The 288,358-nt window shown below is 40.2% G+C and overlaps 1 protein-coding gene across 2 annotated transcripts; it reads right to left on the bottom strand.

Moving 5' to 3' along the window:
* Positions 1–112,342: 112,342 nt before the first annotated feature.
* Positions 112,343–279,417, bottom strand: CDH2 (cadherin 2). Of its 2 annotated transcripts, none has more exons than XM_087707135.1 (16): positions 278,731–279,417; positions 257,461–257,575; positions 145,947–146,164; positions 143,565–143,702; positions 142,216–142,371; positions 141,125–141,269; positions 137,284–137,456; positions 134,719–134,856; positions 133,791–133,976; positions 128,165–128,421; positions 127,016–127,158; positions 125,023–125,256; positions 124,375–124,608; positions 121,835–121,974; positions 115,866–116,030; positions 112,343–113,786 (listed from the first exon to the last, which is right to left on the bottom strand). In XM_087707135.1, exons 1-16 carry the CDS (start codon positions 278,803–278,805, stop codon positions 113,580–113,582), a joined length of 2,724 nt encoding a protein of 907 aa, XP_087563261.1. In that variant the 5' UTR covers positions 278,806–279,417; the 3' UTR covers positions 112,343–113,579. The 2 variants fall into 2 exon arrangements, with proteins under 2 accessions (XP_087563261.1, XP_087563260.1); XM_087707134.1 differs by having other exon boundaries at positions 143,565–143,711; positions 278,731–279,416.
* Positions 279,418–288,358: the final 8,941 nt, after the last annotated feature.

Here is a 288,358-nt window from a genome sequence, read left to right as displayed (position 1 = left end):
TATGTAGATGAGGCACGTGGTTCTCTCACCTCCTCCTGTAGAAGGCACTTTTTTAGAGGCTTTTTTTAAACAGTTAAGCAGAATCATCCATTGGGGACTCTGGCAGCAGCTAACCCAGCCTGACTTCAGCAGCTCTTGCCTATTTCTTTTTACATTTTTACATTTTCATCATGGCAGACAAGAGCAGAGTTGAAATCCTCTGTGACACAGCTGGAAAAGGTATGTGGGTCGGAGGGAGGGGGGAGGAATTCAAAATTATTGTAATTTGTAAGTATTTTTTTATTGTAAATAATTTGTGTGTGTGTGTATTTGTTTCTTTACTTCACTCAAACAAATTCTCTTTCAATTTGAGAGAGAGTTTGTTTGAAAAGAGAGGAAAGGGGGAGAGGCAGGGAGGGCAGCTTGTTTGAGAAGAGAGGGGCAGCCTGCCAGCAGGGACGGGTCTTTTACCTGCCTCTGCTGGCAGCCTGGTACTTTCTTTCTTTTGCCAGGCCCCTCGCACCCGTGTCCAGCCCGCAGGAGCTCACTGCGCCGGGGGAGGAATGGGCTGGGTGGGCTGGCTGGCTGGGGAGGGGGGATCATGGCCGCTCAGGTGGCCCCCGCCACTGCCGCTGGCAGCTTGGGTGTCCCGGCTCCGTCCAAGCTGAAGAAAGTGGAGGATTGTTCATCAGAGGAGGTGGGGGATGATGCAGTGGAGCGCAGCGGCAGCGAGAAGCAGTCGGAAAGTGAAGGTCCGAACGCCAGGGCTTCGGGGCTTTGAGGGGGCTTTCCGAAAGCCCCGGCGAAGCCCCGCCGTGCCGGGGCTTCAGGGCTTCGCCGTGACTTGGGCTTCGGGGCTTCGCTGGGGCTTTCCAAAAGCCCCGCCGAAGCCCCGCCACTGGCAGACATAGGGCAGCTTTTGCCCTCTTGCCTCACCAGCCATAAACCTCACCACTCATCACTGATAAATAGGTGCAATAGGTGTCATTGCATGGCTTTTTCCTTATTTTATCCTGAAAGATGTTTAGTGGAAAACTTTCAGTTTAGATTTAATAAAACTAAAGTTTCATTGTAACTCACAGCATAGTTATGTCATTTTATGCAATACAACATTATAAATCAGTGTATAAGCAGCTTTGATAAAATTGTACCTGCGCTCATTTTTTGAAGTTTTTCTTTCTCCATGCTTATATTAGATGGATTATATGTTTTACATAATAAGCTCTGTCAGCAAATTTTGTATAGCCTTGTTCTTCCATTTAAGTTGCATAATACCTATCTTATTAGTTTATTTTGCATTTTTATTACAATTTATTATTACCTTTCAGGGATCTAAAGGCAAAGTGCCATTAGCATTAATAATTTACCATGAACAAAAAAAAAGTAACACAAAAGATAACCCAAACCTCTAATTCTACTGCAAAGGATTTTCATTAGAAAAATGAAAAACTGGGACAGAGGGCATTGTCACAATCTAGATTAATTGAGTAATCACTTTTTTAATTAGGTTCATCCCATGGTGTAGTCTTAGTGCTAGAAGATGAGCTTTCACATGGAGGCTTGTAAAAAGGATTTTTATAACACTTCCTCTGCTGTTTGTTAGTTATCCAGCTATTCACGGCACGTAGAAACAAAGGTGGATTTACCAAAAGCCACCAATTTAAATGGTGATTTAAACTGAACACTAAGCTAACTCATCAGTAATTTGCCACAAAATAAGCAGTACAAGATTTACCTTGTTTAAAACAGGTAACCTTAACTGCACATTCAAAGGAAAAGTAGTTCAGAGAAAAGATAATGCCCACAATGCTGTCATCCTTAAAATTGTTAGATCGGGTAATGGAAAGGCACACTCAGGCTAAACGCAACAACAGCTCTTTATTGTAACAGAACAAGTATGTACAATCCAGCTAAGGTTCAGTCTGACAAGCAGCCCTTTTATAGGGAGCTGTCAGACCCTTCGACCAATGAGATTAAACCTCTGCTCCCGCCGGAACAGAGGACCTTGGTGGAAATCATTGTAACTGTAGCTAGTATCTAACACCCCTGCCCTCTTAGATGGAATCATCCTACTGGTAACGTAGTCACGCAGGTAGGTGGGCTTTTTGGTAGCTCTGCCAGACCTGCGCAGTTCAGTCAGAGGGTGTTCTTTGGACAGGTCAGACGGACCTGTTTGCTCTGCAGCTTCACTTGGTGGAAGCTCCTGGAACCTTTCACAGGCCGCAGCTGGAGCTTCTAGAGCTGGTTCACTTGGAGCTTGCTGCGGGCCTGCAACATAAGTAGCTAAGTATCCCAGTATCTTCAGGTTTGAGTTAGCTGTGGAAGGAGTGACTTCGTGCTCCTTTTGGGTAGGAATTTGGCTAACTCGAGCAGGAGATATCTCTGGCTGCCTAAGAATGGAGTTGGAGAGGTGGCCACGGAGTTGGTCAATGTGCCTTCCCCAATTCCAACCGTCCTCAAGCTCTATGAGATAAGAGCGAGGCCCGGTGATGCCTATCACTGTGGCAGAAATCCACAGTAAACTGAATCCCCTACACTAAAATTCCAAATTTTGCTTGTGGAGTCTGGGGGCGATGTGGGAGAATAGTTTGGGTGTAGCCAGTCTAAGTGGGACCTTAGCTGGTGACCCATGAAGCTCGGAGGGGCTTCTGCCTGTAGTGGCACTTGGCGTAATGTGTTGAATTAGAAGATAATGGTCAACCCATGTTTGCCATTCTCCCGGGCCCATCCTGAATAGGGCCTCTTTTGCAGATCTTGCCATTCTTTCCGCCTGACCATTGGAGGCCGGATGGAATGGCACGATCTGATTCCCTGTGCTGTTAAGAAAATCTCGAATTGCATGGCTGTGAATTGGGGCCCGTTGTCAGAGACAACGGCATCCCAGGTGTGGAGAAAGGTCTCTGTAGTACCTTGATGACTGCCTCTGCTGTAGTGGAGGTCATGAGGACTATCTCTAGCCATTTTGAGTAGGCATGTCTGGCCATGAACTGGGCCAGCAAAATCAATGAGCACCCTAGATCATGGTGCTTGAGGTCACTCCCACTCCTTAGTGGGTGCCTCTGAGGTAGCTGGTCTGGACTCCTGGCACAGTCTGCAGTTAGCCACCCATTCTTTGATCTCCCTGTCCATGTTAGGCCACCACACGAACCTCCTGGCCAAAGACTTCATCCTGACAATTCCAGGATGCCCAACCTTTAAAGCCTCTAATACTGCAATGCGCAGTCTGGGTGGAACAACGACCCGGTCCGCCCACAGCAAACAGCCATTAATAACAGACAATTCATCTCTCTTACAATAATGCATTTTGAAATCAGACCCAACAGGCCCCTTTGGCCACCCTTCCACACCCAGTTCAAAACTTCTTTGATGTTGGAGTCTTTTGCAGAGTGGTGAGCAATATCACTAGATGAGACAGTCAATAAGCAATCAATAAGAAGGACTGGAGTCTCGAGGGTAGGGTCTGCAAGAAGTTCTGGCAGCGGACAGCCAGTCAAGGTGTCGGCATGCCCCAAAGTGGAGCCTGGTCGGTGGACGAAATGATAGGTGTAGGCTGCTAAGAAAATAGTCCATCTGGTCATCTGCGGCGATAATGACACAGGAGTAGGTCGGTCCCCAGCCAGCAAGCCCAGTAGCAGTTTGTGGTCCATAATTAGTTTGAAATCACGGCCGTAGAGGTACTCATGGAACCTTTTTACACTGGCCACTGCAGCCAAAGCCTCACGGTCCAGCTGGCTGTAGCGGACAAGGTCCTTGAGTAATAGGCTATGGGAGCCTCGGTTCCATTGGGCATGTGATGGCTGAGGACGGCTCCGACACCAATCAGGGAAACGTCATAAGTCAACACCAGTGGCAGGGTCTGGCTGTACTGCGCCAGGAATGTGTCTGCTGACAGAAGTCTTTTTACCACGGCAAATGCGGCTCTGCCCCAGGACCACTTTGCATTCTTCACGAGGAGATGATGTAAGGGCTCAGCAACGGTGGCTTTCTGTTTAAGAAAGATGCTGTAGAAATTAAGGAGCCCCAGGAATGCCTGCAGCTTGGTTTGATTGCGAGGTGTAGGGGTATCCTGGATTGCTTGAGGTTTTTTAGTGGTCGGGTGAATCCCAGAGCTGTCGATTAAGTACCCTAAGAATTCAACCCTTGGCATGTTAATTTGGCATTTTTCTTTTTTGAGACAGAGGCCTTTGTCTCTAATTCTGGTCAAAAAGAGTTCATAAATGTTTGAAAAGTTGCACCTCATTTGCAGCTGATACCAAGACGTTGTCAAAATAGGGGATGACTCCTGGAATCCCCTGCAAAAGCCGTTCCATGATGCTTTGGAACAGTCAAGGGGCAATACAAACTCCAAATTGCAGGGGGTTACATTTGAATGCACCCCAGTGCATTATAATGGTTTGGGCCTTGCCATAGTGCCATCTACAGGCAATTGTTGGTATGCCTGCACCATGTCCAATTTAGTGAATAGTTTGCCAGGACCTAAAGAATGTAATAAATGCTGTACAATGGGTACAGGGTAAGCGCTTTGTTGTAACGCTTTATTGATTATGCATTTGTAGTCCGCGCAGATGCGGACAGACCAGTCATATTTGACAGGTGTCACTATAGGGGTCTCCCAGCATGCATGATCAACTGGCTCTAGGATTCCCTGGCCTACGAGCTTGTCAATTTCCAGATCAATTTTGGGGCGGAGAGCGAAAGGTACTCTCCTGGGTTTTAGCCTTATGGGGGCTATATTGGGGTCCAAATTAAAAGACATTGGAGTCCCCACATACTTACCCAGACTGGTGATGAAGACATCCTTGAACTCCTTAAATATTGCTTTGGTGCTCTTGTCTTTCAAGGCATTGATACCGGTCACTTCTAGGCCCAGGGCTTTGAACCAGTCAAGCCCCAGGAGGCTCTGCAGGTCACCGCTGACCACCGTCACTGGGAGTTGGCCACTGTATTTCTTGAATTGCACCTGGAAGGTGCCCTGGTCCACGATGGGGACTTGGTTCCCCTGGTAATCGCGAAGGTGGATATCAGGGGTGTATAGATGCTGCTTCTTCAGGCTAGGAATAGCCCGCTTGAGTGTAGACCATGGCATGATGGTCAGTGATGACCCCATGTCGATCTCCATTTCACATGGAGAGCCCTTGATGAGGACTGTGACCTTCAGCTTTTTTGGCTGCCTAGTGCGGACTTGGCCGATTGAGGTGTGGTAGGTGACTCTGGTGTCACCCTCTGAGTGCTGTGGGGGCTGCTGCCATGCCCCTTGGTTGGGCCTCTGCTGGTGGTTAGGTCGGCTTCTGGGCTGCCAGGTCATCGTGGGGTGCTCACTTTTGCAAACCTTGGCAATGTGCCCCTTTCGCTCGCAGCGCTGGCAGATAGCATCGCAGAAACAGCAAGACGATCTGGCATGGTCTCCTCCGCAGCTTGCGCAAGGTGGGAAATGTGGTTCGAATTTGCGTGCTGGCTTGGCGCGGCTACTGCACATGCAGAAGCTGTCATCTTTGTCTTCTGAGCTCTCAGCCTCTGCAGCCTCGTGATGTACACATGTGTTTTTTTGTGCATCTTGCGGAGTGCTTTGGCGTTGCAGGGTCTCTGTGACTTGACAGCCGATTCTGATGCCCTGGCTTCGTCCAAGGCAATTTGTAGAGTGAGTTTAGATTTGGCAAGTAACCTCCTCTGTAAATTAATGTCCCACACACCGCATATGATGCGGTCAAGAATAAGTTCATCTAGGTCTCAGAACTTGCAGTACGCTGCCACCTTTTGTAGCGCTGTAACGTATTCATTGATTGATTCACCTTCCTTCTGGTTGCGAATATTAAATTTGTGCCGGCGGATGTGCTTAGACAGCTTGGGAGCGTAGTGAGTCCTCAGCATCTGTTGGAGCATGGACCAAGAAACCAATTGTAGCTCAGATAGGTCTTTGGCTGTTTCGAACACTTCCCGTCCACAGTAACCAAGGAACATGTTCTTCTTACGGCCTTCAGAAAGGCCCATCAGGTCATTGGCTTCAAGGAAGCAGTTGAACCTCAGCATACATGATTCCCAGTGTTTGGTGACTGGGTTGTATGGAGTCGGTGGGGCGTGCATGGCCATTTTGTGTTCTGAGGGTATTTTGAGTTTGCTGCTCAAAAATGGCTGCTCGAAGCCACGCTGAGCTCCGGACTGGATTTACTTGCTGGATAGCTATGCTCTTTTTGGTTTGCCTAGTTGCCTTCCAATCCCACCTTCATTGCTAGTGTTAGATTGGAGAATGGAAAGGCACACTCAGGCTAAAGTCAACAACAGCTCTAACAGAACAAGTATGTACAATCCAGTGAAGGTTCAGTCTGTTCAGTCTGACAGCAGCCCTTTTATAGGGAACTGTCTGACCCTTCGACCAATGAGATTAAACCTCTGTTCTTGCTGGAACAGAGGACCTTGGTGGAAACCATTATAACAGTTGCTGGTATCTAACAAAAATCATTTCTGAATATCATTAGACACAACTACTTCCCTATGATCAAGAATAAATATAACTGATTTCTTCTCTTCCTATTTTGGATGATCAGTATATTCAACATCAGGCCTAGATTTTTGTGGATCATAATGACATCTACAAAACAGGTTAGTTAAGATTTAGACCTCTGTTTTAGGTTTTTCCACAACTTTGTTGTAGTTCCCATCTCTTATACACCAAACCACTCTCTTACTTGCGGCTTTTTAGAAATTACAGCAATAGTTCCTACCATGCCATTGGATTCATAGTAGACAAGCTAGTTAATGAATGATTAAGAGAAAAGTTTGAGCCTAGTGAGCAAAAGGGACATAAAGACAGAGTATAGTGATCCTGAGTAAAGACTAGCAATGTTGGGTGAAGAGTAATGGTGTTGCCAGCAATGTTAGCATTAGATGTAGGAGATGACTAGGCCAAATCCGAGGGAGGGGTCAAATGCATCATATGTCATAAGTCCCTGTGCGCCTGAAAGAGAACTAAGTCCAGCCCACCTTGAATGCCTTTCTTCTATCCTGCTCATTTCCCTTGACTGTTAGTAGGTCAGATTCTTGCAGAGCCCCCCCCCCAGCCCAAAAAGCCCCGTTTCGCATCAGGAGTGAAGGGAGGGGAAGCTCCACCAGCAAGGCCAAGCCTTTCACATGCTTCCATTGTGGAAAGGAAGGCCATCGCGCCGTGGATTGCTGCGTTAAACTAGCCCAGACCGCTCCACCCCCTACCAAGAGGGAGGGAAAGGCAGGCAAGGCCCCGGGGAAGAAGAAAGAGGCTGCATACGCTGCTGAGAATGTTCCCCAGCATTTCCAGCTGGAGATGGAGGAGGAAGCAGACGTGACCACCAGCTCCTCTGATGAATCTGATGACGACACCTCGCATCGTTGGGTGAGTTCAAATAAAGGCCCCATGTTAATCCCAATTGAGCTAAGGGTGCCACCTGCTGGTGAGACGGAGCAGCTTTCAGCTCTCCTAGACTCCGGCTGCTCCAGATGTATGATTAGTCCAGCAATGGTTGAGAAATTGGGCTTAAAGTTGAGGACTTTGAAAACCCCTATTGTTTTTTGCCAGATCGATGGGTCCATTGCAGGTGGGGGCCCAGCCCATTTTTACACTGAACCTCTAGAAATAAAGATGGGAACCCATTTAGAGTTAATCTCTTTTATTGTGGCACCTGGGATGGACAGACCCCTTATTTTGGGACTCCCCTGGCTTTGTAAATGGAACCCTCGCATTAACTGGAGGGAGGGGTGGCTGCGCATTCGAACCAGCACAGCCCCAGATGAGGAGGTCGAAGCCTCAGAGCCTGCTGGCTCCAACCCCACTTTGGCCGCCAGGGGCCAGGAGAGAATTGAGGGGGAGGAGAAGATTCCAAAAGAATATTGGGACCTGAGAGGAGTTTTTAGTGAAAAATCTTCCGATAAGCTTCCACCCCACAGGCCCACTGATTGCACCATCGAGATTTTGACTGGGGTAGTGCTTCCAAAACCCCAAATATATTCTATGTCACCCAGGGAGATGGAGGAGATGAGGAAGTTTATTGACAAAAACTTTGAGAGGGGCTTCATTGAACCAGCCAGACCCAAGGTGGCTGCCCCTGTACTATTCAGACAAAAGAAAGATGGCTCTCTTCATCTTTGCGTTAATTTTAAAAATCTTAATTCGATCTCATCCCAAAATCTCTACCCATTGCCTCTGATGAAGGATATGCTGGCCCAGCTGGGGAAGGGCCACATTTTTACTAAACTGGACTTACGGGAGGCATACTATAGGGTCCGGATTAAGGAGGGAGATGAGTGGAAAACTGCTTTCAACTGCTCCCTGGGTTGTTTCCAGTTCCGTGTAATGCCATTTGGCCTGCAGGGGGCGCCTGCAGTCTTCATGCAGTTAATTAATGAGGTTTTGCATGACCACCTCTACAACGGCGTTATCGTATATTTGGATGATATCCTTATTTACACGCAAACACGTGACGAACATGTCAAGTTGGTCCGCACAGTACTAAAGAAACTCCGGGCCGCAGAGCTTTATGCCAAGTTGTCCAAATGTGAATTTCACCAGGAGAAAATAGACTACCTTGGCCATCGTATCTCCCACGCAGGTGTGGAGATGGACCCTGCTAAAGTCAAAGCGGTCACTGAGTGGGAGGCGCCTCGTACACGCAGGCAGTTGCAGAAGTTTTTGGGTTTTGCCAATTTCTATCGTCAGTTCATCCCTTCTTTTGTCAAAATTGCACTTCCCATCACTAATTTGTTAAAGTCCAAAGGTGGGCTGAAACCCAAGCCTAGCAAACCATTGAATTGGACTATGGAGTGTCAAGCTGCTTTTGAGAAGTTGAAATGACTTTTTGCCGAGGAGCCGGTTCTGAAGCACCCGGACGTGGACAAGCCGTTCGTAGTTCAGGCTGATGCCAGCGACGTGGCGGTGGGGGCTGTATTACTTCAGACCAATGACCAAGGTAAATTACAACCTTGTGCATACACCTCTCGTAAACTCACTGACACAGAAAGACGTTGGGCAATCTGGGAGAAAGAAGCATTTGCTGTTCGTTGGGCTTTGGCCACATGGCGCCATTTCCTGGAGGGCGCTAAGCACCCGTTCGAGGTGTGGACTGACCATAAGAATTTGGAGGCTTTGAGAACTCCCAGGAGCCTTTCTTCTAAGTAGATGCGCTGGGCTCAACATTTCAATCGTTTTAATTTCACCCTGAAGTACATCCCGGGGGGGAAGAACTTCATGGCTGATGCTTTGTCCAGACTCCCTCAGTACAACTGCTCTAAGCTCAGCGTTGTCCAGCACGTTGTTCCCACGTCAAGCCTTGCTGCTCCTGTGGTTACTAGACAACAAACACGCTCTAAGGTAGACGTGTCTCAAGATTTTCTTTCCGACCTCAAGAAGGCCCTTCCTCATGATGATTGGTTCCAGCAGCATCAAAGTGAATGCACCATGAGGGATGATTTGCCATGGATTGGGGCGAAGCTTTACGTCCCTACCCCTCTTCATCTAGTGGTTCTCCAATGGGCTCATGATTCCAGGTTAGTGGGGCACTTTGGATTCGTGAAGACACTGCATCTTGTAAAACGGCAGTTTTGGTGGCCCTCTTTGAAAAAGGACATTGAGCTTTATGTTGCCAGCTGTCCCGTTTGTGCGGCCGCTAAACGCCCGCCTGGAAAACCACAGGGTTTGCTCCAGACTGTAGCTCGCCCTGTCGCCCCGTGGAAGGAGATTTCTATGGACTTCATTGTTGAACTTCCTGAGAGCCAGGGGCACACAGTCATATGGGTGGTTACTGACTTGTTCTCCAAGCAAGTTCATTTTATACCTTGCCCAAGGATTCCTTCTGCGAAAGCCCTTGCTAAACTATTCATTTCTCACATTTACCGTTTGCACGGAGTGCCTGATGGCATCATTTCTGATAGGGGTGTGCAAGTCACCTCAGTGTTCTGGAAAGAATTTCTTAAGTGCATTGGCTCTGCCCAGGGCTTAAGCTCCGCCCATCACCCTCAGACTAATGGGGCTTGTGAGAGGACTAATTCTGTTCTGGAGCAATATTTACGTTGTTTCATCAACTACCAGCAAGATGATTGGGTGGACTTGTTGCCGCATGCGGAGGTGGCTTATAATAATTCTGTACATAGCAGCACTGGTTTCACCCCTTTCCGGGTGGTGTTTGGCCAGGATTTTGTTCCTATTCCCGAAGTTCCGCTTGAGCAGCCGCAGGTTTAATCGATCTCTGAGTGGAGTGAGCGTTTACGGCATGTTTGGCCTTTGGCACTTCGGGCTTTAGACGCTGCGCATCGTGCGCATAAAAAGCAGGCTGATAAGAAACGTGCTAAACCTTATGATTGCAAGGTGGGAGATCAAGTTTATCTATCCACAAAGTTCCTTCAAACTACACAAAAATCCAAGAAGTTGGGGCCTAAGTATGTGGGCCCATTTCCCATCATCAAGGTCATCAATCCTGTTTTGGTTTGCTTGCAGCTGCCCAAGCACCTCAACCATGTGTATCCTGTTTTCCACGTTAATCTAATTAAGCCTGTCCGTTTTTCATCTTTACATCCGCCGGTGGATCCACCACCTGCCCCCCTATTGATTGATGGTGAACAGCATTTTGAGGTTCGAGAAATTTTGGACTCTCGCAGATGGTGGAACCGAATTCAGTACCTGGTGGCTTGGAAGCATTTTCCCCCGTCTCATGCCAAGTGGGTGGATAAGTCTCATGTCCGGGCGCCCGAGCTGCTCCGCCAGTTCTATTCTGCTTATCCTGACAAGCCCTAGTTTTCCCTACTTCCTAACTTTTTCTCTCTCCCCCCCCCCTATTTTTCTTTTTCCGTTTTTTGTTGTTCGTCTGTTTGTTTGTGTTTTGTCGTTTTCCAGGTCTGACCACCTTTTTCCAGAGGAGGGCCGGATGTCAGCCTCTGCTTTGCTGCTGCTTCGGCTGCCATTGAAATGGGGAGGGAGGGCATGGTATTTGGGAGGGGACTGATTGTTGTGCTGGAGGAGGATTCTGGAGTTTCTACTGCCCGTCTTACTGTGCATGCGGAGGAGGTTTCCCGCCAAGGCCAACGACACCGACATTCCATCTTGGTGATGCCTTTCGAAGTTATCTCGCACCTGACACTTGAGAGAATTATGATTGGACTGTGCATGGGATGCCAAGGGGTGGGGAATGGGTTATACAATATATCATTTGCTTTCACGCCTAAATAATCAGACTTCACTTTGCTACGCTTCTGTTCATTTATAATTAGTAAAAGTACACTTGATTTCTATCAATGGAGTCTTGTGGTTTTCTTTCCTGATTATCCAATGAAGAGGTGCTGACATTAAGCTTACAATAATTTTTGATATTCATTTGAACTGCCTGAATCTCCTGATTTCCTTGGTGCTTGACAGTAGATTTGCTAAAAGTTGGTTGTGTCTTGCTGTCTCAACAATTCCTAAGTTTTAGATAATTGCTGTATTATACTAATAGTGTCCTACAAAACTAAAAAGAACTTTTTGTCTACCATAAAGCAATTCCCATGTAGTATTCTTATCATTCTCATATTTACTTGAAATCTATGCAGCTTTTTCTTTGTGGGCATTTTTTAAAAAATTCCAGAAATGTGAGAATTGCAGGAACAATAAATGAGAACATAATATAAATCAGATGTTCTGCATCAATCCACTGCTGTTTTTTGCTCCAAGCAAATACACCATGTACTGAATATTTCAAAGAGTTTATTTTTCTGTAAGCTTTCAGATAATTGAATAGATCTGAAGATATTCTTAGGCCATTGCATGACTATCTCTTCTGAAAATAACATCAAATCCCACCCTAGTCCAGCAGCTATTGGTAAGATTAAAAAAAAACTTTTTGCTCTCATAAGAATCTAAACCTTAGTGGGGATCAGTAAATAAAACTTTATTACATGTCAAACAGCACCTCCCCTCTGAAAAGCAATCCAATTTCTCTAGCAATTCGTTTGTCTTGATAACAGAGAGAAAGAGTCAACAAGGCTTCTTCCCACCTTCCTTTTGTGGGGGTGTATCACTAAAACTTTATTTGGTTAGTAATAGCTTTCAGAAGTGGCGTGAAATGCCAATATGTTTGCTGCTCAGTGAAAAAGAATAAGCTCTTAGAAATATTTGACATGGTACTGTGGGCATTTCTCCTTCTAAACTATCCTGCGGCTATCTTGCAAATGATAGTATCATTGCTTTGACTGTCTCTTTCTTATATGCTAGAATAATTCACACCTTTTAGTTGATCAGATTCTATCTGTCTGCTAAACCCTCTTAACATTTTTTCACTTCACTCTCCAGTGTATATCATTTTTGGATACATGTTTCCATCAGTATAATAACTTTAGCTGTGATAAACCAGCCTTCTCAAATATCTGTTCTGCTCACTGAAGGATATTTCTCCATAATTTAGTTTCACTTTATAGATCTTTCATTTTATTGTTGAAATACGGCTGAAGCAAAACAGCAAATTTTGAAGTGGAAACAATTGAGAAATAATCCCTGTCAGTTTGGTGCTGCCCCAAATAATATATGTTCACCTTGAATGTTCTGTGCTCCATTGAAGCAGAAAAATAATGAGGAAAAAAATAAACCCTGAAATTAAATATATAAGCAAAATAACAGAATGAAAGTTAAATAGACAAGTAATACATTCCCGTGGAAAAAGAAATCCAATATATAAGTATAGGATGAGGAATATATGTAAGCAGTATTAATGACTACAAAAACTGCAAATACAGTTTAAGACTGCATCTATGGCATTATAGTTTCCTAGTCACCAGGAAAAAAAGTTGCATTGCATTTTGCACTGTTCAGAACTCAACTTATTTTTGTGTCGAGTTCTAATTGCCACACATTAAGATTCAATGAAAATCAGCAAGATTCAATGAACTAGAACAGTTCAAAAGAAAGGGAATAATGGTGGGAAGAGGTTTGGAAATGAACTCCAGAAGGAGAGATTTCGGTCGCTGTGAATGTTTATCGTAGGGAAAATTCAGATTTTTGGAATGAGGAAGGGGTTGGACTCAATTTCATTTTTCATTTCATTTTGCTTTATTTGTATGCCACCCTTTTCCCTGAAAGGGACTCAGGGCAGCTCACAACTCAAGGGAGGGGAAAAACAGACAAGTTACAAAACATAAAAACCATACACAATTAAAAAAAGCACAACAATCATACCATTCGAAGTGGGGCTGCAAGTCTTTAGCCCCAGGCCTGTCGGAACAGCCAGGTTTTAAGGGCTATGCGGAAGGCCTGGAGGGTGGTGAGGGTACGAATCTCCATGGGGAGTTCGTTCCAGAGGGTCGGAGCAGCCACAGAGAAGGCCCTCCTCCGGGTAGTCGCCAGTCGACACTGGCCGGCTGATGGAATTCGGAGGAGGCCTAGTCTGTGGGATCTTATTGGTCTAGTGGAGGTAATTGGCAGTAGGCGGTCTCTCAAGTACCCAGATCCACTACCATGAAGGGCTTTGTAGGTGACGACTAGCACCTTGAAGCGTACCCGGAGATCAACAGGCAGCCAGTGCAGCTCGCGGAGGATAGGTGTTACGTGGGTGAATCGAGGCGCACCCACAATCGCTCACGCGGCTGCATTCTGGACAAGCTGAAGTCGCCGAATACTCTTCAAGGGCAGCCCCATGTAGAGCACGTTGCAGTACTCCAGCCTAGAGGTCACAAGGGCATGAGTGACTGTTGTGAGAGCCTCCCGGTTCAGGTAGGGACACAACTGGTGCACCAGGCGAACCTGGGCAAATGCCCCCCTGGTCACAGCTGACAAATGGTGTTCAAAAGTCAGCTGTGGGTCCAGGAGGACTCCCAAGTTGCGGACCCTATCTGAGGGGCGTACTATTTGACCCCCCAGCCTGAGAGATGGAACACTTGGCCAATTAGTAGGAGGGAAGCACAGCAGCCACTCGGTCTTATCTGGATTGAGTACAAGCTTGTTAACCCCCATCCAGTCCCTGACAGCCTCGAGGCCCTGGCTCATCATGTCCATCGCTTCATTGAGTTGGCATGGGGCGGACAGATACAACTGTGTATCGTCCGCATACTGGTGGTATTTTATCCCGTGCCGTCGAATGATCTCACCCAGCGGTTTCATGTAGATATTAAAAAGGAGGGGGGACAGGACCGAACCCTGCGGCACCCCATACGTTAGGGGCCTAGGGGTCGATCTCTGCCCTCCAACTAACACTGACTGCGACCTGTCCGAGAGGTAAGAGGAGAACCACCGTAAGACAGTGCCTCCCACCCCCACCTCCCGCAGTCGTCGCAGAAGGATACCATGGTCGATGGTATCGAAAGCCACAGAGAGGTCAAGGAGTACTAGGATGGAGGCATGACCTCCATCCCTGGCTCTCCAGAGATCATCGATCAATGCGACCAAAGCGGTTTCTGTGCTGTAGCCAGGCCTGAAGCCCGACTGGAAGGGATCTAGATAATTGGTTTCCTCCAAGGACCGCTGGAGCAGAAAGGCCACCACCTTCTCAACAACCTTCCCCACAAAGGGGAGGTTGGAGACTGGATGATAGTTGTTTAGGACGGCTAGATCCAAAGATGGTTTCTTCAGGAGGGGTCTCACCACCGCCGCCTTTAATGCGGGGGAAATACCCCCTCCCGAAGGGAGGTGGCAACAACCGCCTGGATCCAGCCCCGTGTCACCTCCCTGCTGTTAACAACCAGCCAGGAGGGGCACGGGTCCAGTACACATGTGGAGGCACTTACAGCTCTCATGGCCTTGTCCACCCCTGAGGATAACAGCTTGAAAATCAATCCAGTGATGTCCTACCAGATTATCCCTTGGTGCCTCAGTTGGTTCTGCGGGATTGGAGTCCAGGTCCGCCCGAAACCGAGCAACTTTATCCGTGAGGAATTGGACGTAGTCCTCAGCTCTGCCCCGCAAAGGATCGCTCGTATCCCTTCTATTTAGGAGGGAACGGGTTATCCTGAACAGGGCGGCTGGGCGCGACTCAGCAGAAGCAATCAGAGAGGCAATGTGTGTTCTTTTTGACATCCTAATTGCCCAGATGTAGACTCTGATGCTAGATGTTAAAAGTGCTCGGTCCGACTCGCACTTACTGGATCTCCATCGGTGCTCTAGGCGTCTCTTTCGGCGCTTCATCTCCCGGAGTTCCTCAGTAAACCAAGGGGCCCTCCTGGATCCACTGCCTCGGATCGGCCGTAAAGGCGCAATCCGGTTAAGAGCCTCTGTCGCTGCTGAATTCCAAGCAGCAACCAGAGTCTCCGCCGGACTGCGGGCGAGAGTATCAGGAATAACCCCAAGCTCCGTCTGAAAACCCGACGAGTCCATAAGTCGCCTGGGGCGGAACCACCTGGTCGGTTCCTCCTCCCTACAGTGGGGGTTTGGTCTCCGAAAGTCAAGCCTCAGTAGGTAGTGGTCCGACCATGACAGGGGTAAGATCTCACTACCCCTCAGACCAAGGTCACAACTCCACTGCTCCGAGAGAAATACGAGGTCGAGCATGTGACCCGCCGAGTGAGTTGGGCCCCGGATTACTTGGGTCAAGCCCGTGGCTGTCATGGAAGCCATGAACTCCTGCGCTCCATCAGAGTGTTCACCGAGCGAAGGCAAATTGAAATCCCCCAGAACCATAAGCCTGGGGAACTCAATTGCCAGCTCAGCTACCGACTCGAGGAGCGAGGGGAGGGCTGCTGCAACGCTGCTGGGAGGCAGGTACGTTAACAGCAAGCCCACTTGACCCTTGAGGTCCAGCTACACCAGCAGGGACTCACACCCGACAAGCTCCGGAGCAGGGATCATACGAGGTACTAGGGACTCTCGGATAACAATGGCCACACCCCCACCCCTTCGCTGGACTCGCGGCTGATGAAGCACCTGAAAGCCCTCTGGGCACATCTCTACGAGGGGGACTCCTCCCTCCGGGCCCAGCCAGGTTTCAGTAATACATGCCAGGTCTGCCCTCTCGTCTAGAATTAAGTCCCGAACGAGAGGAGCCTTATGAACTACAGACCTGGCATTTAGCGACAGCAGCCTGAGACCAGGGTCCTGATTACTCGTGCCATCTGGCCTTGGAGTGGGACTCATAGGGCCGGAAAGAGGAATCTCTGTAACGTAGCGAGCCCTCCTTCCCCGGTAATGGCCAGCCCTAAAGTCTAAATAACCCATTGGAACAACCATCAATCTAGCTTTTGTGATACTTCTAGCCCTCCTCTAGAGTATAGATAATGGGTTATACTTTATGGTTTATAAAATCAAATACAATTTTGCTTTATAAAATGTTTGTTATTGGCTAAATTAATATTTTCAACTTCTGTCTTCTGCAGAATAGAATAGGATAGAATAACAGTTCGAAGGGACCTTGGATGTCTTCTAATCCAACCCCCTGCTTAGGCAGGAAACCCTACACCACTTCAGACAAATGGTTATTCAGCATCTGCTTAAAAATTTCCACATTCACAACTTCTGGAAGCAAGTTGTTCCACTGATTAATTGTTCTGTCAGAAAATTTCTCCTCAATTCTAAGTTGCTTCTCGCCTTGATTAGTTTCTACCCTTTGCTACTTGTCCTACCCTCAGGTGCTTTGGAGAATAGCTTGACTCCCTCTTCTTAGCTTGACTCTAGAAAGAGTGCAGAGAAGAGCAACAAAGATGATTAGGGACTAGAGGCTAAAACACATCAAGAATGGTTGCAGGAAGATAGAAGGCGGGGCTTAGCAGTGAGAAGACGGAGTTTCAGGCTATTCCTGAAATTCCCCTATTCCGAAGGAATTGGATGGGTCATTTCGGATCCTAGCTGTCCCGGAGAGACAGTGAAAGGTGAGGGGAGATCCAGTGACCTCAGAGACGTTCGCAAGTCTCTGGGGGGCTTGGAATTTAACCCCTTTTGCCAGCTCCTTCTGGATTAGCTGTAAGCTAACCGAAACTGCAGGTTGCCCCTAAGAATGGTGGAAGTGATTTCAACTGGTAAGCTGATTTTATTACTCAAAGAGATATGGTCCGCATTAAAATTTAAGCTAATTGAAACCAAAGAACAGAAGAATCTAGCGGCGAATTGGTTTTTTTTTAATGGATTTATGGCCGGTGGTTACCCTATTTCTTAAATGTTTTAAAGATTACTTCAACATTCCCTCTGACTCTTCTTAAGTGGGCTGTAAACTAATTTACTACAATTTGGCTTCTTACGATCTGACACTTTTATTGCTTGGCTGTGTTGGTCTAAGATCAGATAAGATTGCACATCTCCCAGCGTGTTCTTACTTGCAAATATCTTAGAGCTTCTAGCTGCGTCACAACATGGCGTCTATACATGCTTCAAGTGATTCATTTCAAATGATTTTCTCTGCATTTCAAAAGTTGTTTGACACATATGAAAGATTTGAAAAAAAGCTGGACTATTTAACATTAAAATATGAAGAAAAAAGTGAGAACGTTGAATGTTTGAATGTTCCTGAAATACAAATGAAGAATGTCAGAAATGAAGTTTCTCAACTTGCTGACACGCCGGGTGTCTGGTTTATTTCGGAGGGAGAAAGAGATGCAACGCTTGAAAGGGGGGCAGCCATACAGAAGATTTATTTTAAAAGACGGAGCGCAGGAGGAATGAGAAGCATTAAAGAACCTATACTTTATGAAACATCATTTGCAGAATTTTCGATACCACCCTTGAGAATTAAAGACAAATTGAAAAGTGCAACAAGCCTGGGACAACGTTATTATTACATCAGAGGCATCCTGAGCAAAAAGGTGCGAAGATATTCCTGTTTGGACTTGCTTATAAAAACATTTGGTAAATCTGTTCCACGAATGGCAATAGGACTAAGGAGGTTTTGTTATTGGAGAGACATAGGCTGATAGATGGAAGAATACAATTTCAAATTAGCTAAATCTAATTACTCTTATTTGTAATAGACATAGCTGAATAATAATTGATATTGATAGTAATGTATATAATGTGGAGTTGATATGATAAATAATAATTGGATATGAGAAGGGAAGGTTGGAAATATTTTTGGACCATATACAAAGGTTATTAATCACAATAATTATCACTATTAAAAAATAAAAATAAAATATATACAGTTAAATGTTAACTAATATGGGGAAAATGTTACGATATACGATATAATTACATAAAGAAGGGAGAATGATAAACTATACTGCATGGAAGATGGAATTCTTGGTATTAAATATTATGGATGTTCAGCTAAAATAGGATATGAGGATTTGATGTTAATAGAGGATTTTACAAACAAGTAAATGAAATGTCAGCATGTGGTTATGGATTAACTCTTTGGCATAGTTAAGGTTGAAGGATGTTTAAATAACTGTAGTTAACTAAAAGTGGAGGTATAATGATGTCAATATGGTAAACATTTGAGTTAAGATATTTGAATTAATATGAATTAATGGAAGAGATGCACCAAAACATGTTGTAACCAGCTGATATACTTTTTTTATAATATATACCTGTGTTCTTTTTTTTGTTTTTGGGGTATTTTTTTGGTTTTTCTTTTCTTTTTCTTTTTCCCCCCCTGCCTTGTTTTTTGTTCTTTTTGTCTTCTTTGTTTTTCTTTTCTTTTTTTTTCCCACTGGTGTGGGCATGTATTGTTTAAGAAACAAAAATTATTATTATTATTATTATTTTTTAATAATAATTATAGTCAAATGAAAATGGATATATGATGATGGTGACATGTATGAATATTTGAGTTAAAATGCTCGAGTTAACATGAACTATGTTTGTTGACTGTGGAAGAGATGCGCAAAAGTCTATTTGTAACCAACTGATACACTTTCTATAGCATGTAAAGAAGGATGTTGTATTTGTTTTAAATTAAAAATTAAAAAAAATTTTTTTTTAAAAAAAGAATGGTTGCAGGAACTGGGTATGTCTAGTTTAATGAAAAGGACCAGGGCAGACATGATAGCAGTGTTCCAATATCTCAGGAGTTGCCACAAAGAAGAGGGAGTCAAACTATTCTCCAAAGTACCTGAGGGTAGAACAAGAAGCAATGGGTGGAAACTAATCAGGGAGAGAAGCAACTTAGAACTGAGGAGAAATTTCCTGACAGTTAGAACAGTGGAACAACTTGCCTCCAGAAGTTATGAATGCTCCAACACTGAAGTTTTAAAGAAGATGTTGGATAACCATTTGTCTGAAGTAGTGTAGGATTTCCTTTCTAGGCAGGGGGTTGGACTAGAATACCTCCAAGGTCCCTTCCAACTCTGCTATTCTATTCTATTCTATTCTATGCTATGCTATGCTATGCTATGCTATGCTATGCTATGCTATGCTATGCTATTCTACTCTACTCTACTCTACTCTATTCTATTTATTATATTCTATTCTTTGTGGCAGCCCCTGAGATATCAGAACACTGCTATCTCTACACACTAGTCTCCCCTAGTCCTTCTTTTCATTAAACTAGACATACCCAGTTCCTGCAACTGTTCTTCATATGTTTTAATCTCCAGTCCCCTTCTCTGTACTCTTTCTAGAGTCTCAAAAATTTTTTTACATGGTGGCGACCAAAACTGAATGCAGTATTTCAAGTGTGGCCTTACCAAGCATTATAAAGTGGTATTAACACTTCACGTGATCTTGATTCTATCCCTCTGTTTATGCAGCCTAGAACTATGTTGGCTTTTTTGGAAGCTGCTGAACACTGCTGGCTTGTATGTTTTTACTGTTCTTAGTAATCAAGAGTACCAACTGAATTGCCAAGGAAATTGTACCTATGTTTATAGCAATCCCATTTCCCCAGTACTTTATGCTATCCGATATTAAATACAGTGTGACTTAATTTACAGAACAGATTATCCATCATTTTAAAACAGTGTTATACAACTTCGGAGTGAGCTCTCTAACAGTTTGGAGGCTGATTCTTCAGGAGAAACTCTAAACTGCAATCTGGCCACTTTAAAATAATAAATTAAAATGTAGTTCAGGTTCTTCCAGCTGCTCCAAGCTTTTTTTAAAAATCAATTCCAATGGCTTTACAATTACCTTCCTCTCACTCTACTTCAAATGCTCCTCCTTTTCCCATTTTGGTAAAAGAAGAACAAATAATGAACCCCCGTGGTACTCTGTGTCAGAGAAATAGTTCATCAAATGTCCAAATGTAAAACTGAACAAGGTTAGTTGAGTAAACAAGTAGAAAAAGTGAAAGCAACCTCCAGCCCAATCTAGTTATTTTTCTGATGCAAAGTGACAGTTTGTAGGTCACCATTGCTTTTGTATTGGAACAGTTAAAGAATTCTGTCCAGACTGGGGGGGGGGGGGGGAATCAATGTTGAATTGTTGAGGAGTGCATCTTCCCTCATTTCCCCATAGGTGTTACTGGAAGCAGAAATAGGCTTATTTGTTGCTCTTATATGGATATCCTCAGTGAGATATCATTTATCCTCTTCAAGAGAGGAAATCCAATTCACTTTGAAAAAAAATCAAGGTGACAGGCTACTGGCTAAATCCGTCCCTTTGAAGAAGGTTCATTTTCACATTCCCCTACCATGGTGCAAACATTCTGTACTAAGCCAGGATGTTTTCCCCATTTTCCTCATCTTTGAAAAATAAAGTGAGAGAAGAAAAGCTGCTAGTACTTCTCTTCTGAAAACATGATGATTGTTTTCTCCTGACCAAAACATCATCAATTCTACTGTTATGCCATTATCAAAGATAACAGATTGATGATATTAAATTTGTATACATTTTTAAAAAAGATGTTTTTTCCCCACCGAAATAAAATTGGGCCTGGTTAGAATTGATGGGCTCTGAAGGATCCAAGTACAGGTCAACAAATATCTTTTTAAAAGTGGAAGTGAAGGTTACATGCTTTCTAACATAGATTGCTAAACCAGTATTTAAATCTCTTTAGAAGAGAGCAATTGTTAATTTCATCTAAATGAAGCATTTATGCAAATATTTTCACCATGGCTGTAATAAAATATTTATCATAAGTTATTAAAAGTAAAGTACAATATTTCTAAGGGGAAAGATGCAATTATTTCTTTAAATAAGATTCCCTAAATAAACATTTGCTAGGGAAAAAAAATCTGTCCCTTTCTATGTGAATAGAAAGCTGTGCTAGAATAGAGCAAACTTAAGCATTAAGCATGAATATTTAGGAAAGAAAAATGATAAAGACTATTGTACAGGAGAAAGCAGAGTACAATAAATAAAATCAATGATACCTTTTTTGCTACTGATATATACCTTTTATGACAGGCAAAGTCACCGTCTAATATTTTAAGAGGATTTCCACTAAAGCCTTGGGAACTTTGAAATGGCCCAAATCTTGTGAGCTTTCCAGCATAAATGGATGCACTGCACACCCAATAAAACTTTAGGAATCATTTGAAATTCAGCTGAGAAAAATAATATTTTTGACTAGATGTTTTTCCATGTCAGGGTTCTTCAAATGCCAATAAATTTCAATAAAAAGGTGCTAAGCACAATTTTCCTATTGAAAATATAAGCCATATGATATTTCATATGCATGCAGGGTCCTGCTGAAGCTTTGGTTATGTCCTGGAACCAAAAAGTGACCAAGGCTTTGGATAGGACCGTACCTGTCCTATTTATGATTTATCATTTATATCTTTATGTACACTTAGAGCTTATGCACTGAAGACTAATTCCTTGTTTGTCCAATCACACTTGGCCACTAAAGAATTCTATTCTATTCTATTCTATTTCCTATTCGATTCGATTCGATTCCACTTCATTCCACTCCACTCCACTCCATTACATTCTATTCTATTCTATTCTATTTTCTATTCTATTCCATTCCATTTCACTCCACTCCAATATATTCTATTCTATTCTATTCCTGTGTGGCCTCTCTTGACCCATTGCTCCTGACATTCCCTGTGCTTCATGGAAGAAGCTGAAGGTTCTGAAAAGGTGTAATATCGAAAAACTAGAGCTAGTCACATATATTTCTACAATCTCTTCTGCCCCTCCTCCAACCAATGAGTTTTTAATTTTTCCTGGAATCCTCGTGTAGCTTGATAAAAGCCCATATTTATTCAGGCTAACTAAAATCATAAGGTTATGAAATTGTAGTTTGATCAAATGAAAAACCAGATGCTAATGTGTGTTCACACTACCCACATGGAAGGCTGCATTCTCAAACAAGCTTTGCAGACATAATTCTGCAAAGTGGCTAAGAACAAGGGGAGGTGGAGGTAGAGGTGGAGGGAAGTCTTTCCAGATGAACCCTTCATTGTTCTGCATTGCCAGGCAAGAGCCTATGCATTTCATTTGGATAGACAAGGTAATAAAGGCCACAAACACAACTGAATTATCTGTCAAAGTAAACTGGTAGATTTCTTCAGATACATTCATTATACTGCAGGACTGCCTCTTTTCCCCCCCAAGAGTTCAAAATAGGACAAGAAAGACAGTACATTGCTCAGGCTGAACAAGTGACAAAAGGAATATCTTGATTTAAATGTAAACTATTGTGACATGAATTTCAGAGGAGAGAAATAAGAGCGTTAGCTGCACAATCATAGTTCTAAGCTAATTCAGAATATATCATTGTGGCAGAATGACTGCTTCCAAGCAAAAGCTGTCTGTAATGTCTGTAGCCAGAAATGAATATTCACTGAACCCACTAATTATTTCAAACTGGACTTTTCAAAGAAGTGGAAACACTGAAAAACGTTTGAAATTAAAAGAGGTTATTTTTAAAAAGTCCCAGAAAGCAATAACAAGAATTTGTGTGTGTGTGAGAAAGAGAGGGGGGGCGAGGGAGGCAGGCAAGCAGAAGGCGAGAGGGAGATGTTTTGCATTTTATAAATCACTCTTTAGGTTCTTCTTTGTTTAGCCATACTTGAAACTCTAATGAAGAAATAGCTAAATTTCCTACTCCTTGTCTAACACATTAATCATTAACCTAACCTGTTTCTCACTATAGCAAGGTACATTTCTCCTCCCATGATCACTTCATAGAAGTGTGTGTGCGTGTTTAAAGCCCTACATGGTATCGGACCTGGGTACTTGAGAGACCGCCTCCTGCCAATTACCTCCCTTCGACCAATTAGATCCCACAGATTAGGCCTCCTCCGGATACCATCAGCCAGCCAATGTCGACTGGCAACTCCCTGGGGGAGGGCCTTTTCTGTGGCTGCTCCGGCCCTTTGGAACGATCTCCCCGTGGAGATTCAGACCCTCACCACCCTTCAGGCTTTCCGCAAAGCCATTAAGACCTGGCTGTTCCGGCAGGCCTGGGGCTGATGAGTTCCCAGCCCCACTCGAATTGCTGATTGTTGTGTGGTTTTAACTTGTCTTTGTATCCTGTCTTGTTCCGTTGTTTTTGTATCCCTCCCTTCCCCATATGTCTGTTCGCTGCCCTGAGTCCCTCCGGGAATAGGGCAGCATACAAGTCTAATAAATGGAATGGAATGGAATGGTGTGTGCATGTATATGTGCATGCATTAATTGATTGTGTGCCACCAAGTCACTATCTACTCTTAACAATCATATGTTTAGACTTTCTCCAGAATGCTCTGTCTCCATTTTGGACCTCCGACTTTCCTAAGAATGTTCTCATCACTCCTGTAATTGAATCCATTCATCTTGTTTCTGGTTTCTCTTTTCTTCTGTTTCCTTCTCCCTATCTCAGCATTATGAACTTTTCAAGTCAGTTTTCACATAATATGCCTGAAGTATCAGTATTTGAACTTAGAGTGAGAACAATCTATTTGGTTGGGGGTGGGGTTGGTAATTCACAGTATTTTCATGAATCTTCTCCAGCATCAGTTCTAAAACACCAATATCTTTTCTATCCTATTCTATTTTCACTTTCATAGAGTATCAGACAGAAATCCCTTGCTTGCCTGAGGCATTAATACACCAGAATATCTGAATACTTTTTTTCCAAGGCCTTCATTGCTACCCTACCATGGTGAATACCTTCACTGCTGATTGCTTTATGTTGAAAAAGGAAATGTTAAGCTTTGGGCTTAAAGCGTGGTCGGAGCTGTCATCTTTCTATAAAATCTTGGTGGGGGTGTGTGGAATACTGGTGTTGTAAGTGGAATGATTGGTTGTGTGGTTGTGTGGTTGTATCATGATTGGTAGATTGGTGCTGATTGGTGCTGGCTGTGGGTCTGTTGTTGTTTCATGTTGTAATGGCCTAGGTGATGGGTGGGGCTCATTTGTTGATTAGGGCTGGTTTCCAGATGTCTGGTAGGTGGGAGGTATCGTCACATTTATTCATGTGGGCATGTTTCTCTATTTCAATAGTTTCCATAATTATTCTCTTGTTGAAATGTTCAGTTTTGTAGATTAACCTGGTTCCTTAAAAATTAATTTCATGCCCTGTAGCTTTAAGGTCCTGGAAAAGGGAGGAAGTTGTTTCTTTTTTTCTTACTGCGTTCTTGTGTTCTGCGATGCGTGCATTTATTCTCCTGTTCGTTTGTCCTATGTATGTTGCAGGACAGATTTTGCATGGTATTTCGTAGATTCCTTGGTTTTCTAGCTGGATTTTGTTAAGAAATATATATCTATATATCTATATCTGTATCTGTATCTGTATCTATCTCTATCTCTATCTCTATCTCTATCTCTATCTCTATCTCTATCTCTATCTCTATCTCTATCTCTATCTCTATCTCTATCTCTATCTCTATCTCTATCTATATCTATATCTATATCTATATCTATATCTATATCTATATCTATATCTATATCATCTATATCATCTATATCTATCTATACTGATCAGTGACGTTGGTGAGGGTTACCGTTGGTGAGGCAAGAGCGCAGCAGCGGCGAGAAGCAATGTCCCGGCCGCTGTGTCCAACAGGCGTCTCGCGTTTATGGTGGACATAATTATTTTTAAAAAATTCTTTAAAATTCTTTCCTTTTCCTATCTATATCTATATCTATCTAATCTATATCTATATCTATATCTATATCTATCTATATCTATATCTATATCTATATCTATATCTATATCTATATCTATATCTATATCTATATCTATATCTATATCTATATCTATATCTATATCTATATCTATATCTATATCTATATCTATATCTATATCTATATCTATATCTATATCTATATCTATATCTATATCTATATCTATATCTATATCTATATCTATATCTATCTATATCATCTATATCTATATCTATATCTATATCTATATCTATATCATCTATATCTATATCATCAGTATAGTTTCATAAACATAGTGCTGATTATTGATGTATTTTTTCTTACCAGTTTCATTTAGGTTTCTTGTCCTCTGTACAGGTTTCACATGAGAAAAGTAAGATATTTTCAGATTCCCATTTTCTGTAAGGTATTCTACAGCTCTATATGGTCAGAATAATTATAGCTCGTAATTTAGGGAGGTGCGTGACATCGCAATGACACGACATACAATCTTGGGGCTCCAGGATTGCTGTCGATATCTCTGTTCCTGGACCTAAACTGTTCTGAAGGAACAGTGATAGAGACGAGCATGTTCTGCTGATCTCAGGGGCATCACAAAGCCCCTGATTGATCCAGGAGAAAGCTCTTTTTGCCAGCTACAAGAGAAGCAGCCAAAATGGCTGCAGAAGGTTGGGAGAATCCTCTGAAACAGAAGCAATACAGGAGTGGTGTCAAAAAGCTGAGAAAAATTGTTATTATTAGAGAAGAGAAAACCCAAAAGAATAGGAATTTAAAATAAAATTGAAGACAGAAGAAAATAAGTGGCAAATTAACCCTGGTTTAAGACTATCATGTTATCTTTTCTACCTTTGTTTGTTTTCTATGGATGGACTTTTTACAAATGCCTCTTGGACTGGTCTCTTTTTTTCTTCTTCCTCTATACTTTTTTCCTTTTTTCGTATTTGTGGATTAAAAGCTTCTTCTCTCGTAAGACTTGGACGGAGCATAATTTTTAACCTTTTTTACCTCTCTCGGCTCTTGGCGTTTACAGAGAGAAGCAGAAACAGATGGAAAAGAGGTAACACTGCCATCTAGTGGCTAGAGGCTTGGCAATATCTGATAAAGCTATAAGCTTTGTTTACTGAAAGGCTCAGTGGAAAACGTTTTGTTGATACAGGTGTTCCTTTGAAGGAAAGAGAAAGCTTTGATTTGAAAAACTTCACTGAATATGTTTGACCTAAAAAGTCTCAGATGTTTTGGCAGTGTCTATAACCTAGAAAATGGCACAACGTGAAGAAAAAAAGGCACTAACTTTGCAAAGAATTTTCTTAGAAATTCAAAAAGTTTTAATAATTACAGAGAGAATTGAAAAGAGACTTGAAATTATAGATCAAAATACAGAAAGTATGGGGACAGTGATGAAGTTTGAGGACAGAGCTGAAAAAATAACAGAGACATATGATAAGAAGATTGTTGACACTGACAGCAAACTGAGAGTGGAGGGAAATGACAAGTGTGAAATATGGAAAGGAGAAATCGATGAACCGGAACTTTATTTCAGGTGTCAGAAAATAGATGAAGAAAGGAGAGAAAAGTTGGCAGAAATAATGAGAGTAATCTCGTCAGAAGCACTAATGATAACAAAAGTTAAGCTGATAAAAAGAGCAGGTAAAGGGTTTCGAATTCTTATGAGACATGAATGAACAATAAGTTCTTAAGAGAAGTCCACATAAGACTTATTAAAAAAAATTAGAATACAGACTTTACAAATGGCAAGAGATATTGGACTATACTATCTCTGGAAGGATACAGGATGATGAAATGAAATGTCACAATAAATTTTAGTTAAATGTAGTTAAATTTTGAGTGCTGGGGAAGAAGGCGGGGCTTAGCAGTGAGAAGACGGATTTTCAGGCTATTCCTGAAATTCCTCTACTCCGAAGGAATTGGACGGTTCATTTTTGAACCTAAGCTGTCCCGGAGAGACAGTGAAAGGTTGGAGGAGATCCAGTGACCCCAGAGACGTTCGCAAAGTCCCTGGGGGCTTGGAATTTAACCTCCTTTGCCAGTGACTTCTGGATTAGCCGCAAGCTAATCGAAACTTCAGGTTGCCCCTAAGAATGGCGTGAGTATTTCCAGCTGGTAAGGTGATTTTATTACTCAGAGAGACACGGTCCGCATAAAAATTTAAGCTAATTGAAACCAAAGAACAGAAGAATCTAGCAGCGAATTGGATCTCTTTATGGGTTTATGGACGGTGGTTACCCTATTTTTTTAAATGTTTTAAATCCTACTTACATGGACAAAGGAAAGATTACTTCAACAACTCCTCTGACTCTCTGTAAGTGGGCTGTAAACCAATTTACCGTAATTTGGCTCCCTACAACTTGACACTTTTATTGCTTGGCTGGGTTGGTCTAAGATCAGATAAGATTGTACAGCTCCCAGCTTGTTTTTACTTGCAAATACCTTAAACCCTCTAAAGGGAAAATACTAACTGCGTACAAATATGGTGTCTGTTCAAGTTTCAAATGATTTATTTCAAATGATTTTTTCTGCACTACAAAAGCTGTCTGACACGTATGACAGATTTGAAAGAAAGCTGGATTATTTGCTGTTTTTAACATCAAAATATGAAGAAAAAAGTGAGAATGTTGAATGTTTGAATGTCCCTGAAATACAAACGAAGGATGTCAGAGATGAAGATTTTCAATTTGCTGACACTCCGGGCATCTGGTTTACCTCTGAGGGAGAAAAAGATGGAACGTTTGAAGGGGGGGCAGCTATGCAGAAGATTTACTTCGAAAGACAGAGCGTAGGAGGAATGAGAAGCATTAAAGAATTTATACTTTATGAAATATCATTTGCAAAACTTTTGATACCACCACTGAGAATTAAAGACAAGCTGAAAAGTGCAATAAACGTAGGACAATGACATTATATGAGAGGCACCTTAAGCAAAAAGGTGCAAAAATCTTCTTGTTTGGACTTGCTCATAAAGACGTTTGGAGAACTTGATCCACAAATGGAAACAGGATTAAGGAGGTTTTGTTATTGGAGAGACACAGGCTGATAGATGGAAGAATACAATTCAAAATTAGCTAAACCTAATTAATTTTATTTGTAATAGACATAGTTGAATAATAATTGATAATGATAGTAATGTATATAATGTGGAGATGATATGATAAAGGTTAGAAATATTTTTGGACCATATACAAAGGTTATTAATCACAATAATTATCACTATTAAAAAATAAAACAAAACTATATACAGTTAAATGTTAACTAATATGGGGAAAATGTTATGATATATGATATAATTACATAAAGAAAGGAGAATGATAATAAACTATATACATGGAGGATGGAATTTTTGGTATTAAATATTATGGATGTTTAGCTAAAACAGGATATAAGGATTTGATGTTAATGGAGGATTTTATAAACAAGTAAATGAAATGCTAGCATGTGGTTATGGATTAAATCTTTGGCATAGTTAAGGATGGGGACTTCCTGGGAGGAGCCTGCTGGTGGTGGCAGCAAAAAATCAGCTGCCTCTGAATTCCTGGCTACGTACCTGTTTAGAGGATCTTCCATCTGATGTCTTATCAGGTTTTCTTATCCTTCAGGCAAGAAGGAAAGAAGAAATTGTTTTGCTGGCAAATGCTCTTCGATTTTTGCAGCTTTTGTGCTTGCAGGGAAAGGGGGGCTAGCCCAAGGCAGAACGGCTGTCCGTGCTGGGAACTTCAAACTGCCTTGTGCGGGACAAAGTAGGTCTCCCCCACTCAGTTCAAAGTTTTGATTGATTTAATCTTATCACGAGCTGAATCCGTTTGCGTGGACAATAATTGTTTATCAACATTTTAGCTTCTTTTCTTTTTCTCCTCCGAAAAATTATTTACTTAGAGGCTTTTAAAATGGCGCCGAGCAGGCTGGTTTCTCCGGTAATAACGAACACTTTTTGTTAATCCTCACAAGAATTCAAAACAAAAGAGATTGCTTATCATATGTTTTGGTTTCACAATAGAAGAATTTTACTCCTTCATTAACCTTGCTTATCTGGAAGTTAAATGGTGATGAATCTGCTGAACGGTCTTGTTACAATGTTTACTCACTGAAAGTTTTGCCAAGCCTTAAACTTCAAAATAAAAGCCTCTTTACTTAAAGCTGCATATTCAGGCAATAGAGTTTTATTAACTGCAGGCAGCGAGCAGGCTGGTTTCTCCGGTAATAACGAACACTTTTTGTTAATTGTCACAAGAATTCAAAACAAAAGAGATTGCTTATCATTTGTTTTGGTTTCACAATAGGGCAGCAGAAGCTTTTTAATTAGTTTCATTTCTACAAGAATTTCACTCCTTCATTAATCTTGCTTATCTGGAAGTTAAATGGTGATGAATCTGCTGAACGGTCTTGTTACAATGTTTACTCACTGAAAGTTTTGCCAAGCCTTAAACTTCAAAATAAAAGGGGGACTCAGCCTCTTTACTTAAAGCTGCATATTCAGGCAATAGAGTTTTATTAACTGCAGGCAGATAAATTTTGAAATGGCTTCAAAACCAAATATTAACTTGAAGTCGTCACCCTCTACTTCCAGGGGCACATCCTCAGTGCCTGGCACAAAGCTGCAGCCTCCGCTTCCTACGCCCCCTGCTGGGGATGTGTTAACGAAAGAATTTTTCCTGAGCAATCTAAGCAAGGCTCTTAATGCACTGACAATTAAAATGGAAGATAAGTTTAGAGATAATAGAGAGGTGGTAAAGCAGGAGAGAAAAGAGGAAATAAAAGAAATGAAAGAAGAAATCAAAAGTGAAATAAAAGGACTTAAACAGGAGCTGTATGAGAAAATTGACGCTAAGGTTGGTAAAATTAGAGACGAAATGCTGAGACTTGTAACTGTATTAACAGAACATATTTCTGGAATGGAAGATACTCTAGAAGTTCTTAATGATGCCAATGCTAACTTGACATTGAAAACAGAGGTGGTGGAACAAAAAGTGGGAAATGCTGAAAAAGAAATTATTATGATACAGTACCGACAAATGGAGTTCGCATTAAGAGTAAGGGGGCTGCGTGAGGAGAAACAGGAGAACCTGAAACAGATCCTATCGGAAGCTTTTGACCGCCTGATGGGAAGACCAGGGACCAATCAAGACTGGCGAATTGACAAAGCTTACCGCGTTAACTCCTGGCTGGCAAAGCAGAAGCAGCTTCCTCGAGACATCGTTATATATTTCACTACAAGAGAGCTTAGAAATATGGTACTGCAAGCGTCTTATAACACTAAGCTTCAAATTGGCGGTCAAGACCTGACTGTTTTGAAAGAGATACCACCTCAAATGTTAAGAGCCAGGAGAGACTACGCTTTTTTGGTCGAAGAACTCAGAAATCATCAGATACAGTATAGATGGGATGCACCATTTGGCATCATATTTACATTTGATAAGCAAAGGTACCGCCTCAACTCTGTATGGAAAGCCCGAGATTTTTATTATAATATATTGAAGGCCGGATACCCTGCACCATCTGGACCTAGGGAAAGACCACAAGAAGGACAGGATAGACAGCAAACTACACAACCACCAGACAAGATGGAGCATCTCTCTTTTCTAGAAGTGCAAGGTGCTATGGAACAAAGACCTAGCCGCATGACTACTAGACGTATGGAGAAACAAGCTAAAAAGCAACAGCATCAACAATCATCGGCCATCGATCAAGGAACTACAATAACAAATCTGGAAGCAGTGGGAAGAGCTAGACCTAAGGTTAAACAGGCCATGCAGGAAGCTCTAAAAGTGCTTCAACCAACCAAAGATGACAACTAAGATTTTAACATGGAATGTCAACGGACTGAATTCTCCACAGAAGAGGAAGAAAATATTTCATTATCTCAAACAGTTTAAGAACGATGTAATTTGTTTGCAAGAAACTCATATCAAGTCAACTGATCAGAAATATTTGATCAACTCAAAACTTGGTCAACATTTTGCAGCTTCCGCTATGGAAAAGAGGAATGGTACAGTTGTATACTTAAGAAAAGATATGAAAGCTGAATTAATAGAAGCAGATCCCTTCGGAAGATATATTGCTTTAGACTTAATCCTAGAAGGGAAAAAGACATTACTTTTGGGAATTTATGCTCCCAATCAACAGCAAGATAGATTCTATAGAAATCTTCATGCTAAATTAGTACAGTGGGACTATAGTTCCTGTATACTATTGGGTGACTGGAATGGAGTGATAGACACTAAGAGAGATAAGAAGATTTCCCGCCTAAATACTAAGATGCGAGCAAAGTTACCCAAACCCTTTTTTGACATTATGGATGATTTTGAATTGAGAGATATTTGGCGAGAAAGAAATGCAGAGGAATATGACTTCACTTTCTTCTCAGACAGGCATCAATCCCTTTCAAGGATTGATTTTATTTTAACCACTAATGATTTGCTTTCTAGGGTCAAGAAAACAAAGATTGCGGCTAGGGTCCTTTCGGACCATAACCCAGTTTGGATGGAGTTGGGAAGGGTAGTGCAGGCAAGAAGGTCTTGGAGATTGAATGAAAACTTATTTAGATATGAAAAGCATATTAATGATTGTAAAAAATTACTATCTGAATATTTTGTTTTGAATATGAATAAGGGTACATCTATGGAATTTGTATGGGATGCAACAAAGCGTATATGAGAGGAGTCTTGATGAATATAAATAAAACACATAGAAATAAGCAAGGGTTAAAACGAACAGAACTGGAAGAGGAAATTAAGAGAAAAGAGCTGGAGTTAACAATGAACCCAGACGATACAAAGGTTAAGGAAGCTATTAACATATTAAAATCTCAATTTGACATGTTGATCTCTGACCAGGTAGCCACTAATTTATTATATGCAAAACACAATACTTTTTGTAATGCAAACAAACCTGGCAGATGGTTAGCTTATCAGATTAGGAAAAAAAGGAAAACTCGAAATATATCTAAACTGATTTACAGAGGGAAGGAGGTGTTTCAACAGGAAGAGATTCAAAAGGCTTTTCGGGAATTTTTTACAGAACTGTATAAAGGGGATAAAATTAATGGTTTAGACATAGACAAATATTTAGACAAAGAGAAAATACCTTCAGTTAGAGACGAGCACAGGCAAAAATTGAATCAACCAATAACCTCGGGGGAAATCTTGCAGGTAATTAAGCAATTAAAGTCAGGGAAAGCACCAGGTACAGATGGCTTGACAGCGGTTTACTATAAAAATTTACAGTTAGAAATGGTAGAACCTCTTAGAGAATTATTTAATATGATTCAAATGGAAGGTAAAGTGCCTCCATCTTGGAAGACAGCGTTTATATCTTTGATACCCAAAGAAGATCAAGATACTACTCAACCCAAAAATTATAGACCTATTTCATTACTGAATGTAGATTATAAATTTTTTACTAAAATATTAGCAAATAGGTTAATGTTGGTTATTCAACAATTGATACACACGGACCAAACAGGTTTTATACAGGGGAGACAGATGAAAAGTAATGTCAGATTAATTATTAATGCATTAGAATATTTGGGAAAGAACAACCAGATCCCTGCTGCGTTTATATTTTTGGATGCTGAGAAGGCCTTTGATCGAGTTAACTGGCAATTTCTGCTGAAGATATTGCAAAAAATGCAGATAGGAGATAATTTTTTACAGTCAATTAAAGCAATATATCAACAGCAAACAGCACAAATCATAGTCAATGGAAATTTAACAGACTCTTTTCAAATTGGAAAAGGTACAAGACAGGGCTGTCCTTTGTCCCCATTATTGTTTATTATAACTTTGGAAGTATTGTTGAATAAAACATGGGGCTTGGATGGTTTAAAAGGGACCAAGATTAGGCAGCAAGAATATAGAGTCCGCGCTTTTGCGGATGATTTGGTCATAATATTGGAACAACTGCAGGAATCCAGTATGGTTTTAATGAATACGATTAATCAATATGGTCAAGTGTCTGGCTTTAAAATAAATTTAGGAAAAACCAAAATATTAACTATAAATATGAATATTAAACAAAAGGAAGAATTAGGAGTGATGCTAGGATGTGAGGTAGTTAAAAAAGTCAAATATCTTGGAGTTAACATTTTAACTTCAAATGGGAAATTATATAAGCATAATTATGAACCACTTTGGCATAGTATACAGACAGAGATGAAAAAATGGGAGAAATTTCACTTATCTTTGCTGGGTGGGATAGCGGCAGTGAAAATGAACATTTTACCAAAATTTTTATTTCTTTTCCAAATGTTACCTATACTTTAAAAAGATGCGAACCTTTTAGAATGGCAGAAGGGTATCAACAAATTTGTATGGACAGGAAAGAAGCCGAGGGTAAAGATGAAAATAATGCAAGATGTACGTGAGAGAGGAGGATTGAAACTACCTAATTTAAAACTATATTATGGTGCAGTGGCATTATCTGTAATTAGTGATTGGACTCATTTAACCAATGATAGAATATTGAATATTGAGGGACACGATCTGGTATTTGGCTGGCATGCTTACCTGTTATTCAACAAAAAATTGGATAAGAATTTTAAAAGTCATATTTTAAGAAATGCTTTATTGCGGGTTTGGAAGAAATACCAATATAAATTAAATGACAAGATATCCATGTGGGCAATTCCTAGACATGCAATTGAAAATATGAATACAGCACAAAAACAGGACAGAATTACTTACAGACAGCTTCTTACCTCGGAAAGGGGGGGTATTACAATTAAAATCTTTAGAGGTATTAAAAGAGGAGAAGGTAGTTCAAACATGGTTCCAGTGTGGGCAATTACAGGCTAGGTGGAAAATAGATCAAAAAATTGGTTTTATCCAAGTTGAGGATAACTTGTTTAAACAAATAAGAGATCAAAGCTTAATGCATATAAAGAGGATATATAATGTATTAATACAGATGGATTCGGAAACAGAATTAGTTAAAGATTGTATGATTAAATGGGCTCAAAATATTGAAGAACGAATAATGTTGGATACATGGGAAAGAATCTGGGTAAGAAATGTGAAATTTACACAAGCTCAAAATCTGAGAGAAAATTTTTACAAGATGTTCTATAGATGGCATTTAGATCCTAAAAAGTTGGCTTCTATGTATCCGAATGTACAGCCTAAATGTTGGAGGTGTGGTTCTCTCGATGCTACATATTATCATATATGGTGGACCTGCCAAAAGGTTAAGGCATTCTGGATAAAAATATGGTGGGTCATGCAAAATATTTTTAAAAGAAGGATAAAGTTTATTCCTCAGTTATTTTTACTAGGTATATGTACTGACTTTACAGTGGTAGAGACTAATTTGATTCTGCACCTAACAACTGCAGCAAGACTGTTGGTGGCACAATACTGGAAGAAGGAAGACTTGCCTACAATCCAAGAATGGACATTAAAAGTCACAAACTTAGCCGAGATGGCTAAAATATCAGCATATCTTAAAGATCATTCAAATGAGAGATATAAACGAGACTGGAAAAAATGGATTGACTATATACAAAATAAATACGGGACCAAGAAATTCCAGTTAGCCTATGCTTAAGATCAGAAATGATTTAAACTGTTAAAAGTTAGTTCAGTAAGAAGCAGCTAAGGTCAATGTAGAATGTCATTAATTTCTTTATTTTTTTTTTCCTCAATAGATTTTAGACTGTGTTAGTTAAAAATCCATACCATGTACGGGTTCTGGGAAGTCGGGGGGGGAGGAGGAGGGGGGTTAGGAGGGTGGAGGGAGGGAGGGGCACACACAAAAAAATTGTACTTCAATGTCTTAATGTTAAGGATGAAATATGTTTAAACAACTGTAGTCAACTAAAAGTGGAGGTATGATGATGTCAATATGGTAAACATTTGAGTTAAGATATTTGAATTAATATGAATTAATGGAAGAGATGCACAAAAACATGTTGTAACCAGCTGATATACTTTTTTATAATATATACCTGTGTTCTTTTTTTTGTTTGTTTTTTCTTCTTTTTTTCCCTGCCTTGTTTTCTGTTTTTTGTCTTTTTTGTGTTTTGATTTTTTTTCCCCACTAGTGTGGACATGTGTTGTTTATGTAACAAAATAAAAAAAATTAATAATAAAAAAAATTGAGTGCTATGTACAACGTATATAAATATTAATAATGATAAAAAAGCATTCATATATGCTAGATTGATAATATGAAATTTTATACAATACTGTAAGTGAGGATTATGGAGATGAAAGCTTTTTTATAAACAATTCTATATAGAATAGAATATAAAGATGTAATATCATTGGATGATTTCAGGATGATGTATAAAATGTCATAATATAAAGTTACTTCAAATTTAATATGCCTTATATTGAAAGGATGTAATAATAGCTAGGCTTATTGGATGTTTAATAATTATATCAATTTGTATAGAAGTATATTAGATTGATGATACTAATAATGGGAAAAACATGGAATTTAAAATTATTAGAGAATGTTATTAATGCTAAAATAATTGAATGTTGTCACAATAAATTTTAGTTAAACATAGTTAAATTTTGAGTGCTATGTACAATGTAATAATAGCTATAGTCAAATAAATGATTAATAATGATAACAAAGCATTTATATATACTAGATTGATAATATGAAATCTTATACAAACTGTAAGTGAGAATCATGGAGATGATGTTGAAAAGCCCTTTTATAAACAATTCTATATAGACTAGAATATAAAGATGTAATATCATTGGATGATTTCAGGATGATGTAATAAAATGTCATAATATAAAGTTACTTCAAAGTTAATATGCCTTATGTTTAATAAGGCATATTAATATGCAATAATAGCTAGGCTTATGTTTAATAAGGCATATTAATATGTAATAATAGCTAGGCTTAATGGATGTTTAATAATTATAACAATTTGTATACATGTATATTAGACTGATGATACTAATAAGGAAGAAAAACATGGAATCAAAAATTATTAGAGAATGTTATCAATGCTCAAATGATAAAATGACTTAGAATAGGAGGAAGCATAATAACAATGTATACAAAGATATCTTGATTGTCAATATGTGAATTTTGATAAAATTCAAGTGATGACTATGGAAAGAACACAGAAAGACCTTGTCAGCAATCGACACACTGTGTGTCGTTGAAGAGGCTTTTATGTCATATGTGTTGTGTGTTTGTGTTTGTCTGAAAATAAAAAATTTATTTAAAAAAAGAATAATTAAAGATCTTTTTAAAATTATCTTCAAAGGAATCCAATTCACCAGGGAAGAAGAAAATAACTCACTACCCTACCTGCTTATCCTTATCATCAGAGATGATGATGGCAAATTAGAAACACAAGTGTACAAAAAAAAAACCTGCCCACACCAAATAAGTGCTCCACTATCAAAGCAATAACCCTATATTCCACAAGGGAAGCTATGGAAGAACTCTATTTAGACAAGAACAAACACACTGCAGCAATCCTGAACAGCTAAAAAAAGAAAACAGATCATCTAAACAATATCCTCCAACAAAATGGATATCTATGCAACTTCATAAAAAAGTGCCTGACCATTCAACCCAGTATTGCACAATCAACACAAAGCATAAAAAGGATAATACTGCCATATGTCAAAAACATCTCAGAAATCACCATTAATACTACTTAGCACACAAACCGACTAAAGCCCTCTAAAACATCTTAAGTAAACCAAAAGACCAGCAGTCCCAAAAGGGGTGAAAAAAACAGGAATCATTAAAAACAAAGAGTGTAAAGACTGAAACAGTAACTGCTTAAGACACAGGCAGAAGAAAAGTGGAATGCATCTGTGAACACCAATTAGCAATCAGATTACATGATGAAAAATCTTTAATTTCACAACATATGGGCAGATTTAGTTTCAATTGGGAAACTATAATCATCATAGCCCCGGTCAAATCCAAAACTGCTAGATAGTTCCTTAAAGAAAGCCTAGTTCTCTGACAAATTGCCCATCAATAGACACATAGACATAAACAACATCTACATACTGTTCAAAAGAGAAAATCAACAAGTTAAAAAAGGGAACAAAAAGACCCAAACATTTCTCCACCAGCAATCAACATCCAGATGAACACCAAGATTAACAGACCAACAATCAAGAACTACTAAACAAATTAACCTTAAACAACCCAACCAAAGAACTACCAAGACCATTCCCAACCATTCCCAAGGGAAAACCATTAGAATATAAATTGAGAGAAAACCCCACTCCCTACTAGCACTGATGAAGTTACTTAGCTTGAGTAATGAAATGCCTGCGAAAAAACAGCCAAGCTCAGAGACCACCAAAGACCTTCATTTCAACCCTAAACTACAAATATTCTCCTTTATTGATACCAATTTGAGCCTGAAATCTTCTTCTGAATGTGCCAATATTATGGAGAACTTTCCTGTTTTGTTGTGTCTATTTCCATGTTCAATGTTTTTATAATGTCCTTGTAATAGTGCTAATTTCTTGCAACAACTATATACTGTAATTCTTTGTTAAGAATTGTTAAGTTGTTATATTTGTCTTTTTTGACTTTGGCTTTTCTTCTCTTCCTGAGAATATCCACTCTTTGTTGTGACATTAAATTTGTTTTCTTCTGTTTTCTGATTTTCCAGCAGTCCCTTTTTACATTCATTCTGAACAATGTACTTGATTTTATTCCATAGTTCTTCTGGTTCCCTATCAATGAGGTTCAGGACTTTACAACAGTTCCTAATGATCTCAAAGAGTGCTCAAGATTATATTATCGAAACTGGTTAGCTTTGTTCTATTTGACTTGGAACTTGCACTTGAATTGTTCTATAGTCAGTTTTTGTTCATATTTTTGATGTTGTAAGTGATGTCTTCCATCTTGTTGTACCAATCAAATCAGCTTGATTTCTGGATATTTTTCTGGTAATGCCCAGGTATACAACATCGAGATTACTTGAAGAATATTCTAGGAGTGAATAAATAATTGAGTTCTAAGAGATCATGAAATTTGTCTGGTCCCCTGGGTCTATAGGAGTGATCAAAAGAAATGTTGATTTAACTAAAACTCAAATAAATGTTTAAAATTAATAAATATAAAGCTTTGAAAACCTGGCCTATCACCCAAATGCTAATATAAGATTAGGTGACTGTACCAAGTTTGAAGGGGCTGCAGTGGCTCAGTGGTTAAGATGCTGAGCTTGTCAATCAGAAAGGTTAGCAGTTCGGCAATTCGAATCCCTAGTGCTGTGTAATGGAGCTCCTGTTACTTGTCCCAGCTTTTCCCAACCTAGCAGTTCGAAAGCACGTAAAAATCCAAGTAGAAAAATAGGGACCATCTTTAGTGGCCATTTAGTCTTCGCCATTTAGTCATGCCGGCCACATGACCATGGAGATATCTTCAGACTGTGCTGGCTCTTCGGCTTTGAAATGGAGATGAGCACCGACCCTAGAGTCAGAAATGACGAGCACATATGTGCTAGGAGAATCTTTATCTTTTACCAATTTTGACTGGGTGCCAGATTTTGTTTTGTTTTAAAAATATCTTTAATCTGTTTAGTTTTCTAGTTTTAACAAGGGATTTGTTTTTTTGTTTTTGTTTTTGTTTTGTTTGTTTTGTTTTTTGGTTTTTTGATTGGGAGCTGTCCAGAGTTGATTATAAGATAGGCAGCTATGTCAATGTTTTAAATAAATACATGAATACTATTGAGCAGGCAGATACATTATGTCACTTTTAACTAATGTTTGTATTTTATTTTCAGGATTTTGTTAGGCTGCCTGAAGCAGTGATAATTGGTACAGTAGCATTTGAGACACGCAGGAGAGAATGTTAAAACAATCACCTAAATTTCTGAGTGATGACCTGCTGCTTCAACTGGAAAGGTAATTCAGTGATACATTTCAAGTAGTTCATTCAGTTATATGAGTATATATTGTCCTCTGCTCCTTTCTTTTCCTACACATGTAAAAACAGTAGGTATCTATTTCAAATATATTCCCTTGTACATTTTAAAAAGAACACTTGCATTTTCTGGAAATGGAGTGTCAGAAACTTGAGTAAAGCTAATTATATGTGAAAGAACTTCCAAGTAGATCTTTGCTATCCAGTCAGTTAGAAAAACATCAAATGATCATCTAGGATTCATGGTCACTATTCAGCCTCCACTAAAATACATTCTTCTATTCTGTACTTTATCTCATCAAAGTAAAACAGATGTTGCCAAGTGTCAGTGGAATAAAAAGGTGATAAAGTGATGCAGGTTTTAGGAAGAGAATGTCACCAAGTTGTATGTTGCAATAACTCCAAAGATGTAGGAGTTGAAATCAATGACTTATCAATCACATCTACCTTTCTATCAAATAAGAACCTTCAAACCATGTTCAAGTTTTGAAGCTTGCAAAAATTGCAGAAAATACGACTTCCGCAATAGAGTGGTCAGCGCCTGGAATGCTCTATTTGACTCCATTGTTACATCCTCTAATCCTCAAAGCTTCAACCTTCAACTGTCTACCGTGGACCTCGTCCCATTTCTAAGAGGTCTGTAAAGGGGGCGTGTATAAGCACACCAGTGTGCCCACTGTCGCTGTCCTACTGTCCCCATTTATTTGTGCTCATTTCCTTGTTCATGTACATGTTTATACTTATACCTGTTATCTTATACACATTTGACAAATTAACTAACTAAAAAAAAATAAAGCTTGATCCATATTCTTTTTGTTCTATTTTCTGACCATTTCTTTCCATTTATAGTGTAATAATTCACCTATGATTTACATGAGATGCATTAGTGTTTTGTAAATTCAGTACATGTGTATATAAATAGTCAAAGGGAAAGTGGAATAGTATTAACACTATTAAAACTAGAAGGATAAACCTAAGATTTTTTGTATCATATTTTGTCAATAACAAAATTGCTAGAAACACCTAAAATCTCTCAGTCTGTTGTATGTGTGAATGTGCTGTATATATTTATTTTTGCCATCTACATTATGTAAAAGTGCTATAACAGCTTAATAAATAACATTTGGTGAGGAAATGCTACAAAATTATGTGTTTCATATATAGAAAAATATTTTAATCTTCCTGTTGTTCAATGACAGGGCCTTCTCATAGGCGCCTTCCTTTCTCTCTTGTGTGAAACTGCTTCTAAATACAAGATGTTTCTCTATTCAAATAAAAGATAAGCCCAAAAAATAGACTAGGAGGTTTAACAAAAAAGAAAAAAAACCCCAACTACTTCTAAGTATTGCTGTGCTGCCCTCTAATGATCACTTTCTTTTCTTGATTCAAGGATGTAGAGATAAAAATTACTATTAGCAATGACATATAGCACAAATTAGAAAATCCAGTTCTCCTTGTAACAGTCGTGTTTTACCTCTATCATTGTATCCTAAGTTATAGTAACCCAATAAAGAAACACTGAGAATCTGTAAGCAGAGAACAATTGAAACTAAGATGGTTTTGGTATATTTAACATTATTCATGGCATACAGAATTATATCAGCCTAACTATAGCTGCAGAGGACCATTAAACATGATCTTCTCTGTCAGGAACCACTTCGCACTGAATTTGTTATCTTCATCTGTTCTTTTTTCAATTTCAGTATCTTAAACCTAGCTTGCTCATTCAGGTACAACTTTCAAAGTGCTGAGGTTCAAGACATTGATGTCTATATTTTAATAGAAAGCAACAGCCCAGCAAAAATAGGTCTATGATGTTCCCAGGAGTTAAAGGTAGAACAAGTGAGGCTATTTGGCTTCTATCTGATACCTCTTCGAAACTGTTAGGATCAATATTTTTTAAATTATAGAATGGCATCTCCTCAGAGATACAGATTGTCCTATTCTATTGGTTTTGAGGAAGACTTGATTTTCCCACATGATTTGTGTGGGAATGCAATCCTTACATGATTTGTGTGATCTACATGTATTCAATTTTTTTTATTAAGATCTTGATTTGTCTTTTTCCTTTCTTCTTGTAATCTTGATCATTGATTAGATTACATTAGGTTTATTTGGCTTGTATGCCACCCTATTCCCGGAAGACTCAGGGTGGCTAACAATAAAAAGGGGAGGGGGTACAAAAGTAAAAATAGAAAACAGCAATTTAAAATTCAACAACAGTCGTAACCTCGAATGGGGCTGGATAATTCAACAGCCCCAGTCCTGCCAGAACAGCCAGGTCTTAGTTGCTTTGCGGAAGGCCGGAAGGGTAGTAAGGGTCCGGATCTCAACGGGGAGATCGTTCCATAGGGCCGGAGCAGCCACAGAGAAGGCCCTCCCCTGGGGGGTCGCCAGCCGACATTCGCCGGCAGATGGAATTCGGAGGAGGCCTAGTCTGTGGGATCTAATAGGTCTTTGGGAGGCGACTGGTAGGAGGCGGTCTCTCAAATAACCAGGTCCGATACCATGTAGGGCTTTAAAAGTAATGACTAGCACCTTGAAGCGTGTCTGGAGACCAATGGGAAGCCAGTGCAGCTCGCGGAGGATAGGTGTAACGTGGGTGTACCGAGGTGCACCCACAATCGCTCGCGCGGCTGCATTCTGGACAAGCTGAAGTCTTCGAACACTCTTCAAGGGCAGCCTCATGTAGAGCACGTTACAGTAGTCCAGTCTTGGGGTGATGAGGGCATGAGTGACTATCCAAAGGGCCTCCTGGTCCAGATAGGGTCGCAATTGGTGCACCAGGCGAACCTCGGCAAAGGCCCCCCTGCTCACAGCTGACAGATGATGTTCTAAAGTCAGCTGCGGATCCAGGAGAACTCCCAAATTGCGAGCCCTCTCTGAGGGGTGTATAATTTCACCCCCCAGGCTGAGAGATGGAATAGCTGGACCATCTTTGGGAGGGAGCATCAATAGCCACTCAGTCTTGTCGGGATTGAGAACAAGCTTGTTCGTTCCCATCCAGACCCTAACAGCCTCCAGGCACTGGCACATCACTTCTACTGCTTCACTGAGTTGGCACGGGGTGGACAGATACAATTGTGTATCGTCCGCATATTGATGATATTTAATCCCGTGCTGGCGTATGATCTCATCCAGCGGCTTCATGTAGATGTTAAATAGGAGGGGGGACAGGACCGAACCCTGCGGCACTCCATAATTGAGGGGCCTAGGGGTCGATCTCTGCCCTCTGACCAACACCAACTGCGACCTGTCCGAGAGGTAGGAGGAGAACCATCGAAGAACGGTGCCTCCCACTCCCATCTCCCGCAACCGTCGCAGAAGGATACCATGGTCGATGGTATTGAAGGCCGCTGAGAGGTCAAGAAGCACAAGGATAGAGGAGTGACCCCTATCCCTGGCTTGCCAGAGATCATCGATCAGCGTGACCAAAGCAGTTTCCGTGCTGTAACCAGGCCTGAAACCGGACTGAAAGGAATCCAGATAATCGGTTTCATCCAAGGACCGTCGTAGTTGAAAGGCCACCACTTTCTCAACAACCTTCCCAACAAAGGGGAGGTTGGAGACTGGATGATAGTTACTCAAAATGGCTGGATACAGAGAAGGTTTCTTCAGGAGGGGTCTCACCACCGCATCCTTTAGGAGGTGCGGGAAGGACCCCTCCCAGAGAGAGGTGTTAACTATTGTCTGGATCCAGCCACGTGTCACCTCCCTGCTGGTTGAGACCAGCCAGGAGGGACACGGGTCCAGTATACAGGTGGAGGCACTCACCGCTCCCATGGCCTTGTCCACTTCCTCAGGAGCGACAAGTTGAAACTTGCTCCATAAAATTCGCTCAAGACCTTCCCCCGGTACCTCGGCTGGTACCATGCAATTGGAGTCCAGATCTGTCCGAATCTGAGTGACTTTATCCGTTAGAAACTGAACAAATTCCTCAGCTCTACCTTGTAAAGGGTCGTCCGCATCCCTCCCTTTCAAGAGGGAGCGGGCTATTCTAAACAAGGCGGCTGGGCACGATTCAGCGGATGCAATAAGAGCGGCAAAATGCGCACATTTCACTGCCTGTATTGCCACGAGATAGGTCCTGATAAAGGCTCTTATCAGTGCTCGGTCTGACTCGGAGTTACTGGCCCTCCAGCGGTGCTCTAGGCGTCTCTTTTGGCGCTTCATCTCCCGGAGTTCCTCGGTGAACCAAGGAGCTCTCCTGGATCCACTACCTTGGAGAGGCCGCAAAGGCGCAATCCTGTTTAGGGCCCCAAGCAGCGACTAAGGACTCTACCGGATTGTGGACGTGAGTGTCAGGTATTTCTCCAAGCGCTGTCTGAAATCCCATAGGCTCCATCAGATGCCTGGGGCGGAACCACCTAATCGGTTCCTTCTACCTACAGTGGGGGATTGGTCTCCGAAAGTCAAGCCTCAGTAGGAAGTGATCAGACCATGACAAGGGCAAGATCTTAATGCCCTTCAAATCTAGATCACGTCTCCATTGCTCTGAGAGGAATACGAGGTCAAGTGTGTGCCCCACTGAGTGAGTCGGACCCTGGATTACTTGGGTCAAGTCCATGGCTTGGACGCCATGAACTCCTGCGCCCCATCAGAGTGTCCACCGAGCAACAACAGGCCCACTTGACCTTCAAGGTCCAACTTCACCAACAAGGACTCACACCGACAAGCTCCGGAGCAGGGATCCTATGAGGAACTAATGACCCTCGGATGATGATAGCCACTCCCCCACCCCTTGTCTGGGGTCGCGGCTGATGAAGCACCTGAAACCCTTCTGGGCACGTTTCAGTGAGGGGGATTCCTCCCTCCAGGCCCAGCCAGGTTTCAGTAATACATGCCAGGTCTGCCCCCTCGTCTAATATTAGGTCCCGGACAAGGGGAGCCTTGTGAACCACAGACCTGGCATTTAGCAACAACAGCCTGAGACCAGGGCCCTGACCACTTTACTTTACTTTTTACTTTTACTTTTGCCTTTATTTGTATGCCACCCTTTTCCCTAAGGGGACTCAGGGTGGCTCACAATTCAAAAGGGAAGGGGAAACAACAAACAATAGACAATACAGCATGTTAAAAAAAAAAAGAAAAACACAACAATCGCACAATTCGAGTGGGGCTATAATCTTAACCCCAGGCCAGCCGGGACAGCCAGATCTTTACAGCAGCGCGGAAGGATTGGAGGGTGGTGAGGGTCCGAATCTCCACGGGGAGTTCGTTCCAAAGGGACGGAGCAGCCACCGAGAAGGCTCTCCTCCGGGTAGTTGCCAGTTTGCACTGGCTGGAAGATGGAATTTGGAGGAGGCCTAATCGATGCGATCGAATCGGTCTGGTGGAGGCAATTGGCAGTAGGCGGTCTCTCAAGTACCACTCTCGCCATCTGGTCCTGGAGTGGAACTAACAGGGCCGAAAGGAGGGATTGCTGCAACGTAGAGGACCCTCCTTCCCTGGTAATGGCTAGCCCTGATGTTTCCGCTGTACCTGCCTCTTCCCATCGTGACTGTAATGTTCCGGCCCACTCCCGCGCCCATAGACCCCATTTCCCCTCCCGTAGCCTCTGCTCTCTCCGGCAGGCCATTTATCTCAATCATTCTAGGACGGGAAATAGGCCTGGGCCCCCTACCACTTCTGCAATAGGACTCAGTGGAGGAGGCACCCGGTTGTTCTCCCAGTCCCCTCATGCATACACAGTCACTCACTCACATAGTCCCCACAAGTTAGTTAAAAATTACAAAATACAACGACAATAGAATAATAAAAGTGGGTACAACATCAAACATCCATCACATCCATCCCATATATATATCCCATACAAAAGAAAAAGATTGCGCAGATGTTAAAAAGAGCAAAGTGCGTATGAGGTTGGTGGCAGATTCGCAAAAGTCCAGTCTGCCAAAGATGTGGAAAAAGGCAAAGTCTGGGTGGCTGAGGTGGCATCCCTGGGGCGGCGAGAGGTGATGCTGGTCGAACAGATGGAATTAGTTCGTAAGTCCAAAAGCCCAGGGTCTGTGGCTGCAGGAAGGGTGGGTGGGTGCCAGCTGTTCGGAAGACAAACCGGCAGGAAGAAGGTGAAGAAGGCACCAGTCAGGGCCAGCAATGGCGGCCATTGGAGGGAGTCTAAACCCCAGGCGCGCTGCCTATCCAGAATAATGGTGCCAGGAATAAGATGGTCCAGAAAATGGCTCTGTCTGGAGCGGTGCTCCTGAGGCAGTAGCAGCAGCAGATGACACTGGCCACAACAGAAGGCCAGTCGCTGAGCTCTCGAGGTCACAGTCCAAGCAGGCAAAAAGTAGGGCAGCGTGGAGCCCATGTCCGAGGTCCTGGTCCCCAAGTTTATTCCGTTGTTATTTTTCAGTGAGCCGGAGCGATGAGGCTCGGCAGCTATTTCCCATTTTCACGTATGTGCATGCATTGTGTTTTTATTTTTGTTCCTAATCAGGAACAGTTAGATGGAGAATCATATAGATTTGTGAACTAATGGTACATTATCTTTAATTATCTTTGGCTATTTAAAAGGAAAACTTTGCCCTCTTCTGTGAAAAGCAGGTCCCAGATACTCAATGAACAAGAAGACTTTTGCATAGTGTTTGGAAAAAAGCTCCATCCTAATGGCTTTCAAACATAAGAGTCTTCAGCTCCCATCATTCCTCACCACATCCAATGTGGATGATAGAAGCATGAGTTGGCTTTTTGGAGGACTTTCATTTCGTTACATTTACTTTGTTGTCAGCGCACATCGTACAACAAAATTAAATGCCATCTTCTGTGTACATTATAAAACTATAAAAATAAAAACACAAACATGTATCCTTTACATCCTATATAATTGAAATTGAAAATCTGGTATTGCATTAATATTGCACTGTATCATAGAATTCAATACAGTTACTGCCCTGGGATAGAAGCTGTTTTTCAGCCTATTTGTCCTTGTTTTTATTATCCTGTATCATCTGCCAGATGGTACTAGTTCAAAAAAAAAAAAAAGGGTGCCCAGGATGAGATGGATCTTTAAGAATGTTTTGAACTTTCTTAAGGCAGAGGGAGCTATAAAGTTCTTCCAAAGAGGGGAGAGGGCAACCTTACTTTATATGGGAAGGTTGCTGTCATCAAAGACATTAAAAAGGAAATTAGAGAGGAGGGAGGAGGGAGAAGGATAAAAGGTTGGATAAAAGATAGAAAGCAGAAAAAGTTTGGGGGTTAATATGAGGAATTCAGTTTTGTCATATTCTAGACAAACTCTGATAAGCCATACATATTCATAATATAATAGTGGCATACAGTGGGAATTATCTTCAGTGGGTACATAATTCATTTTCCTAGTTTTGCACGCTCCCTTTTTATGAGAAGTGTTTTCAACATCAGTCAGAATTTAAACCTTCAGTGTTCACACTGCAGGTTTGAGGTTTTAAATGTCAGCCTGCTGAAATCTATATAAATGAGTCCTATACATTTGAGAAATAGCTTGTAGCTTCTTTTCCATAGCAAGAAGGGGGAAAAGCAATAGTGGCAACACTTGGCAGCAGAGACTTTTAAAAGCAATTATATATTTAGTTACATATCATCTTCAGACCACTAATTGCTTCTAAGCCATCACCTAAGGAGTCATTACATTCAATTTTTAACCCATCTCTGAAACCATAATTTAATGTTGAAACCAAACTGCATTGCTGCTTTTCTCTGTTAAAAGGTATTACAATTATCTTTTTACAAAGGCAAGTCTATTTCTCTCCTTGTCCCCAGTATCTCTCCATATACAAAGAGTTGAAGACCATATCATGTGTGGTGAAAATGGTTTCATTTTCCATAATAGCTATTACTGATAATTGCAAACACTGTGAATTTTGACCAGTTTAATCAATAAATTAAACTTTAGCTCCATTTATGATAGAGAATATATATTTTAGATAATGAGGTCAAATTTAAATGTTTGATGTTTAAATACAAAGTTACAGATTTTTCATGATGCCCAAAATACACACATTTGTGGATCTTAACTATGATGAAGGCTTCTTTTCTTTTAAATATTTTCTTTTAAAAAATCATTGCTGATTCTGATGCCTCTTTTGCCATCATATCCAGGTCTTTGTTGTTCAGTTCTACTGCCTCCTCTGCCAAAATATCCTTCATGTCTTTTTCTTCATGTTGTGAAAGCCTTTTCCATGTATTTGCTATGCTATACACCGGGGAGGGGTTCTGTGGGCGTGGCTAGGTGGGCATGGCAGGGGAAGGATACTATAAAATCTCAATTTGCTCTCCACTACAGGGGAAGGTTACTGCAAAATCCCCATTTCTTCCTGATTAGCTGGGACTCGGTAGGCAAAGAATAGATGGAGGTGGGGCCAGACAGAGCGGTATTTACCAGTTCTCTGAACTATTCAAAATTTCCGCTACAGGTTCTCCAGAACTGGTCAGAACTTGCTGAATACCTCCTCTGCTATACACATTATACTTTTGTGACACTTTCAAACTTTGAACCTTTTTACAAAGTGCAGTTGAAGATTTTTCCAATAATTGATAGTGGCCTACATAATAACTTTGCATATAGTGACTGACTTCCAGTAGTTCATAATCATGGTTTTCTTAGCCTCTCAAGCCTTGCTATTAGGCTCCCTCAGATTCCGTGCCTTGAAAGCTTTCATTATGTGGGGTTGAATCTGGTGGTGATGTGCTTGATGCATGAAAAGAATGTTTCGGGTGAGTATTTCCAAGGTCTTCATGCAATGGATTTGGGCATTATTCAAAATTAATAAAATCTTGAAGGCAAGGGTTTTGCTCTGGAAATAGAATTCAACTTTTGGGTTGAAACCGTTGTGGAAACAATCGCAGAATATTTCAGATGTCATTCATGCTTTTTTGTTCTACCTCCAATGGCTGGCAGATGGTTCAAGTGTTTCCTTTTAAGTGCTTGTAGATTTTTAAGTGCTTGTGGATACCATTAGAAGCTTGCTTTTAAAGATGTCCTTGGGATTGGCATACAATAGCAAAATTGCACATGATTAAATGATTAGCCAGGGCTTTGGAGACAATTTGTATTATATAGATTTGTTTGCCAATGCCCTTGTAAAACTAGCCAGTCTCATCTCAGTTAAAAACCTCTTCCACATAACCATTTTATATATAGTACTTAGTAGATATCTTTTAAATTCTTGTCCAGACGCCTGATCTGTAGAACCTTGTCTCGCTTGCAAGTTTAACATTTTTCATGCCATGTAGTCTATTGAAGCATGTGAGCCAGTCAGCACTAGGTGAGAAAGATTTAATATTTTCTTGACCCTGGGTAACATGGCCATACTTTTTTTTGGCTTTTAGCCTCACAACAATGCTGTTCACTATGTTTTTTTTAAAAATCACTATCAGTTTTTGTCAGTTTATGAATATACAAATTTAGACACTTTTTAAATCTTGCAGTATAAAAGTAAATTTGGTGCTTTTGGAGTGGCCTTATGTACACATTGGCAAATTTCCCCCTCCTTTTTCTGGATCCTTTTTCTATCTTATTGTCAAGTCATTAATAAACAAACAAACAAACAAACAATTAACAGTGAACTCATAGCCAACAGCACTGTAACTCATGCCTGAACAAGGCTTATTTTGCATGCGTATTTTCTCTGTAAGGCACATCACAGTCTTTGTAGGAGAAAGATTAGCAGAGCCAGGAAGTGGAGTCAAAAGAGGAATCAGCCTAGAGCAGTGATGGCGACCTTTTTTGGCTTGCGTGCCAAAAGCGGGGGGAGCGCAGGGGGGTCATGTGTGGGTGTGCCACACCCATAATGCAATGTGCAACCCCAAGCGCACCTGCGTGTATGACCAGCGCTCCCCCCCATTTTTGCATGCTTTTTTCACCCTCCCCATTCCAGACACTTTATAGGAGCCTGGGGATGGCGAAAACAGCTCCCCTGCCCCCCCCCGAGGCCCTCCGGAGGCTTCAGGAGCTTTCCCGAAGCCTCCGGAGCACAAAAAAACCACCCCTATGGGCAAACCGGAAGTTCAGGAACAGACTTCCGGTTTGCTCGTAGGGCTGGTTTTAGTCCTCTGGAGCCTTCAGGGGCCTTCCAGAGGCTTCCCTGGAGGCTCTGGAGGGCAAAAAATGACCCTACAAGCAAACTGGAAGTCAGTTTTTTGCACTCTGGTGGGCCTCTGGGGGGGGCTGTTTTTGCCTCTCCGGGCTCCTATAAAGCTTCTGGAGTCTGGGGAGGGCGAAAAATGGTCTCAAAAAAAGGCTGAAGTCAGCTGGCCAGTGTGCTCATACGCACTGGCCAGATGACAGGGCAACACCTTGCGTGCCCTGACAAATGGCTCTGCATGCCACCTCTATATATAGTATCTCTATATTGCCACAAAAAAGCTTGGTCCAAACCCTCTTAAATTCAGTTAACTTTTATCTAGAACCAAAATAGTGCTAACCATTAGTTGAGTAGATTCCTGTGTGTAGGCACCAGCAATAAATCAGTTTCATTGGAACTTATGTGTGGCCCTGGGCTTTCATGCCTGACAGCATTTTTGCATAGGCATAGATTCCCACATATATATAGTATTAAAAAAAATAATGTGGTTATAAAATGGATGGGAAGCAACAAAGTAATGTTTTTTTAAAAAACTAGGAGTAGCATTTCTTAAAAGTCACTCAGATTTTGTTAAAAAACAAAAAGAAAACTATGTTTTATATAAAACCTAAAAAGCAATTGATGCGATACCCGAGAACAATTGGTATATTTCCAGTGACATTGCAAGTTAAGTTTTCAAAGCTGAACTTTTCACAATGAACCTTTTCCTTCAGGAAAGACACCTGGATAAATATAAATATCTCTACCAGCCTATTCCAGATTATGTAACATAATCTGGAATTCAGGTTTCATGATGACGGCATGACATTTACCTAGGAATAAACATAAAGTAATAAGAAAAAAAATAGAGACTTCACAAGAAGAATACTCCACTCCTCTATTCACAATAGAAGTCCCTATGAATTCCCTATGCCACCAGACTTGAACTGCGCCGCCTGCAGTATGATCTAAGCACAATACATACAATTGTCTGCTACAATGACTTACCTGTCAACGACTTCTTCAACCTCAATAATACATGGGCAAACAAATGTTACAAACTCAAAGTAAACCTCTCCAAACTCGATAGCAGAAAATACAACTTCAGCAACAGAGTATTCAACCTGGAATGTCTACATGACTTCATTGTTACACCCTCAAACCCCCACAGCTTCAATCTTAAACTCTCCACTGTGGACCTCTTGCCATTTATAAGAGGTCTGTAAAGGAGGCATGCATAAGCACACCAGCATGCCTACCATCCCTGACCTATTGTCCCCATCTATTTGTATTCATTTCTTTTGTTTATATCCATGTTTATATTTATATCTGCTATCTTGTTCATGTTTGACAAACTAATAAATACAAATGCAAAAGTGGGTAAGAAAATAATATATTTATTTTAATTAATATTTTATCTTCAACTGGATTGGATTCTGAAACTGCTGTGGAAACAATTCCTTTTATTTATTTGCTTATTTGCTTAGATATAACATTTCTATACTGCTGACTCTGTCCAGAAGGACTTCTGACTATTTATAAAACTTGATCATAAAGGCATTGTAGGCTATAAATATCTGATTTCACTTTTAAAAGATCATTAAATCCAACAAAGGGCCATGCTTCCTCACTTAGTAGGCATATCTAGGATGATACAGAAAACAAATTAAAAATTGCTCCTATGAATTTGGACATGATTCTCTGCTAAGGCTCCCCTAACTTTGTGAACAAATGAAATATGTAGGTATATAAAAATTTGCAAAGCTGCTGATAGTAATCCAATGCTATAATCACACTTCAAAATTAGATAAAAGGAATGTGACAGCAATTGCCTGCTTCAAGGTTCCAAATAAGAAGAATTGTCAGAAGGCAGATGTCCTTTTGCAATCTAGAATTAAGTAAGACTTCTCTTTTTTTTAAAAAAAAAGAGAGGCAAAAATAAGCAGTGATTCATTGTGAAAAGAGAGTGATGGCATATGCTAACTGAATGTGCCTCAGATTTAAAGAGAATTTCCTTCTTGTGTTGCCTTACATTTGGCTTAAGTATCCAAGTGATTTCTAATATAGGGATAAACAAAATATTTCAAAGTGGGTTTCATACTGGGAAGTGGGTTTTTTCTGTTTAGCATGAACTTAACTATGTAAAGTGTTGTTTACATAGTAGGCCAAGCTATTTACACCAAGCAGTGCTTTCCCCACATATTGAAAAAAAATGGGGCAGCATTACACCAAGGCAATGCCCCTCTGCAAAAGAAATCTAGTACCAGTGTTACACAAGTAATGTTTTTCCAATAAATGTTTATTATAAACAGCAAGAACTTATTCTTCTCTTCCAAACTTTATGCAGTGATGCTTTAAAAGTTAAAGAAGAGAAGCTTAAGTATAGAAAAATATCAAAGGATTGGTTTTAACCATGGCAAGTGGGATGAAAATCAACATTTCTCTTCAAGATTTTAAATATATATTAGGTGTTATACGTGTTGCTCTTTCTACACATTTTTACCACATCTGCAGATATAAGGAAGGTGTATAATTGGAAAATCAGATAAATAAACTTCTTTGCTGCAAGCACATTCCTCCCCCCCCCCCATTTACATTTAAATAAAACATTTATATCCAAAGCAGGCAAGCAGGGAAGGAAGAAATCAATTCCCGTGTTTCACAAAAATAAGCTAACATATTTGGTCTTATCTTTTTCTTCCTTTAAAGGACAACATTAGCCTGAAGAATAAAGCAAACCACACACTGATATTAGTCCAAGAAACTATCAAAATAATCAAAATGTTCTGCAATAAATGTTTTACAAACCCTATTTTTAATGCAAATTAGAAATATGTAAACACTCTTAAAATATTTTTTTAAAGGCCAACCTAGATGATTTTCCTCCCTCCACCTCTATTAGTGGCTGATAATTCATCCTTCGATACAAAAGAGTAATTAAATTCCATTTTCATTAGCATTTCTCTTTTAAACCGAGTCATAAAAATTTACTCAGAACTGCAGCATATCATACAAGATCTCATCACACCAGGTATTTTTATATATCCTTTTTATAAATTCAGAAAGTTCAGTTGGCCATTTTATAGCAAGGAAAAATAAAATCTGTCAGACTCTTCCAGATGCTCCCCTCTACTTCAGCTTAAAGAGACACTAGATCTCAGAAAATAGGAAAACAGCATAAATGATAAATATCTTATATTATTGCTTTGACTTAGGAGAAAAGACATCTTTACTCACTGAACTCTGACAATATAAAGATTACAGTTACTCTTTCTTAAAGCAAAACCTTAAATTGTATGATACGTATGTAATTCTGTTTTCCTAGAATACTTCAATATGAATGAATGTGAATATTCTCAGTCATACAGGTCATAGTTGTCCCAAAAGTGCTTTTTCAAGAGGCAACTGGACTTTCGTTTCCCCCCCCCCAAAAAAAGGCTCCAAATCCATTTGCAGTATTCAGGTGACCCTGAGGACACAGAAAAACCTCCAAATGGCCTCAAAGACTCTCTAAAAGAAGGAAAATGACTAGCTGTCTGCCCAAGGAATATAACGCCTTCCATTCCTCACCATCCAGTGAGAGCTAAAGAAGTTTCTTGGATGAGAAGCAAAGCGTCTTCTAAGAAAAACAAGAAGCAATCTTTGGGACAGAGGGAAGACCTGCAGGAGTGCAAGCCCAGGTGCCAGTGCCTGGAGGCTCAGCAAACTAAGATGGTCAGCCAGTTCCAGACCATGATGCAGTCTCACTGGAATGAGGCCCCCCCAACTCTTTGCCACCAGTGGCACTTCTCTCCAGCCTTCGCCCAAAGCCTCACACCAGGAGCCTGAAGCAGACTGACTTGCACAAAAAGACCCCGAAGGGGGACACTCTCTGCAGCAACAGAAACATTAAATGTGCATAGCCTCCTAGGGGCCATAGTTTGAGGACCCCTGAGTTAGTGCAATATAAATAATGCAAATAATTTTTCTGCATACCACCAAAACTTTCTTGCGGACCACCAGTTGGTGACCACTGAATTAGAAGATGTGCTCAGGGAAGCCCTCTGTACTTCATAGTGCTATCTTGAGTAGAAACAGAGACTTCCCTTCATTTATTGAGCTGTTTATGACTACTGATGAGAAAACAAAAAAAAATCTGTCCTTTTTTCAATTTCTCTTCTATAGCTTCCTTCACCATACACCACAAGACTTGATTTTAAAAGCATATACACTACGCACACAATGCATTTGAAGCCTGATCAGTTTTTCTTTCTAAATGAGCAAAATGTACACACATTTGTAACCTCTACTGAACTTTATCCCATTGAAACCTTCATGATGACTACTTCTATGAGTTAATTTCTATTTTGACTACCTTGTTAAGAATCTGCAAACAGGAGGGAGGGGCCGAAGCCATGACGAGATGACGTGCGATCTCAAAGCTCTGAGATCGCAGTTGACACTTTTATTGCTGTGGGGTTCCAACGGACCTAAATCATCCTGAAGAGATGGTGAACAGGAAGATTGCTGATCTCGGGGATATCACAAAATCTCCGAGAAAAGCAAGGGAAAGTCTTCCGCTGGTAATAAAAATTCCAGTCTGTCAAGACTGACAAAGTCAGGGCGTCCTCGGAGTGGAATGATGTAGAAAGAAAAAGTGTTTCTAGCTGGTGAGAAACTTTTATTGTTTTAAAAAAAAGGACTGCCAATAAAATCTAAAAACTAATTTAAATCAAAGAATAGAAGAACTTAGCGGCGAATCTGATTTTTGTAATGGTTCTGGACAGTGGTTATCTGACTTTTTAAATGCTATTTACATGGATTGATTCTAAGCAAAACCTTTTCAAATGGATGGATTATTCTTCTAACATTTCTTTGTGACTCTCTGTAAGCTACTGATGGATTGTTTTGACTTTGACATTCTAAGCTTTTATTGCTTGGCTGTTTGGCTTAAGATCTGATAAGATTTTACAGCTGTCCCTTTGAAGTTTGTTTTCGCTTACAGAGAGTTTGCGAGTGAGTGTTTCAGTCTTGCTGAGCTTCAAAGAAAAAATACCACTGCGTATGAACATGGCGTCCACAGGGCCTGTGGTGTCCACAGGGCCTTTGTACTATCTCTGAGGAGTACTCTTAGCGCTGCAGAGAGTGTTGGATACAGAGGAAAGAATTGAGAGAAAATTGGAATATTTGGTGTATTTGGCAATGAAATGTGATGAAAAAACTGAGGATGTTCTTCAAATACAAAATAAGAAGATTAAACTCAAAAAATTGAAATGGAAGATAAATATAAAGAGTTTGAGCCTGTTGATATTCATGGCAATTGGTTTATTTCTAAGGGAGGAAGGAGTGGAATATTGGAAGAGGAATTAAAAGGAGAGAAAATTTATTTCAAAGGACAGGACATAGAAGAAGAATGCATTAAAGAATTTATGGACTATGAAACACCGCTGATAATTAAAGACAAGCTGAAAAAGGAAACATAAGGAGGGCGTCAAGATTACATGAGAGATACTACAAACAAGGAGTTGCTAAGAGGAGTCCATATTTGTTTAAGAGGATGTTTGGAGGACTGGATCCACAAATGGCAGAAGACATAAGATTGTTTTGCTATTGGAGAGATACAGGTTGATAGATGGAAGAGTATAATTTAAAACTAACTAAACTTAGTTAAATTCAGTGATAATAGGTATAATTAAATAAAAATTGATAATGATAGTAATGTATACAATGTTGAGATGTTATGATAAGTAATAATTGGATATGTATATTGAATGTTACCCGTGAAGGGAAGGTTAGAAATATTTTTGTACTATATAGAAATATTTTTGTACTAAAGGTTATTAATAACAATAACAATAAAAAAGAACAAAATTAGACACAGCTAAGTTTTAACTAATAGGGGGAAAATGTTATGATATAGGATATAGTTAAATAAAAAAAGGATAATGATAATAAATTATATACATGGAGGATTATAAAATTTTGGTATTAAATATTATGGATGTTTAGCTAGAACAGGATATGAGGATTTAATGTTAATGGAGGATTTTATAAATAAGTAAATGAAATGCCAGTATGTGGTTATGTATTAAATCTTGGTATATTTTATGATGAAGGACGTTTAAATAATTATAGTCAAATAAAAATGGAGGTATGATGATGGTAATATAATAAATATCTGAGTTAAGATATTAGAATTAATATGAATTATATTTGATGACGGTGGAAGAGATGCACAAAAGCCTTTTGTAACCAACTGATACTTTCTACAGTATATAAAGAAGGAGGGTTTGTATGTTTGTTTTGAAAATAAAATTATATATATAAAATAAAAGGCAACAGTAAAAAATATTGGGTTTCTGTCTGGATGGTCTCTTGTGACGAGCCGAAGACAGAGAGTGGAAGTGTATATATATTTAAAATCACAACCCCTGGTATGCCCAAATATGGGAGGAAGGTCACACTTCCACTCTCTGTCTTTGGCTCGTCACAAGAGACCATCCAGACAGAAACCCAATATTTTTTACTGTTGCCTTTTTGTTACATTTGTTATATTTATTTATTTATTTATCAGCATAAATATAACACACACACACACACACAGACAGACAGACAGACAGACAGACAGACAGACAGACAGACATACATACATACATACATACATACATACATACATACATACATACATACATATATATATATATATATATATATATATATATATCTGCAAACATTCCTAGGCAGCTAAGGAAGCATTTTGAGAATGTGTTTAATTATGCAGTCTTAGGAATTGTGAAGGTGATCTATTTGCAACTTGCCAAATATTGATTACTATGGTTATTTTATTTTTTCACTTGGAAAAAGGAAGTCAGATTCATTATTTTCCATTCTGAAATTCTGGAAATTGCATTGTTTTGTTACTCTTTGGACAAGTATTTAATTCAATTGACAATTTTAATTTAATTGATAACAAGCTAAAATTCATTTGAACTAATTTTCTATTGCCTTCACTAAATGGAATAATGGAATAATGTTGTTTTACTTGGGATTAGAATACTTTTAGGATATAGGTAGTCCTCTACTTACAAGTTCATTTAGTGACTTTCAAAGTTACAATGGCACTGGAAAAAATGACTTATGACTATTTTTCATATTTACGGCAGTTGCAGCATCATGGTCACATGATCAAAATTCAGATGCTTGGTAACTGATTCATTTTTATGACAGTTGTAGTGCCTTGGAGGTCATCTGACCTCTTTTGCAAACTTCTGACAAGCAAAATCAATGGGGAAGCAACAACTATGGCAAGAAAGATCGTAAAATGGGTCAAAACCACTGTTCCCTGCCTCCCACTCCACACGGAGCACCTGAGCTGGGCCCCACGTTATCCATCCCCCTCCTCCTCCACCATGCTTTTGAGGAGCCATGAGGCCACGGGGAGCCAGTAGGAAGGCGGCGGAGGGGACAGGAGCAGGAAAAAAAAGCCTCATGGCTTCTCAAAAGCATGGCGGAGGAGGAGGCAGCGGCAGGGGTAACGCGGAGCCCAGCTCAGGTGCTCCGAGTGGAGGGGGAGGCACCGCCGCCGCTGCCACGGGCAGGGGCGCCAGTGGGAGCTTTGGCGGCTTCACCTCAGCTGCAGCGCCGGGCAGCAAATGTGGTGGTGCTGTTGGAGGAGGAGGAGGAGGCGGCAGCAGTTATTCTGGTGTTGGCGGAGGCTCGTCGGCATCTTCAGTGGCAGCCCTGCCCCCAGTGAAAAAACCAAAGATGGAACAGATCCACGCAGATGACGTCGCCGCAAAATGCCTGGAGGAGGAATTCTGGGAGTTGAAGTCCACAAGTCTTAAAGCTGTCAGGTTTGAAGACCCGTGGTTTTTTTCCTTAAGGGTTATGGGTGCAAGAATCTTGTAACTTGACAGCTTTAAGACTTGCATGCTTCAATGCCAGAGTTTCTGAGCCAACATGACTGGAGGAGCAATTCTGGGAGCTGAAGTCCACAAGTCTTAAAACTGTCAGGTTTGAAGAGCCCTGGGTTTTTTTCCTAAAGGGTTAGGGGTGCAAGAATCTTGTAACAACAGCTTTAAATGCCAGACTTTCTGAGGCAACATTTTGGTTGCTAAGCAGGAGCGTTGTTAAGTGATACTGATATTATATAACATTTTTTAATTAAGCGAGTACCTTGAATAAACATAACTTTGAGTTTCAAATACTGATTTCATTGTTGTCTTAGGTGACATCTGTGAAAAAAATTCAGGTGCTCAGGCATGAAAATGTGCCGCTCAAATACTATACTTTCCTGCTCACACTGAAAAAAATTAGAGGGAACATTGGTCAAAACTCATTTAACAAACATTTCACTTACCAACAGAAATTTTGGGCTCAGTTGTAGCCGTCCACCGAGGACTATCTGTATTTGTCTTACTTTTTCTTGGACATAAAACATCATCTTTATTTAATTTGTTTAAAACATTTACCATTTGCATTTCTAATAAAAATCTAAAAGCGGGGAACAAAATCAGTTTTAAACAATACCAATATGAAAGTTCAAGGCACTAATAAAGCACTAAAATTAGAAGCCAATGGAAATTAGAAGTTTATATTTACTAATATGTTATAAACATATTGTATATGACTGGGACTGTGAATAGAAATGAGAACTGCGATCCTGGAACCAAGGAGATCCAGGGGAATCAGAAAAGTCAAGATGACCGCTGCAATCAGATAATTGAAATCCCACCCCATTGTTTACTTTCTTGTGTGATCATAGAAATATGAACTCCAGACTTTCCCTATTCACTAGATCAAACTTTTGGCATCAGGGACTGGTTCCATGGAGAGAGGTTTTGCACAGACTGGAGGAGGCATGGTTTCGTGTGCTGCCTGCATCCCTCAGATGGGCTTTCGCTTGTTTGTGCAGACTGATTTCTGGCATGCTGTGGAATGATGATGGTTCTCAAACTGGGGGTTGTGGACCCCTGTACTAGAGGAACCAGACCCTGTCTGTTAAAAAGGATTAATTGGCTCTTTTCCACACAAAAAAATCTCTGAATAGAAGTCTCTTCAAATTATCTCATGATTTTTTTTTGGTCTTCCTCCATTGTCGTCTTTTTTTCTGGTTTCATTCTTTTGAAACCTTTTCTCAATCACAGGGGTTTAAATATGATTGTTTATTATTAATAAATAATAAAGTTATTTAAATATTATTAAATATTTTATTATTATATAATAATATAATTTAATATTAAATAATAATGATATTTAAAAAGGGGGACATGGTGGCTCAGCAGTTCAGCGGTTCAAATCCCTAGTGCCGTGTCATGGTGTGGGCTCCCATTACTTTCTGCCAACCTAGCAGTTCAAAAGCATGTAAAAATGCAAGTAGAAAAATAGGGACCACCTTGGTGGGAAGGCAACAGCATTCTGTACAGCTTTGGCGTTTAGTCAGGCTGACCACATGACCACAGAGACATCTTCAGACAGCGCTGGCTCTTTGGCTTTAATTAAACCCTATGCTGATATTCTATTTGGATTTACATTAAAATAAAATATAGATTAACAATGTAGCAACAATACCAAATACTGCTTTATTCAATAACAATAAGGAATATGTTCTTAAGTAATAAAAGTTAACTCAGCAATGTAGTAACAAACCTATCCTACCTAAAATCTAGGAATCTCATAACATTCTGATTCATGCACAGGTGATCCAATTTAAGCTTTCTATTACCTTTCAAGTAATTCTAGCAGATCAGGCTGGGAAATAACATACTTGGAGATGGTCAGATGCTACAACATTTGGCCTGTAGCAGGAAGAGAGGAAACATTTGGCTGAGCATCAAGATAATTCCTTCTGGTTTCTTGCATAGTAATAACCATACATAGATTTTAAGCACAACCTATTTTCTGCTTCAGAGAAGAATTTGGTGGTAAGCAAAAAAAAAGTAGTACGTTGAAGACCTAAAGGAGTAGAAAGTGAAGTTGTGAAAAAGTTCAATGGCATTTGCCAATTCTGAAAGAGCTTTCACAAAATGAGCTTTTCTATTTGATGTCTATATAGGGTGGTTGTGCAGATCAAGGTAGTGGATATGTCATGAATAATGCAAACTTCTGGCATTTTTGTTGGCAAAGAAAAAAATCCAAGGGATAATCTGTGGTAAAGGATAACCAATTGATTTCTGCAGAGGACCACCTTTTAGTAGAAGATAGCACTGAATATCAGCCAGATGCTCTAGAGCACAGATGTCAAACCTGCAGTGTCATGTGACATTTCGTGATGTTTTTTGTCTTGGTGGAGCTGGGGTAAGCGTGGCCTGCGCATGATGCATCTGGCCCACAGGCCATCAGTTTGACACCCCTGATCTAGAGTTTTCAAATAACCCTTCAGTCAGAGTAACTAACTATTCAATATAAGTCATTTTGTAAAATATTCTTAGGGCTTGTTTTGTAACATGCAAAGCAAAGTTAGAATGTCCTAATTAGATGAAATGTATTTGAGTTTCTTGACAAGATCATTGTGAAATGTCATATAGCAATAACAATTTCATTTCTGTTTAGTGACAGGCTATTTATAAAAACATGGCATTGAAATACAATAGTTAGTGGTCAACAGCACAGCAAAATCTGTGTCATTTACACTTCTTTTGCAGATATCTACACCTTGCTTTTGATGTTGGAGGGATAATTGGATAAAAGTATTGATTAGCCTGCAAACAGATTCTCACCCGGCATGACAGTCATTCACAGTCTTAATTATAATAGAGAAATACAGATTTCTCTTTCTACATACAATGATGACAGACCATCTGGGAGAGACCATCTGTCAATGTGGTTGTACATGGCCACTAGCAGAAATACATAGGACAATTAGGAATTTGTCTTATATAAAGCAGAGCGAATGTCATTACTGTATAACTCAGCATTATCTACATTGACTGGCAGCAACTTTTCAGTTTATTACACTATGGCTTTTTTTTCCAGTTCTGTATAGAAATGCCTGCTCTGGGTTTTAGAACATTAATTTTAATTAGATGTACAAGATCTGAGCTGCAAAATCCAGATGACCACTTGATAATTGAAAAAAATTGTATGTATATATAAGCAAGGAGATTTAGCAAAAGCTTTCACCCAAAATTTCAGGAGGGTTTTAGGAAGAGTTCATCATTTCATTTGCACCCCTCTGGGATGCTTGGCATTCCTGCACCTGTATGTTTTTCTGCAGATGTTTCATTACCAGACTTTTATCCTTGAAAATACTCTGCAATGCACAACAAATTCAAGCTCATATCATCACTACAGAAAAAGTCAAAGGCTTGGAGCAGTGAGCAGTCATATCCTAGTTGATGATAAATGACCAGAAAAAGAAAGGGCATATTGTGTAGAGTTGGTTGCTAAAAGCAGAAAAGGGAGACAGACTGACTTAGAGAGAAGCAAGTGGATAGAGAAATAACTAGAAGCAACAGTTTAGTCACTCTTTATTTATTCAGCAACTATACAACAGTGTTCAGGTCGTTGCAGGTGAAGCTTGTCCGCACATTCAAAAGGAGAAAAAAGAGATCATACCGAAAGGGAAAAAGAATGATAGAGTCTTAACAAGCAGATAATTCAACTGTGTGACAAAAAGATGACAAAAAGAAAGTTCCGGTAGTTGGTGATTCACTCCTATGAGAAACTGAAACAAGTATATGCTGGTCAGAGCGATTAGCTCATGTATGCTGTCAAGAAGATGCTTCAATCTTCAATCTTTCAAGTTTTAATCTTTAAAGATCTAATGACAATTATGCTTTCTGCTAAAGTATGAAGGAAGAAAGGATATTAAAAAGAACATCCATAACCATATCTTCATAAACTTTGTAAATCTAGGTGGGAAACTCTTAAGAACCTCAGCTGGTGTCCTCATCTAACTTTCCAGGCCATGATAAAGGACAAAAAGAAAAAAATACTCCAAGTCAAAGACTTGCTGTTAGGATGGGAACAATTTGGCTTCAGGGATCCTGGTCTGAAACATCTAAACAATAGATTGCTAAGAGATGGATTGGACTTCATGAAGCATGGGGAGGTTGATTAGAAAAGCTTTAAGCGGAATCCTAGGTGCTGCTGGTGTTGGAAACAAAAGTAAGGACTCTAGATAAAGTCTTCTTCATTGTAGAAAATGAGGGTACAGCTGAAATAAAGCCATAGATGATGTAAAGGGCATTTTAATTCATATATTTAAAAAAATTAAAAAGGAAGCTAAAAATGAATACAAACTAATACAGTAAGAAAGTAAGAAAAAAAGAGAAAAAGTCAAAGAGAAAAATAAAGATGCAAGAAAGAAAACAGGAAAAGTGAAAAAAGATACAAAGTAATTGTTCTGATCTTCACACTAATTATAAATTCACCTCTTACTTTACAACATAATTATCTTCTTTCTATAATCTATTATGTCTAATCATCAAAAATATAAACCATAAATTCATTTTGTTCTGTTTTATGCAAAAATATCCATGGCAGGGTGTGTGTTTCCAGTCAACAATAAACACAGATATTGTCTTTTCTCTGATCAAAGAAGTCAATTTAACCATCTCAGTAAGTTCCATCATCTGCACCAACCTTTCCATTGTAGTTAAAGGTTTCCCTATCCAGTTGTGTCTGACTCTAGGGGGTGATACCCATCTCAGTTTTTTTGCCAAGGAAGTCAGCATTGTCCAAAGACATTTTCCATGGTCATGCAAAGCATGCAAATCCAAGCCTGTTATGTGGCCTGTTAGTTCTCACTAAACTGGTACCTATTGACCTACTTGGATTGGCATGCTTCCCAAGTACTAGGTGAGCAGGAGTTAGCACAGGAACAGGAGCTTACTGTTTTGCGTTGCACTCGGTTCTAAAGCCAATTGTAGGTAGTGCCAAATTTGTCTATTTTTATGCTGCTAATTCACTGCAGTTATCATGTGCCAAAACAAACCTTCATGACCCTTTTCCTATTCTTTGTTCATCAATCCTAAAAGAAAAACCACTAGTCTCAATTATATATTAATCTTTGTAGTCCTCTGAATCAGTGTGTATATTTGAATCCAAAATTTTCTAGCATTTTTACACAACTAAGAAACATGTTATAATGTCCCTTTTTGTTGTTCCCATTTCCAGCATAAATTAATAGTGCCTTTACACATTCCATACAATTTCTCTGGTGACATATACCAATGGTACATCATTTTATAAAAATTCTTTTTAAGATTATAATGTTGTGTAAATTTCAGTCCTTTCAATCATATTTTTTCTCATTTTTTCCATCTGATTATCAAATGTATACATGATACAACATTGGACATGATAGCTAAGACATGATAGCAGAGATAAATAAAAGATGTTGGTGATAGATTGGATAAATTTGCTCAAATAACAGAATTAAACTGTTAAACATGCAGAATTCTTCAGATATAGAGTTGGTATATTTGCAAAAATCATCTTGAAGTAGTAGCTGATTGTTAGCAGTGTGATACTGCTGCAAAAAAGAAAAATGGATCAAATATAATTTTTGAATGGCTCTTCTGTATTCGGCTTTTGCTTAATCCATGTATTGTCTAAATCAGTGATGGCGAACCTTTTTTCCCTCAGGTGCCAAAAGTGTGCATGTGCGTGCTGACACCCATAATCCAGTGCCCCCCTCATTCCCCATCTCCGGTGCATGCGTGCATGACCCCCCCATGCTCCCTCTGCGCATCCACGCCAACCCCCATTTTGGTGCTAGCAGGCCTCACTGAAGCCTCCTGAGACCAAACACGGGGCTCGCTGTATCCCCACCCCTATTTTTTGTCCCAGAAGGCTTCAGAGAGGCCTGTTAGCACCAAAACAAGTGTGCATGCATACATGACCTCCATCTACACACATGTGCTTCTCCCAGAAGAGACCCAAAAATCAACTGGCCGGAGGGAGGTGCACGCACATGCACAGTGGTGACTTGGGCGACAGCTCACAGAGATGGTGTGCATGCTATTGGTTCGCCATCAGATGTCTAAATAGTCATCTGTCTGGGGTTCTTTAATTTGTATTCCTACATTGAACTGGATTGTCACCTTTTCTAACTATGATTCTATGATCCTTATGGAAACATGCTTAGCGATGGGACACATTAAATATGCATCATTAGTCAAGTCATACATGGTCACCTCTTAGTCACTGACAGAGACTTCCAGTGATTTGAAAGGGTTCATGCATTATTGAAGCATACCTATCATGGCAAGTAAGTAAGATCTTTATTACGGTCAAAGACCAGCAATATACATTTGTTTTTGCACTATTTAAAAAATACTAACATTAAAATATAATTAAAAGTATTTACATTAAAAGTGGATAATAACATTATGGTCCAAAGATTGTTAAAGGTATGTCCAGATAATTGGTACAAGATGGTACTATACTGTAGCCAATTTTTTTCTTATGGACATTGCAGCAGCACAGAACTTTGCCACTGCATACGTGGTAACCGGGTTAGTGTCCTGGAGGAGAAAGCCTAGATAAAAATTGTTTGCCCTCCCTGGCAATCTCTCTAATAAGGGGAGAATATATGCAGACCTACAAGCTCTGTATAGCTCGCAGGGTAATAGTACATGTGAATTATCTTCCACTTCTCCTTTACCACATATACAAACGCGTTCGGCTATAGGTGTTCTCTTATACCTGCCCTGGAGGAGTGCTGAGGGAAGAATTTTAAATCTGGCTCTGAAGAAAGCTATTCTTTGTTTTGGAGAGATCAGGTCATTTAGATATCTTGCCGATTCCCACACACCCTGTTTGATTCTGTCCCTACTGTGGAGGGGCAACCTATTTAATTCTTCTTGGAACTCCATGTCCCTCATTCTATTGATTACTACTTGCTTTGCTTGCTCAAAGCCTAGGGACATTAAGAATAATGGTGAAAGCCCATAAGAGCCTAGCTTGTGATCAATTGCTTGTTTCCAGGGGGAAGGGAAATTGTCAGTCAACACTAGTGGGGACAGTCCCTCTGGAAAGAAATGCATTTTAAGCCAATAAATGACCATCATCTTCCAGGCTCTTACTTGAATTTGAGGCATGCCTGTCTCAATTCTTAACTGGGCATTTGGAGTTCCATTGGGAGCAGCTGAGATGGCTCGCAGGAATTTTGTTTGAATGGTTTCTAACGAGTCTCTCTTTGCAAGGATTCCTGTTTGTGCCCCGTAAAGAATTTGTGCCAATGTTTTGGCCTCAAAAAGTTTTAAGGCAGCAGGTACTAACTGACCTCCACCTGTATAAAAGAAATGTTTGATTGCATTTGAGGACCTAATGGCTACTTGCAATGTGTGATCCAGGTGTGCCTTCCATGTCCCTAGCGAGTGGAAAACCACACCAAGGTATCTAAATGTTCTCACATGTTCCAAACTATATCCTTCTATTTGCCAGGAATATTGGTGTGGTCTTTTAGCAAAAACTAAAATTTTTGATTTATCGAAGTTAAGGACCAGTTTGTTTTGCCTGCAATAGCCGAGTGTTGCCCTAATTGCTCTCTTCAGTCCTATGGGGGTTTGTGAAATGATAGCGGCGTCATCAGCATATAAGAGAATTGGCACTTTGCGTTGTGCTACGTTAGGAGGATGGAAATCCGGGTTCTGTAAAAGCTCAATCAGGGGATTAGTATAGAAGTTGAAGAGGGAGGGGGACAGGATGCAACCCTGCCATACCCCTTTTTGTACCCTTACTGAGCCGGTTACACTCCCTTGGGGATTGCACCTCACTTTTAGGGTGGAATTGGCATTCAATTTTTGAATGAGGAAGAGGAGGCATTTATCGATAGTGGTGCATTTTAACTTCTCCCAGAGGGTGATCCTGGATATTGAATCAAAGGCCTCTTTAAAATCCAGGAAGGCCACAAAAAGAGAGGATTTTTTTTATGTGTGTATTTTTGTACTAAATGGTGGAGTACCAAGATATGATCCACCATCGATCTTCCTTCTCTAAAACCGGCTTGTTCATCTTTGATTATCCCCCCTGAAGTTAGCCAATCTTGAAGTTTATAATTTAGGTGTTTGGCATACAGTTTACTAATAACGCTTAGAAGACTAATGGGTCTGTAGTTGCCTGGCTCATTTCTATTCCCTTTTTTATAAATTGGTATGAAAATTGCTACTCCCCAATCTCTAGGCATATGGCCTGTATTGTCTATAAATGTAAACAGTGATGCTAAAAGTGGAGCCCACCAACTGGCGTTCTTTTTAATTATTTCTGGCAGGACATTATCAGCTCCGGGTGCCTTATTAGCCTTTAGGGCTCCAATCAACCAGGATATCTCTTCTGGTGTAACAGGGGGCCAGTGTGGAGTGTGGTCCAAACTAGCTTGGCTCTCCTTGGTTACATAGTCCGGATCTGTATAAAGCTCCCTAAAGTACTCTTCCCAGGCATGAATTGGAACCTGATTTGTAGGTGGTAGGGGAGGTTTTCCCAGTCGCCTGGTGATGTACCAAAAAAGGGATGTATTTTTTGTCCTGACTGCCGTAATTAGTCTATGCCAAGACTCCTTCAGGACTGCACTTTTCTTTTCTTTTAGAAGGTTCTTATATTGTGTTTTCAGCTGCTTTAAGTAGTAAGTGTGCTCCTCGGAGGGGGCACCTTTACTTTTCTTGTATTCCTCATTATATATCTTTTTTAGTTGAACGCAATCTCTATCAAACCATTTTTTGTTTTTTGAAACTAGCATTTTGGGGTGAGCTAGTGATCTGTTACTGAGAACCAAATTCAAGTTTAAAATTAAGGATTCAAACCCCTCTAGGTAAGATCCCCCACAGTTATTTCTTAGTAGAGATGTACGTAACTCTATGGTTTCAGGGGCTAACATCCATTTGGTAACTTCCTTAGCGTTTTTCTCATTCCATTTAATTTTTACCTGGGTATTTTTAGTCTCTAACCTGGGTAGGTAGGCTGTGCCTGCCCTTAGAGAATTCTGGTGCAATGAGAGAATAAGGAGTATTGTATTATGATCACTTTCCAATCGCGAGTCTACCTCTATCTTCTGTAAGAACTTCAGGAGGTTATATGATATTATCCAGTAGTCAACTGTGGATTTTCTTCCTGCTCCCCGGTAAGTATATTCTGCTGGGAAATTAATTGCCATCCAATGTTGGATGGCAATTAATTGTTCAAATATTGAAACCACCGTTTGCGCTGTGAGAAGGCATTGCTTTGCCATAAACTCGGTTGAGTTTTCCCAGGGTAAACTCTCCATACTCTGAATTATCTGGTTGTTCTTTGCCTTTTTAGTCTTTAACTTAGACTCCATAAAGGAAGTTGTTGGACTAGTTTGTGATAAAAGCTGGCATTCATTTTGTTCCCCCTCCACCAGATCAGAGAAGTCTAGTAAATTCTGATTTGCCATATCTTTTTGCCGGCCCTGTTCTAATCTCTCCAGATTGTTGGAGATGGGGGGGGGGGTTAGTTTTACTTACAGATCTCTTGCCAGCAAAGAGCTCCTCAATTCTTGGTTGTTTTGCTGTGTTCACTGGAGGGAGAGATCGTGGCTGGTGTCATGGCGTTTCTTTCTTTTTCCCATGCTTATTTAATTCTTCGGCAGCAACAAAAGTTTTTGTTTGAATTATGTTCTACGCTGTTATTTCCACCAAAAAATGTTAATTAAATAAAAAAGAATCGAGTAGGAGTACTAAAAATTGATAAAATAAAATAAAACCGGGAGGCACTACTGCAAACACGCTCCAGCTGCACCGGCTGCAGCTCCGCCCACCTCATGGCAAAGTAACATTCCTAACTTTATGTGATGTGGTGCCTCTGAAACTTCTAGAATTTATGAAATCCACAAAATGAAAATTCCAAGCCAATGAAAAATACAACTGCAGGCTATATTATAGGGTTTAAAATAGGAAGGATGCTTTCATTATAGTGGGGCGCCTGTGGCTTATTTCCAAATTAGATTGAAAAGCAGGGATATGTCTTTTCAGTTTTAAGCTCTTACTGTAGGAATAAGAAGGAGAAAGGTGGAGGGGAGAGATTTAGCAACAACTGGAATTCCAGCAGTGGCTTTATGAATGATGCATGAGGTGAAATTTTTCCCTGATTATGCACAGAGGGAATATCAGATGGTGCTAGGAGATCACTGCTGTGCAGGCATGTTTGACATAATATTCTGTGCCGAAAGTCTCAGGGAAACCCACCGAGCCCATAATCCCACAATAAATATATAAAAAAGAACTGGAGATATTTTTTTAAAGAAAAATGTAGTGCTTTACAAATGCCTGTTCCTTATCCTATATCCTTCTACTGCCAACCATTACAAGCCAAATCATCATCTCTCAAGCATACACTTTTCTTGTATGTCCTAGTGAAATCTTCTCATTCGGATAAATAGAGATATATGGATGGTGCCTAGTTTCCTGGGGTTCTGGAAGGCCTACAACCGTGATGGCGAATCTCTGGCACATGTGCCACAGGTGGCACATGGAGCCATATTTGCTGTCACATGAGCCGTCAGTCCCCAGCTGATTTTTAGCCTTCCTGAGGGCCAGGGGAAGCCATTTTCGCCCTCCTCAGGCTTCAGGAAAGACTTTTGAGTGCAAAAAACAGGTCCAAATGGCCAACTGTAAGTTCAGAAATGATCCATTTCCGGCTTCCAGAGGGCCTCTGGGGGGACTTGGGGGAGGCCATTTTTTCCCTTCCCAGGCTTCAGGAAAGCCTCTGGGGAAGGCAAAAACTCTCCCCCACAAACGGGGGGGGGCATGTGTGGGAGTCGCACATGCATGTTCAGGTAGCTGGCCTGCATTGGATTGTGGGTGTGGGCACGCGCAGATAATTTTGGCATGTCTTTACAAAAAGGTTCACCATCACTTGCCTATAAGATCTGGCTTTGCTTCAAAGCCTTTGATTAATGTATTTGTGGGTCCCCCATCAGTTGCAGTGGGGGCAGTGGTCTGGACGTTAAGACACTAGATTTGTTGACCAGAAGGTTAGCAGTTCAAGATCGAAGCACCATACAACAGGATGAGCTCTCAGTCTTGCCCTGTTCCTGCCAATGTAGCAATTAAAAAGCATGCAAATGAAGTAGATGGATGGGAAGATAACAATGTTTCATGCATCTTGGCTATATTCATGCTGGTCACATGATGTTGTAAGAATCTTCAGACAATACTAATTCCCTTGGCTAGGAAAGGGAGATGAGCACTGCTCCCAAGAGTTGGACATGACAGGACAGGGAAAACTATTATATTCTTTTATTGTGTTTTTAATAATGTTATTTTCAGTCTGAATGGTCACATCCTGCTTTATGTTTTTAATTCTGTATTTGGATTTTGTAAACCACCTGGAGTCTACTGGTACTATACAACCATAATCATTGTAAATAAATAAATATGTGCCTGGATTGCTGTTTTGCATTGTTTTTTTAGCTAGCTGAGAGCTGAGTGAATGTACAGTATATATGGAAACTTGAGTTAGGCACAAATGGCTTTTTTAAAAATTATCCCCAAATTAGTGAGTAAAAAAATAGGTTGTTAGGATTTAACAAGACCTAATATGTTAGTACAGTGGTGATATTCTACCGGTTCGGACTGGATCGTCTGAACCAGTAGTGGAAATTGTGGGTTGCTCCACCCACCCACGCCTGGCTCTATGACATCCCTTTTAAGCCCCTTTTTCGCCAAGTGCATGCATGGAAGGATCTGCATGTGCTCACATTTGTGAACCAGTAGGGAAGGTAAGTGTATACCATCCCTGTGTTAGTACCTTTGTACTCTATTACTAATTTCAGTTTTGGCTATTGTGTATAGTGTGTATAATGTTGAAATCTATCTGAAGTGTGGTTTAGAACTTTATGGACCTTCCATCTCACTAAAATTACAACCAGATCAGATATTCTAAAACAGTAAATGGCTTTTAAAATGGTTTTTTGCTTGATTGATATAATCATATACAGTTGGTACATGCAATTGTTTTTTCTATTGAGCAGAGAGTAATAGCAAATAATCTGAGATAAACTTCCAGCAGAGGGCATTAGTGATCAGAGGTGAAAAGCAAAGGTGATGCTGAACAGCAAAAAAGTCAGAAAGACGCCAAGTCCAGACAGTCTCTGATTAGAAATATACAATAATGTATGGAAGCAATGATCATAAACTAAACTAAGGTTTAAGGTTTAAGGTTTATTTAGTTTATATGCCGCCCTATTCCCAAGAGACTCAGGGCGGCTAACAATCTGAAGGGGAAGGGGGGTACAAAATAAAATAAAAAGACAAACAATTTAAAAATACAGCAACAGTCGTAACCTCGGATGGGGCTGGAAGATTCAACAGCCCCAGGCCTGCCGGAACAGCCAGGTATTAGTTGCTTTGCGGAAAGCCTCAAGGGAGGTGAGGGTCCGGATCTCAATGGGGAGATCGTTCCAGAGGGCCGGAGCAGCCACAGAGAAGGCCCTCCCCCGGGGAGTTGTCAGCTGACATTGACTGGCAGATGGAATTCGGAGGAGGCCTAGTCTGTGGGATCTAATAGGTCTTTGGGAGGTAATTGGCAGGAGGCGGTCTCTCAAGTAACCAGGTCCGATACCATGTAGGGCTTTAAAAGTAACGACTAGCACCTTGAAGCGTGTCCGGAGACCAATGGGCAGCCAGTGCAGCTCGTGGAGGATAGGTGTGACGTGGGTGTACCGAGGTGCTAGGTTATCCACAGGGACTGCTTACTAGCCAGTGTTACTAGGGAGTTCTCAGACTAGCGCATTGGGGTAGGGCAGCTGTTCTGCTATCTGCTAGCATCTCCAGAAAGAAGTAGTTGGGTAAGCCAGGTAAGAATATTGTTTGATGCCTCTAGAAACAGTCTTAATTCCTTCCTTAAACCATGGGCTGTTGTAGGACCTAGGAAATCTTCATGCCAACCTTGGACACCATGTTAGTTTTGAGAAGGATATTTTAGGCTGAGTCATTCAAAAGGAGATTGCAAAAGAACGTTTTTTCATTTCAGGCACAAGGACATCTTGGATCTTTGCTGACTAATCAGTCGAAACAGCAAACAATATTTATAACATCATAATAAATGATATATATTGAAAGAGTTTCTGTATCTCAATTAATAACAGGAAACCACTATGGTGTTATGTTTATAACTCAAGATTAATGTCACAATCCCCATGATTTCAGAAATACCGGTAGGTATTTCCTTAAGTCCTTGACTTAAGACCACAACTGAGTCCATTTTTTGGTTTCTAAATGAGATATTTGATAAGTGAATTTTGCCCCATTTTACAACCTTTCTTGCCACAGTTGTTAAGTGAATCACTGCATTAGTTAAGTTAATAACATGGTTGTTAAATGAATCTGGCTTCCCCATTGACTTGGCTTGTCAGAAGGTTGCAAAAGGAGATCACATGACCTTGGGACACTGCAACGGTCACAAATATGAATCAGTTGCCAAGCATCTGAATTTTGTACATGTGAAGCATGGGGATGTTACAACAGTCATAAGTGTGAAAAATGGATATGTCACTTTGTTGTAACTTCAAATGGTCACTAAGTGAACTGTTGTAAATTGAGGACTACTTGTACACACTCTATGATAGCACGTGTCTTTCTAACTCAATAGTGTGTTTATAGAACAGTTTTTAGTCTCTTGATGATATTTTATGACTCTGTTTTTCTATGAAAACCACCATATTTGTATGAAAATGTGATTATTGCTATTATTGAAAGGAAACAGAATAGCCCCATTAATTAGATGCTGCTTACTATTCTTTAATCATTTTCAGAAAACTAAAAAATAAATATTGCTCAAATTTTGTCTCTGTTGCTGATCAATATAGCATAATTCAGAAATCTATGATTGCCTTTGTCTAGTTTGCTTGATTCAACCTATTGTGAATTTAACACACATAACTGAATTCTGCATTGATTTTTCAACTATAACTGAAAGCTAATATTTTTATTATTACTGCAATATGTGTAAATCACCCCAATCACTCACATCCTGGGTAGTATGCAGCAATGCATCAAAACAAAGCAAAACTATCTGAGAACTCAAACTTATATAATTATAGACAGTGTAGCACAGTAAAAGATGGGCTAGGTCAAAGGCAGGCTTGAACAGGATGGTTATCACAATCTTAAGAAATGCAAAGTGGTTGGAACCAAGCACACCTCCAGAGGAATTATATTTCAGTCTACTATTGAAACAGCCTGACATCTAGACCACAGTCCATGTACTTTCCATGGGAATGGGACTTCCAACAGACTTTCTTCAGATGTTTAAGTCACATATATTATTGTTATAGGACAGTGCCAGGCAGCCTATGGCTTTATAAGTCATCGTGGTGCAGTGATTAGAATGCAACATTGCAGGCCAACTCAAGGTTGACTCAGCCTTCCATCCTTCCAAGGTCAGTAAAATGAAGACCCAGATTGTTGGAGGCAATATACTGACTCTGTAAACAACTTAGGGCTGTTAAGCACTGTGAAGTGGTATATAAGTCTAAGTGCTTTTGCTGTTGCTGTAACCGATAGCCAACACCCTGAATTTGCCAGAAGTCTATTGGCAGCTATTGTATTAACATCACAATACATATTGCTCAGTACTGCTCTGTCCAATTAGTGGTCTTATCATCACATTTTATAAAGTTGCAGCTCCTGGGTCATCCTCAAAGACAATCCAAGAAAGCTTAGTGCTCATCATGATAAGAGTGACTATGATAATGGCACATTAGTATAGGTTGAACAGTAATTGGCTCATCAGCCATTTGGACAAGCACCCCACCTTGCCCTAGCTATTACTACTTTCTATTTGATTAGGAACTAAAATTCCAGTAGGACCCAAGATCATAGACTACCTATTTCAGAGGAAATGTAATTCAATCTAGGACATGTGTGTCAAATTCAATCATGTCATGTGACATATCGTGATGGTTTTTTGCCTTTGCGAACCTGGGGTGGGTGTGGCCTGCGCATAACATATCTGGCCCACGGGCCGCCAATTTGAAGGCCTGATCTAGCATAAGCACCAAAACATTAAAACAATTACAAAAGGTTTAACAATTTTAAAAAATTGGAACAGCAGTTAAAAGAGGCATTATTAGGGTCTTCTTAAACAGAAGACTTAAAAAATAAGTGGGTGATTTGTGGACTTCAACTCCCAGAATTCATGAGCCAGCATGGCACTTGAAGTACACAAATCATAAAAGGGCAATTGTTACCTACCCCTGATTTAAGGAATGGGGTGGTCTGCTGGAGGTTCACAGGGGTTCGGGAGAACCTCTATCTAGAATTCTGTGCAGTTCAAAGAACCCCCAAATCCCACTGCTGGCTGATCCAGCTGACCCTGCCCCTCCCAGGAGTCCCCAAGTGGCCCATTTTGAATGCAGGTAAGTACATGACACACACATAGGCTTGGGGAGGGCAAAAAACGGGCCTACCGGAAGTTCAGGAAGGCCAGAAATGGGCCCATTTCTGGTGTCCAGAGGCCTCCGGAGCCTGAGGAGGCCGTTTTTGCCCTCCCAGAGGCTTCAGGAAAGCCAAGGACAGGAAAAACACCTCCCTGCCATGGTGCAGGAAGATGACTAGACCATGCCCACCATGGCCACACCCACCCAGCAACCAGGCAGAGAACCCCTTGCTAAACTTTTTGAAGCCCACCCCTGGTCTTTACTTAGACAATGGTTCTTATATTTTTTTTAATAGCAATAGCAGTAGACGTATATACCGCTTCATAGGCCTTTCAGGCCTCTCTAAGCGGTTTACAGAGAGTCAGCATATTGCCCCCAACAATCTGGGTCCTCATTTTACCCACCTCGGAAGGATGGAAGGCTGAGTCAACCCTGAGCCGGTGAGATTTGAACCGCTGACCTGCTGATCTAGCAGTAGCCTGCAGTGCTGCATTTAACCACTGCGCCACCTTGGCTTTTTCTTTCTAGGTAATCTCCACGGCCTTCTGCAATAATAGAATATGAGGCATTGGGTTCTCTTTTATACCAGAGTTTGGGACATAAAATAATGGTCTTAAGTTACAGGAAGAAAGATTCTATAGAGGAAACTTCCTGCAGCGTTGCTTGACAGCCAAATCAATTACACAGAGAAGTCTTTAGCTCCATTAAATAGATAACTTTAAGCTCTCTTTAATTTGAACTGTACTTGGCAAGGGATTGGATCTAATGGTCCCTTTCCAACTTTATGATTCTAAAAAAACCTTGGGAGTATTCTAAATTTGTCCTGGAAAATATTTGGAAAATACCTTCTCTGATTATGCCAACATCTATAAGAAACCTGATGCTTCATCTTAATGTAATGTCATGAATGCTCTTAGAGACATTTCTTCTAAACTAACTAATGTTCCTTCCTGTGCTTTTTGTATGGTTTTGGATTTAGTCATACTGACTGCCATGACTTAACAGAATAACAGAATTGGAAGGGACCTTGGAGGTCTTCTAGTCCATTACGTGCTCAAGCAGGTAATTCTATATCATTTCAGACAAATGATTGTCCAATATATTCTTCAAAATCTCTAGTGTTGGAACTTCTGGAGGCAAGTCATTCCACTGATTAATTGTTCTGTCAGGAAATTTCTCCTTTATTTTTGGTTGGTGCTCTCCTTGATTAGTTTCCATCTATTGCTTCTTGTCCTGCTTTGAAAATAGGCTGCCGTGTACAGGCTATATTAAACCAAAAAGCTATTGTGAATTGCATATTCTACTTTCTTCTACTAACAATCATTATAATAAAAACAATATTGGGTGAGGCTAAGCTGAAAATGAAGCAGACTACTACTGAAGCCAGTAAATTAAGGACTTTATTAGTGCATGAATACACTTCATCCGCCCAAGCGGTTAAGATGTGAAGCAAATACATGGAAAGCCACTGAAGGTATATTTTAATGCATATTTATGCAAAAGGATTTCTTTAAAATAAAAACCTTGCTTCTGCCTTGGAAAGTTGCAAAGTAGGAACACATACTGTGTAGGAGAACAGGATTAGCATAATTTACTCATATCTGAAGAGAGAAGCGTACACCAAATTAATGTGTTCATTGGTAAAGCAGAGTACCGTTGCATTTCTAAGGAAAAAACCCACAGTGCATGTGGTCTTAAGCATCTGTGGAATTTTTGATCATTGTGGGACAGATTATCAAAGGTACTTTAAAGCTCTGCTACAGTATCAAGCAGAATTACAGAGTCATAGCAGAATCTTGGATAAATTTAAAATGAAACTAGGAAAGGCAAATGTAGTACTATTCTATAGAAAAAGAACAGGTTTTAATTTTATTTATTTAGCATATGACATCTATAGAGGTCATGGAATCACTGATAAATAAAGCTTTATTTACTTTAAATAAAAGTTCAGCATATACATATATACCATGTTTCCCCCAAAATAAGACAGGGTCTTATTTTTTTGACCCCTGAAATAAGTGCTTGGCCTTATTTTTGGGGAGATCTTATAATTTTTGAGGTGCAGGAGGTGGTGAGCGTGGTCACCTCATGGCTACTGCTGTGTTTCAATATTTTGGGGGAGAGCTTATTTTAGCGCATGCACTTAAAAATATGATTGGGCTTATTATCCGGGGAGCTCTTATTTTTGGGAAAACAGGGTACACATACATACATGCATACATACGTACGTACATATGTATGTATGTATGCATATACATGTGTATGTATATGTATACACACAAACATATATATATACACACACACAGATACACACATATATGCATATATGTATATGTATATACACATATACATATACATATACATACACATACGCATATACATGTGTGTGTGTATGTGTGTGTGTGTGTGTGTGTGTATTTGTGCTGATAAATAAATAAAGGGAGACTAGTATAGATCTATTTCAAGCTATTTAGCTCTCATCAGCTAGCCATACCCTTACTGGGATTCGAACCTGTGCTGTATTGCATCTTAGGCAGATGTGTTAACCACTAAGCCACAGAGTTCGACTCCTTATCAGCTGAGCCCGGGTGAAAGGTATCTATTAGAGTTACAATCCCCGGTATGCCCAAATATGGGAGGAAGATCACTACTTCCATTCTCTGTCCATCGGCTCGTCACAAGAGACCATCCAGACAGACATACACTACACATACACATACGTATACAAATACACCTACACACACACATATATTTTAATCTCCTATATTGTATTGCCCACATATTTTGTGTCTGTGTGTGTGTGTGTGTGTGTGTGTGTCTGTGTGTCTGTGTGTTTGTGTGTGTGTGTGCACAAACACACACGCACACATACACACACAATATATGGGCAATACAATATAGGAGATTAAAATATTACATTAAAACCATAATAAAATCAGTATAATATGGAGCCATAGAATTGCAATGGGATAGATGTTAAAATTTGATATCTAAGGAAGCTAATAATCTAAAACTGTTTTTGCTGTGGAAAGAACAGGTTACAAGAACAGCATCATACAGGAGCAGGAATGAACTCTGATTCTTCACATAATACAAAGCAGGGGGAGGCATATGAAGCCCCCCAGAAACAAAAGCATTACTGACATATAAGAACATGGTGCCTGCCAGATATATTTAGTATACAGCTCCCAGGATTCCTTACCATGGTAGTTCAAGGTACCAAATTGGTAAACAAAGAATAAGGCTCTTCCACTACGTTGTATTTTATTTGCTAGACTATGATGGGTAAAAATCAACTTTGATTTTGGTCTCCATTAATTAAGCAGAAAATAGGTTATATTTAAATTCTGCATGTATGTGCTGTTTCCTATTTTCCTAGTTATTTTTTGTGGTCAAAACAGGTTAAAAGTGCTTCTGTGATCTACACCACAACTGTATCACCTGAAAAACCAGTCCTACCATTCACCACCAGAAACCATTGGTGTTATCTTCAGGTGTCTCCAAAAAGTTACTAGCTGTTTCTTTAAGTGACAAAAAGTTACTAGCTGTTTCTTTAAGCTGCCATCTAGCTTATTTCCCCAAGCTAGATGGCAGCAAAATACATTATTATTCCTCTGTATATTCTTCTAGCTTCTTGTCACACTTTGCACTTTAAAACTAGCTCCTAGGCAAAATTTTCTATTCTATTAAATATTATCCCCATAGGAAAAACAGTATAAAAGAGCCAGTTTGGTGTAGTGGTTAAGGAGGAAGAGAGAGCATGTTCTTGGCCTTGAATTGTATATGAAAAAGGTAGCATAATTGAATTTAAAGGATCATTTGCAATTTTATCCTTTCTCCAAATCGTGCCCTCCTCCATTTCAGATATCTTCCATCATATTAGGAACAAAACAAATATTCAGTAGTTCAACATGAGCCAATCCATTTTAGATTTACCAGCCATCATTGCTTTTTACAAAAACTAACAACAAATCCAATACCATCTGAATCCATCTTACTTTTCCAGCCATGAAATATGTATCCATTCAAGTTTTCCTCAAACTTTGTTATCCCAGAGTTTCTGATAATTCAAGATTCCACCTCTAATTTCAGCCCAAAACCTCAACAGCCTCTCCTTCTCCTATCAGGGTTCCAAATAGCATCCAAAATTAAATCAGAGTCCAAGGCAAAGCATTCCTCAAAGTCCCAATTTATTAAGAGAGCCATGTTGGAAAATCTGGGAAAACCTGAATCTGAAACCTTCCCAGTTTTCCCCAACCAGTTGAAAGTTCAAGATCTTGCCCCCACACCCACAAGTCCATCACATGGTCCAATCTTCCACTGCCATGCTGGCAGTTCCACCCATCCAGTTCCGGTCAGATGCAAAGGTGCAAAGACAAAGGGTGCCGTTGGCTTTCTAGAAATAATTTTGTTATGGCTACCTAGCATCTAACTCCATACAATTCTCTCTCCCATTTTCCCACAATAGGAAATGCATAGTAGAATAATAGAAAGTGTGGCAGGCCAAAGATCCAAAAGAAAAGATGTCTGCAGTCCTGACATCTCCTATAATAACATCTTCCTAATCTAAGCTTCTTCTATTTATTAGCTAGCATAAAGCATTTGTTTGGATATCTGCATGGCTATATTAATAGTCAGTAGGAAGCCATGACTGAATGCCATCTGCCACCAACATTGGAAGGTTGACCCTAGAGCTGTATTGCTCTTAAGTTTATGCTTTGTTTTTAGTTTTGATATCAATGCAATTAAATTGCATTTACTCTTGCACTTGCTCTTTTCACATCAATGCAATTGGAGATATAGGCTTTGTTTTTGTATATTTGAATATTATAGGAACCACATCAATTATACATGAGAACAAGAGCCTTGCTTGGCTTTGGAGGCTTTTCTTGTTCTCCCCTCACCAGTCGAAGGGTTGCAGGTAAAAATGAAGGAAGACCTTTGTGGTGCTAAGGCTATGAATCAACTTTAGAATGCTCTATGAGAAGATGACAGATGCTAAATAGAAATTGAGTGATCTTTCAGTTATCAGCTTCATTTTGTATTTTTGTTTGATCATAAATAGTAAGGATGGAGAAAGGAATGCCCCCTTTCAGAATCTCGTGGTACTATCTAATCCAGGGCAGGCAACCTTGTGCCCTCCAGAATTTTTTGTACATACACCCTCACTCAATCTAGCATGATCAATGGCAAAGAATTTTAAGAACTGTGTTCAATTCATTTTCTAGCAATTTAGAAAGCATTCACTCCTCATTTAACCAGTAGCCTTTCTCCTCACTTTGACTGAGGTTTTGAAATATAAGTTAATAGTGTTTTTTTTCCATTTTCAGTCAAATGTCACTCAGTTGATATGGGTAGGCAATTATCAGTGACCTTTGTTATTAACTAGAACTGTTTTTCTTCCAGCTGCTTGACAAAAATAAATGAATGCATACTTCCATTTCCACACTTGCCAACATTTAGCTGTGAAGAAAACTCAGTTGATAATACTGTAATTTTTAGGGCCAAAGTGCATGAATCTGTTGCTACTCTTACAGGAACCTAAAAAAAAGTAGAAAAAAAGAAAGCATGCTGAAACTGTAAAATATTCAGCTAAAGAAAAAATTCTGAAGAGGAAAGAGTAAATGCATGAACTATATATAGGAATAATTTAAAACAGTCTATCATGTTGCAAAAACAAAAATGGGTAGCCATTTTTATAGCATTAAATAAACAACCAAGTTTTTAAAAAAAAACTTGGAAAAAATCCCTTTTAGATATTGCCTATTTTCTAAAATGAAACAAAATTTTATTTTAATGTATGCTGATTGGCATACATTATTCTGTTCTGTTCTATTCTATTCTATTCTATTCTATTCTATTCTATTCTATTCTATTCTATTCTACTTTCTCCATGGTAGTGGTCTCAGGTTCCGCCTAGACTACCTGGTGGATGCCCCCTTTTCTTTATCCCTCTTTGACCATTAAAAAGAAAAAAGAAAGAAAAGAATTTTACCATATTCCTTGTCATTTGCAGTAGTCAGTGAAAGGGAAAGTAGGAAGACAGGAAATACTCCTGCCAATCAGAGTGCAAATGCTTGGAATAGAGGAATAAACAAAATGCAGAAATCAAACCAAACATCAGTGCATGAATCAGAAAACTTCAGACTATTCATATGTGAAAGAAAAAGATGGATGAGGATTGTCTTCCGCTTCCTGAATGATTGAGGATGTGTAAAGGATGTGTGTTCCTGCAGCTGAGATATGGTCAGTGGTCTGCAATTGAGTTAGATCAACCTGGTCATGTGAATTAGTCCTAAGGCTAAACCTGTGGAATACTGCTTTTTCAACTTACAGAAAGAGACTGGTTTTCCAGAATCTCCTTTAATTCCATGTAACCAGGTTAATGTGTTTGCCAAGCAATCCACTATGTGAACAAAATCAAACTCAGACTAGAGAAAAAGGCAAATCACCACTCCATACCCAATTTGCAACACATTTATTTAAAAACAAAACAGAGAAAAGCTGATCAAATGGCAAAACAAATAGACTAAAATGTATTAGGAATTAACTCATTTGTAAATAATTCGATAGAGCAGTAATAAATAGAAAATTGGAGATTGAGCAGTGTGTTGTGTGTGAGTGAGTGGGAGTGAATGAGTGAACTAAAAAGTGAGTTTTGAGAAGGATGCTGTTATCTGAGCAGTAATAAATGAAGCAGTTTCCTTTTAAATTATTTTTCTTAAAGAATATTTTAGAGTAAAAACACTTAAAATAAAAAGGGAAATTAAGGAAAATCAAAGAAAAGTGGTGATAAAGGAATAAAGAAACAAAAGAGAAAAGAGATAAATAGAAAAAGACAAAGAGAAAAAAAAACTATAAAGGAGTGACTTCTGAAACAGAAAAAAGAGAAAAAGGCCAAAAAATAAAGCGATTTTCAATCTTTTTTACAGCAGTTACAAATACATTAGAATTTTATTCTCTCTAAGCTTGCATCATAGCTCCCTTCTTTCCATAATGTACTCTTTCTAATAATCAAACCCCAAAATCCCAAGTACTTTTTCCCTGATTTCATCAGAGGCTTTCGAGTCAATAACAAATATAGTTACTCTCGCTAAACAGGTCAATTTTGCATCTCTACACATTTTTTCATCTTCATCAACTTCTTCCCCTGCAGCATTTTGTGCACTTTCCATCTTTGTAGATTAATGAAGTAGTTTCTATAATTGTAACAAAAACGGTATTTTCCTATATTATAGGGCGAGGCAATGCTTAGTGTCTTAGCTAATGCTATCAGACCAGGAAAAGTGTTAGAAAACACTGTCCATGTGAGTTTAGAGGCAAAAGGCAGAAGGAAGTCACTTGAGATTAGCAATTCTTATAAAGAATAGGCAGCTTGCCAGACAGAAAGGAGATAAGAGTAGATCCTTTACTCTTTATCACTGCTGCTCACTTGTGGTCAGTAGGTCATGAGATGCTACTACAAGTCTGTGTCACCAAATGCTCATCTTGCAAAAGGTATAGATAATGCTTGATATTTCTCATAACATATTTCTTTACCAGCTGCTTAAGTACAAGAACAGGTTTTGCACAAATTCAATGAGATAGGTAACTCTTAGAGATAGTTTGAATGCTCATATCTGGGCATTTTTTTTCTTGTTTAGAAATTTATTGAAGAGGAGAAGTCTATATTTTCATTAGCGCTTCCATCCTTCACAGAAATGTGAGAATTCAGATGTTAATACATGTGAAGATGGCTTTACTATTCCATTATAAATGAAGCAGGACAGTAAGAGAAGCAATTAAATGCTATCAATTTTGCATTATTTTTCTGATCAAGTTAATATCCAAATGGTAATCTTGGAACATAAGAAATAGGCCATGAAGATATATCTGGAGGTGTCAATATATATTGGGCTGAGTTTTGAAGTCTTTTGGATTCATTGTTGTAGCCCATCTGCTGCAAACATTAAAAAAAATATAATTACTGAATTTTACACCTTTTGGAAACTGGTAGAAGCTTAGTTTTCTTTCTAACATTGTTAAAATCACAACATGTGGGCAAAACCTAAATCTACTCATTTTATCCAAGCCCCAGGCCTTACAATGTGCCTGCTGACTGCTTCAATTACTTCCAAGTAATTATTATATGCAATGATCATGACAAACCTTTATTATAATCTGGAATTTGTGTATTCAATATTATGGAGACTCTGTCTTTTAAAAAAAAGAATTTGTGATGATTCAAGTTTATGTTGTTTAATGCCAAATCTCATAACATCCATGGAAGTTGAAGAATGTGCAAAGGCAATAATGACATGCTATAATCAAAATTCCTCAAGGTGTTGCCACTCTGGGAAGGACAGAAGTAATTAAGAGATAATTGTCAGTAGAATAGAACTGTCTGACTGGAAGGAGTTGTCTTGCTGCTACAAGAATGCCTGGATGAGGTTTGGGCACTTAATAGAAAATAAATGTCATGACAAGGCCAAGGTTTACTATAAAAAAGTTAAATACCATACTGATATCAGTGGAAGGTTGATCGTTTTGCATGAACAAAAAATGTGTCTATGTGGGGAATGGGAAGAAATAAAAAAGCTATCAAACTTTCTCTGGATCTGAGCACAATTCATGGGAGGTTGAATAGGAATCAGCTTGTAAAATAATCACTTTTTTTCTCCAAAGAATTTGTTGTTTAAGATAGGTCTGAACTCCCTGTTCAGAATCAAGATTTGGGCCCCATTTCTGGAGAGTGAATGGGAATGAAAGCTGCACAGTTGCCCCTGAAAGTATATCATACTAAAGCTAGTACCTTGAATAGTATATTTTTAGAATTCAATACAATGAAATATCCAACATTTTAATTCAGTGTATCTTTGGATTCATATCCATTTCTATTTTTTATGAACATCAAATCCTGGCTGTAGGTCTTGAAATGTACTATCCTTTTGAAAGATATAAATGTGTTACACCTGAATAAATGCAGTGGTACTGATAATACCAGCCTTAACAAAGCAACCAAGGCATTAGTGATTTGATAAATGATGTCAGTACATAGATCAAAATTATACACATGCTAAATGTATCTTGTGATTAGCATAGAAGCAAGGCAATAATTGCCCTGGATTTATAAGAAATTTTAACAAAATTGTCGTAGTAATTTTATTAGTAATTTTATTATCTAACATACAACATTATTTTAAAAATGATAACAATAATAATAGGAATAAATACGTGGACAAAAATGCCAAATCCAGTCTAAACATCTAGCTAACTGTACATGTGTTGTTGGCCATTGTACAACTAATCATAACACCGCTGAGCAATAAAACATACTACTACTACTACTACTACTACTACTACTACTACTACTACTACTACTACTACTTATTATTATTATTATTATTATTATTATTATTATTATTATTATTATTATTATTCAATTGTATCACAGCGGCCAGTTGTTTCGCCGGATTTGGCATTGGTTACTAGTCGGGCCCCACCCAGGGGCCTAGGACGTCGTAACGTATTTTCGTAATATGCGTGCAGATCCAAGCAGTGCGGCTTTTTGCATTTGACTGATGGTGATTTTGTCAATTTTTAACTGTTTTAAATGTAATTCCAGTGCTTTTGGTATAGCACCCAGTGTGCCAATTACCACTGGAATTATCACTGCTGGTTTGTGCCATAGTCGTTGAATTTCGATTTTTAAGTCCTGGTATCTTGCGATTTTTTCATGTTCCTTCTCGGCGACCCTGCTATCACCTGGTATTGCGATGTCTATGATTGTGACCTTATTTTTCTCAACCAGTGTGATGTCTGGTGTATTATGCGCCAGTACTTTGTCGGTTTGTATACGGAAATCCCACAAGATCTTGACCATCTGATTTTCGGTGACTTTTTCAGGCTGATGTTCCCACCAGTTTGTTGCTGTTTTAATATTATAATTTTTGCACAAATTCCAATGGATCATTTGTGCTACTGAATTGTGCCGCAATTTATAATCAGTCTGCGCGATTTTTTTACAGCAGCTGAGTATGTGATCAACAGTTTCATCAGCTTCTTTGCAAAGTCTGCATTTGGCATCATCAGAGGATTTTTTGATTTTGGCCTTAATGGCATTTGTGCGGATAGCTTGTTCTTGCACAGCCAGGATTAGTGACTCTGTTTCTTTCTTGAATGTACCTGTTGTTAACCATAACCAAGTTTGTTCACTGTCCACTTTATCTTTTATTTTTTCCAGAAATTGGCCATGCAGTGCTTTGTTCTGCCAACTCTCCATTCTTGATTTTATCACATCTTTTCTGTATTCTTGTTTCGTCTGTTGGGCCTTCAGTAGATTTTTGTTCTTTACTTCGATTAATAGATGTACTTGACTTTCTTTTAAATAATCAGCCAGTGCATGTTTTTCTTCTTCAACTGTTTGCTTCACTGGTAATAATCCTCTGCCACCTGATTTTCGGGGCAGATATAGTCTATCAGTATCACCACGTGGATGTAAACTGTAGTGCATTGTCATTAGTTTCCTGGTTTTTCGGTCCAAAAGGTCCAAATCAGCTTGTGTCCAGTTAACTATACCAGCTGTGTATCTTATAACTGGTATTGCCCAGGTATTTATGGCCTTGATTGTATTTCCACCATTCAATTTAGATTTCAAAATTTTCCTAACTCTGTTGGTGTACTCTCGCCTGACAATAGTTTTTAGTTCTCCATGCTTGATGTTATCCAACTGCAGAATGCCTAAGTATTTGTAGGCTTCATTTTCTTTGCATTTAATTAATTGGCCATTGGGCATTTCAATTCCCTCACATGCAGTGATTTTGCCCCTTTTTATGGATACAGTGGCGCATTTTTCCATGCCAAACTGCATTGAAATATCGGTGCTGAATACTCGGACTGTGTTTGTCAATGATTGGATTTCTATTTCTGACTTTCCATAGAGTTTCAAATCATCCATATATAGTAAAAGCGAAATTTTTTCAGCTTCTTTGGCTGTTTGGTAGCCTAATTTCATTTTTTTTTAAGATTACTGATAGTGGGATCATTGCGATGATGAAGAGAAGAGGTGAAAGTGAATCACCCTGGAAAATTCCTCGCTTGATATTAACCATTCCGTAGATCTCATTCCCTACTGCCAACTCAGTTCTCCATTGTTTCATCGCCTTTTCAGTAAAGGATGTAATATTTTTGCTAATGCCAGTTGTTTCTAAGCATTTTATGATCCAACTATGTGGCAGTGAGTCAAATGCCTTTTTGTAATCAATCCAGACCATATTCAAGTTCGTTTTTCTGTTCTTACAATTTTCTAATATCATTTTATCAATTACAAGCTGATCTTTTGTGCCCCTGCTCCTTCTTTTGTTGCCTTTTTGCTCTACTGGCAAGATGTTGTTTGTTTCCAAATAATCCATCATGTTATCTGCAATAATGCCTGTGAGTAATTTGAAGGTTGTTGGCAAGCATGTTATTGGTCTGTAGTTTTCAGGTGTTGTTCCTTTAGTTGCATCTTTCTGAATCAAGTATGTTTTTCCAGTTGTCAACCATTCATCAATTTGGCCCTTTTGTAAAATTTCATTCAGTTGCCTGGCCAATATCGCATGTAAACTGGTCAGATATTTGAGCCAGAAACCATGTAATTGGTCTTTTCCAGGTGAGGTCCAATTCTTTACCTTTTTAACTCGATTTTTGACCATCTCAGTTGCTATTTCTAATACTTGCATTTGTTTGTTGCCAATGCTTTTCTCAAAGTCATGTATCCACTTTGCTTTCTTGTTGTAATCCTTTGCATTTTCCCACAATTCTTTCCAGAATTCAACTGTGGCCTGCTTTTCTGGTTTTTCACTTTTGGTGTCACCATTCACATTAAGACTTTGATAAAAACGCCGTTGGTCTGATCGAAATTGCTGATTTTGTTTATATTGGATGATTCGTGCCTCATATCTTTCAATTTTTCTAGCTTTTGCTGTTATCTGCTGTTTTACAATCTCTACAGCTTCATTGATGTTTCTTCTATCCAATATATATCTTCTGATTAGCCGATCTATGATTTTGTTGTTTTTAAGCCGTTGCTCATGCATGTTCTTTAAGTTACTAGCATCTGCCCTTAATTTTTTGATTTTTTGTTCTAAACGGATTTTCCACTTTGGCTTTGATGCTTTTTCTGTTGTGTGACTAGGTACTTTAATTTTAATGCCTAGTTCATTAGTGACTATTACAGCTGCGCTGTACATTAACTGGTTTGTTTCCAAGATGGATCCCGGTTCAATTGTTGAAAACACTGCCTTAACCATTTTCATGATAGGGGCCAAAATTTTCTTAGGCACAGTTTTTAGTGATGGTAAACGTTGCCTTTCCTCATTAAGCAGAAAATGCTCCATGATTTTATCCTTCAATTCTTTTTGTTTTTGAGTTAGTTCATCAGTTGGTTCAGTGATAACTGGTTCTAGTGGTGGTGATGTTATTTCCTCCCTGAGAGCTTCTTCTGGGAGTTGTATTATAATGTCTTTAGTTTTGTCTTGAATATCAGTTATTTCCGCTTGTGATATTGTTTTTGGGGTTTTGCAATTTGCCTGAATTTCCTCATGTTCAACTTCACTAAACACTTTATTCCGTATAATAAATCGCCTTTGATCTGCTAGTCGTTGTTCACTAACATTTGAATCTGGATATTGTTGTTTCCATAATTCATACATTCGCTTTAAATAGCCTCTTTTTTCTGGCTCTGAGTTGTAGTAACAGGCCATTATGGCACGGTTTTCATCTGCACTATATTTTTGTCATTTTGTTGGCTGGTCCACTTGTAGCCCACTTGTCGACGGATGTCCAGGTACCCCAACATCCGCCGCGGCCCTTGTTAACCCGCGTGACGACCATTGCGGTATGGAATTCTTATTTGTTTTTTTCACCATATTGTATGGGTTGGCGGGTTTTTTTTTATGGGACCAGATGCCAACCTGACCCCAACCCTCCTCCTTTCTCATCCGGGCTTGGGACCGGCAACGGTGGAGTTGTTGTTGTTGTTGTTGTTGTTGTTGTTGTTATTATTATTATTATTATTATTACAACTAATCATAATAATTTATTAAACTTTTATGGTTCCTGATTTTCAACACCGCTGAGCAATAAAACATACTACTACTACTACTACTACTACTACTACTAATAATAATAATAATAATAATAATAATAATAATAATAATAATAATTTCCGTATACAAACGGACAAAATACTGACGCATAATACACATAGACATCGCAATACCAGGTGATAGCAGGGTCGCCGAGAAGGAACATGAAAAAATTGCAAAATACCAGGACTTAAAAATCGAAATAGCAATAGCAGTTAGACTTATATACTGCTTCATAGGGCTTTCTGCCCTCTCTAAGCGGTTTACAGAGTCAGCATATATTTCCCCCACAGTCTGGGTCCTCATTTCGCCCACCTCGGAAGGATGGAAGGCTGAGTCAACCTTGAGCCGGTGAGATTTGAACTGCCGAACTGCAGATAACAGTCAGCTTAAGTGGCTGCAGTACTGCACTCTAACCAACTGCACCACATTCAACGACTATGGCACAAACCAGCAGTGGTAATTCCAGTGGTAATTGGCACATTGGGTGCTATTCCAAAAGCACTGGAATTACATTTAAAACAGTTTAAAATTGACAAAATCACCATCAGTCAAATGCAAAAAGCCGCACTACTTGGATCTGCACGCATATTACAAAAATATGTTATGACGTCCTAGGCCCCTGGGTGGGGCCCGACTAGTAACCAATGCCAAATCCGGCAAGGCAACTGGCCGCTGTGATACAATTGTATAATAATAATAATAATAAACTTGGTTATGGTTAACAGCAGGTACATTAAAGAAAGAAACAGAGTCACTAATCCTGGCTGCGGAAGAACAAGCTATCTGCACAAATGCCATTAAGGCCAAAATCGAAAAATCCTCTGATGATGCCAAATGCAGACTTTGCAAAGAAGCTGATGAAACTGTTGATCACATACTCAGCTGCTGTAAAAAAATCGCGCAGACTGATTATAAATTGCGGCACAATTCAGTAGCACAAATGATCCATTGGAATTTGTGCAAAAATTATAATATTAAAACAGCAACAAACTGGTGGGAACATAAGCCTGAAAAAGTCAACAAAAATCAGATGGTCAAGATCTTGTGGGATTTTCGCATACAAACAGACAAAATACTGGCGCATAATACACCAGACATCACACTGGTTGAGAAAAATAAGGTTACAATCATAGACATCACAATGCCAGGTGATAGCAGGGTCGACGAGAAGGAATATGAAAAAATTGTGAAATACCAGGACTTAAAAATCGAAATTCAACGATTATGGCACAAATCAGCAGTGGTAATTCCAGTGGTAATTGGCACACTGGGTGCTATTCCAAAAGCACTGGAATTACATTTAAAACAGTTAAAATTGACAAAATTACCATCAGTCAAATGCAAAAAGACACACTCTTGGATCTGCATGAATATTACGAAAATACATTATGACGTCCTAGGCCCCTGGGTGGGGCCCGACTAGTAATCAATGCCAAATCCGGCAAAACAACTGGCCGCTGTGATACAATTCTGTTGTTGCGATAATAATAATAATAATGGCAAGCATGTTGATGTGAAGTTTTTCACTTATATATTATATAATTCTATAACACAAATGTTATTTATAGCACTGGAAATTCAAATATTTAGAACATCAGAATCTGAGGTTTGGTGAATCATCAGGCAAGGATAGCTTTCAAATAGGATCAGATGTATTTCCCTGAATATTCAAAGCATTTATAGAAATTGTAATGGGGTATAGCGTACACAATGGGATTTTTGAGTTGTTGTCATATTGGTTAGTATTGTAGAAATATTTCTTAACATGTTTAATTGTATAAATAATTTCCAGCCGATGCTAAGAGATAATGTAGCTTTAGGGATCAGCTTTGTAAATGTCAATTTGTAATAATGTTTGCACAAGAAACTCTGATTAACAGAAGACAACTGTCACTGATGGACATATATACACATGTGAACACATGCACACATCTCTATCCTCACTCACACAGAGCACAACCAACAGGAACTGTATAGGTAATTGGAAGTTTCTACAAAAACAACAGCATGACTATGATCAAGCTTATGATCTAATTGACACCCCTTATATTTAAGTTATGTAGTCAAGAAGTGATGGCCTTTCATCAGCACTACCCTGCATTCAGAATGTTTTAACACTTTGCTTTAAATAAATTATTTTCATGTCTGTTCATGCTTTGACTGTTAGCAAGGGTTTAAGACACTATTATGTATGATGACTGGCAGAAAATACGACTGGGCTATTTATCTTTTAACTTGTGTCTTGCAATTTTAAAAAATCAAAAACTTCTGGAATAAGTGCAGTGTCCATCACCTTAGAGGACACTAGTCAACCCATGGGCTACTGGGTCATCTATTCAGAGATATTTCCTTACCTAGAAAAATAAAATGATCAAACATAGCAAAAACAAAGCAAAAAAATTATTGGACAAAAAAGTAAAGATAGAAGCAGCAATAAATTATCCCCCCTTCCCAATGCACAGTTGAAGTTGAGCAGCCCTGATTTATAGGAACAGATCTTTCAAAGTGTCAAAGCAACTCCAATCCATTATCTTCCCCTATATGTACCTGTTCTTTGGCCTCGTTATTTTCTGGTTTTTCCATACAATTGATGCAATTCTTCCAGATAGCTAGAGGCCTTGCATCTAGTTAACAATCAGAGTCCTGCAGACCTGGTTTTGCTTCTTGTACTGGAGTTTGGTTCCCTGTTTCTGAATTTTCATGTTTTGAGGATGATTATTAAATTTATTTCCTGCCCATCTTGCAGTTTGAGCAACTCTGAGCAGCTTGCATTGGTGGTATTTCCAGCTTAGTTCTACTTTGCAAGGTTATTGTGAGAATACAATAGGTTATCAGGTAAACTCCTTAGGGTTAGGAAAAAACCCTCTTCACTATAAAATGGAATTAATAAATTGGCATATGAAATTTATTCTCAATTCTCCCCAAAGATTGCAAGTACTCACAGGGTTGCTATTGTGGACAAATAAGGAAGAAGAAGGTGAGTTAGATATGTTTGCTGCCTTGAGCTATTTGTAAAAACAACAAAGCCAGAATACAAATAAATTAAAAGAATAAAATTAAATACATTAGCTAGATCTTAAGTAAGATGAAACTCTATTTACTGGTATGTCTGGGATATGAAAGAAGGTTAATTACCCCCTCCCCTTAAGTTGTATTTCACTTTGAACATTTTGTTTATTAAATATTTCTTCAAAATTATAATGAAAGTCTCCTTTAAATTGAGCTGAACTCTTAGCAACTTTATGCATGCTTCTATATAGTTTCTTGGAACTTATGCAAATGTGTTGGTCATTATCTTTTTCCTCCAGCTTCCCAATTTAGTCTATACCCTTAAAATGTCCTAGGACCTATCATGCAAGAATTAACTAGTATCAGTCATGCTTTTCAAGAATAGCACAATGGTGTCAAAAATAATATTTAATACCATATATCAATCCAATTCATCCTCCTCCATGCCTATTTCTCATCAAGGAAGCAGATCCACCTCTATACAGATAATATGGAAACGGAAAGCTCTGCTTTAGATGTAACAGATATTTAACCTCTGAATTATGGTTTTCTGTGATCTGTGGTCAACTCATATATGGAAGTATTTTTACAAGCATCAGGATCCTTGTCCATCTTAGCTGTTAGGCTGGCTGACAGCTTCTCATCCCATTGTATTTATTACAATTGTTTGGGCATCTGAGATTACCATGCCAGGGACAGTGACCCACAAGTACTCTCAGGGAATTTTATCATTCTACAAAGATTGGAAATTCTGAAACTGTAGTAAATCATTTTATAGCCAAAGAACTGTCAAAATAAAGCCCTCATGAAAGTTATTCTCCATTATCAAGCTGTTTGATATTCTAGTCTTAGAGCAGCATTAGTTGGCAGTTTTCAACACAGCATTTTACTACTGAGACAAATTGATAACTGAAACAATTCAAGCAGAAACCAGAGAAGACTGAAATGATGATGATCAGCAAATATCTATGATATAAGGTGTACATGAGGAAAATGGGCCACTTGTCATCAAATATTCTGCATCCTGTAGATGCTGAGACCTTCAGCTATGGAGGAACTTGGACTCATCCTGCTGAAATGTGTGAACTGGTATTTGCCTCTTAAGAGTTAACTACTGGATAAAGCTAAAGAGGTCTCCATCTGAGCAATTTATATATGCAAGCCTTTGGACATCTTTACCTTATTAAATAAATGTGACAACTTGTCAAAATGTTGTCATGTCAACAGATAATTTGTGAATTCATCCTGATACAGAAATGATAGGGTAGGATGATTTGGCAAACGAAGATGATGTCAAAGAGGCCAATCATGTGTTCAGTTGTTCTCCAAAGATAATTATCCTGCAAAGTGCTATGTCCAGCCATATGAGACCAATTGCCTTGCATCAGCTATGTGGCCTTAAGGCAACAGTTAGTTATCCATCTTAGTTGAATCAAAAATAAAGGTGTGAGAAGAGGAAAAGCACCTTGTATCCTGTAGTGAATTTGCCCATAGATTGCTTTCAGTCCCTTTTTGCAAACAGAGTGGCTCATGGGACTATGAAAAAAAACCTCATCAGCTATTTTCTTCTTGCCAGATGATCAGTACAAGCAACTAGCAGACAAGAACATTTATGATTTCTCACTAGTAATGATAGGGGAAATCATCCAATCTTGAACATGATCTCTGGAAGGAGATTATGATAACAGAAATCTATGCTTTTCCTCTCTAAAACAAATAAGATGTAATTATTTCTTTCATAGACTAATTAGGAGCTATGGGAGAATGATAGGGAAGGTTTAAGTCCTATTATTTACATTTAGTGAAAATAGGTGCCGTATGATTCAAGAAACAGATCCAATTCTGTATGGCTGCCCATCTCATATACATGATGCTCAGTGATGGGATTCAAAAATTTTTACTACCGGTTCTGTGAGTGTGGCATGGTGGACATGGCACAGGAAGGATACTGTAAAATCTCCATTCCTTCCCAACTCCAGGAGAAGGTTTATGCAAAATCCCCATTGCCTCCCTATTAGCTGGGACTAGGGAGGCAGAGAATAGATGGTGGCAGGGCCAGTCAGAGGTGGTATTTACCGGTTCTCTGAACTACTCCAAACTTCCGCTACTGGTTCTCCAGAACAGGTCAGAACCTGCTGAATACCACCTCTGATGACACTGAGTGAGTAACTATTAAAACAGAATAAAACCAACAAGTCCTATTATTAATAGGACTTAAAGAAATAGGACTTAAAGAAAAACATAAATGACCAAAATTACAAACAATGTAACTAACATAAAATAGTATTCAAGAACAGATGACATGACACCTTCAATAAAATCATGACCATTGGAGTCATCCATACACTTTGGGTCCCAAGCTTGATAGTAAAACCAGAGGCAAGCAGAGTCAGGACAAATCTAATCTCTGAGAGAATATATGGTTTAAAGCAGAATGAAGGGGTGAATGAATGCTTTGGAAAGGAGATTTGCAGGAATATAAGATAAGGAGATATATAGTATATATCGTTGCTTTAAACTTGATTTAGTTTGGTGAACTTCCCTTTTCTTGATCTCTTACTTTTCATTTCTTTTGCTTACTATTTCTCACTTTCCTGTCCTTTGTGTAACATTGTTCACCCCAAAAGGGAATAAGATAATGGTATTATGTGTGCTAACATATATTAAAGGAAATTGAGATTCATGAGATAAGAGGATATTTCTTCACAGAAAAATTAAAAAATCATATAACACAAATATATATAAATTTTAGGGAGTGCATATGCCTATACTAAAACTAACATAATCAGATGTTCTTTTGCTTTTATCTAGTATGTCATTCACACATGATTTTAGGAAGCTTTAAACTGATGGATACTTTAAACTGATGATGCTTCTACTTTGGCAACTGATATCTTGTGCCAAAAAAAAAAAGTTTGAAGCTGCATCTAATATCATTTGTATTCCAGAATGATAGGTCAATGTTTGTTCAGCCCACAAGAGCATCTTGGGATGTATTGCAAGCCAGATGGCCTTCGCTAATTAAGTTAGTTTAAGATATTGCTAATTAACACAGTTTGCACATAAGTTGCACGGCTGTGGATGGAAGCTTGTGGTTGGTGGACATGCTGCAGAGTTGCACTGATTCACCCAGTGGCTCACAACATCTCATATTTTCAGGGGAGAAGAATCCTTGGCATCTGCTAGAAAATCCCTTCACCAAACTCTGTGACAAATTAGAGCCTGGCACTGCTAACTATAAAGTCAAAAAGCTGGAAATAGCTTCTTCTTCATGAGGTCAGTAACAAAGGCATCATCAAACACATTTGACTAAGCCAATTTCAGTGGAACAATTCAGCCTTTACTTTCTCCCATCAGAATTTTTTTTATATTTGGCAGGATTGAACCCATCTAAAACTCTGAGTGGTTGTGTAATATGCAAACAAACAAGCAGCACTGTCACAATTCATATCTGCAGAAAATCTAAAGGAGATGCCTTGAGAAAGGACAGAGAAAATCATGGGTAATGCCAGTCATTATGTACCAAGGTCAAAAAACTCCCAGTCTTTAGGCTGCAGTCTTAAAGCCATCTATATCCTAGATGAGAACTCATTTAAGAACTCTGTGAGGTAGCATGAATGTACAGTAATTCCGCTACAGAAATGGAGGCAGAAAAGCACTTATTTCATACATTAATTGACAGGTTATCTTGGGAGAGTCTTCTTTCAATTAATCCACAATCCTTAAAGTGGTTGTAAAGACAGGATGACTATGCAAAAAGTATTGACCTTTGTGGTGGGATAGAAGACTTAAACATGGATATTCCTAGTGCAAATTCAATACTATGTTCCATATTCCACTGATTCTTATTTCCAGTATATAGACCAGATATGATGCTGGTGAGTAATTACAGCTGATATTTTAACAGTGATTTGATTTCTGGCTAAGCCAGAATAATGCAAGAACATAGCGGGTTGATCCAAGAGTCAAAACATTTTAAACTTATTTAATCCCACATCCCACAAAATGGCAAAATGGAAAAGAAATCCTTCATGTACATGCTCTACCTGATTCCATTGTTTACATCCTCAAACCCTCACAGCTTCAACCTTAAACTGTCTACCGTGGACTTCACCCATTCCTAAGAGGTCCATAAAGGGGCATGCATAAGTGCCCTAGCATGCCTACCATCCCTGTCCTATTGTCCCTATTTATTTGTACTCATTTCTTTTGTTCGTATCAATGTTTATACTTATACCTGTTATCTTATACATGTTTGATAAACCAATAAATAAATAAATAAAAATAAACATCAGCCCTAGATCTGGTGCACTAGGAATGCATGGTTTTTAAAAAATTGTAGTAAGAAGGAGAAAGGGCTGAAAAAAATAGAAGTGGAAAAAATAGAGAAAACAGTTCCAAAATTTCAATTAAGGATGCAGAGCTTTCAACCTGCCAAGCTTTCAATGTGCAGGTGTTCTTCGCTGTGCAATAAAAAAATACCTGCTACTTCAATCATTATATTTAAATTGTAGTTTTTTAAAATAAGGATCTCTCTTTAGTTTATCTTGAACCATAATATAGCACTGTGATAATGATGGTGAAGATGAATTATAGTAATGGTTAATATAGTGATTGTCATAGAACAACAATAAACAATTGCAACCAAATTTAAGTTTCATTTTTCCATTAGATAGCAAGGGGCAAGAGCTCTGTCTAAATTTTACTGTGGCAAAGTGCTTCTAGAACTAGGAGGAAGGAAGATTACTTGGTATTTTTTTTAATGTCAAATTTTTCCAAGGCAGTGTTGAAGGATGCCATTGGGAAACATGGGAGGGAACAAGTTATTTGCAGAAATATATCAGTGGATGCAATAAAAAGCAGTTGAGAAGTGACTATATATAATTAAAAGTTCTAGTTGAACAGCAGGAATTAATAGAACATTTTACCTGTGCTTTCAAATGCTGGGAATGTGACTTCAAAAATTTTCAGCTTTTAATAATGTTTTAATTGAGAAAGGCAATAGAAGATAAAATTTAAAACCGGAAAAAATTGGGGTTTTGTTTAAAGAGAAAAGGGGGAGAACAGTGGGTTAATCTAAACTGTGCTATTATCAGATCTACAGAGGTGATCTTCCTTAATCGGATGCCCTTTGGTGCTCTTGAAAGGTCAAAAAGAAATTGTATTGAAAGCCAGATGGGGATCATTTAAAGTAGCGATTTAAGATAGTAGGGGTCTTTTTGAAGGTAGAGTCCTGGCAGTGTTCCATTGTATTTTTTAAATCAGTCTTAATTTGTTTAATGCTAGCATTTGGAATGGCTCTGCTTGGAAGCTGCAATTTTGAAATGTTCTGCTTTTTATATTTCTTTTTCCTTTTTGAGTTTAAAAATGCACCATTTTCATATCAGTGTTGCCAGTGAAGGGAAAACTTCTATAGGTAAAGTTCTCTCTAAATATCTTTATAGACTGGTGTGTCAATTTCTATGGATTGTGGTTTAGAAAGAGAAAAAAACATTTAAGTTGCAACATAATATATGTATTGGAATCAAATAGAATCACATGTTTGAATCCATTGTTTCAATGTTCCATCCATTGGCTGAGTGGGTGGTAAGGAGGGGGAAATGATAAAACAATATCATTACTCAAAACTTAATCTCTTTTGTATTTATGCTGCAATTGTGCACCCAAGTATGTTAAGGATGAAGCTTTCTTTGAAACATCACAGTATCCTTTTGATGAAATCTTGGCTTCCTGTGGATACCTTTGGTTCAATCTATTGAATTTAGAGTCTCATTTAATAACACATAATGAAGCAACGATTTTATTTAACTACTGGATTATTTCTCGGACTAAAATTGTGATCGATAAAGCTTTTGTATGGCAGAATCAATTACAGAATTCTGGCTTATGAAAATGACATCTAAAAGAATTGGCAGGCCTAATCATTTTTGAGGACAAATGTCTTATACTGTGGGTCACTGCAATATTTTTTTTATTACCTAACCACCATTTTATTGCTACTTTTTTTCCTTGGATATAGTAAGGAAAGAAAGCATCTTCTGCTATAACTAATCTTATACTGCTGTATTTTCACCACAAAGCATGAAGACAAAAAGACTCATCAAAATGTTGATTGGAATGGCAGAGTGTAGTTCAGATGGATGTACTAGGAAACAGATGCTCAGATTTCTTTGTAATTGCTAATTATTTTTATTGGTGGACTTAATATTGTGCTTAAGTTGACTTTCTTAAGTACTTGATACTGCAAGGATGTAGTAGCAAAGTCCATCCTGTTCTATGTCTTTCAATTTGCAATAAGGTAAAGGTTCACCTCGCATACATGTGCTAGTCATTCCTGACTCTAGGGGGTGGTGCTCATCTCAATTTCAAAGCCAAAGGGCCAGCACTGTCCAAAGACGTCTCCATGGTCATGTGGCCAGCATGACTAAACACCGAAGGTGCCCAGAATGCTGTTACCTTCCCACCAAGGTGTTCCCTATTTTTCTACTTGCATTTTTACATGCTTTCGAACTGCTAGGTTGGCAGAAGCTCACTCTGTTATGTAGCGCCAGGGATTTGAACAGCTGAATTGCTGACCTTTCTGATTGACAAGCTCAGCATCTTAGCCACTGAGCCACCACATCCCTCAATTTGCAATATTCCTTCATAAGTATTAACAAGCAAAATCTTCCTGAGATATGAACAAATGCTTTTGAGAAGTCTCTTTTCTTTCTTAGATCTAAATCAAGTTCACTTGTTCCCAATTTCAGGTAGGGACACATCAGATTGCCTGGTCAAGTTTAGAATTTTTGGCTCCAAATCAAGGACTGGATCATGGTTGAAGAACTATGCCTAGATGTGTAATTTCTCTCTCTGGTGATTAGTTAATTGAACAGTTTCCTTGTTGAATAAATGAAAAAGCTTTTCCAACTCAGACAGTTAATCCCATCCCCAATCTATCATCCTATTCCCCAACCAAGCCTAATGAACCATAAGCTAGATCTTATTCACTTAAATAGCTAGCTGTTTCCTTACACCATGTAAATAGTGAAGAATGAATGTTTATTTTTATGAATCCTTTTGTTTGATTTCTCTTAACTTTAGAGTTAGTTTACCAGAATTTTCTCCACAAATTACTTTTTTGAGAATTTAGATGCTGGAAATCTGGAATAAATGGAATCAATACAAAACTGCTTACAATATGTGTGATTTGCTTATCAAGATTCACTGTTGCTCAAAATTTTTATAACATGTACTGTTTAAATTGGAATGTGATCTGAGTCCACCACCATGCCTGAAAAACATATATTGTAAAAAGAGTGAGTCATGTCTTCATGGCTAACAGATGTCTGCTAACAAAAGAATGAAAATAAAAACTACAAGTTCCCAAACCACCTAGTTTCTATCCCACTTGATCAATCCTTTTAAATCAATCCACATCAGGGTGGACTTGAAGGGTTGAAAAGGAGAATAGAACAGATTTTATCAGATAAACATGTCTCTATTTAATAGCACTTTTCCTTTATTATGTGAGTTCATCTCAGGACAATGCAGGAAGGGGCAGCATGGCAGTTGTCCCATGCCATCAAAACAAAATGAATATTTGGTCTTAATATTGATCTTTGGGGTCTATTGTGGAGCCATCATTAAATATGCATTGGACATTCTTCACCCACTGTTATCACCACAATTCTGAAGTGATGAATTAGATGGAGGCACTCAGCATCTTCTGATTAGCTAACAGCAGATAAAAGTTCAGTAATGTTAAAGGCTGAGATTAGAAGCTTGACTACCCTAAAAGTTACAATTGATGTGTAGTTGTTGTTGAACATAAAAAAGCAGTTCCTGGGGGGAGGGGGGTAGAAGTGGAGGAAGCAATATCTTCATTTGTTCTATACAAAATGTCCCCTGTCTGCTACAGAATGTTTTCTGTGTACCTTTATGAGATGGGAAATTCTGGAAAATAAATTTCTTCCTTTCTCTTCCCTCCCCTCTGTCCCGTTCTCCCTTTCTCAAGGATTGTTTGTTTCCTTTAAAAACATCTCTGGTCTAGCATTCAGAATCAACTGAAGATTATGTTCTGCTTAATTTAAAAGACATATTTCTCTGGACTATATATAAAAAATCAGGCTAAAGGCAGAAGGGTTCCATCTTACTTCTAAAGATACTAATCAGTATGTTTTCAAAACACTTCTGCATTAAGGTGATTAGCAGCAGACATTAAAATCAAATGCAGCTTCACATACACAATACATATTCAATATTCTTTACTCTGACCCTTACCATTTTAAAATAATTTCCTTTTGTTTCAAATTGAATTTTATCAGGGGTTTTTTTAAAGCACACCAAGTTAAATGAAAAGATGAAATGAAGGATCCACCGTCAGCATTTTGACAGAAGCAAAGGTATCTTTTCTGAAAAAGAATCAGAATGCACAAATGAGGAATAGATGAACTATGGTTCAGTGTAATATCATGACTGAACTTCTATAAACTAGACAGAAATGCTGATATGTTTTCTCAAAGCTTAAGAGTTACCCTGTGGTAAGAAGGGAGACCATTATAAATTTTCCAAATAAATAAATAAGGCTATCATGTCTGGCTTACAAAACATAGAATGACTATTAGGTGAGAGCACAATGTTAGCATTTTCTATATAGATTTATTACCATCTTGTGACTATGAAGTTTTACAGCAAAATAAAATATAACTTAACCAGTTCTTTTGTCCCTGTGCAATCAACAAGGAATTTCTTAAACACACTTCAATTTTAATTTATATAATTGACTGATGAAAATGCTTTTTAAGAAGTCTACTCAGTTGCTGGCGAGCTTCAAAAATGGAAGTTTGCCATGACATGAGGTCTTACAATATCAAGGTTCTTGTTTCCCAGTGCCATAGATTTCTTGAGCATATAAGAGTCACACTATGATCAAACGTTGTATATATAATCTTAATTTCACGGTAGCATTCTCCCTGTATTACCCAATTTGCAAACCTTTATTTTCAGAGAAGCAAATTGAAACCTGGATTGGCAAAGAGTTCCTTGGTGGTTTCGAGGTCTCTTGCTTCCCTCTGTCAACTGCTTTACATTGCTGTTTTATGAGGGTTGTTGTTGTTAGTTGCAAAGTCATGTCCGACTCATTGCGATCCCATGGACAACCTTCCTCCAGGACTTCCTGTTCTCTACCATCCTCTTGAGTCCATTTAAGCTCACGCCTACTGCTTTGGTGACTCCATCTAGCCACCTCATTCTCTGTCATCCCCTCCTTCTTTTGCCCACAATCTTTCCCAGCATTAAGCTCTTCTCCAGAGAGTCCTTCCTTCTCATTAAGTGGCCAAAGTATTTGGGTTTCATCTTCAGGAACTGGCCTTCTAAAGAGCAGTCAGGGTTGGTCACCTCTAGGACTGACCGGTTTGATCGCCTTGCAGTCCAAGGGACTCGCAAGAGTCTTCTCCAATACCATAGGGTAGCCATGGATATAAGGGCTGGAGTTTACAGGCCAAAGGTGTAATACATACATCTATAAACATTGCATCATAGAGTGTCACACTCTGGGTGGATATTTCAGAGAGAGAAGTTGATGGGTAAACGGAGGTTGCAGAAGTTTGAAGATGGCCAATGCATGCCTTCAAAATCCCATCATGTTTGAGAATAAATTAAATGGTTTATTTAGGATTAGGTTTTATGTTTTTATATTTATATTGGAAGCAGACACAGATTTGCAGACTATATTGACCCAAACCCTGGGCCACTTGGTTTTAGAGCTATTAATATTTTTACTGATAATTTAAGCAAAGTTATTGTAACAACTTTTATGCTTTTGCTGTGAAACCATTTTAGTGATTTTTCTTCTGCTTTTAGTTTATGGTGACCAATGGACAAAGGCATATTATATTCCACCCAAGCATTATTTATTTATTATGAATTTGATTATGGCTATTTTTTTACTGTTATTAATGGTGAATTGCAAAATTATATGATCAAATTGAAGGTAAAGAAAAAGACAAAAGAATAAATGTAATTCCCCCAAATTATATTGTTATTTTAAAACATATTTTGCTTTTTTATTCTCCTGTACACCTATACTTGAATGATGTTTTGCATAATGCTCAGGCTGTAGAAATTGTTTCATTTCTAAATATGGATTCAATTTGTGTTGCTTCTGGAACACAGAAGCTAGCACCAGGGGAAAAAACACAGCAAGATAACAAGAAAGGAGGTGCAAATGAGGAAAGCTAGAAAATTAGTCTTTATTTTAAAAATTGAGGAGTGTAACTAGAAGTGGGCACTTGCTGGTATACATTATTTTCCTCCATGTAAATCTCAGGATGTTCAATTAAAGAAAAATTTCAACTTTCAAACAATCTTTTTCTAACGTGCTGGAAATAAGGTACAATTTCATCAGTCAATGTAACTTTATTGCAAGAACATAAAACTCTGACAAAACCTTTAATTAGCTGATTAGACTGCAAGAAAGCCTTACTTGTATATTGAATTTTACATATAGCAGATACAACCTGGGATCTTAGTTAGCCTATATACCTTCCTCTGTTATTTATAAGTGGGAAACAGTTGGCAGACTGGAATGATATTCAGTTTTTGATATTTCCCCCAAATAATATTGACCCTTATAGCAATAGCAGTTAGACTTATATACCGATTCATAGGGCTTTCAGCCCTCTCTAAGCGGTTTACAGAGTCAGCATATTGCCCCCAACAACAATCCGGGTCCTCATTTTACCCACCTCGGAAGGATGGAAGGCTGAGTCAACCCTGAGCCGGTGAGATTTGAACAGCCGAACTGCAGAACTGCAGTCAGCTGAAGTAGCCTGCAGTGCTGCATTTAACCACTGCGCCACCTCGGCTCCCTTCTCTTACATACTTCTAAATACAAATGCATCCTAAGACTATAAGGGTTTTGTAGAATGGAATGGATAGACACTGAGGCGAGAAGCCTACTTAGACGAAAAGCTTTGAAGGCATTTTCTGTTTTGCTTCCAGATTAGTGAAGGGACAGCAGGGAGGAAATTAATCAGTGGGCAATAGTATATGGAATGTATCTGAAGATTAATGAACCCTCACATGAAAAGAGAATAGTGCCAAAGAAAAGCTGACCTAGCTAAGTTGAAGTGTGATTGCATAACTTGGACTCAGTGTAGCTTAGAGTAACCAGGAATGGAATGAGGGATTATTTTGTACTTCAATGGTTGTGGGGTACCCTTTCAAACATCAAAGCAAATGGATGTTACAGCTGATAACACAAATGACATAATTAGTGTTCCAGTCCCTACATGTAAAATTGGTTTGCCCCAACTATTAAAAGTCTTGACAATTCTCAGATTCAATCTGTTATTTTCTGTTATTTTCCGAAATAAATCTATGTGCTAGTTTTTATATTTTTTTCTATGGGTAGCCTCACCTATACTGTTCTGTCTTTCTCTGTCACATGGTTTATATTAACCTTGGTTTGTTGAATAAATTGGACTTGTCTCCTTCGCATGTAATACACCAAGTTGTAAATCATGGTTGACAAATCATAGTAGCCAGGTTTATAAACCAAAATCAGATAAACTACTTTATGGCTTAGTATGATTTATTGCTATCTATCTATCTGTCTGTCTGTCTGTTAATCAGTGGTGGGTTGCTGCCAGTTTAACAATTGGTTCAGTGAGCACATGTTTTGTTTAAAGTGCTTGCGCACAGCGCTGAAAATGGAACATTTAGAAGCTCAGCTGCTTACCTTCCAAGTCAGCAATGGTAGGTAGAACAGTGAGGCGGGATTGTCACGCAATTGAGATAAGCTAGAAAGCAGGAAATGAAGGACAGAATAGGGCGGGGATTGGTGGGTTGGTTAGGGCCAGCTGATCGCTGGAGCTACTGGTTCGCCTGAACCGGTCCGAACCGGCTGAATACCACCTCTGCAACTAATACTATGCAGTCCCAAGTAGTATTTAAAAAGATATGGTCATTTATTTTTACTCATGGTCATTGTAAGGTGGTAAAGGTAGAGCAGAAAGCTACAGGCAAATATATTCCTGGGAAAAATACCACTTAGCCTGATACTTAATTAGTCATGCTTTATCCATGATGGGCTTTCATCTGCAACATTCTTGAATAGTAGGTCTCTATCAATAATCTTTTCTTTTGTTTCCCTCCAACCTGGATGCAATTTATCAAATACACAGACTTCTAGATATTGTTGGATTACAAATTCAAGCAGCCACAGGCTGTATTGCTCATGGTAATGGGTGCTGTCACTGCCCCTTCATTTAATAACCAAGAAAGAAACAAGATTCATTCCCCTCCCTTGGTACCCCAGTCCATAGTCCAATCATATTTCACCCAACTGTCAGGTGGGAGACATCTTCGAAAATCATCATCCGGATGGAATGCTGGACAGTTGGCCTTGGTGGGAAACTCCCTTCCTTCCACATGTGCAAAGAGATGGTGAGAATAACTCCCTAATAAACAGTCCTCCAATACAGAATGATTCCCCTCCCAAATACCATGCCCCCCTCCCCGTTTCAATGGCAGCCGAAAAGCAGCAGCGAAGCAGAGGCTGACAGATGCTGGGATTTGTAATTTAATCTAGAAGGGTCCAGGTTTCACAACCTTGCTCTGGAATCATAGTGAATCAGTTTTCTTTGTATAGAGAAAGAAATATAAATATAAATATACAGAGTCTCTCTGTAGGAAATGGGATTTCTCTGTCAGTTTCAAAGAAGTGAAGAAGACTGTCAGAATATAGCTCAACTATAAGGCCTCATGATCTAGGTCTCTGGGCTAGTATGCTCATTTCTTTCTTTTCAAATTAATATACCAAGTAGAAATGCTGATTTTTAAAATTTGTTCAGGATTTGGAAGCCTACATATAATGTTAATGTTATGGTTGAAATACTTCAAGGGTAGTCTTACAATTCAGATTTAGCATTTCCTTTTATGCATGAGCACAATGTTGCACAATGAATATAAATACACACCCACACTGAAACATTTATTAAAAGTGGAAAACACATTCACAGAGGCAATCCTATTTTCCCCCTTTACTTACAAAAGGTGGAACAAAGGCCATTCAGTAATGATGCAGTTAGTCCATTTGCCACAATTCATGCAAATGGTGGTAATGGGAAACTACTCTCTTTTTTAACACAAATTATAGTGATGGAAAAAATTAAAGGCTATCTCAATTAGTCATTTCAGTGAGAGTAATCCCCGATCAGATCCCTCTAGAATTTTATATTTATCTCACATTTATAACATTCTGAATGGAAGACTCGATACACATTTTCTTGCTGTCCTCAAGTTATCATGGATCTGGCCCTGCAGGAACCATCTCTTCCAAAAAGAAGAAGCAATTGGGTGTCAATAATGTATCAATCTCCAATTAAGGGAACAGCCATTGATTGTGTTGAATTATGTATCATATTAATGTAAAATGTTGACCATCAGGGAACAGGATGCCATTACCAATATCATTTTGTCAAGGGCCTCAGGCCTGCCTCCTTCATGAACATACCTCAATGAAACTTTTGCTTGTAAACCATCTGGTTGTGAAACAGTCAGTGACATACTGTCAATGTCATGTACAGGTATCTGGCAGATTGCATCACTAAAAAGAGGAAAGCTATTTTCCCACCAGATAAAGTTAGGTCATAATATGTAATTTCTAAATCTTTTGTATCTTTAGAGAAATACCTGTATTTTTCAGAGCATAAGATGCACAGGAGTATAAGACGCATCAAGGTTTTGAAGAGCGAAATAAAAAAAAGGTTTTTGCACTCTGCAAACCTCCCAAAAATGGGCCCATTTTTCACAAAAACGGACCCATTTTTTCCCAAAAAGGTATGAATAGTCTTGAGAGGGCTTGCAGAGTGCTTCTGGGGGGTGCCCCGCCTCCAAAATGAGCAAACAGCCCATTTTTCACAAAAATGGGCCCATTTTTTGTGAAAAAAAAATTGCATGCATAGCCTTTAGGAGGCTTATAGAATACTCCTGGGGCTGGGCGGCAAAACTGAGCAAAAAAAAAGAAGCCAGTTTTTCATTCATTTCTGCCCTCCACAGTCCCCAGGAGCTCTCGGAAAGCCTTCTACAGACTCTGCACTGCCATTTTGGTGAAGTGGCAGGATTTCGGGAGGCCAAAAATGCTGTATTCAGTGTATAAGACGCTCCCAGATTTTCAGCCTCTTTTTTGAGGAAAAAAGTTGTGCCTTATACTCTGAAAATACAGTAATATATGTCAAATATATTTAATGACAATAATGTTAAGATATAAAATAATACACATTTTTACAGGATCATTAAAAGAGTTCTTTAAGATTACAGCTGGAGACAAGGACATCTAAAAATATAATATTAACTCAAGCTTTCCTTACTTCAGTATACTGAAGCAATGATTTATAGCAGGGGTGGTCAACATATATTCTTCTAATTGTTGTTGGTCTATAGTTCCTATTGTGGCTTGTCACTGTTATGCTGGCAATGGCAGATGGAAATTGTAGATTAATACTATTTGAATGACCACAAATTTCTTGTTCCTTGATTATACAATTCAGACAATACAAAATGTGATTTTATTGTACTGAAAGATAAACATTCTAGCCCCCACTTCCTGTCATCCTCCGTGTGTAAATGGCTCTAGAAAACCAATATGCAATCATGCCTTTACAGTCTTCTCTAGAGACTTTTATCCTTTACATATATACTATTGGCTTGTTCCCATTCCACCTTTCCAAAATGCCTTAGGGTAGTTAATAAGCATCCTTCCTATATGACAAACCACTTTGCCTAACATGGTTTTTTTTTGGCATGCTAACCTGTGTGGAATCTTTGCCAACATTCCTCAATTGATTCCAGAGGCTCCAGTAACTGGGGATTATGGGAATTGCAACTGAGCACAATTGGAAGATTTTAGGTTTTGCTCAAATAAGATTTGGGTTTAGACCCGTGGTGGGATACGACCGGTACGCCCCAGTACAGGTGTACTGGTGCTTGCTGGGACCACCAGGTACCATTCTGGTATGGTGCTCTGGAGGGCACACCTGTGCTCCTTACCGGTATTTGAGCTGATTGGGGCTTTTGCGCATGTACACGGAGCGTATAGGAATAGCAATAGCAGTTAGACTTATATACCGCTTCATAGGGCTTTCAGCCCTCTCTAAGTAGTTTACAGAATCAGCATATTGCCCCCAACAACAATCCGGGTTCTCATTTTACCCACCTCGGAAGGATGGAAGGCTGAGTCAACCCTGAGCCGGTGAGATTTGAACAGCCGAACTGCAGAACTGCAGTCAGCTGAAGTAGCCTGCAGTGCTGCATTTAACCACTGCACCACCTCAGCTCTTATAGCGCCTGTGCGACGCTCTACTGAGCAACTGGAGCATTGTGGAGCCGTTGCGGAGCCGTTGCAGAGTGTCACAGGCGGTAAGTACGCATGCATGCATGCATGTGGTGGACGTGCAGCCCTGTTGCAACCGGTACGGTCTGAAACCCACCATGGTTTAGACTCTCCAATATTAATACCAAACAATTTAACATCTATGGAGATTCTCAGTCATCCAGTCAGAGCTGAAGAAGCTTCTCAGATGAGAATCAAAACATCTTCAAAGAAAAACCAGAAAGTCCAGTTGCCCCTTGAAAAAGCACCTTTGGGACGAACAATTTAATGTTTTAAAAATGTTATAAGTATCACCATATTTAGACAATATTGTTTTTGATAGCATAGTACTTATAAATGCACAATATTTTGAGTTCTGGAAGCAGGATGTATTATTCATTAACTAATTTGTATTTATTAGCTAGAGATTCAGTTATACAATATTTCTAATGAAGCCCAAACTATGGATCTGATTTACATTATCCACTTTTATTCATAAGAGGTCTTTAACCTCCTTTCCTTCCGCCTTCCTTCCCTCCTTCTTTTCCTCCCTCCCACAATTCAATCAATTTGAAAAACAGTGTATTGATTCTGCCCTCAAATTACTTGGACTCTCATGCTGGAACCCAAAAAACAAAAACAAAACAAAAATAATATGTAAGAATGTAGGATATACAGAACTTCTTGTTCAGCTGTGCCTTTTTAACTTTTCTTAGATAAAGAAAAATCTCTTTATCTAACACAACACCCCCCCCCCAAAAGTGTTTCTCCCCCAGTATTTATTCAATCCTCCAACATCTCAAGTAATTAATACTGTTGAGCCAGAATTTATTTTTTGCTGTTATCTGACCATTACTTTTGATTTATAGAGCAGGGAGGTAGCTGGATTTTTACTCACTCTACAGAACTGAAGATAACAAATGTAATATAATAATCTAACTTTTCTAAGATATTGCACTGAAGAAAAAGACTCCAGCTGATTTCTTTATCTATAGTTACACACAGCACATTAAGGAAGTTTATCTTCCAATGCAGGCTGTACTACAAGAATAATTTTCAAAACTCTCTTATTCATTCTGAGATTCAGAAAGCACAAGGGAGAGGGTGTTTTTTTTTTAAAAAAATATGCATGTTCTCTAGTCATGAATTAAATACTAGTTAATGACTTTAAGCTAATTTAATCCAATCATACTATGTTACACAAATATGAGTATTTTATGACATAATTTCATAAAAATAGAGTTTTGGTACAAATATTAGATTTCAAGAAATCAAATTAAAATAAAGCGAACAAGTGGCAGAATAGGAAAAAAAGTAGCTATATTGAACATGAAATGCTGTATCTGAAAGAGTAAGTCTATAAATCAGTTGTATTAAAACACTGACACTTCCACATTTATAAAAGATCACTGAGCACTGTACAGCAAATCTTTATAAACATATTAACAAGAAAAATGAAGAAAACAAAAATACAGCAGGCTTGGTGAGAAAAGATAAGAGCAATATAAAAACCACAGTGTGGAAAAGAATATATTTCACAAAGACAATGTTTGTTTTTGGAAATGCTTTTAGAAAATTGATTTGGACTTGAAAATATGTTTGCTGCCTTTTCTATCACACACACACACACACACACACACACACACACACACACACACACACACACACACACTAACATATGGACTTATATATACATACACTAGCTTAAGATACATTGTTCCTTGATGTGGATGGTACATAAAATTTTCCATGCCATAGAATCATAAGTCACCAAGTCTTCAGTATCCAAACGAAAAATCCTGCCAACAATTTAATCTAACAATTGGCTGTTTTGAAAGTTATTCAGAGCAATCTATGAGGAAACAGCTTTACTTTCATTAATGATGGGAATGGTTATATGACACAATGATTGCCCTCAGCATCAGAATAACTTTGCCTCATGTCTTACTATGTCATAGTCTGATAAATGCAAAACTACTTTGACTATTTACTCATTTATTTTAATTTATATATGTTTCTGGAGTGCCTTAAGACTTAAGGCAGCTAGAGTAAAGCCTAGTAGCCTTTCCATGTCACTACAATAGTGACAATAAAATCTAGCTAGATTTTAACAAACAGCTTTAAAAGGCAATGAAATCTTTGTGGAATTTGCTCATCATTTTTAATTGCTGTGGAATCTCTATGGCATGCTTTGAATGCCAGCTATTAGGGAGGAATTGTGAATGAACATTCTCTGTCTGTGAGCTTCAGAATGCATTAGTTTAACCATTGTATCACTGAGAATGTTTGGAGCAAAAGGGCAACTGTTTTACTGTGATTTTGTGGTTTTTTATGAGCTTTTTAGTTCTGAGATTTTCTGATAAAGTATGGTTATGAATATGTTAAATACAAAAGTAGTACATTATTATTATAAGGAAGTAATGAACAGGACATATTAGCCAAAGTTTGATAGGTCCAAGCAAGATAACAGATAATAAAATACAACAAAATAGCAAAATCAGGAAACAATAGTTCAGTAGTGAGAACTGCCATTATTTAGATATATTTCTATAGTACCTGATAATAGTGGATCTAATGTAGAAATTAATTGGATGTTCTGCTACCTTTGGTTTTATGGGTTTATGGGGAATTAGGATTTAAACATGGAAATTCTATTTTGCCAGACTATTATTTTTATTCTCAAGCAAATTTGCATAGAATAGGCACTCCATATTCTTCTACCATGGACTTGGAATACAGGTGGATCTCAATTTATGACCCGCATTTAGCCCAAAATTTCTTTTGCTAAGCAAGATAGTTGTTAAGTGAGTTTTGCCCCATTTTACAACCTTATTTGCCAAAGCTGTTAAGTAAATCACTGCAGTTGTTAAGTTAGTAACATGGTTGTTAATTAAATCTGGCTGTAATGACTCCTCTGGACACTTCCCCAACCGCCTCTCAATTTGCTAGTTTGGAGGAAGATGATCCGGTCCTGGGGATATCAGGCCAGCTGAGGGTTACTAATTAGGTGTGGAGGGGCCGAGCACAGGGAAGTGACTGGACAAGCAGCCAGCTGAGCTAGAGACAGACAGCTGCAGCTGGGAAGCCTAAAGGCTTCGGGTGGAGAGGGCACATAGCTACCACTCACTAATGGAGATGAAGAAGAACTGCCTCCTCCTCCCAATATGAGAGCACGTAGGACTGAGAGGAGGCAGGCACAACAAAAGTCAGTTGAGGAGGTAGCCTTGCCACAGTTGATGGCTTGCACCAGGATGCAGTTATTTAACTTAGCAAGGGGAGTGAAACAATTCTGAGAAAATGTCATTTATTTGCTTTGCGTCTTTCAGCCATTGTGATTCTTGCCTTTGCCCAGTGGACTTGCCTTGTCTTTGCATTATGGACTAATTCTGACTTCTTTTGAGTGGCCTGTTGAATTCGGGGCTGGGGGCTGGCAAAGGGAATTGCTGGTGAATACTAATTCAGGCTTTGAAACCTAAATAAAGTGTTTTAATACCCGTGGTGTGTGTGTGTGTGTGCGCATGCGTGTGTGTGCGCGCGCATGCGCGCATGTGTGTGTGACAGAACACTGGCTTTCCCATTGACTTTGCTTGTCAGAAGGTCACAAAATGTGATCATGTGACCCTGGGAGACTGCAAACATTATAAATACATACCAGTTGTCCAGAGACTGAATTTTAATCATGTGACCACGAAGATGCTGCAATAGTCATAAGTGTAGAAAACAGCCCTAAAACACTTTTTTCAGTGTCGTTGTACTTCAAACGGTCATTAAACAAATGGTTCTAAGTTGAGCAGTACCAAAATCAGTTTACTGCATTGTCATATATCATTAAGAGATGGCATTGCTTGTCAATAGACTTGAAAGTCAATAGACTTGAAAGCTTTGTTAGCTTTTCAACAAGTCACATACATTGTTTTCCACTCTGAAAATAGCTGATGAGAATGCTATTGAATTCCACTAATTATTTACAGTTTTTTTTTCTGGGACAAATGGAAAGGAAGATTGCTGGATGTGGGCAGTTAAGTTGAACTTCTTTTATGACTTGTACAAGAGAGTAAGTTTGAATGGGGTGCTTTTTGGAAGACTTACAGAAAGCTTGATTGATTAGCTTGAAGAAAAATGCATCCTGCTGGCATTTGAGGATACTGTGAGATATCTGTTCTGTGTGTTCTTCTGTACTGCTCTTGGTAAACTTTCTAAAGCATATTACTATTTTAAATATATTGTTTTGACAGCTTATTTTGCTTTGGGGATGTCACACACATTTTTTGCAATGTCCAAAGGTGCTGTTTAAAAGACAACTGGACAGGTGAAGAATTTCTTGGATGAGAAGCATAATATTTTCAAGGAAGAAACAAGAAAGTCCAGTTGCCTTTTGAACAGCATCTTTGAGACAACCATGACCTGGGTGACTGAGAATTTTCATAATCATTATTTGTAACTACAAATTTCTGTAAAATTGAGTTTAATATATAGGGCTTCACGTTGGTTAAGATCAATATGAATGAAATTAGATAGGTCCACAGGTGATGGGAGAAGACAAAGCAGACTGGGCAAAATACATTGGAGAAACATTTCAGAAAAGAGACAATTTGGGCATGCAGTTTCTAAATCCTAATCAGGGGAAATAAAAACCAAATTAAGGATGAATGCATACAGAATGGGTACAAGTAGTTCTTTTCCAGGTAATGATAAGTTGTACATGTTTTATCCATAGGAGGCAGATGACTCTTTACCCAAACCCTCATTTTTTGGAATGTCTTCTAAGGGGGGACTATTGTAAATGATTGAATAAGGTAACTGGGTAAAGCTTTGATCTCATTTCAGGTTTTGGCAAGAACATGATCATTTTAATCTATGTATTTTTAACGGCATCTTGAAACATTTAAAAAAGTTTTAAAAATAGTTAACGTTTAAATTAATATGTAAAGCAGAGGATCGGGCAAACCAGTAATGGCAGCGGCGGCAGGCTCTAACCAGTTGCCTGGACGCTTCTGCGCCTGAGTAAGCCAGTAGTAAAATAAATTGAAACCCACCACTGATGTAAAGGATGAACCAAAATGTAAACATTGGAAAGTAAATCATTGGGTTCTAATTCTTTTTAATGAGAATTAATGAGGTTAACCATGCACTTCAGCAGAAATAATGTCAATAATGTCATAAACCATGTCACCAACATGAATCAGCTGTTCTTTCATACATCTGACACATATTAATGGCTAAATTTGACTTCCATAATTTAAAATATATTTCTCCTAAGACTGTCTTTGCCACCAGAATTTACTAAAATGATGTAGCTGTAATGGTTGTGATTGTCAGTTACTATTACCATGTAAAACAATGAAATTAACAGAATTGTCTAAAATTACAAGTAACAGAACTAAGTGTAGAAATAAGCAAACTGTGCATTCAGACAAAAGATCACTAAAATACTCATGATCAAAATGGCTTAATGGATGGGATTAAAAAAAATCCATAATCAACAAAAATACATACAACCAATTTTATTCTGTTCATTTTTATTTCTATCTTAAATAAAAGAGTGTCTTAAGGTGAAATATCTCCGTATCCCACACCCCATGGACAAAATTGCAATACCCTTTCTCTATATGATTCCATCCATGGGATGCTATAAAGGAATGAAATAATGCCAGTAGGTTGATTATGTTCTCAGGTATGCGATACATAATGTAATGATCAACAGAATTATAATAAAATTATAGGAAAACTCATAGCTGAGTGATGAAACATACCCAGTTCCCAGCATTTTCTTAACATAGAGAGTCACATAATCTATGTGGAAAAGACATTTTCTGAAACAGTGAAGTCTTCGGTCTGGTGTGTTTTTAAATCAATATTGATACAGAAAAAGAACTTGGTTTACTTAGGCAATAATATTAAAAGTATAAATGATGATAGATTAGTACGCAAACATTTTCTCAACAGTTCACAAAATAGAAAATTATCAATTCCTGCAGGTTTGAAAACACGTATAGCCATGCACTCAGATTCGTATTGCATTTAATGAGCAATAAGTATTATTAATAATACTTACCATGAGTGGTCAGGGAAATCTATTCAGTGATACAGATCTGAAATATATTAGGAAGCGCTTCTAAAATTTCCTGCTACGCTCTTTCTCAGATACACAAAAGGCACCTGTGCATGTTTGTGCGCATGCACATATACTTGGGAATAAGTAAGATACTTATGGCCTAGAATGACAGTTATGGGATTTGTCAGGATCTTTGACTAATTTTTTTTCATTCCTTGTTTAGTATACGAGCAAAAGAGTGAGAAAGAGTTGCAGTATCTTCACTTTTCTTGAATGCTCATCAGTTACTTTCTCACCCGGCTGTTTGACAATAAGTAAAGCAACTCTGGCAAGACAGTCTTTAAAAAGAGCAAGAAAAGCCTTTGAACTTTCCTGCTTGTGAATAGTTGAGATTTCAGACATCATTAATTAAAATATAACATAACAGCATCTGGACCAAAACACCAAATAACCTAAAGCAACTGTCTAAAAATTCTCATATTTATGAGAGCAGCTTATCTACTTCCCAAAGTACAATACTATATATTCAACTTTAATGAAAGCATTTTCTCATTTAAAATTTTAGAGGAAACCATAAGCCTTTCATAAAGCATCAATATAAAGCAAGACCAAAGAATTGAGCTTGTACATTATAGAGTAGCTCAAGATGAAACACTTCTAATACATCTTTGACTTCAAACTTCAGCCAAAAACTGACATTAATTCAGCACCAAATGTTTTCCCACCTTCCTCCTTTCCAATGTTTATCAAGTTTACTGGTCCATAATAAATTTGCATCCAAACTGTTATTAGCTTGGAGCTGAGGGAAGTGGGGCGGTTCCTTGATATCCAAGTTTGAAAACAGAATGCCAGCTGCCAATGGCAAACGACTCTGAAACTCCTAAGCAGGAAAACTGACAATTGCGCTGAAGAGTTAGTGGGGAAATCAAAACTGGCATTTCCCATAAAATGGAAAATACTTATTTTCAGAACCCTCAAAGGTGACAGTGCTAAACCAGGTCCTATGTTGCCAAGAAAAATATTTGGCTTGTCCATGAAGTCACCAGAAGCCAAGCTGAACTAAAGGTGATCCTTGTTTTATTTAACTGTAACAGTTGCTATAAAACACTAACAAAGATGCGCTTATTCATCTTAGGTCATTAAATGGCTGGCAAATAAATTTCATGATAGATAATACAAATAAATATGCTTCCAGAACTCCGGCAATAGACCATGTATCATAATGCAATCCAGTATCTTCATGGACCACTTGACAGGAAAATATCAAGGCTACGTCAATTGGATTCCTCAGATAACTAGTCTAAAACATACTGGCAATTCGTTAGTCAGGCAGGTGTATCTGTAGGTGATGTACAAGCTTTGGTTATGCATATCCTTCCACAGTAATGTATGACATTTCCTATTTTATTTTTATTTAGAGAAGTCAAAGGAATCATTACTAATGGTTTCTGAAGTTATGCTGGAAATGCACCATACACTTGCACAATTTACCCAAGGATAATCATTTTGCCTTATAACTTAACATTTATAAATCCGGTTTTGGTTACTAGTTTGGTTTTGCTCTTTTGCCTAAGTTTTTGATTTCATTTTAAACTGTTCTATTCCCATATTTCACTTATTATATACAGCATTAAGAGCTATTTTGATTAACTTTGGGAAAGTCTGCATCTGTACATGGTGGAAAAATACTATTAAAATCAATGACACTAAGTTTTACATTGCTATTTTAAAGGTGGAGATATTTGAGTCTAATAAAAATTACGGAACTCTTAAAAATTACAAAAATTCAGAAAACAGTACTAAAAAATTCATTCTGATGGTTGCAAAAATAATGTAATTGTAATTATACAAGCTCTTGATGCTTCATCCCCAATTCTCCCTTCAGATGTCTTTCAATCCCATTGTAGGAGATTCAAATATTAACATGTTAAGGGAAATTTTTCTTCTGATTCTGATTAAAAACTAGCAAAATTAAATTTACACTTTATCAAATTGACATGTATAAATAATACAGAAGAAAAAATGATGCCATAATGAAGTAATAAAGTAAAATGAAGTTATGACATTTCCAAATTTTTCACCTAGACCTTCCAGTTGGTGTGCTATAATTCCCATTTTTGAAGGCAACCCATTCATTGACAACATGTTAAATTACTCAAACAGAACTGCTTAATTGTGTAGCAAAAAATCACATTGTCTCAAGCTTTCATTTTCCTTTTTTCAAGGGGTGAGTGTGTCTTGTCTGTATGTTGTTTTCCATAGTACAACACATACACTTTTGCACATCCCTCATGCATTCCTTTATTGGTTTTATGTCCGATATAGTAGTCTTCATATAAATTTAACTAAAACCTAGTACCCAGTACCCATATGTTGTATAACATGTATATCTATTAGAGGTTTAATCCAATTTATTCCAATTGAAATGTCTGAATTTCCCCCCTAACAACCAGATGAGAGAAAATATCTATATGCTTCAGGAAACTGTATGTAAAGGTTTAACATTGATTGAAATATAGAATGTTCCATTCCAACTATGGAATCCTTTTATAACAAATTGTCATTCCTATAGCAACTTAGAATTCTTTAATTTTTTGGGACAAGTATAAATGAAGCATTAGCCATTTTTATTAGCAGTTTCTATTAGTGATTGTTGTTACAGTTATAATTTAAATACAGATTATTTAAATAGAAAAAAATACAATTCAGTCACAAGATCCAAAATTAGCATTTTATTCAGAACATTGGGGTCAGGGGTGTATCATTTATATTCTGGTACATAATACAGAGGCAAAGCTGTTTGTCAAACATCTTTCTGGTTGTTTAACATACTGTGTAGTTACTTGAGCCGTGAGGATAAGGCTACCCCTTGACTTTTCAGTCTTTCTTTCTCTATCTCTCTCACTTTCTCTCCCCTTTCTTTCTCTCGCTCTCACACAGTTTTTGTTTATTTGTTTTTGGTACAAATTATGTAAAACATTTGTGCTAAGAACTTTTTGCCCACCCCAAACAAATAAAACAAACAAAAAATTAATTTAAAAAACTCAAACCTTGAGTACTCTAACTACAGCTCAACAATTGAATCAATGTCACTTGTTTGCAACCTGTTTGTAAATACTTTACCCATAACAAAAGATATAAACATGCAAAAACCTGAATCCATAGTCCAAATAATACATACACGTGTTTGGAAGTTTCAGCACTTCCCAAAGACTATGCTAATAAAACATTATGTACACATATTTTTACAGTGAAGTGGGAAACAAAGTACTGGAAAATGCTTTAAAAAATGTGTATATGGATTAAGACCAAAATGTGTCAAACATTCTATCATAAGAAAAGAAAAACAGTTCTGCTACAAACTGGTGATATGAAAACTCCCTTTATTTGCAACCAGCTGCATAAGATTTAGAATTTTAGTGAAAAACCCTAGCATCTAAAACTAGAAGTATTGTACATTTTTTTCATGGCCTTCTTCCCCCACATGTCCTCAATAACAAAATGTTCCCATGAGGTTTTTTTCAATTTTGTTGTTTTAATAAAAGCAATGCAATGTAACAAAAGCATGTTGAAGCATATTGGTGACTGCACTTTCTCCCCATCCCCAATGTGATTTTTCTTCATTTTTCACAAATCAGTACCATTTAAAGCCTTAAACATAAAATTAATTCCAATCTGAAAAAGGTACAAAAAGGCACATAAAATCCCAGTGCTTCTGTACTGTAAAATTCAAGTGTAACTGAGCTCAATTGTTTGTTTTCCTTTTTTTTCCAAACAGCATTGGATGACTGATATTCCCAGTGAGCCCAAATAGGTTTGCAGCCTATGCCAAAGCCTTCAGCAAGCACTTGTGCTAGTAGACTACAAAGTTAAAGCCTAGCTTCTGTACGCTTGTTGGGAATACCAGTGAAAAGGTTTGTACTTGTCCAAATGCAACGCTGGCCACTATGGCATTCAGTCATCACCTCCCCCGTACATATCAGCAAGTTTCTTGAAACGTGGACCCCAGTCATTTAGATAATCGTAGTCTTGCTCGCCACCACTACTTGAAGAGTTGAGGGAGCTCAAAGATCCAGCGGTGGAACCACTTCCCTCATAGTCAAAGACTAGAAGAGAGTCATATGGAGGAGCTGTAGGGTCATTGTCTGCAGCTTTAAGTCCCTGTAAACAATTAGGAGGAGACAACTATGAGAAAGAAATTAAGAACATCATTTCTCACATGAATTATGCAGATCCAAATTTAAGTGATTACTCCATGAGAATACGCTTGGATTAGCAGCAGATCCAGGAATAACTGGTGTAAGGAGAACTATAATTACTCGCTTATCCTTCCTGCTGCTCACTCTATATAATTTCTAATCATTAAAGAGATTGGAACACTTTTTGTCTACGCAACAAGAATAAATAAATACTGTCAAAGAATGCCATGTGAATATGAATGCCCACCAGTTAAAATGTTCTTTCAATCTAGTTCAACAGTTTTAGCTATTTAACATATTGAAAATTATTAATAGCTGGAATGAAAATATTCATTGTGAGTTAAATGGCAATCTTGTATGTCTCTTGAATTTTTTAAATTGAAAACTAAACAAGAACCAGGAAGAACCAAGTTTACAAATTAGATGCAAATAAGAAGTAGGCTTCATATATTCAGATAAACATACATGTCGATTCCTTTCATACAATTTTGGAACAGAACCGAGGACATTTTTAAAAATCTTTTGACTCTCAAGATATTGACTACAAACAAATCATCAGAAATCTCAGAAATCTTCCAAAGTATACTACAAAGAAAACCCTAAGTGTAATTTGTTAAATTCTATGCTTTATAGTAATTGATAAGGCTTGCTTGGGATCTACAGTAATAATCTAAAGCCTTTGCAAATAAACTGCAGGTTTTTAAAACAGAGAAGTGCTATTGGATTAAAACCAACAACATTGAAAATATGTTTTAGCTTTTGTCAAACTGGAAAAAAACTAGGGCCTCTTAGTTCAGTATCCACTGCTGGCCTTGGATGATGTACAATTTTTTTATGCTATTTGAGTTTATAGAATAAAACCATAAAAAAATTCAATGTTGTAGAAAAGGCACTCCATGTGCAAACTGTCTATTAGGGGGAAAAAACGTCCTGAAAGCTAGTTTTACAAAGGTGTGGCTAAAGGCTCAAAATCTGCATTATGGGAAAGATAAAATTTGTGCATTTCATGTTCTAAACAACTGGTGTATTATATGATATAAAAATTTAAACACTAGAACACTGAAAAAAGAACAGATTAATATTTCACAGATGTTGTCTAAAACAGTGTTTTTCAACCACTGTGCCGCGGCACACTAGTGTGCCGTGACATAGTGTAAGGTGTGCCGTGGGAAAAACACTTTATATATAGTCAATATAGGCATAGAGTTAATTTTTTTTAACATTTTCTAATGGTGGTGTGCCTCGTGATTTTTTTCATGAAAAAAGTGTGCCTTTGCACAAAAAAGGTTGAAAAACACTGGTCTAAAAAGTTAATTTTCAAAAAGTAACACTCCCCAGATTGTTAAAAAAGCTAGTATAATATAATTTATTGATACACTTTCCCATTTGTTGATTGACAAATAGAGATCATTGATCCCAAACCCCACCTATTGAAAATTCAGCAGGTATTGAGCTGTACTAAAATGCAATGCATTCATAAAACCATGTGTTATCAAAATGACAGGCATTTGTGATGACTCAAGTACATTCTTGCATTACGAGTCTTATTTAAGTCCACAAGTTGCAGCATCTTTATGATGTCAAACATGGGCCATTTGTCTCCTTTATTCCCCCTGTTTCAGAGATGCTTATTCTGTGGGGTCCTTGGTGCTCTCTAAGCTTAACTATTTTCTTGGAGACGTGGTAACCTGGTAACTTCATCGCTAATAATGTTACCTAGTTTGGTAATGAAATATCTGCAAGGAAATAACTAAACTCTGAGAGCATCAAGGGCTCCATAGTTCAATCTTTAGCTACATATATTTTCTTAGTATGACTAATACCAATGCAGAAAAGTTAACTGATTCATTTGTTTTCCATTTAAATAAATCAAATGCTTTTGAACTTAAAAGACATATTTATATCTACAACATTGTAACTATCAACAATTCTTTAAAAATCATTATTCTTTAGATAGAAACACTGTTCATAATCAGTACAGTTTGGGCCTACTAGGTTCTAAAGACATATGTTTTTCCCCCTTCCCCAGTTTTCAATTTACCTCATTAATGAAGTCTCCAATGTCTCCAGGGTGAGGAGCTGCTGATCTAACTGGATATTGAGGTTCTGCATGAATAGGTCTTTCATCAAGTCGCCTTATTCCAACAGGTTTGATGGCATCTGGTTCTAAAGTGTCAGGTTGCTGGAGCTGACTTAAATCATAGTCCTGTAAATGATACACAATAAATTTATGCTTTTTCATCCAAGAACCTGGTCTGGATCAGTGGTTCGTTCTCAAACACTTTAGTCTCAAGATTCTTTTATAAAAAGAAAAGTTTTCCCCCGAAAGTCATCACTCTGCTAAACAAATACTGCCAAACCATTAACTAAGGCTGCATTACTATTATTATTAGTCTTCTCATCGTTGCTTTCATCCATCTCCTCCCACTTATGAGTGCAGGACTGTAACTTTGTTGCTTGTATCCTTACTATTTATACTGATATTGATTGTTTCCTGATTGCTTATTTGTACCCTATGACTATCATTAAGTGCTGTACTTTATGATTCTTGACGAATGTATCTTGTCTTCTTATGTACACTAAGAACATATGCATCAAAGATAAATTCCTTGTGTGTCCAATAATACTTGGTCAATAAAGAATTCTATTCTATTAAGAAATTAAAACTCAGAAATTTTAAAATGTTTATTTTATTTGCAGACCTCTGAAAAGGTGTTGGGATCCTTTCATCCCATTTTGAGAACATTTGAGAACAATTTGAGACTACATTTTAAGAAATGTCTTCTTTTAGACTCATAGAGATCCAAATTTTCTTGGTTGTTCTAACTCTAGCTTGAAGAAGATACCTTATCAGGGTTTTACTTGCATTAACATGCTTTTTGAAGTTTTGCTTTCTAATGCTTTGCACATCTTTAGTAAGTAGGTCTGCTGTACCCTTGGGGTGGGTAGAATGTCCTGTGTATGAAGAGCTGAAGCACACATTAAGTAATTTCCATTCTTGTCTTGAACATAGAGGTCATTTCAGACTCCAGGATGTGTAAGACTTCATGGAACAACTTATTTTCTAATTTGTCTTCTAAAAGCTGAATCTTCTATGAAGAAAGTATTACAGCTATACCACCTGAAAAATGGTTAAATTGAGGTAGAAGAAATCCACTTTTGCACAAAATGGTGCCGCTCTGTGGAAAACAACAGTATCAAACTGAGAGTATGAAATTAGAACCATTTTACCAGAACATTTGCCAAACAAAATGACTTTCTACAAAAACCAAAACAAAATCATCAGGTTTTAAGGTAAAACTCTTGATTGGACGTATCTTCACTGGTTTAATCAGTATCTCATTAATAAACTTGGAAATGTATTACTGGCAAGTTCAAGAACATCTCTCTTAGGAATCTATTATACATGGGGATTATTTGATTTTGATCCACTCTTGATCATCATTATCAATATTATCAATCAATATTTTCATTCCTTTTTTTTAATGTGCAATGCTTTTGAAAGGATTGCTCTGTGTTCCCGTCATCATATAACATGTATGCAGCCTTGATTCCCCCAAGCAAAATGTATTGGTAAAAATTCTCTTCGTTGAAGTAAAATAAGTAAAAAAAATTGAAAATAACAGAATTCTGAAATTCTGATAGAAACTGAAAATTCTGATAGTAATTCCAGCCTCCTTACTGTCAGATAAAATAACTAAAGGATGGCATACAGGGACCTATGCAGTATTTCTTTGGATGTAACTAATATTCTAGCATCTTATATTTTATATATATATATATTTATATTTTATTAAGCATTTATAGGCCGCCCTTTTCCCTGAGGGGACTCAGGGCGGCTTACAATAAAAAGGGAGGGGAGTGCAGGACAAAACACAAAAAGAAAATGTGAATAGAAATAATTAGCAATAAAAAACCCAACATTCATTCAACATTCGGGAGGGGCGAGAGTAAAGTCTTATCCCCAGGCCTGACGGGATAGCCAGATCTTGAGGGCTGTGCGGAAGGCCTGGACTTTAGAAATTGACTTGTTTGGCAAGGCAGAACTTTTAGGAATGATGCATGTTTTCAGATTTCTTATGTGGCAGACAACTCATAAAATCTGAGGTGAAAAAGCCTAGAGTAGAATGTTTTCTTTTTAGTTGTTTTACAGCATTTATCATCACAGCAGTAACGTCTTTGATATTAATCAATGATGAAAGTAAAGTGATTGAATGGTAATGGAGGGTTTGTTTGCATTTTGTACATAAAATTAAAACCTGATAAGCATGACTACTGAATAGCAGATAAGGCAATCTGATGTTTTACATATTCTTGTTTCTCACTTCAGATTGCAAGAGTACCTTCCTAATTTATAAATGTTTTGCATCATGATATATGCTGCTAAAACTTCTTGTGAAAGACCAAAATAATTAATCTCCATTCAGTTGCTGTTTTAGTGTTTTCAGATATATTTTAGTCTTCTATAGCTAGACACATGCCCAAGTGATTCTATCCCTAGTACTGAATTCCTACTTGAGAATCATTCAGAGGGAAGTGCTTAGTGAAGAGCCAACTGATCATCTATTTGGGTGATGTAAATATCTGTTTCCGGGAGCGGCCTCTTCTTCTCCTCCGCTTTGACCTCTCGGACAGTGCCGCCGCGGGGGCCTTCTTTGCTCGCTGCTCTGGCTGCTGCAGCGGCCATGGGGAACTTTTACCATGCTGGCTGCCTTGCGTTCTACCTTGTGACCCACAGCCATCGCAGAGGGAGAGGATGGGGGATGAGGAGGACAGGGACGGGGAGCCTGCCCTCCCCCAACTGGTGCCAACTCCCCCAGCCGCCTCAGACTTTCCCCCAGAGATCCGGACCTTACCCACTCTCATGGCCTTCAGGAAAGCTGTTAAAACTTGGCTATTCCGGCAGGCCTGGGGCTGTTGACCTCATTGTCGAGGTCCACCCCCGATTAGAATGAATGCATGTGTTGTGATTTTAAATCTGTGTTTTTTTTAAAAAATTATTTCTTTCTTCTTCCCTTTTCTGTAAGCCGCCCGGAGTCCTTCGGGATTGGGCGGCATACAAATCCTATTAATAAATAAATAAATAAGGGCAAACATTTGGAGTGTGCCTGTATACATGCGTAGCACATTCCAGGATACTTTAAACCAAAATGTCTTCTTCCCTGATTACACTGGAGGACAATTGTATGAAGACAGGAAAAACTGCTACATGCGAGCTCATTTAAATTCTGAACCATAGCTTTCTCTCTGATTCAGATCACTTCACAGCTCTACTATCCAGAATCCAAGATTATTATTTTACGACAGTAAATGTAATTTCTAATTAGCACTGTTCTAGTAAAAGCAATATACAATTAACATATATATCCATGTATAACAGATTATCAGAAAGTGATTTATGATTCAAATCTTAGTGACAGAGATTTACTTATTGAAGTAAATTTTGCCGAATGTGTATATCGAAATACAAAACTTTACAAAAATCTTGATGTATTTAAGTTACTAACAAACCGTCATTATGTTTTGAAAAAAAAATAAAAATAACAATCAAGTTATTAAAATTGAGGAATTTTTACAGCTTTGAAAACATAATCTTGGTCTACCATGAAAAATAGTAATTTGGCTTGATTTTTATGCTTAATGTTTTTTTAAAAATAGTATTCATGCCTCAACACGGTTCCGTGGTCTTTTTCATCTTCCTGCCCTGTCTGTCTGCAGCGAGGACGAGGGCCCGGGGAGACCACCCCCGGGCCGTACAGACCTTGGTAGTTCAAGGACTTGCTAGGTGGATAGCATTGCCAAATCCTGTCTAAAAATCTAGATGACTGCAACGGACCATAAAAAATATCAATTCCTAATTAAGATGTTTTTGGAAAACTGCAGGAGAAGGAAGACCAAACTGAGTGTAGTTTGTATTGATTACAAGAAGGCATTTGACCCCCTGCCACATAATTGGATAATGAAGTGCGTGGAAATATTAGAAGTCAGTAGAAACATCAAAGGTTTGTGCAAAGATCAATGGAAAAATGGAAGACAATAGTTGTTGGTCAATAATTATAGACTGGAGGTGGTTAATATCAAGAGAGGATTGTTTCAAGGACACTCACCATCATCACTATTCTTGTCATTGCACTGATCCCACTGTCAGTAATACTGAACAAGTCAAGCCATGGATATCAAACATCAAAAACATCTACCAGACTATCCCATCTCCTTTACACCAATGATCTAAAACTGTGTTGGAAAAGGCCAATTGAAATAGCATTGCTGCTTAACACTCTCCCTATTCACTGCCGAGGTGGCGCAGTGGGTAGAGTGCAGTACTGCAGGCCACTTCAGCTGACTGCTATCTGCAGTTCAGCAGTTCAGCGGTTCTAATGTCACCGGCTCAGGGTTGACTCAGCCTTCCATCCTTCCGAGGTGGGTAAAATGAGGACCCAGATTGTGGGGGGGCAATATGCTGACTCTGTAAACCGCTTAGAGAGGGCTGAAAGCCCTATGAAGCGGTATATAAGTCTAACTGCTATTGCTATTGCTACCACGTTATTGCAATAGAGTTTGGACTGAACAAATGTACCACCCTTATAATCAACAGGAGACAATATTGAAAATCGAAGAAATCAAGATGACATATGGAAATAACATGACTCTGGATGAGGATGGCAGAAGATAAAATCTGTAGTTCAAGGTTGAATTATGGGATCTTTGGTGTTCTCTGAATTTCACTGATAGCACTGATGATGTTTCCTAGTTCTGCAATGAAACATCTGCAAGAAAACAACTAAGCTCAGAGAGCACCAGAGGCCTTCATTGTGTGGACAAACATTACAACTGCAGCACCACTTGAACACCATTGGTATCGCCATCAGTCAATTATACAGTAACTTTACTTGGAAGAGCTTACTTCCTGCGATGATACTTCTAACACTATCAAACATAAACATCTGCTTATCCCAGGTCCTTGGGAAGTACTCAATAGGTGGATAAAGATGTTAATTCCAATCTAAACATCTGGCTTATTGTGTAACAAATAATACTATTTCAAGCAAGTTATTGGAACTAATAAAATTAAGGACAGAATTGAAAAATAATCAAATTTATTTTGATTTGCAAATTGTGCAAAAAGCAGAACAATCGGTAGATCATATGCTCAGTTTGTACAAGAAGATTACACAAATTGATTCTAAATAAGAAAAAAATATAGTCATCAAAATGACTCATTGTAACATCTGAAAAACTGTTCATGTATCAGTAATGCAAAATTGATTGGATCATATAGTTGAAAAGTAACTGAAAATGAGCAGGTTAAAATATTGTGGATATCTGAATAAAGATTAATAAAGTCTGGGCTCATAATCACAGATATAACTGTGGTTGAAAAGAAGAACGTGTGAATAGAAGGGGATAGTAGAATAGAAGATGAAGTGTTGAAGAACATTACAAAGTATTAAGATCGGAATATAAAAATTGAAACATTATGCCATAAACAGATCGTGTGGTCCCAGTGGCTTATCTGGGTGCCATATAAAAAAAATTGGATGGTACTTAGAAAATCTGTCCACTGACAAAATTTCCATTTGTTAATTGCAAAAGGCCAACTGCTTGGATTTGCACATCTACTACAACATTACATCACAACAACATAGACTTTGGGAAAGAACTCAATGCATATGAAGATTAATAACAACTAAAGAACTGGCTGCTGTGACTTTATATTGTTGTGAACAGAATAATGTAATATGTAATTTTTTTTCTTTTGTTCAATCATGTCTGATTCTTGAAGACTGCCTGGACAAGTTTCTTGGCAAGATTTTTCAGAAGTGGTTTGCCAATGCCTCCTTCCAAGGGCTAAGAGAAAATGACTGGCCAAATGTCACCCAGCTAGCTTTGCTTAAGGCAAGAGTCTCCTGGTTTGTTTGGTTTTTTCCCTTGATGGCTTCTAATGACTACAGTACAATGAAGTACAGTATAGTACAGTATAAGTATTTCTTTATGAACACATAATCTTACCTGATCTTCTTCTCCACCACCTTCTTCATCATATTTGAGAATATTGTCTCTCACGTCATCTTCTGGATCTATGAGTAACTGCTTGGCCTGACGTTCTTTATCACGGCGTTTCATCCAAACCACAAACATTAGAACTAGAACTAGATGAAGTGCAGAAGAAAGTGAGAGGTTTATTTGCTTCTTCTTATGTTGCTATCTTTAAAAATGCAAGAAATGAACACCTTCAGTGTTCAGGAATTTATCTGCTTCAACTTGCAACTTAAAGGAAAGAAGCAGTAAATTCCTTCTAATACATTCCCTTGCAGCAGGGATCCTCAAACCTTTTACACAGGGGGGCAATTCACGGTTCCTCAGACTGTTCGGGGGGCTGGACTGGCTGGGTGGTCATGGGACTGGGTGGGCATGGCTAGGTCATGTGACTAGGTTGGTGTGGCCAGTTTAACAGTCCATTGAACAATGCAGACCAACTAAACTTTAATTTGTTGTGCTCCTGAGGATGTTTTAATTGCTTTTGTTTGCAAATTGCTCTTTTGGTTGCCTTTTCTTTTTACTAGATCATATTTTCAGTTGTTTAGGAGTCTAGTGGTCCACATCAGAAAACTCAGTTTTACAGCACTTCTTCTCAGCCACATGGAGCTTGGGAAATCTCTCTCAATCTCTCTTCTCAATCTCTCTCTCTCTCTCCTGGAGGTGGGGACGGTGAAAAATGGGCCATTTTGGGGCCTCCTGGGGTATCCGTGCGCCTTATTTTTCACCCCCCCTGCCTCCAGAACATCTCTGCAGGCCAAAATTGTTGGCCTTACTTTTCAGTTCAGTTCTTTTCAGTTCAGTGCGGGGCTCGCAAAGATATGTCCTGCGCTCGGCCAAAGGGTGGGCAGGGCAATGTGGGCGGGGCAGCCTTGTGGTCCTGTGCGAGACGGATTAATGGCTTTGGTGGGCCACATGCAGCCCACAGGCCGTAGTTTGAGGACCCAGGCCTTACACTATATAAGTGTAAGAATTCTGGGAGTTTAAGTCCACAAGTCTTAAAGTTGCCAAGTTTGGGAACTCCTGATATAGAATGCATAGGACTTGGAGAATTCTAAGCATGATCCACCAAAAAGATAACATTAAAAAAAGAAATTATTAAGAAACTGATTAGAATTCTTCAGAAAAAAAGTCACTGTATGTCTCAAATTAAGTTCAGGAGCCATAGCAGCCATATAATATATAAATGAAGAGCAACATCAGATGTGCAATATAATCAACCAGTTACTGTAGATTTCTCTGCATACAATGTAGACATGAAACAATTAATCTAAGAAATGAGAATCTAAAAGCTCTAAAAACTACTAGATTTTTAGTTACTACCATAAGAATTTCTGTGAGGATTGTGCTTTCAAATGAGATAGTTATATTTAAGTGATCTATGGAGCAAAGTCTAGTGTGTTTCCTTCTGCTTTTTCAGTGTCAAGGGAGTAGCCTTGTTTCTGGTGAAAACAGGGCACTTTGGATAGGTTCAATGTTTTGGTAACTGCTATTTTCAGAGCTGTAAACTATAGTAAATTATAATTAGATAAATTAATGCCCTTGAAAGAGCAAAATGGCTGTACATACACAGGCACACAGAGGAAGTCAGAGTACTTTCTGAAGCTCTGATGCAAGCTCTGAAAAGACATGTCAGTTTTACTTGTGTGTCATGAATGTTTAACACAGCCATAACATATATTACATAAATTTGAGGTCAGTCACACACCAGCTTTCTAATTTCTTTATGTAATGAAGTATGAAACAGAACATCAATGGAAGGTAGGAAGAGTTAGGATGAAACAATACAGAATGCCAAACCACATTTGGAGCTTAGTTTGTAACAACAATCATGTCTCTTTCTCTTGTATGAAAAAAGAGTTTACCACTGTTGTTTTAGCATGACTTTTATACTTATAAATGGAAGAAGAAAAATATGTGATAATTTCTAAGCAATAATGCATGATATAAGTTTGCTGCTATTGTTTTACTGGGTACTTTTACTATCTTTAGTATACAACCTTTTAACATCCATCCATCCATCCATCCATCCATCCCATCATCTATCTATCTATATCTGTGTGCATTCTCTCCCCCTCCATACGTACATGTGTGCACATGCACCCCCCCCCCACACACAATGGGATCAAAAGATGAACTGCTGAGAGAATGCCTGAGGCAACAGAAGACATGGAAGGAAGATCAAGCCATGGTATGACAAGATCCTGCCAATGGTAGGGGACCTGAGATTATCATCCATAGAAGTGAGAAAAATAACATTTATACACCCCTTCAAAAAGACATTCAGATGTCATCTAGAATGCTTGCTCTAAAATTTGAAGATATTTTCAAAATATGCCCATAAGAAAGAAACCACAACTTTTAGCAAAAACATTGACTATTGTATATTCTCAAATAAATTGTCAATGTCCCATCTATGTATAAAGAATCTACACTATGGCAAACCAATCTTTTTCATGTTTAGCACATGTAATAGCATACCAAATCACCACTAAAATAGTTAAAAGATTTACCAAGTAGTATGATGATGCAGAGAAGAATTGCAATGATGGCACCCGTGCCTAGTCCTGCACCAACAATCCTGTCAGCATCTGTACAGTCTCCATTTAAATCACATTGACAAACTTTCACCTTCAGAATAGAAGTGCTAGACTTGGGAGGATTTCCAGAATCTGTTATTATTATTGGAACATCATATATTCCAGCCTCCAAGAACCTGATCTTTAAAGCCAATTGGGCGCGGTCACCTGAAAAAAGAAAAGAAACCAAAATAAATATGGTTTGTTATATTAATCAAAGTAACCAGAAACATCTGTTTTAGAATCTCTGAAATAGCTAAGTTTATTATTTATTGATGAGCCTCCATCAAACGTAAAAAGTGTGTTTGAATTTTCTTCTATAGCTTATAAAGACCTATGATGAAGGTGATTCCAGTTCTTAGAATCAGATCATCTAATCCCATGAACATATTTCTGGGATTAGAAACCCCCAAGACTGGGAAAGCTTAGTACTGTGTTTAATTAAACTGAATATTATATTGTTATAACCACTATAAAATATTAGAAATATATTAAATATTAAAATATTTAGAAATAAAAATTAATAGGGACTACTATTACTAAACAAACACAGAATTTGTTATAAAAAGAAATGTATATTACCACTAATGCGAACAATAGTCCAATTTTTCTTAACACTGGGAGGAGAATTTGGCAACTCAAATGCAAATGGTCCAGCATTTGGATCAATATCATCATCTATTGCTGTGATATTTGTTGCGTTGGGCTGTAGTGTTTCACATGTTGTAGCTTCTTGAGGATCCACTCGGGGAGCATTGTCATTGATGTCAAGCAGATAGATCTGAAGTGTACCAGTCCCACTCATTAATGGGATCCCTTTAAGAACACAAACACAAAATAAAATAAGCATCCTTTCTATTAAAAAGGGATTGTTATTCTTACTGAACAAACATACTAATAGAAAAACGTAGAAGCTAAATAACATCTTTTTCTGACTACAAAGTGTTCTTTTCTGAACATAAAAATCCAGCTAAAGCTGAGACAAATTTTGCAGCAAATGGAAAAATGTTTTTCAAGTGTAGGAACAAAACTTCCAATTCAGACTCAAGGTAGATAGTATCTTCAAACCGAAATTACTATGAAGTTTACGTGGATTTCTAGAGTAAAGACATTGTTTTTTTCTGTGCCAACTTAGTGACATTGCCTGAATGAGGTTGGAATCTATGCCTCAGAACTAATCACAATGCAAGTTGTAAAGTAAATTACCACATTTCCTTAAAATAGCATCAACTTATCAGTATTTTGACTATAAAATGGAAACAAGTGGGAATGATACTGGTATATAGTTGCCATATGCTATGAAATTTTAGTATGGCTTCATTTTATAGTTTAAAATTTTATTTGGTACATCTGATATTGCTATATTAAAAACCTATATCAAAGCAGATACAGAAAAAGTATGCTTGGGTTTATAATAGAATTACATAGATTTATTACTTAATTGTAAACTGTTTCAAGCTTTATTCAGAATGAGCAAGTTTTATGGGTGTCAAGAGCAGAATGTAGAAATTGTTAATTTTGGTAGAAATGTCTAAAAAGTAAGCATTAGAACTCATGGGATTTACAACTTAAATGAAAAATCATGGCTATCATATCACTGAATTCAAAGCTTTAGTATATCATTTTGGAATGGGCACACAACATATCATGTATATACAAAGGAGAGAGCTTTGATTGCAGAACCATGGCAGCCATCTTATTTATTTTTACCTCCTTCTGAAGAAACCATTGTACAATTCTTTTTAAGGATTCCAGTTCTTTGAAATCTCACTGTTGTATGATATAGTATTTAAGAATCTTTCACCTCTAGTTAAAAATCTTTCCTTAGTCAAGAATATTTTCTGTTTTATACCTAACGTTTCCTCACAAAAATGAGTCATGGGGTTTGCCAGATGTTCTAGTATCTCTAAATTCTAATGAGGTAAAACAGCTCCTTGATTTTAAGCATAAAATTATGATGGTTATTTGATAACCTTAACAACAGAAATCATATGCTACTAGATAAATAATATAAAGACAGGAGACAAACAATGGCAAAGAACATAATAATAAAAATCAAAAGTTCCTAGGAAGACTTTACACATCAAAATAGTGTTTTGGGAGTGGGGTAGGAGTAAATTAGGTTGTTTAACCCATTTGTAAACTAGGTACAATGAATAAAAAAAATGTAAATGCTTATTTTCAACTTCATGATCTAAAAACTGAACTGAGACTGGAACAGCAGCATCTTTCCTAGCAAACACAGGGGAATGGACCCTCTTAGTCATACTTTTTTTTTTCTTTAATGGGAAAAATCCAACCTCAAGAGTCCTTGGTATCCAGGTCAATGGACAGTGCCAGGATATCCTGGCCCTTAGCTCTCTACTTTTCAATTACAAATAATATTGACGTCAGAGTAGTAAATAACTCCTTTTCAGGAGTTTCTCTATAAAAATACCTATACCCAGATAATTTCTCTTATATTTTATTGTGATTATAACACAGTATTTATATCAGTATTTCATATCCTTGTTTTGCTGATGATATTCATGGCACTCAAAAATACAATTTACAGGCTTTGGAATTAATCACATACCACTGTCGGTGGCAAGAAAAGTAGCATTATACATATTATTTTTCACATGTGGTGATTCTCTGTCCAGAATACTAGTTGTTGTTATTTGACCATTAATTGGATCAATCTTCAACCAATTGGCTGGATCTGAAAGTTTTGAATATCTGCAAAAAATTGACATAAAGCACTATATTAACATTAGATGCATTTGGTACAACAAATCATCAGCAGGAAGATCACAAAGAAAACAAATTGTACTTGACAAACTCTGTTTTTGCAAAAGGTGCTATCTGGACAAAATATTTACGGTATACATTAAAGCAAAATAATGTGTACTATTGAATAATTTTTAATATTTATATATTTACTGCATATTACCCAAAAAGAATTACATAGTACTTTTTGACAAAGTAGCATAGGAAGACAGACAAACAGGCTAATGAATGAGAGTCTGGTGATGAAAGGCAGGACAATTTTTCAAAAGGCTGCATTACACTAGGAAAACTGATCTAGTCCAGTATTGGACAATGACAATTTCTCAATTCAAATAGAATTATTGGTGTAAGGAAAGGAAATTACTGTCCCAATGAAAAGTGAGGAAAGGGAGTTATTTTTATACTGCACACAGTTCTCCAGATCAACTGGCAAGAGAGCTCAGCAAATGTGGGTCTAAATGACTTAAGGGCAAGACAGTGAATTTAAGGTAACAGACCATGCCAGACTGCAACTCTGATATGAAGCTACCCCGAAGGAACGCTGTGGGGGAAAGAAGAGTTTTGAGAATAAGAGAATGACAGTTGCAGAAACTCACCCAGTTCGTACAAAACACAGACAGGTAGAATTTAGGAAGAGTAATAGTTTTTTTTTTTTTTTTGGATAAACTGGAAGATCAGTTTGACGATAAAAATACTAATTCTATTTCAGTCAGAAATAAATTGGAAGTATTTGGGCAAAGCTGTGTTAATGTGGTAGACATGAAGTTACTGCTTACACCAGACAATTTTAACCACTAGAACACAGCATGTGTAGATGCATAAAAACTGTAAATCATAGAAATTTAGATGAACAACACTTTTTAAACAACCTTCCAATTATTCCTGCATGCAAAGGAACAAAGGAGGGAGTCATTTACTTATAGGCAACCAAAGGGTGAAGGCAGTTATGTGTTACCTTAAAGTAGTCTGTTGCATGTAACGATCTGGATCCTGAGCTGTAAATGATGTTAAAACAGCCCCAGGTAGAATCCCTTCCTCCTGACGTATAAGCTTTGTGACTGGGACAAAAGTTGGGCTTTCATTCACATCAATAACTGTAATGGATACAGTGGCTGTGGACTGAGGAGGATGCTGTATTCCTTTTGCCAAAGGCACTTGGTTTTCTGCAGCTACAGTCAGTACAAACTTCCTATTGCTCTCAAAATCAATAGGCTGGCAAAAGCAAAATACAATGTAAGTTATTTTAGTCATAGGGTATACAAAAAACCAACATATAAGAGAAGTTGTAATATTGTAGAAATACTTATTTAAAGATTCTTGAAGATCTTAGAGATCTGCAACTGAAAGGAACAAACTATATGAAAAAATCTTGTTATTACTATTATGCAAACACATCCTCCTCATTTTTGAAATTGTTATTATCCTCTAGAACAGGGGTGTCAAACTCACTGTGTCACATAACTTTCCATTTTTCCTATTTGCAGAGCTGCAGTGGACTTTGCCTGCACATGACACATCCGGCCCATGGGCCGCCACTTTGACACCCCTGCTTTAGACCTATTATGACTGGCTCTTCCAAAACCGCTTGCATGAAAGAGATCTCTAGTAGCTTGCATTTTTAATTATTATACTATGCTAGAGGAGACATGATTAACCAATCAATCAGTATACCAATCAAAATCTAAACTAATCTGATTCCCTTTACAATAATTCAGTGCTTACTCATACTATTTTATTTTTATTTTGAAGAGTATGACACTTTTTGATTCACAGCACAAACACTCAAACTGTCTCAGTATTCTATTGGGTCTTATGTAATACAAGTGAAATAAATATTTCAACTATCGTTTAAGCAGATACTCTGTGCAGGCTGTTTAAAAACTGACTTCACAAGTAGTAAGTGGCGGGTTCACAACTTTTAGTTTGGACAGAAGTTGAGTGCATTACAAATTTGCTTACCAGAATGTCTAGTTACGGTAATTTAAAATACTTTGTGTATTTCATTTTGCAAATCAGTATGGCTGTATAATACATTCTAAAGTGTCATAAAAACATATGCATAACTTGAACAGAGAATATTTACAACCTAAACATGCTATTCTCAGGCTTTTCTGTTATGGTCTACAAGGGTATACCCATAGAAATCTGCTAATTGGAACTACATGCAAAGACTAGAATAGTCTCTAATATTCTTTTCTATGAACTTAATTTATTTTAATTTACAGTTATTTTCAACAGCTTCTGGAATTTTTTTCTAGTTTGAGGAAGATTTTTCTCAAGATTTTTAATGTTTTTTTCCTGTTTTTATTGCACTTAAAGTATGGTATATAGTCAGCATCTTTCAAAGGGCAGCTGGAAGATACATAAGAGGATATTTGTAATGTGTATTTTGAAAATTGCATGTTGGTTGGATGCTACTTTCCCTAATTTGGGAAAATGTTAATGTGTTTTAAATTTTTAACAGCCCCCTTGTGATTCTGTTTTTTTAATCTGATTGAAGTTAATTGAATTTGTTTATGGTTGAATTATCTAACAGCTATTTTGCACTTATAAAATTATTTATATTGTATTTCAATGTTTTAGTAACAAAAGTATTTTATATTAGATATTTTGAGGGCCATTTTTTATTATACGTTATATATATGGCATAAATAACAAACTATTATATTGAATTTTATGGTGGTTGTGAACAGTGCTGTTGTTATTATTATGTGTTGAGTAAGAGCAGCTCAAAATAGATCTGGCAAAATTATTAATTTTAGATTTGGTCCACACTAATCTTTATAAAAACTAAAGTGTTGAAGTACGTATCATAACATTACAATGTAAGCTCTGTCCTTAACCAACTAAATAAGAGGCAGCTTCATTGTGAGATCACAATGCATATTCTTACTTGCCCCCTATCTCAACTATCTCCTATGGAAGCCATTCTCACATATTTTATATGTTACCTGAAACTGCAGAAATGGCCCTGAAGATCTATAATCTCCATTATGTAATCAGCAGTAGAAGTTGTGAATTGGAATTGTGTGTGTGTGTGTGTGTGTGTGTGAGAGTGTGTGTGTATACATACATACATACATACATACATACATACATACATGTTGCATTTGTGCTGATAAATAAATAAAGGGAGACTAATATAGATCTATTTCAAGCTATTTAGCTCTCATCAGCTAGCCATAACCTTACTGGGATTTGAACCTGTGCTATATGTGTTGAGTAAGAGCAGCTTAGGCAGTTGTGTTTCCCCCGGAAATTTTGTTGATGGATCTGATATTTGGAAGTATTGTAGCATAAAAAAGAAAAGAAAAAACCTCTCTAATATCTGCCTTTTTGCCTCCATATGATTTCCAATATCTCATAGTAGTTAGGGCAACTTCTACCAGTATATCAATTTTTAAAAGATTATTAGTAGTATCCTGAGCTGAAGAACCGCAAGCATATTTCATATTTAGTTGTTTATGCTGTCAAATTCAGATACCGTTTTCATGGAGTGAGGGATTGCTTACCAAATAAAATATAACCCCTTCAGGAATCATTACACTGTATTAGAGCTAATAAGGACTTAGTGCTTCTCTGGGGAATTCTCCCACATTTATTTATCCAGTTTTACCTTCATTTTTTTTCTTGCTTGTATTCTGACAGGTCTAAAAGAATTTAATTTGAAGCAAACTGAGCTGCTTCAAATGGATTATACTTTTGAGCCTTTCATTTCGTCCTCTTTACATAGATTTACTTCAATTTTAGCTCTTCTGTTTTGTTTTCCATTTCAGGCCTTTTTAGTTTTGAGTGGTTCATTTATGCATGAATATAAAGTACATAATCATGTACTTCTTATGAAAATGTTATACTTTTGGAAATATACAACAAAATTATCTAGAAATATGAAAAGTGATTCCCTTACTCTTCATACTAGTATGGAGAGACATTGTACAATACTGAAACTATAGTTTAATTTCACTTTGATTTGAGTGCTTGGGAATATTTCATGCAAGGAAATGAAGTCTAGTATATGTACTGAAAGCGATTAAAATATCTATAAAATCTATCATTTTTAATTTACCAAACTAGAAATGTGGTCTGAGCAACAACTGCATTCATGAAGAATGATGATACAAAGATTTGTTTATCTCCCTATCATTATTGGATATGTATAAACCAAATCACCTTACAAATACAGTTGTGGCATACTATATGAATGCTGCTTTTCAGCTGCAGGGCTGGATCTATTATTGCGAACTAAAGTAATGAACATGAAAATTCCCACTAAGGTACTGAATATTTGTAACGTGACTATCTTCATAAATGTGGTATTTGTTTAAATGTAAGTTTGGCACTGATGATGAGAATGATTTTAAAAACATAATAAGCCATCATGAGACTACTTTGATGTCCATCTCTTAAACTTCATTTTCACTTCAACTGCAAGCTTGGTAATAGCAGTGATCCCAAATAGGGGAAAAAGGAAAGAAAAATACTATGGGAAGTTCATATTACAGAGATAATTGATCCAATTCTCCATATGATACCACTATTTTTCTCTTAAATTATGTTTGTAACTGCAGAGTTATATTCACTAGGGAGATTTTAAAACAAATTGATCTGCTGCTTGCACATATAGTTTGATCCTAAATAACATAATTGGCTACACATAATCTAATTAATTTTAGCAACTGCAAATCAAGTCAGACTCATAAAATAACAAATAGATTAAAATCTACTGTTCTCAATCAGAATTCTGCCATTTATAAATTAAATATCATGATCTAATTCAGGTTTTTCAAATTATGTTATGTGGAACCCTAGTGTACAATGACATCTATAGCTGTTAGATGAGATATAAGATATATCACATTATAATTCCACTAAACCAACTAACTGATGCAGTGAGGTGTTTCTTGGTAAGTGGAGACTGTGGGGGTTTGAATGGGGAAAAATAGGCTTCTACTCAACTCTAGCACAACTACATGGCTCTGGCTCTTGGTACTTTCTATCATTTAATCCAGATTGGTCTGAATTAATTCAAGCAGAACCAATGCACAAATTGAAGGCCCCTCTTTTCAAGAACAGGTAATAGCTGTCGACAGCTTTTTTGCACAACTTTATATTATATGCCAATTGTATCTGTTCCTAGTCAAGGACTCTGCACACAATCATGCCTTAGTCAACTCTCAAGTGGATTACTGCAATGTGTGTTTACATTCCGTTGCTCCCGAAGAGCCTCTGGGAATTCTAGCTGGTTCAAAAATGTGGTGCTGTGATAACACCTCTCTTATGGGAGCAGAATTGACTACTGGTATGTTTCTGGGTTCAACTCAAGATGCTGGTGGTCAGCAGAAAGCCCTTTATAACATTAAATTGAGTTATTTGCTTGATCCCAAACACTTCTGCCTTTCCCATTAGATTTGGCAGGAGAGGCATACTACTGGTCCTGTTGGTTAAGAAATTTCTTTCTGTGAAAACCCAGGAAAAGAGTCTTTTCTTTGTGGTGCTTACACTTTGGAACATTATCCCCTAGATCAGTGGTTCTCAACCTGTGGGTCGGGACCCCTTTGGGGGTCGAACAACCCTTTCACAGGGGTTGCCTAAGACCATCGGAAAACACATATTTTCGATGGTCTTAGGAATCGAGACACCAATTTTATGATTGGGGGTCACCACAACATGAGGAACTGTATTAAAGGGTCGCGGCATTGGAAAGGTTGAGAACTACTGCCCTAGATTATATTGGTCTTGATCAGGCAAGACATTTGCAAAGCCATGAAGATATAGTTGTGTGTCTAAGTGTAGGAGTTGGATTGTTAGAGATTGTTATGTTAATTGTTGATTGGCAACAATTGGCTGCTAGCTATGTATTTTGCTATGTGTTTAGTTCTTAATAGCCACTCGACTTACATTAAATTAAAAAAATCACTTGAATACAAGGTTATCCTTAGCCATTTTTCTAAAGTATAACAAAAATGGTAAAAAGAGGCATGGATGCCATTTTTTAGATACAGTTTTTGTATTTTTTAATTAATAGGTTTTGTGGCTTAAATTTTTTTTTGAAAATCCTTGATGTAGTACATTTGTTGCAAATTAAAAAATATGCAACACAAAACACACCAGATTTCTTAATATGTAGATTTGAAATAGTTCAATTTGGCCACTTTCTTCCATGTAGAAACAATCCTAAACGACCTTTCTGAATTACACATATAAAGTAGACAAAGTTTAATTGTACCAATATTTAATTAAATATATTTCACAGAAAGTTGTTTTTAGTTTGAAAATATTACTTAGTCAATTTGGAAAAGAACAAATAAAGTTAAACATCAAACAATTTAGTATTTCAATTTTTAATATAGTAATTGTGATATATACTGTGGAATAAGTTCCTTTGAACAAATTAGCTAGGTTCTTTAAACACAGCCATTGTAGATTAGTACCACAAGTGCATATACTGAAGCTTTAAAACAGATAAACCATTTTACCATTTCAAAATATTTTTTATTTATAGAAATCTACCCTTAATTTGCTTTCCTCATTTAACAACTGGAGCTAGTTCAGTAGTCATGCTTAACTTGGCAAATACATACCTTCACAACAGTTACCAACCCGTCATTGCTATTTGGATCAGTAAGAATGGTAAACCGGCCTGAAGGATCGCCACTTGTCATTCTGTATACTGCATTCCAAGCAGGCGTGTGTGGTTGATCTTTATCTGTCACAGTTAAATTAGCTACTATAACATCCACTCTGTTTTCAGGAACTTCACCATAGAACTAAAAATATAAAGCACACACTTATGTACAAGATGTCAGCTTAGTGTCCCTGAAATATTATCACATTGTTTCTCTGTTGAAGCTCTGAAGACCCTTCACGTTCCTAAATTATTATCTTAATTGAGAAATAATGTGCTTGGGAACATTAGTTGATATTTTAAAAGAAGGAACATCTCTCTGACTCTAATGAGCTAGATCAGCCTTCCTGAGCTTGGCCAGATAAGGAAGATTGCAATTCTAGAATTCCTAGGTATCATGGATTGTAATTCAAGACAGAGAACTAAAATAAATAAACAAACATCTGCTTCTGTTCATCAGGCAAACACTATAATTTAGCTGTCATTTTCTTATTTGGTGCTCTAGGTGGCAAGTGATCCTGATTCATTGATCCAGTCATTTTTCAGACTCAAGGTCACATTTGATCACAAAAAGTTGGTAGAGCCAAGAGAAAACAAAAAATCATTTAATATACAATGAATTATTTCAGTAAACGATATATAAAATTTAATCCAGTAACTCTTTCTGTATGTAATGTTGCTTCTGACACACACACACACACTCTATATCTATATATTCATTCAAAATTGTCAGAGAATTGCACTGAAATACGGCTTGGCTCCACTGATGTAGAAAATATGGAGTTGAAGTTCTCATAAGTTAGAAACACATTCAATGCATTTAGTTTACTAAGCAAGCAAGAACTATTCACATTCTACATCCCTTTTCTTTACTGCATACTTACAATCATGGCTGTGAACTCTGGGGGATTGTCATTGATATCTGTCACTGTGATGATAGCAGTTGCCGTATTTGAAAGACCGTATGTTGGATTTCCTTCCATATCTGTAGCTTGAATTATTAATGTATACTGTTGTACTTTCTAAAAAAAAGCATCATCACAAGATGACATCAAGAGCAGTTACAGATAAAGCCAGCATTCCAAGGGAATAGCAAGTATTCAATAAAGTATTTTTTTGTGATGCAGTGAATTTATCACATTGTTCATTTCTATTAATGTCACTTAAACTGAGATTGGACTTGCACTAATTAAGAAGAATGAACAACACTAAATTCCAAAAGCACGGCTTTCTTGCTGTATTTAGTAGTTTTTAAGTGGAAAGAACTACATCTAAGAGTAGCTTTTTTTGATAGCAGGCAATAATCAAGTGAAGAGCTCTTTTTGAAAATATATTTTTCATTTTTAAAAACACAAATGCTATGCAACGGTCAAAACTAAAGTAGACTGGGTTTTATTATCTTTTTTAAAAAAAGGCTCATAAGAACTAAGCATGAGAGGGCACATTCTTGGCAAATGATTCGAAATGCCAAGGCTTTGTGGTGAGAGGGAACTGGAGGGTAACGGTGGCAACAACTTCTCCATATCACCATGGAAACCAGTGGAGGCAAGGATAACAGAAACTAGTCCCTAAAAGAGAAGCCCAAACCAAATTATTTCATTAATGTTAAACATTAGGAACCAGATACCTCCTTCTTTGTCAATAGCACAGCTAGCTTTTTTTTTTTTTTTTTTTTTGCTTTGTCAAAAAAGAGCCTTTGGTGGTGAGAAAGTCTGTTCTTAAAGCCGGGTTGGAATGAAGCCAAAGGCAGAGGAATACATTCTTCCCTAAGAAGAGGATTTTTCTTGCTTTAGGAATTAAATTGTTTGAAAACAATTCATACGTTTTATTCATTATTTTAAATTAATTAATAATTAATGTTACGATGTAGATACTTGTGACTTCTTGATAATGTATTTGATATGAAACATCATCAGTTATAAAAGAAACATTTCCCCCCCCCAAATTTTAAAATAGGATTAAGCATCTTAGTACTTTTTGGGCTGATACAGATATATTAATACATTAAGTTCACCATCTTCCAAGAAGAAAAGTAATAAAGATAGGGCTTTTCGTTGTTGCCTTACAATGTTATGGCCACAAGTTGTTTATTGATGTAACTAAAAATGTTATATATTTATAAGAAAAATACCATTCCTGAAGAATCAACTTTTTATAATGATGTTTTCACGTATTTCATTTCTTGAAATAACATAAAAAATGTTACTTTTTTATGCAGAGAAAGTTTTTCAAAATGTTCCACTGAGCATCTACGTTTAAGGGAAACCAAGTTATTTAAATAACTCTTTTAAATTTAAATATTTAAATTGATTATTCTATCACAGGCCTGTCAAAATTGTGGCCCACTGGTTGGATGTATCATGCACAGGCCACATCCATCCCAGCTCCACAAAAGCAAAAAAGTTGCAATATGTCACGTGACATGATCAAGTTTGAGACCCGTGATCTATCATCTTCATGGGTTATACTGGTTGACAGAATTGGGTGCAATTCAAGATGCTTGTCACTTTAAAAGCCCTTCATGACTTGGGATTTAGTTAATTGAGGGACCATGCTCCTCTAGTTGCTTCTACCTGTCCAATACAATGCATAGGCATAATCCAGGTTCCATCAGCCAAGAAACGTCAACTGCCAAGGATTGGGAGACGTGCCTTTTCTATCATAATTTCTGCACCTGGGACAACCTCCTCTCTGAATTAGGATGGTCCTGAACCTGTTGGCCTATCAAACCTGGCTATGTGCTGGGCATAGGTTCCCAAATTGTGTGAAGGGCTCTATTTCCTAGGTATGTTTACACCAACAAATTATAATATCTCTTGCTATTTGCATTATTTTTTGTATTGTGTTTTAACTACTTTAATTGCTTTTATGATGATTTATTGCCCAGTGTCATTGGTTTCAGATATACAAAATGATTGATGAATGAGCAGTGAGTTACAATTTTTTTGTCTTCTGAAGATTATTTTTTATGTCTGTAGAAGAGAGATGAATGGTAATATGATCTCATTTACGGAGGTTGGGGGATATAGTCCTGCTTGTTATGGGGATATGAGTACTTTTTTTCTCATTTAGCTATACAATGGTGGTTCCTTTAATAAAAACACATAAACATTATTGTACATGATTTCTTGAGTTTTCCATACATGCACACAAAAGGATGGTGGGAATGATACACTGTATTTGGGGCAATTTGTTACACAAAATCAGTGCATGATTCTGAGTGATTCTAGAGAATCACAGGGTCAAAAAAGTAGTCAAGCTCATCATATGAATTGCTTTTCCTAAGATGAAAACAGAAGCCAGAAAGAAGCTAAAATTATGTTAAAATATCTATATTTACATTGCGAGGGAGAGGAGGAAATGAAATCTCAATTGTTTTTTCAACCTTCATAATCAGTTACTCATCTAAGACAAACAAATTTAAAATGTGCGATGCCAGGCTTTCTCACCTCTCTGTCAAGTCCAGCTGCAACTGTGATAATGTCACCTGTTTCGTTGTTGATTGTAAACATATTTGGAGAAGGGGTGCTTGGGGCTTGTGACAAGATTCTGTATCTCAGCATTCCATTCAAAGCGTTGGGATCATCAGCATCAATAGCAGTGACAGTCATCACATAGGTGCCTAATGAAAGATCCAATAATCCTCTGAGTTAAATAAACACTTTACTTGGATTAAGGCACTTTGAAGCATCAACCTTAGTTTAAAGGTTTACTTCCTCTGACAAAGCACATCATATTCCTTCAAATCAAGCATTTCCCCTAAGACCTGTAATTAATAAGGAATTGTGAAGAAATTCCTTATTAATAAATAATAAGTGAATTTCTAAAATACCAAAATTCACCTACTGCAAAAGCAAAAGTAAAGTATTATGTTTAAATTGTTTCTTCTTTGACCTAGTTTATAGAAAATGAATCCCAATATTATAGTAAGACAGTGCCTGTTAAGTGAACATACAGGGTCATAGAAATGACCATTTAAAGGGCAGATTTTTGAAGCAATAAGAGGTGTTGGCATGTGATGAGATATAATCTGTTGTAAAAAAAAAACCATGAAAGAACATACTACCAGTAATTAAAAGAGGATGTAACTTCGAGTGTACACTTAGGACAAATTTGACCATGATCCAGGACTGAGAATTAAAGGATAGGAGAGTAAACATTTATTCAGCATAAAATTTCAAATGAAGCCTGACATACTAAAGGAGAAAAAAACCCATCAAACTCTATTAAAATCCACATAAATCACTGGAATAAATATCATCACATTTGAAAAAAATGAACAATCCCTTCTTTGCTTAATATCCATCAGAATATACTATGTACATAAATCATAAATTATTCCTACAATTTGTTGATTAAAAAAAATCTTATATAAGTCAGAAACAAACTTGTGTAATTGTACAGATTCTGTTTGGATCTACTTGTTTACTATAAATCACACTTTTACATTTCCTTGCTAATATAATTTCACCGTCCACTCAAGACATAAAATTTGTCTATTGAAGTTTAAATAAACATTCTGTTTGTACTGTAGTATGAGGCATATATATGTCTTAGTTTTCTTTAATTCAATATTTCCTTTTAAAATAGCAACTTAGGATCAAACCCCAAATTTAAGTACTCAAACAGTGATTTTGAGTTTTTTAAATGTTGAAATTGCTAATATATTTTCTGGACAATATAGCATCCCAAAAAATTACAAGAAATTAAGTTTAAATACCATATTTTTTGGAGTATAAGACGCACCAAGATTTTGAAGAGGCAAATTAAAAAAAAGTTTTTGCACTTTGCAGACCTCCCAAAACCTCTGCACACCTCATTTTTTTGTGAAAAAGAGGCATGCAGAGAGTTTGAGAGGCCTGCAAAGTGCTCCTAGGGGCTCCCTCCCAAAAACCAAGCAAAAAAATGGTAAACCCGGCATGCATAGTTTTGGGGAGGCTTGTAGAGTGCTCCTGTAGGGTGCCCCCCCCAAATGAGCAAAAATGGCTTTTAGGAGATTTATAGAGTGCTTCTGGGGGCTGGAGGGAGGCAAAATTGAGCAAAAAATGGCACATTTTCCGCTCATTTCTGGATTCCCCAGCCCCCAGGAACACTCTACAAGGCTCCTAAAGGCTATGCACGGCCATTTTGGTGAAGGGGGCGGGATTTCGGGAGGCAAAAATGCTGTATTCAGTGTATAAGATGCAACCAGATTTTCAGCGTCTTTTTTGAGGGAAAAAGGTGCGTCTTATACTCCAAAAAATACAATAAATGTCCAGATCTACATGTATATTCTACATCTCTGTGCTAAATATATATTCTACATACATATGCTAAAGCAATGTATTTGTTTGTTAGATTTCTATACAAATGTTATTCTAAAAGCTGAAGACATAAATATAATTCACTCTTTCCGGTTTTTATTCACAACTGTAAGATTGATTAATCCAAGACAAAATAATTGACCCAAAGCCTCCTTGGATATTTCCATGGCGGAATATGGTTTCCCCAGTCCCAATCTAACTCAATCTTACTGTCTATTGCCATGACTGACTATACATTTTCAAATTTAATGTAGGAGTGAATGTGCATTCATTAAAAAAGGAGAAAACATAATGGTAAGAGAGAGGAAAGGGAAAATGTAATTAGACTTTCAAGAGTCTGAAACAATAGCCTGTATCAATAAAGCAGAGTTCCAATCAAGTTGCCTAATTTTATCCTTCTCAATGGGCTGATCAAACAGCAAGACAGTTTTCACATCTATGCTTTCTTTCTGCATCTCCTTCAATTGCAGAAGATCTTGTAACATTGATTCAGCTGATTCGTTAGTCAGGATATTGCAAAAAGATAGAAAATCTGTTCCACTAATGGATAGTTTTATTTGCTAATACACTGGACATAGTTAAAGAATTTCTGGAATGTTGCTTGATAGTGAAGACTAAGAAATACAATTAAGAAATGCTTTGTTCTCACTATCTCACTAAATGATTTTAGGCCAACTGTTCTTCCCTCGGTGGCTAACCATCATCATATTAGCAGCATGATGGTAATAATAGTATATTAAGTGTCCTTTCTAACATTACAATAAGATAATAAAGCCTTGAATATACCAATGTTATGACTGTTATTAAGGTATTTTTTTCACACTACGTGCCTTCCATTTCTAAATCTGCTTCTTTGTACTGTGTAATTCACTACTATACTACAATGATGGTGTTACCGTGAGCTTTGGAGTCAAGTGTCAATTTTCTAATAATAGTAATAAACAACAAAAATAAAAAGCAACACCATTGAACATCATCTACAAGATCCTTGGAAAGTACTCAATATATGGTAAAAATGCCAAATCTGGTTGACTGTGTGACCAACCATAAGAACAAAAGGTCTGGAAAGCATTTGCGACACAATAGAAATGGATAACACATAATTGCAAAATGTTGCATTAAGTTGAACAGTGAATATATTACAATTATATATTTAGTCATTCTAAATCCTTGGGAAGGACTGAACAGTCCAAAGTATCGAATCAAGCTAGAACTATCTGGTAGACTGTGTCTAAATATAACGTAATACGACCATGACTATCACAGTCATCATCTTTACAACTAAGCATGGAACAGAAACAAAGATCAATTAAATAAAATTTGCAAAATTATAAAATTATATGGACCTTACTTCATGCTTAAGTGGTCAGTAGAGGGTGTGTGCATAAGTGCACTAATGTGCCTATTGTCCCTGTCATTGTACTTTTATTCTCTTATTCTTCTCGTTTTTGTTTGACAAATTCAAATAAATAAATAAATAAAACCCCAAACCTAGGCAATTGCAATTCTATTGGATAATGGCATACCAAACAGATATTTATGATAGAAAGAATACATAAAGTAGATCATTTGATTTATGTCAAATTTGTGCTAAAGTAGTAATTATCTGAGAAATAATTATGTTTATTTGTTATTGTCAATTTCAGGAAACATGGAATTTCAGATCTCTGAAAAGATTCAGATTTGGTTTCTCCTATGGACAAATTTGTCATGTGTCAAATCAAGTGAACTGAATTAAGCAATTTTGAGTCAATGAAAATGGATATTAAGAAGCAGCTTCTGCAAGCTCTATCTCCTTTCAATACAGATGCGATCAATTAACTAAAACTTGTGGCCAATTTTTATTGAGACAAATACAATTTAACTGTTATATACTTCCTTCGACTGTGTAATTTAAGTTAAATGTTTAAAAAGTTCTACAATATTAAAATATGTAACTTAATATTTAATATAACGTAAATGACTACTTAAGTTTATAATATTTTACCTGGTTTTGATCCTTCTGGGACTGTCCCATTCCAAACCTGATGTAGGAATTCAGGTCTATTATCATTCATATCAATGACATTAATAACAATATCAATGGGATTTTCCACCTGATTTCCATTTACATCTACGGCATGTGCCCTTAGCTGCAAAAGATATTTTTTTAAGATCAGAAAAAAAAAACAGGTATCATCAGACAAGGTAATTATTGTTGCTGGCAGGACATTTTAAACAGAATCAACTAACACAATTTATTTGTCTTCTTTTGTTATCCTCTTTTGGTTTCTTCAAACACTTGAAAACAGATTTTAAAAGGTAAATATCCTGAATTACAAAAATCTCATAATGTCTAAAATTAGTAAAACAAGACAAGACACTTCTGAGCAGAAAAAAAAGTCATTCTGGGAAGGAGAAAGCGTGGAAAAAAGGAAGGAAAAGGAGGAGCAGAAGGAGGAATTATTTGAAGGTGGGAAAAATATTCTTATCATAATACTAGAATGAAAATAATTAAATGAGACTAATTTATAAGATAGCCCAAGAAAATACTTTGTCACCCAAAGGAAAATTTATCAGTGGAGTCTGCTGCCAGAAACTATAACAATTAGACAGCATGTTGGGCTGCTTTAGGTGTCCTTCTCTTTCACTTTTCAGAGTTTTTAATATTTATCAAACATGAAATGTTTTTCTAGTAATCCATTTATCCATGCATCCTCTTATCTATTTTCTCTTCTGCAATTAATTTAATTAAACCCCCACGGTGTTTAAATGTTTAGATATTTAATGTACTACACAATTAAAGAAATATCTCATGGTAATTTATTTTATTTATGAAATAACTGTCCCCATTTAATAGTCATATAAAGCTTTCACATTAAAAACATTTCTTCTAAATTATGTGATTGAATTTGTAACTGGAAATTTAAAGAAAATATAATAGAGTTTCTCATGTTGCTTCTTTTATCTAATTCATTAAATCAAATCTGAATTGTTAAACTAGCCAAGTAATTCCATTTACAGAATTTAAAATCTAAAACTGATATAATAATTCTAGATAAGAACTTTGATTTTAAACTTTGTTGGTTAAAAACTTACATGAAAAGAAGCTATTTGCTCCCGATCTAATGGTTTTGTCACTGATAGTTGACCTGAAATGGGATTGATGATAAAGATGCCAGTTGGAGGCTGATCAGCACCTGGACCAGTAACGCTGTATCGCAGGGAAAGGCTTTTATCACGATCAGATCTGATCTATATACCAAGAAGATGGTGAGATTGTTAAATATAAAAATATACCAGATGCTTAAAATAAATCTACCAATATGCACATTCATACATAGAAACAGCCATAGAAATCATTTACATTTTATTATCTAGCTTATTGTTTTAACTGCAAAAATCAGCAAGCTAACTTTTTAAAAAAATGAACTGCACTAGACTTCTTACTAATACAAAAGGTAGTGCTGGCCTATGCAATCTACATAATGCCAAGTATATATTTATCAAGTATTATTATCAAAGGAAATTCACCCATGGTAACAAACTAAACTGCCTGTTCTGCTACAAAGCATGAGAGAACTGGAAATTGTTGCTCCTACCAAGGAAACTCCATTGTAATAGTTGGCTGTATGATCAGACAGTGCTGAGCAAAGATTCTACTCCAGATGGTGTTTTCCATACATCATCAGTCCATGTAAAGAGTACTAAAGTAGGATAGCCTAGTAGATGTTTTTGATGTTTGATAGCCATGTCCTGACTTGATCAGTATTGTTGAAAAAGGAATCAATGCAATAACAAACAGTAGTGGTCTTGAGGTTAACCTCTCCCAGTCTGTCTCCATTATGTCATTGATCTAGTATCCTAATTTTGCTTATGCCTCAACAGAACCAGTGGAACATCAACTTGCCATTTTGTACTACTTCTTCTGGACATAAGGATTTTAACTATTTTGTGTAACCACAGCTTGTGTAGGGTTCTCCTAGGCTAATCCTTTCTGATCTTCTATTTTTTAAATATAAAAACAATATTTATTTAATTGATATGCCTCCCATCTTACTATCCAAAGCGACTCATGCCAACAACCATTCAATAGAAAATATGGATCGAATGTAAAATAAATGTGTATATCCTTATTTTAAAACCTATTTGAGGGGAGACCCACAGAAATCTGAATGTCTATAATATGATATCATTTTACAAATGCCATAAATTTATGGAGATGATATATACTTACAAAAATGATATCATTTTTTAAATGACTTATATTAAAGCAAAATGAACAACAAAAATTCTCCAATTTGGATTATTTTTTTCTTTACCTGTTAATAACCTGGTTTCATGTTTGATAAGAAAACATGGAATATTTTTTCATCTCAGCTTTTTGATAAAGAAAACCATTATTAAACTCCTTCAATAACACTCTTCTGTTCTGTTCTTTGTCTTACCCTAACTAATTCCTGAGGAAATGGCCCTCTGGAGTTTTCTGGCAAATTGATTGGAGGGATAACCCAATCTCTCTTCTGCCTTTGCAGATGGCCGCTGTGTTTATTTTGTTGTCTAGGAAATACAATGTCTTCCATTTTCTTTTGTTCCTTGCAATTATAGATAATGAAAATTAGTACAGATTAGATACTTAAGGTTTTTCAAATAGAAAGCAGCATACAAATATTTAAATACATTTACATAATGAACAAAGATTTAAATGATATAAAATAAGGCTTCCCAAGACAATGTATAACCCCCAAACTCACAAAATGACATGATGTGGAATAAGAAAAAACCCCTATATAATACCTACTTTGTTTTCTATCAGTAGAAAGTAAGTACAAGTTTTAAGCAATTTATTAGATCTTAGTTCTATACTTTATACTTTTTATGTTCCAACTGCAGCCTAGTTAATACCATTCCAAATTTAACAGTATGCCTTTAGATATTTCTCATTAGTTGGAGCTACACTTCAGGTAATGTGCTACTGTACATTAAATTTAGACTTGGGTGTGCTAAAATATAATTTGAGTTTCTAAGGAAGTTTAATACATAGTAGTAAGGACTGTCTCAAATATTTATGACCCTATTAAATCCCATAGAATTAATGTTGTAATTATTTTAAACCTATGTCAGCCATGATGGATGCTGTAGATGGCCCACTTTACACAGTAGGTATTAATCTCTGCAGGGTGTCAACAATTCTTCTCTGCATCTATAAGCATTCTGGCTTTTGCTTCTTGATGCTGGCAGATTGCTAGCTTGCTTATGCATATGGTAAAAACAAAGAAAGACATATTTCTTCAATCCTTTAAAACAATATTCGTTTTTTTCAGTTAAATGTGGAATAGAAAAAATAATGGTTTCTTTTTACATTATGGAAGCCAGATGTTTTCAGCAACTAAGTAATCTTAACTACTTTACAGAAGATAATCTAATAGGAAAACATTTTGGAGACTTGAAGCACTAAGATAATTTATCAATAAATAAATAGAAATGTATTTTGTTTGTTTGAAACACCGATATGTTGACCTTTCAACAAAGCTTTAGTGAATGTGCTCAGGACCATGTTGTGAATTAAGAGTCCTAGAAACAATACCCAGCACGTATATACATATGCAAGTCTAGCTATATAGCTGGTGATACTTCTGAGCTAGAAATGCAGAATAACAAATTAACTTTATGCTGGCCTACCAACCAAATGCATTCAATCAGCCAAGTAACTTGCTTGGCCTGCCAATAATTTTAAAGTATCTCTCCTCCAATTTATACAGTCCTCAAAAAGATGAAATTTCAGACAACTTATTAAGTCATACTAAATATACACACATAGGTGTATTTGAGACCTTGTTTAAAAGACTGGGCTTGCTTATGTTCTGGTCATGCAGTTAAACAAGCTGGAAAAAAATATGATATCCTAGCTGAACAGCAAGCTCTGTGACTGCATAAATATGATTACAGGTTTGGAAAGTCACAGTCCAGCAAACAGCAATGCAAATTCCAATTCTCTGGAAAAAGCAAGATTACCAGCATGAAAGTTTTCATTACTATAAGCCTTTGTCCATGTTCAGGAGCTAACTCTTGATTATTTAAATGTAAATACATTTCTTATTCCATGTTGGGATATTAATATAAATTAATGTTATGAATGAATCAAATCCATTTTTTCCAATATTTTCAATCTTATGCCTATAACTGTTAATTTTATTGTGTACATATGTATTGACATAAATTATCCAGTATACTTTTTAAAAGAACAAATAGCAGAATACCAAACAATGTGCACATTCAATGCCTACTGGCAACAAGGCTGAGCAAGATTTCTTTCCAGCTTGGCTGAGAGCACTTTATACAAGAGGGAGGCTCCTTTCTCTAAAGTGGCAGTGGAGTCATGAATAGTTTACACACATGCACACCCCAACATTTTATTACTGAGGCACAAAGCAAAGCCAATACTTTCTGCCAGAATTGCTTTTTCTGCTTCATTTGTAAATCTGAAGTTCCAATGTTATAAACTTGACTGATGGGCCTGAAAAGCAAATGGCTTATTTATTTATTTTTTGCTTAGATTTAACTGCTTGAATAAATATTGAGTGCTTTCCAGGGATTTAAAATTTAAAAGACACATTCCAATTCATATTTCTTCCTTTTAAAAATATACTCCTGTACCAATGCAAATTTTAAATGTAAACAACTATATTTTCAGTGATATGGGATGATGGAAAAACATTTTGAAAATTAATAATATTTAGAACATAGAATTAAGTACAAATTCCAAAAGAATTGATAAATTATGAACCCCTTTCTCATATATATTTCTAAAATATATTAAGACATTTTACCTTTATGGTATCCTTTGGATCAAGACCTAGTTTTATGATCACTTGCCACTGTTCCTTTGTTTCTTTGTCACTGGCATACAGGAAAAATTCAGTGGGTTCTGGAGAAAGCTGAAAGCTTCTAGCTGCATATACCACACCATCTTCACCAATTCTGAAATCTGCTGGTGCGCTGCTTTCAAAATGGACTTTTCTGCTTGCTTCACAGTTTCTAAATCTTACTGCAAATACATAAAACACAACAGCTATAATGAAAAAGGTTTTAAACCCTTATATTATGAATAAATTGTTGTAGATAAGTCAACTTTATCGTTGGTTAATTTTAAGTATGAAAAATAAAGCATGATTTTTAATTAAGTTTCCCTACTGATTTGTTTTATGCAAACCCTGGTACATTAAGGTTAGTTTTAAATAGTATATAATTTTTTATTTGTTTCATAACTAAACAAAGCATTATATAACAATTGCTTTATCATTACTTTCCAATTTTTCTTCAAATATTTCTGAAACAATTGCCTTCTACCTTTTCTGCTCTAGAACATGAAAGCCTGAAGTTTGGTATCCTTTGGACCATTAATTTGCAAATCTCAGATTACAACAATGCAAAATATAAGAATACTTTAAATGATATAAAGTACCTGTTGGGGTATTATTAGTTGTAAATAATATTGCCGATTTGCCTCTCAATTTGAAGAATTGTTCTTCCTCAACAAATATTATATTTCAATTAAAAAAATCTTGAAAATTCACCTTAACATTGTTCAATATATTCTGAGAAAAGTAGAACCACATCTATAGTAATTTACATGACTGCTTATGAGCAACTAGCTGTATAACATAGTGGTCAAAGCACCAACTAACAAGAACTACCAAAAGATATAAAAAGCTTTAAATACAGAACCTATAAATTGCATGTCTATGGAGAGTCTCAGTCATCCAGGTCATAGCTGATCCAAAGGTGCTTTTTCAAGAGGCAACTGGACTGTCTTTTTTTTTCTTTGAAGATGTTTTGCTTCTCATCCAAGAGGCTTCTTCAGCTCTCTGAAGAAACTTCTTGGATGAGAAGCGAAATGTCTTCAAAGAAATAACAGAAAGTCCAGTTGCCTCTTGAAAAAGCACCTTTGAGATATAAATTGCATGCCACTACATTAGTTAACATATTTTTTCTTCTCCTTTCCTTCCCTTTAAATTATGAAACTAATAGTTTTCTTCAAATAGACCTGAAGGAGTCTCATAGGAGTATATGAATATAATTTGGACAATCACTAACTGGATTCCAGAATTTATCTGAGAAAGCTTAAGAAATGGATATCACAATGTTTCTAGCTAGTATCTTCCTTATTGATATTCTTTCTTGAGGCAACTAGGTGCTATAAAATTCAAGTATCTTGCTGAAAATTTATAAAACTGACAGTGTCCTCGGGAAATCATTCTCTGCAAGCAGTCATGTTAAAAGACTTCCGTCTGTGTATGATTGTGTATGCATAGATGGAGGGATAATACAACATGTTATTTAGGTGATTTTTAGGCTACTGCTGAGAAATTGGGTTTGTAAAGAACTTGGATCCGTTAACAAGCTCATATTCTGCTTTTAAGAGAAAAATATCTTTTAAATTATTTTTATTGGTTATATTTTATATTAACAAATCCCCTTGTAGAAAGTCATTATTAATGCTGTTATTTTCCTAAATTGATGAAAAGGATGACACTTTATTCACAGTATTGTGACATTTGTCTTTAGCTGCACTGCAATTTAAATGCATCACTCAGAAAGCAATAAAAACAATTTTTCACAGTAAAAAATAAAAATGACTATAAAGAATACCCAAATAAGGTAAATTATAAAATATAAGCCAATGTAATTTAATTTGTTTTTGTATTTTTGGTGGGTGCACGTGGAACCAGGTTATCTTTTGGGAGTCCATCATAATTTCAAATAGTTACTGAGTGACCAACCATTAAAAAAAGACTACCTGAATAGAGACATCAAGAAGCAGTTTTTTTGGAAATAATACTGAAATGTAAAGTCAAGGGACTGAAATAGCATTGTTCCCTACTCCCTTTATTTCCCCCCCATGCCCTTAAAATTTTCTGGCAATTAAATATTTTCCTCTCTCATTGTTGGACTTTTATTTATCTGCTCATTTAAAAGGGAAATGCCCCTTCCCATATAGAAAGATAAAAATTCTTAGTTTTCTAATTGCAAGGAGGGAAGGATCAAGCTACATGAAATATTTTAGCAGAAAGTTCTATGCAGTGAGTTATGTGAACAAGAATTCAATACATACCTGGGATACATAAAAACAAATTATCCAATTAGTGAAAAATGATGTGTTGAATCATGTTTTGATAGGGTATTTATACAAATGTTTCACCATGGACGTATGTTAAGTGTAGCTATCAGACCAAAAATTAGCTATATAAATATTTCTTGCATTTTAAAAATAGGTAACTGTAAGTAAATCAGGATTAATTATTTTTATCTTGCGAGATCACAATTCTGTGGGTTATTGTGATCCCTTTCCCTTATATGAAAACCATAATGGAAAGTCAACTAATAATGGGAAAAATATTTATTCAGTTACGCTATATGTCCTAATTTCCTTGGGTTATTATATAAGGTCCTCTATTTTTGTTCATAATTGTGATTGAAATTGTGGTTGCTAAGGAATGCAATCATTAACCTAATCATCTGACCAGATCTGTTTGACCATTTTTTTCCATTGGTGTTAAGCAAATCACTGAATCATGTGGTCATTTCCTCAATTTCTGCCGCTTATTGGAAACTGGCTGAAAAAGTTGCAAATAGTGATCAAATGCCCATAGAATAATGCAATTGGCGGTGAAATGTGGTTGGGTTGCAAAGTGCCTGAATTGCAATCACATGATCATGGGGTGGAAAATGGTCATAACTTTGAGGAGAAATTGTAAATCACTTTTTCAAAGATTGTCATAACTTTGAATTGTCAATAAATGAGTGGTTGTTAAGTCAAGGACTACCTATATTTTATTAAATCTGATGTGCAACAACACACCATATGTACTGAAGAGCAAAGTGTGAAGTACTGTATTTTTCGGAGTATAAGATGCACCAGAGTATAAGACGCACCAAGATTTTGAAGAGGTAAATTTTAAAAAAAGTTTTTGCACTCTGCAGGTCTCCCAAACCCACTGCACACATCGTTTTTTGTGAAAAATGAGGCATGCAGAGAGTTTGAGAGGCCTGCAAAGTGCTCTTAGGGTTGGGGAGGAGGTGAGCAAAAACGAGGAAAAAAAGGTCAGTTTTTTGCAAAACCCCGGCTTTGGGAGGCTTGTAGAGTGTTCCTGGGGGTTGGGGTGGGGCAAAAATGAGCAAAAACCAGCCCATCCTTTGCTCATTTTTTCCTCTCCCCAGCCCCCAGGAGCACTTTGCAGGCCTCTCAAAGACTCTGCACGTCCATTTTTGTGAAGGAGGGGGGATTTCGGGAGGTGAAAAATTCTGTATAAGACACATCCAGATTTTCACCCTCTTTTTTGGGGGGAAAAGGTGCATCTTATACTCCGAAAAATATGGTATGCAATCTCATTTATAGTAAGTTGAAGAAATAAACTATGTACATATATTTCTAATTATATAAATAATTCATAATAGTTATACATTTGTAATCTCGTATATTTCACTAATAATCTTCAATTAAATCGTTTCATTTATCAGGCAATTACCATTATAACAGTGACACTTAACTGTGTTACCATGTTGCATCCCAACCACAATTCAAATTGTTTGAATTCTAAAGTTCCTTAGCTCTTTAGCTCCTTCATTTTTTATTATTTTCTCTATTTTGTGTTTCCACCAATTCTTGCTTGCAGACAAATGGTATTTCTCGCAGAAATGTCCCATTTGTTATGATGTTGTTTGTAATCAGGAGATGCGGTGGCTCAGTGGCTAAGACGCTGAGCTTGTTGTTAGAAAGGTTGGCAATTTGGCGGTTTGAGTCCCTAGTGCCGCGTAACAGAGTGAGCTCCCATTACTTGTCTCATGTTGTATTCACTGCTAGCCAACCTAGCAGATCGAAAGCACGTAAAAATGCAAGTAGAAAAATAGGGACCACCTTTGGTGGGAAGCTAACAGTGTTCCATGCGGCGTTTAGTCATGCTGGCCATATGACCACAGAGACCGCTTCGGACAGCGCTGGCTCTTAGGCTTAGAAACGGAGATGAGCACAGCCCCGTTTGTAATCAGACTGCTTGATCTTCTTGCAGTAAGTAACTAGCTGATCCATTGTTTCTTCAGCTTCTTTGTAGACATTGCTATTTGCTATCTGCTATTATCTTCTCAAATCTGGCATTATTTTTTCTATTATATTATTACTATGGCCTCCTTTTATATATTTTGATCAACTCAAAGTGAAAGACCTGTGGTGGTGTAGTTGTTAGAATGCATTATCTCAGGTTAACTCACTGCTTACTCCAAGAGTTCAATTCTGAGAGGCTCAAGGTTGACTCAAGCCTTCCTTACTTCTGAGGTTGGTAAAATGAGGACCCAGATTGTTGGGGGAAACAGGGTGACGGTGTAAACCACTTAGAAAGGACTGTAAAGCACCGTGAAGCGGTATATAAGTCTAGGTGCTATTGTTATCCAAACACTCATGCCTTCTATTTTTCTCATAAAAACAACCCTGTGAACTGAGTTGAATTGAAAGAAAATGAGTGGCCCAAGGTCACCAAGCCAGCTTTCATGCTCAAGGCACTCACAAGCTCTTGGTTTCTAGGCCAGCATCTCTTACCTAAAAAGACTGGGAATTAAAAAAACTAACAGAAATGCAACAAAACAAGTATTTAAGAAGAGAAATACTGGTGGCTACTATTAGCAAGCATGGACTATCAGGCTCCCTATAAGAAACTTGAATTTGCCTGAAGCTTCACATAAACTTGAAATAACATTAAAGTTGATTCCCAATATGATATCCTCTTGGATTTAACCTGCGGTCCCCCTTCCCCATGTTTTCCACGAATAAATAGCAAACTGGTATAAGATTTCCTATATTCAGATCTATGTGGCAATTGCTTGTATAGATTTTTTGCATTCCTGCCCTAGGAAACTAGCTTCCAATATAAATCCTGGGCATGCATAAAATACACAAAATACTTTGCTGCCTTGCAAAAAATTTAGGACAGTAGCTGACTTGTCCTACACCTTATCTCTCTCTATTTCTTTTTCTTTTTTAAGGCATCAGGAGTATTCAACAATATTTTGTTTTGTTAATATGCTGTTATTGAATTAAATCTTCATAATAATTCAGAAATTAGCTCAATTCTATAGAGATTATTTTGCAGGTAAGCACATAAAGTATAGGATAAAATTAACTTTGTTTAACATCTTCTAAATATGTTGGGACTGCAACTCTAAAAATTATTAGGCAAACTATTTGAAGAGCCTGGTAGCTAGCAATTTAATGACGGTTAACAGTAGCAATACATGTGGAAAATACTGTTCAACAATGGTAAATGAATTGAACAATGTAATTAATTTGCACCAAAACTTTTGGCAAGTATTTATGCCACCTTAGAACAATAATTTCACCAATTATTACATTACATCATTTTGTTTCCCAAGAAGGTGTAATGTAACAAAAATTTAAGGCTTATTGTATTAATAGAATATACCTTAAAAAAATCAATGCAATCAGTATGGTCACTGTAAAACTTGGTTAGAATGTCTGCCTACAATTTATAGAAGGTACTGAAGGCACAAGTTTATTTAATTCATCAAAATTACATTTCAAGATTTGGAGTCTTGATTTTACATTATGTTTTGCAATCATTTTTTTTAAAAAACATTCTAGTTAATGCTATTCCCCTATTCCTCAGCTAATCAAATCAACATAAATGGTCTATTTTTAAAACTACCTATAAGGTAAAGTACAACTTAAAAAATGTTTAGTGAATCTCATTTACACATTTTTACTAAAACGTTCTATTTAATTTCACTTCCATGATCCTCTTTGCTTACTGAACAGTCATAATAAGCATGCCAGAAAGAAAATGGGGATAAAGTTACTTCTGTTTCATAGAAATGCCTATGCAGCTCTTTAAAATAGGAATAGTGACAGTCAGCAAAAACACAGATTAGGTAACTCCAACACAACCCAAATTATATTCGATTCAATGATTCTTTTCAAGTTTTGCCACTCCCACTCACTGACACAAAATCCTTCATAGTATTCACTCTTCTTTTGCCTTCATTTCAGTGGAAAAATATAACAGAAAGGGCTAAGCATCTTAGAGGAAATAATATGTTTGTATTTAGATAACAGCTTTTATTTTCCAATGCAAATATAATAGAGAGAATCCAGCCCCTCTTGGGCTATGGAAGTTATTTAATAAACAGATGGCAAGCAGAAATCTGTATACTCTTATGGAATTCTATTGAAGCCACCAAAATTAAAAGAAGAGGGACAAAATAATGCAATTCTATAAAAATGAGCATCAAAATAATCAAAATTACTTTCTTTGAATGTACAATTCTGATTAATAAAACGTTAATACTAAATATTAATAGTTTATTAATACAGATAAAAAAACTACTTTGCACCCAAATATGTCCAAGGCTATTCCACTTATACAACAAAGTTAAATGATAAAACAAAAATAGTCTGAAGACATACAACAGTAATTTTAATACCAATAAAATCAACCAAATTTAATGAAAACCTGCTGAAATAAATATCTATTTAACAATTGATGATCAACAATTACAACAACAAGGTGCCAAAGAGACTCCTGCATCAGAAAATTTCAATTCTGAGCATTTATTTTAAAAAGGCTGTAAAATTTATATCATTCATATTATGGATTAGAAAGCCAAAGTAGTTGTTAATGAACTGGGCTAGAAAATGGAAGACCATGAATTCTAGTTCTGCCTTAGGCATGAAATCACTTGGGAAACCTTGGGCTTCCTTTTATTGCACTGGTTGATAGTAGATTAAGGTGACCAGATGTCCCGCTTTGGGGGGACAGTCCCGATTTTTAATAATTTGTCCCGCGGCGTTTTTAAAAAGTCCCGATTTTTTAAAAGAATGCACGACAAGCTAGGGAACGGCGGGAGAATGGGAAGGGAGAGGCTTTATTGCTCAGGGGAACTGAACCAGCAATTCGTAGACAATCAAACCAGGGGGATTAGCTGTTTCCCAGGTGTGCTGCTTCGGGAGGAGGGGGTTACTGGTTGGAAGTCTGCGAGGTGGGATCACCGCGCAAGCCGCTGGAGGAGGAAAGAACGGAACCTTGTGCCAGTAGGGGAGGGGCTTCTGCTGCTCCTCTCTCTGAAGGCGGCCCAGCGCCCAAGATCAGAGAGGGGGGGGAACGTAGGAGCCGGAATGGAGGAGAGGAGGGGGAAAAGAGAGGCTCCCTGCTGACCCAATCGCGCAATCTGTTCTCCACCCCAAGAAGGCACGAGCCTCTCGCCTGCTTTTGCCATTCCACGTCCTTCGCAGGCAACTCAGTGTTGGGAAGAGCTCCAGCCCTTTTCTCGTGCTCATCTCTTGCGCATGTGCAAGCGAAATACCCTCCTGGGCCAGGATCAAGGCGGAGGAGGCAACGACTCTCCTCCTGCTGTCACCACTGCACAATGAAGGGAGTAAATGGAGACACAGCGCAGGGGAGCCACGCTGCACAGGAGACTCCTCAGCACCAGATTCAAGTCAGCAGGAGCTGCGGTCCCCTTTGGGTTGGCTCAGGAAGGAGGGGAATGGGGAGCAGCAGCAGCTGGTTGGGTGCAGGGAGGGAAGAGCTCCAGTTCTCCTGTGCTGCACAGGGCTCTCCTTGCGCAGGGCTCTGGAGCTCTTCCCTCTCTGCATCCAGAGACGGCTGCTCTGGCTCTTTCCTGAGCCAACATGAAGGGGACCGACCGGAGTCTGGCGCTGAGGAGTCTCCTGCGCAGCGCAGCCAGCTACTCACTTCTCAGTGGTGGCAGCGGAAGGAGTCGCTGTCCCCGCCGCCATGATCCCAGCCCAGGAGGATATTTTGCTTGCAGGCGCAAGAAAGAGATGAAAGAGAAAAGGGGAGAATGAGGGAGAGATAGAGAGAGAAATGAAAGAGAGCTGGAAGGAGAGAATGGGAGAGAGGGAAAATAGAGGGAAACAAATTAGAGGGAGAAAGAAATGAAAGAGAGCTGAAGGGAGAGAATGAGATAGAGGGAAAAGAGAGGGAAATAAATCAGGGGGAAAGAAAGAAAGAAAGAAAGAAAGAAAGAAAGAAAGAAAGAAAGAAAAACTTTCTCAGACCTATGACGAAAGCAATGGCAAGCTAGATCTCTTGCCAAGAAAACTGCAGTTTGCCAGATGGCACAAAATTGGAAGCAAGTCTGATTTTTTTAAAGAAAATAACAGATGGCCAAAAAATGCATCTGAAAATAAGATTATTTATAATTTTGGATAACGTATTATATTGTCAAACTCAAAAGAAATCAAAATATATATCCTATTGCTGTTAGTACAATCTTGCCAGCTTCTATCAACTTAGAGTTCACTATGAAAAGATTACAGAGAAGCAGTTTCCTACAATTAATAACTTTATTTTGGATTTGCTAGAAAGAAAAAGAAAGAGGGAAAGGGAAGGAAAGATAGAAAGGAAGAAGAGAAAGGGAGAGGAAAAATAGAGAAAAACAGAAATGAGAGGGAGGGGGAGAGAAAAGAGAGACCCTATTCCCACAGAAAACACTGAGCCATGAAATCTCAGTGAACTGAACCAGCAATTCGTAGACAATCAAACCAGGGGGCTTAGCTGTTTTCCAGGTATGGGGAACGTATCAAAGACATGACTGAGGGCCTTAAAGAAATAATGAAGCCCACAGATTATTATCATCCTTTTTTCCTCTTTCATGAGAGGAGGAAAGAAAAAAACTACAGACCAACCTCGCTGTGTTGCCTCACCTCTAAAGTCACGGAATCAATTATAAATCAGCCCTTCACCCTTCACTTAGAAACAAACAACCTGCTTTCTAACAAGCAGTTTGGATTCAGGAAACAATTGTCCTGTAATCTGCAACTCCTACAATTCCCCCCCCCCCCCTTACAGGAGGACAGAGAGGGATCCCACCCCTTTTCCCAATGGTAGCCGACGTGGGGAGCCGCAGCCAGACCCCCCTCCCGCCCTCCCCTTGCCCCCAGTGTCTGGGTGGGAGTGGGCTGCCTGGAAAGAGGAAGGAAAAGCAAAAGCGAAAGAGAGGCATTTTCAGCCCTGAATCCCCAGAAGGAAAAAGAGGCATTTGAGCAAAAGGATTTTTGCTTCTTCAAAAACTTCACTTTTTCTTCTGAATCTCAAATTTGAGGCTTTGAAGGTCAGGCAAGAGGGGAGCTTCTGTTCCTTCTGGGGGAGCCCCTGAATTTGGGGAGGAGACCCCCACCCCATAATCCCACATTACTCAATTGGGGCCTGGAGGGGGAGGGGAACTGAGGGAGGATATTGGGGGCTTTGAGTTGCTTCTCTGGAACTGGCTCCCCTTTGTGAAAGGGGCTGGAAACCCTCCCTTTGAAGGGATCCCAAATTTTTAATCAAGACCCCCCCCCTCCCGTCAATGGTGTCCCTCTTTACCAATGTTAAAATCTGGTCACCTTATAATAGATGCAACTTAACCCTAAAACATTGTCTTTCATACTCTTTTTAAATACAAAATATTTTGTACTTCTTGTGAACCCACATCCAAATTATGTTTAATCTTAAGGCCTTAAAGTGAATAATCCTGGTAAATTGTTCTACCTCCTTGCTATATGTTGGAACTAACCTATTGATGCTTGCAAACTGCCTACAATGATTTAGGTTTTAGATCCCTCCTGATGCAAATTAAAGATGAAAGATCTTTTAAAGTGGCAAATGAGTAAATCCTTCCTATCATCCATGCAAAAACCTGAGCTGGATTAGCACCTTACATTGACAAGGGGACTGGAAAAGAAATCACATATATTTTGAGTGCACACTCTGTGTAAATGTCAGGCCCAAGCCAAAGACACAGTAAATTCCATCCTTTATTTCCTTATACCTAATTTTGCCAAACTAAAGCTATAAACCTCTACCCTAATAGGTATATGGTGATAGAATCTAGAGTATAGATAACCCTGAACCTCTTCCACTTTCCCCTAACCACCCTGGGACTGTGCAGTCTCTTAATTGGGGATTCTTTCTGGAATGCATTGCTTCCTTCATTCCTAAGATAGATCTGTGCTGACTCCCCTCTATTACCTCTTCAAATGCACATCCCCTCACAGTAAATGATTTGCACAAAACTGATTATCAAGCATCATCAAATACAGAGTGCCCCCCCTTTTGTCAGGTGCCTCCCTACATTCAGATAAAGATGTATGTAGTATATATGAGGGACAGTTGCAGTGTTAGACTTTTGCTAGAAATAAAAGGAGCACAACAAAAATACTTTGAAATCATTATATCCATCAAAACACTAGACAGAACTACTTACACATAAATATGGAGATAATAAGTGATAAACAGTAGAAATGTATCAATTCAGGATACAAGAAATGTGAAAGCTTGTAAGACTCTGCTAGGGTTTTTTTATTATATCAGTACAAAATTAGACATATTTTAAGACACAATACAAAACAATTTTGTGCGAATTATGCAATGTATTGAGGTAATATTCAGTATCTACTTGGAAACTGGCATCAGGATTCCTTGCTAAAGTATCAACATTTAGTGTAACACTATAAAATAAAAAATAGAATGTGTACTTTCATATATGAGTATTGTTTCCTATGCTGAATTTAACATACGTTTTTACTACTGTGTTTCCCTGAAAATAAGATAGGATCTTATTTTCTTTTTACCCACAAAATATGGCTTGGGCCTTATTATCAGGGGAGGGCTTATTGTTTTGGGGTTGCTGGGGGACTTCTCTCTTATGAGCAGGCTCCTGAAGAGCCGGGCGCAGCTTCAAGGGCGAACGGCTGTGTTGCGCTGTCACAACAGTGCAGCACAGAAACCATGAAGCAACCATTCATGAGCAGCCACCCGGCAAACCTCCTTTCCAGCTGGCCATTCATTGACCTAGGGGTATCGCTAAGCTGCATGAGCGTCTGTTCGCTTCCCAGCCTCATGATGCCCTGGCCCAGCTCTCCCTGCAGAGCCAGAGAACCTCCGCTCCTGCCATCACCGCCACCATCCCAGCATGGCTTTTTTGGCGGCTTCCAAATGGAGTCTTCCAGCAGTGGCCGCTCTGGGAGTACGCTCCATGATTGTAGGCAGGCTGCTGGCAGAGCATACTCCCTGAATGTACAACCATAGAGCATACGCCCAGAGGGGCCACAGCCGGAAGACTCAGTTTAGAAGCCACCGAAAAAGCCATGCTGGGATGATGGTGGCGGCAGTGGGAGCGGAAGTGCTTTGGCTCTGCAGGGAGAGCTGGGCCAGGGGATCGTGAAGCTGGGAGGTGCGCGAGCAGGACCGGAACAGCCGCTCGTGCAATCCCCCTCTTCAGCTGTGCAGAGCGCCATTCACTGGCATTTCGAAGGTGCCAAGCTGCGGGAGCCTGGCAGTGGCGAACAGGCCTCATGCGGCTTGGTAATACCCCAAGGTTGGTGAACAGCGCTATGCCCAGTTGGAAAGAGGATTTGCCAGTTGGCTGCTCATGAGTGTGGTCGCTTCATGGCTGCTGTGCTACACTGCTGTGACAGCGCAACACAGCTGTTTGCCCCTGAGGCTGTGCCCGTCTCTTTGGGAGCCCACTCGCTAGAGAGCAGCTGCCCAGCAACCCCCCTCTCCAACTGGGCATAGCACCGCTCACCAACCTTGCAGTATCCTGAAGGCGGCAAGCAACGCAATCACCTTCTGCCCCATTCCCATGGCTTGGCACCTTCGGGATGCCGCTAGGTTGGTGAGTGGCACTCTGCCTGGCCGGAGGTGGGGGGTTGTCCAGGAGGCTTATTTGCAGGGGAGGGCTTATATTTTTGTCCACCAGAAAAATGTGGATGGCCTTATTATCAGGACATGTCATATTTTCGGGGAAACACAGTAGACTTTCCAATAGTTCTATCTAGTTTTGTATTGGAAAAATACAAAACACTACACTTGATATTTTGCTATAGAGGATGAGATAATGGATGAAAATGGCAACAAGCTTAATGGATTATTGGAGGGCTAAAATTCTACTTTTAGAAAAGGCTTAAGGGCAGGAATAGAATATTTACCTTTGAGGACTCTATTACAGACAGAACCAATTACCTGAATTTGAAGATCCCCGAGTATGGTACATACATATGCCAGAATGAGAAACCTGAATACAATGTTATTCATAAATAGATTTCATTATCCAGATTTAATTTTAGTATGAGTACTGGTGAACATTCTCAGTCATAATATGTAACACGGTTTTTATGCCTCGTACATAAAAAATGTTTATCAGCAAAGGACACATATTTATTTAGAATCATGTCTGCTACTTTTGAATTGTGTTTGAAGATACATTTGTTTAAAATACTGGTGTTCGAAGCCTCATTTTAAAAACAGTATTATGTAAGATTTGGACCTGAAAACTTTTACAGACACAGTTCGTTCTGTGTCTTTTACCCATGTTCTCTGGAGATATTATGTTTTATAGAATATGCATTTCACTGAGGTGCCCTTAACTCTACACTTTTTATTTTTAAAATGGCCATAAATTTCATGTGGATAGAATCTGATCAACTGCCTCAAAATTTCAATACTTATCAAATGAACCTATTATAATTTAATGTACATTCACTATGTAATTCACAGTAGGTGTAATTTATAATTTTATTGCCTTTTTATTTTAATCAATATTTCAGCAACCAATAAAAAGTTCTTCCAAGTGTTTTAAAAAAGTAGATTAAATAAGTACTGTTAGGGACAGGGTTTATGTTTAATAGTTCATAAGATGCAAGCATTAATACATTGGTGTGTTTAGTAATCTTTAGATTAGAAATTCTAGCTTGAATAGAATATCATGAACAGTTTAAAATTACCTTGCTTATATTCATGGCATGCCAACCAAAGTGTAGCAAAGTGATAGTCTATTAGCAGGGAATGCTCATATGGCTCAAATTGGTATGTGGTATAGCCACTGTAATCCTGCAGATGTTTGTCTATGCCAGGGGTGTAAAACTCAAGGCTCGCAGGGTGCTTAGATTTGGATTGTGGGGCCGCCCTGGAAACAGCAAAGGACTGGCTGTGGGCAGTCCTCCCGAGCTCAGTTTTCGCTGACAGAAGGTTGCAGGAAACTGTTGCTCCCCAAAACAGGGAGCCTGATTTGCTGGCAGAGCACTCAAGTCACCACAGGTGCCCTGACACAAGTCACATCAAGCCCACCCTGGCCCCTGCAGTAAAACACAACTCTGATGCGGCTCTTAATGAATCGAGTTTGACAGTCCTGGTCTATACAATCAAGAACAGGAAAAAAATCCCCAAAAGAAGTTGGAAGCTAAGATCAAAGCATCTAGGAGAAAAGTTAGTAAACTGATAGAACTACAGAAGGTGGTAGAGATTAAGGCTAAAACTTAGTTACTAGGGGAACTGAGTTTACTTCATCTGAAGCTAGAGTGCTAAATAAAGGGTCAAACATAACAAGTGCAAAATGGCCACAGGACCCGAGAACAGACCACAGCAATCTCCTAGAACAGGAACCAATCATCATCACAGTAGCAGACATGCAACAGTGAGTCAAGAAAATTTAAATCTGGACAGCACCTATTTTGGACATGAAAGCAGTGAATGAACCAGCTGCTAGCAGCAGGCTCCCACCCAGACTGGCTAATACAAGGAAGGTCGGTGTTGATTATGAAAGATCCCAGAAGGGAACAGTACCATCCAGCCAATAACCTTTCCTCACACAACATGGGAAATTTTTATCAGATACCATGCCCACCAAGCTATAAAATCATATGGTCCAGTACAGCTCAGCAGGGCACTAGAGGCTCAAAACATAAGTTGGTCACAGGCAGAGCAATCACCCAATACACAAGATTTGCACAAATCAATTTGAACACAGCCTGTTTTGATTACAGAAAGCCTATGACTCTGTGCAACACACATGGATCTGTGAATACCTAGTGATATACAAAATCAACAGGACACAAAGGGCTTTTTATAACATTTTTGCAATGGTTGTTAATTACTGCAGTTATTAAGGAATCATGCAGTTGCAAAGCAAATCCAGTTTCCCAAGTTGACTTTGCTTGGGAAGTCAGAAAGGTCGCAAATTGTTATCACGTGTCCCTGACACTCTGCAACCACTGTAAATACATTCCAGTTGACAAGCACCCAAATTTTGATCATATGACCATGGGAATAAGCCACTTTTTTCCAGTGCCGTTGGATGGAATGGCTGGAAATTGAAGATCGTTAATATCTGGATATTCCTTGAATAATGCCTTATGAATAATACTGTATCATGGAACAGCTTAGGGAATACTGCTGAAAACTCTACCTGGAATCCAGATACAGTAGTCTCAACTACAGTGGCAATTGGGATTGGGATTTCCATTGGGAAGCATTGCAGCTGTAAACATGACCGCACTGCTTAGATTATCATCATTAACTAAATCCCATGATTCTTAGATGAAGTGACTTCCTGACAGATTCTCACAAACAAAGCTGATAGGAAGTTGTAAATCCCAGGCTGGGAGAGAGGTAAGTAGGTGGGGAAGGAGCAAGGGGGTTGGCAAGGATGTAGTAGTAGGAGGCTGGAAATAGACCGTTGGCTTACCTGAATGGTTGTTCTCTAGGCGCTGCGGGAGTGTCCAATCATGGGGTTAACTTCAGCTTGCTGCCCAAGGAACTGAGTTTTAAAATTATTGTAGCTCTCCCTCTTGCTTGCCTCAGAGGCTCAGTTTCGAAAAACGAAGAAGATCCAATAGTCCATAACTTGAACAAGTCCAACTCCTAAACAGTGGTAGAAAGGACCTCACGGCCCCACTTCAAGGGTGGGGTTGGACATTCCCACAGTGCCTAGAGAACGACCATTCAGGTAAGCCAACGGTCTTTCTCCTAGGCGCTGCTTGGAGTCCAAGCACGGTACATGCCAAAGCTATGTCGAACTCGGGAGGGAAGAAGGACAGTCCAGGGCGCGGGGCTCGCTATGACCCTCTACAAAACTCTCCTCCCAAACGACGCCTCAGCTGAGGTGAACATGTCAAGTCTGTAGTTCCTTATGAATGGAGACGGGCTTGATCACGTGGTGGCATGGCAAATCTCCTCAATTGGCAATTGAGTAGCCCAAGCAGCCAAAGTCGCTGCGCTCCTCGTTGAATGCGCTGTAATGTGAGGAGGGACCGGCTTGGCCTGAAGTTCGTAAGCCAGCTTGATACTCGCTCTGAGCCAGCATCCTATGGTGGAAGACGTGACCTTCTTGCCCATGGAAGCGGGTTGGAAGGACACGAAGAACGCTTCCGACTTACGAAATGAAACGCTTCATATAAATACACACTGCCCGGCAAACATCCAGCTTATGCCACGCTACCTCTCTCGGGTGCCTGGGATGCAGACAAAAGTCCAGGAGTATCAACTCCTGCGCTCTTTGAAAAATGGTGTTTATCTTTGGGACAAAGGCAGGATCCAGTCTTAGGATGACTCTGTCAGAGTGAATGATACAAAGGTCGCCTCTAACCGAGAGGGCAGCCAACTCCGATATCCTGTGTGCTGAGGTGATGGCAATGAGAAAAGCAGTCTTTAGAGTTAGGTGATGCAGACCCACTGTCCGGAGCGGCTCAAAGGGGGCCGCGGAGAGTGACTGTAGAACAATAGCCAAGTCCCAGGTAGGGTATCTGTGGACTGTGTGCGGACAGATGTTGGAAGACCCTTTTAGGAAGCCTCAAACCTGGGGATGTTTAGAAAGTGGTAACTGAGAGTCTGTGGACAGAATGGTGCTCAAGGTGGCCACCTGCTGCCTGAGAGTGTTGTGCGCAAGACCTTTGTCCAAGCCGTCTTGCAAAAAGTCCAGAACTTGTGGTATGGTTGCGGAGGAAGCGGTGATCTAGTGGCTCAAGCACCACTGCGAAAAGGACGACCAAGTCACTTTATAGATTCTGACAGTGGAAGGTCACCTAGACCCCTGAATAGTCCGGATGACCCTGTCAGAAAAACTGTGAAGCCTCAGAAGGTCCCCCTCAAGTGCCAGACAGCCAATTGCAGCCACTAGGGCTCCGGATGTTGAACGGCCAACTGGCCGAGGGAGATTTGCTCCTGAGGTATGCTCTATGGTCGGGACACTGACAGGCTGACCAGGTCGGCGAACCAAGTTCTCCTCGGCAAGTGAGGAGCCACAAGCAACACCTCCGCTTCCTCCTCCAGAACTTTCCTTATGACCAGAGGAATCAGTGGGAGAGGAGGGAAGGCATACAGTCGACCGGGTGGCCAGCGGGACCGAAGAGCATCCGTGCCTTCCGCTCCAGGGCAATGGAACCTGGTGAAATACCGGGGGAGATGCGCGTTGGTTGGTGAGGCGAACAGGTCGACTACTGGTGGGCCGAACCTCCGGGACAGCTGGCGGAATAACCTCAGGGGGAGACGCCACTACGAGTTCTGGATGGTGGTTCTGCTTAACCAGTCTTCTGTCACGTTGTTCATGCCGGAAATGTGATCCACCCGTATCAAGGCCAGGTGTCTCTCCGTCCAGCAACCCAGAGCCTCCGCTTCTGACATTACAGCCAAGGACCGCGTGCTCCCCTGATGGTTGATGTAGGCTTTGGCGGCGATGTTGTCAGTCAAAATCAGTACATCACGGCCCCTGACCTGGTTGAGGAAGTGGCGCAAGGCTAGCCTGGCCGCCTGAAGCTCTAGCCAATTTATGTTGTGGGCGAGCTCCGCCTGCGACCATCTGCCTTGGACCACCAGAGTTCGTAGGTGAGCACCCCAACCGAAGAGGCTGGCATCTGTAGTTATGATCTGGTTCCCTTAAGTAACTGCCCTCCAGAAGGGCCTCTAACTGCCACCATCTGAGAGAATGGAGGACCTTCGGGGGGATCTGAATCACCTGTCTGGAGTTGCTGGCCTTGCGTCTCTGGAGAGGGAGCAGGAACCACTGGAGCTCTCGTGTATGCAACCATGCCCATGGGGCCACCGAAATGCATGACACCAGCTTTCCCATCAGCTGGGAGAGGGAGACGATCGACGCTGATCTGGCCAAGCAAATGCTCCTCACCAGAGTCCTGATGCTGTCCACCCTCTCCTGCGTGAGGAAGACTTTGCAGTCCCCAGAGTCGATCACTGTGCCGAATGCTGGATTCTGCAGGTCGGGGTCAGGTGACTTTTGGCGAGGTTGACTGAGAATCCGTGGAGCTGCAGGACTTCGATGGTGATGTTCAAGTCCCTCTGGGCCTGCCCCCTGGACGACGAATGGATGAGGATGTCATCCAAGTAGCATTCCAGTCTCACGGGAAGGGACCGGAGATGTGCAGCGACGGCAGCCAGTAGCTTGGTGAATGTCCGCGGGGCCGACGAGAGGCCGAAGGGGAGAGCCCTGTACTGGAAGTGACGATTGGCGAACTGGAACCTCAAGAACTTGCAATGCGCCTGGTGGATCGAAACATACAGGTACGCTTCCTTCAGGTCGATAGAAGTCAGCAGATCGCCCTGCCTGATGCAGCCCAGAATGGTCTGAAGGGACTGCATCTTGAAGCACTTGTATGCCAGATACTTGTTGAGTTTCTTGAGGTCCAGTATCGCCCTCACCCCCTCCCCCTGATGAATTGGGGACCAGAAACAGGATGGAATAGAACCCCCTGCCTTCCTGATCCCTGGGAACCTCCTCTATGGCTGCTATCTCCAGTAGATGGTCGATCTCCGCCTTCATGAGCTGGAGTTTGTGGGTGGACCTGGGAATGGGGCAACAGATAAAGTTTCTCGGAGGGAGGGACAGGAACTCCAGGGTCAACCCATGACAGACCGTGTTCTGGACCCAACTGTCCATCGTGATCTCCTCCCATTGGGCAGCATAAAGTTGGAGATGGCCGCCTATGGGGGGAGCTCTTTGACGGTCACTTAGACTTCCGAAAGGATCGGTTAGAGTAACCCCCTCGGAATTGCTTACGGTTCCCTTGCTGCCTGCCCCTATCCCTAAACGAGGACCTGTCCTGGGAATGGTCTTGGGGTGGAACGTAGGAGCGACTGGGACCTCCAGAGGAGGTAGAGGGTTCGTTACCCCGAAAGGAATTCCTACGAAAGGACTGACCCTTACCCTCCTGTTTCTTAGTGATCGCGGGGAGCACCTTGCGCTTATCCTTGGACTCAATTAGAAATGCGTCCAAGGCCTCCCCAAAGAGTTTCCCCCCTTTGAAGGGAGTGGAAGCCACCTTCCACTTCGTCTTCACATCTGCCTGCCAGTGGCGAAGCCACAGTAGGCGCCTTGAGGTGACATTAGAAGCCAGGGGCCTGGAGGAAAACTTCGTGGCCATGAGAGATGCGTCAGCGGAGTACTCCACAGCCACAATTATCTTATTGACGTCCTGCCTGGCTCTCCCTGCTGGAAGCTCTGCCAGCAACTTTCAAAGCCAGAACAGGGCTGCCCTGCTGAAATAGGAAGAGGACGAAGAGGCCCGCATGGCCCAGGCAGTAGCCAGGTGGGTCTTGTGAGCTGCTGACTCTGCTCTCTTGTCCTCAGCTTTAAGTCCTTCCAGCAAATCCGCAGGAAGAGAAGACCGAGAAGTAAGGGACACAATAAGATCATCCACTTGGGGGAGCTTCAACAGCTCCTCCAGGGGAGCTTCCATAGTATAGAGCTTCCTATCCATCCCACTAGGATTCACCATGGACCCCAGTTGGGTCCATTGCCATTGTATAATGTCTAGGAACAGCTGGGGGGCTGGGACCAGATCCAGAGGCGGAGGCACCTCCTTAAACAACCCTGCGCCCGGGTCCTGGGGTCCTACGGTCTCGCTGGTGCCCTGATCTGAAGGGGTTTTGGCAGCTGGGGCTGGAAGACCCATTTGGGGCCCCACTGCCCAAGCCTTGGTGTGAATGGCCCTGAACATGGCGGGATTGAAGAGACCGGAACTGGTGGCCTGCTCAGGGGCGGGGTTCTCATCATCAGAGAGAACCGGGGCCTCTAGCTCGGCCTCCTCCAAATCCGAGACCTCACTACACCCTGTGGGTGTTGGAGAGTCCTCCCTAGCCGCAGCTACCTTCGGCCTTGCATTGCGACTCGCATTAGGGTTGGTCACAACAACGGGCAGTTTAGCTGCCAGCTGTTGCATGCCATCAGATATGCCTCGTGATATGGCACGAGCCACTACATCCAACATGGCCTTGGATAACAGGACCTCCTGACCCTGGGAGGGGGGGAGGTTCTAACTCAGAAGGAGCCAAGGATTCCTCCTCAGCCCCTGAATCCATATTATCAAGGGAGTCTTCACCCATGGAATGGGTCAGGGACCCCAGAGAAGCTCTGGAGGGATTGGGGGAAAACCCAAAATCCTCATCAATTGGGCCTGAAGGAGAATCCTCCCGCTGGGGGTTATTCAGGAAAGACCCACCCTCTGCTTCATTGGAATTGGAGCCCACGGAAGCTTTGCGCTGTGCAGCCTGAGCCCCCTGGAATTGTTTTTCCAGGGCCTTCTGGCATCTCACAGCCATCTTTTACTCAGCCCTAGAGGCCATCCCAGGTTTGGTCTGTTTCCCTTTGGAGGGGGCACCCACCCCATTACCCTTGGCCGCAGGATTGGGCCTACTGCGTTTACTGAGAGTGGCGCCGGTCTGGATGTCCTCTTGCCTCTCCCTGATGCTGCCATGAGGGCTTGCTTGCTTCTCCATGGCGATGGTATGCAGAAGGTACAGGCCTGAGGGAGGATGGGCCTAGGCCAAGCGCTGGGCCTCCGGTGGTACTGGGCCCAGGAGCATTAGCAAGGAGAGGCTGATTTGGAGCCAGCTGGGAGAGGTAGCCAAGCACCCGCAGATCCGTGCTGAGGCAGGTAGAGTGGCTCGACAGGCCAAGGTTCCCTGCAGCCGCTGGAGATGGAGTTGGAGGGAGAGAGCCTGCCTGGCCACCCAGACTGAGGCCCTACGCTTATGGCGGCCCTCCGCGGCGATCTGCTGAGTCGGACAGGCTGCGCGGCAAGGCTGGAGGCTGGGAAGCGAAAGCGCGGCTAAAATGCTATTCAAAATGGCGGCCATTTGCGTGCATGTGCCTGGAGCAGCATTGGGCTTTGAGGAGCCTAGCACTCCTTGCAAGGGGAATTCTAGCTGTCTACCTCACCCCTCGAACTCGCAGGCGGCCACCAAACAAGTCCCGATGCGAAGAACTGCCCAAAACAGCATTTGGGCTGGCAGCGCTCCAGGAAGCCTGTCCGCACAAACAAATGGAAGGTAATAGGCAGGAATTTAAAGGCTACATGCACTATCTGAGGAACTAAAACAACTAGAAATGAAATTTAAAAGGGAGCTACACTAAACTACACTAGAAGGATCAGGGGTCCAGCTTGTTGCCCAAGTACTGGAGCCCCAGAAAAAACGTCCTGTAGGGTGACTTAGTTTTTTGAAACTGAGCCTCTGAGGCAAGCAAGAGGCGGAGCTACAATAATTTTAAAACTCAGTTCCTTGGGCAGCAAGCTGAAGTTAACCCTGTGCTTGGATACTCCAAGCAGTGCCTAGAAGAAAATCACGATGGGAAGAGTGCACAGGGGTGTGCGAGTGTCCAAGCACAGAGAGACTGGCTTTTAACTTTCTGGAGAAGATGGAATGGAAGCTTGACAATGGTGATCATGCGGTGCTTGGCAATCCGCTGTTAAATTTGAATGAGTTGCCAAGTACCCAGACTTTGGTCATGTGACCATGGAGTGCTGGGATGGCTGGAACTCCCAAGGACTGGATGTGCCATCATAATTTGGAACAGACACTAAACAAATGGTTGTAAATTGAGAACTACCTGTAAAGCAAAAATACAATGCTGTATACTGTTTATATAGAGGATCTTTTAATTTTTTTCCTTTCAAACAAGAAAGAATAGACAACACAAAATAAATGTATACTTCCTTTGTTCTTGACTTGATCTCTGGGCTTGAAAGTTAAGCACTGTAGGCCTTACATAGGAAATTTCTTAGAAGTATTGGGGATGTAGCCCACACTGGGAAGTTGAACAATGTACAACAAACTATTTCCATAGTAGATGTCCATGAAATTTTCAATAATTGAAAATGTCACATTTTCCTATTTGTAGTCACAGCTGTGGAAGTATCAAACAGGATGTGGACACTGAAAAGGAACTGGTTTTATAATGTCTAAGATGCATTCTAACAAAATGTACAATGCTTGTGTAATTACATCCAAAATTGATATATTTTTTTTACTATAACAGTATTTATAAGACTGCAATATTTTATAGCTTTTATTTATTATTCCTATAAAAGTTTTCCTGTCTTGCTGAAGTAACTATTAATGATTTTTAATGATTTTTTTTCTTCATGCAGAAAGAAATTATGACTACTTCATATTCAATTGTCTAAAAATTGCATTTTAAACATTAGGCTGAAAAGTTGTATCTTTTATTTTTGTTAATTTCAAAGTGACTTATTTTATTTTTTCTTATCAAATACGTGATATGTCCAAATTCTAATATTTTATATGAATGCAAAACACACAGAGAGAATAAACTAAGCCAGTAAAACAAATACATAGAACTGCTGTTTTGAAGAAAACTGTGAAGCATGAAGCAACAGCCTGTTATCAGCCACTGAGAGTCAAAAATTAAATACTGGCAGTTAATACAACTGATCTATTTCACCATCATTTCAACAAACTGATGAATACCATCTGCATGGCAGTTAGAATCCAAGTCTTGCATATCTATTTACTAAAATCAAAGCTATATTCATTTAAATGGTAGATGAGACAGAGGGCAGTTGAGTTTGCAAGGAAGAGGAAATTCAGTTAATTAGCAAGTACATTGCTGAATATAAGTGACCAAAACAGAAGCTAGAAAATGACAGTGCTTAAGGGTTCAACAACCTCAACTTGATGGCATGAGGATGCTCTTGAAGATAAAGCATGTAGATAACATGAAATCAATAATTTTGTTCTGCTTTTTCTATTTAAAATTAGTTTGTTAGCTAGGGACTGTATCTTACATTTTAATACAGAATCTAAACAGCTTAATTTATATGCAAGATCTATTTGTTCTGATATGTTAATTTTACTAGAAGCTTAATGGAATGCATGATAACACATATATCAGGATTTCAATGGGTGGACCATAATCTGCGTATTTTGACATGGAAAATATAAAATGCGCATGTGCGAGTTTGTGAATGGCCGGGAGCCTCCTTGCTCCGGCGGGATAGGTGAAAAGAACGCCAGAAAACATCATGGTCTCTATCGGCGAGCCCCGCAAGAAAGGGTCCGAACGGTAGAGTATGACCCGGGGAACTTGGCCAGATGATCAACTGGGGGGTTGCTTTCTTTGGCTGGTCTCCAGCCTGTGTGGTTGCTTTGGTGGCTTCTCTTGTTTTGACGGCGAAGATGGCGGCACCCGGCGGCTTCTAATAACGCCGGCGCCTTTGGCCTTATTTCTGGAGTTGGAAACTTGGGAGAAACTCGGGAGAACCTCTGGGACCGCACTAACACTATCTTGCCAACGAGGAGGTGGCCGGTTCAGATGGTGCCGAGTGGGATCAGGCGGCTGGCTTTGCTGCTGCCGCCACGGCCCTCCCAGGCCCCCTCTCCCTTTTTTTCATCATATTTTGGCTTGCGGCAGTCCGGGTGGCCTTTGCCTCTGTTCTTTGTGATTGGGAGAGCCCTTGGAGCCTTTGGAGCCGTATCGGCTCATCGTCTGTCTCCACGGGGTGGGGTGGCTGTTTGTGTGGTGCTGGACGGAGGTGGACAGCTGATTTTGTTACGACCCCTTCGGGCGCCCCCCCACTCCATTCGATCAGACTTCTCCACGCTGTGGCCTCTCCTTCGCCCTTTTTGTGGCTTTCCGCCTTATTACTTTTACCACCTGCCTCTCCCTGCTTATGGACTCTGGATTGCTTATGGACTTTGGACTTTGGACTCCTGGATTCCCAGATTTACGATCCTGTTTTCCCTGTCACGACCACTACCACTTACCACTACTCTAGAGACACCATCTCAACCACCCAGACCTCTGCCTCCCTTTATCACACTGTCTGGGAGAGAAGAGAAGACGAACTACTCCCTCTGCATCCCCCCTGCCATTGACTCGACCTTTGTATCCCCGCCCCACGAACCAACAATCTTACTTGCACAACTTCAAGACCCATTTCATATTTGCACAACCACCCCTTTCTGCTTTTTGTATGTGGAGTGTATGTGTATGCCTGTGAGTGAGTGATCCCACCTTCTTTTAAATTAGTGTAATTATTTTTATTGTATTGCTGTATCTTTTTAAACTATAGTGGGATATGTTTGCGGAGAATGCTTGGTTGGTACGTATGAGGGATTGAGAGCGCGGCCTGGAGCCCCCTCCACTGAGTGCAGAAGCAGAAGTGGATGGGGGCCCGGATCCGCCTCTCATCCCAGAGTGTCTGATTTGAATGGCCTGCCGAGTAGAGCGGGAGCCTTGAGAGATAGAGTGGGGTCTACGGGCATGGGGGTGGGCCGGAGCATTACAGTCACGACTGGGAGGGGCAGGTACGACGGGAGCTTCAGGGCTAGCCATTACCAGGGAAGGAGGGTTCGCTACCTCACAGCGATCCCTCGTTCCGGCACTGATAGCTCAACTCGGGAACCAGGTGACATGGGATATCAGGGCCCTGGTCTCAGGCTGCTGCTGCTAAATGCCAGGTAATAGCAATAGCAATAGCAGTAGACTTATATACCGCTTCATAGGCCTTTCAGGCCTCTCTAAGCGGTTTACAGAGAGTCAGCATATTGCCCCCAACAATCTGGGTCCTCATTTTACCCACCTCGGAAGGATGGAAGGCTGAGTCAACCCTGAGCCGGTGAGATTTGAACCGCTGACCTGCTGATCTAGCAGTAGCCTGCAGTGCTGCATTTAACCACTGCGCCACCTTGGTCTGTGGTTCATAAACCTCCCCTTGTCCAGGACTTACTATTAGACGAGGGGGCAGACCTGGCATGTATTACTGAAACCTGGCTGGGCCACGAGGGAGGAGTCCCCCTCTCAGAAATGTGCCCATAAGGGTTTCAGGTGCTCCACCAGGCACAGCAACAGAGAAGGGGTGGAGGAGTCGCAGTTACAATCTGGGAATCATTAGCTCCTCGCAGGATCCCTGCTCCAGAGAATGTCAGGTGTGAGTCCCTCCTTGTGAGGTTGGACCTAGGGGGTCAAGTGGGCTTGCTGTTGACCTACCTACCTCCAAGCTGCGTCACAACAGCCCTGCCTGCGCTCATAGAGTCAGTAGCTGGACTGGCGGTTGAGTTCCCCAGACTTATAGTACTGGGGGATTTCAACCTGCCATCTCTTGGCGAACGCTCTGATGGGGCCCAGGAGTTCATGGCTTCCATGGCAACCATGGACTTGACACAGGTAATTCAGGATTCGACTCATGTGGTGGGACACACGCTCGACCTTGTGTTTCTCTCAGAGCAGTGGAGACGTGATCTGGAATTAAAGGGGATTGAGATCTCGCCCTTGTCATGGACAGATCACTTCCTGTTGAGACTTGATTTCCGGAAGCTACTCCCGCACTGCAGGGAGGTGGAGCCGATTAAATGGTTCTGCACCAGACGCCTGATGGACCCATTGGGATTTCAGACGGAGCTTGGGGAGATACCTGACTCCCTTGCCCACAATTCGACTGAGACCTTGGTCGCTGCCTGGAATACTGCAGCGGCTAGGGCATTAGATCGGATTGCGCCTATGCGGCCTCTCCATGGCAGTGGATCCAGGAGGGCGCCTTGGTTTACCGAGGAACTCCGGGAGATGAAACGCCAGAAGAGACGCCTAGAACGACGCTGGAGGGCTAGTAACTCCGAATCTGACCGACCACTACTAAGAAGCTTTATTGGATCTTATTTAGTGGCAATACGGGCGACAAAATGTGCCCATTTTTCCGCCCTTATTGCATCCGCAGAATCTCGCCCGGCCGTCCTGTTTAGGATAACTCGCTCCCTCCTGAAAGGGAGGAATGCGAGTGAACCCTTACAGGGAAGAGCTGAGGAATTTGTTCAGTTTCTGTAGGACAAAGTTACTCAGATTCGGACAGACCTGGACTCCATTTGGACAGTGCCAGTGGAGATGCCGAGGGAGAGCCTTGATCAAATTTTGTGGAGTGAGTTCCAGCTTGCCACTCCTTAGGAAGTGGACAAGGCCATTGGAGCGATGAGTGCCGCCATCTGTCTACTGGACCCTTGTCTCTCCTGGTTGGTTTCGACCAGCAGAGAGGTGACATGAGGCTGGATCCAGAGGATTGTAAACACCTCGCTTCGGGTGGGGTCTTTAGTGCAACCTTTGAAGGAAGCAGTGGTGAGACCCCTCCTTAAGAAGCCTGCTCTGGACCCAGCTGTCCTTAAAAACTACCATTCAGTCTCCAACCTCTCATTCTTGGGGAAGGTTGTTGAGAAGGTGGTGGCCTCCCAACTCCAGCAGACCTTGGATGAAGCGGATTATCTAGATCCCTTTCAGCCTGGTTTCAGGCCTGGTTACTGCACCGAAACCGCTTTGGTTGCACTGACCGATGATCTCTGGCGAGCCAGGGATAGAGGGCATTCCTCTATCCTGATGTTTCAGTGACCTCTCAGCGGCCTTCGATACCATCGACCATGGTATCCTACTGCGGCGGCTGGAAGAGGTGGAAGTGGGAAGCACCCTGACAAGACTGAGTGGCTTTGGATGCTGCCTCCCAGAAATAGTCCAGATATTCCACCTTTAAACCTGGGGTGTGAAATCTTACACCCCTCAGAGAGGGCCCACAACTTGGGTGTTCTCATGGATCCGCAGCTGACATTAGAACATCATTTGTCAGCTGTGACCAGGGGAGCTTTTGCCCAGGTTCGCCTGGTGCACCAGTTGCGGCCCTACCTGGACCAGGAGGCACACCAAATGATCACTCATGCTCTCATCACCTCAAGGCTCGACTACTGTAACACGCTCTACATGGGGCTGCCCCTGAAGAGTGTTCGGATACTACAATTGGTACAGAATGCAGCCGCGCGAGCGATACTGGGTGTACCTAGGTACACCGACGTTACACCCATCCTCCACAAGCTGCACTGACTCCCTATTGGTCTCCGACCTCGCTTCAAGGTGCTAGTTATTACCTTTAAAGCTCTACATGACCTAGGACCTGGGGGGGAAATGGGGTCTACGGTTGCGGGAGTGGGCCGGAACATTACAGTCACGATGGGGAGGGGCAGGTACTGCGGGAATTTCACGGCTAGCCATTACCAGGGAAGGAGGGTTCGCTACATCGCCGCGATCCCTCCTTCCGGCCCTGTTAGTTCCACTCCAAGGCCAGATGGCGAGAGTGGTCAGGGCCCAGGCTGTTGTTGCTAAATGCCAGGTCTGTGGTTCACAAGGCTCCCCTCGTCCGGGACCTAATATTAGATGAGGGGTCAGACCTGGCATGTATTACTGAAACCTGGCTGGGCCCGGAGGGAGGAGTCCCCCTCACTGAAATGTGCCCAGAAGGATTTCAGGTGCTTCAACAGCCACGACCCCAGACAAGGGGTGGGGGAGTGGCTATCATCATCCGAGGGTCATTAGTTCCTCGTAGGATCCCTGCTCCGGAGCTTGTCGGTGTGAGTCCTTGTTGGTGAAGTTGGACCTTGAGGGTCAAGTGGGCCTGTTGTCGCTCGGTGACACTCTGATGGGGCGCAGGAGTTCATGGCTTCCATGACAGCCATGGACTTGACCCAAGTAATCCAGGGTCCGACTCACTCAGTGGGGCACACACTTGACCTCGTATTCCTCTCAGAGCAATGGAGACGTGATCTAGATTTGAAGGGCATTAAGATCTTGCCCTTGTCATGGTCTGATCACTTCCTACTGAGGCTTGACTTTCGGAGACCAATCCCCCACTTTAGGTAGAAGGAACCGATTAGGTGGTTCCGCCCCAGGCATCTGATGGACCCTATGGGATTTCAGACAGCGCTTGGAGAAATACCTGACACTCACGTCCACAATCCGGTAGAGTCCTTAGTCGCTGCTTGGGGCCCTAAACAGGATTGCGCCTTTGCGGCCTCTCCGAGGTAGTGGATCCAGGAGAGCTCCTTGGTTCACCGAGGAACTCCGGGAGATGAAGCGCCAAAAGAGACGCCTAGAGCACCGCTGGAGGGCCAGTAACTCCGAGTCAGCCCGAGCACTGATGAGAGCCTTTATCAGGACCTATCTCGTGGCAATACAGGCAGTGAAATGTGCGCATTTTGCCGCTCTTATTGCATCCGCTGAATCGCGCCCAGCCGCCTTGTTTAGAATAGCCCACTCCCTCTTGAAAGGGAGGGATGCGGACGACCCTTTACAAGGTAGAGCTGAGGAATTTGTTCAGTTTCTAACGGATAAAGTCACTCAGATTCGGACAGATCTGGACTCCAATTGCACGGTACCAGCCGAGGTACCGGGGGAAGGTCTTGAGCGAATTTTATGGAGCAAGTTTCAACTTGTCGCTCCTGAGGAAGTGGACAAGGCCATGGGAGCGGTGAGTGCCTCCACCTGTATACTGGACCCGTGCCCCTCCTGGCTGGTCTCGACCAGCAGGGAGGTGACACGTGGCTGGATTCAGACGATAGTTAACACCTCTCTCCAGGAGGGGTCCTTCCCGCACTTCCTAAAGGATGTGGTGGTGAGACCCCTCCTGAAGAAACCTTCTCTGGACGATAGTTACTCAAGATGGCTGGATCCAGTCTCCAACCTCCCCTTTGTTGGGAAGGTTGTTGAGAAAGTGGTGGCCTTTCAACTCCAACGGTCCTTGAATGAAACCGATTATCTGGATCCCTTTCAGTCCGGTTTCAGGCCTGGTTACAGCACGGAAACTGCTTTGGTCGCGCTGATCAATGATCTCTGGAGAGCCAGGGGTAGGGGTCACTCCTCTATCCTTGTGCTTCTTGACCTCTCAGCGGCCTTCGATACCATCGACCATGGTATCCTTCTGCGACGGTTGCGGAAATTTGAATGTTGCGGTTTTGTTTTTAAAGTGTTGTCTTTGTCTAGTCTTCCTTCTTCCCTTGTCTATTGTGAGCCACCCGGAGTCCTTTGGGAGTGGGCGGCATACAAGACAAATAAATACAAATACAATACAAATACAAATAGGTGGGAGTGGGAGGCACCGTTCTTCGGTGGTTCTCCTCCTACCTCTCGGACAGGTCGCAGTCGGTGTTGGTCGGAGGGCAGAGATCGACCCTTAGGCCCCTCAATTATGGGGTGCCGCAGGGTTTGGTCCTGTCCCCCCTCCTATTCAACATCTACATGAAGCCGCTCTGTGAGATCATATGCTGGCACGGGATTAAATATCATCAATATGCAGATGATACACAGTTGTTATCTGTCCACCCCGTGCCAACTCAGTGAAGCGGTAGAAGTGATGTGCCAGTGCCTAGAGGCTGTTAGGGTCTGGATGGGAATGAACAAGCTTGCGCTCAATCCTGACAAGACTGAGTGGCTATTGATGCTCCCTCCCAAAGATGGTCCAGCTATTCCATCTCTCAGCCTGGTGGGGTGAAATTATACGCCCCTCAGAGAGGGCCCGCAATTTGGGAGTCCTCCTGGATCCACAGCTGACTTTAAAACATCATTTGTCGGCTGTGACCAGGGGGACCTTTGCCCAGGTTCGCCTGGTGCACCAATTGCAGCCCTACCTGGACCGGGAGGCACTTTGGATAGTCACTCATGCCCTCGTCACCTCAAGACTGGACTACTGTAACACACTCTACATGGGGCTGCCCTTGAAGAGTGTTCGAAGACTTCAGCTTGTCCAGAACACAGCTGCACGAGCGATTGTGGGTGCACCTCGGTACACCCACGTTACACCTATCCTCTGCGAGCTGCACTGGCTGCCTATTGGTCTCTGGACACGCTTCAACGTGCTAGTCATTACTTTTAAAGCCCTACATGGTATCAGATCTGGGTACTTGAGAGACCGCCTCCTGCCAGTCACCTTCCAAAGAGCTATTAGATCCCACAGACTAGGCCTCCTCTGAATTCCATCTGCCGGCCAATGTCGGCTGGCGACTCCTCGGGGCAGGGCCTTCTCTGTGGCTGCTCCGTCTCTCTGGAATGATCTCTCAGTGGAGATCCGGACCCTTACTACTCTTCTGGCCTTCCACAAAGCTGCTAAGACCTGGCTGTTCCGGCAGGCCTGGGGCTGTTGAACTATCCAGCCCCATTCGAGGTTACGGCTGTTGTAGAATTTTAAATTGTTGTTTTTTATTTTAGTTTTTGTATCCCCTCCCTTTTTATTGTTAGCCGCCCTGAGTCTCTCGGGAATAGGGTGGCATACAAACTTAATAAAATGAAATGAAATGAAATGAGAGGGACAAAGAGACAGACACAGACAGACAAGCACTGATCAAGAGAGAAGGATGGCAAACTCTTCAGCCCCAAAGAAACTGTGTCAGAACAAATAATGGCATATTGTTCCTAAGAATCATATATTCTTTCTAAACTTGCTAGCAACCTGGGAAAGAGGAAAGAGTCACAAGGAATGGAATAGGATAAATCTTGAAAGGAGAAGAGGTAAAAAAAAGTCCTCATAGTCACAAGTAAACAGTCAGATTCCACTTCAGTTCATTTTTAAAACAAGAGAGAGACCTCTTACTTTAACTCTATTGTGTCATGTAGGTAGTATAAGAATTAAGCAAAGTTGGAAAATACACTGCTCAGAGCTTATTTTAATTGAAGTAGCCCAGTTTAATAAATACAACCGAGCCTTAATTTAATTATAAATAGAGCTTATATATGACATACAGCATTTTTAAATAATGGTTTCATTAATGTTTCTACAATAAATTTACTTATCAGGACTCTTGTTATTCTTAAAAACTATTTTTGCCATTTTCTTGCCTAGCTAGCTGATGAAACATTGACACAATGTTGAAAGGCAATGTTTCAATACAAAAATTATCACATACTATCCACATGAGCATATTCTGCATGGGCAACAAACAAGATGATGCAAAAGATTTAAAAAAAGCTGGAACCATATATAAATCAATTCCTGTTTTAACAAAAATAAAATGTATGAACTAATTAAAACATAATTCACATAAAGTACATTACTGGTCTAAAATTAGTCATGTCTGAAACCTGACTGTAAAAAACAATTGCTAATTTGCCAACACTGTTTTTTTTTCCCCCGGAAAAATATAATGCTGTGGTTTGGCAGACAAATATTCATTTGTAGGTGTTTTAATAAAATTATGTTACTTTTGTAGCATGTTTTTTCTTAAGATGACTTTGTCACTACTTTACAGAGGAAGTGTCAGCTTCTGCTTTACTGTTGCTTCAGTTGCCATGAAACGGGGAGGGAGGGCATGGTATTTTGGGTGGGGTTACTCGTTGTGCTGGAGAAATGTTCTGGAGGTCTTTGGATGGACAGACTACGCATGCGTGGGTAAATTGGAGGGAAGGCTGGTTACGCATTCGCACGAAAGAGCCTCCGGAGGGGGAGGGCGTTCCTGAAACACCTGTGAATTGCAATCCTGAGGTGGCCGCCAGAGGGCAGGAGAGGATTGAAGGAGAGGAAAAGATTCCTAAAGTGTATTGGGACCTAGAAATTGGGGCCGAAATATGTGGGTCCGTTCCCCATCGTGAAGGTCATCAATCCTGTCTCTGTTCGCTTGCAATTGCCCAAGCACCTGAACCGAGTTCACCCGGTATTCCACATTAACCTGATTAAGCCTGTTCGTGTTTCCCATTTACGTCCGCCTAAAGTCCCTCCGCCTGCTCCCTTGCTCATCGATGGCGAACGGCACTTTGAAATTCGTCAAATTCTTGATTCACGCAAGCGGCGTAATCGCATCCAATACTTGGTGGCTTGGAAGCATTTCCCTCCCTCTCATACGGAATGGGTTGACAAGTCCCATGTTCGTGCTCCCCGATTGCTTCGGAAGTTTTATGCTGCGTATCCTGACAAGCCTTAATTTCTCTCTTTCCCCTCCCTGTTTCTCTTTGTGTTTTGTTGTTCGTCTGTTTGTTTCTGTTTTTTTTTCAAGGCCTAACCGCCTTTTTCCGGGGGACGGCCGGATGTCAGCTTCTGCTTTGCTGTTGCTTCAGCTGCCATGAAACGGGGAGGGAGGGCATGGTATTTTGGGTGGGGTTACTCGTTGTGCTGGAGGAATGTTCTGGAGGTCTTTGGATGGACAGACTACGCATGCGTGGGTGTTTCCCGCCTGGACTAATGGCACCGACATTCCATCTTCGTGATGCCTTTTGAAGTTATCTCACACCTGACACTTGAAGGACTTATGATTGGACTAGGCCTATGATGCCAGGGGGTGTGGAATGGGCATTCTATATATCAACTGTTTTCGCGCCTAATTAACCAGACTTCGCTATGCAACTGCTCTTTAACCATTTTTAATTAGTAAAAGTACATTTGATTTTCCACAAATGGAGTCTCATGGTTTTCTTTCCTAATTATTAAATGGAGAGGTGCTGACAGGAAGGCATAAAACATTATCGGTTATGTCAAATGTGTTTATATGGTAACAAATGTATGGTAACAAATGATGAAAAACAGCTTTAGTAAACCACCTAACCCTCACCCTAAAAACCACCATGAAAATGTAGCCTTATTTTATTCACACAACCCCTGAAAACCTTTAACTTATATCTTCCTAGTCCAAGTCCAATACTTTAATCACTATACTGGCTATTACTAATTACGTATATATCTATTGTTGTAAGCCTAACACTTGAGATATTGCTAAACACTTTAGGCTATTTAGGTATGATACAGTAAAACTGGGCAAATAATATTATCTTCCTGAGATAAAATCTGAAAGTAAGTGAATATCATCCAACATCTAGTTTATGAACAAAGGAAGTGATCACACCAATGTTTTCCTTCCCATTTTCCTACATCTCAGTCAAATCCTTGTGATCAAAAGTATCAGTCACAACAACAAAATATGCAATAGTCATAACTCACAAACTTTGCCTGAAGCCTCCTGGCACAAAAAACAGCTCGGTGGGACACTCTCTGGTTCCCCCCTATGCATGTGCAGCAGAGACTCAAAAATCAAATGGCTGCCGGGAGATGTGCGTGTATGTGTGGTGGATCTGAGTGGGGCGACGGCTCTGCAGAGATGGCAATTTCGCAATTTAATGAGTTTATATGCCGCGCAATCCCGAAGGACTCAGGGGGGCTTACAAATACGAAATGAAATAAAATAACACATAGGGGAAAAGAACAAAAACAGTTTAAAAAACACAACATACATTTGGCTTATCTGGGGGTTTGGACCTGATTTAAAATCAGCAACCCCAGGCCTGTTGGAACAGCCAGGTTTCGGTGGCTTTTTGGAAGGCCACGAGAGTGGGGAGGGTCCGGATCTCTACTGGTAACTCGTTCCACAGAGCCGTAGCAGCTACAGAAAAGGCTCTCACCCGAGTGGTCGCCAGCCGGCATTGTCCGGTCGACGGCACCCAGAGGAGGCCTAGCCTGTGGGTTCTAATCGGACATTGGGAGGTGTGTAGCAGGAGACGGTCTCTCAGATATCGAGGTCCAATGCCATGTAGGGCTTTAAAGGTAATCACCAGCACTTTGTAGCACATCTGGAGACCAATAGGGAGCCAGTGCAGCTCGCGGAGGATAGGTGTAACATGGGTGTACCAAGGTACATCCGATATCGCTCGCACGGCTGCATTCTGGACCAACTGTAGTCTCCAAACACTCTTCAAGGGCAGTCCCATGTAGAGTGCATTGCAGTAATTGAGCCTTGAGGTGACGAGGGCATGAGTGACCATTGGAAATTCCTCCCGGTCCAGATAGAGCTGCAACTGGTGCACCAGGCGAACCTGGGCAAAAGGCCCCCTGGTCACAGCCGACAAATGGTGTTCTAAAGTCAGCTGCAGATCCAGGAGGACACCCAAGTTGCGGACCCTCTCTGAGGTGTGCAAACTTTCACCCTCCCCCAGGGTAATCGATGGAAAATCTGGACTGTCCTTGGGAGGAAACATCAATAGCCACTCGGTCTTGTCTGGATTGAGTGCCAGCTTCTTTACTCCCATCCAGACCCTAACAGCCTCCAGGCACTGGCACATCACTTCCACTACTTCACTGAGTTGGCACAGGGGGGACAGATACAATTATCATCCGCATATTGGTGGTACTTAATCCCGTGCCGGTGAATGATCTCACCCAGCGGCTTCATGTAGATGTTGAATAGGAGGGGGGACAGGACCAAGCCCTGCGGCACCCCATATTTGAGGGGCCTAGGGGTTGACCTCTGTCCTCCAACCAACACCGACTGCGACCTGTCAGAGAGGTAAGAGGAGAACCACCGTAAGACGGTGTCTCCCACTCCCACCTCCCCCAGTCGTCACAGAAGGATACCATGGTCGATGGTATCGAAGGCCGCTGAGAGGTCAAGAAGCACCAGGATAGAGGAGTATCCTCTATCCCTGGCCCGCCAGAGATCATTGGTCTGCGCGACCAAAGCAGTTTCGGTGGAGTAACCAGGCCTGAAACCCGACTGGAAGGGATCAAGATAATCAGCTTCATCCAAGGACCGTCGGAGTTGAAAGGCCACCACCTTCTCAACAACCTTCCCAACAAAGGGTAGGTTGGAGACTGGACGATAGTTTTTAAGAATAGCTGGATCCAGAGATGGTTTCTTAAGGAGGGGTCTCACCACCACAACCTTTAGGGGCTGCGGGAAAGATCCCTCCCGTAAAGAGGTGTTAATAATTCTCTGGAACCAGCCTCGTGTAACCTCCTTCCTGGCGGAAACCAGCCAGGAGGGACACGGGTCCAGTAGGTAGGTGGAGGCATTTACCGCTCTCATGGCCTTGTCCACTTTCTCAGGAGTAACAGGCTGGAACTCGCTCCAAGAAATCCGATCAAGGCCCACCTCCGGAATCTCGGCAGGAACTGCCCAAGTGGAGTCCAGGTCCGTCCGAATCTGGGCGATTTTGTCCAACAGAAACTGAACAAATTCCTCAGCTCTTCCCTGCAAGGGTTCCTCCGCATCCCTCCCCTTCAGGAGGGAGCGAGTAATCCTAAACAGGGCAGCCGGGTGAGATTCTGCGGACGTAATAAGAGCGGAAAAATGTGGACATTTTGCCGCCCGTATCGCCACGAGATAAGTCCTAATATAGGCTCTTAGCAGTGCTCGGTCAGATTCGGAGTTACTAGCCCTCTAGCGTCGCTCCAGGCGTCTCTTTTGGCGTTTCATCTCCCGGAGTTCCTCAGTGAACCAAGGAGCCCTCCTGGATGCACTGCCGCGGAGAGGCCGCAAAGGCGCAATCCGATCAAGAGCCCCAGCCGCCGCTATATTCCAAGCAGCGACCAAGGACTCTGCCGGGCTGCGGGCAAGGGAGTCAGGTATATCCCCAAGCTCCGTTTGAAATCCCATAGGGTCCATCAGGTGCCTGGGGCGGAACCACTTAATCGGCTCCACCTCCCTGCAGTGGGGGAGTGGTTTCTGAAAGTCCAGCCTCAGTAGGAAGTGATCTGACCATGACAGGGGCGAGATCTCAATGCCCTCCAATTTCAGATCACGTCTCCACTGCCCCGAGAGAAACACGAGGTTGAGCGTGTGTCCTGCTGTATGAGTTGGGCCCAGAATTACCTGGGTCAAGTCCATGGTTGTCATGGAAGCCATTAACTCCTGCGCCCCATCAGAGCGTTCGCCGAGAGATGGCAGGTTGAAATCCCCCAATACTATAAGTTTGGGGAACTCAACCGCCAGTCTGGCTACTGACTCCAGGAGTGCAGGCAGGGCTGTTGCAACACAGCTGGGAGGTAGGTATGTTAGCAACAGGCCCGTTTGATCCCCAAGGTCCAGCTTCACCAGCAGGGACTCACATCTGACAATCTCTGGAGCAGGGATTTTACGAGGAACCAGTGACCTTCAGATGATGACAGCCACTTCCCCCGTTTCCCTGGTGTCGCGGTTGGTGGAGCACCTGAAACTCTTCAGGGCACAGTTCAGAGAGGGGGACTCCTCCCTCGTGGCCCAACCAGGTTTCAGTAATACATGCCAGATCTGCCCCCTCATCTAATATCAGGTCCCGGGTGAGGGGAGTTTTGTGAATCACAGATCTGGCATTTAGCAACAACAACCTGAGGCCAGGGCCCTGATCATCCTTGCCACTTGGTCCTTGAGATGAGCTATTGGGGCTGGAACGAGGGACCGCTGTGACGTAGCAAACCCTCCTTCCCTGGTAATGGCCTGCCCTGAAACTCCCATCGTACCTACCTCTCCCAAACGTAACCTGGATGCTCCGGCCCGTCCCCACATCCATAGACCCCTCTCCCCAACCCATGGCCCCCACTTTCCTCAGCAGGCCATTCTCCCCATACACTCTGGGACGAGAGGTGGTTTCGGGCCCCCATCCGCTTCTGCCTTTGCACTCATTGGAGGGGGCCCCCGGCCGCACTCCCAGTCCCCTCATATACACCAAACAGCCATACTTAACACCCACACCCCACTATAACAATAAAAACAGTAGGTACAGTAAAAACAGGGGATAAAAGTTAAAACTAATAAGAAGTGGGCACATTCATTAACATACATACTCACACACTCCACATATTAGGGCAATTTGTGCAAGTCTTAGGTCTTAAAAATAGTGCAATATAAATCTAAAAGTCCGGAAGTAGGTGAAATGGTTGAGAACTGGCAATGGCAATGCGTGGAAGACAGGAGAAAATCTGACTTCTCCTCTCCTGTAGGCCAGAAGAAGGTCCAAAAGTTCAGTGTAATAGGGACAAATCGGAATAAAGGGGCGGGGGCTCAGGTATTCCTCAACATGTCAGCAGACCTTCCCGCACGGCATAAATGCCCCCAACCGACCACAATCCGTAGCGCCGTGATAAAATGGGTTGGTTGGATTAAATGGGTGCTATCCCAGTTGGTAGTCCAGGGGTCGTAGCAGGAGGCAATAAGAATGTCAGTGATGGAAATCCAGGGGCCATGGAAGGTAGCAGCGATGAAAACAGTTAGGGCTAAGGAAGCGAATCCAAAGGCCCTAGACTTGTAGTTGAGGAAAGTCAGAAGGTCGAAGCCCAGAGTAACAAGAGACCAGGTACTAAGCAGGGGAGACTGACGGGGACTCCGCAGCAACCAGAGCAGGCAAGGGGGAAGGCTCACCAGAAAGAATACATAGAGTAGGGAGCGATGGAGAGAAAAGGCAGCGTTGGTTGAAAAGGCAGCATTGGTTGAAAAGGCAGCGTTGGTGGAAAAGCCGAGCCAAGCCGAGCCAGATGCAAAGGGGGGGGGGGCAACCGGGAAGGGCTACGGCCGCGGCATACACAGCCAGCCGCCCGCTTCGCCCAATCCACATAAAATCCACATAGAAGCCCCGATCGATCTCCCCCTCTTTAAAGAGATGGCAGTGATAGCAATCGGCCGACAAGGTCACTGGAGGTTCACCAGGCTGTAGAAGAAAGACTGAAAGGCCTCGCAACTGCCGCAAAACGCCCCCAAACGCCTCCGCCGTCATCACGGGGCCGCCATCTTCACCACCGAGCCGTGCTGAAGATTCTGGAGTCCGGGGCCGATGAAAGGTGTCGGTTCCCCTCAGTATTTGGTCTTCACGTGTCCCTTGACTTTCAATCATCCCAGGGACCTCTTTAAAAGCAGTAAAAAAGCTGGTTCCAGGGGCTCCCAGCGCTTTTTCGCCAGATGCTCCCTGTGAGGAGGCTCAGCCTGGCACTTGACCTCAAAAGGCAGCCAGTGAATGTAAGAACTAAATACCTGTTGGGAATAAGCAATGGCAGCTACAGCTTTTCTCAACGTTCTTTAAATCTATTTGCCTTTGATGTTATAGAAAAACAAACGTAGTGATGGACAGATATTACCGCCACGGAAAATCTGACCGCAGGGAACAGATGGTAGATTACTGGTGGGCACCAGATGAGTTGAGTCTCATATGTATGAAAATATTCAGTACCACTTTCAGAAATTGCCTATCGAAATGCTTTAAAGAAGTTAAGAGGTCTTCAAATGTAGAAACACCAGGCGAATGTAGATAGGTCTGCGTGTCACCTGTAGCACGTGGGCCATAGGTGGTCTGCGTGCCATCTGTAGCAGGTGTGCCATAGGTACAACATCATGGTGATAGGTAATAGACTATGTATTTCTAAAATATTTCCGAATAGGAATTGTACTTTAGCCTATTAATAAGGGGGGAAAAACACCACGACAATTCATGTGCAGAAAAAAAAACTTAGGCAAAATAAAACCATTATAGTTTTATTATGATGATAATGATTATAACCTACTGCATTAACATTTGAAGGACCTGATACATTTCTGAACTTAATTCCAAAAGGTGAATTTTGAAGTCTAATTTTTGTATTATTGTCAATTTAAATATTTTTAAATTCACAATTGCTGTTTATTTTTAGTATGAAACACCTCCGCCTGTTGTATCCACAAATAAGAGAATTTCAAAATTAATTTTCAGATGTTGTTATAAATTGCCCCAGAGTCACTTAGGTTACATGGGAAATGTAAACATTTGTTAAATCAAACAAAATAAATAATTTTATTTTTTTATCAAATCTCTATAAGTTATTTTTATCAACACTATTTTTAGCAAGTTGGGAGGTGTACAAACCAATGGTAATTCTGAAGCCCAAGTGGATGAGAAGATAAATATGGAAGACTATTTTACAAAAAACCCAAAATAACTCGCCTGGTTTTCTAAGTAAAACTATCTTTAATCTTACAGAAACAGTACTTTAAAATTCAAAAGTGTAAAACTATATTAATGTGAAAGTTAAGTTTTGTCCACGTCAAAGAAAGAAAGAAAATGAAAAACAAGAATGGATTCCAGCTTCATATATATTATATATGTTAATAAAAGAAAGGAAGAAATGATTTTTTTGCAATTTATTAATATTATATAGGTAAATTTACTCCAATTTTGAGGAAATATTCATAATTTATATAAAGTCACAGTTTGCTAATGCCGAAGAAGTCTGGAATCACTTTTCCAATAAACCAATAAAATATATAATTTTGTTAAATCAGAATTCAATAAAAAAAGTATAAATTAAGACAGTAAAAGAATGATAAAATTATTTTCTTAGCAATGGTGACCTAGCATCATAGATCTGGACTAATGAATTTCTGTGAGCATATATACACACACATCTTTGTAAGAGGAATTCACTATTTTTATTTGGATCTGATAAACTCTTCTGGGATGGAACCCTTTGGATACTACTGCTTCTAGAAAAAATGCAGGTGAATGTGCCATAGTAAAGATATTAAAAAGAACATGATTATTAAGCAACTTGAAATGATTATCTCCCTAGACTACTGATTCCATATTGCTAAGGTCACTGTAAGCTATATAAAGGAAGCTAAAGTGCAGCAAGCAAGTATTCGCAGGAGAGAATCTCACATATTTCAGTTATTGGAAATGTTATGAACAATAATCTTCTTCATATTAATTTTATTCCTAAAATTGCATTTATCAGATTTTCTATTTACTATTTTCCCATACTTGCTCTAGCTAATAAGCAAGCATTATAATATGCAAAAGAAAATCAGAAATATACATGGTCATGCTGACTACGATGGAATATTTTATCCACTGTCAAAAGCCTTAAAGCTTAATTAACACATTCTAATAATAATTTGAAAAAAAGTTTTTCAAAGGCATGCATTTCTTTCATCTACATGCAGAACTGAAAGGCAGCAGGAGCCTTGACACTTCAAGAAAGCAGACTGACATTTTCAGATATTAATGATCAGTAGAATAGTGTAGATATATATCAGAACCATAGTATTAACTAGCCAAAACAGTTTCAGTAAATTGTTTCTTTCTTAACAATTAAATCAGCTTCTGTGTCTATGCTGTATCACTTAGTTATCAACTATAATTATTAATGTACATTTGTATCCTGCACTTGAAAAAAAATCCATTGTTTCTATATATGTTTAGCAACAATGCCTAGGCTGCAATTTTTAAGTTATTTCCCAACTTCCATTTTTATTTATTTACAAATAATAATCACATTTGGTAATACCTGATCAGGAATTGTTTCTTTCTGCTTCTATACTGGTGTCTATTTCTGCCACAGTATGTCATGCCTGGTGTGTGTCAAGCGATACTTCAGAGTAACTGAGCTGCCTTTGAGATATATAACTGATAACGGTTTCTACATATCTCTTCCAGACTAATTCTGAAAACATCGATACAAATATTTATTATATATTTCCCAGCAAATGTCACAACTATAAAACAAGAGTAAAACAGAATGTTATCACATTCACCCACTTTTGGTCAACATAATAAAACACAACACAAGAAGCCAATATCAACTACCTTATGACTTAACAATATATGGAAACCAGATTATAATTCTATTCTTGCCTGACATGGAATGATCTTCTCTGTTACATATAATGGAAGTAAAATTTCAAGTCTTAAACTGGCACCAACTTTTAAGCACTTATAAATATAGCATTCTTTTCTAATATATTGTACCCTTAAAGAGAAATACTAACTTTAATTTTATTATTAATTTAATTGCCATCTAGTCCCTAGTGACTCAAGGTAGTTTACAAATTGTTAAAAACATTTAAAAACAAACCACCCAAAACAATATAACAATACAAAAAAAGAAAAATGGCATAGAAAAAAAGGCTGAAGAGAACAAAGGTTACAGAAGAAAAGAGGCATCAATCATCCCTGCCAAAGGTCTGAGTAAAGAGCCTGTCACCGTGGTCCTTTGAAAACTGGGCAGGGAGAGGGTACATTCAAATTCCAAGGGAACTTCATTCCAGAGGTCAGGCATTCCTAAAGAGAAGATGTGCTGCTATGGTCCCAACAGATGACTCTGTGCTTTACTGAAGGAACCTACAGCTTGCCAACTCTGCCAGACTGGGACAGTGACCAGGGAAAGCAGATGTCCCACAAATAACTACCGTAGACCCTATAGGACTTTACAGATAGAGGCTAACACCTTGAATTGTACCCGAAAGTAAACTACAACATGACTCATAGAAGAGAGTAGGGATGATTTTGAGAGATAGGAAGAACAGGTACTGCATAATCTGAGAAAACTGACTGGGAAAAAATTGATTCAGAGGAAGAAAGGTAGGAAAAGTTATTTCAGAAGGAACCACTCCCACCTTTGGTAACAGTAAAAATGGCCCATAGGAGGGATACAAATTTCTGTTAATGTAACCTTAAAATAAAAATATAGTTACTATTCCTAGTTGTGCTTCTTGTATGAACTACTTTGCAAGACTAACAACTTCTAAATAAATATTTGTAGGATAGCTACCAATCATTTAACGTTATAATGGACCAGGTGTTGCAACAAATTATTAAGACTTAAAAAGAACCTAACTACTAGAAATTCAATTCATGCTGGGATCAATTATGTCATCACTATGAATGTTGAAATAGGGATATTCACCTTTATTTTAATAATAACAGCTGCATATAATTCCCACAGAAATAAGTCTCACTGAACTCAAATATTTAAAGCAAGCTTTGACAATGTGGTGTTTGCAGTTTATGGTTCTTCTTCCTGAGGATTACTTTAATTAACATAAATAGAAAACTTAAAAGCAAAAATGTCAGGCGTGAGTAGCCGATTTAAATGTAGAAATATCTTGGGGTTCACACTATTGTCATTGAAAGGATACAAAAAAATCCTAGAAGCCTATTTCACTTTGTCGTAAATTGATGTTTAGTATGGCTACAATGGCAGAAATTTTGTAAACTGACAATTTCCTGTTTACATCCACATTTTGTGAATGTGTCCATTATATGTTCTTACAAGTCCAAAGGTATCCTGGTCCAAAAAGGCTGGATAAAATATGAAAAATTAGGTGCATTATTACTAGAACGAACCTTTTAAAAAGATTCACACAGGTTTAAAAGAAGATTCATTACACAGCACTATTGGTAATGTCAGTGTGTAGTGATGAAGCTATGAATAAGCTGCTTACCCCCTCCCCCCTGTTTTATTCTTGAATGCAAACCATATTATTTGGAAAAAGTCAGGAAAGTCTAAAATGTCTGCTATTTTTAAAAAATCTGGACAAATGTTGATAACTAGTTGCCTGCGGAAGTAGACATCAATGATCTGAAGGAAAAGCCAAAAGAGATTGAAATTAGAAAGCCTTTTAAATGCTGTTGTCTAGGAGACACCAAAATCTAACGTATTAAGTAACAAAAGAAAGAAAAGGCTGAGTGCAACTGCTGAGGCGTTCAGACTGTTTTCTTTCATCTTTCCTGGTTTGGAAAGGGATGGGTGCAGTGACAAATGCTGGTAAGATGAATAGCTGATTAAATTTAGCATCCATTTTACCACTTAAAGAGGAATTATGGTATCATAATATCGTCAGAGGATATAAAGATATAAACATGAGTTAATTTTACATACAAAAGTAGAATTTGAAAGATAATTTCCACAAAGTAAAATTATCTGCATTATTGAGAGGTATTGACAAGACTAGGAAAGGAAACTTTTAATTACTTGCCATAGTTGCATTTACAAGATTACAGTTTTGTTTGTATAATTTAAAGGGATCACAAAACAGAACTGTGTATATTATTAACAAGTGGAAAAGAGTTTCATATTTGGCAAGCATAAAACAAGTATCTAAAAAAGCTAAGCCAAGACAAATCCACCTGTTACCTCAAAAACTCAGGATTGTAACAGTGAAAGCCCTTGAAAACTGGAAGAAAATCAAAATCAGTTCTTTTTTTAAAAAAAAAAATCAAACAACTCATCTTGAAGTGAGACTAGGATGACTTCTGCAGTTAGACCTATTCTATAACTTTCATGCCTTCATTCTATACACAGTACTCACTGATCTTTTCAATGAATGAGTATATTGTACTTTCAAACGTCTTAACTTGATTGTGTGAGGAGGATGTTATACAAACAATTATAGGCATACTTTTAACTGCCAGGAAGTATTAAAGCAATAAAACGGCACTCAATCTGACTCAATTGTTTGGAACTTTTGATTTAACATTAGAATCTACAGGCAGAAACTCTTGCTTTTGCAACCTCACTGCAGAATGTTTACGATATAATAATATTTAAGGAAGTTTTTAAATAGTATTTTCAGATATTCTGTCATGTCCAGAGGGAAATCAGTGAAATCTTAAAATTTAGCACATGGAGGTCATGTTGATGTTTTCCATTCAGCTTCCTTTCATCTGCATTTCTAGTGTGTGTGTGTGTGTGTGTGTGTGTGTGTGTGTGTGTGTGTGTGTGTAAATTTAGACAGATGTGGATTGTTAAAATAGTTGTGATTAACCATAACTCTGCAGATTTGGTTGGTATAGTCAATTCACTACTGGATATATACACTTATTGGAAACCTAAGTTCAGAAGTTGTCGATTCAACTTTTCAAAAATTATAGCCATCAATGGAAAAATGCCACTAACACATCCAAAAGAAGCAGTTAATATGGCAAAAAGAGAGATAAAAGTACTTATAAAATGTATAAATACATACCGCTTTCCACAACAAATTTCCTTGATATATCTGTGGCAAAATTTATAATGTATACCATGAAAGGCAAATACAACCTTTATTTAATCTATTATGGATTAGCTTGACTTTCTCTAGACATTACATTTTTCCAATGTATGCAGCAATTTAAATAATCTCCAGTTACAGCACATCCCCCAGTATCTTAATATACTACAATATTGCTAAAATATTGATATTCATTAAATACTTCTAAAAGTGTACAGAGTGGTTCTATACCAGGAAATATCAAAATGTATTTGCATTGTGAATAGTTAGGAAAACAAGAGATCTTTGATATATCTAAAATTATCTTTGTTTCAGAACTTTGGAATTACAATAGCAATTTAAAGGATTAATCAGAATGCTCAATTTTCAAAGACTTTTATTTGTATGGATTACTTTTGTATAAGAGAAAACTGTACAGGATACTTAATTACATGACCATCTACAAAGTTCCAGTAAAGAAAAACAAAACATGCTGTAATTATACTAATTAGAATAAAAATATATTTTGTTTTATTTTTCTGCATAAAAAAGAATTAAATTCTATGAACAAATCAACATTAAAATTGCAAGACACTGCATTCTTTATTCTGCATAGTCAATTAACCAATTTATCAAATATTTCAAAAAGTGGTGAATAAAATAAATAATTAATTGCAAATTAATGTTCTAACTACATAGCGTGAGAAATATTCCCATTAACTTCAGTGAACTTCACCACTTTTTTAGTACATAACTTGTGTGAATCCCTGCTCTTACTCTACAGGTCCTGATATTTTTTGGAGCAAGATTCATAGGAAATAATTATTCTACTATAACTTTCTTATATTGCAATCTAGTTACTGCAATACTGCAATCTAGTTTACAAATTTAAAACAATGATCTTTTTCTTAGTTCAAAACTCTCTCATAATGACACTACAGATATCTGATATGCCCTTTCTCTGAGTAGCTCCAGGAGAGTCCAAAATGCTATTCAAAGTTAGACCACCACTGAATGAGTGGTACTTAAAACCAATTCTTGAAGTTTCAGCCATCTCAGTATTCCTGCAATCATGTGATTATAATCTGAGAAGTTGGCAACTGGCTCAAACTTATGATAGTTATAGTGTCCTATGATCATGTGATAGCCATTTGCGACCTTTGCTCCTGGCTTCCTACAACCAAAATCAATGAGGAAGCTAGCAGGGAAGTCACTTGCATTCTCCCCCACTTGGAAACAATCTCCCTGGTCACACCTTGTAAATTATCTGCACATTTTCCCCATGCCCAGTAACAGCGATCCCCAACTCTGCTTGTGCCTTACCTGCCTACCAGCCTACAACTCATTTAACAACAATCTTGGGGAATGCAATCTGTCTGAGACTCACTTAACAACAATCTCAGTGAGTTCCGGTAACATGACATTATACTTTATGACCATATTGCTAAGCAATGAAAATTCCAGTCTCAATTTATTAATTTATTTGATTTTTAGGCTTAACATAATTTATTGAAGCCTTTACAATAAACCCACATCTTATTCCAACTGAACCTAATTAAAATAGGAAATCTGCTATTTTATTCTAGCTTGGAAAAGCAAACATCACAGAAATAGTATTACATGCAGTCTATATTGTAAATATAGTGTTGATATGTCTTAATGTTTGTTGGGTATAGTAAGAGGTTAAGTAATTTATGGTGTGTCAGGCTGCAGAGAGGATGAAGAGGAAGAGAGCTCCCCCTCAGAATCAGGAGACATCTCAGCCAAAGAGGGGCAAGCATCAATAGGAGGCATATCTGGAGGATCTGGTGCCACAATTGTGGGAGGGGAGATGGATCTGGCCCCTTGTGCAGCCTGCCTTTGAGCCCTTTCAAATTCCTTGTTTAGGGTCCTCTGTCTCCTTTCCTCAGCCCTGAGTGAACCTTTGGGAATTTTGGCAGCTTTTCCCTTATCTCCATTGTCCTTAGCCATCCTTTTACGACTGTTTCTGACACCAGAAGGCCCTGCCTCCTCTACAGGGCGGGGCATAACCTTTTCCTAGGGAGTCACAGCAACACTTGTAATAACAACACAAATAATTCATACACCATTCGAAAGCCCATCAAAAACTGAGTTTATTGACACGATTTAATAGTCAGTATGACCACCATTAGCCCTTCGAACAGCATTCAAACGAGGTGGATAAGAACACAACAAATCTTCAAACAGTTCCGTTCGATTTTCCAGATTTTTCAACACAGTTTCCAAATTCATTCTCAAAGTTTCAACCGAATATCGATTTTGACCTTGCTCCTGAATCATCAGAGCTTCCACTTCATCCTTAATTATGGCCCCAATGTTCTCTGCCGGATTGAGATCTGGCGAATTTCCCGGCCAGACGTCATTGCCCCAAAATTCGACATTGTTTTCCTTTAACAATTGCTGAGTCGCATTTGCACGCATGCAAGGAGCTTTGTCATGAAGAAAGACAGCCTCACCAACCACCAAGACATTGTCTGGATCACTGAGAAATGGAATGACATTCTCCAATAAAATTTTCTCATGGAAATAACTGCCATCCCAGGATTCCCCTTTATCCTTCAAAACCCAATGCAGTTTCTTGGCTGTGAAAATGACAAAAATCCCGATGCAAGTCGGATTGCGAACGATTTGTCGATATCGTTCATGTTTGGCGATGTCGTTGACGTCTTTAGCCCAAATTCGATCGTTCTGGAAATTCGGTTTTCAAATGGCATAAACGAAGAATTCGTCAGATGGCGCCAAATGAAGAAAATCTTCCTCGGTCCATTCAGACAACCAATCGCACAACCAAAGCCGATCTTGAACGTGTGTTTGAGTTTTCAATGGTTTGCAAATGACGTGGAATGGCTTCAAACCTTCTCGTTCTCGATATCGGCCGATTGTCCTTTGATCAACTCGTTTTCCACGAATTTGAAGGATTTCTTGGGCCACTTTTCGGTTTCCTTTTCGTTGTTTGCGACTGCCAGTTGCAATGATGGCTTTGCTTTCTTGGGACAGTTGCAGAGGACGCCCTTCTCCAAATTTTGTGAAACATTCTTGGGCTGTTTTGTTCCAATTATCAGTAACCCAATCCGGATGACGTTTCAATTTGTTTGCAATCCATTTTCGATTGATAAACGTCGCTCCAGCATCGCGAGCCTCTCGAAAGGCAATGCATTTTATTCTGTCAATGATCCTTTGTTCTTCCGAATCGAATTTTCCAGCCATTCTTAAAGCAAATTTAACATTTAATAGCTCATTCAATTCAGTTTTTTATGGGCTTTAAAATGAGGTGTCGCGGAAGTTGTAAACTGCTGTCGATCTTGCTGTGACCCCCTAGGAAAAGGTTATGCCCCGCCCTGTAGATCTCTGAGGGCTAGTGCCTGAGAGGGCATTGGAATCCCCAGATGAAGCCATAATGGCAACTGAAAGAGGAAACCTGCTTGTAGTTCTGCTGAGCTCCGGTGATGCTGATGGCCACAAAATGGCACCTGCCTCTTTCCTCACCTCAAAAAAGCCGTTAGGAGCCTCAAAATGGCAGCCACAGCTTTTCACGCCTTCCGCGGCTTCAGCCGCACCCTTTGAAGCTAGATTCTTTAGCTGCAGCAGAGAAACGCTGAAAAGAGGCAAAGCAGTCTCCCTGGGCAGCCTCTGAGCCTGGTGGTCAGCGCAGCTGGAAACGCGACTCCTTGCGTTCTGGAGCAAACATGTGGGCGTGCAAGTCTGTGGAGCCACGGGGAGTTAACAGCCAGACTGGAGGCCCAGAGGCCAATTTTTAAATCTCCTGCTCAATCCGATGGCATGGAGAGTAGGATAAAAAATTTTTTAAAGGTAAGAAAATTTGGAAAAAGCCAATTAAAGATACCTTTGTTGAAAAATCCTAAATTTGGTAAGGAGAGATCAATTCTAACAACTGTCCAGTTTGGACTGAGTCTAGAACTGGGAGGAGCCACCAGTGCATGATGACATCACAGATTGTAGACCCAGTCCAATTGGTTACTGGACAGAGCAAACCCAGTGTGGCTGCTGTCTCCACTGACATAGGAGAATAGCAGCATATTCTTTTTTACCTGTCCTGACATACTTTCTCCCAAGTTTATCATCTGGATTAATGCAATCACTTTCTGAGTTGCCCAACAATTGAATTCAACTCATACTATTATTTGATAATAATTATTTAAACCATTAGGCCTTTTTCATTCCAGTCCATATTCCATGCAAAAATTGAAAGTTAGCAGTGTACTTTTGCACTGAGTTCTTATCCAGTCAGAGTGCCTGATTTCACAGTTGGTAGTTGTTTGAACTCATTGATCAAAGTTAAGTTTCACAATTGGCAAAATTGCCCAAATTTGGACTATTCTTATCACATAAGAAGTATCCCATTGTGTAGCTGCCTCTGTCATTAAGCCAATTATAAATGCTTCTCAATAGTAGTCTGTGGTAGATTCTCTGGGCTTAGTCAGATACTTAATTCATAATGAACATGGAAAGCAGAACATTTGCCAAAATTCCCATTACATTTGTTACTTGACATGATGTGAATGTTTGATGTATGGTAACTAGTGCTGATAACAAGCAATGCTGAAACTGGCCTAGGATTGGTGCAGAAGCCTCCAGTTTTATTTTAATCCACTTTCTGTGTTAACTAGTTTATTTGAGTTGCGATTTGGCTAGACATTGGTGATTATATTCAGTTAGAGGATTTGCAAGACAATGTGCAAACCTGAATGATTTTTGTTGTGAACGCCTAACCCTTATAATTGGGAGTACTAATATGTAGACTTTAATGCAGAGGTGGGTTCCTACCAGTTCGCACCTATTCGGTAGAACCGATTCGTCAAATCTACCAAAGCGGTTAGAAGAGGTTCCACCAGTGGACCCAGAAAGCAGGCCACACCTACAGAAGAGGTTCCAAATTTTTTTGAAACCCACCACTGCTTTAATGTTAATGCAGAGCAATAAATCTTAACACCAAACTTTGTATTCAGGAACTTTTTAAAAGAAAGCTGAAAGGCTAAGAAAGCTACTTTTAACACCAAACTTTGTATTCAGGAACTTTTTAAAAGAAAGCTGAAAGGCTAAGAAAGCTACTTTTAACACCAAACTTTGTATTCAGGAACTTTTTAAAAGAAAGCTGAAAGGCTAAGAAAACTACTTTTCTGCAGGTGGAAAAAGAAATCACATGAACACAGAAGAACACAGAAATCAAGTCAGTTCCATGTTTTCTTTTAATTTTAACTAAATGTTGATGGTCTAAATGATCCCATGAAAATAGTTACAAAACTTGATCCAAAGTAGTGAAGCAGATGGGGAATAAAGTAAGTAACTGTTTATTGCCATATCCCAAAGCCATTATAACCAAACCACAAAACAAAATACTATCTTTTCTCCTGCATATATTCTTTTTTTAAACGTTTGTTATTTTTTATTTTTATACATCTCATTGTGTGAATGGTTTGATTTCTGGGTGTCATACGGTTCAATACCAATAAACATAACAGTAGATCCCCTGCATATATTCTGATAATGTTCATAAAATTCATAAGATAATGCTTATTAATACTGATATATATACAGTATATAATGCTGATAATGCTGATATTATATACCACAAAGACATTTACAAACTTTTTTTGATAAGTATGGGTGTACTTGGCGTAACAGTTTATACAGTATATTGCCACTCAATTTTCGTCATTGTATAAACATTAAATATAGGTAGTATCAGTCATGTAATTTTCAAAATATAGAGTTTGAAATGCAAAACAACATTTCAAACAAGAACTAAGTATTGCTTGATTATATGTAAAAATAATATGGCCTAGAATTGCCTCTAAACTTTACATTTGGGGGAGGAGATATAGAATATGGATCATTTGATGTATTGGAAACTGGCCCGTGGTCATTGTTAAAATCATATAAATAACCAAACAGATGTTGGAATTAAAGATCTGGATTATAAAACGCTACATAGAAAAATGGGATTTTAATTTACACAAGACTAAAGGACAAATGAAAAAATAAGAATTATTACCTGTGCATAACCTACAAGCATAGGTAATCTCTTCTATAAAATTTCCTAAGAATACACAAACACTTCAAAATATTATATGCTGTTACAAATATTAAATAAACACTGCTGCTTTTAAAATCGCCTCCAATTCCAATCTTACTTTCTAATGAGCTAGTTTATTCCTAATCAGAAAGTAAATGTCTAGTCATTAAAGCAAAATTGGTTTTCAGTTTTGTAAATAAAAAATTGGGATGAAATGTTATTTTTCAAAAACAGTATTTTGTTCTAAGGAAAACCATTCCTGTTTCTTGTAATTTTATCTTATAGCCTTGTTCAAATGAATCCTAAAAGCAATCACAATTAAAATACAAATCCTAAAGGTACATAAAGGTATCATAAAATTAATAGAAAAACAATTAAAAGGATGTTAAAATAAATGCATCTTTATTTATTTGAAGAAGAGAAAGTGGAAGGCCAAATGTTACTTCATTTCACAATCTGGATCTAACACACAAAAAAGAGTTTTATAAATATATATTTAATGGCTGCTCTTCAGAAGTGCCTCTCTTGCAGATTTGAATAATCAGATAGGCTTGGAATGTGAGATATTGTATTTTAAAATTTTAATACTATAGTATAAATATGAATGAGACTATATTCATGTACCAATCTAAATGGACTTAATAAATGCTTAGGATTTCCTAATCATACACAGCTTTTATTAACAACGGCCAGGGTCCAATGGACTGTTCTAAGTAGCCAAGGAAGGTCTGAATTTCTTTTTCAAACAATGATGACAAATAAATAAATAATTTTTAAATTCAATATTGCTTTCAAAAATATGTGGTGTGGCGCAGGAGTTTGCTCTCAGCATTAAAGCAAAAGGCCATTGGGAGAGTCCAAGCAATGGGTTAATTCGGTCTGGTTTCCCTGGAAACTGAGGAAACTTTTCCCTGACCACGCCCCCTGGCGTGATCGCTCTCCAGAAATTTGAGATGGTTTGGCCGTGAGGATGCCGTGAAAAACGACCAAAGAGTTCCATAATGTTGACACGACGGCTTCGAATCCCTAGACTGACCAGGGCGGGTTGGACTCTCCCGCGGTGCACAGAGAAGGACCCTTCAAGTAAGCCCAATGGACTTTCTCCTGTGCACTGCTTGGAGAGTCCAAGCAATGGGACATACCCAAGTTATTGTCCATCTGAAGAAGAGTCCCGGGATTCGACTGAAGAGACCACTGTCTGTAGCACCCGCCTGCCAAAGGCCGCCTCAGCCGAGGCAAATGTGTCCAGTCTGTAATGTTTGACGAATGGAGACGGTGAAGACCACGTGGCCGCCCTGCAGATCTCATCGATTGAGGCTTGAGTGGCCCAAGCTACAGAGGTAGCTGCACTGCGTGTTGAGTGGGCAGTGATGTGGCGAGGCACCGCCCTAGACCGGAGTTCGTATGCAGATGCGATGCACACCCTGAGCCATCTGCCAACAGTGGAAGATGAGACTTTCTTGCCCAAGGACCCGGGCTGGAATAAGATGAAGAGGGCCTCGGACTTTTGGAATTCCGAAGTGCGATGGAGATATATCTTCAAGGCCCGTCGTATGTCCAGTTTGTGCCACTTGTGCTCACTCGGATGGGAAGGATGAGGGCAAAAGTTTGGCAGGATAATTTCCTGCGCCCTATGAAACCAGGTATTGACCTTCGGAATGAAGGTCGGGTCAAGCCGCAAAATGACCCTGTCGGCATGAACGATACACAAGTCCTGATGAACCGATAGGGCCACCAACGCTGATATACGATGGGTGGACGTAATAGCAATAAGAAAGGCCGTCTTCAGTGAGAGATGTTTGGAGAGGCTCGAAGGGTGGTGTGGTGAGTGCCTGAAGGACTATGGACAGCTGCCAGGTAGGATAGCAGTGGACCGTGGGAGGCCGGATGTTAGAAGCGCCCTTGAGGAAACAGCGCGCCCTGGGAACCCTGCTGAGGGGTAGGAAGGGGTCTCCAGACCAAATGGTTGACAAAGCCGCCACCTGGCGACGGAGCATGGCCGGGGAGAGACCCTTCTCAAGGCCCCCTTGCAACACTCGAGACACTGGAACCGTGACCGGGTCGAGCCGAAACTCCTCACACCACTTGGCAAATGTAGCCCAAATAGTCGTATATCCTCATTGTTGAGGGACGTCGAGCTGCTTGGATGGTACACACAACCTCGTCCGACAACCTCTCGGCCTTCAGCAGGTCCCCCTCAAGTGCCAGACGGCCAACTGGAGCTACTGGGGTTCCAGGTAGATGATGGCCCCCTGGCTGAGGGAGACCTGATCTGGAGGAATCCGCCACAGTGGGGACACCGACAGGCTGACTAAGTCGGCGAACCACGACCTCCAGGGCCAACGAGGTGCTACAAGGAGCACCTCCGCCCCCTCCATTATGATCTTGTGGAGAACCTGCGGAAGAAGAGGGAGAGGAGTGAATGCGTACAGGAGGCCCCGGGGCCAGCTGCAACGAAGGGCATCTGTCCCCTCCGCCCCTGGAGAATGGAAGCGGGAGAAGAAGTGCTGTAGTTGGGTGTTGTCCTTGGTGGCAAATAGGTCAACTAATGGAAGGCCGAATTTGTACAGTTGATCGAACAGAGCAGGATCCAGCCGCCATTCTGCGAAGTCTATAGTGGTCCTGCTCAGCCAGTCCGCTTGTATGTTGCTCACTCCGGAGATGTGGTCGGAGCGGAGGGACTCCAGATGTTGTTCCGCCCAACGACCTAGGGCCTCTGCTTCTGCCATCAGTCTTTTGGATCTGGTGCCACCCTGGCGGTTGATGTGCGCCTTCGTAGCCACATTGTCCATCATCAAAAGAATGTGGCGGTGACGGATGGAGCGGTGGAAGTGTTGAAGGGCCAACCTGCTCGCAGCTCCAGGAAGTTGATGCTGCAATTCGACTCCACTGGGGACCACTTGCCCTGAACCACGAGACGTCCCATGTGTGCTCCCCAGCTGGCGAGGCTGGCGTCTGTGGTAATGACCAGTCGGTTGGGCTCTTTGAATAGATGCCCTTTGAGGAGTGCAGGTCCCACTGGAGGGACCTCTTCACCGTCTGTGGTACGGGAAACAGTCTGGTCGAATTGCTCCTGCTGGCTCTCTGGTGGGGTAGAAGAAGCCACTGCAGCGCCCTGGAGTGGAGGCGAGCCCAGGGAACGATCGACAGGCAGGAGATCATTTCCCCCAACAGCTGGGAGAGGCGGACCACTGGAACCTGCCTCGCATGCATCACCTTGTGGGTCATGGACCTGAGGGCCTCTAACCTGTCCTGGGATAGGAAGACTCTGCAGGACATAGTGTCTATCACCGCCCCCAGATGGTTGATTTTGGTTTTGGGCGTGAGGTGGCTTTTCCCTAAGTTCAGGGAAAAACCGTGGTTTCTGAGTATCCTCATTGTGATGTGAAGATACCGCAAGGCCTGCCGCCTGGATGACGACTGAATGATATCGTCCAGGTAGCATTGAAGCCTTATGGGCCTGCGTCTGAGATGGGCCGCCACCACTGCCAGGACCTTTGTGAAGGTCCTGGGCACTGACGAGAGGCCGAATGGAAGGGCCCTGTATTGAAAGTGGCGGCCGGCATAAAAGAAGAGCAGGAATTTCCTGTGTCAGGGGTGAATGGGAATATGGATGTAGGCCTCCCTCAGGTCAATAGAGGAGAGGAGGTCTCCCTGGCGGATCCCCGCCAGGATCGACTGGACAGACTGCATCTTGAACCTCCAGTAGGTGAGGTTCCTGTTGAGGTTCTTGAGGTCCAAGATGACCCTCCACCCCCCCGAGTTCTTCGGGACCAGGAAAAGAATGGAGTAATACCCGCTCCCTTCCTGGCTGGGGGGCACCTGCTTTATTGCATTGATCTCCAGGAGATGTAGAATCTCCTGGTTCATCTGCTCCCTCTTGATGGGACCTGAGGGGGTAGGAACCTGATAAAGTTCCTGGGGGAAGGGGATAGGAATTCCAGAGAAAGACCCTCCCAGACAATCTGCAGGACCCAGGCATCCTGAGCTGTCTGAGCCGAATGGGAGGCGAACAGTTGGAGTCATCCCCCAATGGGTGATGAGCTCGGGGAGTCACTTAGGGCCTGTTGGAGGCGCCCCCGCGATTGAATTTACGAAAGCCAAATTGTTGTCTGTCTCGAAAGGAAGGCCTGTCCTGAGCTCTATCCCCGATTGCCCGGAAGACCTAGTGGGGGAATTGAAGGAAGAGGAGGTGGAAGGCTCGGAGGGCCGAAAGGACTGCCTTCTCGGGTATGGGGCGGACTTACGGTCCTGTTTTTTAGAAGTTGATGGTAGGACCTTCCTCTTGTCCTTTGACTCAATGAGGTAAGGGTCCAAAACTTCCCCAAATAATTTTGATCCCTTAAAGGGAGCAGAGGCCAATTTCCATTTATGCTTCTGGTCCGCTTGCCAATGTTGGAGCCAGAGCAAACGGTGGGACGTGACATTCGCAGCCAGAGCCCTGGAGGCGAATTTAGTGGCGTTGAGGGCGACATCCGCCGCATACTGCGAAGCCACAATAAGCTTGGCAAAGTCCTGTTGGAGACGTAAGTCACCCGCGGGAATTTTGTTCGCGGGTTCACGCAGCCGAATCACTGTGGCCCTGCTAAAGAATGAAGGGGAAGAAGATGCCCTAATGGCCCAAGCCACTGCAAGATGGGTCATGGTAGACCTTCTCCGCCTTCTTATCCTCTGCCTTGAGACCCTCTAACAGGTCCGCAGGAAGAGAGGAATTAGAAGTAAGTGCTGTAATAGGGGGATCCACAGTCGGAAGGGCCAGGATATCCTCTAGGATGGGCTCCATTGTATAAAGCTTTTTGTCCACCCTGCTGGGAGAGGACAACGTGGCAGGTTGGGTCCACTGGCGCTGGATGAGATCTAGAAATAAGCCAGGGACCGGCACCAGTTCCTGTTGAAGAGTTGGGACATCAAACATGGCCGTGTTTGGATTTACCGGGACCGAATCAGCTGAAGGTGGAATGGGCTTAGGTTTAATACCCACCATGGTTGACCTTATGAAGAACCACTTTGAATAGGCTGGGCTTGAAAAGGCCCAAGAAGGCAGGAGCATCCGGAGTAAGATCCTCATCCTCCAAGAGCCCCTGCCCCACCTGGTGAGGATCTTCCAAGGCCGAAGCCTCGCTAACCACGAAAGACTCTAGGGAGGGATGACGAACCCGCTTAGCTGGGGGAGGCCTGCCCTGATCGGAGGGAGAAGTGATGGGAGCCACAGAAGGTTTGTCGCGCTCCCGCATGCCATCCGCAATGCGCTTTGCAATGGCGTGTGCAACCACTGCTTGCATGCGGGCGGACAACTCGGGTTCTTGATCCGAGTCTAGGTCCAGGTCAGCGGACTCCTCCATAAGAGAGGGAGGAGCCGTATGGGCGAGGACTTGCGAAAATCGGTGCTCTCCCCTCCACCTTCTTGAGCAACTTAAGCCAGTTCCAGACTGTGGCCCTCCAGGCTTTGGACCTTGTATGACCTCAGGAGAGGGAGAAGAGCCACTTTTCTGCACAAGATCTTTAAGACCTTTTACGAACTCGCACGACTGCGCAATTTTTTTAATTGGTATGGTGAGTGTATGGGATTTGCTTGTGACTGAATGAATGAGCCCACTTTTATTATCCTATTTTATTGTATTTTATGTGTTTTAACTATTACGTGGGGACTGCCTGAGTGAATAAATGAGTGTGTTTGATTCGGAGGGCCTGTCGAGGAATGCGGGAGCCATAGGGGTGGTTGAGGGAACCACGGACACGGGAGTGGGCTGGAGCATTACGGTCATAACAGGGAGGGGCAGATATGGCGGGGACTTTAGGGCTGGCCATTACCGGGGAAGGAGGGCTTGCTACGTCACAGAGATCCCTCCTTCCGGCCCTATGAGTCCCACTCCAAGGCCAGATGGCGCGAGTAATCAGGACCCTGGTCTCAGGCTGTTGTCGCTAAATGCCAGGTCTGTAGTTCACAAGGCTCCCCTCGTCCGGGACTTAATTTTAGACGAGAGGGCAGACCTGGCATGTATTACTGAAACCTGGCTGGGCCCGGAGGGAGGAGTCCACATCGTAGAGATGTGCCCAGAAGGCTTTCAGGTGCTCCATCAGCCGAGAGCCCAGGGAAGGGGTAGAGGTGTGGCTATTGTTATCCGAGAGTCTCTAGTACCTCATAGGATCCCTGCTCCGGAGCTTGTCGGGTGTGAGTCCCTACTGGTGAAGTTGGACCTCAAGGGTCAAGTGGGTTTGCTGTTAACGTACCTGCCTCCCAACAGCGTTGCAGCAAACCTCCCCTCGCTCCTCGAGTCAGTAGCCGAGCTGGCAGTTGAGTTCCCCAGGCTTATGGTTCTGGGGGACTTCAATTTGCCTACGCTCGGTGAACACTCTGATGGAGCGCAGCCATGGGCTTGACCCAGGTAATTCGGGGCCCAACCCATTCGGCGGGTCACACGCTCGACCTCGTATTTCTCTCGGAGCAGTGGATTTGTGATCTTGGTCTGAGGGGCAGTGAGATCATACCCCTGTCTTGGTCAGACCATTGCCTACTGAGGCTTGACTTTCAGAGGCCAAACCTCCACTGTAGGGAGGAGGAACCGACCAGATGGTTCCGCCCCAGGCGACTTATGGATCCCTTGAGGTTCCAGACGGAGCTTGGGGCTATTCCTGATACTCTCGCCCACAGTCCGGTGGAGACCCTGGTTGCTGCCTGGAACTCGGCAGCGACGGGGTCCCTTGACTGGATTGCGCCACTACGGCCGCTCCGAGGCTGTGGATCCAGGAGACCCCCTTGGTTCACCGAGGAACTCCGGGAGAGGAAGCGCCGGAAGAGACGCCTAGAGCACTCATGGAGATCCAACAAATCCGAATCGAGCCGAGCACTTTTAACATCGTGCATCAAGGATTACATCAGGGCAATTAGGACGGCAAAAAGATCTTATATTGCCACCTTGATTGCTTCCGCCGAGTCACGCCCAGCCGCCCTGTTTAGGATAACCCGTTCCCTCCTGAATAGGAGGGATGCGGGGGACCCCTTGCAGGGTAGGGCTGAAGAGTACGTCCAGTTCTTGGCGGACAAAGTTGCTCGGTTTTGGTCAGAGTTGGACTCCGGTTCTGCAGATCCAGCCGAGGCACAAGGGGATAATCTGGTAGACCATCGCTGGGTTGAGTTTCAGGATGTTGCCCCTGGGGACGTGGACAAGGCCATGAGAGCTGTGAGTGCCTCCACATGTGTACTGGACCCGTGCCCCTCCTGGCTGGTTGTCAACAGCGGGGAGGTGACACGGGGCTGGATCCAGGTGGTTGTTACCGCCTCCCTTCGGGAGGGGGTCTTTCCCCCCGCACTCAAAGCGGCGGTGGTGAGACCCCTCCTGAAGAAACCATCTTTGGATCCAGCCGTTCTTAACAATTACCGTCCAGTCTCCAACCTCCCCTTTGTGGGGAAGGTTGTTGAGAAGGTGGTGGCCTTTCAGCTCCAGCGGGCCTTGGAGGAAGCCAGCTATCTTGACCCATTCCAGTCCGGCTTCAGACCTGGCTACAGCACAGAAACCGCTTTGGTCGCATTGACCGATGACCATTGGAGAGCCAGGGATCGAGGCCACGCCTCCATCCTGGTTCTCCTTGACCTCTCAGCAGCTTTCGATACCATCGACCATGGTATCCTTCTGTGACGACTGCGAGAGGTGGGGGTGGGAGGCACTGTTTTGCAGTGGTTCTCCTCTTACCTCTCGGACAGGTCGCAGTCGGTCTTAGTTGGGGGACAGAGATCGAACCCTAGGCCCCTAACATATGGGGTGCCGCAGGGTTCGGTCCTGTCTCCCCTACTTTTCAACATCTACATGAAACCGCTGGGCGAGATCATTCGGCGGCACAGGATAAAATACCACCAATATGCAGACGATACCCAGCTGTATCTGTCCGCCCCGTGCCAACTCAATGAAGCGGTGGACGTGATGAGCCAGGGACTTGAAGCTGTTAGGGACTGGATGAGGGCTAACAAAATTGTACTCAACCCGGAGAAGACCGAGTGGCTGTTGTGTTTCCCTCCCGCCAATTTGGCAAATATTCCATCTCTCAGGCTGGGGGGTCAAACATTATACCCCTCAGACAGGGTCCGCAACTTGGGAGTCCTCCTGGACTTACAGCTGACTTTCTAACACCATTTGTCAGCTGTGACCAGGGGGGCATTTGCCCAGTTGCGCCCCTACCTGAGCCGGGAGGCTCTCACAACAGTCACTCGGGCCCTTGTGACCTCTAGGCTGGAGTACTGCAATGTGCTCTACATGGGGCTGCCCTTGAGGAGTATTCGGCGACTTCAGCTAGTCCAGAATGCAGCCGCGCGAGTGATTGTGGGTGCACCTCGCTTCACCCACGTAACACCTATCCTCCGCGAGCTGCGCTGGCTACCTGTCGATCTCCGGATACGCTTCAAGGTGCTACTTGCCACCTATAAAGCCCTTCATGGTAGTGGATCTGGGTACTTGAGAGACCGCCTACTGCCGATCACCTCCACACGACCCATTAGATCTCATCGTTTAGGCCTCCTCCGAGTTCCATCCACTGGCCAATGCCGACTGGCCACCACGCGGAGGAGAGCCTTCTCGGTGGTAGCCCCGACCCAATGGAACGATCTCCCCATGGAGCTTCGTACCCTCACCACCCTCCAGACCTTCCGCACAGCCCTTAGAATCTGGCTATCCCGTCAGGCCTGGGGCTAAAGATTGTAATCCGCCCGAATGGTATGAATGTTGCGTTTTAATCATGTATTGTCTTATATGTAAAAGTCTGTCTCCCCCTTCCTTTTGATTGTGAGCCGCCCTGAGTCCCCCCAGGGAAAAGGGCTGCATATAAATAAACAATCCAATCCAATCCAACTGAGTCGCCCAGGGGGGGGGGTGTCCTCCGGGACAGGGACTTGGTCGTGAGACCAAGAGGGGGCCAGGGATGGAGGTTCAGTCAAAAACCTGTCCGGGGACAGGTCTTGGGACTCTACCTCCTCAGACATTAGAGCCATAGGATCCCTCCTAGGGAGGGGAAGGACAAATGAATCCCCAGTGGGAGTGCCTTTGCCACCAGGCTTTCTCAAATTGTTTGTCAAGAGCCTGTTGGCGCCTTGCAGCGTCTCTGGCCTCAGCCGCTGTAGGGGCCCTGAGGGGATGATGTGCCTGGGTGGTCACCCTGTCTCTACCAGCCCCACTGCCCATGAAAGGGGGAGAAACCTTGTTATGGCCCTGTGAGGGTCCTGGTCTATTGGCTGATGGACCAGATGAACCAGACATCTCCATTGTCAATGACCGCACAGGCTGCTCTGTCAAGCGCAGGTCATAACGGGAATAGCTGAGGCTCTGATTGGCTACACTGCAACACGAAGAGAAAAAAGGTCCATTAAATTGAGAAAAGGCTTGTAATGTCAAAAAAAGGAAAAAAAACACAATTTAATCATCCAGTGACAAGAAACAATGACTATGGAGCAGTATCAGTGGTGGTTACGTGGAGGCAAAGGCCTGCAGCCGGTTGGCTAACAGGCCAGTCAGGAGATCAGGGAGGCCCAGGCCTATTAGCAGAAAGAAGTATGAGGGTAATGCCTGGAAGCTTTCCCTGTGCCGGTGCGGTGGCCCACAAGTAGACCAGGGTCCCAGCGCCTCATTGTGGTCGATAAGAGTGGTAGGCGAACAGTAGGCAACTCCGGGCTGGCCCCCTGCCACTCAGTGGCTCCTGACTCAGTGTGGTTGTGTGGTTAACTACGAGGCCGAAAAGAGCGCGAAAAAACGTTCCCAAAATGGCCAGCACGCAGCGAGGGAAGAAATGGAGGGAAAGCGGTGATCAACCGGTTAGCCAGCGATCGCGCGCTCCTCCGCGGCAGTTTCTGATGAGGGAAAGCCCAAAAAGCAAAAAAACTCTGAAGAAAACAATAAAGAGGGGACCGCTGGCTTGAAAATCACTCTGCCGCTTTTGCCGCACCTTTTAGAAACGCGCGGTGAGCCTCCGAAGCCGGCCTGAGTGGAACGGCATGGAGAGGCCTCCCCCAACAGCACGCTTACCTGGCCTCCTGGAGGCTCGTAACGATGAAAGCTACAGTAGTTTGGGATAGAATTAAGAAGGAAAGGAAGGAGAACAGTTTAGAGGGAAAAGTTAGAAGAAAAGGGACAGTCCAAGCCAAAAAACTAGGATAATTCAGTTGGAGCTCACACAATTGCTTCCAAACGGGCAAACTGAGGAAAACTTTCTGGAGAGCGATCACGCCAGCTGGCGTGGTCAGGGAAGTTTCCTCGGTTTCCAGGGCAACCAGACTGAATTAACCCATTGCTTGGATTCTCCAAGCGGTGCACAGGAGAAATGTCTGTTTTATAAAAAAGTATTACTCAATGAAACAGATATAATGCAAATAAATAAATAAGTAGAATAATAGTCAAATCAAAGATTTTCTAATTTTAAAATATCTATCCTTATAAAGCATCTTTCTCTTCCACATACACAATAAGCTCCATTCATATATTTAATATTTGAAATTCTCAACACATTTTCACCCACCACCAATATTATTATTTGCAATACTATTATTTGCAGAAGAAAAATGATATATATACTATTAATTTTTCATGTTTCTAAACCTATCTCTCTCAAAATTGAAAGCTTTTCCAACAAACGTGGCATAATTTAGTCACCATAATGTGAGTTGTCCTGTAACATCTGCATAGGATTATATAGATTGATTTGAAATTATCTGAGGGAATGGATAAGGAAAGGCATCAAAGCCCTAAAGCACATAAAAGCTAAATCCCAATTCATTGTAACTTATTCTAGAAAATCTGTCATATAGAAAAAATTATGTCTAAAGTTATTCTTTAAATTGCAAAACTATAAAAATTTAAATTAGAAAATGAATGGATGTTCATCTTGTAAATTGAATTACCTGAATTACAAGTTAAATTACAAATACTGAATGTAACAGATACTTTTCATTTTTTTGCACAAAAATCATTCTATTTTTGTCTTTACCATACTAAGAGAGTTTTTAATCTCCTATTCTAATAATTGATTCAAATTTAGCCTGAATATTAAATAAAGAAAGAAAGCTGAAGTGAAAGCAATTAGACAACTATTATACCTGCTTATAGAACAAAATGTAGACTCATTTATTTGAGATTAAGAGGTAGGCTCTTGCCGTGGTGGGTTCTGGATGCTGTTCCAACCGGTAGGGTTGAAACGGGCCTCGCGTTGTCTGCATGCGTCTTACTGGCCAGTAACGCCTCCGCGAGCCTCCAGCTGCTTGGTAGAGTGTTGCGCAGGTGCTGTATGTGGTGTGCGCGGAAGCGCCAAAGACTTTAAAGACAGGTAAGGAGTGCAGGAGGGCAGACCCTCCAGAGCACTGTACTGGAACGTTATCCGGTGCTCTGGACAGGCTCCGGTACACCCGTACAGGGGCATACCGCCTGCAACCCACCACTGGGCTCTTGGTATAAGGTGAAAAGCAAAGACTCCTTCAAGCTTAACTCTTTAAGACCTCTCTTTTTCAATTACAATGCTACGCAAAAAATATGATTCAAAGAATTGGCATTATTTAGTTTATTACCATATTATATCTAATTTTCAACTTATAAACAATTTGTGCCAATTTTAACTTTTTTAACCAAACTGCAATATTTATTTTAATATTTAAAGGGTTAATTATATAAAGTTCAAGTACAATGCCATCCTGGATTGCAGAACTTTTACAATGTCATCAAATTAAGCAGATTTTTTTTTTAACTTCGGAGTAGTAATGTATAGCTTTTCAATGTAAATTACTTTAGAGTTAGTGATGACTTTCAGTGGTTTTAAGCCATTAATGTTCCTAGTTGTCCTGTCTTATTAAATTAGCTATCCTTAAAAGAATAATAAATAATAGATGGACTGGTCAGGGTTGTTTTGTGTTTTTGAAAAAAAACAGTTTAAAAGACATCAATGGCTTGCACCAACCCAACCCCTTTCTTTCAAAACACAGTACATTCTGCTAGGTATACTACCATGGAAATGTGGGCTCACTAATACATTTCATTATATGCAATAAAGATGGGCAAAAAACCTGTTTCCTAGATATGGCCTCTTAAAATATAGCTAATTTGACACATTACAGCGAGTTTGTTTGAACAATGTTTGTATTTTAATCTTGTTATTTATTAAAATTTATATCCCACCTAGTTCCAAGTGATTCCAAGCTATTTACATTTAAAAGATAAAAAGGACAATAAAAGCATAAGGAAACAAAAAGCAGTAGAAATTGCAGAACCAGGTAGAAACAAAAGAAAACAACCTAAATTAAAAAGGAAGTTTCAGTTTCAGTCGTGCCCACTAAAGGCCTGAATAAAAAGCAGCATCTTCAAGGCATTTCATTGGCGGTTTCCATTTAGAGCTCATTCCAGAGGCAAGATCCACAAGAGAAAAGTAAACCAAGAATCTAGGTTTCTCTATGCAAGGAATACTTTACAACAGCAAGCCTTCTCTTGAGCAATACTTTGTATGTTGTTGCTTTTATAGTTATGTTTTAAATGTTTTAAATCATTTTTAAACATTCTGGAGTTGTTTGGAGTCAGGCAGCATATAAATTTAAATATACAACACTAAAAAATAAACACTGTTTAAACAAACCTGTTACTAAGTGTGGAATTACCTATATTTTAAGAGCCATATCTAGGCAAATTGTACATATGAATTTTTACTAGAATCCTTATAAAGATTAATGCATTCATAATCTCTGTTTTCAGATTGATTTTGAACAACATGCTTTAAGGCTGACCTAATCTTTGGAACTTCCTTGCTTCTTATCCATTCAGTTATACTTTTTTACTGATTTATATTGTTTTTAGGTATACAGAATTGTGAATAATTCTGGAGAAACCACCTTTATTTCTGAATTAGAATTTTTAACCTTTTCCATGGAGATATCTATAATTGCTTTCTCCTTGAAATCAAATTCATTTAAAGAAATTAGTAAAATGTGAGGATTTTTTATTTATTTAGAAGTTTATCCTGGAAATGAAATATAAGATGTATATACAACAAATTACAGTCACATGCTTATACTTAAATAATACCATATGTTTCTATTTAATATTCTTATATTGAATTGAGGACAGCACATCTTCCTTTTTATCAGTCTTAAAATATAAGGTTTTATTTAGCTGCTTTGCATGCTTTTAATCATACAACTAACCACCGAGGTATCCCTTTTCTTTTGAAGCATAGATGCAGGAGGAGTACCAAGTCTGTTTTTTTTAAAGAAATTATCTGCTTCATTCCTTATATAGCCTCATGGATTTTGCACAGCTTCTGAAACTACCAAGTGAGAATCTTGTACATTTTGCATTCTATTACACAAATCTCATTTATAAAGTGCTTCAGAGTTCTTGCCTGTATCATCTTTAATGCAAATATGTTTAGGAAGTGGGGAAAAGGAATGCAACATACACAAATAAAACACCAAACTATGTTTTCCTTCCTGCAAGTTGAAAGCCGCCTAGGTGGCCTTGGGACAGTTACTATCTCGGCCCAACCCACCTCACAGGATTGTTGTTGATAAAATATAAGATGAGAAAAGAGTATGTTTTCTGCCTTGAGTTATTTACAAATAATAATAAAGGTGGGATGAAAAAAATTATATATAGAAAGGGGCTTCTCATAAAGATTGACGGGAGCATCCAGTGGGATATGCTCCTACATTTGTTGGAGCCAAAGGATAGCCGTGTGGCTGAAGAATATCTCTTGTCACTACTGCTAGCGTTAGGAAACGTCCCGGGCTTTTCCCACTGCTTCTTTACTAGCTCTGGGGACAACTTAGGAGCAGGAATCTCTTCCTCCGCTGCGGGGGTCTCTGAGAAAACCGGCCCCTCTGGCTTCTTCCCCGGGACTCCTTCCTTGGCACCCTCCTTGGTGCCCTCCGTCTCACCCAGCTGTGCCGTGGCCCTAGCCTTACGGAGCAGGGACTTGAACAAATCAGGAAGAAATAAACCCGAGAAAGCCAGTGGCTGAGTCCTCGAGCTAGCTTCATCATACGACATATCTACTTCTCTCTGTACTTGATCCCCAGCCATGGAAGCCTCGCTAGCTAAAGAAGAGGACACTGGCCTGCGCACCTCCGGAAGAGAGGACCTAGGCCTGGCTTGAGCTGTGTTCCCCCCCCCCCCCAGCAACTTGTCCTTCTTAGGCCAAAGACAGAGATGAAACTGGGAGCCAGAAGCAAGGAGCACAGAGGTGTGGCTTCAGTTTAACTCTGTCTCGAGGCCAATTGGACATCAGAATACCCAATCCTGGGTCATCCTGCGAATTACTCTGGAAAATATGTATCTTTACAGGGAGAGAAATAATTTCAAAGCAATAAAATAAATGAATTATATATCAGGCAATTGTCCTAGCCCAATATTATCTGGAAACAGTTATTCAGTGTCTACAACAAAGAACCTATACGTGGGCATACTGAATCAATTTAAAGACCTCTTTAATCCTTCATTCTATTCAAATGCCAACTAGGTGTTTGTGAGCTTTAAGAATGCTTGAAAAAAAGTGATAAAAATCTTCATGTGAAGATTTTTAAATTTTACTATCTTATTTTTCAATTTCATGCAGTATACTGTATATATCTCTTATTTTTCCTTTTATATGCTTGTTTATTAAAAAGTAAATCTGAAAAGTCTGCTTATCTACCCAGACATGCAACTAGAAGTTTTCGTTTAAATTTTTTTTTTAATGTTCTCCTTGCAACTAGAAAAAAAAGAAGCACAACAGCCCCTTTTAAAAGTTCCCAATTTAACAACATAAAAATCTTCATTCATAATTTAGTATATAGAATCAAACTGGAATATTTGTGAAACTATACATACCTAACTTAGTAATACTTATTTAATTCATTGGGAATTTTTCTTCTCACTAGATATAAATAGAAGTCATATTACTAGATATTTAGTCCTTCGGGATAGGGCGGCATATAAATATATTTAATAAATAAATAAATAAATAAATAAATGTATCCTATATACCTAATTATCTAGAACCTACTCATTAAATATTTACAATGTTGTTCCATTCCTATCACCTTATAGTGACCATTATGAATGGGTTATGGATGATGTGAGGCTCAAAAGATTTTATTTAATTTTTATAGCTGCCAATCTACAAAACATGGATAACTATCAGTCTCCCAAGTAGACCAGACCGGAAACATGACAAGATAAGCCATTCTACTTTATACTAAAGCTACATTAACAGAATCTTGCAAGTGTGGAAATACAATTCTCCTGCCATCCCGTTTTATTGCTTGATATGGTATGGTGAATCCTGAGCTTCTTTCTCTGCCCATTGTTCAGCTTCAGATTCCTTCTCCTTTTATTTGATTGTTCCCTAGACAGCATCTCTTCTTGACTCTCAAGGTCATTCCTACATGCTATTACAATAACCATTACATCCCATGGCACATTTGTTTATACATATATTTATATATTTATTTAGAATTAAGCTGTGCTGTGTTCAACAAGATTATATCCAGACAAATATGCAGAAAAATGGCAGTCTTAAAATTTTCAAAGAAAACGTATTTCTTTCTAGAAATAACATTTAGAAATCCTCTTACTAGAGAATTTTTAAATGTGATCTGTAGAAAAAAAATACATATTTTAGTATTCTGAGTATGAAGAATAGTTAAATGAAATAGATGAAGAGATGTCATAGAGAATAGATACATGTGGAAACTTTATGAAGCTTTACAAACTTTAAATGAAGATAAATTCTTACCCTTGAGAACTATAAAGCCTGCTTCCTGGAGTTGTGAATTGTTCATTACTGGATGTTTTAGAGCACACAGTCATTTGCCTAGGATGCTTGATAATTCCTACTTCCCAACTGCATGATACTATGACCATTCAACGTGCCTTGTCATCAGTTAGTATCATTACTACTAAGACTGCCATCCAAATAGAATTTCTAAGTCCTCTGGGCTGCAGAGTTCCTATTAGCTTTTTTTTTGTGCAGAAAATAAAATATACTACATTATATCTAATTAATGATATGAGTCATAAGCTCTTTTCATCATGCTTTAAATATTAAAAATAGTAGTGTGAGACTTCATTCTTTTTTGTTCCAACTTATAGTAATCTGATGCAAGCTTCGTCCTTTGTATTGTGTGTCAGAGGTTCAAAGGTTATACACATGCAGTATTTGTAAGAATGAATATGCAAATGGATTTTACCAATTTGCTACCACTTTTAATATTTCAGCAATGGAGCCATATTGTAGCAGGAAAATTCACTGACTGGTGCCTTAGAACATGTTTACCACCCCCACCCCCCCAACAAAACACATAAAGTAATTAAGTGTAAAGAAAAGAAAGAGCAGTAGTTCTATCATTTGTACATGTATGAAGCTAACATTATTTGTGGAGATAACAAATAAGAGCCAAGGTGGCGCAGTGGTTAAATGCAGCACTGCAGGCTACTGCTAGATCAGCAGGTCAGCGGTTCAAATCTCACCGGCTCAGGGTTGACTCAGCCTTCCATCCTTCCGAGGTGGGTAAAATGAGGACCCAGATTGTTGGGGGCAATATGCTGACTCTCTGTAAACCGCTTAGAGAGGCCTGAAAGGCCTATGAAGCGGTATATAAGTCTACTGCTATTGCTATTGCTATTATGTGTTAAGAGAACTGAAAAAGACCTAGGCCAAGACAATGGTCAGATAAAAGAAGACTGAGTCTGATGAAGGAATATAACCTAAGAAAAAGTTTTATATAAGATGGTCAGACAAGTTAAACGAGTTGTTGTTTAACAACCACTTAAAGTTGCAACAAACTTTTTAAAAAGTTATTTACAGCTCATCCTCAAAGTTACATTTGCTTCCCCCTGCTATCATTCAATCACATTTTGGGAACTTGGCAATTAGAAATTAGTCTTGCATTTATGACTGGTTACAGCATCCCATAGCCACGTGATTGCGATTTGGGATCTTTTTTGCTGGCTTCTGATTTAAAAAATGCCCATTCAGGAGTATGAATTAAGACTTCACTTAATGATCAAAGTTACCTACTTTACAACTGTTGTAAAAGTGATCATAAAATTGTGTCTGATTATGAGTGCCTCAAATTATGATTGCAACAACAACTTATAACCAAAATTCCAGGCTTCACTGTGATCATAAGTTGAGGACTATCTTAGCGTGCTAACATTATGGCAAAAATATAAGGTAATGAATTTTTCTTACTGAAATCTCTACCTTTAACAATTTCAATGCAGATAGGAATTACTCTGATAAATATTCTGATAAATTGCATTTATTAAAATTATTTTAGTAATACAATTAATGATACTACTCTATACTAAGCAAACAACCTGAGGCACATGGTCTCTTATGGCATACATATAAAAGACAAGACAAGGCAGAACCAATCTAAAAAGAAACAATGCATCCAACCAGGAGAAGTAGACCAATCACAACAGAGATACAAAACTACAATCAAGAGAGTTAGAATAAGCTGTTATGTACTGTGTAAAAAAATCAGCAAATTCCACTCTGTTATGTCAAAACACTGACAATGTTGCCTTGTATAGAATTTAAATTTTAGATGTTAAATGAAGAAAAGAAAAATCATGGAATATCCAATTGATTATGTATTTTAACGCTTAATTATTTTGTTACAATTTTATGGAAAAGTACCATTAAAATAATGAAAATATAGCTGTAAAACAATTGACATGCATACTAGGTAAATGTAAAAGTTCTCCCTCACATGCATGCTAGTTGTTTCCGGCTCTAGGGGTGGTGCTCATCTCTGTTTCTAAGCTGAAGAGCCAGCACTGTCCGAAGACTTCTCCATGGTCATGTGACTGGCATGACTAAATACCAAAGGCGTACGGAGTGCTGTTACCTTCCCACCAAAATGGTCCCTATTTTTCTACTTGCATTTTGACGTACTTTCAGACTGCTAAGTTGGCAGAAGCTGGGACAAGTAACGGGAGCTCACCCCATTAAGCAGCACTAGGGATTCGAACTGCTGACCTTCTGATTGACAAGCTCAGCGTCTTAGCCACTGAGCCATCGCATCCCTACATGCCTGACATGTCTGCTAGATATAGTTAACTGCAAATAATGCACAGATGTAAAATCCTATAAACACTTTTCTTTTTTGAAATTACACATCTTTAGATTAGATGCAAACTGCAGTTTTCAAAAGTGATGTATACTACTTTAAAAATGAACATATAAGATATCAGGAAAGCCCCTTTAGGAGCATTAAGTCTGTATAGTTTTTATGTACAGCCAGGAGAAATGTACTTCTAGGAAATGAATCCTTAGATGTGCATGATTTTGTACCTAATAAATGTAGAGGTTCACCTTTGATTCTAGTCCAGTTACCAATTTTTCATTTCTAATTTGAGATAACAGTAAGAGGATCCAGAAAGAATCAATGGGAAAAAAGTAATTTAAACTGAAAACAAAAGATTGTTCAATTCTTTGCAATCTTATGAGAAATTGATTGGCTACTTAATTAAAATATTGTTTGATTAAAAACATAAAAGAATTTCCAGGGTTAATACTAGCAGCTCCAAGTGCAATACAGTCAAATATTTCATAAAATATTTTCTAAAATTGCAGAGCAGGTAATCTATGTATGGCCCCCAAATGCTTCATCATCTGCAGACCACATGTTCAGTAGTTGGAGTAAGGGAGAGTTGCAAGCCACCTGCTCTTCTTGTAAAAGCACAAGGCTGAATACTGCATATGCAAATTTACAACAGCAATGTTATTGCTGTTGTTACATATTTATGCATTTAAACTTCTATCTAGAGAATAGCTTGACTCCAATAATGTTTTGCAAACAGTTGTTGTGAGTCTCATTCTCCAGCAAGAGTGTTTTGCCTTTTATCCTTTTAATTCTACTATTCTATCACATAAACTAATTTCTCTAACCTTAAAGTGCTAGAAGTAATATAGAGATAAATGTATGAGTATTTCATTATATACACTACACTACTCAATTCCAGAAAAGTCCCCAAATCTCTACAAGAGGTTCAGGCTCTTGAGAAGAATAGCTCACCAATTACGTAAGGACAACATTTATTAGTTATTAATACATGTACATGTATTTTATGAGCATTGCCAACTCAGGTATGGTATAGCTTGTATGTGCAGATTCTTTTTCTATATAATGTACTAGCTAATAAAAGACACCTGAGAATATGATTGATAGGCAAGCAAAGAAAAAAAACCCCACTAGAATCCAGCCACATTTTTTTCATGACCAAGCACATCATATTCTGGACTCCCCAAAATATAACTCTCCATAGTAGTCTATAATGCTGGAAATTTGGAAGAAAAGTGAATAATGGAACAAACAGCAAGTTGCATGGACTCAATTACAGTGACAATGGATGCATTGTTGGAAGACCTAAGAATCAGGTCAGGAACCAATCATCTCTGAGATCAATCTATGTGATTGCTGAGAGCTAATCCAACTAGATGGCAATCATTCAATCAAGCTGATACATAACAATACAATATATTTTTAGAAATGAATATCCCTCCCCAAAGTTACAATTATATTAAAATAATTTTGATTACTTAAGTCACTGATGTATACAAACACCCATACCATGCTAGTCTATTTTTCATAACTTTTAAATCAAATGAGAAGGATTGAACTTGCTATCATGGTTTTCTTGTTTGTTAATTTTAGTGATTTTAAAGTCATTCTAACTAATGGATAAAACATTTCAATGTTTCACAGAATGGCTGCATGCGTAAACTGTGAGACATATTTCAGTGTCATAATATTGATTCTTATAAAAATGACCCAACTATTGCAGGGTCAATGAAAACAAGAGCTGCTTTAAAATTCTTTCTACTCTTTATCCACTAGCCATATTTGCATATAATAGTAAGGAATTTTGGCCTAATATTATGACAAGGAGTGTGTCAGGACATATTGCCCTACTCCGCTGGCTTATTTCCTTCTGACATTTAAACACCAAGGATGTGAAAAAGAAATGAATGAAAAAAGCCTCATGTTATATTTAAACTGAGAACCCTCTACAAACTAGAAATCAGAAATTTAAAAACATTTTGTCTGATACGTAACATAAATAACAAATCAGGAATCATAATTAAAATACAAAATTTCCACCAACTTGCTTTTGGAAAGTGACCAGTGGAAAATACTTACTGCAATCACCTGCCAATCTGGCCCATTGTTCCATACAAACATAGGGCTTCCATATGAATAATTCAGGGTGCTATGAAAACAAACCTGGAGGTAATATGGTCACAAACAAAGAACAACTAAATTCCAAATGGCTTGGTAAGTTTCCTGTCCAATAGCTGAATATTTAGTGTTGCTATGACTAGACATACTGCCTTTTCTCATGGTACCAGATTCATTGTCAGGCAGGAACCTCTGTGGTATATGTTGTACAGGTGGTCCTCGACTTACAGCCATCTGTTTAGTGACCATTCGAAACTACAAAGGAGTTTTAAAAAGTGACTTATGACCATTTTCACACTAATACAGCATCCCCACAGTCAAGTGATCAAAATTCGGATGCTTGGCAACCGGCATGTATTGATTACAATTGCAGTGTCCTGGGTGATGTGATCACCTTTTGCAACCTTCTGACAATCAAGTCAATGATTGTTGACTTTACAACTGTGTTACTAACTTACCAACTGCAATGATTCACTTAACAACTGTGGCAAGAAAGGTCATAAAATGGGCTAAAACTCACTTAACTGTCTCACTTAGCAACATTTAAGTTTGGGATAAGTTGAGCACTATCTGTATGTGTGCTTATGCATGGTGGGGAAAATGTAAAGAAGGGAAAGGATATAAAATTATCATTCACAGAAACAAGCAATTGTGGAACAAATGTGGAACCAACAGGAGGTTCTTCACCTGTTTAAAAACAAAGGGAAAATCAACTCTAGAAGGCACAAGAGTACTGAGCGCTTAGGCTTCTTTGCTTTGTATTTCAAATAGTTTTTTTTTCTAATCAGTAATATTTCTAAGATGGGCAGAGTTATTGAATGTATTTATATTGATTTTACATTTCTCTAAAGTAACTGACAATGCCCTAAAAAGATCTCACAGATGCTGCCATTTATTTAAATTTCTGATTCCAACTTCAAAAACCTTGACAATCTCTTAATCTGCAACATCTATGAAATTATTTCACGGAATTTTCCCTCACTTATCATACAGTAAATCATATGATAAAGCACTAAAGCTTAAGGATAAATAAATAAATATTCCTATCTTGCAACATGTTCAGATGAATGACTGGTGCTATCTTGACAGCAAATTACATCAGAGAATTCACCTGATTAAATTGTGTGAAGAAAAACCTCTTCTATTTTCCCCCCTGAGACATAGTAAAAGAAAGGCCATGGGACACACACAGCTGAAATTGATACACTTTTCCTGATTTAAAGATGGAAGAAAACTACACAAAAAATAAGGCTGTAATGTAGTCTTAATGGAATATTGCTTAAAGTGCATGACTAGAGTGGGACAGCAAATGTCATATTGTTTCCCTGTTTTTAGGTATTGCATTGGTTTTAATTATATATCATCCAGAGTCCATGCAGGGATATATAGTCTTTATTAATCTAAATAAATAAATAGGCACAGTCCTGGTGCTTGAACAGTGGATGCAATCACCTTAAAGTTCTGGATGTCACAAAATTCAACTTTAGAAAGTCTTATTTAGCAATCTAGTTAAAGCAATCTTGATAATTTTAGGCTAGTTTCAACTTCAAAGCCTACCCCACATTAGACTGTAAACACTGTTCTGGGACATTAGTAGAAGTAAAAAAAAAGTACCCCTCTATGCATCCAATCAACCAACCAATACAAAATGGTATACAAAAACAGACACCTTAATATGAATGGAGAATTGAATAAGGAAACAAGAATGCTATAAAAGATTCAAATAAATGCAGTGCTGCTTCCCAGATGTACTGTAGGACCCATAGATGAAAATGAAATTGAGGCAAATTTCTCTTATGATTATGAGTCTAGAATAATTGATGTAAAACAGCAACCATTTCATAATTTATAAAACAATCTTCATATACTTGGTTTAAATTATATAACCAAGAATTTTATAGTTATGTAACTGTGCATATATACCCTGATTTATTTACACTATAATGTGCTAGGTTTTTTTTCACAAGTGCAATCTTTATAGCAAGGAACACGGGATACAATGTAGATTTAATGACTGGTCGAAGGAAATATTTAAAAAAACTTAACACTTATAAGTAAAATAAATACGTGTAGGATTAAATTTACAAGAAATAGAAAATAGCACAGAAAACATGATTTTGTAAGTTTGGAAAACAACCGAAGAAATCATGTCTGGGGGAAAAATATTCCTTTTAAAAGATGACATTTCCCATAGATTATAATTAGCCTATTTGGACCACAATTAACACTTTTTATAACAATCTTTGTCCAATGAAGAAAAACGTTTATGTTTTATCATCCTGCCCATGTACTGAATGCAACAAGACTCTCAAATATAAGCAGTTTTCTCCATAACCTATTTCATATACTGTAGTTGTCCTCAGGGATGGGATCCTATCTGTTTTAACAACCGGTTCGCTGAACGCTCGCTCGCTTCGTGCACAGTTTAGAGAAGACTTACCTTCCAGATTGCTGCTTGGGAAGGAAAACAGCTGAGGCACGGCAATTCACTCTGCCGGGTGACTCAGCTGAGAAAATAAAGTTAGATAAAGCGCAGGGGCGGGCAGGCAGGCCCACTTGATCATGGAAGCGAACCGGTTGCTCCCAGCTGATCTTCGGAGCTACATGTTCCCGTCAAATCCCACCCCTGGTGGTCCTGCAGCAATTCTTGCTGTGTTAGTTTTATTTGACCTCTTAAGACTGACCTGTAAACAAACTATAAACTCAATTAGATTAAACATAAATGCATGTATCAAAAACACATTAATTTAAATGTTATTACCCTTTTTTAACAATAATGCCTTATAATGTATTTGTTCCTCCATTCTCCAACCCCTCTGTAGCTTTAAACCTCTTTAACATATGCCTTCATTAACTTTTTCCTTTCATTGTAATCAGTCAGTGGAATTTTGGCCACTGGAGGAAGACAAACTACTGAGTAGCAACTAAACAGCTCCAGCTGTCATGAGAATAAACAGATGAAATGCAATCCTGCACACTTGGGAAACTGCCAGTTCAACGGTATCCTGATAGGCTGGTATTCAGTTTTTAATCAAACAGCTGCTGCCAGACCATTCAGAGCTATTTGAACAGTCAACTTCAACAGTACACCAAGCACAAGGGATTATCAAAATTAAGCATGTTTTAAACATTTTACATCCAAGGGCCTCTTGCTATTCTCAAATCACAACTATGCCTTGGATTGGCAATACTCTTCATCAACAATGCATTTTGTGCCAGACCAATATATTAGGATAAGGCCCACTGACATTTAGTACATCTGAAAGGCAATTCAAACTGGCAAGTTGCCTATCTTCTCAGTACTTTTACAAATAATTATGACAAACACATTCTCTTTGCATAGAGGGCAGAGGGAATGACCTTGAAAGGGCAATTGGAAGAGCCACTACCAAGGTTACAACAGATAAGCAGATTGATTGAGCTACCAAGAGACTAACTTAAGAAAATAGCCAGATATACCTGGCCAAAAAAAGACTACATTTGAGGAAAAGATCTCAGATAAGAGATGTTCACATAAAGATATAATGGGGGCGAAGGAAGCAGATTCAAAGTAGAAAGATTCTATTACTGTGCCTATTATAATAAAAGTAGTCCTGAATTACCAAGCGTTGGCTTTTAGTCTGATCTTCCTTGTAGAACTGAAAATTTTGATACCTTGTTTCAAACATTTTCTTCCTACCTTTGATTTTTCCCTATTAAATGTTCCTTATTGGAGACTAACAACTCTTTAAACATATTGAAAGAGAGACCCAAGTTCTATAATTAAACGAACTGCTTCAAACAGCAAATTTGGAGCATCATGAAAGAATAGCTATTTAATTTATTACTGTATTATTCCATAGATGAGATGTGTCTTTCTGATGCATTTTTGATACTCTCTGAGCTTGATAGTTTTCTTACAAATGTTTCCTCTTAGGTTTCATCAGTGCTAGGGTAAGGTACTAGAATCCAACAGTTCAACTCTGAGTTACGTTATATCCTGTTCAAGAAGTATTTTTCTGCCTAAATAATTCGGCTTCAGTAGCCTGATGGAGGAACTTCTTTTTTTGTTGTTGTTCTTTTATTTTTGCCAGATTTTTTAAAAAATCTAGATAGGCCCTGATGACTGCAAGTACAAACAGAAGCTTTAAGTCCCGTAACCATAAAATTAATAACTATAAGTATGAGACATTACACCAGCAGTCCCCAACCCCCGTTCCATGGACTGGCACTGGTCTGCAGCATGCCAGAAATGGCTGCACAAACAAGCAAAGCCCTATACACAGAATGCAGAAAACACATGAAACCACCACCCCTCTGGTCAGCAGAAAAACCTCTAACCAATCCCTGGTGCACAAAAGGTGAAGGCTGCTGCATTACACAAACTTATATCAAGCTGTCTTATTTCTAATCTATTCCAATAGCTACATTTTTCTCTTTAAAGATCTAACTCTACTTAGCAAGAAAGCAGCTTCTTTAAAAACTATGCCACAAATAATGATTATATACTGTACTGAATAATTTAAAATGATTTAAAATTAAAATTAAATAAAATTCATTTGAAATTTAGCCCAAAAGCCTCCACCAAGGGCTCTAGCAGAGACCACCACTCCCAACCTTGCTTTAATTAAGTTTATTTTAATTTAGCTTAATTTTAAATTAAGCAGCATTTATAGCCTGGTATTGATAAATAATATTAAAAAGAGATTGCAACTGCATGGTTGTTTGCTTGTTTATTTATTTATTTATTAAATTTATTATTCTGTATTTTTAAAATTAAAATGAAGTTGAGAACATTTCCAAAAGAATATTTATTGAAATACACAAGAGAAGTTTGCTAAAGAAATTTTGGTGTATGGAGAGTAAGTTCCAGAAGTCCTGTTTAAAACTTATTTTCATTCTTTTGAAATACTGCAATCTTAACTGAAGTTTATGTATATATAAATGATTTACATGCTGTACATCCTACATATAGAATAAAGAAACTGCATATAAATATGATCACATTTCTTATGGGCCATTTGATGAAAGTATAAAGTACAAAAGTGGAAGCAAACTAGTGAATAGATTCAAATAATCAAAATTGAAAACAAAAAGAGGGAGAGGGACATTCAATCTTTTTTTTTTTCTTTTAGTACCATAGAGTTTAATTACTAGGTGATACTAACAAGTAAGGCCTTAACTACACTTGCTCAGAAAAAGCATAGAAGTCTAAATGATGACCTGAAATGCATTTTGACTTTTCTCTTTTTATTCTGTTGACCATCAGTACTAGAGTAGGCTTTTCTTTTTACTGAAATTTGAACAGCTTCTTACTGTTCTTAGACCTCTAATCTTGTTTTGAAAATGACTGTCAAGTTATGCTCACAAATAACAAGACAATTATGAGCTTAAAAGACAACATAAGTGAACTCAAAATCTAAAATAGTGTTTCTTAAGGATAAAGTTGAATTTAAATGATGAAGTCTTCATAATACTTTTACATTTGTAGATTTATTATGATCATATTTTAACTGTAAATTACTCAAAATCTTTCTGGATTTGTGTGGTCTCTAAATCTGAATAATAACAATAATTTTAAAAAGCGGAAGCAGTATGTTCTGTCTCATATTTGGGTAGCCCAGGTTGCCCTGATAGACCGGTCTCTCCAGAGAAAAAACACAATAACAATAATAATTTATGATGTACAGAAATAGATCCAGAAATACATTGCATGAAAAAACTGAAGACTGTTTTGGAAAATACATGAAGGTCTATGAAACTTTGAGGTCTCTCCTCAAAAGCAATTGGATGGATTAATTGCTTTGACAATTGTAGATGGTAATTCAACATATACCCTATTGCCTTAACATACCTGAAACTTTATGGATTACTAAATTGTTGAGAAAAACAAGTATTTTAATTTATTTTATTAGAATTATATGGTCTCTCATCTGGGGAAACACAACTCTGGATAGCTAACAGCATTAACAAAAATGTGACAAAAACAAGAAAAGACCACACCAATACAAAAACTACATCTAGGCTCTAATCTGGCTGTAGAGAGCATTGGGGAAAACTAATGGCTTTCTGGAAGCCTGATGACAATCCAATGAACTAAGAATATTCTGTGAAACATGTAGTTCACACCTTTTTTTGAGACAGAACGTTGGTCTTACCTGAACGTGTCTTTTAAGAGGAGGGGAGGGAGTGGTCACCTGTGGGTATTCTCAAAGCCTGATTGGTCCAAAGAATGAGAGCACACTCATAAATACTGGTGCCTTCCAGTCCTATCCCAGTTTCCTCGAAGGCGAACAGTAGAACTGAAATGACGAAATGACAACGACGACGAAACCCCCCGGGAACCACCTGGGCCCTCCCCTTGGCCCCAAAGGAAAAATCACTAGGGCGGGTCGTGACCACTCCCTCCCCTCCTCTTAAAAGACACGTTCAGGTAAGACCAACATTCTTTTTCCAGAGGAGGGGAGGGAGTGGTCACCTGTGGGACATACACAAGCTATAATCCCAGGGAGGGAAAACAGGAAACCACAAAGGCCCAAGGGGAGCATCAGCCGCCACTCACTGCAAGACCCACTGACCAAAGGACGCGTCTGGCGAAGCAAAGGCATCCAGACAATAATGTCAGGCGAAAGGCACCGGAGAAGTCCAAGTGGTCGCATGACAAAGACCGGTAGACAGGGCCCTCGTGGCCCCCACCGCCGAGGCCACGGCACTCCCAGGAAACGGGCCATGATGACCAACAGGGCCGGATGACCAGCTTCCCCGCAGGCCGCGCAACGGCCAGATGCAGCCAACAGCCAATGGCGGCCGAGGACACCCCAGAACCAAACGTTCCTGGCTGGAACGAAGCAAACCAGGCCTCCGACCCATGGACCCCCTCGGTCCGCCGGAGGCAAAGCCGCAGAGCACGGCTCATGTCCAACCGATGCCCGAGCCCCCCTATCATTGGAATGGGTCCGGGCCAGGCCGGGCAGGACGAACTCCCGAGCCTCATGAAAGGGAGTGTTCACCTTCGGGAAGAAGATAGGATCAAGGCAAAGCACCGCCCTGTCCTGGAGAAGATGGCAAAGGTCAACCCCGGAAGACAAGGGCGCCCAACTCCAAAATACGCCGGGCGGAGGCAACCGCCACCAAGGAAAGTCACTCCCAAAGGCCAGAACCACCGACGAACAGACCGAAGAGGTTCGAATGGGGCCCCCGTCAAAGCCCTGAGAACAAGGGAAAGATCTCACGTGGGGAACCCGTGGGTGGAGGGAGGCCCGAGACCAGACGCCCCCTACAGAAAAGGCTCAATCAGGGGAACCTGAGAGAGGGAAGAAGACCCCACTCCACCAGGACCAAAGACAAAGCCGCCACCTGGCGGCATAACGCCCATGAAAGCCGATAACACGGCCTTTCTGCAGGAAACCCATGACCTTAGAAAAAGAGGCCCTGTCGGGAGAAAAGACAGGAGGAGAACACCCCCGGACAAAGGCCGCCCAAGGGGAATAGCAGCCACGGGCGTAGAAGGGCGCTGAGGCACCTCGAGACACAAAGGACCCCTGCGGACAGGCCAGCCTCCCAGCAGCCGCCGTTCAAGAGCCAGGCGGTCATATGGAATCACCGGACTCTGGGCGGAGCAGGACCCCCTGCTGCCAGACCACCTCCTCCTGCGGGATTCTCCGCGAAGGAGCCACAGACAGCTGGATGAGGTCCGCGAACCAAGGGCCCTGGGCCATAAGGGGCTACCACAAAGACCAGAGCCCTCTACCATCTGAATGGACCCCGGAACACAGGGGGCAGGAAGAAACCCATACAGAAGGCCCGCAGGCCACCTGCCCCGAGGGTGCCTGCGCCCTCCGCAGACTGGGAAAGGAAATGGGTGAAAAACCAGGGAAAAGGCTAGCTCGCAGGCAAGGCAAAAAGAACCACCAGAGGAGATCTGAACTTCGACAGATCCCCCCAAAACAACGACGGATGGAGTTGTCACTCGCCCTTGACCAGTCACCCGACTCAGCCAAACCGTCGGGACATAAGAGAGCCCGTGGTCCGACACCCAGGACAACCGGTGTCTCTCCGCCCAGGACAACCGGTGTCTCTCCGCCCAGGTGCCCAGTCTCAGAGCTGCCAGCCAGAAAGCCAGAGAGTGGGTCCCCCCCGATGACAGATGTGGGCCTTGGTGGCCACATTGTCCATCAGGAGGAGCACGTGATGTCCCAGCACAGAGGCCTGAGGTGTCGCAGACCCTGGCAGGCCGCCTCCAGCTCCAACCAAGTGATGCTGTGGCGAAGGTCTGAAAACGACCACCTGCCTGGAGCCATCCGGGAGCCCACCAGGGCCCCTCACTCGAACAGGCCCGCGTCCGCGGTGATGCTCATCCTGCCCGGCTCCCCGAAGCAGCAGTCCCACTGAATGGCCAGGGACAGCCACCACCCCCACGAGACCCAGATCCCCACCGGGAGGTGGAGGATCCGCAGAGAAGAGCTCAATCGCCCCCGCTGACAAGGAACGAATTCCCCCAGAAAAGGCCGAAGAAGCCCTGCCCGCGGGACTATTCCGATGCAAGAAACCATCTTACCCACTAACTGAGATAGAGTGAGGATTGAAACCAACCGACCTCCGCGAACGCCTTCTGCCAGTTGACGCAGGCCACTGTGGCGCTCCCGGGACAGACGCACCCCCCCCGACACTGAGACTCTGACTGACGCCAGGTGAAGAATGCGCGAGGAGGGGAAGAAGTGGCTCTTGGGGAAATCCACCAAGAAACCAAGGCTCTGAAGCCTCCGGAAGGGGGTCTGAAGAACCGAAAAAGGCCTGAGGAAGACACCCCGCCTGAACCAAGATATAGTCTAAAGAACATTGGAGCCCCACTGGGGTGGAGTGCAGATGAGCCGCCCGGGCCGCCAGAACCCTCGCGAAGGCCCGGGGAGCGGAAGCCAGCCCAAAGGGAAGAGCACTACCTGAATGGGTAGTGACAGCTCCCGCAGGAGAACCCCAGGAACCTGCGATGACCGGCCAGAATGGGGACCCGAAGATAGGCCTCCGTGAGAATCCCTGAGGCCCAGAAGTCCCCTTGCTTGATGCCCAGGAGGACAGAAATGAGGGAAGACTTTTGCATCGCCGGTGCACTAGAAAATATTTAGATGTATGAGGTCCCGGAAAGCCCACCAGTCATCCGTTCGGAACCACAAACAGGTGGGAGAAGTGGTCCAGGCCCTGTTCCTCTAGAGGAACCATCTCCACTGCCCGAAAGTCGAGAAGGAGGGCGATGGACTGACCCATCAGACGGCTGCACTACAGGCTCCGGGACGGAGGGAATGCCCTGAAGAGAATTGGAGGGGTGGAGAGAAAAGCCAACCTGAGAATGTGACGAACCGTGGCTCGGACCCAAGCATCCGACGTGATCTTGCCCCAGTGATCCGCATAGAGGCAAGACAGCCGCCAATGGGACGACTCGAGTTTGAGTCACTTCCCTCTGTGGTAGGGACGGCCACCCCCTCCGCGAAAGGTCCGCCTGGACTGGCGATGGAAGCCGTTCCCGTCCCGAAGGACGACCTGGGGAACTGCCTGAAAGAGCGAAAAGAGGAATGCTGGTTAGAGACACAATCTGAAGCCCTATACTGTGGCACATGACAAGAATGAGACTCAAGACATGGGCTTCACAGCTTTTAGATGAACGAACTGACCCCTGCCTCCATTCTCAGAACAGGGTCGAGGGCCCCCCCAAGGAGTAGGTCCACTAGGTCTAGGTGGCCATCAGCCAGAGACGCAGCCACAGGAGCCTGAGAGATGTGACCGAAGTGGCCAGAGCACTGGACGCAACTTGAGTGAGTCCAGGGTCTCATCTGCAGAAAACTGGAGGCCGCCCTGATCTAGAAGAGATCCTGGTGGAGCCGCTCGTCCTGGAAGAGAATGTGCCCCTGCAACAGCACAAGCCACATGACCGTGGCCCGGCTAAAAACAGAAGGCCGAGGTTGTGGATTTGACAGCCCCTGCAGAGGCCATAAAGTGCTCCCTTAAGGTAAGCTCAGCACGCTCATCCTCCGGCTTCAACTAACAGCCGCATTGTCTGATGCCACCCGAAAGGAGGATACTATTTCAAGCTATTTAGCTCTCATCAGCTAGCCATACCCTTACTGGGAATCAAACCTTGGCTGTGTTACATATTAGGCAGTTATATTAGCCACTAAGCCACAGGCTCTCCATAGTGCCAGCGGCCAATGCGCCCAGGACACAAGAAGTTGGAGGGATGCGCCCATCGGTTGGTCAGGGCCTCCATAAACAAGGGAGGAGCCGGAATCACCTCCTTTTCCGTGGCTGTGGCAGAAAGCATGGCCCTGTCAGGATCCCTAGGTGTAGGTACCGAGGGCCAGTTCCCACCTAGGTACGTTCCATGTCATGCCCAAGAGAACTTGGAACATGTCTGGGGCAAAGAAGCCCAAGGAAACAGGCTCATCCAATGGGGCCGCACCCACGTTCTCCGAGAACCCAAGTCCTGGAGATTCTCCTCCCCATTGACCGAAGCCTCATTAACCATGGAAGGGGATGTAGCCCAATACTGGGCGCGGCCCAGGCATCCATGCCTGTAAAGGAAGCAGCAAACAACTCGTCAGGCAATGCCCCGCAAAAGGCAGGGGGGAAAAAAAACCACTTAAGACCCTCAGGTAGCTGATCCAAATTTTCAATATCACCATAGGCAGAACCAGGCTCCTGGGGAGCCAACCTGCACAAGGGGTAGGATCTCCCCGAAGCACCCCCCCCCCAAGGGATCCCCTGAGTAAGGAGGGAGAGGGGAATCTCCCCCACTCGGAAAAAGATGAAACCTGCCTAGAGAGGCCTAGGATGAAGAAGGGCTAAACCCTTAGGAGGGAGCGGGCCGAAAAGGGCCTGAGGAGACCGGGACCTGTCCCTGACAGAGGCCCCATCTGACCCAGCCTGTCTCACCACCCTGGCAGACGTTACCTCGATGCCTTTGTGCCTTCTGGTTTCCTCCCTCGTGGAGGAACGAGATGGGCATTGGGCAAGGAAAAAACTCAGGGGGGGAAACACCCGACTCCACCCCCTGCACTGGGCCTCCTCACCTCACACCAGGCCTGGCACCTGGCCCTGGAGAATATCCGAGCCCTCCTCCATTACCCCACTTTCGCGTCCAGCCGGAAGGAATGGAGGATTTCAAGCCGCTGTAGGCCCCACCGGGACCTGGGTCTGTTGTTCCATCGTCCGCTATGCCAAGGGAGAGCCACTGCGACAGGCTTACTGCCTGTAGGCCGAAGAGCGATCCTCGCGCACGTGGCAACCAACCAAAATGGCCACCGGAACTTTCCCTTCCGATCCAGCGGCTCTGCCGGGCGTCCAAGGCTCGCGCTAATGCAGCCAAGGTCGGGGGAGGCCACGTGGCATCCAGGCACACACACCCTCCCCCAGGAACACTCCTAGCAGCTAGAGCCGAAAGAGGAATGCGGCAGCTGCCCAAATCAAGCGACGGCTCCAGAAGCGGCTTGTGTGCGCCTCGTGGCATCGCTGCCGCTTCTCCCGGCCATTCAAACAAGAAAGCTGCCGCTCCAGCAGCTGGAGCAAGAGCTGGCACCCCCGCAATCCAGGGGGTAGGGCTAAGGCTATAGGCCCGCGGGGGGGGGCAGAATGCCCCACAGGGCCCTCCCCAACCGCCCGGGGCAGAAACTGTCCCTTGGGGCCACAGCTGCAGAATTTAACAATTTAGAAAACCTTTTTAAAATGCTCAATTAAACCAAATGAGACCAAATTGGAACAAATAGAAATCCTACCATGGAATAATTCTCAACAGTTCTTGGACCATAAAAGACTGAGAGGAAATTGGGATAGGACTGGAAGGCACCAGTATTTATGAGTTTGCTCTCAGTCTTTGGACCAATCAGGCTTTGAAAATACCCACAGGTGACCACTCCTTCCCCTCCTCTGGAAAATCTTCTATTCACATGATACATTTTGCATAATTACCGCTTTGGTTGTTTAACAACTATTAGGAATTTTAATTGCTAATTGATCCCATTTATGTTGTACATATTCTGGTCTGTAGCCAAAAAGATCCTATTAAACAAGTATTTAGTATTATCAGAATTTTTGAATGGGGTGTAACTAGTAAAGACAATATCATTAACAAAATGACATTAGAACATCATTTGTTGGCTGTGGCCAGGGGGGCCTTTGCCCAGGTTCGCCTGGTGCACCAGTTGCGGCCCTATCTGGACCGGGAGGCACTTTGAATGGTCACTTATGCCTTCGTCACCTCTAAGCTCGATTACGATAATGCGTTTTATATGGGGCTGCCCTTGAAAAGTGTTCAGAGACTACAGTTAGTCCAGAACGCAGCCGTGCAAGCGATTATGGGTGTACCTAGATACACCCATATTACACCTATCCGCAAGCTGAACTGGCTTCCAATCAGTCTCCGCACACAATTCAAGGTGCTGGTCATCAACTTTAAAGCCCTACATGGCTTAGGACCTGGATATCTGGGAGACCGCCTCCTGCCACATACCTCCCAACGGCCGATAAGAACTCACAGACTGGGCCTTCTCCGGGTGCTGTCGACCGGACAATGCCGGCTGGCAGCTCCTCGGAGGAGCGCCTTCTCTGTAGCTGCTCCGACCCTGTGGAGCGACCTACCCGTAGAGATCCGGACCCTCCGCACTCTCTCGGCCTTCCGAAAAGCCACTAAAACCTGGCTATTCCGGCAGGCCTGGGGCTGTTGACTCAGGAATGAGGTCCAGCCCCACTCAGATTGAGTGTATGGTGTCTTGTTTTAAATTGTTTCTTTTTAAATTGTTCCTTATTTTTAACTCTTCATATTAACTTTATCTGTAAGCCTCCCGGAGTCCTATGGGATTGGGCGGCATATAAATCTATTAAAAGTTAAAGTTAAAATATTTAGACGTTTAAGAAAATATTTTAAGTTGACAGTGCAAGAATAAGACTGAAGCAATTTCAGACTCCAAGGGGAAAATGCATTTCTCATTGTGCACAAGGGACATAACATATGTTGCCATCTCTTTAAACAAATGTATGTTTCCCAGGATCTTGCTGCAGCTGTGCAGGACAGAAAAAGATAAGAGTTGTACTGAATAGACTTCTATCAAATTACTTTTGGTTTACATTGGAAGAGGAATAAATATCCTTTTATAATTTGTAAATATAATAAGTTATGTACTCTATATAAAAATTTGTAAGATCTTTGTCATGATGGTCACATCTTGAAAGCTAACAATAAATTATAAATTTGATACAAAGCTTAGACAAATGCTTAAGAATGCAAACAGAAGAAAATTCAAGCTGAAGTACGTACAATTAAAATATCCCAAACATACTTATTTGAATATTTGGAAATATGCTCTATTCCTTCCTCTCTCTTGTGTCTCACACCATCCTTCATTCCACACAACCCTAGTGCTATTGTATTTATTTGCATTCCTGTTACTTGACATTGTGAGAACATTCTCTCTGAAAATCCTTTATGTATTATGTGATTGTTTGGTCTATATTGTCCTTCCCGTATTCTGAGGTTGTAGGAATTTCACTATAAAAGGAATGCAAGTTCTTCCCAAGCAATATCTGATGGCATGCATCTTTATGAGAACCTGTGCAGGTTCTACAGCTACTCACACCTATTTTAGAAATTCTTGTCTCTCTCCTCCTCACTCTGAGAGAGAAATTTTCTTGTCAATTTTCAGGAATGAGTTAACAATCTTTACAACTCTTGAACCCAGAAGTTCAAATTATTTTCTCAGCCTATGTTGAAAAATGTCACAATATTAAAATCCAATCAAATAATTGTGAGAAGTGGTAGTGGCAACTAATATTAATTTAAACTAATTAAACTAATTTTAATTTAAATGCAGCAACTATCAATACATTTAACAAAAAATTATTTGGGGGGGGGTCCTCAATAAATTTTAAAAGGGAAGGGGCCACAAGAGGAAAAAGAAAGTTTAAAAAATACTACTCTAGATGTGAGCCTTTAGCACTGAATAAAGTTGAAGATAAAAGAGTATAGAAATTGATATTCTACTCTGTACTTCATTTCATTGTTCTCTGAACATTAAGTGACTGTTAGGAATATAATCTAATGGTTGGGTTGGCAATATATAAATCATATCGCAATGCTATACCTGTTTCTTTAAACATACTGTAAAATGTGATTGGTTGCTGTTTTTCTCAATTGGCCATAAGAGGGAGCCAGAATGACTATTAGCTCCCTATTCGTATAAAAGAAGATGATAATCTCATGCCCACTATTGTCCTCAATATAAATACTTGGAGGCAAAAAAGAGTTTACTGTCATTTTGTCTAATTAACTACAGAGACAATAATTTTCCAGTGGTTACTTTTAGTTATTAAATGATTTTATAATAATGTCACAATTTCTACGTCAAACTATTGATTGCAGATTAAAAACAAGGTTGTCATTTAATATTGTCCTCTTTAACCTGATCCCAGGCCCCCCTCTGTGTCTGTCTGTCTGTCTGTCTGTCTCTCTCTCTCTCTCTCTCTCTCTCTCTCTCTGTATAACAATAAGATGTTTAACAAAAGGCTTCTTTTGGTCCATCTACTATTTTCTTAATTTTCTTATAATTTTCAACAGCTTACTCTAAAATAAGAGTACAAATACCATGTTTTTCTGAAAACAGGGTCTTATTTTTCTGAAAACTGGGTCTTATTTTTCTGAAAACTGGGTCTTATTTTCTTTTGACCCCCAAAATAAGCGCTTGGCCTTATTTTGGGGGAGGTCTTATTATTTTTGAGTGCATGATGATGAGCGTAGTAACCTCATGGCGGCTGCTGTGTTGCAATATTTTCAGGGAGGGCTTCTTTTTGGGAGAGGACTTATTTTAGCGCATATCCTCAAAAGCCTGATTGGGCTTATTACCCAGAGACATCTTATTTTCAGGGAAACATGGTAGTTCTATCAAGAAAAAATGCCATTTATCATTTTTTGCTTGTCTATTAATTTCAACAATGTATTCTTCTCATTATATTTAGCCATTATTTATGCACTCACATTTTGCAAGAAACTGGGATTTCTTAATATTTAAGCAGCAAAGAGAATGTGTAGAAAGCATGCATAGTTAATATCCATATCTTTACATAATTTCAACAGCCCATTACAGACAATTTCAAATGTAGTTTTATATAAAGTTTTTATGTTTTCAGTCTAATAAAACTAACTAATCTAGTTTAATGAAAAAGTTAGTTACCTGTTTGAAGAACTGAATTAATAAGAGGAAGATTTATTTATTTATATTCTACTTTTATTTTATAAATAATTCAAGGCAAGGAACACACAGAGTACACTTTACTACTGTTAATTAAGGTACATCACGTTTTTGGTATAGCAGTTCGACTTATATACCGCTTCATAGGGCTTTCAGCCCTCTCTAAGCGGTTTACAGAGTCAACATATCGCCCCCAACAATCCGGGTCCTCATTTTACCCACCTCGGAAGGATGGAAGGCTGAGTCAACCCTGAGCCGGTGAGATTTGAACCGCCGAACTGCAGCTAACAGTCAGCTGAAGTGGCTGCAGTACTGCACTCTAACCACTGCGCCATCTCGGCTCTTGGTATAACACACAAAACAACAAAGGTTTATGGAGAGGGAAAACCCTTATACTTCTTTAAAACTTTGTCCATATTATTTTCCTAAAAATCACTTATTTCAACTTGAAATTATATTATAAGTACTTCATTTTTTTATATACTGTGTAGCTTAGAATGTAACATAAAAAATCAGTTTTTGAAGTTTACCAAATTTTAAATCTGTAATATTCATTTCAGAGCCGACATTTTAAACTTATCTCCAATTTGGAGTCTAGACATATTGCAACAAAAGGAAAAAAAGGATTTTAAATACATTCATTTTCAAATAGTGGATGGAACTATGAGAATGAATTCTATAAAATATCCATAGCTTTGTGTTGCTTTTAGACGTCAATTGTATTAATTTACAGGTAGTCTTCAATGACCATTCTTTCAGCAACCATTGAAAGTTATGATTCTGCTAAAAAAAATAACTTTACAGCCCATTTACAATCGTTTGCAACCTTCACAGTGTCTTCTCTCTTTTTCACCCCTGCTATGTGAAAAGTCTGGAGGGAAAGGGATTTCAGAAAGTAAACTGTTTTTATAGTAAGCCCATGGCTCCCATTCCTGGGCTGCAGTACAAATAAGCAAGCATTAAGGAATTCCAAGGGGCAAAGAAATGTTTAAGAGGCAAAGAGAAGCCAAAGGTGTGAAACTGAGTAGTCTTGTTTCTTTCCAGTCAGAAAACATATCTGCAATCATGCAACTTCCTATTTAGCAACAAAGTTGGTCGTTCCAATTACAACACACATACACATTCACTCTCTTGCATATATATAATATTATATACATAAATATAATATAAAATCCACTTAACAAATGTCTCGCTTAACAACAGAAATTTTGGGCTCAATTGTGGCCGTAAGTCGAAGACTTTGTATACAGGTAGTTCTTGACTTACAATTGAGCCCAGCATTTCTGTTGTTAAGTGAAACATTTAAGTGGATTTTGCCCCATTTTATGACCATTCTTTTGCCACTGTTGTTAAGGGAATCACTGCAACTGTGAAGTTAGTAACACAGTTGTTAAGGAACTCTGGCTTCCCTATTGACTTTGCTTGTCAGAAGATTGCAAAAGGTGATCACGTGATCCTGGGACACAGCAAAAGTCATAAGTATGAGACAGTTGCCAAGCATCTGAATTTTCATCACTTGACCATGGGGATGCTGCAAAGGTCATAACTATAAAAATGGTCATAAGTCACATTTTTCAATGCCATTTTAACTTGGGAAGGTCATTAAATGAACTGTTGTAAGTTGAGAACTGTAGATAGATAAATTTTAAAACCTTATATTCTATTTCTTTAATGCTTTTAAACTTGCAACAGTAAAATACCTATAAAATGCAATTGTCAGATAATGTTGGTATATAAAAAGGGGTGTATGATTCAGGAGTTTAATACATTTATTTTGCCACCAGCCTAAAGTATAAGCATACAACAATGAGGAACTCTTTATATCTCAATCATGTTGTTATTCAGGTGCTTTTTATATATCATATTAAAAAGTGAAATGTATTTTTCTTTATTGTGTCTCTTTCTGTATCTAACCCATTTGGCAGGAATTCAAATCCACAAAGCTTGTATAGAACCATTCTAAGAGAAAATTCACTAATGTATATAATTCCATATCTGTATCCATATATATATACTATGATAGAAAGATATTTGTTGCACGGATTTGAGATTTGCTGATCATGGTTTATCCATTAGCATTATGTGTAAACAAGGCCTGCCATACTTCATAAGTCAATACCAAGATGGTACCTTTTAAAGTCAAGAGGTTGAGAAACACTGAACTAGACTGCGTAATCTTTGATTTGGATTGAAATGTTTTGCTATATAGACAAGCTAAGACACAACATTATGGATATTAAATGATCCCACAGTGTCACTTTTAGCAATATTAAATTTGGTATAAAATTTCCAGGAAATTCTAACGTTTTGAAAATAAAACCCTTTACCACTGGTTTCCAACCTTTTCTTCACCATGAACCCCTTTAAATACCTTTTGTGGTTAGTTAGACATAATTAGGGAAGTTTTGGCCTGTGTGGAGTAGGCAGGCTCACCTCGAACTAAAAAATGAAGGGAATCGGAATATTATAAAGTTTGGAACAGATTTTATGACTGATATAAGACAAGGTGACAAGACTGGAACAAACTGTAAATAATGTGATTGGATAGAAGAATAGATAATGTATTAAGTAGGCTAATAGTTATTGGATGAGATTATCTGTATATAATGTGATTGTATGGTCACTACGACTTCGCGGTGCTACAGTTTTAAATGTAAAAACAATAAAAATATATTAAAAAAATACTTTTTGTGGCGACAGGCCATGGCCTCGGACCCCAAGACTTAATTCATGATTTAAATCATAACATTTTTTCAACCCTTTGCAGACTTCCTGTAATGGCATCGTGGCCCGCCCCCTGGAGTCCACGGACCACAGATTGAGAACCATTGTGTTCCCTCATTCTAATTATTTGTAAAAGGAATTAAATAATCAAAAAGATGTGAAGCTTGTTTCAGTTGTTTTTTAAACTGCTCAAATACCGACTTTCCTATCCTCCACTCATGCTGGACTGCAATTCCCAATTCAATAAAAATAAAAAGGCACCAGATCAGCTACTCGAGTCAATTCATACAGTACATGTCTAATAAACTAGCATACAAATCAGAAAGACATCCTTATTTAAAATCCCCTAAAGGTACTTCATTTCCAATTCCAAATTAGAAAGAATATAATTTTGTGTGTGATACATGGCATTTTTAAGTATTAATTTGTACATAATGGAATTAATTCCAAGTTTGGTTTTCAGTTTGTGCTGACTAAAGGTTACAGAATATTCAGTAATGATCTCTTACCATTTTCTGCAATGTCTAGGATTTTTAAGAAGTTAAAGCAAAATAATGTTCCTAATGAAAGCTAAGCAATATAACCTAATGGATATTGATGACTTGTGTTATTATGTAGCTTAATAATTTGCTCTTAAATTTGCTGCAACCTGATTCAAATTAGTTAGCACTATATTGAAATAATTTAAGATAAGGCAATTTACACATTTATTTATGTTCTGCAAGATACAATGTGAAACTGGAAAGCAACAAGTAACAAAGTTCCTAAAAACAAAACAGATCCCTATATTTTTTAAAGTTTTCCATAACTAGAATGTGGTATTATCACTTAGCCAATGCTTGAGCATTCATTCACAATTTTAATAAAATCACTGACATTTTTAAACAGATAAAATTTGGCAGGAGCTCTAGTTGAGAAGGCACAATTCCTTTACTTCAGCTTTTCCCAGTGGAAGACAAAATCAGCATAAAAAATTGAACTGCAAAGAAGAAATGCTGCTTTTCCATATAAAAAAACTAGAAAATATGTGGCAAGATAAGCTCAACAGACCAGGAATAATTTTCTATAGAGGTTGCCTTTGACTTATGACCAGTTACCTACTGGTTTGAAGTTATGGCAGATGGCAGACCCCTTCGAAAAAGCTACTTTGTTTGAACTTAAAATTACTGCAGCACCTCTACAATGTTTCATCCTTATGAACAACGGCTAGAATGCTGCAGCGTCTTGACATCATATTGTTGTTATATACGACTTTGTACAATATCTGTATTTTTCTACAATTCTTTGGATGAGTAATCTTGTAAACTTCCATCCACAGTTCAATATGGTATAATTGATACAGGTATCATTACAGCCAATGCCCACCTTTTAAAATTAATGATAAAGGTAATAGGAGTCATAGCTTTACACAAATATCAGGGGTGGGTTCTGGCAGTCACTACTGCTGGTTTGCTCATGGCTGCACCGTGCAGTTGATGTATGCTGCGCGTGCATGCGCAGTGCAAAAAAACTGGTTCGGGGTGTGGCAGGTTCCAGCGACCCATCGGTCGAACCAATCCAAATGGTAGGAACCCACCTCTGACAAATATCCTACATAGATGCAGTCTATGAAACATGGCATGGAGTGAATTTAGAGTATTTCAAAGCAAAATAATATAATTTTCCTTTAAAAAATGATAGTAAGGCAAACACATTGGTAATTCACAAAGGTTAGATATGCCTAGTTAATTGTTAATAGTTTCACTAACTATTGGATCTTCTAATAGAGTCCTTTGCTTCTTTGATTAATATCTTATTATGCAAGAATTTTACAAGTTATTTGTAGAATAATTCATATTACTCAAGAATGGATATGGTATTCCTATTCTAAAACAAAAGGTTCTATGCATAAAGCTATGATCCAGACCTGAAAAAGACAGGAATAAACATAAATGACACCAAATGACAATGTCTGCCTTCAGCAACATGTGGATTGTCTGTACAATTTACTATTTATGCAATTATTTTGGATAGTTGTAAAATATTATTCAAAAAACTGTTTTTTGTTGCTATTTCTACTGTTTTATTACACTGCATTGATTCTGACGTATTCTGTATAGTACAAAATTAGAAACAAATACAAAAACATTTGCCTCTTGAGAACTGAAATTTATAACATTATTTTAATGAAGTTCTGGATAAGCATTTTAAATAACCTTTTATGAAACAATGAAGATGAAGAGCATACAAAGATGACAGATTTACACAATCTTTTTATATATGCATACTTTTGAAATTTATTAGCCTACTTATCTCAATTTGATAGATCTATAGTTTTAGTGATAACATTTTAAATTTATTCCCTACTATACAAGTAAAAAAAAGTTTCAGATGAAAAAAGAGAATGCTATTTCTAATTAATGTTTGTTTTAATCAGGGAAAATTGCATTTAAAGCATCAGTGAAAATTACTCATACAAGCCACAATGTAGAACATCCCTCTAGCCACAAAATTCAGGTGTGGCTTAGGAAATTGGAATTTTCCAATCGGCACTCTTAAACTTATTATATCCAACAAGTTGATTACAAGTCAAGGTCAAATTAATTTTAAAATACAATTAACAGTAAATTAATAATAACATAAATTCTTCTATTCCAAACTCCTAATATTACAAAGGGTTTCCAAATTATTCACTTGCATACTTAAACTCGGTAAGCAATAGCTAGTGGATTCAATGAATGGCTTTGGAGAAAGTGAATTTACATGACAACAATAGCAATTAGACTTATTTACTACTTCACAGTGCCTTACAGCCCCCTCTAAGCAGTTTACAAAGTCAGCATATTGCAACCAACAATCTGGGTCCTCATCCGAGTCATCCTTGAGCTCATGAGAATAGAACTGCCAAACTTCTGGCAGCCAGTAGTCAGCAGAAATAGCCTGCAGTACAGCATTCTAACCACAGCTCTTGATTTACCCATTATGAAAAATTTCAGGAATCACTATGAATAATCACTCTAGAAATTGTTTATGCTGATTACACATTTCTAAAACTCATGGCAATCCAAAAACTGCAATAACAAAAACAGGCAATGCCAGAAAGATTGATGCATTACAGAACCTACTGTAAAAAAGACACTGCTAATATGCATGCTAATCAGCCGACAGCCATCTTAATAGGCGATAAAGAAGAATTTAAAGTTTTAGCTGAACAATGACTGCAACCAAATCAGATTAATGTAAACTGTGACAAGGATGCGTTGTAAATTTAATTGCATATTTCTTTGGATCTTAAAGCACTTCTATGCCATCTTTAATTCGATACTGTATCTTCATTGGTTTGGACAGAAATAAATTCCTGAGTTTATTGGAGCTAATTCCAAGCCATAATGAGAAAAAATGAATTTTATTTTCATATTTCTTACAAATAAACCTGCAATCTTCTAATATAAGTGTATCATTGGTTTCCTAGATAGAGGGTTTGGGCCCTGCTATGGTAAGTACATGGCATTATACATTGATTTGGGTTCTATCATATCTATGGTGAGAAAACAGAACAAGGGAGGCACTCTGATAACTAAAAAAAATGAAGTCATTTTAATTGGATCCCAAACACTATTCATCATTATAGGGAATAAAAACTGATTTTTTTCAATGTCATTCTATGTCTAAGAACTTTGGCCTATCCTTATTATATTAAAAAAGTTTTAAAATGATGAAATTAAATGTTACTTGTAAGAGTGGGTTACTTAACCACTAAAATGTTCATTAGTTAGCAATGATTAAATCATTTACTGTTAATATAATGGAAGAGGAAAGAAATGTCTTTTTAGAATATTAGGTGACCACCTCAATAGCATTACATGATCTTGGCATTTATGAAGCAATAAAATGAACACTCCTTTCAACAAGAGGAAAAAATTAATTTTATACTGCATTATCGTAATTATTATACACAGGAAGAAGACAACTTATGTGATATTTCTTAGTTTCTTCCAACATTTCATGTGATTGTCTTCTAAGAACTTGGAACTCAGAATTTGCATTCATAAATAATAAAATTATTATTAGTATTTTAGGCAGCATCCTGAACCATCACTCAACTGCTGGTCACATGGGGGGGGGGCAGTCTTTTTTCTTTGCAGACCCAGGCAGATCTAGTCCATTTTCAAAGTTATTGTTTCTTTTCCCCTGCCATACCAAATTTGATTCTGTTTTGTTTTCAGAGACCTTCTCTGTTTCCCTTTCTATAATTTATTTCCAATATTCCAGTGGACTGGAAAAATAAAAAAAGGATGCTATGCTATAATGGAGAATATAAAAGGGAGGCCCTTGTGTTTTCATGGGCTTATGTATGGAAAGACATGCCTGTTCTAAGAAAAATTAACTGACCCAAAATGAAAGATTATTTCCTAGGGCACTTTAATGCAAGGGATATCGAAAATTTGAGCAAAACAGAATGAAAGGTATAGCCAAATCCTTATATAAAATGGGAAAATCTTCAAAGATAATGTTTTCATGCTTTATAATAAAATAGATGTCTTCTTATTCCCTGCAGTGATCCTTAGCAGGGAATTGGAGAACAGACTTCATTACATTGCATCGATCTTACTAAACAAAGTGATCCGAACACATTGATCTAAGCCAGCTAAACCTTGAACTGTTTGCCAGATCATGCATGATATACAGTTTTGGGGAACTCAAGAACAAAACAATAACAAAAAAGGCACAACTCTTTGTGCTTAGAGTCTTAAAAATATATTTGTGCTATTAATATATATCCTTAATAACCAGTTTGGGGGAATTCAAGTCCCTTTGGAAAATGTTGCTTTTCTAGAAATTTTGTCCAAAGATAACAGGAAATTTAATTATATTTAATAAATATATTTAAATTATAGTATAATATGTAGTTCATATTTATTGTGGAAGGTAATTTCAAATACAAATAAAACTACTTCACAATAGTAATGATCAAAAAATTTGAAGCAATCCATACTTGAGTGACCACGGTTTTTCTCTTTTCTTATAATTTCATCTGGACAAAGACATTTATCATTGTTTTCACTCATCTAATAATTTCATTCTATAACATTTTGTCGCAAATCTAAGTTTTCAAGCATTGTTCATTTTTCTGAATCCTGAGCTAAAGCCTATTTGGATTGGATTGGATTTATTACATTTATATGCCGCCCTTTTCCCCGAAGGGGACTCAGGGCTGCTCACAATTCAAGTCAGGGAAGGGGGTACAGACAGGGGATAAAAAAGACGAACATAACAATACACAATTTAAAAACACACAACAGCCATACCATTCGAGGAGGGGGGCAAAAGCTCTTTAGTCAAGTATTTGAGTCAAGGTTAACTTTTAGCAATTTTATAGATTTGCAAAAAAAAATTTGACAATGATTCAGAAGTGGTTTATCACTGGATTGAGACAGCATCTTTTCAGTAGGGAACACACCACAGCTTCTCCCAAGGCCACTAGCAGAATCACCCTCCTAAAGAGCAGTTTTGACAATCTATTTCAGGGCTGTTAAATTCGCAGCACGTAGGCTGAATGTGTCACATGCTGGCCACACCCATGCCAGGTTTAGCAAAGGGGGGGGAAGTCCCGATACATCATGTGACACCACTGTGACGATGCAAGTTGGACCTCCAAAGAAGGAAGAATATGGGTCAATGCCCCAGGTGTTAGAAATCATATATAGAATCTGGAAATTCCAGTTCATATAATCAAGTCACCCCCTAGAACTCTTCATGGGAAGTCAAGATTCAAGTGAATCTCAGAGAAAAATGCCTAAGGTGTGTTTGGTTCCTCACTGAAAGGAAGCCTGCCACCTTATATAAAGCTGCTAGATATTAGACTATCATTCCTTATTACCACGGGGTAGGCCTGAGCACAGACACATACCTCTGCTTGGTCAGATTCATCTATCTTATTTCATCAAAGTGTCAAGTCATCTCTTCTACTGCTTCAGGTTCTATAGTTCCCTGGTGAACAAGGGAGCTAAACAGGATCAGGCAGTGGAGAACACCTACCTGGGTGGAATCTCATCAAAAACCGTTTATTTCCAGTGATAACTAGTTCTTTACAGAACTTTTTCAGTTCAATGGAAGTACCAATCAGATAATATACCTATGAAATGGGGACTTTTGACTCATCTTCTACAAATGATGACTGAAATCAATTCCACATAAAAGATAAACCACCACAGTACCATGCTTCCCACTCTCATCTCAGAAGGATATTGTGGTTAATGGTACTGAAGCCTGCTGAGACATCAAAGAAACCAGAATATCTATATTATCCATATCCTGAACCCGCATAAGATCATTACAAAGTATGACCAATGCCATGCCAGCACTATAGCCCAGCCTGAATCCTGACTAATATCAATTATAAGCTGTTTTAATGTTTTTATAATGTAAAATAGCTAATATTTAATGAGGGGGCAAGATGTAAACAATAAGTAAGTACGTAAGTACGTAAGTACGTAAGTAAGTAATGGAATTGTTGCTTCTGTTATGAAACATTTGATTTACCAGGCTCTTAAATGTCCTAAAGTTATAATCATATTAATTATGGCTATTTCTAAACTTATTTTCAATAATTAAATCATAGCAAAACACAGAGAATAAGATTAGGCTTCTTTAAATGGTATCAAATATTTTATAGTTAAGACTCGTCAAAGCTACTGTACAGAAATAGAATAAATGTATAGATAGTATTATTTCTTTAATACATTAAGTTACCACTAGAATTAATTTTATTCTGTATTATGTTTCATATTGTTATTTCAAGAATCTATTCAATGGGAAACTTTAGACATTTTATGTCTTTATAACATTAAAAGATAAAAACACAGCATTTCCATTTTTACTTACATTTACATTCATTGTTAAGGTAAATAATACAATTGAACAAATAATTATATACAAAATGAGAAAACCAATGTTAACTTTTTATAGAAATGTCACAAACACCTACTTTGACTATTATCCTTTTGATAGATTTTTTTGGTGTTAATACTTGAAAAATCTGTTTTTTTAATAAATGATTTACTTTTAAACTCTATTGCAGTGTTTGTCAATGTCAGCAATTTTAAGATAAATGGATGCACATGATACTGGAGAGTTCTGGGAGTTAAAATCCATACACCTTAAAAATTGTCAAAATTTTTGGACATTACTCTTTTGCATATCTTTGTACCTTTACTACTATTTTCATTTTTTCTGAAAAGAACTCTGTTCCAACTGCCACTTGGGCATGGCCGTAGCCAGCACATGATTCATCCAGCCTGCAGGCTGGGAGTTGAGACATTCTACTCTTCTTCCCAAACTGAAAAACACTCTGATGCTAAGGAGATAGACTGAGGGAGAGAAGGGGATGAGATAGGAGAGGCCTCTGTGGGGCAACCCTGAGAGAGAGAAGGGGATAGGAGAATAGAGGCCTCTGTGGGGCAAGCCTGAGAGAGAGAAGGGTAGAGGAGAGGATCAATGGGGCCAACCTGAGTGAGAGAAGGGGATAGGAGAGGCTTCTGTAGAGCAAGGCTGAGGAAGAGAAAGTGAGAGGAGAGGTCTCTGTGGGGCCAGCCTAAGGGAGAGAAGGGAATAATATAGGAGAGGCCTCTGTGGGGCAAGGAGAGGAGAGGCTTCTGTGTGGCAAGCCTGAGGGAGAGAAGGAGAGCCGATCGTAACTACTCATTAATTTTCAAGTTGTGTCAATTTATCAAGCCCGATCACATAGTTTCATAGCAGAGCACAGAGCACAGCAAGGCTACGTCTTGCGCATGTGCGGGTTTGGAATGGCGACCGGGCTTTTTCGCTCTTTGTAATCTGGCGAAAAAGTACTGAGAAGCCTTCCAAACAGTCCGCAAAGTTTTCGGAAAGAGCCTCTGGGTGAGTTTAAGATCTCTAGAACTGAAGGGCCAGAAGGAATTTTGGAAAACATCGCTCCCGAAGGCTTGTTTTTAGCCTTCACAGCGCCTAGCAGCTTGAACCATCCAGCTGCGCGAGGGCGGCGACGGCGGCGACGCACGGACGGTCGGCGTCTTTCTAACATCTTGGATACCTGAGTGCCCCTGGGTGCCCCGGTTGTTGTCTGCCCGACCTGGTGAGCCCACTAACTTTATCTGCGAGCCCTGGTCCTGGAAGTCGCCCTAGAGCAGCGGAGCGGCGGCAGCGGAAATTGGATGAAAAATGGCTGCCTGAGCTCTTCGCTCTCACGAATGGAACTCCCCCGCTGTTCTTTTTAGATTTAAGCAGTGTGGGGCTTGGAGAGGAACCCTGCATTTTCATCTACAGCCTAGAAAAAAGGAGCAGTGAGCTTGGGGATTTATAATTGGCTGTTACCATCTTTTATTACTACTACCATCTTCCATTGCCCTAAAAAGGAGGGGAAACTATCGTGGCTTGGGTGAGCGAATTGAGCGGCGATCTAGCCACCACCATCATAGCTCGCCTGAACGCACGCCCCTCCCCTATCTTGTGCTGTGGTGCCTACCTCTCTCGCTGTTGTAGCCTCTCCTTTTATCCTTCCGTGTGTCGGACAATTTCTTTCCCTGCCTGCCCCTGCTGCTGCGGAGCCTTGCCTGCCTGTTTCCCTGTTTTTTCATTCAACACGAGTTTCTCACTGCCTGGCCTGCGACCATCGGCATTGGCCTGGAACAACCGCCCTTCTCCACCGCTTGCTACCACTGCTGCCCTGAAACACCTAATGTGAGCAGCGACCATCTGTTTTAACATTTGACGCCTTATGGTATACATACTTATGGTGCATTCGGTTTGGGGAAAGGAGTGATAAAGGATGGCAGCTTCAGGGACAGGGACTTGGCGTTTTAAAAACTGGGCACCAAGCTGGCACCCTCCCCTTCCCCCTTTCAACTGGTTCCAGTCATTTTTAGACTTTAGACATCTAGACTTTGGCCCTCCCAGGACTTTAGGAGAGGAGGAGGATAAGATATCCCCCTGCATATCATTCCTATATCTCCTATGGACCATTATTGATGATTATTCTACGCTTTATCTTGACTTGGAGGGTGTGAGACTGCAAAGCTGGTGCTTGTTAATATCTGGGGCTTGCGCTTTGCCCCCCCTCCATCTACAACCATCCCACATAATATGGACCTTGGACCTTGGCCTTGGATCTTTCTGGAACTTGGAGGAAGGGAGGTTGGCTCTTCCGGAACTCATAATTTAAACTCTGTGTTTGCGCAATTTTAATCGGGTATGTTGAGTGTATGGGATTGAATGTGTTAGTATGAAAGACCCACTTTTAGTATTATTATTGCTGTATTTTTTCTGTGTTTTTAACTATATTGTGGGGACTGTTTGTGTGAGTGTCTGAGTATGTATGATTCGGAGGACCTGGCGGGGCATGCGGGGGTCATTGGGGTGGTTGGGGGAATTACACCCACGGGTGAGAGTCGGAGCATTGCGGTCATAACAGGGAGAGGCAGATACGGCGGGGACTTTAGGCTGGCCATTACCGGGGAAGGAGGGTTCGCTATATCGCAGAGATCCCTCCTTCCGGCCCTATGAGTCCCACTCCAAGGTCAGATGGCGCGAGCAATCAGGACCCTGGTCTCAGGCTGCTGTCGCTAAATGCCAGGTCTGTTGTTCATAAGGCTCCCCTCGTCCGGGACTTGATTGTAGACGAGGGGGCAGACCTGGCATGTATTACTGAGATATGGCTGGGCACGGAGGGAGGAGTCCCCCTCGTAGAAATGTGCCCAGACGGATTTCAGGTGCTTCATCAGCCGAGAGCCCAGGGAAGGGGTGGCGGTGTGGCTATTGTAGTCCGGGAGTCTTTAGCACCTCGTAGGATCCCTGCTCCGGAGCTTGCCGGGTGTGAGTCCCTACTAGTGAAGTTGGACCTCAAGGGTCAAGTGGGCCTGCTGCTAACGTACCTGCCTCCCAACTGCGTTGCAGCAGCCCTCCCCTCGCTCCTCAAGTCAGTAGCCGAGCTGGCAGTTGAGTTCCCTAGGCTAATGGTTCTGGGGGACTTCAATTTGCCTTCGCTCGGTGAACACTCTGATGGAGCGCAGGAGTTCATGGCTTCCATGACAGCCATGGGCTTGACCCAGGTAATCCGAGGCCCTACCCACTCAGCGGGGCACACACTCGACCTCGTATTCCTCTCGGAGCAGTGGAGTTATGATCTTGGTCTGAGGGGAAATGAGACCATTCCCCTGTCGTGGTCAGACCACTACCTACTGAGGCTAGACTTCCGGAGGCCAAACCCCCACCGTAGGGAGGAGGAATCGACCAGGTGGTTCCGCCCCAGGCGACTTATGGACCCTGTTAGGTTCCAGACGGAGCTTGGGGTTATTCCAGATGCTCTCGCCCACAGTTCGGCGGAGACTCTTGCTGCGGCCTGGCACTCGGCAGCATCAGGGTCTCTGGACCGGATTGCGCCACTACGGCCCCTCCGGGTCAGCGGCTCACGGAGGCCTCCTTGGTTCACCGAGGAGCTCCGGGAGATAAAGCGCCGGAGGAGACGCCTAGAGCACCTGTGGAGGTCCGATAGGTCCGAGTCGAACCGAGCACTGTTGACAGCATGCACCAAGGAGTACATTCGGGCATTAAGAACAGCCAAAAGATCACACATTGCCTCCTTGGTAGCGTCCGCCGAGTCCCGCCCAGCCGCCCTGTTTAGGATAACCCGCTCCCTCCTAAATAGGAGGGAGACGGGGAACCCCCTACAGGGTAAGGCTGAGGAGTATGTTCAGTTCTTGGCGGACAAAGTTGCTCGGTTTCGATCGGACCTGGACTCCACTCTTGCAGATCCAGCCGAGACACAAGGAAATGATCTGGCAGACCATCTCTGGGTTGAGTTTCAGGATGTTGCCTCCGGGGATGTGGACAAGGCTATGCGAGCTGTGAGCGCCTCCACCTGTATACTGGACCCGTGTCCCTCCTGGCTGGTTGCCAACAGCAGTGAGGTGACACGAGGCTGGATCCAGGCGGTTGTTACCGCCTCTCTTCGGGAGGGGCACTTCCCCACCGCGCTTAAAGCGGCGGTGGTGAGGCCCCTCCTGAAGAAACCGTCTTTGGATCCAGCAGTTCTTAATAACTACCGTCCAGTCTCCAACCTCCCCTTTGTGGGGAAGGTTGTTGAGACGGTGGTGGCCTTCCAGCTTCAGCGTACCTTGGAGGAAGCTAACTATCTTGACCCCTTCCAGTCTGGCTTCAGGCCTGGTTACAGCACAGAAACCGCTTTGGTCGCATTGACCGATGATCTCTGGAGAGCCAGGGATGGAGGCCATGCATCCATCCTGGTTCTCCTTGACCTCTCAGCGGCTTTCGATACCATCGACCATGGTATCCTTCTGCGACGACTGCGGGAGGTGGGGGTGGGCGGCACTGTTCTGCAGTGGTTCTCCTCCTACCTCTCGGACAGGTCGCAGTTGGTGTTGGTGGTTGGTGGTGGAGATATCGTCCCCGAGGCCCCTAACTTATGGGGTGCCGCAGGGCTCGGTCTTATCCCCCCTGCTATTCAACATATACATGAAACCGCTGGGTGAGATCATTCGGAGGCACGGGATTAAATACCACCAATACGCGGACGATACACAGCTGTATCTGTCCGCCCCGTGCCAACTCAATGAAGCAGTAGACGTGATGAACCGGGGCCTTGAGGCTGTTAAAGACTGGATGAGAGGTAACAAACTGGTACTCAACCCGGAAAAGACCGAGTGGCTGTTGTGTTTTCCTCCCAATAATTTGGCTAATGTTCCATCAATCAGGCTGGGGGGGCAAAATTTATACCCCCCAGACAGGGTCCGCAACTTGGGAGTCCTCCTGGACCCACAGTTGAGTTTCGACCATCATTTGTCAGCTGTGACCAGGGGGGCATTTGCCCAGGTTCGCCTGGTGCGCCAGTTGCGGCCCTACCTGAACCGGGAGGCCCTCACAACAGTCACTCGAGCCCTTGTGATCTCTAGGCTGGAATACTGCAATGTGCTCTACATGGGGCTGCCCTTGAAGAGCATCCGGCGACTTCAGCTAGTCCAGAATGCCGCCACGCGAGTGATCGTGGGCGCACCGCGGTTCGCCCACATAACACCGATCCTCCGTGAGCTGCGCTGGCTACCTGTTGATCGTCGGGTGCACTTCAAGGTCCTACTTACCACCTATAAAGCGCTCCATGGTAGTGGATCTGGCTATTTGGGAGACCGCCTTCTGCCAATTACCTCCCTGCGTCCCATCAGATCGCACAGGGTAGGCCTCCTCCGAATTCCATCCGCCAGTCAGTGCCGACTGGCGACTACGCGGAGGAGAGCCTTCTCAGTTGCAGCTCCGACGCTATGGAACAATCTCCCCGTGGAGATCCGTACCCTCACCACCGTCCAGGCCTTCCGCACGGCCCTCAAGATCTGGCTATCCCGTCAGGCCTGGGGATAGGACTTTACTCTCTCCCCACCCGAATGCTGAGTGAATGTTGTGCTTTTATGGTTAATTTTTTTTACTCACGTTTTCTTTTATGTCTTGTCTTGCACTCCCTTCCCTCATTATTGTAAGCCGCCCTGAGTCCCCTCAGGGAAAAGGGCGGCCTATAAGTGTTCAATAAACTAAACTAAACTAAACTAAACAGATATTCAGCTATTGGAAAATAAAGGAACAAAAAAAAAGTCAAATTGCATTTCTTCATCAATTGAAATTGAAAATCCATTTGTTCGATGTGCAGCTGTAAACATTAATAATTTGGTAACTAAATATACCAGTATTGCCAAGTCAGGAGAGTTAAGGGGCATAAAAGAATATAAAATGATTACATACAAATTTCTAAGAATACTATTGATAAATATTTAAACTGTAAACTGATAAAATTTGCCAGGCCTCAGCCTCAATGCATATGTTCCTTTCTATGAAAAATACACAACACTTTGTAAAGTGTTTGTTTGTTTGTTTGTTTGTTTGTTTGTTTGTTTGTTTGTTTGTATGTATGTATGTATGTATGTATGTATGTATGTATGTATGTATGGTGTCACAACCCCTGGTATGCCCAAATATGGGAGGGAGCATACTGCTTCCCTTTTTCTGTCTTTCGGCTCACCCTAGGAGCCATCCAGGCAGAAAACCATTTTTTTATGTTGCCTTTGTGCTGATAATACATATCTATCATCTATCTATCTATCTATCTATCGATCGATCTATCTATCTATCTATAATCTATCTATCTATACATACGTACATACATACATACACACACACACACACACACACAAATACAATTACACTTTAAAAACAATTCAAACCATAATTATAGGAAGATTCAACTTTCTGTTCTCTACATTTGTTCTTTTTAAGTACCATTCCAAGCACTGAATTTGCATTGTTTCTGATTCACTATCTTATAACACATTATTCAGAATGCCAGTTTTATTCAGTGAGACTGGGTGACTTAAAGAAGCCATCAATAGCATTTGCAAATTCTGACTCTTCTAATCAGAATGATGAAAACAGTATTGCAGCAGCATGCCACAAGTTCATTGTTCCTGACATCAACCACCTCCTACAGATGTTTCTGGAAAGGGTCTAAAAATTTATACATCGTATTGTTTGACAACACTAATAATTTCTGAATTTACCAGTGATTTTTCCATTTATATAACTTTTTAAAAATTACATTAATTTCACATGAATCCATTTGGAAGTTATTCATCATTAAATCTTTTTCCTGCATCATGGTAAATCAAAAGTGTGAACAATTCTTGCAATAGAAAACTAATATAGATCTAAGTGGAAACATCATGGTGGTTACTAAAGCTAATGCAACATTTAAAGTCATATAAATATTCTTAGCATATTGTCATGTTAAACTGGAAGCCAATTTGGTCTAGTAGTGAAAGCATCAGGCTAGAAACCAGGACATTGCAAGTTCTTTGGCTAGTCATATGCTCTCGCAACACAATTCACTTCACAGGTTTGTTGTTGTGGGGAAAATAGGCATGTTTCCTGCCTTGAATTATTTATAAAAATAATAAATGTGGGATTCAAATAAGTATTTGCAAAGTTGAAATTGTGATTTTCTTCTATATTCAATGATTTTAGAAGAACCTTTATTAATTCTCAGTCTTGCATATGAGAAAATATTTACTAAATAATGTAAATTTGCTACCTGAAATTAGAACACTTTTGAATGTTATCCTTTTACATTAAAATAGCCATGCCTGATCCTATTCCATACTGGGGGAAGCACATTTCCACTTTGAGTAACATTCCGTTCCCAAATATAGAAATCAGTTGGATGTTGAGCATACCAGATAGTTCACCAGCCAAGCACCAAAGATAAAATTGTCTACAGTACTTCAGAATCAAGATAACAATTTTATAACACTGAGCTAATTTCTTTTTGTTTTTAGTATTTTGGGCAACTCCATATTTTGCATTTTAAAAAAAAACCCATATTTGTCTGGTAATTTTCTATTTTCCATTTAACACATTTGCTCTGTTTTATATATTTATTGGATTTATACAAAGCTCACTTACAAAGGTATACAAAAAAGATATATAATTACAAAAACAAAAAAACATAGAATAAAATCATCAAGAAGAGCAGAGAAAAATGTAGCAGGTCATAATAATCAACAGAATACATTTTATCCCAGGACAAAGTCCTGTTGGGTTCTGCTAATCAAAGGCCCTAAAAATTTTAAGGGGGGAAACGAAAAATCAAGAATATCCTTGGACTCATGGCTCTATGGCTACATCATAACTCAGCAAGAAAAACAATATTTTAGCAATTTGGAGAGTGCAGTTTATATCTGAATATTTCTGCCAAAGCTCATAATAGGCAAAGTTATGACAGGATTTAGGAGAGAGGGTTTGGGGTTTTTTTGCTTTTTGTTGAAGGATGGCCTCTACTTTTTTTTTAATAGTCACATTTAGTGTCCTACAGAAAATTAGTGGAAAATTGGTTACTGAGACCAAGTAAAACTATGACATAAGGCTCCTCAAAACAGGCATCTAGGCCCATAATGTATACTAATCTTCTTCCTCTACTCACACTACTTTGTTAGTGTGGGTGTTTTTTGATTCCATACCCTATCTATGTTCCATCTAAAGCGCCATTCCTTTAGAAAGGACTTTAATACATCACTTAGCGGCCCTTCTTGCTCTATCTCCTGCTGTGCTCACATTTGTTAATAGTAAGCTGCAACTAGAAAACAGATATCTGTCTACTTTAGACAATATGTTTTCTCTTGGCTTTCATCTGCCTTTCTCTCCCTGCTAAAGCCATCTATAAAACATGCCCAAACATTTCTCCACAGCTGTCATCATGTGTTGCTGAAATGTGGATTTATGTCTATAAATAAAAAGCAAGGAGAAAAGTAGTATAAAAAATATTGGGTAATGGTTATTATTTTGCTAGTATAATTAGGAAAGAAAAATATTTTGGGACCACTAGAGAAGCTAAATGCTTTTTTTTAAAAGTGTTATTCAAAACAAATAATTAACAAATAATTCCTTATTATTATGTTCAATACTTTTATTTATATAAAGATGGGCAGCTGGTAATATTCAGAAAAATAATTCTGACTGAATTTTAGGACTCCACAGAAACCTTTAGAGACGCTGTCATTTAAAGCCCACTGTTTAAAGAGTCTTTATGACATCTCCTTTCAAAAGCTAGGTGTGACTGAACACTTCTCATGTACACAAATAGCACTCCTGTTATGACTGCTAGTGAGCTGGCCAAATGGCTTTCACAGTCCAACTGGAAACACGTTTGTTGCTAATTAAGACATTTCTTGACCTTCAACTTTTATTATTCTCTGTTAGTCAGGTACCAACCGTTTTTATAGTGCACGGTACATTCATTCCTTTCAGAAAACCAACACATTAATATATGATATGAGCCGCGGTGGCACAGGTTAGAGTGCAGTACTGCAGGCTACTTCTGCTGATCACAGGCTGCCAGCAGTTCGGCAGATCGAATCTCACTAGGGTCAAGGTTGACTCAGCCTTCTATCCTTCCGAGGGTGGTAAAATGAGGACCCAGATTGTTGGGGCAATATGCTGACTCTGTAAATGCTTAGAGAGGGCTGTAAAGCACTAAGTGCTGTTGTTAATGTCACAAATCTCCAATCTTATGAGCACTTTTCTGATGGAAGACCATAAGCAATAATCTGCTGGATCAGACTCCTGGCTCATATCCCAGTGGCCAAACAACTACACAAGAAACTCCAATAGTCTTCCAGCAGATGGCCTTCAGAAGCAGTCACAATGCCATCAAGACTAACAGCCATGATACACATGACCTCCTTGAATTAGTCCATTTTTTTTAAAACCAGTCAATCTGGATACCTGTTCCACTAAAACTGGCCCATGTATATGAGTCTTTTATTAAAGTAATTTTGTAATTTTTTTATTCTAGAAAATAACCTAGAAATATCCATTTGAGAATAATAATATTGTTAATCACTTTTCTTCTGCCAACATCTTAAGCACTCAGCTGATCAAAACCCAGTTGGCAATAGCCAAAAAAGAAATAGCTTTTTATATTACCCATTTGGTCTAAAAAAACCTCATCATTTTCATAGAATGCACTATTAAAAGAAGTTAAAATACAGGCAATAAAAAGGAAAATGAAAGTAATTACAGATATAAAGAAACAAATACAGAAACAGAAAAAATAATTTTCCTCTGAATTTTGCATAGAGTTTGGATTTTTTAACTAAAAGGATATTAATGCATATTTTAGGGAAAATGCATATAAAAACTGTGCATTTGGAAAAATTGGCAAAGAATTCATATAATAGTGAAAAATGCAACAAAATATTAGTCCAAATTATCCAATATACATAAAATACATTTGAATTATCTTGTGTTATTAAATGGGCAGGCCTAATGTAAAATTTAATTTGTCTTATGACATTAAAACAATGCAGAGTTAGATTGATTTGGAAAAATTAAAATGAATGTCCCCTCCCTAAAAATAATAAGAAAAAATAATAATTTATAAAGATATTAAGGTTACTGATTTAGAAAAAAATGTTACAGTAATACTTTTTTTAAAAATACACATGAGTTTAGATATAATAAACAAGTTTCAAAAAATACTTATGGGAAAAAATAAATGAAATGCACATTTCCCTATTGCAAGTGACACAATATAACTGCAAACAAACTGACAGCATCTGCTAATAAAAGTGTAACAATGCCAAGGGTCATATGAGAATGCAGGAATGTAAGACATTCAGAAGAAGATATAGAATTGTTTTCTACCGGAATTCTTTTTAAAGATAAATTTTATACTTTGAAGAGAAACAATGTGCAGAAATTGTCTTTCCTAAATTTCGATAGCAAAAGAAACATGGGGAAAAAAGTTTAGCTAGTTTATCTGTCTTTTCTCTGTATTTTACAGCTAAGAATAAAATCTCCACCTTTTCAACAAAATAGTTGTTTTTAAACTATATCAACCTTTATAGAAAATACATAATTTAAGTGCAAAATTTAAATCTTCCATTGATATAAATCTGAACGAGCCCCAAAAACATAAATGAATTTACAAAATTTTGCGTCAAGCAAAATGTTCAGTATTCTTTTCCTCCCCCACATTTTGGCTTTCGGCAAGGTACACTTAACTTCCATTGTCACATGCATCTAGTTTAATAACCAGAAATTGGACTTTAGACAATAATACTTCAAAATGACAGTGTAATTAAATTTTAAGTCAAAACCATCCAATGATGCCTTGTAAATTTATTAAACCAGCAAATGAAGTGCTTCCAAGCACATTATGAAAATTAACCATTAAAATAATTTGTCTAAGAAGTTACTCTGGGAGGAAAAAAAAGGATGCTCCACAAAATTTGTCAAGTAATTCCTATTAAAATCCATAGTGTGATTCATTCCAAAACAAAATATAAGCTGCTTTTAAACATTTTTTTTGAATATATCAAATAGTGAATGCAGTGGTTGCCTCATATATATAAGTAAAGTGCTAGCCATTTGTATTTATTTAATTAATTAATATTAAATTTAATTATTTTATACACCTTCCTCTCTCACTGAAAATATGCATCAGGTCAAGAAACTTACTGAACTGAAAGCTAGTTTGTAGTAATGAATGAGAAATAGATCATACTTTTATTTTTAGCAATCAGATCTTAATGTATATCTGAAGACATAATTAATGGGAAAAATGCAATCTAATGCCTTTCAGATATTTGGAGCTTCCATATTTGTTAAGAATTCTTGGGAACTAAAGTTCCAATATATTTCAGCATATGGTAGAAGAGGCTATTAAAAATTAGGCATTAAATAAAAGCAGAGCACAATCAATCTATCAACAACTAAACTGCTAATGGTACTTACTTGAAAATATGTCTGGTGTTTTCCTCAAATAATTTACTTTTAAAATTGGAAAGTTTTTGATTTCTTGACAAAGTGGAAATGGAGATTCTTGAGGGAAGGGGTGATAGTATACTAAATTCATTGTATTACTTTACAATACTAGAAAATAAATGTATGTGAAAGCCCTGAAAATTCCAGAACTACTTATTTTGGGAGCATGGGTATCAAAGAAAGCAAAGAATTATTTCACTTTCAATATAGTTTAAGCCAGTGTCTCATTTAATAATTAGTATGTGAATAATGTTTATTATTGTTCATAATCAGACTGAATTACAGATTTATGTTTTATGTCTGATTAAAATCCAAAGCATACAGTTGATATATAAGAACATATTGATAAGCCACAATTTAATAACTAAGCCACAGTTTAGTTTACTTCCCACCTATAGATAGCAGCCAATGAACTTTTTTATTCACTACAGACTAGGATCACATCTGAATTTTCAACTGTACTTAATCATAATGACTGGGGGCAGGTTCCAGATTCTTTTATTGCCGGTTCACTCAGGGATGCACTTTGGGCAAGTGCGCGCTCTGCACGCGTACTTGATGCACGCTACATGCGCATAAGCAAAAAAAGAAGATGGTGGCGCTTATGGCGCTGCTGATAGAACTGGTTCGGAGGCGTGGGCCGCTGAGTTATTACCTATTTGGCCGAACCAATCCAAACTGGTAGGAACCCACCTCTGGTAATGACATGATGAAAAAGTGTCATAAACTATGGCTTGCAGAGTCATAAAATATACATTTTAAACTTTGACTTTCTTCATTTTTCATTTTTGTCTCTGATAAACTAGCATTCAAGTATCCCAAATTTTTGTAATTATTCCAGAAGAATTTAATTTAATCTAATTTAATTATATTAATTTAACTTTTTGGTGGCTTTCTCTTCTCTCTTAAGGATGAGTGAGCTGAAAGGAGTCTCCCATGGATAGAAGTGGGCAGGAAAATCCCTTTTTACCATCTATTATATGGATGCTATATCAATTAACTGAAACTATTTTTATCATTTTTAAATTATATATAACAAAGATAATAATTCCTTTAACTTCTTTAGTTTCTGTTATTTCCAAATGTTTTCTTCTTCAATAATCACTACTAGAGGTTGAGGAAGAAAACCTAGATAAAATTTGATGCTTTGTTTTAAGGCCACAAATTACTTACAAAAAGTTGGATGTTAAAAAAAATCCGGAGTATAAACATTTAAAAGTGAAAAGTTAAAGGTGAAAAGTTTTGCTTTTAGTTTTTGCTTTATAGAGGGAAAATATTCATCAATAAGATTAATATTACAAAAAAAACCAGTCATGAACATTCCGTTTAAACCTGTTAGGAATTCCTATCCTAGATAATGAGGAATTTGTATGACCTAAATATAGAACTGGTTTAAGATTATATTGTTTATTTATACTTATTTTGTTTATACACAAAAATCACACAATAAAACAAAGCTACTAGTTTGCGTTTTTGCAGAATATTCTGTCATTATTTTCAAAAATGACTCAAGTCCTAAAAAAAATATATGAAATATTATTGCTGTTTTAAACACATAATTGCTTTATTAAGTCAGGTTTTTAATAACTTAAAATTGGTTTGGGAATCAATTACTGTTATAAAATATGAAAAACATAATTGCAAGAAAATTCTGTTGAGCAAAATAGTTTTAAACACAAAGACAGCTTTTATTTTAAGGATTAATCTGATTTGCAGTCTCATTTAAAAATCTTTCTGATTTATTTAATTCTTGATCCATGCAACTATATTTATTTTGGAGTGAAATAATGGAATAAATCCAGTTATAAATATGCAAATAAATATGGATATTATTAAGCACAAAGAATGACAGTTGGTCTTACCTGCTGGTCTACTGCTATTACCTGAACTGTGATTTTCAGAATTGTTTGCAGGATGGTCCATTGATGGTATAGTCATGTCCAATTGGTCTCGAGACTGGATTGAAGCTGAAGCCACGCCTCTGAGCTCCTCCTTTTAGACTCCAGTTTCAATGCAACATGCGCTCCCAAGATCCTGAAAACAAGTCACAAAGGAGACACCTCCAATGCTATCTACCTAACTAGGGGGGAACTGGACCATCCTGCAAACAACTCTGAAAATCACAGTTCAGGTAAGACCAACTGTCGTTTTCCAGAGTGGGTTTGCAGGATGGTCCATTGATGGGACCTACCAAAGTTACCGTCCCATAGGGTGGGCATTTACCAACGACAGAACCTGCTGCAAAACCCGGGGACCAAACGGCGCATTCGCGGACCCAAAGGAGTCCAACCTGTAGTGTCGGATAAACAGCGATGGGGAGGCCCATGCAGCTGCCCTGCAGATATCCTCTATGGATGCCTAAGTGGCCCAGGCCACGGATGTGGCCGCGCTCCTCGTAGAGTGTGATACTGACCGGCACTGGTAAGCTCTATGCCTCATAGGCAACCGCGATAGCCAACCAAATCCAATGGCTAATGGTGGAGGGAGAGACTCTCTTCCTAGGGATGAATGTTGGAACGATACAAACAGGGCTTCAGACCTCCGGAACTCAGCTGTACGCCTCAGGTAGATCTGTAAGGCCTGCCTCACATCTAAGCGGTGCCACTGGCCGGGGCTGGACAGAAATCTGGTAACACGACCTCCTGTGAGTGGTGAAAAACTGGATTAACCTTGGGCAGGAACGCCGTGTCAAGGTGAAGCACGACTCTGTTACTGTGGAACACACACAGATCGTGCCTGGAAGAGAGGGCTCCCAGCTCAGACACACGCCTAGCCGAAGTGACAGCTATCAGGAACACAACCTTACACATGAGAAGTTTCCTGCTGACAGTCCATAATGGTTCAAAAGGCTCGGCCATAAGGGCCCGCAGCACCATGGGGAGATCCCACGTGGGAAACCTAAGGACAGTTGGGGGGGTGTAGGTGAGCTGCCCCCTTGAGGAACCTCTTAACTAAGGTAGCTGGGTTAGCGGAGTTCGGCCCTCACCGTGGATCACTGTGGCTAGCGCTGCCAACTGCCTCTTAGCTGTGGCAAGAGACAAGCCCTTATCCAAGCCGTCTTGGATGAAGTTCAGCACCTGAGGAACCGAGGCCCTGGACGGTTCGAGCGAGCAGACCAAACAAAGTTATGAAAGTTGCCCAGGTGGAGTCGTATATCTATGGTTGACTGTCTGTGGGAGGCCTCAATGGTCCTGATTACCCTCTGGGTCAGGTGGGCACCCTTCAGGACAGAGGCAGCTGAGGCCTTAGACCTCCTGGATGAGGCAGTAGGCTGCTGCCAGGACGAAGCCCCCTCCCCAGGGGACATGGGTGGAGATGGGGACCTACCAGCTCCCTCCGCTATCTGGGTCACATGCGCAGTTACTCACGGCCCTCCTCGTGCTTCCGATGATCGCCCCGCACCTCCACCACAGCCAGCAATCAGGAAGATGTCTTCGCTCCCTTCTGCAGCATGCCCCAATGCGAAACGCTGTGATCGGTGCGCTTTGGGGCTTCTGCTAAGTCTGGGAGGCTAAAACTGCTGTGCGGCTCTCCCAGCCACTTCCGTGGCTCCGCGGGGCTCAGAGAGGCTTTGCGCTCTTCTCCGCGCTTCCCTGGTCTCTCTCTCTCGCCTTCCACTGTATCTGCAGGAACGACGGGGCTGTCGGGCTGGAAACCCAAGGCCCATTAGCCCCAAAGCCTCCGCGCTGCAATTTGCAAGCCTCCATGTGGTCGCCAGCTTGGAATTGCAGTTTAAAGCTCCACATGGTGTCCGGCTTAATAATGGCCGCCGAAACACCACCCAAGCCTCCGGAGCCTCGGAGCCCTTTATTTCCAACTCCCAGGCAGCTAGAAAAGCCACAGCCACCACCGGGGACTTACACAAGGTAGAGGAAGGGCTTTGACCTTCAGGAAGCAGAGATGGGTCGAAGAGGGTCCAGGATGGAAAAGATTAAATCAGGAGTCCAAATTTTTTAGTCTCATCACAAGCCGGACTGGATTGAAACTGGAGTCTGGAAGGAAGGGCTCAGAGACGTGGCTTCAGCTTCAATCCAGTCTTGAGGCCAATTGGACGTGACTATACCATCAATGGACCATCCAGCAAACACACTCTGGAAAATGAACAAACATATTTTCAATAAAAGAGGAAATAATTACATTAACCACAAGTATACCAACACTTATATTGCAACAATTCCTTTATTATACCAATTTAAATTGTAAAATATACAAACTTTTAACTTCTCCAGGACTATTAATTAAGTCAGTGCAGAAAGCAAAGCAGAGAAATGATTGAGTTTGAATACTGTTCCCCAAATTACAGAAATAAATAAGATACCAATTTAAATTTTGAGAACTTCTGAATGGAGAACGTTACAATTGTTTGTGTCTTTCTACAAATTCATATTTGTATTCTTAACCTTGCTTGCATTTAGAAAAAGAGCAAACAACACTTATTTTGTTTTTAAAAGTATATGTATATAATTACATCTTGAATCTGTAACTTTTGTAAACTATACGACAACAATAAATGTTACGGGGAAGAAGGCGGGGCTTAGCAGTGTGAAGACGGACTTTCAGGCTGTTCCTGAATCTCCATCTATACCGGAGCATCTGGACGGTTCCTTTTTGGACCCAAGCTGTCCCGAAGAGACAGTGAAAGGTAGGGGGAGACCAAGTGGTCCCAGAGACGTTCGCAAAGTCTCTGGGGACCCAGGAAAAAACCCCTTTGCCAGTGACTTCCGGCTTAGCCACAAGGCTATTGAAAGTGCAGACAGCCCTAAAGAAAGAGAAAGTGTTTCCAGCTGGTAAGAATATTTTATTGTTTAGAGAAAAACGGACTGCCTAAAAATTCAAACCAATTTAAATTAAAGAACAGAAGAATCTAGCGGCGATTTTGATCTTTTTAATGGTTTTGGACGGTGGTTATTCTACCTTTTAAATGTTATTCACATGGATAATGGATAGATTACTCCAACATCTCCTCTGATCTTCTGCAAGCGGGCTGTAAACCAATTCACTATAATTTGGCTGTTTACATCTTGACACTTTTATTGCTTGGCTGTATTGGCTTAAGATCTGATAAGATTGTACAGCTTCCAGACTTTTACTTGCAAATATTTCAGAGCTCTCAAGAAAAAAAATACTAACTGCGTATAAACATGGCGTCTATTCAAGCATCTCTTCAAGTGATTTTTTCAGCACTACAGACGCTGTCTGATACAGAAGACAGAATTCAGAGAAAATTGGATTATTTGGTGTTTTTGGCAACAAAGTATGAGGAAAAACTGAGGATGTTTTTCAAATACAAAATAAGAATGACGGAGATAAAGAATCTGAACCTGTTGATATTCCTGATGATTGGTTTACTTCTGAGGGAGGAAAGAATGGAATGTTTGAAGGAGTTAAACGGACAGAAAATTTGCTTCAAAAGACAGTGCGCAGGAGGAGAAGGAAAGTTCAAAGAATTCATAGTTTATGAAATACCATCTGCAAAACATTTGATACCACTACTGAGAATTAAAGACAAGCTGATAAAGGAAATAAAAAGAGGGCGGCAACATTATATGAGAGGCACTACAGACAAGAAAGTGCAAAGATTTCTTCGTATGGACTTGTTCATAAAGATGTTTGGAGAATTGGACCCACAAATGGCAGCATATATAAGATTGTTCTGTTATTGGAGAGATACAGGTTGATAGATGAAAGAGTATAATTCAAAATTAGCTAAACTTAGTTAAATCCATTTGCAATAGGTATAGTTGAATAAAAATTGATAATGATAATTTTTTTCATTATTGTGGGTATGTGTTGTCTATGTAACAAAAAAATAAATAAAAATTATTAAAAAAACACAATAAATGTTACATTACTTTTGCAAACCTTTTTCAGCCAAAACATGAAAAAGTTAAGTTCAAGGTTTAAAATTATGTGCGGGGAGGGGGGGAAGCACTGAAGACATTGTTTCTCTGGAAGCATTATTTTAAATCCAAATATAGAATTTGTCTACCGTATGTAGAAGCAGTCAGCATACAATTCACAAAAAGCTTTCTAAATTCACAAAATATCTACTCTAGAAAAAAGGCATACAAAGCAGAAGGAATATATATTACACTGTCTTAACTTTCTATGGATGTTCTGTCTGCCACATGGAAGGAAATCAGTTTCTGTTATAGTAGTGGAACTTACTTTGAAGCATAATATGTATTCTTCACTGATAAATAAGGAAAATTACAGAACTTGAGAGCAACACTTATTAAACAAAAACATTTATCTAGTGATTTACCCAAAGGATATTCTAATAAAGCTCTCTGCAAAATACAAAAAATACAAAAAATAAACTAATGTAGGTACTGGTTTCAAAGTTCTAAGTTATGTCAATATACAAGATATAAGTTATTCTTAGGATCTACCATTTGTAAAGTGCCATCCATTACATCAAATCCAAAATTTAGAGAGGAATTTAGCAGCATGTACAAAACAGAATAAGAAACTAGGTTTTATATTCAACAATACCATTAAGAAGAGGCTGTCCTTCGTTTACTCCCTTGGATATGACTGCATTGTAAATGTCTTCAGGAAATCCAGTCTTGCATAATGTGCCTTCTTCACAAGTTGCCTTTATAGGTGCCTGAAATGCGAGACAAAATTTATGTAATACTTTGCAAATCCATTCAACTGAGAAACATTCAACTTGGCATGAAATGGAATTTTGCTACTATCTTGTACAAACAGCTTCTTTGTTTCCAAATGGCTGTAATTAGAATTCCAGGGGCAAAGGGTTAATCTTTCTGATAACTGGAATGGAAGGAACAAATCCCACTTGTCCAGCAAGATCTAAATAATATGCAAACTTGGTTTGTTAATCCACTGAATGCTTGAACTGAATGCTTAAACAGTCATTTAGTTTGAAATAGAGTTATGGGAGAGGACAATCATATTTATTAAGTAGAACTAAATCTTATACAAAATGGAGTTTGTCCAATACTGATTATGATACATTTGTGAGCTTTAACAACAATTAAAAGGATGATCACTAAGAACATCAATACATTTTTGACCCTATTTTTTCAACTTAGCCTTTATCTACAAAACCAAAGAAATATAATTTGTTCGTCTATCTAAAGTCAAGTATGTCATTAAGAAAGCATGTTGTGTCTCATGTCTCATAAAACATTTTTCGAAATAAAGGTAGACTAAATAAAAGATCTGTGCTACCAGAATTGAAAAAAACTGTGTTACATTTCCCTTAGTTAATTAGGCTGAATTGAAATATTATTTTTTTATATTAGGGAGAATGTATTTATTCATGAATCAAGAAGTTTACCTCACAAGTTTGGTTTTAATTAATAAGCCATACATGAGAGATTGATGTTTCTTTCATTAAGGTAAGCCTTTTTAATAATAAGACTTCTATTTACATGTGTAATAGTGGAAAATTAAGATCTGATTCCATCTTAGGTGCCTGTATATCTCATGGCAAACAGCAGTACCAAACAAAATATAAGTGGCAAATGATTCCTATATTATAAAATTAAATACGGCAAAGGTGAAGGTTGCCCTCACACATATGTGCTAGTCGTTCCCGTCTCTAGAGGGCAGTGCTCATTTCTATTTCAAAGCCGAAGAGCCAGTGCTGTCCAAAGATGTCTCCGTGGTCATGTGGCCAGCATGAATAAAGGCCGAAGGTGTATGGAACGCTGTTACCTTCCCACCAAAGGTGATTCCTATTTTTCTACTTGCATTTTTACATGCTTTCGAACTGCTAGGCCAGTGTTTCCCAAACTTTTGACATATGTGTACCCCTTCTATAATTTTCGTAATGCTGAGTACCCCTCATAAAAAACATGCTTTAATAAAAATCAAAATATATTTATTTTTTACTTTTTGGGTACATACGCAAAATAAACAAAAGTTATATTATAAAGAACATTTATTTGATTCAATGAGAAGGATGAAATTGTTTATGTTGAGATGACAGATCATCATAATTTGGTTCCCTGGTTGTTAATTTTAATCTGAGATGCCAAACTCCGGTGCAACGCGTACCCCCACCAAACTCTTCCCGTACCCCTGGGGGTACGCGTACCACACTTTGGGAAACACGGCTGACAGAAGCTGGGACAAGTACTGAAGTTATTTCTTAAAAGGAAGTAGGGAGAAGGAACAAATAGGATTACCACCCAGAAGTAGAAGCACCGGAAATATTCCAGGCCAAAATGCAGATCACAATCCATAAGCTTTTAAGCTACACATGGAGATTGTTGCTATCTTTTGAAATTCTTCAGAAAAAAATAAGTGGGCAGCTGTGTGATGAACAAGAGTTTAAACAAGACTATAAAATGCATGGGAATTGGTCAATCTGTCCAGCACACCATTTATACGAAACAACTCCTATATACTAAAAAAGAATATGCAATGAAATAAAAACTTTGGAACATAGATTTTTAATGTTTTCATTTGCAACCTTTCATTTTTTTCCCCCAGAAACAAGAGTAGTCTCTTCCCCAAATTAGTCAATTGTCAACATTCCTTAGTCACAAACACAAGAGGAATGAGAGAATTTAATTCAATCAGTAAGTAATGGCCTACTGCCAATCCTAAAACTGCTTCCTGCCATTCCATGCAAGAAAACTGTCTCATTCTTTTCTGCATGTAAAAGCTCTGCTTTGTTTTTGCTTTTTCTTCAAAGAATAGTAAAGCCTCTTTTAGCCTTCTATGAGTAGTTGACTTGAATTTAATATAAGCATTATACCTTTCACAGAAAAACCAAACTAGCTATTCTTTATTACTTCATGGTGAGTCACTGGTGTGTGTACATAGCAGCTGATCATGTAGTTTGCATCAAAAGCTGTTCTTTCTGAATGTTGTGGGGATACGTTAATATGCTCCATGTAGAAGTGAACTCTTATACAAACTAGATAAGCAAAACTAGATAAGCAACAAATTTTATTTGTTGCTTATCTAGTTTAATTATTTCTCAATATTGTAACTAAAACATATTAAGCTTAGGTACTGAGATCTATTAAAACAATCTCTTTCTATAGGCCAGCGATGGCAAACCTTTTCTGGCTCGTGAGGGGAGCGTAGGGGGGTCCTGCGTGGGCATGCCACACCCATAATGCAATGTGTGATCCCCCAGCACACATGCGCGCATGAGCGGCGCTCCTCCCCATTTTTTGCATGCTTTCTTCACCCTCCTCAAGCTCCAGAGGCTTTATAGGAGCCTGGGGAGGGCGAAAACGGCCTCCCCTGCCTCCCCCAGGAGGCCCTCCGTAGGCTTCAGGCACTTCCCTGAAGCGTCCAGAGTGCAAAAAACCGGCCCTACGGACAAACCGGAAGTTTGGAAACGGCCTTCTGGTAGGCTCCGGAGGGCTTAAACAGGCCCTACGAGCAAACTGGGAGGCCGTTCCCAAACTTCCAGTTGGCCCATAGGGCTGGTTTTTTGCACTCTGGATGCTTCAGGGAAGCTCCTCCGGGGGGGGGTGTTTTTGCCCTCCTCAGGCTCCTATAAAGTCTCTGGAGCCTGAGGAGAGCGAAAAATGGCTTTAAAAGGCTGAACTTAGCTGGCCAGCGCACACATGCACGCTGGCCAGCTGACAGGGCAACACCTCATGTGCCCTGACAAATGGTTCCGTGTGCCACCTGGGGCACGTGTGCCATAGGTTCGTCATCCCAGCTATAGGCTATAGGTATTGCTGTAACAAATACAATGTCAGGAATTATGCTCTAAGAGAGCCTTGAAAAATCAATCATTTTTTTTTGCTGCTGAGGTATCACCAGATAACTAATGAAACAGCTAATGAAATATGTCTTTATATATGGTTCTAATATGCTGGCTCAGTGGATAAGATGCTGACCTTATCAATCAGAAAGGTTGGTGGTTCGTGTAATGGAGTGAGCTCCTATTACTTGTCCTAGCTTCTGCCATCCTAGTAGTTCAAAAGCACATAAAAATGCAAGTAGAAAAATAAGGACCACTTTGGTGGGAAGGTAACAGCGTTCCGTGCGCCTTCGGCATTTAGTTATGACAGCTATATGACCACGGAGACGTCTTTGGACAGTGTTGTCTCTTCAGCTTTGAAACAGAGATGAGTACCACCCCCTAGAGTTGGGAACTAGCACATATGTGTAAGTGCAACCTTTACCTATATGGCTCTAAAATTCACACCATACTACAATCCTACTTAAGCTGGTAAAAATGACGGAAAAGCATCAGTTCTTATGAATAATATAATGGAAAACATCTTAGTGTATCCAACACTCCACAGCTAAGTGGCAATAAAATATTATTTTAAAAAGTGACATTTGTTGAAGGAAGTCATAAAGGGCAAGTTGAAAGTTGAGTCAATGCAATGAAAGCTTTTATACATATGCCAATATGACACATGTATATAATGAAAAGGATCTGCAATTTCATTGTCACAATCTTGGTTCTTTTGATGTCTGTGGCTATAATATTGTTATATAAGGTATTATCATAAAACATGACAGTTTATTAAACCCAGAGAGCATTTATAGGAATCAGACTTTCCTTCACACAAATCCAAATTTGCTAGATCAACTGCTAACATTATTGTCATGTCTGATTACTATAAGCAAAAATGCTCTTGATAGATAGATCATGGCTGTCAGAACTATAAATAAATACAGTGATTTTTATTACAAATTGTCTGGATTTTTAACTGGCATTTCTCGGTAGTTCCGCATGAAGAATTTAAAAATCATTCTTACAAGAGATTGTTGAAAAACTAGTGTGAAATATCCATGAAAACCACTTAAAGATAAATTCGGCAAATATAAAGTATTATGTTTTGATCTATATAGTTCACAGACTTAAAACTATGGTTAATAGAAACTTCAAATTTGCTCTCATAAAGTTATAGATCCAAAATACCAATTCACTCAGCAAGTGTCTCTTTATTTTACTACTAAACCGAAATCATTTAGGCTGGAAATACGAATAAAAAACCTTGGCTTTTTTTCAAGATGCCTTTTCAAACTGCTTATTATCCCTTTTTCACATCATTCTCACAGAAAGCAAACTTTACATGAGTGCTGGAAACAGGAATAGCTATAATCCTAATCACATAAAGGCTATGCTGCCCGTGTATATGCTATTTGCTTATGTAAATTAATGTAACTGGGAAACTGCAATAGGCCTGAGAACCCGTGGTAGGGATTATCATGTGCACATTATTGAATTTTGTTATTTAATCTATACAAATTTTTGTGCACACAGAATTCCAATATGATCCTGGGAAAAGATACAGACAAATACTACATTTTTGGAAATAAATCCAAAGCATTCTACAACCTAATTTGCAGTTCTGTAACAACCACAGGTCCAATAAACACCTTTCTAATTCTCATCATATTAATAATGCCTGATTAATAACACAAAAGATACTTGTATAAAATTGTTGACATCATTAAAAGAAGCTGAATCTCCAATGTCATCTCAGGCTGATAATGTACCCTCAAATACAATCCTTGGGTGCTTATTTCCCTTCCTGTCTTACCTATTTTTAGAGACTTTTAATTAAAATAAAATGAACAGGAAGCTGGAATGCTACAAAGTACTCACTGCAAAAACATAGCCTCTTTTTCTAAAAATGTCTTTCAGTTCCTCATCAATCGGAGATTCTTCTATAGAAAATAAAATGATAGTGGGCTGCAATCCAGTACTTAATTTGCCTCCTAGTATATAGCTATTCTGGGACTGGCCATATACCATGGCAGATATTTCATGAAAGTACACATAGCAGTCTAAAAATTCTAAATAAGCACCTCATCAGCTCAGAAAGATTGGGAATGCTTAAAGTGTAAGGCTGTCGAAAATCCATTTAAATAATACATCCTTCCCAGCCCCACCCTCTTTTTCTTACATGAGTATACATTATTTTATGATTTACAGTTGATTTATGTTTAAAACATAATACCATACTACCTTTCAAACAATGATTGACAACTTCATAGAAAGCTTTTTCCAATGGGTAGAATATAAACTGTGTTGAACTGCAATATACATCCTTCTTTTTTGGTTGGTTGTTTGGCAGAGTAAAACTAATTTATCTGATGCCTTTTATTGTATCTCTTCTGTCAGAAAAATATATTGACTGGAAAACCCAACCCCACAAACTTTCTAACTTTATTGCTAAAGATACAGAAGGAAAAGGCCCATTGGACTTACCTCAAGGGTCGTTTTCAGGGAGCTGCAAAGGAGAGTTCAAGCAAGAGTTAAATACAGCCAAACTGCCCAGAACTGAACTGAAACTTTAAGCCATGCCTCTGGTGCTGAATATCTCCAGATTTTTTCAATGAAGATGTGGAACTGTTGCACGCTGAAAAGTGCAACATGGAATCAAACAATCATAACAGGAACAAGTCCAACTGGAACATCCAAGGAGAAAATGTGATAACAGCGGAGCCAGACCCCAGGGTGGGGTGGACTCTCCTTCGTAGCGCCCTGAAAACAACCCTTCAGGTAAGTCCAATGGTCCTTTTCCAGGGCGCTACTCAGGAGAGTCCAAGCAAGGGACATACCCAAGTTAAATGTCACTAGGGCGGGAAGCAGAAGCAGACAAGGTCTCTCCGCTGGAATGGATACCCTGTAGTACACGCCTCCCAAAAGCCCCTTCCGCTGAAGCAAACTTGTCCAACTTGTAATTCTGCACAAACAGAGATAAGGAAGTCCAGGTGGCCGCTCTGCAAATCTCCTCAATGGGAGCCCGAGTTGCCCAGGCTGCAGTGGTGGCAGCACTTCTGGTCGAATGCGCCGTGATGCGACTGGGTACCATCCGAGACTCCAGAACATAAGCGTGGGCGATGCAGGCCCTAAGCCACCCGCCAATCGTAGATGAGGAAACCTTCCTGCCCTGAGACTATGGCTGGAAGGATACAAATAGCGTCTCGGAACGTCGAAAACTGGCCGTACGTTTGATGTACCTGCGTACATCCAGCTTATGCCAGCACTCCTCGTGAGGATGCCTCGGATGTGGACAGAAGTCAGGGAGGATGACCTCCTGGGCTCGGTGGAACCAGGAATTAATTTTAGGTACGAAGGAAGGATCCAGTCTGAGGACCACTCTGTCCTGGTGAATCAAGCACAAGTCCTCACGAACAGACAAGGCAGCCAGCTCAGAGATACGTCTGGCTGAAGTGATGGCAATAAGAAAAACGGTCTTAAATGTCAGGTGTTTCAAACTGGCCGATCGGATAGGCTCGAACAGAGGCTCGACCAGAGCCCACAAAACCACATTAAGGTCCCAAGTCGGATATCTGTGAACCATCGGGGGACTCAGGTTAGTCACCCCCCCCCCTGAGAAAACTGTGAATGGTGGGATGACGACCGAGAGAATACTGACCTACAGGGGCCAGGATGGTGGAGGGTGCAGCCACCTGATGGCGAAGAGTGTTAGGCGCTAAACCCTTGTCAAGGCCGCCTTGCAGAAAGTCCAGAATGACAGGAACTGAAGCCGAAGAAGCCGAAACACCTCTGGAAGAACACCAGTCAACGAAAGCTCTCCAGGTAGCGTCGTAGATCTGGGTAGTGGAAGGGCGATGTGACGCTTGGATGGTGCGAATTACCTTGGTGGAAAGGTTGTCCTTGCTCAAGAGATCCCTCTCAAGTGCCAGACAGCTAGTTGTAGCCACTGGGGCTCTGGATGTTGAAGGGCCCCCTGGCAGAGAGAGAGCTCGTGTGGAGGAATCTGCCACGGGTCTTGGACAGAAAGATTCACCAGATCGGCAAACCAGGTCCTCCTGGGCCAAAAGGGAGCTACCAGAAAGACTTCCGCTGCCTCCGCCAGGATCTTTCTGATGACTCGGGGAAGCAGAGGGAATGGTGGAAAGGAGTAGAACAGCCCCTGCAGCCAAGGGCAATGCAGAGCGTTCAACCCTATGGCCCTTGGGTCTTGAAACCTGGTGAAAAACCTGGGAACATGAGAGTTGGCCGCCGTGGCGAACAGATCCACTTGGGGGCAACCGAACTTCTGAACTAGAAGTTCAGCTAGAACAGTAGGTGCAGGTGCCACTCTGAGTAGTCGACAGTCACCCTGCTCAACCAATCCGTCTGGGTGTTCACCGTGCCGGAGATGTGCTCCGCCTGTATGGACAACAGATGGATCTCAGCCCACCGACCTAGGTCGTCGGCTTCCGACATCAAGGACCTGGACCGCGTGCCCCCTGGCGGTTGATGTGCACCTTTGTCGTGACGTTGTCTGTCAGCACCCTCACGTGACGACCCTGAATGCCAGTCTGAAACCGAATCAGGGCCAACCGGACCGCCCTCAGCTCCAGCCAGTTGATGCTGTGCGATGCCTCGGCCGAGGACCACCTGCCCTGAGCTATCTGGTTGTGGAAGTGAGCCCCCCAACCATACAGGCTGGCATCTGTCATGATGGTGAGCCAGGTCGGTTCCCTGAATGGAGACCCGTTCTTCAGGGCTGGAGACAACCACCACCTGAGCGAGCGACGCACCATCATGGAGACCGGTATGAGCCTTGGCGAGCTGCTCTCGTTGGCCCTCTGGTAAGGAAGTAGGAGCCACTGGAGGGGACGAGAGTGAAGACGTGCCCACGAAACGATGGACAGGCACGAGATCATCTTGCCTAGGAGTTGCGATAGCTGAACGACCTTGGCTTGAGGAGATCGCTGTACCTGCATGACCTTTTCCCTGAGGCTTGCCACCCGCTCCGGTGAGAGGAAGACCTGGCAGGCGATGGTGTCGATGATGGCCCCTAGATGTTGAAGCCTGGTCATTGGGTGAAGGTGGCTCTTTTCCAAGTTGCTGGAAAACCCGTGTCTCTGAAGAACATGCATTGTGTAATGCAGGTCCCTGACCGCCTGCTGGGGGGATAAACGACTGGATGAGCACATCATCCAGGTAGCAGTGCAGCCGCACCAGTTGTGACCTGAGGAAAGCCACCACAGCTGCAAGGACCTTCGTAAATGTCCTGGGGGCCGATGAAACACCGAACGGCAGGGCCCGATACTGGCAGTGCTGACTGGCGTAAGTGAATCTCAGGTATCGACGGTGGGCTTTGCAGATTGGTAGGTGGAGGTAAGCCTCTTTTAGGTCTATGGAGGTCAAGATGTCTCCCGGCCTGATGCAGCCCAGGATAAATTGTAGGGACTGCATCTTGAACCTCCAATAGGTGATATGATAATTTAAACTTTTTAGATCTAGGATCCCCCTCCACCCTCCGGAGCTTTTGGGGACCAGAAACAGGATGGAGTAGAACCCTGTCCCTTCCTGACCAGCTGGAACCGGCTCTATGGCCCTTACTTCCTGTTCCATGAGAAACCTTTTGACTGGACACGAGGGAACGGGTCACCTGATGAAATGACGGGGAGGAAGAGAGAGGAACTCTAAGGTGAGACCCAGCCGGATCGTTTGTAAGACCCCCTGGTCCAACGTGACCTGCTCCCATTGGGCGTGGAACAACTGGAGCTGCCCTCCTATGGGAGCTGACTCTCGACAGTCACTTATGCCTTCTGAAAGGACGGGAACCAGATCCCCCCCGAAAGGGACGTCTGGAGTAGTACTGTTGGCGACTCCTGTCCCGAAAGGACTGATAGTCCTGGGACCTGTCAGCCTGCTGGTTGAAAGGCCAATGCGATGGAGCGGAACCGGAGGAAGGCTCCGTGTTCCGAAATGGCTGCCTCCTGTAGGAGTAGAAGCCCTTCTTGTCGTATTTCTTAGTAACCAACGGCATCACCTTCTTTTTCTCATTTTCAACTAGGACTGGATCCAGGACCTCCCCAAAAACCAACTTCCACTTGGAACGCATGTCCACGTTCCAGTGCCTCAGCCACAAGAGACGCCTGGTTGTTACGTTAGAAGCCAGAGCCCGAGAAGCGAACTTAGCCACACTGAGAGTGGCATCAGCTGAACACTCCATGGCCGCCATGATTTTGTTAATCTCTTGCCTCAACTTGGTATCCTTAACTAGAATCCTCGCCATTAACTGCCTCAACCAGAGGAGGGCGGCCCTGGAAGGAAAGGAAGCCAAGGCGGATGTCTTAATCGCCCATGCAGCCGCCTGGTGCGTCTTATGACAGGCATTTTCAGATTTCTTATCCTCAGCTTTAAGGCCCTCCAAGAGATCAGGTGGAAGCACTGATGTCGAGATAAAGGCCACTACCGGAGGATCGATAGGTGGCAACTTAAGCAAATCCTCCAGGCTGGCATCCACAGTGTACAGCCTCTTATCATTGCTACAGGGGGTAGCCATGGTAGCTGGGTGGGCCCATTGTTTCTGAACCAAATTAAGAAAAAGTTTGGCTAGCTGAATTGAAAAAAACTGGAGATATTCAGCACCAAAGGCGTGGCTTAAAGTTTCAATTCAGTTCTGGGCAGTTTGGCTGTATTTAACCCTTGCTTGGACTCTCCTGAGCAGCGCCCTGGAAAACCTACAGTACTCCTTAAAAACTATATAATATTTTCAAATTATATTACCAAAGCATCAGCCCGGCGAAATTCCTCTAGTTTATAACAGAAGGCAGAGAAAGAAAAGCTGAGGTGCACAAAACATAAAACAAGCAGAATGAAGCTCAAACAATGAGAAAGGAGATGGGACAATTCACTCCCTGAAATATAGTTTATAATACCAAGTTACTAAGGAACAATTCTGGTAATTGATCATGGCTCATATCTACCAGTGTAAAAACAGATCATGCTTCTGATGTTTCATTCTACATTAAGTACATTATAACTTCATTTATTTCACCAACACGAAGCAAAAATCTTCAGATCACAAAAATATTCTTCTATTTTAAAAATAGAAGAAACTGCAATGTTTAATTTTTTTAAAAAAAATTGAAATGTGGGAAATGTTTCTCTGCGTGAGGTTTTTTTTTTTTTAAACCAATCTTCTAATATAAAGTTTTGAAGTGTATTATATACACACTCTCATTAACCTTTTAAACTGCATAAAATCCTTAGAAAACTTTTGGTTTCTTTACCTTTCAAGAGCTGATCATGAGAACAGCTATTAAAGTTCTTATTAATCAAGAATTTTTTTTAAAAAAAACTGTAGAAGTAATTAGGGCAAAGCCCATTGAACAATGATTGGAACCAAACAATGAATTTAAAAATTCACAGAATATCCATTTTCAACACTGAAGATCTTGGGTGTTAGTTTTATCTTAGGCAGAAAGCCTGTAGACAGAATCTGTATTATTTTTAGTATCTGTACAGTATTTAGAAGACATTTCTAAAGAAAGAAATCCCAACAATAGCTCTTTAACAATTCTGCTATCTTATTCTGTTACCTTAACAAACAGATTTGGGATAGAGCTAACTAATTATCAATATCTCTCATGATCAAATTGTTTGTAAGCTGATATGGTAAAGTATAATCACTCAAGACTCTTTGCAATGGTCAAATTATTGGGTTTAGCCCAATTGCACAGATGTCAAACTCGCAGCGTCCCTTTACCGTCACATGACATTTCACGACACTTTTTCTCTTCGTGGAGCTACGGTGGGCGTGTCCTGCACATGATGCATCTGGCCTGTGGGCTTCAAGTTTGACACTGCTGGCCTATTCTAATCATATATCAGACTATTAGAGCAAATTAAAATTTTTACTTCAGAATTCACATAAGTAATATACTCTGGGGGAAAAAATTCCCTCACAAAGAAAACATACAAATTTGAGAAGACTTGAGAAGTTGTTAAAGAGAAAGGTTAACATTTTACTTTGCCACAGACAAGACTTAGATAATTAGATAATCATATTCAACATATGATTCTCCACTTATAATAATTTTATTAAATATTACAATATAAATAAATACAAACTAAAAAAATATGAAAGACAAAAATAAGGTCAAAAAAGAAAAAATAGAAAGAAAAAATAAGAACATAGTGAAGAAAAAAATATATAAGGGAGTAATTTCCTCCTTCTTCACAACAAATATAAACAATTTTATGGATATCTCCTCTTAAAGTGCAACAAATGATCTTGTTGCCCCATATCCCATTTCTTATCTATAAACAAATGCATAAAATCTCATCATTTCAGTCCAGAACTCAGCAACAGCAATAAAAAGAATATACAGACTTGTCTCGAGTCTTTTGCTGCTCAGTCTGCTTTACAATAACTAATTGAATCTATCTTTATCTTTTTTGAATAGATGGGTATGCTTCCAAACTAAGCAACAGACTAAAGGCATCCCTAGTATGTCTATGGAGCCTATGTAAATAAGCTGTAAATAAATATGAAATAGAAACTGGTATTAATCTTATGATTAACATTATTATTAGTCCTATATCTTATTTTCATATTAGCTTATTTTTGGTTTGTCTAATTATATGTTATAAAATAGGAAAATATTTTTTCTGATGCTTTTCATTTTCTCATATTTTTTCCTAACCAATTTTTAAACTATTATAAATAGTATCACTTGAACTTCAAATATAGAACTGATCCTTATAATAAATGAGTCACTAAGCAAAATGGCAATTTCCTCTAAAATTAAGAACAAACATCTCAGCTGAACTGAAGGTCTTCAAGTCATGTTGTGGCAGGCAGGCAGGCAGGCAGACAGATAGATATAGATAGATAGATCTCCTAATCTGAAGCTATTATCCTGGTTGAATCTCATTAAATATACTATTGCAATTTTAAATAATGAACTTTTTCAATTAAATAAATACTTCTCTCAATTCTCTTAGTGCAGTGATGGCTAACCTTTTTGTCCTGCCAAAAGCGTGCATGCAAATGCAATGCATGCACGACCCCGCCCTGCACCCCCCGTGACATACCCTGCGCTTCCCCTTCCCCCATGAGCACATGACCCCACACCTCCCACCCTGCTAATGCGCACGACTCCCCACGCCCCATTTTGGGCCTAGTAGGCGCTCCCTCCACCCTCTAAAAAATCAGCTGGCCAGCGGGAGATGCATGCATATGCACGGTGGAGGTGAGCTGGGGTGACAGCTCATGTGCCAACAGAAAGGGCTCTGTGTGCCACCTGTGGCACATGGGCCATAGGTTCATCATCACAGTCCTAATGTCTCAAAACTATTTAAGTCTTCAAAGTAATCTTCAGTAAAAAAAAAAAAAGTACAATCGACCACTGTTCCCTCTAAGGTGCGCGCCTGCGCGGCCGCGCACCTCGCAAGAAAAGCCCGCGCAGCAGATTCTATCTGCCGCGCAGAGTTTTCTGTAAAGCAAACGTGGGGAAGTTCTTTGCAGGCGCCTAGAACTGGCTGCCTGCAAAGGACCTCCCCAGACTTGTTTTGATGAGCCGCCAGTCCTCTTGCTTCTTCTCCTTCACCGGCAAAGCTCCCGCAGTGGTGCCTCTCCCTCCACGCGGAGCACCTGAGCTGGCCCCCGCGTTATCCCTCCCCCTTCCTCCTCTGCTGTGCTTTTGAGGCCGCGGGAGCTAGTAGGAAAGCGGCGGAGGTGGAGGCGGCGGCAGGGATAACCCAGAGCCCAGCTGACTCCGCTCGGAGCACCTCAGCTCAGCTGGGCTCTGGGTTATCCCTGCCGCCGCCTCCACCTCCGCCGCTTTCCTACTAGCTCCCGCGGCCTCAAAAGCACAACAGAGGAGGAAGGGGGAGGGATAACGCGGGGGCCAGCTCAGGGGCTCCGCGTGGAGGGAGAGGCACCACTGCGGGAGCTTTGCTGGTGAAGGAGAAGAAGCAAGAGGACTGGTGGCTTTGAAATTCAACCCCCTGGTCCCGCCAGCCGCGGATTTGATTCGGCGTAAGTGGGGGCCGAACACATGCTGAGCCGACTTTGCGCAGTGAGGCGGAGTAATTCAAACCCCCCCAAAGAACGTGTGTGTGTGTGTGTGTGTGTGTGTGTGTGTGTGTGAGAGAGAGAGAGAGAGAGAGAGAGAGGGAGGGAGGGAGGGAGGGAGGGAGGGAGGGAGAGAGGGAGAGAGAGAGAGAGAGAGAGAGAGAGAGAGAGAGAGAGAGAGGGAGAGAGAGAGAGAGAATTGGATCAAAATTGGTGGCCAAAGGAGTGGAGGGAGGGAGGGAAGGGAGGAAGGAAGCCCTGCCCCCTGTGAAAAAAACTGAAGATGGAGCAGTGAATGAATAAACCATAAAAGCAACAAACAGTTAATGCGTAAGTAAGCTGAGGAGCAAGTTCTCAACTAAGGAAGCAATATAAGAAAGAAATATAAAAAGCTCAATATGCCAAAACACTTATTTTAGTCTTCATTTAATTACTTGTATTGTAGTCTGATGTAACATCTTTTTAAAGTTAATGTTAGTTAGAAAAGATAGGGTACAAAACTTAAATAATAAAAAAATTGTACATTCATTTTGAAAAATAAATGCAAGACTTGATTAATTTCATATCTTTAAAATAGTTTTGACATGGCATATGATTTTATTGACTCAGTTGGAAATGATGTGGATGTTGTATCTGATTCTGAGGTATATATATTCTTAAGTAACATAACATATAGCATATTGTCCAAACTTGCTAGACTATTTAATTGATCTTACTACTTTAAAGGGGGAGAGTTTTTTATGTTGCATTTATATATTATATTTATTACATTTATATTCCACATTATATATTTGTATTGTTATTTTAGTGTATATTGTCAATTTCGATAGATATTATATTGATATATCAATACTGATTTTAATCATACTAAATAACAATTACTGCTATTATTTATCAACATTACATATTTACAGTTTTTAATATTGAGTTAGTCATATTTTAGAATAATAGCGTTATCTTTTAATAGGATAATTGGCAAAATCTAATTCACATGTGATGGGTTGCATTCCAAAGGAATGTGAGAGGACAGGTTGCCTGCAAAATGCCAGGACCCAGGACCCTGTTGGTGCCATGTCTCTCTCTAGCCAGTCTAACAATCTAAAAGCTGAGCAGAGAGCCTTTTTTTTTCAGGGTGAGGGGAAAAGTATAGTGTTTGAGTGGCACTTTTCATGTCTGGCATTCATCGGGCTGAAACCTCGCTCGCAATTGGCGCTTGACGCTTGGAAGGTTGCGCAAATGTCCAGCAGACGCGACAGCAGTTCAAACTGTGGCTCTCTTAGGTGCTCAGGCATGAAACTGTGCAGCTCACACACTATACTTTTCCGCTCACACTGAAAAAAAATTAGAGGGAACATTGCAATCGACATGTAGCTATATTTAAATACTATAAGCCTTTCTTTTAATTTTCTGTAATTTTAAGATTTATGTTCTGACAAAATAAAGTTACAGAGAAATTCAAACCAAATAAAAGAAAGGCTTGCAGTTCAACTGGGGAAGAACTATGTGTGATATACTCAGTTTACTTATTTAGATAAAAACAAATTCAAGCCTAGATTTCAAATTCACAGAACTCTGATTTTAGAAAGTCCTCAGAATAGAAAGTTTGTTTATTTTAGAATTCCTGAGATAAAAACACTATAAGCTACAAATTAGTTGCTGGAAGGGCTATAAAAATAAAGGTGGTTGGGAGATTCTCCAGTGGGCTAAATTGCCAATTGTTCCTGTCAACAATAAAAGTCAAAATAAATTTGGTTCACCAGAACTAAAATGCTTCCGTTTTCCACTCATGGGCCTTAAGAATAAGCCAGCCAAGAGATGTATGGACTTTTTTTCTTCCATCATAATCAATGCAAGCAAAGATAGCAAAAAAACAAACAACAACCCACCCTTATCTTACTATATTAAAAGAAGAGACAGAAATACAACTTATTTATTTCTGCTGTATTTGGAATGACTTAGCAGGCTTCTGTTGAAAACACCAATTTATTGCTTTGTTTTCAACACTTTGCCCACATTAAACTGTACTATTAAATCTTAAAATCCTTCCACAGTTGACTTCTTATAAAAAAAATGGGATCATGTTGTACAATGTCCAAAGCATCCACTACTTTAATCAAAATGGCAAGTGCCATCTCTCTTGTAACATACATGCAACCTAACTACATACTCTCTCTCTCCCTACCTACCGTATTTCTCTCTCTCTCTCCATTTCTCTCTCACTATCCCTCTACCTACCAACCTACCTACTCTCTCTCTCCCCCTACCTACCTACCAACCTACCTATGGCTAGCCATAGACTTTTTGAATAAACGGTCAAAAATTATTGAAACCTTGCAAACCTGTTGGATGTATCATGCAAAAGCAGCAACAATGGCTACAGAAAATTAGGCCTATTCTAATTACAACAACAAAATCCTAGGATTTTGAAGATCCTGATAGTTTGATGGAAGTGATTCAAATGTAGGAGAGGGACTAGAGGGACTTCTTCCAGGCCGTTGTTACAATTGATTTGGAAGATTCCATAACCCTCAAATGCAGTTTTTTTTTATGTTTCACAGGACAGTGGAGCAGAAAATGGACAAAACCTGTTCCTTGTTGGCAGTAAAATTCTGTTGAAGGTAGAGTGCTAATCCAGTTGTAAACCCATCACAAAATAGAACAGACTCATGGATGACAGAGCCAAGGAATAATTCTCTCATAGAAAACTTAAGCCAAGAAAGTAAAAAATATTCCAAAATTCTTCAAATTATTGCTGAACCTCTAAGGCAGAGCTGTCAAACTCCTGGCCCGGATGCATCACATGCTGGCCATGTCCATGCCCAGTTTAGTGAAAAGGGAAAAAGTCCCGTTACGTCACGTGAGGCTGTCATGACAACTTGAGTTTGACACCCCTGCTCTAAGGCTAATATTTTTAGATAATAATTTTTTTTTCAAATGTAAATATACTTTAAATATTTATTTGTAATATTGTTATATACTATATTATAATAATTGTAAAACATTTATTTATGTAATGTTTAGATATTCACTAATGTGAATTTCATCAAATAATTCCATTATTCCCAGTGTTAGTTTCTTATTTAATGCTATATTACATATTTGAAATTTGCCTGTTTAATAAGGAAACAAAGCATTTCTTTAAAAAAAATGATTTCTTTTGAGCATCCACAGAAAATGAAGGACATCAAACAAACTCAATATTAGTTTTTTTATTTTAACATTCAGATATCACTAATACTAGTACCAAAACAAAGAAGCAATAAAATATCAAATCCTGGATATTTCCCAATATGCATAACATTTCTTACACTTAAATTTATTCAGAACAGAAATAAATACTTTTTATCCAGAATTTTTTTGGTAGGAGGAGGAGTAACATTACACAGCTTTTTAAAAAAAATATCTGTTTTTGAAAAGTAAGAGAGAATAACTATGAAAAATATTCCTACATAAAGGAAATATAACGGTATAAAAGGGTCCCATTTATTAATCTACCACAGAATATTAAGGTTAATTTGAAACATAAAGAAACATAAGCTTCTTTACTGATTAATATGAACTATATGTAATGGATGTCATCATCATATTATGCACCTAACAACTTGTTCTTAACCACTGATTGAGGTAGACATGGATTTGCACTACAGACAAAGATACCACAAAATTTATAGATTATGTTATAAGAAAAACAAATAGTGGCAACAATTCCATATCGTGTAAAGTTTAATTTGGCAGTTTGCACCAATCTCTTGTCTTAGCTAGCCATTAGAAATATATCATACAAATTCAGGCAATGGGTTGATAAAGATCAAGAAAGGTGTTGCCAGCACAGAAATGAACAGGCAACAAATGGTTCCCAGTCATCTCTCACTAGATCCAGTTACATATTTGATAAACAAGTGTATCTGTTCTACTTTGATAGTATTCTTTTTAAATCGAAGGTCCATTCTTTTCATAATAATCTACTCCCTTTGCAGTATTAGCATACATTTCTATTCTATAATGTTGTAAGAAATTTGACTAACATAAACAATTATATTTATTGCTAAAGACTGGAAATGTAGATATTTACCCTATCAATGCCTAACACAATGTTATCTTTAATCAAAAGTTTCCCCTTTCTCCATTTAAAAAAAATATATTTTCTGCAATTTTCCTGATATTATAATCATTTTTCTTGTAACATTTTATCTAAGTTCCAGATTCTATACAATATATTGAAAATGTCTAAGAGTATTCTATCCAATCTTTCATCTTCAATGTCCATGGAGTATCAATTCCAGTTAAGTTCCTAAATAATAAATTTTGCGGAATACATGCTATGAACATTCCAAACTCATGGAAATATTTGGCAAATAAAGAAAAAAGCAATCACGTTAAAGAATCCTCACACATTTTGAAACAATGCCTCAAACTTTCTATTGCATACATAAAACAAAGGTTTAAAGCTATTTCTAACTTGTAACAATCCTGATTACATAACAAAGCTAGAAATTCAGACCAACTGTTAAAATAAAACTATTTTCCAAGCCTAGGTTTATGAAACTGAATTCATTCCTAAATTCTAGTATTGTTACACAGTGTTTGAAAAGTCTTAACCAGATTTAATGGATATCCAAACAAGGAGGAAATTGGATTCTCCAACCATGACATGTCACTGACATTAAGTTATACATAAAAGCAATATAACTTTCTTTGTCCATGTTCAGTTTTAATTTAAAAACAGTCTTGGGAAAAAACATACAGAGAATGGAGTAACATTATGGTTCAGACTTCAACGTCTCTTTATCAAACCAAAAACTGGAGTACTAACACATTTAAAATATCAGGGATAACAAGAAAAAAGTATTCTAGGCAGATTGGCAAAAATATGAATTTATCTTTAAAGCAAAGATCAACAGTTCAAATCCTAACAATTTTTAAGTCTAGGAATATGACAGTCCTTCAAAGGCAGAGGATGGGGAATTTAAATGAGAGACTGAAGAGATATGAATTGAAAGGAAAAATCACCAAATGCTTAATATTAAATGTTTTAAACACCTTAAATGCATGAGGAAACCATCAAAACTACCAAAAATTAACAAAATAAAACGATAAATATTATAGTAGCAAGAGAAAGTGCTCCCCACATTTGAGGCATTGAATGGTATATCCAGTTCATATTTGAATAGTATTTTGCTCCATAGCCATGATTAAGACTCAATTGTATCTAATCACCTAGCCACACAATATTTAAAGCAGACACTATCCAGTGCCAAAAGATAGCCCTGTCAGTAACACATATACAACCAGAAACACTCTTTTCTTGAGAGCACTGCAAAGAGAAAATGCCTTTACCTTTTCTAAAAAATATGTTCCAACCAGAAATGCCCTTAAGAGCCAGGGATATGTACCATCTGTCTCTGAAATGCATTTCTTTCGTCTTTTGCACTAAGATGAAAATTTTACACTGACCAAAGAACTAGTGTCAATCCTGCATGTGTCACCCTGGCACCAATTCAAGGAAACCCTAGGAAACCAATCTTTCCTGCAAGCACATACATAACTCAAATGCACATGTCTTGCTATCAAATAAATAAAGATTATTTAATCTAAACCCGCCTCAAACAACCACATTCCCTCTCGACAGATACATTGGATAAGCACTAAAATGCAGAAATCTTCAACTAAGACAGATGCCTACAGCTTCTATTAACTAATATCTGCTTCACAAGATACAATCCTGCAAAAAGACCCTTTTATTATCTAGACAGCTCTGGCAGCCCAGGACAATTCCATGCACATCACACATTCATTTAATGAGCCATGACAACTCTATTATCAGTTTCCAAAATCTGCACCACCCATGCATTTTCTGTCTGGGATAACTAAACTCTTATTCCAGAAAGCTCAGACCTCCTGTAATTTTCCTACTTTCACCCTCAGCCTAATCCCCAACCCTATTGGAAGATGCACCTAATTTCCTTTTTGCTCACATAATGGTGCAAAGCTTTATCTCCAGCTGCTCATAAATTCAACAAAGGGAAGTTGAGACCACCACATTTTACCATCAATGCAAACTTTTATGTACTGTATAGGAATCCATCAACATTCACTGTGGCTTTCAAACCTTCAGTCTCAGCAAATGTAAAAACCCTGTTTGGAGACAACCCCAACTTTGAGAATACTAAACTCTCAATAAGGACAGATTTGCACTTCTTCTTGCAAATTTGCAAATAGAAATACAGTGGCAGGTCAAATAGCGGATTCATGCCTGCACTCCTGCATCTAAGAGACCGAAGTTCAGCCGAAACTACAGCTAGAGAAGCCTTGGGTCTACTTGCCAGCCCAGCCTCTGTTGGCTGAGGGAGGTGATAAGCTTTAACCCAAAGTAACCCAGGTTACTCCGATGGAAATTCTTGCTAGTTGCTGCAGTAGCAGCAGAAAACAGCAGGAGTCAAGCTGGGGAGGAGGGGAGCGGAGGCGGAGGCTGATTAAATTCTTCCCGGGAAGAGATTAGTGGATAGAGCTGAGGGGCGAGGTAACAGCTTAGCGCTCTTCTCTTCAAAGGACCTGAGTCCACAGAAGGGGGCGTTATAAACACGTTTGACCCACTGCAACTTTGGGGGCTGTAAATTACTTTTGTAACAGTCATTCAGGGCTCATTTCCTGACCACTCCGGGTGGACGCTGCACGGCTATTTGGCACACTGCCACCCGATCCTTGCCCGATGCTTCCAGGCCGCTAATACAACTTTGAATCCCTCCTTATTCGAAGGTAGACTTGGGAAAGGAATTCAAATTCAAATTTTTCTCCTTCTGTTGACTGGACCGAGAAAGACAGCAAAGGAGTTGGAAATAGTAAACGGGACAGCCTGTGCCACGTTACACCGGGTTCGACCTTCCAAGGTTGCACGGCTGGGAACAACGCGGAGCATCTGCCGTAGTGAACTCCAGGCAAGAGCGCGTGTGAGCGCTGAGCGGACAGTCAGAAAAGCAAAGCCACGGATGGCCTCTGCCACGCCTATTGGTGAATAGAATCCGCACCCTATTCTCAAACTCGAGGGGGGGGGAACCAGAAAATAAGCCCAACTTTCTTTGTCACGTAACTTCCACCATCCTATCTAGACTTCAAAATCACCAAGTCTGCGCGTTTCGTTTCCTGCCCGCCCGCAGGAAAGGCGCACTATTTCCATAATCCCCAGAAGATGTGGGTAGTAGCGGCGATTCCTTTCCCACGCTCCTCTCCTAGGAAGAGATGGTGCCAAGACCGTCCCGTTTCTAGTCTTCTTCAAGTAAAAAAAGATCCTTATTCGCAATCTCCATTCCATTCACCTGCTTACTTGGCCTTTCCTTATAATAATTGCCCGGATAGTCCCTTTCTTTACAACCGGCGCCCTCCCGCAAGCCACCTTTGGGGTTTTTTTTACCCTCTGTGCCACGCGTGGAAGGCCCACTGCAATACCCCACAACAGCGGGTTAGAGAATAACTTGGTTCTTAACTTATCACCCCCTTTACTCCCCCCAACCTCTTCTCTGGGTTCGACCTATCCCCCAAGTATGACTTGACGCCGAAGCAGCCACCTGCTCTGCTCTGCTCAGCCCTAGAAAAGAAGAACGTGTCTCTAACACCCCGTGCAAGAAGCCAAGAAAGCAGGAGCTTCCGCCGCTGCCAACCTAAAGCCGGCTCGGCAATGTGAAATCCTCTATTCCCATTCGATGCACCCCGACTCCTCTTCTTCTTCCTGATTGCCGGGGGGGGGGGGGCGCTTCTATTCAAGCCTCTTTCTCCAAGGCTGCTTCTGTTCAAACTGCAGTTGCAGAGCCCGGTTCTCTCCCCTTCTCCAGAACCCACACCAGAGCCCTCCTGAACCGCAGGCCCACCAAGCCTACAAGGCGTTCGAGAGAGCAGTCTCCCTTTCCCAGTTCCAGTTTGTCCGTCCGATCGCCGGCGTCCCTCAACCCCCGCCACCGCCCATCGCCGAGATCGTCAGGAACAAAGAGCCCCCGAGCCCAGCTCCTCTTTCCCCCTCCTCGCCCTTCTTTTTTACCTGCTGCAGGGCCGCCAGTACGAGCCAGAGCAGCGACGGCCAGATCCGAGGCGGCGTTCCAGCTTTCCGGCACATGGAGGCGAAGGCAGGGGAGAGAGGAGAGATGCACAAAACGGGAGAGAGCTTCAGCGGGGCGAAAAGTCCGCGGGTCGGGGAGGGAGGCTCGGCCGCCTTGGGCCAAGGTGAGAAGAGAGAAAGGCAGGAGGGGCTGGCGGAGGATCGGCAGGGCTGGTCTCGAGGGAAAAGGGCGACTGGGCTGTAGGTCAGCGGCAGCTCGGCTCCTTATCCCTCTCCCCTCGCGTCCTGGGTACCGGCGACGGTCCCCGCACACAAAAGGCAGCGGGGATACTCAATCTAAAATCCGGGGCGGGTGGGGGGTAGCGGCTCCTTCTTGGAATAAAGCCCCGCTTCCTGTTTCTCAGGCTGTCTTCGCCGGCGACTTGAAGCAGTCGGTCCCCTTCTTAGTACGTCCCCAACTGTGCCTTGGCACCGCCGCTCGGATGCCGGCTAAGCTGCTTCTGCATGCTCCGTCCCGACTCCCTTATTTTATTTTATTTTTTGCCTCCTTCACTTTTCTAAGTCTCCCCCGAGCAGCGGTAACAGCCGCCGCCGCCTCCGCTCGCTCCCAAGGATAACAATACCGGAGCAGCTTTTTGCCTAGCTCGCGCTGCGTGCTTCTGGCTGCATGTGTGCGCGCCCGTGTGTGTGCGTGCGTGCGCGCTTTTCCTTGTGCGAGGCTGCCGCTGGCGGCTTCGTCTCCTCTCTTCTCCACCCCCCTCCCCTCTTCCACCCCCCTCCTCCTCCCCGGCTCTCCCTGCCGGCCTCACGGCCAATGGGAAACCACCGGTTTCAGCTCGGCCCTCGCTTCGGCCGGCAGCCGCCCACAGCTTGCTCTACCCCACAGCCAAAGGCTGAGCTTCCGTGCTGCAGTTGCAGCCAGAGATGAGCCGAAGAAGCCTTGGAAATGATTGCCGGGCCTTGGAGGGTGGGGGGGGGCAGGGTGTGACGGGCATGGTACGAGCAACACGCGCGCGGATGCGATTTTAGGTGGACCGGGAAAGGGGAGTGGGGGGGGAGAGAGTTGAAGTGATGTTTAATGAATCGGCGTGAGAAAACTCCTCGGCGGTGTTCTTATTTGTGAACTGAAGGGGAAGACATGCTAAATGCCCAAAAAGAAGCAAAGAGCTCGACGACGCCAGGGAACGCTGCTCGGGCTCCCATTGTCTGAAGGCGCTTCGCATTGAAGCCACCTGCTGGGGGAGGGAGAGAGAAAAAAGCCGTTATTTAAGGTGGCGGCATTTGCTTTTGTTTTTATTCCTCTCCCACCAGTGCTTGAAGAGCCTGGAATTTGACTAGCTGGCCAATTAGAAAAGTTCCCGGCCTGCAGTTTATTGGTTTAGAGAGCCTTTGTCTCCGCCCGAGGCCTCTTTTTCCCCCCATCTCGCTTCCCCCGCCTTCCTACGATCGTTTACCTGCTTCAGTGCTCAAGAAATGTGGTTGGTTTGGGTTGGGTTTTTTTTGGGGGGGGGGTTCTTCGTGTTTTTTGAAAAGGTGAGAAAAAAAACCCGCTTTGGTTGGCTCCGGGCTGAGCTCCAATCCGTAGGTCCAAAAAATATCAGGCTGCATAACGGAAATTAGGAAGGTTGCTGAGTGCACCGTTAACTGCCAGTATCAGTGCTGGGTCATTTGCAGAGCCGGCAAGGATTTTCCGTCACCCTGCAGGTCACTGAGCAAACTTGTTTTGCGTCCATGCTTCAAAGCCTCCAGCCTTAGAAAAGAAAAAAACCAAAAGGGGGAGGGGAAAGATGGGTGCTAGACGGGAGGCTTCTCTGCTCCCAGTGGCTGCCTTGAGTTTTAAACGGTTATTCAAAACGGAATTTGCCTGGAAAGGTGGAAAATAATGCATTTATAATATTCTGCTGAAAACCCAAGGGTTTTCCAGGGCGCTGCTCTGGAGAGTCCAAACAAGGGTTAAATGCAGACAATCTGCCCAAAACTGAATTGAAACTTTAAGCCACGCCTCTGGTGTTATTTCCAGTTTTTTTTCAATTCAGCTAGCCCAGTGGACAGCTTTTGAGTTTCTCCCCAATTCTACAGATTGCTTGGACTCTCCTAGAGTTAAAAGTAGGGAAAAAATTCTTAAAATGTTCATTAAGAGCAGGCTAGGTGAGGAAAAATTCCTTTCCTTTCAGTTTGGCTATTTGCTCACCTTTTGGTCCTCCTAGTGTCCTGGGTTTGCTCAGGCACCGTAAAGCCACAGGCAGCTGTCGTGGGAGGCGCGTGGGTCGGAGTGCCAACGCCAGCGCTGTCGCAGGGGCCCCCGCTGAAGGCTCCGTTGCCACCGTCTGCGTTTTGCAGAAGCTGGCGTTTGGCTATCTAGTGCAGTGGCCATTTTGGGAAACAGGAAGTTCCTTCCGCCATTTTGTTTTCACCATTTTCGCTTCTGAGCACATTGCCGCAGCTGCCTGGTTGCCTGACTCATTGCAGGTAGCCGCGTGGAGGCTCATTGCCCGGTTTGACCGGCGATTTGGTTCCTAATCTAGTGAAACTATCAAATTGTTGCGGCAAAGGATCGTGGCTTATTTAGGTCGCCTCCTTATCTGACCTGCAAGGTTCTGGGAGCTGCTAACGCTTGCACCGCTTTCCTGCTTGGCTGGATCTGATCTCAGTGACCTTCTGTGTCTCTCTTCTGAGCGCTTGGGTCCGCGGTCTGCAACTGCGAAGGTGATGAGTGGAGGTAGCCCTGCCTGTTTAGTTTCAGCCATGGCAGATCAGATCCCTGAGAATTCAGAGCAGTTTGGGCCCTCTTCCAGAGCTTTCTCCAGGCAAGCCAGCAGGGCTACACAGGAAGCCATCAGGGGCAGCAAACCATATTCTAGGCCTGGACCCAAACATGGATCAGGCCTGGATAAGGATGCCATCGGTCACCAGGAGGCCTTAGAGAAGCACTTTTCCAAAGCTCAGCAGCAGGCCCAAACCAGTGGAGCCCTCTATGGGGGTTCAATCAGATCAGAGGCAGCCCATCTCCGATAGTGATGTGGAGGGCCAGGAGTTTTCTCCCACTGCTTCCCTTGCCATGGCAGCTTCTCCAGCTCCATCAATGGTTTACCAGGCCGATCTCTTCACCTGTCCTGGAGGAAGGGCCTGTTCCCGTGGGCCCCTTGGTGCCCCAGCAGCCGGCCCTCCGACCCATTACAGGGGTTCAACCCATTGAGGATCAGGAGGTTATTAACAGGGCTATATCCCAGGCCATGCTGCAACGAGGCAAGCACCTGCACAAGACACGACATCTTCAGCCCCGAGATGCTCCTAGAGAAGCGTCCTTCACCCAGCCTTCTCAGTCTCCACATTCCTCTCTGGCCAGCGATGATTCACACTGGGAGGAAAAGGACAGCCTACCTAGGCAGGAACCTGAGTTTTCTGGGGCCGAAGGGGTTGCATCCGAAATGCCTGTCTTTTGGGGTTTATTTAAGCTTGCCAACTTCAAAACCATCTTGAATAAGGCAAAGGTCTCAATTTGGAGAAAAGTCATCAACTAACAACCAGGTTGCAACATCTGGGTGCCATCATTGACACCGTCACCTGCCAGGTCTTCCTGTCCCCGTAGCGGGTAGCGAGCCTCAAATAAAGGATCTTACAGGTGCAGCAGTCCCCTCACGCCAAGGTCGTGCAGTTGTCGCAACTCCTAGGAAGATGATATCATGCCTGTCCATTGTCCCATGGGCAAGACTCCATTCTCGTCCCTTGCAGTGGCTCCTGCTGCCCTACAAGAGGGCCAACGAAAGCAGCTCAACAAGGTTGGTACCGGTCTCCCTGAAGGTACGTCACTTCCTCAGGTGGTGGCTGTCTCCAGCCCTGGTGAGGGGCATTCCATTCAGGGAATCAGCACATCTCAGCATCACGACGGACGCCAGCCTTTATGGCTGGGGAGCTCCTCTCCACAATCAACTTGCGCAGGGCAGGTTGTCTTCGGCCTCTCACAGCATCAATTGGCTGGAGCTGAGAGCAGTCAGATTGGCCCTCCTCCATTTTCACCTCAACATACAGGGACATCACATGAGAGTGCTAATGGACAATGTAGCGACAGGTTCACATCAACCACCAGGGGGGCACTCGCTCCAGATCCCTAATGGCAGAAGCTGATGCCCTAGGTCGGTAGGCCGAGAAACATCTGTCAATACAGGCAGAGCACATTTCCGGAGCAAGCAACATCCGGGCAGACTGGCTGAACAGGGCCACGGTCGTCCACTCAGAGTGGTGACTACATCTGCTTCTATTCCAATGCCTGTCCCAGAGGTTCGGCTGTCTGCTGGTCAATCTGTTCGCCACCCTCGACCAAGGTTATCTACACCGTCCAGGTGTCCCTCCACGACCCGCATCTCCGACAGCACCTGGAGGTCGTTGCTTCTCTCACGAGGTATCTGCGACTTCGGCCACAATTCCCGTCATCCTGGACTTCTTGCAAGATAGACTTGACAAGGGACTAGTGCCCAACACTGCAATGTCAGGTGGCTGCGATTTCCACGATACTTGCACCTGACGAATACTCCTCCCTTTGGCATCATCCTACTATCTGTAGCTTTCTGAGGGGTGCAACCAATCTAAGGCCCCCAGCTGTCCACAGATATCCCTCATGGGACCTCAACGTTGTTCTCCGCGCTCTGATCGGTCCTCCATTTGAACCACTTTGGTCACCCAGCATTAAGCATTTGACCTTTAAGACCTGCTTTTTAATCACTATCACTTCTGTGAGGTATATCTCAGAGCTGGCAGCCCTATCGGTTTGGGAGGACTTGTGTTTGATACATCAGGACAGGGTGGTCCTTCGGCTAGACCCAACGTTCATCCCCAAGATCAACTCCTGGTTTCACCGGGTACAGGAGGTTATTCTCCTGGATTTTTGTCTGCATTCCAGGCACCTGAGGGAGAAGCAGTGGTACATGCTTGATGTCTGCAGGACGCTCCGCAGATACGTCAAGCGCAAAGCTGTGTTTCGGCGTTCTGAATCGCTCTTCATTTCTTTCCAACCGGCCTCCCAGGGCCGGAAAGTTTCCTCCTCTACTATCGGACGGTGGTTGAGGGCCTGCATTACCCTCGCTCATGTTCTGCAATCTAAACCTGTACCTAGCCACATCACAGCACATTCTACTAGGAGTGCCACCACCACAGCAGCCTGGGCGACGCAGAGATTTGCAGGGCGGCCACTTGGACTTCATTATCTCAATTTGTTCGGAATTACAAGTTGGACAAGTTTGCCTCCGCGGAAGGGGCCTTTTGGAGGCGAGTTCTTCAGGGCATTCATACCAGCGGAGAGACCCTGAACGTCACTGCTTTCCGCCCTAGTGACATTTAGCTTGGGTATGTCCCTTGCTTGGACTCTCCAGACCAGCACCCTGGAAAATGACCATTGTCTTACCTGAAGGGTCGTTTTCAGGCCTGCGCGAAGGAGAGTCCAACCCCACCCTGGGGTCTGGTTCCGCTGTTTTCAGTGCAAACGTCTGCAGTTTCAGTTGTATTTGTGCCTATGTTGGATATGGTTTTTAGGACTTATTGTTGAACTTCTCAGCGCGCAACAGTTCCACGCCTTCATTGAAAAAATCTGAAGATAGTCAGCACCAGAGGCATGGCTTAAAGTTTCAATTCAGTTCTGGGCAGATTGGCTGTATTTAACCCTTGCTTGGACTCTCCTTCGCAGCGCCCTTCAGGTAAGACAATGGTCATTTTCAGACATGCAGATTTGGTCTTTGCGTTCGTAACCTGTAAGGTAAAATAGTTGAGTTTCTCACTTTCACTCTCTCACTCTCCCAAAAGGAAGTTTATTGGACAGTGACCGAAGTAAAGTTTCTTCCTGCCCAAAATAATGGTGACTTTAAAGTTAACACTCACCCACCCTCCATTGAAAATAAGGATATAAAGACACCAGACTTAACAACATGAGTCAGCTTCTTATCCTTGTCACTTAGAGCGAACAACTCTTGTTGAAATAATTTCTGCATCATTTTTGTTCACCAACTAAGGCATGCATGTAATATAGAAGTGCATGAATGTGTATATGTACACACCCACACATATACTGGGCAGAGACCACCTGCCAGAAAAGAGCAGGGCCATCTGCAAAATATTACACTGATAACTGATTTAAGTAATCATTACTGAATAACTAACTGCTTGTTAAATAAGGCATTAAAATGAATTGATCTTCATCTGCATATACTGTACAGGCAAAAACCATTTCTCCCTTCTCTTGCAAACCCCAAATCGTATGTTTGCACATTCACATAAAGAAAAATAGTAGTAATATTAGTTTGATAAGGATAAATCTTGCCGTGTAATAAGCCCTGCTGTGGTAAAACCTTTCTCCCAGGTAAGTGCACATAGGTTACTGCACTGCTGGAAATGTACTGTATCTGTTTAGCCCAATTTAATTCTTGCAAGCCGAAGTAGAGATTCTTTAGCTATGCTGCTGTTTTCCCTGTTTGCAACAACACTGTGGGTTCATAAACAGCCTGTACTGGTTAATAGCAGAAGAAAGCTATGCAGGCTTACTTTGAATCCTTATTCTCCAGTTAGTATGCTTACAGGCTAAATTACATGCAGAAGGGAATGGCAGACTGAAGCCATTTACCCCTACATGTAGAAAAGTAAGTTCAGTGCAGAGTGGCCTTATCCATAGCAGCCTTCCAGTTATGGTTTCCACATCTACATTGCAGTTAGTGGCAGCTAAGCAGAGGAAGACTTTTCCTATCTCCCTTGAGGTAAGGGCTGTATCTTCCAGTTTCCTGCTTGTTTCAGCACTCTCTTTCATTATTTTGTTTCAGCACTCTATTTGCAACTCCTGCCAACTGATGCCTTTCAAAAACGTTTTCTCTTACTTATATACTCAGCAAAAATAAGACAATCCTTCTAGTTCACCAGTACTGTAAAGGATACCTCTCCATTTTAGGCTAATGTAGTAGCTTAGAATATAATCAAGCACAGGTTGATTCTGATGCATTGAGTTTCAGTTCTGCAAGGTTGCCATATACTAAAGCAAATTGACTGGAAATATGACTTAATTTTACTGAGGGCAAAGCCACAGAGGCATACTCAAGTACTATCATTAATACTTTAGCCAACAAAATGGTGGAGGGATGGATATACAGGTAGTCTGACTTATGGCTGTTTGCTTAATGACCATTCAAAGTTAACAATCCATGCTCAAAAGTTACAACAAGCATTGTTGCTACAGTCATGTGATCCTATTTTGGATGCTTGGCAACCATCTGGTATTTACAAATGGTTACTGTATGTCACAGACATATCATGTTTTATTACTTTTCTTGCCATTTTCTGGAAAAAACACCTAAGCTGAATTCATGCTTAACAGCCTGCAAAAATAATTGAAAAAAGGAGGCCAGTCACATGATGACTCAACTTATGACCGTGGTGACTTGCAACCAAAATTCCAGGCTCAATTGTAATATGGAAAATAGAGTGTGTTTGCTTGAGTTAAATGCCATTGTGGGCATATTACAGCAGCATATAGTACAGCATCATGTATTGCTTGCTACATTGTGCATCAGAAAGAAAAATTGCTTAGTTCATATATTTTTTTAAAATATCATTATGAATGCTTATTATACCATGACCTCATTTATATCCATACAGGAAACTACTTGAGGCCTGCCTTGTAATCTTCTCATAATGGATTATTGTGGGGAAAATAGAAGGAGGAAGTGTGTTAGAAGTGTTCACTGCCTTCGGTTATTTGTAAAAATAATAAAGGCGATATACAAATAAATAAAAATGATTTGAGGTTTTTTGTCTATATAAGTTGATATATTTGGCATGGGGGGAGGGTGTCTTTTGCCTTTGGAGCATTTCTAACGTGATCTTTGTGTGACTGACCAGGCTCTACAAATAGGTAAGCTATTTGGAGACTTGAGTGTTAATTTCATAATCTTGACTGAGTAAACAATAAACCAGTTTCAGCATTATAATAAAATGGAAAGTTAGGATTTTCTCACAGGTTTTTCTCCAACAATAGGTGATTGACATGTCTTTACCCACCTGTCAAATTACCCAATCATAGCCCATGGATGTGAAGATATTCCATACTTGTGACTTGCTCACAAAGATCTAGCACCTGCCTGAACAAGTGTTAATTTCATGAATTTTTCAAAAGATTGTGAAATTCATGTTGAAAACAACCATGTACACTTGACTGGTGCTGGAATCAGGTACCGGTAACCCAAGCAAAATCTGTTTTGTTCTTCATAGCAACCCAACCAAAATAACAAAAATGATCAAAGGATAATGTGTTTGTATGTGTCCTCAGCAATCTAAAGCAGATGATAGGAATTGGTCAGTTCCCAGCACCTATTTGCATCAGCAACTACATTCTCAATGAAGCATAACAGATCAAAGCCTGAAAAAATTCTATGGGAAAAGAGCCAGTTTCGTCTACTGGTTAAGGTCGCAAGATACAAAGTGAGCAGGTAGCCTTCAACTTATGACCACAACTTAGCCCAACATTTCTGTTGCTAAGTGAAAGATTTGTTAAATGAGTTTTGCTCCATTTTACAACCTTTCCTGCCACAATTGTTAAGTAAACCACTGTAATTGTCAATTTAGTAATGGTTGCTAAATGAATCTAGTTTCCCCATTAACTGCTTGTTAGAAAGTCACAAAAGGGGATTATATCACTCTGGGACACTGCAACCATCGTAAATATGAACCACTTGCCAAGCATATGAATTTTGATCACATGACCACAGGGATGCTGCCAGGATTATAAGTGTGAAAAATGATCATAAGTCCCTTTTTTCAGCACTGTTGTAACTTCAAATGGCCACTAAATGAATTATTATAAGCCAAGACCGCCTGTTGTAATTCTACCTTAGACATGAAAGCCAACTGGGTGACTTTGGGCTAGTCGCTCTGTCTCAGTCTAGTCTTCCTCACAGGATTGTTGTGGAGAAAATGGGAAGAGGAAGGACTATTAGGTATGTTTTCTGCCTTGAGTTATTTATAAAAATAATAATGATGAAAGTAAAATAAAAATAAAAAACAGTAAACACTTCTTTAACACTACCTGTTTCCCTGAAAATAAGACCTCCCCTCCATTGGGCTTTTGAGCGCATGTGCTGAAATAAGCTCTCCCCACAAAATAAACCCTGAAAATATTGCAACACAGGAGCAGCCATGAGGTGACCATGCTCACCGTCTCCTGCACCTCAAAAATGAGATCTCTCCAAAAATAAGGCCAATTGCTTATTTCGGTACTGTGTCTTATTTTCAGGGAAGCATGGTATTTTAATAGTAGAACAACTAAAGATAACTTTAATCTGCTTCCACTGGGGCATGTTGGTTAGGCTAACTATTCCCAATTAGTTGTTTGACTCATGGTCAGATCACTTCCTACTGAGGCTTGATTTTCTGAAACCACTCCCCCACTGCAGGGAGGGGGAACCGATTAAGTGGTTCCGCCCCAGGTGCCTGATGGATCCCTTGAGATTTCAGACTGCGCTTGGGGAGATACCTGACTCCCTTGCTCACAGTCCGACGGAGTCCTTGGTCGCTGCTTGGAACAGAGCGGCAGCTGGGGCTCTTGATCGGATTGCGCCTTTGCGGCCTCTCCGCAGCAGTG

This window comes from Thamnophis sirtalis, unplaced genomic scaffold, assembly GCF_051295495.1.
Source record: "Thamnophis sirtalis isolate CommonGarterSnake01/CBP01778 unplaced genomic scaffold, rThaSir2_p1.2 scaffold_2, whole genome shotgun sequence".
Classification (NCBI taxonomy): Eukaryota; Metazoa; Chordata; class Lepidosauria; order Squamata; family Natricidae; genus Thamnophis; species Thamnophis sirtalis.
This window is presented reverse-complemented; position numbering and strand designations above follow the sequence as displayed.

Excerpts from the sequence above, each read along its gene's own strand:
- CDH2 (XM_087707134.1), bottom strand. The coding sequence starts at position 278,805 with ATGTGCCGGAAAGCTGGAACGCCGCCTCGGATCTGGCCGTCGCTGCTC. Across the intron at positions 146,165-257,460 it reads AGGACAGCCTCTTCTTAATG|TAAGATTTAGAAACTGTGAA; the intron begins GTATTGTTGAAT and ends ATGTATTTGCAG. Across the intron at positions 121,975-124,374 it reads CTGCATCATCATACTACTTG|TTCTAGTTCTAATGTTTGTG; the intron begins GTAAATCTTTTA and ends CACTTCATCTAG.